Raw genomic sequence first — 256731 nt, 5'->3', positions numbered from 1 at the left:
TTGACTTCCGGTTACAGTAATTTGTACTTGAAAACATCAAGATGATGATCAATACTAACAGCTGATATGTACAATAAAAAAGAGGGTGGATATCAAGATAGAATGTACTTAAACCAATAAATGATATTTTGATGATCTGCCTGCTTGTGGGTCCATCATCTACTTAATTAATAAAGGAGAATTCAACTTCCATTAATGTTTCTGGATTCTTTTTATCCTCTCCAATACTACCAGTTTCCGATATATTTGCTTCCAGAGGGTTGCAAAAAAATTATTTTCATTTCATTTTTGTTTGGAAAAAATCCATTACTTCTCATTTCATTTGTTTTTACATTCAATATTTTTGTTTTCTATTCGTTTCAGTGGGAAATATACTTTTAGGCTGTAGCTTCTTTGTTTTCCATCCAATTTGGATTAAAATTTCAGGAAGGGCACAGGTCATATAAGGGATCCTTCCTGTCCAACATCAGACAAATAGGATAAAAGATCCCAGTTTTGATGGCCAAGGAACCCCATATTTCTAGTTGTCACATCTTGGATTTTCATCCAGTTTCATCCTTGCTCTGAAAATTGCTACATTCGGGGGAGATCCGCAAGACAAATCAGCCATGCGTTAATGGCCTTTGTTAGATTTCAGAGAGATGGGAGAAAGGACTCTAATGTTTTAGGCAATTCTCACGTGATTAAAAGAACAGAGGGAGGCTTTTGGCAGCCCAAGGAAGACAGGCACAGTGGGGTGTTGGGCATCCCAAGGAAGGCAAGCAAAGTTACACAATGGGCAGAGTGGGACATTGACACTCAAAGAAGGCAAGGTGGGCAACAAAATGGGCACAGGTTGGCACTTGTAGTCTTCAGAGTCAATGGTCATTTATGCAGGAGAAGTTTGTGTTTGATTTGCTGCACAGTTTTCTGTTCCAAATCCTCAAACATCATATGCATGAGGGACCCCCCCCCCAATTCCAGGAGTACCTTGTGATTAATTATACATCCCCAGTGAATCCCGGAGCTTCTGAGTCCCTCCCCCTGAAAATGCAGCCTTGTTGCAGTTTACTTGGAAGGGGCGGGTAAGCTCTTAAAGGGAATGTGTGTGTTTTTGCTGGTTATTCCTCCCCACCTTTCTTCAACTGATCCCTGCTGGGAGCTGCCTTCCAACCTTTGCAGGCTCCCTTCGGTGTCTTCCTGTACATTTCATGAAGGTTTCACTCCATTGTGCTTTGCTTTGAGGGAAGGAGTTGGATGGGAGGGACAGACACGTGGGAGGGAGAAGCCAAAATGGACGTGGGGAGAGAAACCCGATGTTAGAGTTATGCACGCAAATGGTGGGGATTTGCATTGCTCTTTCTTTGAAGCAGTATTTAAATTCGTTCTAAAACAGGATCCTAGAACTGCGGGTGGGGGGGAGGAGAGAATGAGGTCAGAGCCAGCGAAGTCACTTTTGAAGGTCGGTAGGTAAAATAGCCTCAAAGCAGTCCTGCAAGGATTGCAAGCCAAATACACTTGCATAAATGGCCAATATTCACCTTACAGAGTCTTTTTGTTATTGAGTAACAGCATGAGGACTTTGTATGAGATGCTCAATGGAGTGTTGTGCCTCCCTGACTCACACATGCCATTTTCTTCTTATAAGTAGGGTGTACAGACAGAAGCAGCTACAGCCTTTTCCTTCATTCAGTTTTGTCCTCCTTACACTACCCTGTGGACTCACCGTTGTCTCCATTGTGAAACTTATATGCATCCACATGAGCAACATAATTTCACAAAGACAGCCAATAGCTTCTCTATGCTGTAGTTCTGGGGGAGACAAAACTCAATCATCCTCATTAACACCCTTATTGAGAAGCAGATCCAGAATGAGGTGGGGGTTTCGGATGAGGGTTTGCTCTTTGTCTCACCACTAAGGCAGCTGGTACCACCTCTGTCATCAGGAAGGGAGAAGGGCAATTCCATCAAGCTCTGTCCTGTGGGGGTCCTACTCCAGGTATTATCATATGAACATTCGGTACTACCACACAAATTGTAAGTATTATTTTCTTCAAGGTACTACAAACAAAAATGGGTAACATGTGAAATGAAGTACCGATTGCATTGGTCCAGTTAGTAGCAGATCATGTAAAAAACACACATATACAGTTTGGCTACACCCTTAAGGTTAAGATGTACTCACTGTCTCCCATTGCAACAGGTGAGCTCATCTGAGCAAAGTTTTCTGAAGGTGCAAATAGGTAAAACTGACAGCTGCATGCACGCAAGCATTCTCTGTTGTAGGGTTGCCAACCTCCAGGTAGAGCTGGAGCAGAAATAGCACCTATACTAAAATAGTCAAGCTTAGAAAAATATATAGTACCAGGCTCTATAATTAACACACAAACTAATGATATATAATAAAGTGAATTTTAGTGCAAAGAAGGTAGAGGCTGGAGATCTCCCAGAATTACAACTGATCTCCACACAACAGAGGTCAGTACCCCTGGAGGAAATGGCAGCTTTGGATGGTAGACGGTATGGAATCATATCCCCATTGAGCTCCCCACCCAACCCCAAATCCTGCCTTCTCCAGGTTCTGCCCTCAAATCTCCAGGGATTTCCCAAGCCAGAGCTGGCATCCCTGCTCTGTTGTGTCTCCCATTTTGTGGACTGGCCTGTCTGACGAAGCCAGGAAGGCTCTCTTGCTACTTTTATTCCACACAATGTGTAAAACAGAATGGTTCAGGAGGGCTTTTGGCAATTGGACTCCATGGCATTGAAGTCCCTCCCCAAACCCCACCCTCCTCAGGCTCCACCCCAAAAACCTCCCGCTAGTGGCGAAGAGGGACCTGGCAACCCTATATGCAATACACTGCCTCCCTATTCCCTTTATGAATGTGCACATCTGACCAATTCCATTTACTACAACCGTATTCCCTTCATAAAAATGCCCTCCTGCCTTGAGTCTCAATCAGAAAGGTAGACTGTTAAGTCAGTAAAGAAACAAAGTAAAATGCCATGATTGAAGGTATTTTAATGTTCAAGTACTAGTATAAGATTCAGCCCCAGCATCTAATTTTAGAAATTCCAGCTGAAAGGGCATTTAGCTTTCAAACCCATTAGTGTTAGACATCCCTGTCAATGCCAGCTCAAATATGTTGGGAGTGCTTGTGAAAGGGCCTTAATCTAAATTGGAGGTGGGATGTGTAAACTGAGATGGCTGAACCTCTGCCTCTGACCTTCCTGGGTGACCTTTGCAAAGTGGGAATGCTGGAGTTATTGAGCCACTAGGTCTTCAGCCAGTCTTGGGGCCTTGGCAGCTATCCAGGCTTGCTATTCTCTTGAGCCAGCCTTGTCTTCTGCAATAGAAAGTAGGTTGAAATGAGAGGGGGGAGTCACGTTATTTCCCGCAGCATAGACTGAGGAAGTCCGAGTTGTGCCTCCTGCTGCCTGCCCCTCTCTTCTTATAAAGAAAAAGCAAAGAACATTGCTTCAAGCTACAGCTGAGCTCATCACAGCTTTACACTGCTAGCAAAAATCCCCAAGGACAACATACCACCACAGCTTTAACAGGACAACATACCACCGCAGGGAACAGAAGGACAACGTACCACCACTGCGTTACCAGATCATTATCATGTTAAACCCACAGCCATGTTAACCACCAGGGACTCAAGAATGCAACCTGAGAATTGCATAATTAGAAAGTTTTAGATGAGATATGCTTGGGTGATTGGCATGTGACAGACCCACTTCAGAAAGCACCAGGGATTCCAGCGAAGACAAGTCCCTGAAACTGCAATAGATCAGGACAGAAACTGCAAGATTAATATAGCTGTCTCGGGTAAGTTTAAACTGTACTTTCATTTCATACAGCTTATTTAAGAGATTTTTTCTCATATGAAGCTGAGGATGTATATCTCCTAGGTGATGAATTAGTGCTAAGAAACAGGAAGATACTGGTGAAAGAGAGAGGAAGGGGTCCTCTTTAACCACTAAAATTGTTATGTTGGCGATCATGGGATCTGTGCAGACAAAAGCCATGCGGAATAGAGGCTGTGATAAGAAAGGAAATTGAGTGAGATTGACCGAAAAATCTAGCTGGAGCCAACTTCGTAGGGTTGCCAGGTCCCCTCTGGCTACTAGCAGGAGGTGGGGGTAGGATTGCCAGATCCAACTTGGGAAACTCCTGGAGATTTGGGGGTGGAGCCTATGGAGGACAGAGACCTTAGTGGGGTACAATGCCACAGAGCCCACCCTCCAAAGCATCTATTTTCTCCAGGGGAACTGATCTCTGTAGTTTGAGATGAGCTGTAACTCCGGGTCCCACCTGGAAGCTGACATTCCTACCATTATATGAGCACCAGGGATCCATTCTACTGCATTAGATGGTTTTTAAAAAAACTTTATTTTGGGACACTTCTTCCCCAATTGTTAGAATGGTGTGTTAGGGAGCAACCCTAAGCAGGTCTACCCAGAATTAAATCGAGTGTTATTCTATGGGGCTTATTCCTAGAACATTTCCTTAGAATTCCAGCCTAAATGTAGGACCTAGAGATGGGAAATGCTTGTCAGTATACAAGAAAAAAGAGACTGAAATAACTGAGCACTACCTGGTCTTTAGGTATGCGAGGATGCTACAAAACAACTGTTCTCCCCCCCCCCCCCCACTCCCATATTAAACTGGGGGTTCTCCTTCCCATATCAAACCAAACAAGCCTCCTGTGGGTGTCATTTTAAAAAATCAGGTTGAACTTAACAGAATGATATGCTGATAAGTTTGCTGATTTTCATATATAAAAACATTTTAGGAAAGAATACAGGAAAGTCATTTTCTACATTTATTAGAATTTTTTTTAATCTACCTGAGAGGTTAGCAATGTAGACTGGACATTTAGTGTCTCTGAATTATGATCTCATTAGCATAATCAAAAGAAATTTTAGTCAAGCAAATTCTTAACTCTGCCATGTATCTCATAGATATAAAATGGAGGAATGGAGAATCTTGCATATTGCCATAAGCTTCTTATAGGAAGAATGTGATAAAAATTTAACAAATAGATGTGCAGACGGATTTGAAAACTAACAATGGTCTCTCCTGAAACTTTGTTTGGGGTAAACATGGTAATTTCTTCCAGCTTTTCCTCAAACCATTTGCCTTCCAGAAACTCATTAACCTTGTAAATCCCTTCCGGATCATTCATATTGCATAAACATCTGTTTTCAACAGCATAACCTGAATGTTGATGTGCCGCATCCCTTCCCCTTCGGATCATCTCTTCCTCAGTCTCTGCGTTAACTTTTAAGTCCTGCAAGTTGGTGGCCCCAAACCAATGACGATTCCAATGTTATATCATTTCACAAATTTGGGACAGAATGATTCTTCTAATCCTGGCCTTCTTCACCTCGTTGAAGCAGGAGGCTTCAGAAGACCAGGAGGTTTGGGGTCTGCAGAGAATGCCCATTCTTAAATAGCTGACTCTATCATAGGAGGATGCTGATCTTAGGACCTCCCAACCTTTTTTAACTCCCCCCATGGAAGTCATTTTGTAGTGTTGCTCACCGTTTCTCAAATTCCAAAAGCATGGACAGGCTCACAAAGTCAATAGGCTTAGAAGGGTGTAATGCTGCATAGTACCACACTGTTAGTGCATTATTCTCTTTAACAGAGGTGCAAAATTCCAGGTACTTTGTAACCACTGGCATCTCAAAAATAGGCTTGGTAATTGGTACCTGGGTTACTTCAGAGGTCAGGAAACTGGCCTCTCTCGGTTATCTGGCTGCAAGAAAATCTCACTGGCTGCTACATTCTGAAAACTTGCACTTCTGTTGTTTAAGTTCACAACTTTCTTTGCAATGCTATGGTCTAGCCCACTGTGACCCAACTAGTGACTAGATGGGTAGCATCAGGCTGACAACATGAGAATGACATTAGGGTGGAAATCTGCTTTCTCTTCTTCCCTTGCATCATCTTTCCCCCGTAGTATAGTTACACCCCATAGGCAGCTCATGTAAAATCTATAAATGTGGAAGATAAATTTTAATTTGTGCACTGCCAACTTAAAGCAGGGTCTTCAGTTAAGCAATAGGCTGTAAATCAATTGTTTCTAACTAACTTTCAGTCCCCTGTGCTCAGGAGAATGGCAGTTGTCATGTAAAAATGGGTACTTCTGGAGTCAGATGCAGTGAGTCATGTAATCTATGGAATCTTTTGACTATTCTAGGGTCAAGAGATTAGCAATTTTTTTTCGCCAGGCAAAAGAATAGCTAAGGATGTGAGGAATTCCAGGAGAGAGTCCTCAGAGATTCTGAGTGTTAGTGGGGAGGGGTGTTGGGTTTTTGGCTCTTCCTTGGCTGGGAGAGAGAGAGAGAGAGAGAGAGAGAGAGAGAGAGAGGCATGGCTTCACGTCTCTTTTGGGTAAAACCTAGGGTTGCCAGGTCCCTCTTCGCCACCGGTGGGAGGTTTTTGGGGCAGAGCCTGAGGAGGGCAGGGTTTGGGGAGGGAAGGGACTTCAATGCCATAGAGTCCAATTGCCAAAGCAGCCATTTTCTCCAGGTAAACTGATCTCTATCGGCTGGAGATCAGTTGTGATAGCAGGAGATCTTCAGCTAATACCTGGAGGTTGGCAACCCTAATAATTCAGGGGTCATGGCGAGCCAGGTGAGCCAACTGCAACCTTTCCTGGAAGTTGGCAACCCTAGTAAAACCAGCCCAGAAATCTGGCAACTTTAAGATTCTTCTTTCTGCCTCCCTCAACTAAAACCATAGGGAGATATTTCAGAGGATTGCATTAAGCACTTGTTGGATTTTAGCCCTTGCTCAGTACTTAGACATTTTTGCTCAAACATTTATCCTTTATGTAATAAATGGCTTTATTTACCCATAATGGGTTCCCCCCCCTTTTTACTAAACTGGTGTTTTTTGCAGTCATTGTGCCCTACGTAAAGTATCTAAAATTTGCCCGTGCTAAAAGGTACAAGGTAGGTGGCCAGAAAACTCTGGGGTAATTGTTTTTGAAGAAGAGACAAAAGCAAATGGTTTCATTTCCAGAAGCACCAAAATGGCATTTCTATACAATCTTCTGGTGGTAGCGGTGGTAGTAAGTTCTTATTTCTTTTGGGGCTGGTGCAACAATGCTGGACAGCATACTCCTTGTTAGGGTTTAGGGACTTGGGCTAGCTGGGAAAATCCTTCATCCCTGTGGAAGAAGAAGAGGTCTGTCTGTTTTTGTAAATTGAGCAACATCTCCTGTAATCCTAGCCTGGCATTTATGTCACCGAAAGGGATAGTATAAGTTGTCAGCAAAATGGCTGAATGGGGCTAATCCCTGGCCTAAGGAAGGTTATTTTTGTAGAATCGTTTCATACAGCAGAACAACTCCGCTATAGATGTAACCCTGAGCCCAGAAATGTGCCATGAAACTCAAAGCATTCTGCTTCCCCCCACTCCTCCAGAATGTGACATTTCTGGCAAAAAGCAGATCAATAACTACATTGCCCTGTTCCCTCCAATGAAAATAGGAAGTGGATCCTCTGATTCATCGGAAAACTCACATGCTAAACTCTCCAGAATCATGGGATATTCAGAGTTTTCTGCGAACAATAAAAGCTCTTTGAAGAGGGGGCTGGCATCTTGATTGGACTGAAGAACTCTTTAAGAGGCATGGATTCCAACAGAAGAGCAGGTAAAGTATATTCAGAAACAGACTATAAAGATATTTCATAATACAAAATAAATAAATACATAAATTTTAGTTGCGGCTAATATGCCAGATAAAACAGAAACTGACCATACAGAGTAGATGTTTACAACTAAGGCCAACAAAATTAGGAATCACCCAATTTTACACTTCCATAGTTTAGGGAACATTGAGGCGACGTAGCTTCATTGCTATGGCACAATATTTTGCAACCTGATTGGTGAGCTGTCTCCCAGCAGAAACCTTTTGGTCCTAGGGTTGCCAACTGCCAGGTAGTAGCAGGAGATCTGCTAATTCAACTGATCTCCAGGTGATAGAGATCAGATCACCTGGAGAAAAATGGCTGCTTTGGCAATTGAACTCTATGGCATTGGAGTCCCTCCCCTCCCCAAACCCCTCCCTCTTCAGGCTCTGCCCCCAAAATCTCCCGCCGGTTGAGAAGAGGGACCTGGCAACCCTATTTGGTCCATTCACCCTCATCAACAGAGCCCATTTCCCTAATCAAAGGGTCAATAATATTGAAGCGGGCTGACTTGTAGAGGGGACATCTAAAAAATACAAGTTCAATGGTTTCCAGCTCTCCTGTGTTACACGGGCAAAGTCTCTCCACCCTGGGGATATTCTTAAATCTCCCTTCTAATATGGCAGATGGTAGGGCTGCTGAATACAAAATATAGTTTTGCAAGCAGCAACACTTGGGGAAATTTGGAAGGGGGAGGATTGGCAATGACTTTATTCCATGACCCATAGATACACTACCTGTAGAAGACAATAACCCATTAAACAAAAGCTGAGGCTGAAAAAAAAAGTCTCCCTTATCCATAGAAGCCCAACACAGGCACTGCAACCATTTCAGGGAAATGTACAAATAGGTTGGGTGGCAGGTTGTAAACAGGAATTCACAATGGAGTCGGTCACAGGGCAGGGGCGACCATAATCCTAGTGATTGTGGCAGCCATTTTGAAAGAAAGAAAGCTACTATAACTGACCGCTTTTTAAAATAAGTTCAGGGAATGTTGGCAAAAACAAACAAACACTGGGATGGACTGAGGTTCATCATAAATTGGCTCAAATGTACATTTCCTTTCTTTTCTCTGTTCAATGCTGACTGTTTTTAATGGTAGCACCTTTGAATGAGCTTTGCACAACTGCATTCCAAAACGTCTTCTCTGGATACAGTGAACAATTGCAGATGTTGATCTAACATCACTTGACCTTTTAAGTGGTATAGATACAGCAAGGTATGGTTTCTCTTCTAGAAATGTTATTCCTACAAATATATGCAACTAATTCACGGAAGCTAAGGGAGGGGAGGGGATTCACATTTTATATGACCGGTAAAACCAGAACCAATTATTTGTCCACCTAGGCTCCATTCACCAGTGATAACTGAATTCATTTCAGGAAGCTTTAATAATAATTCACAATAATAATAGTCCTATAAAGAGTGAAAGTGGTCCTTTGATGTCACAGCAGGAATTCAATAAATTGATGCCCTGTTCTATATCATTGTTACATACTTGTTTGAGTGTTGGTGTAAAGAATGGAAGTTTCCAGATGACTAATTCATGCTGGAGTTTTCTGTGCTGCCTATATGCTGGTTTTTGTTGGAATGGAGACCCCCATTTATCTTGACCATACTGGCTCAAAGGGCATCAAGACAGCCATGTGTTACACTGCAGTACTCAGGCAGAATTGTGGGTAGTCTTCTGTTGAACAGTAGGTCGGCAGCCAGTGTCGTATAGTGGTTAGAGTGTTGGACTGGGATCTGGGAGCCCCAGGTTCAAACCCCCAGTCTGCCATGAAAACTTGCTGGGTGACCTTGGGCCAGTCGGCACACATTCAGCCTAACCCACTTCACAGGGTTGTTGTGAAGATAACCTAGAGGAGAGGAGACTGATGCAAGCTGCTTTGGGCCCAGATTGGGGAGAAAAGTGAAGTGTAAACAAGCAAACAAATATTGGGAGAAGCTGTTTTCCTCAGTCCTAGTCACACACGAACACATGAAACTACCTTATACTGAATCAGACTCTTGGTCCATCAAAGTCAGTATTGCCTACTCAGACTGGCAGCAGCTCTCCAGGGTCTCAGGCAGGGGTCTTTCACATCACTTACCTGCCTAATCCCTTTAACTGGAGATGCTGGGGATTGAACCTGGGACCTTCTGCATGCCAAGCAGATGCTCTGCCACTGAGCCACAGCCCCTCCCCACAGCCCCTTTTAGGAAAATTATTACTTTTCTAGTCCAGAAAGCTGTAAAGTATCCTAAATCAACTGCTTGTAATTCATATAGTTGTATTATGCTTTTAAAAGATTAATTATGTATAAGATGGTTGGAGTAATTATACTATTGTATGATATGCTGCTAGCAGCTTTGAACATTTTTTTACAGAAGCAAAATTAGTACAGTATGAATTTTTTTTACAAATAGATACGTTTGCCAGAGAGTCTTTAGATGGCAAGCCAGTATGAAAGGCACAGAACTATTGGGGATAAAGGAGCATAATTTGGTGAAAGGTTGGACTTCTATGGTGTAAATGTCCCAGTTTTGAACATTTCGGAAAAGGATCCTCTACTCCCAAGATGCCTGCAGCGCTTAAATTAGTACAATTCTTCTTTTTATCATAATCATATTATCGAAAACACACTTTATATTATTTATTATGGCAAACTATTCTTCCTCACCCCAAATGTTGTGATCCTTCAGATCCTATAAGAAAGCAAAAAATACCCCAAAACAAAAAAAATCTAGGCAGAGCCATGGTTCAGTGGTAGAGCATATGCCATGCATGCATAAGGCCCCAGGTTCAGTTCTTAGCATTTCCAGTTAAAAGAATTTCAGGTAGCGGGACAGAACCATCTTTACTTGAAGCCTTGGAGGGCTCCTGCCAGCCAGGGAGATGCGCCAATGGTCTGACAGTATATGACAGAGTGTATATGACAGTATATGACATTTTTGCATGAAGAAGATCCTAGGCTCAGTTTAAGAGATCTCCATCTGCCCAACACCCTGGACAGCTACTGTCAGTTAGAGGAGACTATCTAGATTGACCAGCAGTCTGACTGATGCAGTAGCTTCCTATTTCAAAATCCTCTGACTAAAGAAAACTCAGGACTTTTATGCAGGGACATTTCCCCACAGTCACCCCTGCTGACTGCTTCAGGGCTTCCATTTGATTATGCATGCCTTATCCGCTCATCAGAGATCACCTCGCTCGACCTGCGTGTTTTGCCTATGTTTTTCAGATTCTGGCTAAAACAGCATCTGGAAAACATGGGCAAAATGCATGGGGAGAGCAAGGCGACCTCTGATAGGCGGATAAGGCATGCATAATCAAAAGGAATCCCTGGAGCAGTCAGGGGGAGTGATCACAGGGAAACGTCCCTGCATAAAAGGCCATTACTTCCCTTTTTAGCACATCAGCCCTATTCAGAATCCCATCTGTGGCCCTCTCAAAGAGGGCCTGTATCCAATCAAATCTCAAACCTGCTAAATATGGAATAGATCCCCATTTGTACTGGGAAACGACAGAGAAGCAAAAAGTTCTCATATTCTTTTGTTTCCTGCTTCTGCTTCCCATGAGGAATTATGTCATCTTTAGCTGAAACAGGGCATGAGCTCTGTGAGCGAACTATTACAAAGTGCCCTGTTTCTTAAGGAAATCCAGGCCTTCTGAGGAGAAAGATAATGAATCTTAGGCTCTGTCACCTCAGAATCTCATTTCTCTAACTAAAAGACAATTATGGCTCATGTGCACTTCTGGCAAATCCACAACACCCCAACCTTTGTTTTCTGCTATCATGTACTTTCCCCAAGCAGGCAATAGCACAGATCTACACTTAGGATGGTTTTATGCCAGTTCAACTGAGAAGACTTCCCCCCAAAGAATCTTACAAACTGTAAATTGAATCCTAAGAGTGTTCCCCTCATCTCAGAAGGAGACGTTGGGGAATTACTATCAGATCAGGAAGTCTGTGGTGTAGGCTTGATCTTTGACTCAAATAGAGAAATAACAGACCTGGAAATGACAAGGAGCAAATATAAAGCAGAGAATACAGCCCATTGGAAAGGGCTTGGTGTTAGAGATGTTAGCAGGTCTATATGTATCTATATGTATTCCTCAGCATCAGATTGGGATTACATGAATCATGACTTCCCAACTCCAAATTGTGATATTCCTGGAGATTTTTTCAAGTGGAGCCTAGGGAAAGTGGGTTTTGGGGTGGGGAGGGATATCAGTGAGGTATAATTCCATAAAGTCCACCCTCCAAAGCAGCCATTTTATCTGGGGGAACTGATCTCTGTAGTGTACAGATCAGTTATAATTCCAAGAGATCTTGAGGCCCTACCTGGAAGCTAGCAACCCTATGCATTCCTACTGTAAATCTATCTGGGCACTTAATACTTCCACTGCTGAAGAGCTGGATTATCCCATATAGTTTGCAATCTGGGATGGATGGATTTACTTTGGGCTGTCGCACATCTAAAATTGGGAGTCCATCCAGGACTCCCAGCATGAGATCTCCCTTTGTTGATTTCACGATAACCAGGAAATTACATTTGACAAGGTGGTTAGTCTTGTGTAGCAAAAATCTGCAGCAAGTTTAATCACTCCATTACTCTGTGTTTGTTGAAATTACACTTCAGAAAATCAGTTCTGGAGCTGGTTATTCCCTACCCTTTCACATTACCCCATCACCATAGATACAGCTTTGCTAGCAGCGTTAGACACTTCCCAAGACTGAATAAAACTGGTCCAAAGATATATTTCATTGCAGAAATTCCTTTGTTCATAAATGTGGCAGACTGTGCAAAGGATGTGGCATCTGCAAAGCAGGACTGTATGTTCTAGAACAGAAAAGAAGATTCGCATCTAAAGTGGATTGCAAGTCACTATGCCCCCATTTTATATATAGCAAGCCTAATGACTCCTGTTAATTGACTGAAGTTCTTTATTCCCACAGGAGAAACTGAAAGTGTGCCAGTGATTAACCCTGCAACACAGATTGCCCAGGTAAAAATGAGCAAGATGCTCCAAATAATCCCCAACATTTAAGGAATTAGTAGGATTTTAAATACGGAATGTAAAAAAAACCCAGATCCAACAGAAAAATATGCACAGAGACAAAAACGAGACTAGCCAAATAAAAACTTTATTTCAGATGCAAAGGCTGTTAACAATTAACAAAGAAAACATGAGATTGAAAGGCACATTCAAAATATACTCTCTGATTTACACTTTCTTTTGGACATCTGGAATAAACATTACTTTCTGTGTTTTAATAGATCTCAGATTATTCAAGTAAAACAGAGGTCAAGTTTCAATGACAGGTTCTATTGATAACACTACAGAATCTTGTGCTGCTATTTCTGACTCCTTCCTCTGTTCTCTGACATGTCCTGGAGTTGCATTTCCAATTTCATGAACAAGTCAGATATGATCTTTGTTGCAGCGCCTCCTATTGCATGGAAGGGCTATATATCCTAGCACTTAGATTTTCTTTTCACTGTTTCCAGAGTAGGTTAGCAATAGCAGAACTTCATACATGAATGCCTTACTTGCCGTCATAAATAGATTTACACTCTTCTAAATCCATTGAAGTCAGTGAGTTTAGAAAGGTGCAAATCTGTTTAGGATTGCATTCTTAATCCAGTAATCTGTTATCTAATACCTTAATGTGCTATTACAATAATGTCCTGTAGGTGCCCAAGGATTTTGATGCATCCCCAGAGCTCTCCTGTCATGCTCAGAAGTCACTTATGTGCATTGGAGTGTACGTGGGGCTCTGGATTTGCATGTATATGTGTAATCCAGAGAAAATTAGAGCTGTCACAAAGCCACCAAAAGCTTTTAAAGATAAAAGCAGTATTAGGAAGTTGTGATTTTGAAGCGAGTGGTTGGGTGGATGATCAGCTCTTTCCTTGCAATGTTTTTTCTGTGCTCCCATTTTCACAATCATCCTCTAACTGCTTTTTAGTCTATGGGGTTCCGGATGGGTTGCCAACCTCCAGGTGCAGCCTGGACTTCTGGAATTACAACAGATCTCCAGACTAGAGATCAGTTCCCCTGAAGAAAATGGTAGCTTCTGAGGGTAAACTCTATCCCTGTTGAGCTCCATCCTCCCCTGGTGAACCGGGTTGGTTTCCCTACTCCTACACATGAAGCCAGCTGGGTGACCTTGGGCTAGTCACAGTTCTCTTAGAGTTCTCCGAGCCCCACCTACCTCACAGGGTGTCTGTTGTGGGGAGGGGAAGGGAAAGTGAATGTAAGCTGGTTTGATTCTTCCTTTAGTGGTAGAGAAAGTCGGCATATAAAAATCAACGCTTCTTCTTCTTTAATCTATTTTCTGCGTCTAGCAGGGGTACATGAGTGGTATGCATGCTGGCTAGTTTGTGGACTTTGAACACTAGCCTGTCAGAAAACTCGGTAGTTCTTTGATTCTGTGGTAATTGGTGAAAATTTCCATGATCGTGTAAAGATTTTACATCATTCTTCTGCCTTTTAAAATCTTTTCATTGTCCTTGTTGACCTTCTCTGGCCTTGCTGTAGCATTCCAAGAGGCCTTAGCCCATTTCTGTAATAGTTGTGACCCCACTGGTTCACATCAGTTTGAAGATCCAAAGCCAGAACCTCTGGTTGTGCTGTTGTTAAGGGAAAGGAAGTCCTGCTCTATTTTAGGGTTGCCAAGCTCCTGGTACTAGCTGGAGATCTCCTGCTATTACAACTGATCTTCAGCCGATAGAGATCAGTTCACCTGGAGAAAATGGCCCACTGTGAATTATCTCAATGGGAAATGATTCTAATGCTTTATCTAGTTCCTTTTTCTTCTGGTCAAGGTACATAATGATAGTCTGAGAATTCTTGTGTCCCATGAAAAGACACAATAAAAGGAAATTGTATAGGGTGACAGAAGGTAGAATGGAGTAGGGTGGCGCCACCATGTTTTCTATGGCATCCCCAACTGATAATCACTCCGGTTTCTTTAGTTGCAGGCCCTGGCTTCTGAACTGAAAACTGGTTTCACTGAAGCAATGCAGGAACTTTCAAGAATTCAACATGGGGAGTACGCTCTTGAGGAGAAGGTTCAAAGTTGCCGATGCGCAATGGAGGAGAAAGTGGCAGAGATGAAGAACTCTTTGAACTGTTTCAAGGTTGGCCGTGTGTGCTAATAACCTCTTCAATTCTGACAAAAAAAGATTCTGAATATAACAAAATAGACCTGCTTGAGGATTAGGTGGCCGTACCATATAGCAGGGATGGGGAACCTCAGATATGCGGCCCCAGAGGACATTTTTTGTGGCCCTCGGGAGCTCCGGGGCCCCGCCGCGGAGGCGCGGCGCAGGGCGGCCCTCCCCGAGGGTGTTCCTGGGGCCACAGCTTGCAGGGGCGCTGCTGCGCCCTTTGGACCGCCCCTCGCCGACTGATGGCTGTTGGTCGGCGAGAGGAGGGGGGAGGGACACTCCCCCCAAGGCTGCCCCCTATACCTACAGCGGGCAGGAACGCCGGGGCACACTGTGAGCCCCTCTTGTTGCCTGTCGGCTGTTGAGCAGCGAGAGTATTAGGGTTAACTTGTTTATATCAACAGTTCAGATAGTCTCAAGGTGATGATGAAATGACAAGATGTAGGTATCCATTGCAAACGTGCAGAAAGGCACGGAGTCAGAATTGTTTTATTACCCTGTTCCTTTGTTAAAGGTGTAAAACTTTGGGGCAGGATGTGTTAGTTACATTTGAATCTCACAAAAGCAAGATGCCTGTGCTTAGCTCTCCTGAGCTGGGACACAGACAAAAGGGGTTTAAGCCTTAGTACCTGCTAGGATTCCTAGCAAGATTTATAGGGAACTAGATAGATTGTTATTTGTTTTTACTCCATGTAACCCTCCCTCTTTTCAGGAAAGTAAAGGATTTTTTGTTTGATTAAGAGAAAAGTCTTTGGGCGAAATCGCACGGTCGCTTGAGCCTCCTTTCTTCCCTGTTCCAGCCAGGATGCAGCCAGGATCGTCCTTTTCTTTCTCCCCCTCTCCCTTTTCCTCTTTCTCTATTTTCCTTCCTCTCTTGCCGATCGACCGTGGGCTGTGGCCCCCTGGTGCCTCGTTTGCTCGGGCCCACCGCTGGCTGCCCTCCCGCCTGGGAGGGGGGGAGCGGGGGGGCCCTCCAGGCCTTCTCTGCATGGCCTCCCCTGGAGTTGCCAACCTCCAAGTGGTGGCCAGAGACCTGGCAACCCTAGCCTCTCCCCCCAACACACCGGGAGATCTACGCCTGGTATGGCCCCCGAATGATGTTATAAATGTACAAATGGCCCTTAGCAGGAAAAAGGTTCCCCACCCCTGCCATATAGCATGGAGATGTAGACATATACACATGATTCTCATTAGCAAGCTCTTCAATAGTCAGTTTGCTGGTTTACTTGAATGAGGAAAAGCTAGCTGGTTGTGGGGGAGGCACCTACGGGCAGCATCTACAATGTCCTCAACATGCCTCCCCTTCCTAAGCGCCCAGAATTGCAACTATGGAAAAAGCGGCTGGGGGCGGGGGGGGGGGATGTGAAGGGTAAAACATATACATATCAATAGATGTAGATTTGAGATTTAAAAATTAAGTTGGCCAAATCTGCCTAATATACAAGAGCCAGAGCAAGATTTAGTACTGCTCTAGTGGTATGTTACTGTTTTACATTTATCTGTTATATTATATTGTGTTTTATGATGTTAGCCACCCTGAGCCCACCATTGCCGGGGGAGGGCAGGGTACAAATAAAATGTTATCATTATCATTATCATCATTATTATTATCTTTAAGTTGAGTTCACACTATGGTAAAAACCCTCTTCTCAATATCCTATGCTATCTTCAATTTGGTAAGGTTGGAGTAACATGCTGGGTTATCATCACTTCTTTATCTTCACTGTAGCTTTCCCTGAGAAAGAACTTGTGAGCTGAAAACACATCAGGAACTGGCTTGGCAATCAGTCAGCCCAGTAATTTCTGCCTTCTATTTATCTCTCTGTTTGAGGATAAGGATACACCACTCTTGTCAACCTGTAACATACCTTTCACAATTACTTTCCCCATGCCTAGGGCTGCCAACTTCTAGGTGGTGGCAGGAGATCTCCTGCTATTACAACTGATTTCTAGCAAATAGAGATCAGTTCACCTGGAGAAAATGGCCGCTTTGGCAATTGGACTCTACGACATTGAAGTCCCTCCCCTCGCCAAACCCTGCCCTCCTAAGGCTCCGCCCCAAAAACCTTCCTCCGGTGGTGAAGAGGGACCAAGCAACCCTACCCATGCCATATGTCAGCATTTCCCTTTTGAATTAGGAGGAGCTTAATGATGCCAAGTCCATGATTGAGGAAATCAGTACCAAGCAAGAAGAAATGCAGCAGAAAATTGAGCAGTTACAACAAGAGAAAAGGAAAGAATCCCGTAAGCTCAAAGCTAAGTAAGTAAAATAATCTGAAATGTCTCTTTATAACTTCAGAACAGCTTCAGTTTCTTCATAGTGCCTGGAATTGGTTATTTCCTTCCTCCCTCCTGATAGAATTCTATCTGTAATATATAAGATTACTGGATAGAAAATCAGTTATGTATCGCTTTATACCTTAAATCAAACATGTACTCCCAAATGTGTGTTTCGGTTGTTTTGCTTCCCCTTTTCCTTTTTCTTCTCAGAAGAATACAAAAGGAGGAGCATGGGTCACAAACAGTGCCTACACCCCTACAAGGAAGCCCCTTTCGGTCATTGAACCTCCCGGACCCAGTTTTAATTAATGAAGATTTTGTAAACCTTTTACACAGTGCAACTTATGAGAAAGGTATTTTATCTTCTTTGACTCAGTACACTTTGCTATCCTATAGACCAGGGGGTCCCCAACGTGGTGCCTGTGGACACTATGGCGCCCACCAACACATTTTCTGTTGCCTGTCAAGTTTTTTTAGAAAGTGGGTTGGGCCAGTTAGAGCTTTTGCCCAGCAAGGCTTCTGATTGGCCACTGGAGATTTGATTGGCTGTGCAGATTTTTAACGATGTTGCTTAAGGCAGCAGTTGTCACCAGAGGACAAGTATCTTCACTGCGTGACTGAAGGTAAGCTGGGGCGACCGTTTTGTGGCTGGCACCACTACACAAATGCCCAGATCCCCTCCTCCTTTTCTTTCAAAACCAGATCTCTTTAATCAGGTAACTTTTGATGCCACAGGAAAAACAGAAGACTGCTTTAAACATGTGGCTAAGAAAAGCTGGACCCTCCCTCCTTTCCCCTTCCTCCACCTTAAATTTTTTTGGGGGGAGACTCACATCAGCAATAGAACACTGGATCAATCTTTCTGTGGCATCAAAAGTAACCTGATTAAAGAGATTTGGTTTTGAAAGAAATGGGGAGGGGAAATCTGGGCATTCATTAACACTCATGGAAAGATCACCAAGGAGAAATAAACACAGGGGGAATCTAGTTGTTTTTGAGAGGGGTGTCCCTAATGGTGGATTGTGCTTCAGTGTTGGGGCATTCATCTTGTGCCAACCTCTCCACTGGAGCACATATGCAAAAAAACCAAATTAAGGGTGAGTGGGGGGAGCATCCAGTGCGATCATGCACGTCACAAATGACATGATGCTCCCCACCAGAAAACATCGCTTTTAGGGGAAAGTGTGGGCAAGAAAAAAACTGATATGGGAAAACAGAAAACAACGTTGCAAAGGGAGGTGTGCAGACAAAAATTGTGGAATTTGATTCCAACCCTCGCAGATCAACCACTTTCAAAATCTGGGGAAAAGCGATGCATGCAGAAAAGGCCATAATCTGTACCAGGGACAGACTGGCCCTTTAGCTTACTGGGAAAAGTCCCAGTGGGCCACTTCTTTGGAGCACCACTGGCAGCCAGAGTAAGCTAAGGCAAGTAGCTCCTATGCCGCTGGCACTGGGTGAGCTTACCCCCATTGCCATGGCTGGGTTCTGAGCTGAGCAGACCCTTCAGCACTGCCAGGATTACAGAGGCCACTTGACTCACCTTGCTCCAGGATTGCCTTAATGTTTTAGTCCACTCCTAATCTATACTCTGGACAAGATGAGATATCTCTAGGTTACCAGGTCCCTCTTCACCACCACTGGGAGGTTTTGAGGGCGGAGCCTGAGGATGGCAGGGTTTGGGGAGGAGAGGGACTTCAATGCCATAGAGTCCAATTCCAAAGCGGGCATTTTCTCCAGGTGAACTGATCTCTATCGGCTGAAGATCAGTTGTAATAGGAGATCTCCAGCTAGTACCTGGAGGTTAGGCTGGAGCAAAAATGGCACGTTTACTATAAAAGTCAAGCTGAGAGAAAGTATAGTAAGGGCTCTATAAATGACATACAAACTCTTATTCTATAAGCCAGTGAATTTAGTGACAAAAGTGAAAAAATTACATACAATCTAATAAAGGAAACTTATGAAAATAACTATGAGTACATGTGAGGCAATACAATACAATACAAAAATACAAAAATATATTTTTTTGGCTTATCTCATTCAATGACTTATTAGTCTCTTAGAATTTTGTACTGTTCATATGCTTATTGTTCCCTCAGGAACTGGGAGAAAGATGATGGACGATAGGCGGAGAGGAACGCCGTCCGGATGCTTTGCGTTTTCACTACCCCGTGGGCAGCTTCATCAGCTCTCCTTTCAATTGGAGTCAAAGCTCCTTTAAGATGGAAACAAAATAATAACAAATTTCTAAGCTTATTACTCTTTGAACTAGACACAGTCTATAGTACTCAATAAAGCATACAACATAATGTTGGATACAGTGATAATTGCATACCTTCAATAAGTTACCATATCCATATAATCTCTCTGAGGTTAGAAGTTTCACACGCCCACTGGGCTGCTCTGCTCTTAGCTGCTTAGATGCTTAGAATGCTGGTTACAGGTGTGTGTAATTTATCTGAAGACTCTACCTAAACTGAAACAGCTGTGGTCTTATAAGAAACATGAAAGGTCTATTTCATTGTTTAACCCAAAAGGAAAATAAGACTTTAAAAGATAAATGAAGCGCATTTCTTGTTTAAGCAGTATGTTTTGTATATTTTCTGCATTAAAAGGGTTACCTCTATAAACCCAAATGGTGAAAAAACACAAGTCTTTTTCATTGTGCTGGTTCTCAATGAAATGAGATGTTAGGGGGGCTTCCAATACTTTCGTTCTAATTCTGGAAATATGCTCACCAATGCGTAGTTTTAGTGGCCGTGTAGAGCTTCCCACGTACAATTTTCCACATTTGCATGTGATCCCGTAAACAGAGTTACAAGAAAGGCAGTTTGAAAAATGTTTAAGCTGGAACCTGAAACCTGAAGTGAGGGAACTAAATTCCTTCAATGGAAGACTTAAAGGGCAAAAGGAACAAGTACCACAGGCATAGTGTCCAACAGGTAAAGACAAGGGACGTCTTATGAACATATCAGAATGTATAAGTTTGTCTCTTAAGGAAGCATTTCTTCTCAGGCCAAAGACGGGAGGATTTGTACAACCCTCTACTCCTGACAAAATATGCCAGTGCCTGTTCACTATGCGTTGAATAGATTGAGAATGCCGACTGTAGGTAAGGGAACAGAATATTCTGTTCTCCTTGATGCTTACTCTAGGTTGAAACATTGAGTCACGGGATCTAAAGTCAGCTTTCATCTTTGCTGCACGTATAATATTATCTGGGTATCCCCGTTCAGCTAGATCTGAATGCAAGTTTCTAGCCGCTTGTTCATAGTCCCAATTTAAGGTGGAGTTTCTCTTCAGTCAAATGAATTGGCTGAAGGGGAGGTTGTTCTTAAGGTGGACCGGGTGGTAAGACTCATATCTTAAGCCTGCATTCTTTGCCATTGATTTCTTATAAGGTTTAAAGGCCAGGGTTCTGTCGGTTCTGACAAATTATTCAAGATCTAAGTATTGTATTTTATCAGTGCTATGAGATCCAGTAAAAGACAAATGTTGGTCACAAGTGTTGAGCCATTGAGTAAATTCTTGAAAAGACTCAATACTGGAAAAGCAAAACAGAAGATCATCCACAAACCTTTTAAACAAAAGCATTTCCTTATAAAAAGGATTGTTATTAAATATATATTGCTTTTCAAAGGAAATCATATACAGGTTTGCCACTGCCGGGGCGCAGGAAGCGCCCATCGCTATGCCTTTGATCTGAACAAAGAAATCAGAGTTGTACCTAAAAACGTTATTCTCAAGAACTATATCGGCTATATCAAGAAGAAAGTGAGTTGGGGGGATTAGATCCTGACGTTGATCAAGACAATCAGCTATAATGTTCCTAGCATCAGTTAAAGGAACATTAGTATACAAGGCAGTGACATCTAGTGTGGCAAGCACGGCGTTGGGAGGTATATAGAAGCCTTCTAGTTGTTTTATAAGATCCCTAGAATCCTGTAAAAAAGATGAAGTGTTTTTAACAAAAGGTTGCAAATAATAATCAAGCATTTGTGATAAAGGTTCAGTAATACTGCCTCTAGAGGAAATGATTGGCCGACCGGGAGGGTTTACAGCATTTTTATGTAATTTAGGGAGTGTATAAAAGATAGGTATTTTTGGAAACTTCACTGTAAGGTATTTAGCTATATTGTCATTTATATATCCCAAGGATAAACCTTCTGCTATTACTGTTCTAATCATTTTGGAGATTCTGGATGTGGGGTTGCTAATTAGTCTTTTATAGAATTGGGGATCAGATAACTGCCTGCGGTTTTCGAGATCATAAGCGTTGGAGTCCAGGACTGCTATTGCTCCTCCTTTATCAGCCTGTCGGATAATAATGGACTTATCGCTGGAAAGGTCATCAATAATTGCTTTTTGAGCTGTTGTAATATTGGGTGGCATTCTTTACCTGTTGGACACTATGCCTGTGGTACTTGTTCCTTTTGCCCTTTAAGTCTTCCATTGAAGGAATTTAGTTCCCTCACTTCAGGTTTCAGGTTCCAGCTTAAACATTTTTCAAACTGCCTTACTTGTAACTCTGTTTACGGGATCACATGCAAATGTGGAAAATTGTACGTGGGAAGCTCTACACGGCCACTAAAACTACGCATTGGTGAGCATATTTCCAGAATTAGAACGAAAGTATTGGAAGCCCCCCTAACATCTCATTTCATTGAGAACCAGCACAATGAAAAAGACTTGTGTTTTTTCACCATTTGGGTTTATAGAGGTAACCCTTTTAATGCAGAAAATATACAAAACATACTGCTTAAACAAGAAATGCACTTCATTTATCTTTTAAAGTCTTATTTTCCTTTTGGGTTAAACAATGAAATAGACCTTTCATGTTTCTTATAAGACCACAGCTGTTTCAGTTTAGGTAGAGTCTTCAGATAAATTACACACACCTGTAACCAGCATTCTAAGCATCTAAGCAGCTAAGAGCAGAGCAGCCCAGTGGTCGCGGGAAACTTCTAACCTCAGAGAGATTATATGGATATGGTAACTTATTGAAGGTATGCAATTATCACTGTATCCAACATTATGTTGTATGCTTTATTGAGTACTATAGACTGTGTCTAGTTCAAAGAGTAATAAGCTTAGAAATTTGTTATTATTTTGTTTCCATCTTAAAGGAGCTTTGACTCCAATTGAAAGGAGAGCTGATGAAGCTGCCCACGGGGTAGTGAAAACGCAAAGCATCCGGACGGCGTTCCTCTCCGCCTATCGTCCATCATCTTTCTCCCAGTTCCTGAGGGAACAATAAGCATATGAACAGTACAAAATTCTAAGAGACTAATAAGTCATTGAATGAGATAAGCCAAAAAAATATATTTTTGTATTGTATTGTATTGCCTCACATGTACTCATAGTTATTTTCATAAGTTTCCTTTATTAGATTGTATGTAATTTTTTCACTTTTGTCACTAAATTCACTGGCTTATAGAATAAGAGTTTGTATGTCATTTATAGAGCCCTTACTATACTTTCTCTCAGTACCTGGAGGTTGGCAACCCTAGATATCTCGGCCAGGGGGGCAGCAAAGATTGGAGCCCTTGGGCTCCAGAAAGAAGGTCCAATTTTACAGGTGGTTAAGGTACAACTTACACGATATAGTTGATACAGAGACTATCAGTTGCTTATACAGAATAAGGCCTTTTTTAGTTACATCTTGGAATCAAGGTTGTTAATATTCAGGTGAATATGGGTGGTACAGAACAGTTTTGAGAATGCTTGGGACCTGAGAGATTTGAGCCAATATGCCTGGTATAAAGCACAGACTATAAATTTCCCACCGGAACTTATAGCATACATCCAAACTTTCTAGGGAATGTATTGGAACTTTCTCTTCAGTCTTATATTGAGACTATTGGTCCACCTACCTGTTTTGACTGGCAGTGGCTCCCCTACAACTTAGAGCCAAATTAGACATTACTATTTCAGCACTTGAAAAGGCATGGGGTGGGGGACAAGATCGCCCGGTACCTCCATGCTGTCAGCTCACAACACTTTTAAAATGGTTAAATTCTCCTCTAAAATGGCGGTGTCCATGGGTTGGACTTGTGGCTGCCATAACATCTCACTTGGGTTTTAGGCAGAGATCTTTCCCAGATTGTGTGTCTGAAACCTTTTTCATTCGAGGCGTCAGGGACTGAACCTGGGACTTTTTGTGTGCAAAGCGTGTGCTCCAGTACACCTCAATTTGTCCCTCAAATATACAGCTGGGGTGAACTCATCTCTCCTTAATCCAACACCATTCTCTTTGAAGCAAAAAATTCCTGATCTTTGGTTCTTGTAGGTTATCCGGGCTGTGTAACCGTGGTCTTGGAATTTTCTTTGCACAGCCCGGATAACCTACAAGAACCAATGAACTCTGACCGTGAAAGCCTTCGACAATAAATTCCTGATCTGATGTGATAAAGTCAAGACGTAGTATTAATTGAACAGACTAGTAATACAAATGCTTGATAACTACAGCAGAGTGTTATTGTCCTGTCTAGTTTGCTTCCTGGCTCTTATCAATAATGATGGCAGCAACTGAATTGTGTTGCTTTATTGCTCTCTTCCAATGCACTGGAAAAAGAAAACCTTAGACGTATTTAAGCATTTGCTTTACTGATGCTTTTTGTATATGGCTCAAAGATCTTTGCTGTTCTTCCCCAGTCTCTGATTGCAGACCTTTGGCACGGGGAGAAGGAAATGTGAAAGGTAAGTCACAGGGCCACCTCGGCAGGGGTGGAGAGTTTCCTGTGATCATGTTGTGTATGTTAAATTTAATTAACAGCTAGTTCACGATGGGTAGCCGTGTTAGTCTGTCTGTAGCAGTCGAAAAGAGCAAGAGTCCTGTCGCACCTTAAAGACTAACAAAATTTCTGGCAGGGTGTGAGCGTTCATGAGCCACAGCTCACTTCTTCAAATTAATAAGCAGCTATGGGTGCTCCCAGGTTGGACTGAGACAGTGATGCAGGAAAGGAGGAGTCACCTTTTCTCCCATGCCTTTCCCCAACACAAATCATCCCCGTTGTATCTGGAAATGGTACGGGAGCTCTAGCCTCAACCCATGCCACTGCTGTATGCCTAAGTGTTCATATCCAAATTTTATTTCATGCTGACAAATGATAACCAAACTCCTTAAAAGTATTGTTTGCTTCCCCCCATTTCTCAAATGTACATATTCTGTTTCATGATTTCATAGCAACCCCCCCCCCGGTGCCGAGAACTTGTGATCGCGGTGGGTGTTCGCTATGGAATTCTTGGCTGCATTTAATAAATTCCAGACCAGTTCATTTCATAGGGATCTTCATTAATCTCTAGCATCCACTGCCAAAAGTGGTGGCAGTGGGCAGTCATTTTCCATGCCACCCCAGGCCACCTCAATACTGTAGACCCGCTCCTGAAGCTTAGGAACACCTTCTCAGTCCTCAGTCATGTTCAAACTATTCTTTCTCAGCTATCCTGGCATTCACGTGCTTATTCAGATTTGGCACATCGGTTTCACAACCTTCATACAGTTTTTTCTTTATTTAATATTCCATGCAGTCAGCCAGACTACTATTGGTAGGTACAGTTTCAGTTACCTTCCACTATGAGTTCTGTACTAGTTAAAATGAGCTGTGTGTAGCGGTTAGAGTGCCGGACTAGGATCTGGTAGACCCAGGTTTGAATCCCCACTCTGCCATGGAAGCTCACTGGGTGACCTTGAGCCAATCACACACAGCCTAACCTACCTCACAGGGTTGTTGTGAGGATAAAATGGGGGAGGGGAGAACAATGTACGACACCTTGGTCCCAATGGGGAAAAAGGCAGGGTATAAATGAAGTGAAATAAATAAAATTTGGGATTTATGGAACACATATCATCAATCCTGCTATTGTGTTCTAATTTCTAGGGATAACGGGTACAAATCTGGACACAGAAGAAAGACCTTCCTTGTCAGTTGATGCTCAGTCAAAAGGTCATTTGTCATCCATGGTGTGGAAGCCGCCCAAAGACAGTAAAGAGTGGAATGATGAACATATTTCAAAGGAACAAACTGACAGGCAAAAGGAAGTCAGCCCAAGTCAGTATATCTCAATAGAGACTGTATTGAGGGAACCTTCTATTGCAGGTAAGAATAACAGTAGTTAACTTGCAGAAGGCTTTAATGGTTCTCAAGGAAGATGAATACAATAATCATGGTCAACTGCAGGGGCATGAGATTGCTTATCCTAATGAAATTTTTTAAAAATTGAGATCCTATCCATTTGAAATTGAGAGGCTGTGATCCCTTTTGGCATTCTTGTGCGTGGAAAAACATGAGATAAATTTGCTAAAACAAAACATACATAAATATAAAATTAAAAAATCAGATGCTAAAATAAAAAAAGATGCTGATACTTGGGAATATTCCGATGCTTGGGAATATTTTAGTGAGAGTGTGGGTTATAAGTATTTTAGTTGGCAAATAAATCATAAATACATATAACACCTCCTTGCACTGAGGTTGTGTTGTTTATGCAACCAAGCGATGATGTGATAGTCACATGAGAGGATCATTGCTCTGTTTTGCAATGTGATTCGAAGCCATGCCTTTCACAGTAGCTGAGCCATGCACAAATATTAAAGTGGCAGAGAACAATGTGGAAGAGCAGTAGGGGTACATTCTAGCTTGGTTTTCTGTTTGCATTATAGTCCAGTTTAGGCACCAACTGAATGAATTCTTCTCTTCTAAAATGCGCTTAAGGGGCCTCTGTATTTTGGAAACAAATTACAAAAAAAAAAACATTGAATCTTTTGTTTCATGTTTGCTTGAGATTTCGTCTGGTAATGACAGCTTGGGATAAGTAATGCTTATGTCTGTTATTAACCTGCCCTTTCCCCCCCCCTTTTTTTGTCAAAGCTAAAAGGCAAAATATTGCTTTGGACTTGCTAGAGTCTGAAAGGAAATATGTTGTTAGCCTCTCCCTGATCCTAAAAATTAAGGCCACGTTGCATGGACTGGAAACGAAGAGGAACGCTAAGGAGAGAAGGTACTTTATGAGTTGTTATCAGGGATCCAGGCATGTGGACTGGGCTTGGTAGGGTACCCCACCATTGTGGTTGATCACCAACTCCCTACTCCCTTCCCGCTTATTGTGCCTTGTCCTCCCCTTCTTGACCCACATGCCCATGTTCTGCTTTGTCCTGGTCATGCAGAGCTTCCTCTTCTCCTCATGCTCTTGTCTCCTGTCAGACAAAACAGCTGCTGACACCCAAGCTGGTATTGGGTCTAGTGGTTCTGGGCAGACCACTGCCTTCTATCCTGTCCTGAGAGCTGCTTAAGTGCACTACTGAACATGCTCTGTTTGTGTGCATTGTGACCACGGGAGCCCAAGAGCAAAAGAAGGCAAGCCAATGTGATGTGTCTTGGTGTAGTGGTTAAGAGTGGTGGTTTGGAGTGGTGGACTCTGATCTGGAGAACCGGGTTTGATTCCCCACTCCTCCACATGAGGGCGGAAGCTAATCTGGTGAACTGGATTTGTTTCCCCACTCCTACACATGAAGCCAACTGGGTGACCTTGGGCTAGTCACACACTCTCAGCCATACCTACCTCACAGGGTGCCTGTTGTGGGGAGGGGAAGGGAAGGTGATTGTAAGCCGGTTTGGTTCTTCCTTAAGTGGTAGAGAAAGTCAGCATATAAAAACCAACTCTCCTCCTCCTCCTCTTCTTCTTTTCTGCCTGCCATATGGGAATGAAGGAAACGGCTCCTCCTCCAACAGAAATATTGCCACTGGTGACTTGGCAAGGGTGTTTGTGAAACCCTTTTGAGACCTAGATCTTCTGAGAGCCACCACAGATCCCTTGGCCAAGAGTTCCCCCTTGCACTGCCTTGCTCAGAGACTGACCCCTTGGAATTAGTATCCCGAATCCTGGCCCTGCCAAGGTTCAAAGAACTGCACTACTCAGAGCTGTGCACCCAGCAGAGATTTGGATGCCTTCAGCAAAAAAGCAGCTCCCTCCCCTTCAGCATAATGCTTTTTTGACACACACTTTGGTGGTCTCCTGGTTTGTCATCGTAACTCAGAACGAGAACTTGAAAAAAGAAGGTATTGGGCAGCTTGGGATTGCATATGCTTTTTTGCACCAACTGTGATGTGCTGTTTTCTAGATTCTCTGTGCAGTCCTGCGGAGCAAATAATGCCCCCCTGAGCCATTTTAGTTGGAAAACTGGCATGGGGGGGAGAGGCTGAAGCCCCTTTTCCTCTTATGCTGTGGTTTTGATCCGAACCAGATGCCTAGGCACTTGAAAAATAAGTTCTCCCTGACATCTGACTGTTGAAGTAAAATATGGTTTCCCTGTTGCTGGTGCAGCTGCAGATGAACCGCAGCAGTAACAGGTCTTCCACATGACAGGTTTCCCTGCCCCAATCCCTCAGAAGTGGCCACCACCCCTCCAAGACACTAGGACTTTTGCAATTAAAAAAAAAATCAGCACTAGAATATCATCACATCAATATATCATTGCACTGATAGGTGTAGTTGTTTCTCTGAATTCTCAGCTTTGATTAAAGAATAAATAAATCTCTAGACCTTTCCCTTGTAGAGATATAAGAGAAAAGACTTATCTCTGCAAAGGAAGGGGATAGAGACTTGCCTTTTTAAAAGAAAGCTAGGGATTCAGAGAAACAACTACACCTGTCAGTTCAACGGTATATCAATACAATGTTGTTCTAGTGCTTTCCCCCCATCCACACAGCAACCTTCCAGGTTTTACTGTGATTTTTCCAAAACTTCAGAGCAAAGTGGGTTTGAGAAGATCAGAGAAAAGCCAGGGAAACCCCCAAAGGTGCATGAACCCACCATGATGCTGTGGGGAAACATTTCCCAACAGCATTGAACTCAGGGCAGATAATCCATCTAGAAGACACCAACATCAGGTCAGGTGAACCTTGACCCTAAACATTATAAATTGTAATGTGTAGTTGGGAGGTGGATGACTGGATAAACAAATTTACATCCATTTTAAATCAGATTAACTACCATAAGTTCCCCAAGGAATCTTGGTGGTACTTCGGTGAGTGTGCTGAGAAACAGGGATCTGTTAGGTATCTGCAGCCTAGGGATACTAACTCTGGGTTGCAACATTCCTGGAGATTTGGACATGGAGTCTGAGCCTGAGGAAGGCAGAGTTTGGGGTAGGGAAGGATCTCAGCAGGGTATAATGCCATAGAGTCCACCCTTCAAAGCAGCTGATCTTGCTTGGAGATCCTGTAATTCCAGGAGATCTCCAAACCCCACTTGGGCATTGGCAGCCCTACACCAGCCTGTTCACAGAAGCATAACTCTGTAATTGGAGGCAGCTACTAAGAACACTTTTCCTTGTGCCTGAGTTGTTGAGCACAGTGCGAGGATGAAGGTATTGTTGAAAGTATTTTCAGTCTGTTTACTTTATTTGGAAGAGTCATATCCTGCCTTTCAGCCCACACAAGGCTGTGTGGTAAAGTGCCATCAAGTCGCAGCCGACTTATGGCAACCCAGTAGGATTTTCAAGGCAAGAGACTAATAGGGGTGGTTTGCCATTGCCTTCCTCTGCATAATGACCCTGGTTTTCCTCGGTGGTCTCCCATCCAAGTACTAGCCAGGACCAACCCTGCTTAGCTTCTGAGGTCTGAGAAGATCAGGCTAGCCTGGGCCAAACAGGACTACCAAGGCAATTAGAGAGTGTAGTGAGATATGGTTGAGTGGGTGGTCTCTTAAGTGTGACAGGCAAGGCTATTTAGGGCTTGATAAGCCCTTCAGTATGCCTGGGAGACTTCCTTATTGCCTCAGCCTCTGTGAGAAAACAAGGAGTTTCCTCCATTGGGATTTAATTTTAGATGCATTTCTCTGGTCTTAAAAAAAAACTGGTTTGTGATAAGTTAATCCCGGTTTTCTGGCTTCAGTTTCTTCCCCAACTCTTTGCGGTATCTGGCCCAGCAGCACGTAGATTTACTTCATGCTCTTCAGGAGAGAGTGCTGAGTTGGCCCCGTCAGGGAATCCTGGGAGACATTTTTCTTAAACTGACCAATGATGAGGTACGTATGTTGAATAAAACTATGCGGATGGGGGGCGGGGGGGAATATGCTTTTTGAAACCAGCAGTCCATACTGAAAAATTTAAATTATACAAATATAATACAAATAAACACAGCAAAGGTGCACAACCTGATTAAAGCATAGGTAAAGGTTTATTCAGTAATGAACATACTTGATAGTGAAGAGGAGAGACAGAGACAGGGTCCTAACTACATGACTAGCTGCGAGTAAGAGTGGAACTTCTGAGAAGAAGGGGGACGTTACCCTGAGAGCAGCAATATGGAGACAGACCAGGAATGACACATAACAGGCGAGAAGGTGCTGACCTCACTATCCTATATATCTGTCCTCTTGCTGCCCCCTGTAGGGTCTTCTCTTCTTCTTTGTACACTAGACATTGCCTATTCCAACGCTGCATTCCTATAATTCCAAAGGAAATTCTGCCTCAGGGAATATTTTTACCAACTGAGCATTCTTTAGCCTATAATAGGGTCCTGCATAATCAGTTAGTCGGTGTCAGTCATATAGATAAGAATTCTTACTTAATATTTTTTTATTTTCTTTTAAGAACAATTTTCTGGACTATTACGTTGCTTACTTGAGAGATTTGCCGGAATGCATCTCGCTGATCCATGTCGTCATTCTAAAAGAGGTAAGTGTGATCTTGTTAACTGATTTCCCCCATTTTGTTCTCACAACAAACCTATGAGGTAGGCTAGACTGAAAGAGATTGACTAGTCCAAGGTCACTCAGCAAGCTTCATTGGCAGAGTGGGGAATTTAAACTTTGGTCTCCCAGATCCATGTCTGACATTCTAACCCCTACTCCACACTGAACCTCAGCAGTATATACTGCAATGTATGCTTTACATAATGGACACAGTATAACAAGCATACTTAAGCTACGTTAAATCTTGTGTTGAATTGCAGACAACAGTAATAAATGATCTAAAATGATCTAAAATCAAATTTTCTCTTAACAGATTGAAGAAGAAATCAGGTCTGACCTCTACATATTCTTCTTTCATATAGTCCAGCGTATCCCCGAATACCTTCTTCATTTGCAGGTAAGATCTAGAAACTATCATTGTCCTGTCTCTAGATTTTGTACATTAGAAAACAGTGCATCACAAATCCTTACAGGTGAAGGTCAAACTTCAGAATATTGCTATTGGCTCAAACACTGTGGCTGTTTATGCATGGCAATTTGCTGCACCTTCCATGCTGAAGTGCCCCGCAGCTTTTTTTGAGTTTTGCAAGGGGAATCGATGAATCAGACACCACTGCGCAGCCAGTGCTCACAAAAGGCTCATTATGGAAAAGCACTTCTAACGCGACTTTTTTGGACCGCCCTGCCGTGACTGTGAAGAATCTGCGCTGGGTTGCATGAATAATTAAAGCCACGAATGATCTTGTCCCTGCCTCTCCTCCACCCACCCAGGTCTTCCCCCGCCTTTGTACCGCCTACCCGATCTTCCCAACCCCATCCCCTTTCCGAACCTGCCATCAAAGGAGGAAGCCATTTCCTTGTGCATTTGCCGCAATCCCCCACCTTCATATGTGCCCTGAGTGTGGCGTGAATGCAAACAACTCGTGATTTTTAAAAATTATTTTGTTCCCTTTATCGATATATCGCTATTTCACCACTGCAACAAAGCATTTCCCCCTCATGCTTCGCTCCTTCTCCAATCCTGGCAACTTTTTCCCGCACTTTCATAACCCCCCCACATCCTATAGGGCGGGAGCCTTCTGCAGTTTTGCAACCCGTCTTTGTTGTTGAATTTCTGTGATTTTCTTGGGAATCATATCTCTGCGTGGGAGGTTTTGACTCGAATTTGCTGCTCTGTAGATGCATATTTTCCCGTGAATTCTGAAAACAAGCAGGGGAGCTTGTTTTTAAGTTTTGAGAATTCAGGTGGGGAAAATGTGCATCTAGAGAACGGCAAATCCAAGGCAACACCTCCCATGCAGGTTTAGGTCCAATTTCCCATGTGCTTCACTTTCTCTCCATTCCTGCCTAGTCCTTCCTTCTTTGGATTTCATGAACCCCCCCCTTCACCCCAACGAGGGATTGCTTCAGTCCTCTCCCTAGCAAACAATTGCTGTCTCTTTTAATATGGACAGGAACAACAAGGTTTTGTCCGCGGATGCGTAAATAATGAGAGGGAGGAAATTTCCACCCCGGCGCTCTTAAGCCCTTTCCCCCAGGCCCGCCCTCTTCCCCACGTCAGGCCAAAGATGCAAGAGGACTGGCTCTCTTTTCGCGCCCGTAGACAAAATGCGCCCCTCCCCTCAATTCTTTGAATGCGGGGAGGGGGCGGTCTTCTCCCCGTTCACCTCGGTTGCACTCGCTGGCCCCCGCCGCTCAGCGCCAAGTGGCCGCCACGACGCCTGCAAGCTGAGTACAGAGGAGGCGGCTGGCCCAAGGAGCCCCGGGCAATGTGGGGCTCAGCTGACAACCTGGACCAACTGGGGGCATTTTATCACTTTAGCGATATATCACTATTTTTGACTGAGATATTAAAAAAAAATTCTAGAATGACATAGCCCTTTGCGATCTTTCCACCTGAAAAAAACCAGCACGTTTATTTGCGATGGGGGGGGGAGCAGCAACGTGCGCCTGTGTGGGATGACGGAGGGCAGGGAAAGAGACTTTGCCGCCCCGCTCCAAAGGTGGGTGAACGGCTGTGATAGGATCACCTTCGCGATAACCCAGCCCTCTTGGAGCAAAGTTCTGCGCGGTGGGATACCATTGCATAACACGCGGCTCCAATCAACATCGGACTTTCTCGTCTGATTCGGTGCCGTGAATAAGCATTTTAAAAGGCAGATTTAAAAAAAGAGCTTTGAGCAAGCAGCAAATTCATCCATGCATAAATGGCCTGTTCTAAATGAGGCCGCATTGCCTCATTTAGAGTAAAGCCACAGTGACTTAGTGGCTTCTTAGAGATATATCCTTTTTCCTCCAGGGACCTGTTCCAAACTGCTGGCTTTACTCCATAAATCATCTTGGGGCAAAACAATGCTTCCCAAATGGCTCCCAAATTCATGATAAAAGTCACTAACAATCTCACAATAAAAAACTGCTGAAGCCCTCAGAAAACAGAAGAGTTATTGCTAAAACCATCACTTAGCAATCTTAAAATCAGTGAAATCAAACAGACCAAAAATTTCTTTAATATTAAAGTCATTTTTTTAAAAGCCAGTTGCAACCAGTAAATGACAAGCTAGGGAGACAGAGAAAAACCAGCCAAAAGCCTGGGAGAAAAGAGAAGTTTTTACTTGGAACCTAAAACTGAGCAGCAGTTAGGATTGTATCTAGGAGAGCATATCAGCAGAGCCTTTAGGCTGGAGGCAGGTGTTTATAAGGTTGTGGTTCTATTCTAGGATTGCCGTGCCCCTCTTCACCACTGGTGGGAGGTTTTTGGGGCGGAGCCTGAGGAGAGCGGGGTTTGGGGAGGGGAGGGACTTCAATGCCATAGAGTCCAATTGCTAAAGCTGCCATTTTCTCCCGGGGAACTGGTCTCTATTGGCTGGAGATCAGTTGTAATAGCAGGAGGTCTCCAGCTAGTACCTGGAGGTTACAATACAAAATAGGCACCTCCGTGCCAATACCAGTGGTTAGAAAATCTGCAACGGAGTCTCCAATACAAAAGTAGCAAAAAATTCTTATTGGTGCTTACACATGTAACATCAGCAATACAAGAGTGAAAGATACATATAAGAACAATCAAAGTTATATACAGTATGTACAATCTAAGTAAGGTGCAGTCTCAATGCACCAATTGCCATGTTCTTTCAAGTAAATGTTGTATTTTCTTCAAAAAGTCCAATAGTAGGTACTATCCCAAAAGCACACTTTGCCAAAAAGGAATTAGAAGGTTTCAATTTACGTTTTGATGGCATGCATATTTGTGGTATGATAAGGAAAAGGTAAACAAAGATTGTAATATTCATATTATTAGATTTGGTTTACTTCAAATTTGGAAAAAATATAAAAGGACTTTGGAAAATAGAACACCGGGATGGATTAATCCAGTGGACGCGTTTATCAAAAGAGGGATACGATTAAATTTATATATGGAAAACTATAGGGAAATTATAAATTTTAAAGAAGGTGATTGGATTCTAAGAAGTAGAGAATAACTTAATATTAAAGATTGGTTTATGTATTATAAATTAAAAGATATATTTAATAAAGATAAAGAAATTGGATTTAATAAAAACAAATCTAAATTAGAAAATATATTAATGAAGGGAAATAAAGGATTGATAGGAAGGATATATAGATTATTAATTGAAGTAGATCTAGAACAAGAAAGAATTAAACCAGTAATGGTGAAATGGATGAAGGAATTGGGACATAATATTGATTTGGAAATATGGGAAAATTTATGGAAAAAATAATTTAAATTTACAATAACTAATGAAATTAGAGAGAATTTGTATAAAATGTTTTATAGATGGTATATAATTCCCGTGATGATAAGTAAAATGAAAAAAGAAGATAAGGGCTTATGTTGGAAATGTGGAAAGGAAAGAGGAACTTTTATGCATGCATGGTGGATATGTACAAAAATTAAAAGTTTTTGGAAAAAAGTTATAAGAGAAACTAATAATTTGATTAATACGAGAGTAAAAAGAAATCCTGCATTCTGTTTATTGGGGATTCCTCAAGAAAAAATGGATAGAAATGATAGGATTATATGCCAATATAGTTTTGCTGCTGCAAGAATTGTAATAGCTAAAATTTGGAAGCAAGTAAACAAACCTTCAATTAGGGACTGGAGAGAGAAACTGTGGATGTATATGAGGATGGCCAAATTAACAGAATTCCTACACGGAAAAGATATGGAAGAATTCAAAAAAACATGGATGAAGGCCATCACATATTGGGATAAACTGGCAAAAATGGATATTACTAATTTAGTTAGTGAATTATAGAAATTAGTTTTTACTTTTTTATATTTAATTGTTAATAGAGTAATTTTTAAAGTGTTTAGACACTTCTCCGGAAGTCTGGTGATGGGTCACTTTTTTATGGTGGGTAGAGGGTCAAAAGGGTATTTTGAAATCTATAATCTTGTAATGTAGATCATATTAAGTAGATTATATAATTAATACTCTTTTGTATTTTTTTGTTATTTTTTTTTATTATTGTAATTGTTTGATTTGTTTTTTGTTGAGTTATGTTATAAAAAAATTATATATATAAAAAAGAAATCATTGGGGGGAACATTTTAACTTTCCAGGACATTCAGTTGCTGATTTAAGAGTAGCAGTTCTCTTACAAAGGGATTTCAAAAGGAGATTAGAAAGAGAGACTTCTGAATTACAACTAATAATGAAGCTCAAGACTATGCATTCTCCTGGATTGAATAGAGATTCCTGTCTCTATTCAATCTATTCAATCTGTCTCAGAACCTGTGGTTCTGAGATTCCTGTCTCATTACCAATGCTGATTTCTCCACGTTTACTACCTCTCTGCATATCACACCCAATCCAATCTCACCTGCTAATGTCATTTACTTGCTTTTGACATTTACATGCTATTGCCATTGGGTGTCTGATTTTACTCTTCTCTACTTAAGGATAGATGGACTCACATTCTAGCTGTATCTGAAGAAGTGAGCCGAGACTCACGAAAGCTCATACCAGAAATTCTGTTAGTCTTTAAGTTGCTACTGGACTCTTGCTCTTTTCTACTGCTACAGACAAACACAGCTACCCATCGTGATCTATCTCCACGTGTGTGAATACATATCACAAATAGATAATTAAAAGAACAATTAAAGAAATTATCAAAACCATCCAAGTTTTGAGGAGTGGCTCTGACTCAATGGTAGAATTTCTGCTTGGGATGCAGAAGGTTTCAGGTTCAATCCCTGGCATCTCCTGTTCAAAATATGAGGTAGTAGGTGATGTGAAAGACCTCTGCCTGAGACCCTGGAGAGCAGCTGCCAGTCTGAGTAGACAATATGGATGGACAGATGGTCTGATTCAGTACAAGGCAGTTTTATGTGTCCAAGTCTGAAGTATCCAATTACATAGCTCAAGAGCATGTTGCCCCACAAAGGGTGGGTCTTATACCATTTTACAGCCTTACAGTACAAATATGGCTGGCGCAATGCTAACGCTAATATTATGTGTTAGGACGGTTATGCCTTTTCATACCCAAGTGGCTAAGGATGTTGCTCAGGATTTCTTGCTTGCTTTTATGCCAGAATATCCTAAAGTACACTGAGCAAGAGCACCCTGATTACTACCTTCTTCTGGTGTGCGTCCAGCGCCTGAGAGTCTTCATTTCACACCACAGCCTTCTTTTCCAGTGCAACGAAGATCTGCTCATTCAGAAACGGAAGAGGCTGAAAAAGTAAGTTTGGCTCAATGGTGGCTTCTTTGTGGTTCTGAGGACAAGAAAAGCAGTTCCCTCTTTAGTCGTCTAACCCCAAGTTTGCCAGCTTTACAATCATAGGTGATAAGTGCCACAGCATTCTGGTCCATGAAGATGTGCTCACCAGTGCAGTGCTCTAGATGGAATTAGCCTTTGTTCCTGGACAGCTTATCTGCTCCCAGGCTAGGGGAGATTGTCCTGCTGAAGGAAGATGAGAGCTAGATCTGAATATGTGCGCGCGCACACACGCATACACACACTCTCTTTCATGCACAGAGGGGCTGTGTAGTATGACAAAAGCTCTGTGTGAAGAAAATTAAATTATTTACCAAAGTTGTTCAAATCCTCTTCGAAGACAAGTTGGAGTACATGTTCAGTATAAACTAAGCAAGTTAAGCACATGTGCATATTTTGCATGGAGCTTGGAAATCTCTGGTGGATTCAAGCCATTCTGTTTTTCCTTGACGAATATAAGGGCCAGGAACTCAAAAGTTAAATTCTTTGTCCCAAAAAGCTTTCAGAATATTTTCTCTATTAGTAGTGGGGATATTCCAGATATCAGAAGGTAGCCATGTTGGTCTCATTTGTCATGCTTTCAGGTACACAAAGACTTTTCGTTGTTTTATTATTTAGTGTTAAAATTAACGTGGAAGTAGTCCTCTGCTATCTAAAAATGCTATCTTAAAATTTGAAATATAAGTCAGCAAATAAATGGGGTGGTTAAAACTCCCCCAAATAAGGAAGCAGCTGCTGTGCCTTTAAAAAATGGATACTCTCTGAGATCTCAGTGGCTACTATGGGGTTTGCTAGGCAACCACGACAATATTGCCAGCCCACAAACGTTGGCTTCTATCAGTAAAAGGCTGGAGAGATGGCTCTTTTTAGGGTTATTATGGCCTACCAATCCACCCCTGCTCCCCTCCCTCCAGCCCTGGAGGACCCCTCAAGGCCAGGCTCAGCAGCAACCACTAGGCAACTTGCTACCATGCAATTTGCACAGCTCACTCAGGGGCAGCAGAGGCTATCAAACAACCTGATGCCACATCACTTGCCTGGGCTCAGTGGCAGCCTCTGTACAACTTCCATTTCTTGGCTGGGCACAGCAGTGGCCCCCACAGAACCCACCAGAACAACTTGCTACAATACAACTTTTGCAACTTCACCAGATTTTCCCCAGGGAGAAGCTGCCAGGGGGAGGGTAGAAGGGAAAGCCGAGAACTGCTGTGGTTTAGTGATTAGAATGTCAGACTAGACTCTGGGAGAGCCAGGTCGAGATCCGTGCCCTGCCAGGGAAGCTTGCTGGGTGATCTTGGGCCAGTCACTCAGCCTAACCAACCTCACAGGGTTGTTAGGAGGTAAAATGGAGGAGGAGAATGATTTAAGCTGCCGTGAGTCTCCATTGGGGAGAAGAGGGGTATCAACCAAGTAAACAAATAATAGATAATGCTGAAAACTTGGGGAGTCAGATAAAAGAAAGTTTGGTTGGTAAGTAGGAAGGAGAGAAGGAAGCACAGAAAGGGGAGAGGATATGGGGCTGCCAAGAAGAGAGGAAATAGTGTGGGGAAAATAAAGTAAACCCCCCCACAAGTCCTTGCATGCTCCCTGCTTGTTATTTAACTAATGTTGATGCTACCTCTTGCATTTTACTAGATCTTCCTTCATCAAGTTATACAAAGGTCTAGCTTCTCAATGTGGCAGCACCGGCCCAGAGGTGTCTCCAACACTCAGTGCTACCTCCATCCGGGATAGTGGGATCCACTCAGAAGAGGCAATGCAGCTATTCCCCTCAGCTCCTGCTTCTGGCACAACAGCGATGTGAGGACAATATTGCCATAACAGAATAGTTCAGCAGTGCATATTACGGTGCTTTATTCTGCCCATTTGTTCTCATGCCCATAACTGCCTCAGGTGGCAACCAAAAGCCAATAAATGCAGAGACTGACAGCTGTTCATAAAAACAGTAAACGTTTGGCATCTCTGCATAGGGCTGATCGGTACAGTGTGGGATGTTAAAAGATGATGGGTGAGGGAAGCATGAGGGCTTTGGTCTGGATCCAGTGGAGTTCCATTGGAGGAAACAGACTTTCTTCCATCTCCTGCTGCACCCAAAACACTTATTCTGGAGATCAGGGACAGAGAATGGGGGCTGCAGCAGGGAGGAATTGGTAGAACTCAGAGACTGCCTCTTCCACCTTTGTATGAGCAGAAATGCCTTCCATTTGTGGGGCCTCTACTGATTCAGGCTATTGTCTGTAGGAAGAAGTGTTCACGAAAGAGTTCTATGTTCACCAAATGATAGTAGAAGTAGGAGCTTGGGGGGTGGACGCTGTCTAAGATACACATGGAATGGAAACCTTATTTTGGGAAGAAAAAGCCCACTTGCCTCCTTGGTATAGTTCCAGTTTTGCTTTATAGTTGACTTTATTATTATTTATATATATTTATATAGTACCATCAGTGATGTATTCCACTGTCACACTTTGTCCTCTTCACTTCTATCCTGGCCCTGCTGCCAAAATCATTCACCTGTTAATCATTTTGAGTATGTGATGCCCTTCCTTAACGTCCTACACTGGCTTCCTGTCCACTCCTAGATCCAGTACAAACTCCTCAGGTTTACATTCAAAGTCCTTGTCAAGTGAGATGGGGGGGGGGGTGAAGGGTAGGGTTTTCAAGGCAAGAAACATTCAGAAGTGGTTTTCCATTGCCTGCCTGTGTGTAGCAACCCTGGACTTCCTTGTTAGTCTCCCAACCAAGTACTAACCAGGGTTGACCCTGCTTAGCTTCCAAGATTTGATGAGATTGGGCCATCCCAGTCAGGGCCTCTCTGTGACTTGATGGCAATTCCCACGATCACTAAAAAATGAGAGACCTGGTAGTGGAGGAAAATGGTAGGAGAGAGGTAGAGAGATCAGAGCAGATAGTTGGAATGTAATCACTGAAAGAATAAGTAAAGACTTCAGTGGGAGGGGGGTGGCACAAGACAGAGAAGATACACTGAGGATGCCTAGAGCTGATGTGAGTCAATCTGGTTTTGGAGTGTTGTTTAGCCAAGTGGACAGCAATCCAGGAGGAGCAGGAGAGGATGAATTTATAGAGGACAAAACTAAAGGTATTCAGGCGCTTGAGAGCATCAACGGAGATCTCAAATGGAGGAAGTGAGCCATGGCTAGAACTGAGGGTCAAATTACACTAGATGGTGCTGAGAGTTCCGTGTTTGGAGTTCCCAAACATATTTGTTTGTAAGTACGAGCCATATGGGGGCCTGATTCAGATTGAGACTGGGTGGAGGAAACTTGCTCATTTGGAACGAATGTGTAGGCACTGTTGTCTACTGAGGGTAGCTTTGTTCTAAAAGGGCAAATAAAAGCTCTGCAGGTCCATTTGAGGTCAGGGAACCGGCACAGGGAGACATGGTTGAAGCCCTGTCTCCCCGTGCCATGGTTCTGATCTGAATCAGACCGCTGAACAGCTGCTGTTTGCCAAGAAAAATAACTTGCAGCAATTCATCCCATTTGACCCTTATCCTAATGTTTAATCTGGTCCTGTGCCACTGATGAAATGTTCCAGTGCTTGATCCATTAAAGCGGACCGTTGAACCCTCCTTGTTTTTACTTAGATTAGCTTTTAACAGTTTAAATATGCCAACGAGAGTTTTAATGACTGTTTGCTGCTGCTGTTTAAAAATGTTGTTTGGTTGTCTTTTGCTGTTGTTGTTTTTTAACATGATGGCTTAATTGGCTTAATTATTCTTGTTTTGTTGGCTGCACTGCTATGCTCTGCATTGGGAATGTTATTAGACAAGTTAGAAAAAATGTTTTAACTAAATAAAATGAAAATATTGTCCCCTCTCTTAAGGCACTTGATGTCACACATGAAGAAGAGCCATCAACAGGGGGTGGAGAACATGCAAGGAACCCCGCAGGGTGAATGGGAAACTGACAGCAGACGGCACGACCGGCCAGAGAACATCCTGACTCCATCTCAGTTCAGTGAACAAGACCTGAAAGCTCTCGCGGCTTCCCTGCAGGTTTTTCCAGATTTGGAGTACAACTCTCCTTCTTCTGACACAAAAGGGAACCCTGAGCGAACACGGAGGGCCTCAGCAGACCTCCTCCTGGATAGCACAAGTTTTGCTCCTGACTATGAAGACTTTGAGTACAGAGGGGATTCATACACCATGCCTGGCCCCTATGAGGAAGAGTCTGTGCCAAACCTGACCGTCTTCGAGCCCTGCTCTCCCGCTTCTTCTGAGTCCAGCATTGACATCTGCTTCTTGAGGCCTGTGAACTTCACAACAGAGCCAGAGAGGACAGAGCACACTGTCCAGCCACTCCCCAAGAGCTGCGCTCCAGTCAGCAGCAGTACGTACAAGCGCGATGTTTTCCGTAGCAAAGGCAAACAGCTGAGCCGGTCACTGAAAGAGTTTCCCCGCAGCGGAACCGAAGGCATGAGCTCCAGGCTCTACAGCACCCGGAGCAGCAGCGGGAGTCGGTTGCAAGGCAAGCAGGAGAGGGGCTTCCAGTCCCACGTGGCCCCTGCTTCGTCCAGGAGCTCCCAGCGGAACTACTTTCCTCCACAGAGAGGAGCTGGTGAAAAGCAAAGCTTTCTGGAAGTAAGGAGAGCGAAAGGCAAGGGCAAACCCACTTCCCAGCAGGGTTTGAGAAACACGTAAGCAGGGCCTTCACTCGGAGATCACAAAGGGCTGGGTGGGGCAGGGCTATGTCCTGAAGCCACACCCCTAAGCCCCAGCTTGTCCCCTGATTAAACTTATACCCCATTGTGTCCATTGGCTGAGTAGCTTACAAAGGGCTTCCAGGTGGCCTCCCATCCAGGTGGCTTACAGGCTCTGACCTCCTTGCCTGCAGCAATTGAACTACGTCAAGTGCCTTCAGGCAGTTCTCTGGGTCAGTCTTTGTGAAGCCTCTGGCATCATTACTATTTTATTATCTGCTTTTTTTTTTTTTTTAAGTGTCCTGCCAGCAAAAGGGCTGTGGCTCAGTGGTAGAGCATATGCCTTGGATGCAGGAAGCTCTGGGTTCAGTCCCTAGCATACGTTTGCTCCCTTCATGCCGTGCAGGAGAGTAGCTGCCCAAGTAAGCAAGAACTGAGTTAGGTGGGTGAGTGGCCTGACATGGGAATTGGAATGAGGGAATTTCAGTTGTCTTTGTCTCTTGTCCATCCATGTTCCACATTCAGGACCGATGCAGATGAATGTATAGTTTGTCTGCCCGTAGTTTGTCTGCTCGTAGTACATATTGAAGAGCAATGTATTGCCGCCGCTATCCAGGCGCATGCTCACAATGGTTGAGAAGGAGACGGTAGAGGTGAAAGCCCATGATGAATTGTGCAAGAATTAGAAGCACAGATGCTGGAGGCCAGTGACAATGCAGGACAGAAACATCTCTGGAACTGGCAGACAGACTATTAACAAGGTGCAGAAGAGAGTCTACCCAGCAACTTCCTTAAAGATATCCCATGAGTACACAGGTTATAACCTATGAAGCTGCCTTACACAGAGTCAGTCTTCTGTCTGCAGGTTATTTCCAAGGTCTCAAGAAAGAGGTCTTTTGCATCACTAACCACCTTATCCCATTGGCTGGAGATGCCAGGGATCTAACCTTGGGACCGTCTGCATGCCAAACAAATGCTGTCCCACTGAGCCACGGCCCCTCCCCCAGTAATGGGAAATTGCTCTAGTTGTGTTCCTCCATTGTTCACAGGCATTAGGTGCACCTTTCCCCTTTAATGTTGGGAAGAAGTTTCTTGGATCCTGTCCTCCCAGCTTAACGTGCTAAGTTCTTATGTCTTCTCCATAAGGCTAGCAGTTTCAGGTTGCAGCTTCTAGAGAGGCAGCTACGGGCTTGAGCCCATCCTTTGCTGTATAGATCATACTTTACCCAGCCTGCAAACTGCCGCTTAGCCAAGCTGTTGCCCTACAGATAACATGTAGGGCATGTAAGCCAAATAACATGTAAGCCAAATAAAGCCACATGGAAATCCTAGTAGGGCAATATCAGAGGGAGAACTTCTGGATTAATGATATTATTGGGGGAGTACATATTCCACAAACAGATACACACCTGCAGAAGCCAGCCCAGAGTTAGCTAGGAGAATGAATTTCACCCCTCCCAGGAGTTCTTCATGTAGACTGCTTTCATTTTCATGTAGATGCTAAGGGCAACCATTCAGTTACACAGGAGGAAGTACGGGGATGTACTGATCACTCTGGTAGGGTAAGAGGATAAACCTTCATTCTGGCACCACAAGGTTTCCTCCCCTGTAACCTACAGCACAGCTTGCCTACTTTGAATTGCAGACCAAAGCTGACTATATTTACAGAGTCATGACCATGGATTCAGTTCCTTTGTTCAGTGGTAGAGTGTGACAAAGATAATCCGCACGCTGGCTTTTAGAGATAAACAGACTTCCTGCACCTGGTTAATAGCAAATTAGAGTTAAGGCCAATGCCAGGGTAAGCCTTAAGGGCAGTGGGGAAGAATGGGAAAGGAGAAGCTCCCTCAACTTTGGTGAAGGGGTTAGAGCAGGCTTCCCCACCATGGTGCCTGTGGGCACCTTAGCGCCCGTCAAGTGTTTTTAGAACATGGGTGGGACTTTTGCCCAGCAAGGCTTCTGAATGCCCACTGGAGATTGACTGGCTATGCAGATTTTTAAAAACATTCTTCTGGCAGTAGCTACCATCACAGTACAAGGATCTTAACTGTGTGACTGAAGGTAAGATGTGGCAGTCATTTTGTGGCTGTGCCCACCACACTGCGTCAGAATTCCAGAGGTGCCCGCCAGCTCAAAAATGGTTGGGGTCTCCAGGGTTAAAGCTTGTCACATATGCATAATTTTAGTAGCCTCTGTAAAAATGTTGACCTCACCCCCTGTTTCACCTTACATACCTGAGCAACAAGGAATGGCTTTTAAAACCCTGCTTCAATTTTTTTTCCTCTATTTCAGGAGATGCATTTAGAAGACACCAGATTTTCTCATAGGGATGATAATGAGCAAACTTCTTTCAGCAACCACAACCCAAGACAAGAACAGAAAGGGGGCTTTCGCAGTTCCTTCCGCAAGCTCTTTAAAAAGAAATAAGCAGCCCAGGGAATGGCCAACCATACAATTGCTTCAGCACTTCCTCTGGACTCTCTGCTGTGAGTCCCACACAGTCCAGTGGTGTTGCTTCAGGTAGCTTTAAGTTTAAGGGCTGGAAATGGAATCTAAGGTTGGTGATTTATATATATATGAGGCCAGCTTACTTACCCCAAAGAAGAATAGTACATGTATACACCAGGCATGGCTATTTTACGTTCAAAACCCATATGTTGTTGAAGTGTGGAATTTCACAAAATTATGGAGACTGTTTTTGTTTTCCTTACAAGAAAAACTGGGCAAAATTTTTAAACCACACTATTAAAAGTAGAGAGGTTCTTGAGAGCTGAAGAATGATTGTTCAGAAGCTGCATCTGGGCTGTGGGCCTTGCAGTGACCACCCTGACTCAATGGCCTTTTATGCAGGGACGATTCCCTGCGGTCGCCCCTGCCAACTGCTTCGGGGCTTCCTTTTGATTATACATGCCTTTTCCACCCGCTAGAGGTCTCCTTGCTCTCCCCGCCCATTTTGCCTGTTTCCCATATGCTGTTTTAGCCAGATTCTGGAAAATGTGGGCAAAATGCACGGGGAGAGTGAGGCAACCTCTGACGGGTGGAAAAGGCATGCATAATCAAAAGGAAGACCCGAAGCAGTTGGCAGGGGTGACCGTGGGGAAACATCCCAGCATAAAAGGCCAATGTCATACAGCTCTGGCCAGTGTGTGGATTTAGGTGCATCAGCACAGAAAAATTTGCAAGATTTATAAGACTCACACCATCTATATTGCACTGCCCTGTAGTAACCTTTAAGTGATGTAATATAAATACAAGTACAACTGATTTAATATAAAAAGTTCTGATCATCATAGGTCTCCCCCACCCCCAATGGCTTGGTGCTATTCTGGAATGTGACATTTAACTACCTTCTCATAATGGAATTAGTTTTACTTTAAAAGTAATAGGTTATATTCCAAAGGAATAGTGAAATGCCAGAGTGATGGGTACTAAGGCACAAGTACACACTCTAGCAATATTACTGATTTCAAATGTAATTTGTTTTAGAAATCTGACCAGCAGTCTTGTCTGAGAACACCAAACAGTTTGATGCTCACAACAGCTTGAGCCTGAAGCTGTTTCTCATGTTTTGAATTTTATTGTGCTTGATCCAGATAGCACCAGATAGCAATGCAATGGTGTATGGGGAGAAACCAACACTCCTCTTGATTTTCTGCAATGTGAGTTTATGTAGGTGTAGGCAAAATACTGTCTATGGCTTCCTATTCAGGGCAGCTATCCAACTGAGAACCAAAACAGGAACCAGATTAGCGAGAAAGCTGAAATTCAGTTTAGGTATACTGGGATTGGGAATACAAATATCTGTTCTGTGGTTGCAAATATATTAGCACTGGGTCATTACTGACCCACAAGGTGACATCACATCCCAATGTTTACTAGGCAGACTTCCCCAGTGATAATATTTAAACAGACAGCCATGATACTTGCTGCCGCATGGGGCTGGATCCAGCCATCTTTTTCATCCAATCTTGCTCAAATCCCTTTCTTACCACCACCCTCACGGCTTTTATCAAAGCAAGTCCCATGCTCCCCAGTATAGCCTTTTTGGTGGTCAAAGAGGACCCCTTCTTCCCTTTTTTCACTAGTCTTGCAGCCCATAATCTTCATAAGACAAATTATGAAAGGAATGGGGGTGGGAAAATATATATTGCAGATAAACAGTGGGTTGCTGTACTCAAACTATGGAACAACCCAGGCAACGACTGTATGGACGATTTAACAGCATCAAAAATATTTAAATTACTCCAGCCATGAATGTTGTGGACTTTCATGTAACTAAAGTCACTGTTGCATGTTTTCTTGCATCTGAACTCATTATTTAAACTATATTAAAAAGTATTCCATTACCAATGTAACAATGTGCTTAACTTCTCTGCAAGCCCAGATCACAAGGAAAGAGGAATTAGTGAAAAAGGCAACCAACAGCATCAGATCTGCAAATATATGACAGCAGGCTGCTATCACTTCAACTAGTCCCACACACTTGATTCTGTACATGTTGGGAGCTCAGTAACACCCTTAAGGCAACTTGACTTCATTGCTCTTAAAAATTTAGCACTCAGTTATACCCAGAATAGAAATACTGGGGCACACTAATAGACCTAAGTTGTCACATATACAATAATATACATTTACGTGATATGTAAGGCATATTTATTTATTTTTAAGAACAAATCTCTTGAAAACAGCCACTATTAATTTTCACTTTAAATGCAATCAGAATACCATTGCAGACATAGCATACAAAGCTCACCTACGGACATTTCAGTACACACAGGCCCATAAGATGTGCCAGTTTAGATATCACCACTTCAACCTTACACAACTGGATTGGACTGCCACAGCTTCTTCACCATTTAGCAAAGGATCCACATCATTAAACAGAAGGCAATACATTTTAAATATACGAATGATCAGAATTCATCAAAAAACTTAAACCTGTACATAGCAACACAGGCTTGGTTTTATTAAGTTGGCAAAGTAAGAAATGTTACCTGAAATAAGACCCCAGCCAACAAGGAAATCTATTGTTTCAGGGGGAAAAATTCAAAGGCACATTTGGCAGCTACTAAAAGTTGCATACATCTGGCACAAGATTTATTTTTCCTTTCAGTCATCTGGGTACATGACGTCATGTTTGTTTTATAAAAATCACTCTCAACTTGCAATATTGCAGCCATTGGCAGCTCAACACACTCTCTTCTCTTTAAAGGCAAAAGGGGGATTTGTTCACAGTTGGCAGGAAAAAATGCACTTTAAGCCCCCCCCCCCCATAAATGGCTAACAAGATGTGAAATCTCCCTCCCTCCCTCAAGTTCTGTTTTGGCTTTTTATCTGTCATTTGTAAAAAGGGCCAGTTAGTATAGAAAAATATTTGTAGCCCTCCCCACCAAATCTGGAAGTGATAATTTTATCAGTTTAAGAGGCCAATTTGTAGCATTTGTGTAGAAGTAATCTCCTGTACCATCTCACCCTCTGAACTCAATTCAAGGAGAGAGAGAAAAAGCCAAAGAAGCCATCACATCTAATCATTTCCCCATGTTAATTGAATAAAGATGACAGCAGGTCCCTCCCTTTCACTAACCCAAAGAATTTATTTTTTTGAGGAGAAGCAAGGATTTCTTTTGTGCCACAGCAAGAAGGCAAGACTTGTTGAAGGTGAGGCAAGCATTCAGAAAACAAGCTGTCACATTCTAACAGAAACTATTCTGAAACTTAGTTGTGTTCATATTCAAAGCAACCCAAGATAACTTCTGTCTGTGTAGGGGGTTGCTGCTGTTCAATAGTCAGTGTTAACATCTCTAGCAACCACTGACCTCCCCTACAACCATCATAGAAATGAGGCTAATTCGTATTTGGAGGCCTAGTGGTATAAAATAATAGTGTCCTGGATGTATTAAAATGAGAACACATGAAGCTGCCTTATACTGAATCAGACCCTTGGTCTGTCAAGGTCAGTATTATCTACTCAGACTGGCTGCAGCTTTCCAAAGCCTTAAGTAGAGTTTTTTTTCACATAACCTATCTGAATCCTTTCAACTGGAGATGGCAGAGATTGAACCTCGGACCTTCTGCATGCCAAGCAGATGCTCTAGCGCTGAGCCATGGCTCCTCCTGCATTTCAAAAGTCAATGGCTGGAATGCCCTGCAAGAACAGAAAGTGTTTCTGCACATGCCTATTCCCATCACTACTTCCCCCAGCCCGTGTAGCCCTTGACTCTTCAGAGTTGCTGCAGGGTGCATGAGGGGTTACAGCAAAGGTGGCAAGCTAGAAAAGGACCACAATGTGTAAACATCTGGATCTCAGCCAATTTTAGATATATTAGAGCAGTTCCATTCTGCCTGCCATATTCTGTAATTCTAAAGAGGAAGAAGAAGAGTTGGTTTTTATATGTCGACTTTCTCTATCACTTAAGGGAGACTCAAACCAGCTTACAATCACCTTCCCTTCCCCTCCCCACAACAGACACCCTGTGAGGTAGGTGGGGCTGAGTGTGACTTGCCCAAGGTCACCCAGCTGGCTTCATGTGTAGGAGTAGGGAAACAAATCCAGTTCACCAGATTAACCTCCACTGCTCATGTGGAGGAGTGGGGAATCAAACCCGGTTCTCCAGATCAGACTCCACCACTCCAAACCACTGCTCTTAACCACTATACCACGCTGGCTATCTGATGATTAAAGACTGATGCTCCTATACTAACAGACATTGGTCCCATGAAAAAGTGCCTTATTTGCCAAGTGAAGAATTTTCATAACTAAAACTTCTGATCCAACAGAGATCAGCTTACTTATTTTGAGAACTGTTGGCTGAGTCACTTAAAATTATATAGTCACAAATAGGTTAATTTACAATGCCTGCTCTAGCAACATTTTGGGATATAGTTGAAGAATCAAAATGTATTTTCCAATTAATTCTACAATGAGAATTCTGCATGTGGCAACAAGGAATTATATGAAGATTATTGATTAGGGAGAGAACAACTAGTTATTCTTGCATGGAGCAACTTTTTAACACAAAGAAAGCTGATCGGGTTAAGAGGCTTGAGGCACAATCTGTAAATTGCTCTTCTATGTCTAGTTCAGTGGGGCTTGTGGGAATCTTTATCACACTCTATTTGCTCTGGCTGGGATCTGAAAGGACTGGGCAGCTAGTGCAGTAGAGACTCCAGGAGATTTTGGGCTCGAGTCTCTTGAACTGCAGCTGATCCCCTGTAATACTGAAATTACACAACTGTCATGCACACTTTGATATGGCAAGGTGTGCCCACTGTTCAAAGAAAAATTAAGGCTGCTTTCAATCCCAGTCTTTCATGTTAAAAAGATCTGGATTTGCACATTTCAAGTCCTGCTGAACTTTGTTTAGGAACCTTAATATATCACCCCATCTGTCAAAAGAGACCCTGAAGGTGACAACCAGCTCTCTTGCAGCAGAACACTAATTTAGTATTTCAGCTCCTTAAACCAATTTTAAAAGCTATTTGGAATATGGAACTTAGTATCTGAGCAATTTCAAGCGAGGTAATTTTAACTAAAGTGAATGTACTTTTCTTGTAGGTAGTAATTTTATTTTACTCAAGGTAAGAGTAAAGCAGCTGCTGCTTTTGAATGCTAAGTGGAATTAGCCAGTGCTGAGTCCATCGTTTCCTTTCAAAAGGTGGTTGGGCCAGGAAACTCATTTAATTTTGTTAGCTATGCCTGGAAATACTTAAAGCGAATTAGGAAGGTTCCCCTCTGTTGACTCAGACGAGAGCCAAATTCTTATCTATGTGGCTATTGCTATTATTTCAGTGTTACAAACTAGGGGAAAATGGGTCCAATTAGGGACCTGCTGGCCAGCTTTCTCTCAATAGGGAAGGCATTTCTATAGTATCCATTGGATATCTGCTTAACATTTGTTGCATTAAACATTTTTCACAATGCCCTTCTTTAATGTTGAGTGTGCACAAGGTACTTGTAAAGTTTAAACAAGATCCACTGAGTGCACATTAAATTTAAATGTATTCTGAAATGAAAGACCACACTGCACAGCATAGTAGAAATGTTTCAGAACAGTAGGCTTTCACAGTAACAAAGCCCTCCACCAACATTCTTCTAGGGACATGGCTTTCTAGATTGTTGAAATGTATTTGGGTTTTGCCAACAAGGAAATGCCCTAACAAACTTAATAACTAAGGATATGACACCGCACCATTCACAAATCCTAATGTAGCAGAGATGACTGTTTCTTCAACAAGTGGCATGCATTCCTGTCACAGTACTGGAATCAAAAGGGCAGCTCACATGTCTGTGGATAATCCAAGTCAGGATGGTCAGGCAGATTAGTTTCTCAAACATATTTCAGACAGGGAAACTTTAAGAGGTTTAACAGAGGCAAGAGACCGATTACATTTTAAGCACACTGTTGTTTCATTTTGACTCATCCCCTAACTCACCTTTATTTCATATGCCAAACCTTGGATTTCTTCTCTGTTTGTTCTTTAGAGATTAAAACAATGAACTAGAAGAGGAGATGTGTGTACCACAGCATGCACCTCCTTCTCAGTGCTTTAAACTGAAAAACTGAATTGTACATTTAGCAATGCAATAATTTAATATGTCAGCCAGACAAAATATCTGTATCTTTATTTCAATTAAATTAAAAACAATTTGCAAGTATATTTATGCAACATTCACTATATACATATGATTTATGCAACTACAAGGCAATTCTATGGATGCTGATTATTTATCTACCTACTGCTAGTTAAAACATGGTAATAACTAGGGAATGTGGCCAGCGGATCATCCTTTGCATTTCTATGGCATAGTCAAAGTTGTTACACCACCAGCCACGAAGTGGGTTACTGGTAAACCTTAAGACCACCTAGTCTATATTTAACAGTCTTCTGAATGTAGGAACAGATTTTACTCTGAACAATAGCAGTATATCTCAGATTGCGTCATTCACCCAAGACTTAAATCTTACTTGTTTAAAGAAGGCAAAAGTTAAGCTTTCTGCTTCCTGGCAATTTTTTCTGAACTGGCACCATAATATTCATAAGGAAAGAAGGAAAGTACCTCTTTGGTGAAGCCTAGGTACCCATATACTTAGCAGTTAACTGTAACAGTTTGTAAACAGGGCTGTAGTACAGTGCTATGCCTTAGCTCTATGTTGGTTCTGTACCACAGATCTTCCTCACAGTCCAGTTCATTATTTTAAAGCAGGGAATGACACAAAAGAAAATTTAAGATAACCAAGTTCCCTGTTTGAGATTTTGCTATTGGAAAAGTGCTCGTTTTCACTCGGAGAACTTATGTCACAGTGGACAGATGATTACAGGACCATATTTCCCATCCCTCATTGGACATTACATGAAGCAGTGTCTGCTTATTGGCCCGAAGAGATCTGAAGTCTGATTTCTGGTACATTCAGATGTCCAGTGACTTAGAACAGTGCCCTGCATACTATACTAACAAACAGCAACAGTTTCACAATAAGGGGCCTGCTATTAATCTTTTGTACACCATGTATCAAATGTATTGTAGAGTCTTTAGTGTTAGGGGCAGCACAACTCCTTGGTGCATCTATTGCCAGCAACAGACTTGACACCAGGAAAAGCATGACCTCCAGCTCAAGGGAGAACTCAGGTGGAGTGGGCATTCTCCAGCAACGGGGGTCCATCACGATGCATCGACGGATGTGTGTGCTCCCTTTTGTAAGTTTTTGGAGGAAGCTTTGGGATATGTTGAGAAGTGCTTTGCCGTGGAGGAACAGGCGGCCCAGCAACAGAATGGAGGTCCGTATCTTGGGGTATCAAAGGAGGTGATGGTAAATGCCTCCGTGGTACGTGGGGAGAAGGCGTTTGAGGGGGAGGGGGAGTAAAAGGAGAGGGACTATTGGGAAAGAAAGTGTTGCCAAGTTCACTTTTTCTGCCCAAGGGTGGTGGTTGGAGATGTAGTGGAGAACTAGAGAACACATCAGGAGTTCGCACAGGTTCTCGTGGTGGCAATACAGGTGGGCTTTCTGGGGGGTCAGATATGGAGGTCCTGTCTGGTACGGAGTACCGTGGCGAATAAATTTTAGATGTTGGTTGCCGAGGAGGAATTGCTGGTGGACTGTCAAGGTGTGCAGAAGAAATCTGAAACAGAAAATAAAATACTTATAAAATAGTCCAAAGTCCTCACAGTTAAATATGTGAAGATATTTTAAGCACACATTTAGGATTAGCCAAAAGAAACTCAAGGAATAAATATGGGGCTATGCGTATTTTTTCCCCTTTCACTACAGCAAGGATTCTAATACCCTAGAGGGGAAGAAGTCAGTTTACATGCCAGACCACCTTGGCTTCAGTTGCTAACATTCTTACTCAGAGGATGAGATCCTGAACGGAGCAGGGACTCTTCCCATCCATCTCTGGAAGCAGAACCTGTAAAAGCTGTTTCCATATTCCACGCTTAAACAGTAGGGAAAACAACTGGATTTTCCCATTATCAAAACACTGCTCCTTGAATGTTGAAAGGAAAAGTGATATATGTGTAACAGAATCACCACTTAAAAGGAGAATATGAATTTTATTGCGGGGGAGGGGAAAGAGAGGAAGAGTTAGAATATTGGGGGGGATCATCCCTCACTAGACCAGTCTAGCAACATTTTTTGCACTTCATCTACATTCTTAATGCTTAGTTGATAATCAAAGTTAAAACATTCACTGAGGAAAAATATGCTTGTACACTTCAGGATCTTTATAGATCTCTGGACATGGGATGACTAGGGAATCATCCCATTGTTACTACACAGAGAAATGGAGGGTGGGTGATTACCTTTGAAGGAGAAGATTCAGCAGGCGCAGATTCTGGACGTCTTCGGGGAGGAATGGGAGGAGGAACAGTCATTTCATCAGAGCTTTTAGGAAAACTTATGGAGGACACAGAAGCAGACCCTGACGGTATACAGAAGACACAGTTATCTAATTTGAAATTTATTATTTTCAAGTATTTAATAGCCAAAACTTAACATGCACAAATTAAATACAGCATACAAACGATGGCTAAAAATTGGCCATATGTTTTCTGTAAGCTTCCCACCCCTGACTGACTTGCTGTGATGTAAAAAAACAACCTTTTGATTATCTCACAAACACAACTGCGGACAAGACAGAAAAGTGAATATTGAGAATATTGACAAAAACAGCACATAGAATTTTAAGCACTTGATCATAGTTTTACATTTCCTTGAAACACAGATTGGTATTATTATTACCAATACCTAAATAATTGTATAATAAAGATTCATGCATAGGAGCAAGAGAAATAGCACAATGCCAAAGAAAGGGAGGGGCAGATGACTGGTCTTAATGGGAGCATTGTGCTCAAGAATTCACGTAAACAGCTGGCCTCTATAACCTAATCATCTGAAGCGGAAGAGGGGTGGTTTTTTTGCCTCCTTATTCATAAATTGAGGAGACTACTTCCTTACACAAATGGCTTCAATGACAAATGAGAATGACTGCTGTTTTATCCCTGTAATTGTGCAAACAGGTAGCTATGAAAGCAAACAGAAGCAGAAGGGATGGGACAGTAAGGGTAAGAATGAAATCCATAAGGAAAAATATCTGTAAGTTTGCCTATTAATGGAAACAAGTTTTATTTCTAGCTTTAGTGTGGCGCATTTTGGCAAAAGGACAGCAAAATTAATTACCACCATCCTTAAAGTGCGGTTACATAGAAAGAGCAAGTAGGCTCACATCTCAGCCTTCCTTTCTAAATCAAGAACGGAATCAAGCTTAGCTAACAACTAGATTCCATTCCCACAGATCCAAAGTCACTACTCTGCTTTTGACACCATCAGAAAACAGACAAGGCAAGTGATATAGGTTACATCATTAAAGGGGCAGGAATCAATCCTAACTTTAGCACCTACTTGAATGAAAAGGAGTTGAGGGATCAGAATCAAACACACTGCAAACATCAGTAGTGCTGGAAGTAGAAGACGGAGGAGGGGGCGGGGTGAGCGGTGTTCGTGGAGAGTTTGGCGCAGAAGCAGCACTCTCAGTTTCACTCTCCGGAACACGACTGTAACTGATTTTTCTTGGCTCCTGTTGCAGAGGTGTTGGGTGCCTCATTGTGCCCGGCCTCTGATTTGAAGGACGAACACCCGGAGATTTGAGGGAATAGTTGTATTTTTTGGGCTGCAAGGAAAAATCAATATATTTATGAGCAATTAGTCTGAATATGTTCACTATAAGATAACTTTCTTTAAACAAAGCTAAGCTTGTGCCACCCTGCAACTGAATCTGAAAGAAGAATCATAATTTATAGCAAAGGCTTGTTAAGAATACATTATTCGTTTGAATACTCACAAATCTTGGAGGTGGCTTTACATTGCGTGGCTCTACTTCCAAGGACTTGTTGAATAGATAATCTGAAAACTCCTTTTCCATGGTGCTTCCCATTGGATTCAGATTTTCAAAAAACCTCTGAAACCAAAATATTCAGAATTATTAACAAACTCACCTTGAAGCCAATAGTGCAAACTCTTGAGCAACAAGGTAGCATCCTGCTCTAAAAAGCAATAAAAACTTAAGTGATCCAGAGAAATCTAGTATAGCAGACATACACTAGTACTTAAAATATTCTACATGCCAACTACTCATTGTTCCAACAAATATGTACATGTATCCTGTACAAAAGAATGTCAGTACAAGATTCTTCCTTCAGGACAACAAGCAACAGGATATTTTATAATAAAAACGGGACTGAAGACAACTTTGACCCAATGAATGAGAAGATACACAGGGCTATTCAGAACAGTCTTTTCTTTAATTAGAGCTACTTCTAAGTAATAAAAAATATCCTGAGCTACGCCCCCTCCACATGTTATCAAGTTTTCTTCTGTCCTAGAACCAGAAAATGGACTAGGAAGAACACCAGAAATGAGACTAGAAGCTAAGTAGCACAGCAAAAAAAAAAAAAAAAATGCTATGAAATAAAAGTTTAAACAAGAACACAGCCTAGAGTAGACCTTTTTCTGGTATTCTCCTGGGTCTTCAGAGAATGAATAAGATGCAGCAGCCAAAAAAGTACTGGTACTTCTGTCACCTCATGAGACACCTGTTGGGAGATCCCTGGTCTAAAAGAGTACTATTAAAATAGCAATATCACATCAATACTCAACTGATAAGGAACCTATTCAAAAGAAGCTGTTACCTAGGAACAGACAAGACTACAGATCTGAGAATTACCATAAATGCTAAATACTTGAGCCAACAACTCTGCTGAAAACAGATACATTTCTGAATTGCCTTCAACAATGGCAGAGCCAGTGTGGTGCAAGGTGGAGAGTTTATTTCACCCTTCCAGAAGGGCAAAATAAACTCTCTACCTTGTACCTTGATCTTCCTGCCTATTGGTGTGGCCTTAATTTCTCCAGAGAGCCAGTGTGGTACAGTGCTTAGAGTGCCTGAGGAACCAGAGTTCAGATCCCTACTCTTTCCACGGGGTGACTGTCATTCACTGTCAGCCAAACTAACCTCATAGGGTTATTGTACGAATAAAACGGGGAAGGGGACCACACACACCACTTTGCGTTTATGGGAGGAAGTAGGGAGGGGGGAATAAAAAATAAAAACAAACAGAGAGGTTGACCTTGAAATATTAAAAATAAAATATTTCTTACCCTGATGTCAGATTCTACTCTTAGGCAGTATGGTTGATTTTGGTACTGTTGGATTTCCCCTGTTATCTCAGCCACTTTCCTCCGCTTGCTGAAATTGATGAGCTCTTTCCCATGTCGTTTTAAAAATTCAGGATTGCCTTCTTCTGTTTTCAAGATGTTGGTTAAATAAATTCCTAAAAAAAGCACAAAATAAATCCGTTTTAGAGTTTCAATAGCAAATTTTTAAGCCAGATTTGACCTGGACAAATACTGGGAGAACTTATATATACACTCTGACAATTGATAAAAAGAACTATATAGAATACGTTCGCAAAATGACCACTTGCTTTCTCACCTGTGATAAATAAGAATAATTTCCTTCCCACCAAGAAGATAAAGTTCTGTAAAACTTATCTTTTTGGGATACCAGTTTTGTCACAGCAGGCAAATCAGTACAAAATGTGAGCTAGTTTTGTCACAGCAGGCAAATCAGTACAAAATGTGAGCTAGTAACTCAACTGGATTTAATTACAAGGCTGATATTAACATCCAATACTCTTCACACACTTACTGACAAGGAAATCATGAACGTGCATTTCCAAATAAGTTAAACACTGATTTTTAAAAGAACTTAAAATCTGAACACACCTGAAAAGTGCACTACTGAAGGGAAAACATTTTTTCCAAGTCATTTTTCAATGCCTCTAGCTCTAACAGCCAATCAAAAATGACAGTAGCTTTCTTTGAATGCTAATATCTGTGACTATTTTCATAGATAATAAAGCCAACATACCAAAGAAAGGCACACATGGAGGATTAATAGACCTGAGTTTTGCCAAGTATTTCTTATGATGATCTTCACTCAGTTCATGAGCTTCTTCTAAAATCTTCTTTTGGCGGCTTGGGATTTGCTGAAGATAAAGCAAGTAAAGGATGCATTTTGCTTTAATATCAAATCACAGCACGTGGATTCTAGCACTTGATCTACCCATTTTGATGGGTTTTGAAAATTCCCACACTGAGCTTTATTCTCTATCAAAATAAAATGACAGCAGTAATAAAAACACAAATCCTAAATATACTGACTACAAATAAACTTCTGCTTAACTCAGTGGGGATCAGATTTTTAGACAAGTTTAGGACTAGGTTGTTAGATCTTTTTCCACACGGGAAAGATTTCGCTAGAGACAAACATCATTACTATTATGAAGAGTCTATGGATGTTGAAACTACTTGTCTTCATGCACCTGAGAAAGCAAGGCCCAGAGAAGCTTGTACCACAAACACTAGTAAGTTTACAGCACTAGGATTTGGCCATATTGTATTGCACTCCAAAGGTGCTCTGGGAGAATTTAATTTTTGACATTGCAGCATGCTTTAGAGATGCTCTGAATCTCTATATTATGTCACAGGCAAAACCTGACCTCTTATTACAAATTCTGACTAGCTACCACTGCCAGACACAATGCCTACAGGTTCATTTCCCCCCTTAACAGTGAAGTTCTCTCTATGCAGAAAATATATATTATTTGAAGAATAATCACTCGCCCTTTGAGCCATTTCAGCCTTAATTTTTCACAAAAAGGCCAGGGTCGCTTAACACTATGTCCTTCATAGCAGAAGACAGGCTGTCATGGGGGAAATAGAAACTTTGCGCCCACTACATGGGGCAAAAACTGAATTTTTCAAGGGATGGTATAGGTGTTTAACTTAACCCAGTTGAACACTGCCAAAGAAACAAGAATCTTTACGTTAAGTAACTTAAACCATTGTAATCCCCATATCTATAATTGGACTTACTTCAAATGTATGATCCAATCTGTAAATAGGAGCAGAATTGATAGCGCTAACAACCTCAAGTACACCATTAAAATTGTTTAGTTCTTGAAAAACTTGCAAGATCTCAATTATCCGGTTCACCACAATTACTCTTTCTTCTAAGTTCTCTGTTTCTACGATGCATCTAAGGGTACAAAAAAAGTTTCTTACTTGAGTATTTGTACCATAATTCAAACAAATATTTTGATCACAAAGAACTCTTGCAACATAATTCTTTATTCAGAGTTTTCCAAATGGCTGAAAGCTAAGACATACTTAAAAAAAATTATTAACAGCTAGAGACATGTTGTACTTGTGCACTTAAAATATTTTACTGTGTCGTTGTATCAATAGTGATTCAAATGTGGGGCAGAAATTTTTCCAGTGTGGAAAACTTTCCAGTTTTCTACATATACACTGTTTCATAAAATTAACAATGAATGGATACCATTGTCAGTACATTATTAGGCAAGACTGGCAGTTTCAAAGTTGTAACTGATGTTCTTCTGGTGGTTACACTTAGAAACTGTGTGAGAGAGTACATGCATGTTTTATTGATTTGTATACTGGGGGGGGGGGAGAATAAAGCCCCATATAATAATCTTAATAAAAATCAAGGTATGGAATTCACTTGATTGGTTGTGCAAGTCAAATTAAAACCAAAGCTAAATTCTTATTTGTATGTCTCATCTCAAATTGTGGAAGGGATGCTGTGATAAGGGATTGTGGAAGGGATGCTGTGCAAATAATGCTGTAGAGAGTAGCAATGAAAGTGAGGTGCCCCTGTGACCTCCATGGAAGTGATCTCAGTGGAAGAGAGTTAAATTCTGTTAAAATAGACAAGTAGACTAATATGTCCACGGCACATCATACACATCTTTGGCTTTAAAAGTATTATTTCAATAAAATGATTTCCACATCAAGGCTTGGATCCCATGGAGGATTTCTACACATTGGGCATGGGGGTGCTGGAGGTGATCCTTCCTGCTGCAGACCTTTGACTCTACTCCCATGCTGTTCCCATGGTGTGTGTATGTGTGTTCTTTCCCCAAGAGCAGCATTTCAGGGGTATTATGGGCTGCAGCTTGGGAGGGGAAGCAGGGAAACTGTGTTCCCCATATGGAAATCTCTTCTGTCTGCAAAAACATCTGGTGGATCCAACCCAAAGCTTTGAATTTGTTTAAGTCATACTTGGTTTATTTTACTTTTCCTAACCAAATATTTTCATTCAAATATTCGTTGATTTGGCGATCTAAAATTAACACGGGGGTACTTATTTGTTTACTAGATAGAAGTCAAATAATAAGTACACTGAGCTCACAGGAGACTAAATTCTTGCAACATACTAGCAGTTCTTTCATGGCACACAGTATGGGAATTAGGTAATAAAATGTTCACATAACTGAAAGAACACATTTGATCTCAATTCTCAGAGTTCAAACAACAGAGTTTTGGCAGTAGGTGCTTCTTGCTATTTTTCACCTTTGAAATTACAATCTTTTGCCAAGTTACATATCAGGAACCATGTAAATAAAATATGGAGAACATCACTGAATCCCACAGGTCATACAACTTACTTCTCAAGCCATAATGTGAGATTAGTGGTGTGTCGTATCATTTTAAGAAGGTTAGGAGAATTGATTTCTTTATCTTCTTTTGTCCAAACACTTCCAACAAGCTCTGAAGGTTGCACGGCTCTATAAAGTGAGCATAAAATTCAAAAGGTAAATAGGCAAGGATAACATGACATTTATTAAATTAGGCTACATTTAACGTCAAATTGTTGTAAATCAGTCCCACTTTGAACAATCATTCAGGATTCCAGTTAACAGCACATCAGTGGTACATACAGTTCTTAAAAATACTCTTGCATTGAATAGTTTTATTTTATGATGTGTACCCAACAATTCCCAGCCTAAGAGAAACAGTAACTTTTGATTATCTGTGCCTAACACAGAGCATACATTATTAAATACTCAAATAACATTTTCAAATATCTTTATTGAGGAGTTTCATCCCACAAAACAACAAAAATGATCTTGCCAGTAAGATTAGTATGCAGAAGGGACAAGAACAGAACAATAGATTGCTAGTCTACTAAAGCGTAGGTAAGCACAGAGGAAAAGAAGTTACCTGTAAAGTTCAGATTCAAGCAGAGTGAGCTGTCGAGCAATTTCTATTGGATGTAAAGTGAGCAGGTCAAATGTTTCAATTTGTCCTGGCCTGCTTATATGCCACTCAATTGTAGGTGGTGAGCTTTCAAAAGTAATATTGTGACTTGGCCCAATAGCTTGTGCTTGTTTTTTTCTATGGATTATTTTAGTGATTGACTCAACCCACTTCTTCATAGCTTTACCTGGGAAGGAAAAGAAAAACAATTCCAACATCATACATGACAATAAAAATTTACCTAGCGCCTAGAAAGGTTCCAATAATGGAACATGTCAGATTTCCATATGGGAACAAAAAGTAAAACCTATATACTGCATAGAGCAAATGATTTATCTGGTCACCATACTGACTTGCATCCTGTAGTCCACTTCTGCATGTGTAACTGCCTTTATGCTAATGGTAGTACTTGTTTAAAAATCTGCACTATACTGCTGTGCAAAGTATATTTCATTGTATCCAAAGAGGTATGGCCACTTGCACAAGACATAGTCTAAGATTATCAGTGTTTACAATGAACAAAATAAAGGGGCTTAGTGGGGGGAACAGAAAGCCACAATCAACCACATGGGGAAGGACCAATACTCCTATAGCAGTGCTATATAGAGTAATATGGACAGGAGAAGGGAAACAGCAGCACATAGGCACACTATAACTGATGTTCAACAAACAGCAAAACAATTTAATGTTTATTAAATGCATTTATACAATGGATTATTTAAGATGCATTTATATAATGCAATTTAACTGTGTCAAATGATATTGAGTGTGATAGGCTCATAGCACGTGCAGTGTTAACAGAACACTAAGTTAAATGCCCCGCACATTCATTCAGGTGCATGCCTACAGCGGCTTGCCAGATGCACCTGAGGAAAAACTCAAGTAGGGCACGGAGACTGCCACTTCCTGTTTGCCCATAACAACTGGTAATCAGAGATGGACTGTCGCTGAATATGGTCATGTGATTTAGCTTTCATAGCCCTAGACACCATGAATATCAAATCCTTTCATTCAAAGACATCTCAATTAATTGTCATCTCATTTTATATTAGTGAATGCTGCAAGTGTGATTTGTTATTTATTTAGTACATTTTTACACCATCTCCCTAGGAACTTGCCCAAGGTAGCTTACAAAATTGAAACAATAAAAATAAAACATTAAACAATATTAATCAAAATCCAGCATTAAAAAGCCACTGTCCAGCATAAAAACAAAGACCATAGAAACAGGCCACTTAAACTGCCAGTTTCCAGACTGAAATAGTGTTAGAAGATCAACCTCTTAATTAAAAGCCTGGCTGAACAAAAATGTTTTGAACTGGTGCCCAAAAGAAAGTAATGTAGGCGCCAGGCAAGCCTGAAGGGGAAGAGCATTCCACCAGCAAGGTGCCACTACTGAAAAAGTCCAGTCTCTGGTTGCCACCCACTTTACCTTTGAAGGTGGAGGCACAGAGAACAGGGGTTGCTTGGGAGGCAGATCTTTACTGGTGGGCTTGATCGTATAGGAGGAGGTGGTCCTTTTTGCCTGTTCAGAAACTAATTTGTTCCTTTGAATGACCCTTGGAGTACTTTCCAAATCTTCATAATTTTATAAACTTCTATCATGTTTGTTCACGCCTTTTGTGTAAACTAACAGTCACCAACCTCTATAGCCTCTTTTTAAGGAAGGTGCTTAAGTGGGGAAGGGGTGTGTGTAAAACCAGCTATAAGGAAATGAAACAGCATGCATTTCAGAAACACATAAAACTGTATAGACTGTTATCCCTTGACATGTTTCAGGACCATGGTAAATTGGTAACAGCAAACAAAATATACATTTTACCATTTCACACAACTAAATATTCTTATATCATAAACTACAAGACAAACTCTTAAACTAGCTCACCATTTCTAACAAACTCTTTAAAGAAAATAAGCAAGTTCTTAGCAAAATAAGCTATCTATAAAACTCAAGACTCAAAAATATTTCAAAAAAGTATGCTCATGTAACTCCTTCACAAACTTGCTGAACAAAGCTAAATTCTGCAGTAGCCCTAAACAAAATGAAAAACAGCCAAGCCCACAAGATATATTTATACTTTATCTCTTAGGACACCTGCCCCTCATTTGACCTATAAACAGGATCCCTGCTGTTACCTCTACATTAACTTATCCTAGGAATATGCCTATTTAAATCTTACAGATAAAACAGAATAGCTGAACTGTAACAATACATATGTAACAGTACATATGCAACAGTACATATGAATCTCATCCCAGGCAAACCTATCTAAAGTCTGCAGATATTGACAAAATATCAGGGTTCCAGGTCTGCTCCATAGCGAATGCAGCAACTGAATTTCAAACATTAAAATACATATGTACATACGTTGTCACAGAAGAGGCATATAGTCTGTTATGATTCAGTCCTTTTCAGTTTTTGGAGCTGATGCACTATAATCCATTTTGCTTCTTTCCTAAGAAGTTTCTTTTTAAATAGTTTTATTCTGTATGTTGGAAATACTTTCTCAGATGATTCAGCTGTGTCCATATTGTAAACAGACCATTGGCTCGAAGGTTCCATTTCTATTTTGTCTAATATTACCAAAATGCTCCTCAATTCTGATTTTCAGCTCGTGCACTAGCATCCCAATGTAAAATAACTTGCAAGGATATCTGATAATGTATACTATTTCAGAAATGTCATATATAGTGAACCCTGTGTCATGTATAGTGAACCATAGTGAATGGTATATCCAATGATTGTTTTAGATCACTAACAGGATAACATTTTGCAAGCATATTTGCACTATATTAAATGAACACAGGAATGTCTTCTGGGGTCATGCTGCCCCTCATAAGACCCCAGGTAAAATCTCTTTTACTTTCTTTACATTCTCCCTTTTATAATTTAAACCTTGTTGTGAATTAATACATACTTAATGCTACTTGTCCTTTTATATGCAAATACATGTACCTCTAAATGTATGCCAATATGTAAAAATGCTCCCTTTAACAGACAAGTTACTTCAAACCTCTGATACTTTTGGTTGCCTTTTTCAAATACTCTCCAGCTCTATTACATTCATTTTGAGATGGGGTAATACTACTGCACACAATATTCTAAACAAGGACATACCACAGATTTAACACACATAAATGCCATGTGACAAGATTTCCAACCAAGATGCCAAGTATTTAAGCTAGATGGAATATTCTATTTTTAAACACCTTCAAAAATTGAAAAAAAAAACCCTGTACGATTGAAAGGTCTGAGACATAATGTCTGCCTTCAACTTCAACTGAAAACAATGTTTTGCTTGTATCTTCAATATGGAAGTTTACTGTACTTGTCTGCATATTTCCTTGGGGTGTATTCATTGCTGGTTGTCTAGACTAGTTTTTTTAAAACTTTGATTCTGTTGTTTTAGCTTGCTTTTGTATTGTTTTACTGTTCTTTAATGCCATATGCGCTTTGAGTACCTTTGGTTACAGAAGGCAGTTAACAAACCTAAATAAAAACAGATATTTCACTTTAAGTGCTAAAAAGGAGACAAAGTAACAGATCTATTAGAAATTTGCTGTAATCAAATACCTCTGACAGTGCCAATGAACTCTTCCAATCGTTGCAAAAGATCTACGTCTCTCTCAAAATCATAGAAGTGATGTTCTACCCAGTGTCGGCATACATTTAAAACTCTACAACATTAACAGAGAAATTATAAACTTTTGAGAATAAGACTCATTAAATATATTTTGACAGCACCTACCATAATGGCAGAACTGGTTTGCTTCTAGAGTAAATAACTCCCTCAAGGAGGTACCAGAAAGCTTCAAGCACCCCTGTCAAAATTCAAGTTTGACTTGCTGGACTCAAAAAGAGAAGTGTGGGGAGGCTGGTCTTCCCCCAATCTATCTGGAGGCAGATGGGGGCAGAAGTGAGTATAGGCAGTAACAAGCCTGGCCAGATGGTGCTGCCAAGTTAGCCCCCTTCCTAAATTTAGGATCAACTTAAGATTGTAGTTATAAATCTGGTGCTGCAATCCCACACATAAATCTCACTAAACTCAGCAACCATGCATAGGATTGGGCTGCATGTTACACTGTGATTTACAAAACAATGCCCCAGAACTAGACATTGCATTTGACAAAACAGTAGTTCAACTGATAAATCTGAAGCAGTCAGAAAACCAATCCAAGCTCTTCTGAATGTCTACAGACCGAAGGAATATATATAAGCAAAAATCATGGAGTGTACTATTTTACACCCCAGCATTCTACCGGGTGGCTAACACGTATTGCACACATCAAAGTGGTGGAGGTATTTTTCTCAAAGGTGAATTTTACACCTCTCTAGAATCTCATCCATTACATCTCATGAGTTAAAACTGTGCAAGAAGACTGTAAAGTTTAATTTGATAAAGGGGTATCCTTAATAGAACAATATAATTATAATGGAGATTTCAGCCTTTATCTTCTTTACATGGTAAGAGCTGAAAGCAATCATAGATGTTGTAGTAAAACGTTATGAAATATGTGAAGAACTCACTGAGAAAATGACCCAGTGTGATTCATTCACATTATAATGCACAGAGACTCTAGATTATTTAGATTATCTAAGGACAGTTATAGTTTCCTCTGAAACTGACATACACTTCCTTCTTCATAGGATACAAAATTGTAACTAAATTCATCTGTGAATAACCAGTTCTAAAAACAGCTGTCATGATATTTTGGTTGCTAAAACAATCCAGCACAACCCAGGGAACGAGGATTCATATAGAAAAAGTAGGATCTTACACACGTATGGAAAGGGAGTCATAGCTGCCAATTTTCTTTTCTGGCAGCAACTTTTTATGACACACGAATTGCCCCTCTAGAAGGTCTCCTAACTTTCAGGAGAAGATTTTTGGAGACATAATCAGCTGCAGTAGAAAGGGTCTCTGATAACTATGCAGAATATTAGGCAAATCCTTTTCAATCTCAGTCAGTGACTACAAAAGCTAGTATGCTTAGGGATTCTGTTGTTAAAAATGCAACTCTATCACACTTTGCAACAGGAAGCATATGCAGCACCCCTGGAAAGACATGCTTAGAATACTCACCGTAGCTGTACAGGTTGTATATATTCCTTTCTAAACCTTTTTAGCTCTGCACTAAGAGGCTGATCTCCATTCTCCATAGCTATGCGGTCTGCTTCTGTTGGTTCAGGTTCTGGAATCTCAAATCTAACGCAGGGTGGGATAAGGTAAAATTTAGATACCTAATCATGCAGACTGAACAACAGTGTTTTTTCATCCTGTTAATTATATGCAGCAAAAAACAACAACAACAACTTCAACTACTGAGAAAAATCTTTGCTGAACTATAAAAGCGAGACTGGTCTAAGCCAGGAGCTGCCAACTTTTTTCTTTAATGAGCGCTGCTTCTGAGTAATGAACAATATTGAACTACTCCCCATATCCGACATGTTATCAAGTTTTGCTCTGTCCTAGAAACAGCACCTGGATTAGGAAGAACACCAGAAATGAAGCTATCAGCTAAGCAGCATAGAAAAAAAAAATACTATAGAGCAGATATTCTCTGTTGTTCTAGGGGAAACATGAGTTAGTCTGTAGCAGCCAGCAAGCTATTAGCAACTTGTGAGTTACCTGTTGAAGACCCCTGATCTAAGCTATTAATTAATATTGAATGAAGTGGATTGTTCAGATCCCTTTCAATCTGATTTCAAGCCTGCTCACAGGATTGAAGTAGACTTAGTTGCCTTGATAGATGACCTGTGATGGGAGGTGAATGGGGTAGCAAGACTCTGTTAATTCTCCCAGACCTCTCAGAGGTTTCCGATACCATAGATCATGATATCCTTCTGGATTGCCTTTTGAGGTTGGGACTGGGAGGCACTGTTCTGTACTGGTCTCAGTCCTACCTCGAAGGCAGGTTTCAGTGTGGTGCTGGAGGACTGCTGCTCCCGCCCTTGGCTGCTGCCCTACGGGGATCCTGTAAGGTTCTATCTTGTCTCCCATGCTTTTCAACACTGGGAGAGGTCAGCTGGAGATTTGTGCTTCAAGCAGATCTCAGGGAGGCTGTGAACAGCTGCCTGGAGGCAGTTTGGGGATGGATGAGGGCTAATAAATTGAAACAATCCCAACAAAACCAAGGTGCTACTGGTGAGGGAAGGTTTGACCCAGGAATTGGGATACCTCCTATTCTGGATGGGGTTGCACTCCCCCTAAAGCAGCAGGTTTGTAGCTTGGGAGTGCTGTTGGACCCAAGCATCCTGCTGGATAAACAGGCGGCAGAAGTGGCCAGGAGTGTTTTTCACCAGCTTCAGCCCTTCCTGGGTGGGAAAGATCCTGCAACTGTGCTGCATGTGCCCTGGTAACATCGAGATTTGACTTCTGTAGTGTGGTTTATGTGGGGCTGCCCTTGAAGACTAACTGGAAGCTACTGTTGGTACAGAATGGGGCTGCCAGAATGTTGACTGGAGAGGGTTGTAAGGACAATATAGCTCCAGCCTTGTTCCATCTACATTGGCCCCAATGATTCTGGGCTCAATTCAAGGTATTGACCATTAAAGCCCTATATAGCTCAGATCAGCATTCCTGAAGGATGGCCTTCTCCCATATGAACCTACCCCTCCAGTCATCTTCAGAGGCCCTGCTTTGATTGCCCATGCCACCCGAGGCTAGAAGAGTGACAACCCAAGAAAGGGCCTTCCCAGTTGTGGCACTAAAACTATGGAACTCCCTCTCCAGGCAGATTAATCTGTCTCCCTCTATCATTGTCTTCTGCCAGTGGGTTAAGACTCCCCCCCCTTTTTTGGCATACCTGATAAATCTCATTGGCCCTCCTCCCTGGTTGTATTACGTGTGTTGTACAGTTACATGTTTTACTGATATACATTATATTTTAAATGCTATTTTAATGTTTTAAATGTTTTAGTGTTTTGATGTTCAATGCCTTGGATGGAAGGCACCATAGAAATACATTAAATAAACAAAATATTTTCACTAGGTGCTTGAATATCTTCTTGCAAACACACACATCTGCTGTTGTCACTCTGCACATTTTGTACATTAAATAAGGTGTATAAACCTCTTGAAGAGAATGATTTCATGGAATAGATGTTTCCCCTTTCTCCCTTCCCACTACAAGTTCAATCACACAAACAGCCCCTGAGGATAGGAGGGACTTTGGGAATAAAGTAAGATGCAATGCAGATAGCTGCAGTTTGCTAGAAGGAAAATCAGAAAGAACAATCCCCCCATGGCATGAGTTGTTCCACAAGCAGAGTAAGAACCTACACAATAGAGATTTCTGTTATCTTTTGCTCCATCCTGTTCTCTCAGCAACAGCTTTACTTGGGATGGGATGGTAAGGTTGCAGTGGAAAGGGGTAGAAATTTATTTCACGGACATGTTCAGAATTTATAGGATCTAATGCAGAGTAATATGCATATAAATAAGCCACTTCAAATCCATTAAATGTAGCCAAATACCTTATTTACCCAGGTGCACACAAAAAAATGGGGGAATTCAGGCTCTTCCTCCCAAATTTGGAAATGTTTTGGTGAGTGGTTACTAAATTTACATTTAGGTTTTTCTTTAATACTGCTAAATTCAAATTTTCACAAAGATTTTTGCCTTTCCAAAATCTTTGAGGATTTGAAGGGGGGGAAAAAAGAGAACCCAAAATATTTGGAAAAATCCACACTACAGAACAATAATTAAAATGCAGACCAGAGCAGTTGTCCTCGCTCTGTGACTTGCAGAGAGCCACATTTGCAATCTCCATCAACCAAAAGAGCAGAGGGACTACTGTATACACAGCACACTAACCCACCAAAAGCACAGAGCCAATAGCTATTAATAGTATATCAGTATAAACATAACCAAACACATTTTCAGTGTTAGAAAACTAAATTCTATTAATTTACTTGATGCATTCACTTCAGGGCACACCATCAAAAGCAGAAAGCAAACCTGCAGAAACTGAAAGAAGAAGAGTTGGAGGCGGCATGTGAAAGAGCTACATTTGGCTCTGGAGCCACAGGGAGAATAGCACAGCTCTGGAGCATTCAGCTGAACTTAGCAGTCACACTGAATAACCAAACAAGAATTCTACCTTTCTGAGGAACAATTTTAAACAGCCTAATCATACTCTCCCATTGCACGTGTGAGAGTGGAACACTTCATCAGTTTGGGTAGGAAAATAAATGTACTTCCTTTCTGATTTTTTTACAACAGTGCAAACCTCTACATATTGATCTGTAAAAAAATTTAAATGCAATTTTGTTGTAAAAAATAAACTTCAAAAGAATAACATAAACGTTCAAAAACTTGCCTGGTGGAAGGAAAGAACATTACAAAGCAGTTTTCCAGAACATTCCTCTTACCTTTCTATCAGGAGACTCATTAATTCCTGAGGTTTACAAAAAGATCTGTATGTTGTAAGAAATGTTCGAACGAAGTTGGGATCTAGGATAGGAAAGTGCATATTTCATTATATTATTTCAATTACATATTCTGTCAGATACTTGTTGCTTCCTGGTTCAATCCAAGGTGCTGATTTTGACAAATAAAGTCCTTCAGAGAGTAGGATCCCTATACCTGAAGAACCATCTCTCTGTACATTCTCATTTGATACCTTGGGTCAGCACTGTCTACTCATACTGGCAGCAACTCCCAAGTTTCTCAGGTAGGTGGACTTTCACAACACTTTCTACTTGATCCTCTTAACGGGAGATGCCAGGTATTGAAACTAGGACTTTCTGCATGCAAGCCAGATGCTCCACGGTTAGGACATGTCTACTCCCCTAACAGAGTCAGAAAAACATAGCTTGCTGGTGATTTTATCTATCCAGCAGGTGATAATTATGTGGGAAGGACTCAGCCCTATTCTGTGATAGTTCCTGTTTTATGGAACCACCTGCCAGAAGAGGTGAGGAAGACCAGCTCTGTTTTATCTTTCTGTAGGAGCTACACGACTTTTATTCTAAAATAGATGGCCTAACTCAATTATCAAATAACTATTACAGCATGGGTATTTTAAATGTTTTAAATTGCTGTACTGTGATTTTAAGGAGCCCCGTGGCGCAGAGTGTTAAGCTGCAGTACTGCAGTCAAAAGCTCTGCTCACGACCTGAGTTCGATCCCAACGGAAGTTGGTTTCAGGTAGCCGGCTCAAGGTTGACTCAGCCTTCCATCCTTCCGAGGTCGGTGAAATGAGTACCCAGCTTGCTGGGGGGAAAGGGAAGATGACTGGGGAAGGCACTGGCAAACCACCCCGCAAACAAAGTCTGCCTTGGAAACGTCGGGATGTGACGTCACCCCATGGGTCAGGAATGACCCGGTGCTTGCACAGGGGACCTTTACCTTTTTTACTGTGATTTTAAGAGCCCCGTGGCGCAGAGTGCAGTACTGCAGTCCAAGCTCTGCTCACAACCTGAGTTCAATCCCAACGGAAGTCGGTTTCAGGTAGCCGGCTCAAGGCTGACTCAGCCTTCCATCCTTCTGAGGTCAGTAAAATGAGTACCCAGCTTGCTGGGAGTAAAGGGGATTTAATTCTAAAGGGAACAGGTTTGTAGTTCTTGAATTCTAGGCAATCTACAGTGTATTGATCATTGTATACATTATACGATTTGTCACATTATTCTCCAATTTTGTTACTTCTTCATTGTACTATACATATTTCTAGTGTAGTTTCAGCAAGAAAGGCAAGCTATAAAGAAGTAAATGAATAAATTTTGCCTCATTAAGTACCAAAAAGCTTACTTAATGCTTCTGATGGTCTTTAATCAACTGAGAAGGTAGTTTTGTTGTTGCAGAATTTGTGAGATTCTTGGCATTTCCTGGATCATGATCTTAAATGGAAAATGCTTTCTTTTTTTCAAATTGGGAAAATATGTACATTTCCTGATTCTGAGGGTTACTATTGTCAAAACAGCCTTCAGAGCCACACGGGTGGCAAGACAAGACTGAGACTAAAACTAGTACTGGTGATTGTCTTAAATGAAGTAAAGAAAGCAGCAATGGTTCTTCTTGATGGTTTGAAAAGGTGGACTTGTATAGTCAAAGGACTGTCCCTGCAATGGCTGGATGAAGCAACAGCACTGCACCTTCTATCTGATTTATTACATTGCAGATCTGCTCAAAACAAAGGATGACTTTGATATCCCTCAACATTTTTGGGACACATAAGATGAAGCCACCACCCTGATAGCAGGGAACACCCACAGGACTTAAGTTGCCATACATGAGTAATCAGTTGAAGTAAGATGTAAAGAAATCACGATGATAAGCATGATCCTCAGTGACTTCAACATTGAGGGAATGTTTCAGAGGATAGCCACGTTGGTCTGCAGTAGAACAGCTAGATTCTAGTCCAGTAGCACCTTAGAAATAATAATGCTAGGAAAAGTTGAAAGCAGCAGGAAAAGTTGAAGGCAGCAAGAAAGGAGGAAGACCCAAGATGAGATGGATTGACTCAATCAAGGAAGCCACGGTCCTCAGTTTGCAAGACCTGAGCAAGGCTCAGATTTAAACATTTCTGCCCAGTCTTTAGGCAGTGAAGTTATTCACAGAAGCTGCTATGGCTAGCCAAAAGGTAAGATAGTGATCACCAGGATATCCTGGTGCATATTTTACCAGTATAAAGAAATAGAAGAGAACAACAAAAAAAGGAAGAATAAGAGATCTGTTCCACAAGGTCTAAGAAATCAAAGGGAAATTTAAAGCACCATTAGGCTTACTGAAAGACCAACAAGGAAATACATTAATTGAACAGGACAAAATAAAGGAAAGGAGAGGAGAAAAAGGAGGAGGAGAAGAAGAATTTGGATACTTGGAGAGGAACTGCCTCCTACAGAGTACTTATTATGTCCCAAAATCAGGACTTTCCCTGCAAAGTCATCCTGCCTACGTTCCCTGTGTCCTCACTTTGCTTTGAGTGTCAGCAAATAAAGTAAAATAAATAAACTCCCCTCCCCCATCCTTAATCATGGTTCACTAAGCATGCACAGCATTAGCCATGATTAACTGCTATTCTAGCCAACCATGGCAAGGGAAGAGCTGGTGAAAATTGCACACTCCCACAGCATATTTATGATCCCTTAACCACAGTTGTGATTTACTGTTGTTGCCTCTGCACTGGCCTTAAAACAATGTATGTATAAATACCATCCAACACACTCATTTAGATATAAAAGTACATCTTATTACAAATAATGTGTTTATTTTGACATTATCATACATTAATTTATTCTTCCAAGGTTTTATTTCTACAAATCATTTCAAACAGCCCAAGAGTTGGCTTAAAGATATACACAAAGTTGGTCAGGATGTCTGTCTATGTGATAAATCTCTCTTCAGTACAGTCATTTTAAAAGCCTAAAGCACAACAACAGCTAAAAACCCCCATAAATAATCATTCCTGAATGCCTTAAGAAAGGAAATGGACACTGTGCTGACGCACAAGCATTCAATATATCAAAGTACTATAAATAGAACAGAACAGATCTACAAGGCAAAAAGTTGCAAGCTCTTTCAAAACTGGAAGCTCCAAATCAGGAAAGTGAAGGCTACATGTACCACACATAAAGTCTTACGAAGGGGGACTATTTTGGAAAGTTGAAAAGTTCTATTGAAAAACTGTTCTTGTACTGCCTATAGTAAAATATGTCATCAACTCAACTGGCCAATTTCACACCACTAGAAGCTGGTTGTTCCGAAACCCCTTCCTAATTTAATTGCAGTTAGTATAAATATAGGTGATCAAAAGCACCCAGCACATCAGATGTAATTAATCAAGAGGGTGCATCATATCTTCTCTGCAAGAAGAGGCTATGCTTACTGGCTCCTATAGGTAGTGAACCTACATCCAGGGCAGGGAGCCGACACATGTGGGGAATGAAATGGTAGAATGGACCTCACTGCTTCAGAGTACAGCTGGAGTATCATGATGAATTCCATAGAAACATGGGGTTGGGAGGGGCCATACAGGCCATCTAGTCCAACCCCCCCGCTCAACGCAGGATCATGTTGGGATACTCTCATATGCAAGAAATTCCCTGCAAATAGAAAGCAAGAACAGAAAGCAAAGAAAGGAGGTAGAATCTTTCTCTGTGCTTTGCTAGTTTTTGACTTGCAGGAAGCTGTTCATGTGTGAGAACATTAGAAGCTGGAGACACCTACCTGAAGTGATTGCAAAATCTATTCTATCACTTAAGCCTTTCCCCACCTGATTCTCCTACATTTTTGAACCTAGTCCTAGTCTCTTGTTGCTCTTAAAATACTTATGAGAGTACTGGGTACCAGAAGATCTATAACTCACACTGCTTGATAAATCATAAAGGGTTGTACTACCTTTAGGGCATGCAAGATTTTACATGTTCAAACTTAAAGGATAAATAAATTCCTTTTGTGCTTGTCTCAAGAATTCCTAGATACAGTCCATTTGTCCAAAGCACCGACCAAAAGGGAATTTTGATGCTGTAGCCAAAAGTACCTTGTAGCTGATCCCAAATTCATAGGTTTTGTGGCACAGGACATATGAAATGGACTTTACATGAGCTTAGGCAGACATAATGGACATTCCTCCCCCATCACCACCTGCAGCATCTAAGCTATTAATTGCTTGGGCCAAAACTGTGTTTATGCAGTTTTTTTCAAATGTTTATAACTCAGCCAAATTAGAACAGATGGTTCACGAAAACTTAAAAAGTACTTCTGAGGGGAAGTCTTCCTGCTGAAAACTAACTTCCTGTTGCTGCCCATTTATGTGAGAGTATGGTTTGAGACAGAAAAAAGTCACTTTTATTCTTAGCACTAGATTGCTCTCATAACTGCAATTATGATATAAGCCTTATGTTTACATTTAGGGACAAACAAAATTTGCATTTGATCTTGTAAAAAACACAACAACCGATTTTGAAATATTTGCAGACATCATTCTACAAGAACAAAACCTGCATTTTATCTGAAAAAGGACGGCCAGCTCAGCATTATGATTATCCACAAAACCTCCTTTGGAATCCAAGTTTGCTGAATGTGTCTGAATGACAATGAAGTCCCTCTCTACAGTCTGCTGCAAAAGTCACAATAGTGATATAGAAACTCCAACCTGACCATCTCCCAAAGCTTTAAACAAGAGAAAAAGTAGCTGCCAATTCATTTGGTTGCCTCAGTTGCAGGAGGATGTTGTAGATTTGTAGCAAATCCTCCTATCACCTGATGGGTCCCCACTCCATTGGGGAAGAATCTCTTGGCCTTTATTTCTCCTGAAAGTAACACACAATGCCATGTAATGGAAAGTTCAGACTAGGTGCCATAAAGTTTTTTAATGCTGGATTAACATCTTTTAATTGTTTTGTTAATATTTTTATTTTGTAAGCTGCCTTGGGCAGCTTTCTGGAGAGGCAGCATAAAATGTTCTAAATAAATAACATGAATATTTCATGAAGACAGCATTGCCACTCAACTAGTCTCCGCCATATTTACTTGGCACTGCTACCATAATCTGCAATTGTTTATTCATCAGGCCTCACCACATATTTTACAGTAACCTCCAAAGACCATTTCCTCAAGCTAATACAGCTAAGACCCAAAAGCCTAGAAAACAATCTTATACACTCCCATAGGCACCATCACAGATTCAAAACATTAAATATTTGGCCTCTCCTTCCACTAAAATTGTGCAATTCACATTGCAACTATGGAAGAAAAGTAAACAGGAACCCAAACAATTACTTTTTCTGAACATGCAAAATAGGACTGCTCCAAGCACAGTAATCCCATCAGTAGCGCCTGCTCAACACCCAAAACAAACCCAAATGGCCGCTTGGGACAATGGATCACTGGTGCTCTCTATAGAGCCAACCTTGGATGCAACCGGAACAGCATGAGAGAAGGGTGCTGGGGTGGTAATATGCTCTCACCCACTCTACCCATCAATGGGTGTATCATGCTACACTTAACTGATAAATGAATTTACAGACCCATTTGTGCTTCTGGATGTCTACAAGAAGTTTATGAAATTTATTTTAAATTTAACATGGTTCCCCCAAAATGGCTGTGTTGTACTACATGTTTGTTGCTGTTAATCCATCAAGATGAAAGGATTAAGCAGATGCATGCTATAAGGTTTGTTCTTTACCTCATTCATGCTAAGGAGCAGATGTAACTGCTCAAGGATTATTCCTCTTCCTACAACTTAAATGTCTCTAAGATTAAGGCTTTCCAGCCTATCATTATAAGGATTTTACAGGATGCCACTTGGAGCTGAGACACTGAAATTCTCTGCATCTATATAGCTATTTGAAAGCCCAGGGAAAAACAGGAAGACACAACCTCCCCTTCCCCGCAGAGAACATTTTTCTAATTTCTCCAAAAGAAAAATTGGGAAATTTTGGGGAGAACTGAGAAAAACTCCTATACATTTTCCCCCCTTTGGAATTAGTTAAGTGTTAAAGGCAAGATTTTACTCAAAATTTGTAGTATGATTTTTTTATATAAGAAAATGTATGATATTAATGACAAGCAAGGAATTTACAAGGATTAGCAGGGGACAACCCATTTTCCCTTCCCCCTACTATTTCCTCTTTCCTTCCCTGAAGACCTCCATAGCCTTTTCCATTTCCCCGCTTCCTTTATCTGCCCCCTCCCCATCTTCAGCTGTCCCTCTTTTTCTTCCCCTGGCAGCCTCTCTCTGGGAAAACTCTTCCCCTGGCAGCATTCATACCCACCTTTCTTCACATGGGGACCCAAAGCAGCTTACTTTATTTCTCTCTCCTTTCCTCCCCTCTATTTTATCTTCACAACAACACTGTGAGGTAGGTCAGGCTGAGTGTGCTTGCATGGCAGTTTAGGGATTTGAACCTGGGCCTCCAAGATCCTAGTCTGAAACTCTAACCACCACGCCACTCTGGCTTTCATGAGAGGGTGCTGTTGAACAGTAGCAAGCAGCCAGATCTGGGTGAGTCATGGAACTCATGTGGTAGCAAGTCATCTGGTTGGTGCTGCTAGGCCTGACCCTGACAAGTCTTCCCTCAAAGGCCAGAATAACCCTGGAAAGGGCCTTGCACCCTCCCACTGCCTTGTACTAACAGCAACCAAAGTTTCAACTGGCAATACTGTTGTGGTTGCCTAGCAACGGCCACAGATGGCATTTATTTATTAAAGCTACTAGTACTGCTTCTTTTTCCCATCCTTTTTTATTTTAGGTTTGTGGAAAGATCGGTCTTGTCTGTCCACTGAGAATGATAAATATTGATGATAATTCCTAATAATACATTATTGAGTTCAATGGTTTTCTATATTACCATGTTTACCTGATATCCAAATATGCCAGTAGTCCTACACTTTGTGACTGTATGAGAGTGTTTCCGACTAAACAGCATACATTCTTTAGTTTACTACAGAATTCTACCTTCAATTTTTCTTTTTTCTTACTTCTCAGATGGCAAAAATTAAGACATATGTGCTAAGGTAGAATAGGGTGCAGCAGTCTGCAACTCTTTCTCAAGTGCTAGATATATACTACGAATTTTCTTAAAGAAAACTAAGATAATTAAACAAAAGTTTAATTCCATAAACATGCCAAATAGTCCAATGTTATATACTAACTAAATTACAAGTGACGCATTCTATGTTGTTAAGTTTAGAAAAGTGATAGGAAAGTGTTACATATATTTCAAATTCCCCAAAATTTCCATTCGCCCCTCAATGGCTTCAAAATTTCTGGAAACTCTACACTGATACCACTTCACTTCTCTGGGTATATGGGATATACAGACAAAAATTTTAAAATAAAAGAAAGGTAGCAGAGACATTTTAAAGATCAGGAAAAATTCCTTACCTGCATACATGTGGTATGTAAGTCTCTCAATCAGTTTAACAACAGTTCCTGCCTTGATAATAGGAATTCCAGATTTGGGCTGCATGTTCTCTTCAAAAACAATATTCTCTTCAGAATCAGGTTCTGCAAACCTATAAAGCTCAGGGCTTGGAAACCTCATCTGCTCTTCCTTCTCTTCCTGTAACATTGTTGCATCTAACATGCGCTCCAGAGTGCTTCTGTACTGCAAAGAGATCAAGGCTGCCATCCAGTTGTTTTTCTCTTCAGCTGATTTAGCAGCAAAAATAACACTGTTTTCATCTTTTAAAATGATTTCAAAGGCATGCTTGTACTCATTAGTGTCATCTTTATCGTTGATCTGTACCTTTCGCATGAAAAACTTTTCTTTCAGACGATATTCTGCATTGCTAGCGCCAGGCAGTCTTGGTTGGCCATGATTTGACTTACAACAAATCATTAGACCATCAAAGAGAAATATGTGTCTCTCGTGCTTTGCGCCGACACGTGTGAGAGTCCCCTCCATTATAAACTCATTGCAGCACTGTCCAATGTCTTTACCCTCCCAACCATCAATGTTCTTCTGGATTTCATTCATTTTCTTGATTGCTAGTTGCTTCCCCTTCATTTGTTGACTATAAAACCGGCATGCAGATTCACTTTGGAAAAGGGCAAAAATACATTAGAACATACTCCAATAAATATGCACACTATCAAAAAAAATGATAACTAATGAATGTTTCCTCTGGTAACAGAGGTAACAGAGGAGTACTTGATGGTATGTAAACAGTAGAAACTACAATAATCGTACAGGCTAACTGGTATTTAACAAAATACAAAATTTCAGAATCCCAAATGGTTATATTTAATTTATAAAATACAGAAAATAGCTAATAGGCTTTGCACTATAATGAACTGGCAACTAGTCATATTACTCAATAGACACAGTCAACATCTGAAAAAATAAAAACTGATAACAAACTACTGACTATATTAAGAGTTCTCATGAAAACTGTTATGCATTTTAAGTTACTCTACAGGAAAATTTAGTTTCTGTAACAGCCAATGAAAATATATTTTTCCTTCAGCTTACCAGTGGCTTCTCAAGATGCTTTCACTAGAAGTATGTGGGGACACATACACATAGGAGAGGTTTAAAACAATAGCTATCTGTGTTTTGATGTCACTTCCTCTGAAAAAATAGGCTTACCACAAACTACTTTGTTCATTGTTTACTGAAAGAGGAAACTGGGAAGCCTGGATTTATAACAGGGCAACTCAGAGCTAAAAGCAGGAGGGGGAAAAATGGAAGTGTGTTTACCTAAGCCTTCTTTTTGCAAGATTTCTTGAACACGTCCTTTCCATACTACTCTGAAGATTAAGCAGGGCTGTAATTGCTTGCTTCAAACACTCTTTGTCTTCTTCATCTTCACTTTTCTCTTCTAATTGCTATAGACATCAGAAATCAACAAGAAGATTAATATGTAAGCTTTACAGATCAGATTCTACCCCTTAATCATGGTTTAATAATGTAATAGACAAGCAAACAAATGTGTAAGAGTACAAATGTGTACAACCAAAATGCCATTAGAAACCTGTACAAAGGCTCACATATCTCAGAAAGATTCAGATGGTGTCAAGATAGAAGCTGCCAACTACATACACTGCAGCCCATTTAAGATAGCTGCATGTATGAAGACTATGATCTGGTGAAATATACAATTAGGAAGAAGTCTAATTTAGGCTTATCTATTCAGTTTTTACCAGAATCTAGGTATTTAATTTTGCCTTTTGTAACAAAGAAAAGACTGTTCCAAGACCCACTTCTGTTACATACCGCAATCTTGCATGATAAAGTAGACAATATTAGATGGACTGCAGAGACCAAGGAGAGCAATGGGGAATTCTCTCTATGCCTAACTATTTCATAGGGGCACAATCCAGAGCAGCTGTTCAGCAGGTCAGGGCAGAAAGCATTAATGTATTGCTACCACAACATGAGAAGTGTCTTCTACTTGTACAATGGGAGCTTTTGATCCAAGCCATTGATGACAATCAGTGAGATATAATTGTACCTCTGAGCTCTGAGTTCTACAGAGTGTTCATCTAGAAGATATGTATGCTGGCAGTGGATAGCCTATCCCTTTAACCACTTTAGGTATTTCATATGGCTGGCTGGTGGTTCACGTTTTACAAATTAGTTATTTGCTTCAGATATTTAGATCCCACTTTTTTAACTTCAAGAAAGCCAACAATTAATTGAAAAATACTTAAAGCCACACAATATCAGTGCAAAAACAACAACACCACCAGCCACTACAAACCCAAACAAAGTGAGACAGTAGTAACAGCAACAATTAACAAATTGAGAAAGAAGTAACAGCAACAATTAAAATAGCAGACACAGTTAAGACAACAGGTCATCATCCATCAGAAACTCAGGTGAATAAAAAATGCTACAACTTAGGTCAGTAACTGAGCATTTCTAGAGAGGGTATTCCACAACTCATGGTGCCACCAGAGAAATGCATAATTTACAGTAACTACTTGCATAACCTATGAAAGCAGAGGCACTGACAGGAGAGGTCTTTTGTCTCTAAACCACACACAGAAGTAGAAAAGAGCAAGAGTCCAGTAGCACCTTAAAGACTAGCACCACCAGTAGCACCCCCGACGGATCGGCAAACGTATCTACATGCTTCCAGCCACCACCCCAACCATATCAGACAATCCATTGTCTATAGCCAAGCCCTACGCTATAGTCGCATCTGCTCCAATCCTTCAGACAGAGATACACACTTGAGAGACCTACAGCAAACATTTTTTCAACTACAATATCCTGCTGATATGGTGAGAAAGATGATTGAGAAGGTCAGAATGATACCCAGGCACAACTTACCACAAGATAAGCCCAGAGAGAATGACAACAGAACACCTCTGGTTGTCACTTATAGCTCCCAAGTAAAACCAGTCCAACGTATTATTAAGGACCTACAACCAATGCTGGATTGTGACACTTCCCTCGCTGAAGCACTGGGGGGCGCGCGTCCCTTTCTTGCTTCCAGACAGCCGGCTAACCTAAAACAACTTCTCACCCATGATGATAAACTACTTGACAGGAACATGGACTCTGGCACCAAGGCCTGCAACAAACCAAGGTGCCAACTTTGCCCTCATATAGATTCTAGGAACATCATCTCTGGACCCACCAATGTCAGCCATACTATCTCAGGTAGGGCTGCTGATTCGGTTAGGCCCGAACTGAAAAACAGCCGAATTTCCCCTGATTCGGTGGTTTTTAGTTCGGGACGATCCGAACTCAAAAATGGCAGGCAACCGGGGGGGCCGAATTCAGCGAGTTCGGGAGTTCACGAATAAATCCGGCAAATTCGGCCGTCAGTAAGCAGCATAACGGTCAGTAAGCAGCATTCTCCTCCCCCGGCCAATCGGTGGCCAAGCTGGGTCTTCTTTTGGCCAATCAGTCAGGATTGAGTACTGGAGGAATCAGCTGATGTGCGGCCCGGCCGGGGAGAGAGAGAGAGAGAGAGAGGGAAATCTTCGTGTGTGTGGGGGGGGGTGCTTGTGCACATTCGCTCCTTTCTGTGGCTGCAGGGAGCGTATTTTTTGGGGTACAGACACAAAACTTTCAGCAGAGATTCAGACAAGCCTTCTTAAGAGACCACCCAAGTTTTGTAAACATTGGGTCAGGGGGTCCCGAGATATGGGCTCCCCCCGTTTTTTCTTTCCATGGCTGCAGGGGGCGCATTTTTGGGGGTACAGACCCCAAACTTTCAGTGGAGCTTCAGATGAGCCTTCTTAAGATACCCCCAAAGCTTTGTAAACATTGGGTCAGGGGGTCTCGAGATATGGGCTCCACCCCTTTTCCCTTCCCCCCTTTTCCATTTCCGTGCCTCAGGGGGCGCTTTTTTGGGGATATAGCCCCAAAAATTTCAGCATAACTTCAGACAATCCTTCTTAAGATACCACCCAAGTTTTGTAAAGATGGGTTCAGTGGGGGCAGAAATATCGGCTTCCCCCCTTTTCTCTTTCCGTGGCTGCAGGGGGCGCATTTTTGGGGGTGCAGATCCCAAACTCTGAGCGGAGCTTCAGACAAGCCTTCGTAAGAGACCACCCAAGTTTTGCAAACATTGTGTCAGGGGGTCCCGAGATATGGGCTTTCCCCTTTCCCCTTTCCCCTATTGGGATGAATGGATCAGTATGCATCTCCAGAGCAAAACGTCCCGTGCCTAAATGGAATCGTCTTGGATTACCGAGTCCTCCCCAGGCCCTTTTGATGGAACAGAAGACAGCCACAGTAAGACCCCTTTGGGGGCTTTAATCTATAACTTTTCTCCTGTGTGTGTGTGTGGGGGGGGAAGCAGAGTCTGTGTGTGTGTGGGGAAGGAGCAGTTTCTGTGGGTGGGGGGGAAGCCAAAGGGGGCTTTTGCCGGTTCTGCCTGGGGTGTGTGTTCCCCCTCGAGTCTCTCTCTCCCTGGTTTGAGGGGGGGCTTCAGTTGTGTGTCTTCAGGTTTTCCCTCATTTATAAGAGCGGTTAGGTCTATTTGGATGCTTGCTCAAAACTTGTTTTCAAATGGTGACTTAAAGAATGCATTTGGAGTCCCATGCAAAAGTGGAAATTCCACCCCTGCTCATTATGCATAGCTAGCTGCCCTGCCTCTGTCTCTTTCCATGGTTTGCAAACTCCCAGGTGTCAGGTGTTGCTTTGCACAGTTGCAAAGGTGTTGCTTACAAGGTTGTGTTGCTTTTGCAGTCGTGTTGCTTGCAGTTGTGTTGCAATGCTTTGCAAACTTATCAGCTGTTTGTCGGGGCTGGGAGCTTTGTGCGTGGGCGGCAAGCTCTGCTCAGAGATGCACATTAAGGGTGGGGGGGACCCCTTTCGGGGCCCATATCTCAGCCCCCCCTGACCCAATCTTTACAAAACTTGGGGGGTCTTTCAAGAAGCGTCCTTTGAAGCTCCGCTCAAAGTTTGGGACCTCTACCCCCAAAAATGCCCCCCAGAGCCGCAGAAAGGCGCTGTTGTGTTTTTAATGGCTTTATTCGGCCGAATTTTTTCCCCGAACTTTGAATTCTTGCCGAATTGCACAGACCCGAAGCGGGGGAGTTCGGACTTCAGCATATCCCGAATCTAAATGGGCCGAATTCAGCCGAATCCGAACTATACCAAATTTTTTTTAATTCAACAGCCCTAATCTCAGGTTCATACTCCTGCTCATCTTCTAATGTGATTTATGCCATCACATGCCAGCAATGCCCTTCCACAATCTACATTGGACAAACAGGTCAGTCTCGTAGACAAAGATTAAATGGATGTAAGTCTGACATCAGAAACCACAATATTCAAAAACCAGTGGGAGAACATTTCAACCTTCCAGGACATTCTGTTGCAGATTTAAGAGTAACAGTTCTCTTACAAAGGAATTTCAAAGGGAGATTGGAAAGAGAAACTGCTGAATTACAGTTGATATTTAAACTAAAGTCAGTGCATTTACCTGGGCTGAATAAAGACCTTGCATTCATGGCCCATTACCAATGCTGATTTCTCCACACCCATCTCTCCCCTGGACATCACAGACTCTTCTGCATACCACACCTAATCCCATCACGCAGGCTATTCACATTTACATACTGTTAACATTTACATACTAATGCTTGTCTGAATTCACTCTCCTCTACTTAAAGACAGATGGATTCACATTCTAGCTGTATCTGAAGAAGTGAGCTGTGGCTCACGAAAGCTCATACCCTGCCAGAAAATATTTTTGTTAGTCTTTAAGGTGCTACTGGACTCTTGCTCTTTTCTACTACTGCAGACAGACTAACACGGCTACCCACTGTGAATAAACCACACATAGTTTCCTTGGCTGTTTCTTTACCCAGGTCTCTCCTGTCAGCTGCAAAAATGTCCTCTCAATCCAGCTATACAACCAATTGCAGCTCATCAACCCAGCCTGTAACAGACATGTCAAGTAATAACCAACTTCCGCCACACCTATTTCAGCTAACAGGAAAATATTTTTCTGAACCCTTTTATTTTGTCTAAGCTTCCTTCCTCAACAGTATTCCTTCTTTTATCTTTGAAGTCTGGTATTTGAACACATGCACACCCCGTTGTTACACTCTAGTGCCTTGTTTGTTGTGTTTTACACCAGGCAAAAATGTTTTTATTTACTCAATGGTGTAGTGCTGTGCTCTTGCTTTAATGCTAAGAATTTTCATTACTGCCTCCTGACAATTTTTTTATTTTATTTTGCTGGCTGTAATTTTGTGTTCTTTTGGGGGATAACCTGCTTTTACATCATCTCTCACCTTACTCTGTAGCTTGTCACTTTATTGTTTAAATTCATTTTATGGTGTTTTTATTCTGACTTTTCTATTTGTAAGCCTCTTCAAGACTTCCTTAAATCAGTGATACTATATGTTGCATACTACCACCATCTAATGTTTAAGTAAGGTAACTGCAAAAGCACAGTAAAGGAACAAGTAATCAGGAAGTCCCCAGTCTGAATCTAGGCTCTCCAATAAATTCACTAAGGCTGCACTCCTAAGGTCTTTTTTCCTGGGAGTGTCCCACTGAATAACAGAAGACTGACTTTAAGAGCAGACTTGCTCTCCAAGTGACCACAGACAAGACACTCACCCTATCATATCTGAAATATGAGAATAGTGATTTGTTTTATAAGGCTGCTGTATGGATTACAAGTTAATGTCTTAAGTACTTTATACAAATACAAAGTATTATTATTATTATAAGATGAATAAATAAAATCAATACGATCAGTACCAAGAGTTAAGAAAATACAGAGATCAATCTAGTGACCCATCAGTGGAACATGCTGACAAAAGGGATTTTTGCCATGCTCCCATTCACAAACTTTCTGACCCTCAGAAAATTAACTCCTGGGGTTGTATGACTCATATGGATTAACATGGGCTGGGGTACTGAACTAAGATGAGGAGGAGGCAAAATTTCCCCTTCTCCTTCTTCCATATACACAAGATTAAAACCATGAAAAGCAGTGGAGAGGTTTTTATTTGTGCTGGTGGTCCACCGGTGGTCCAATTAAAATTGACAAGTTATTAAAATATTACATACTGAATATTAACATTTAGTCTTTAATAATATAAGATGCATTTTTTTCTTACCTTTAAAAGTTCAAAATAGTGAAGGCAATGGTAAACAGGAACCAGAAGCAGCCTGGGCAAAACATACTGAACAGCTTCCTTAAAACCATCTCCTATTGACTGGAAACAAAAGCTGTTTTAGTCTTACAATCATGTTAACACAACACTTGTACTATTGATTCTATTAATTAACATACCTGTAAATAGAATGCTGCTCCAGGCTTTGATAACTGGCTAAGAAAATGGTCATGAAAACCAGTCCGTAAAATATCTTGAGTGTACGATTCGTAAGGATCAAATGCTAGCTCCTAAAGGATTACAGAATAAACCTTTTAATGCCACACTGTTCAAAGTATCTACTAAAAATATGACACTCAACCAAAAAAAATCAAATATTCCATTGAAAAGCCCATACAATACTAGGCTCTACTTTGTAGTTCTTTGAAACCCCCCCCCCCCGCCCCCAAGATATCAGAAACCTGATTCTTCCAAACCAAAGTCTGGAGATTCAGGAATGTGTAGCAGGCTTAACAGCTCCATTTGCATTCTAGAACAGGCTTCCTTCTCCATGTTTTTCCTGGTTTTCTCTGTCTGTAGTATGCATTGAGGTCTGAACAGGTGAACTACAGTTAGCACCTTGCTTCCAAAAGCAGCCTTCCAATGAAGGGGAAGATGGTGGGAACACATGCGCTCCACGGCAAATTCCTATGCCCATACGGTATGATTGGAATATCTGGTTTGTATAACATGCACTTGGCCATACTCTCAGAAAATAAGAATACCCTTGAATTATCAAAATCACATGAGCTTTCAGGAAGGAGGTCTTAAAACATTTTTACTTGCATCCTCAGATAACAAATCTGACTATGAAGGCACTTTATTGGACTTCATCTCTTCAACCTTTTCCCCATGATGATGGATGGAAGAGAAGGTAAGAAGAAGATGCTAGCTAGTCTGTGGTTACTATAACCTGACTTACTTCATTTATAGCCTTCCTTTCTCACTGAGACTCAAAACAGATTACAAAATATAAAGACAATGCAGACATAACACTTCCAGTTTTTTAAACAGGACTGAAAGCAACACAAAGACAGGCACATTTTCCCCTGCTCCATCCACCAGCATAAATCCCCTCCTGCCCTTATAATTATGATTTAGAATTTCACGGGCACCAGACATTAACCAGGTTCCCATTTAAGCGGGTTTATAAATTCCCTTCAGCTGCTGCTCAGCCCTAACCATGGCTAGGGCTAGCACAGATCCAATGCTAAACCATTATTAAAGTCAACAAGGGAAGGGTGGGGGCAATCTGTCCTGCAGAAAAGAGTCTGGCAGCATTATGCCTGTATCAGGTCTTTGAGAAAGCATTATACAACAACAGCTTTGTAGCAAAACACAGTTTTTGCAATTAATCTTCATGCGTAGAGTAACTGGTATCTAACAAGTAACCAAACACTCACAGCTTGGGCAATTCAACTGTTTTTAGCCAGCAAAAACTGTTGATAGAGCAGGTAATGTTTAACACACTTAACACTTATCAGGATGATACAGAATACGGCCAGTAGGACAAGGGATATTACTTACCTCAGCTAAGTCTTCAAAACAGCTTCCTACTAAGGGATGGGGACTGCCTTCATCTGTCATTTCTACTGTGTCTTCAATATGGCCCAACAACTTCACACTGAGTTCATGAATATCTGATATTCGACTAAATATATTTTCCACATCCTGCAAAAAAGGGTTCATAAATGGTAACTGGCAGAGTTGTGAACCTGAAGACATTTTAAATACACGAAATAAAGGACAAATCACAATCACGGCTAGCAATAAGGTCATGCTACTAAGCTACACAGCCATTTTTCCAAAAGACAAATGGAATTGCACATCTGTTGACAGCTCCTAGACTAGTATTTGCAAGATACTGGAAATCAGACTTAAGTCCTACAGTTGATGAGTGGATTCTGAAATGTAAGGAAATCTTTCTCCTAATCAAACTGACAAATTTCAAGAAAGAATGTGATGTGTCACAATTGCAAATAATTTGGGAAATGTTTGTTGTGAAAATATAGTGTCTATGCCTATGTATATATTACATCGTATTTGTGCAACTAAAGCACAAATAAATATTGCAGCAAGTCGCTGGAGAAGCAGAAAGAGCAAATGACTGTACTCTGCACAACTAATCTGGTAACAAAATGTTTCATTGCATTATAGCTTGAGCACTTTCATAACACTATGAGTACTCCTCCCACTTTTGTGCTGCGCTTTCCACAATGATTACGTGTTTTGAATTTTAGGTACTAAAATACTAAATTAACCATGGAAAACTGGACAGATTAGAGGAACATCAGAAAACACAGGTCTCTGACTATTCTGTCTCTTACTATATGTATTATTCCAAATACAAAACCAAAAGTTTTGAAACTATCAAAAAGACTTTGATACTTACATGACCTGAAAACAGTTTGATATTTGTAATAAAAGGCTCTCTAAAAACTTTTATTATGAGATTTAGCTCCCTTATATACTGTCGAACCTCTGCCATGAATGATTTTACAAGATCATAGTAGGTTTGTTCCCCTGAAGTAGAGGGTTCTTCATCAGACAAAGTCAGTGTACTAATATCTTCTACATCCTGATGAAACATATCCATCAACACCTGTTTAAATAAAGGTGGTTAAAGTCAGTTATTTACAATTGAAAAAAATGTGCATTGTAAAAGAATATCGGCAAAATCAAAACAATTGTTAGCCATGTTAAAACAAAGTAAAATTGAATGGTATATCATCTTAAAAATTATATATTTTATCTGACATAAAGAGAATAAAGCCTCCGGGAACAATTGGCAGTTATATACCCAAGCACGGATTGCTTAATCTACTAATGCAGCCATTAACAGCACCTTGTATAGTAACCAGAAAGGGAAGAAGGAAAGCTTAATCTCATATTACAAAGAAACAACTTGCTTCAGAATTCCAAAATGCATAGCAAACATCCAGGTATAATGCTACTGAACAATTACTGATTTATACAAAGTACTACACTATGAGAATGTGAATGTATAGAAATAATTTTATTTAATTAATTAAAATATTTATTCTGTTTTATTCTCTTAGCTCAATGATTTAAAGAGCAATGTAAGGAAACAATGACTAAAACAAGAAGGCATTCACCAGAATGCTTTAAAATTAGCACAGTAATCTAAAATTGTGTGTTGCAAAAAAAAAAAAAGTTATCAAAAGATTTCCGATTTTGCTGAGGACAATTAGATCAGAACCTGGAATGCTCTTCTTGGCTAAATCTGTACTATTATTGTAAGCATTGATCAGTATTCTTTAGACAGCAATTAACAGCACTGGCAATCTTGCATCTCAGACCATTGAGAGGGTATTTATTGAAATGCCTGTTAAATACACTGTAATGCCTGGGAGGTTCCTCAGACCTGGACCACTAAAAGTGTATGCAATAGTAATATGAAACATAGGAAGGCTTCCCTGGAAGTAGAAAGCTTGGAATACTAGGGAATAACTCCAGCAGAACACAAGTAAAAATGCTTAGCTTACATAGTGATGTTTTACTATTCTTTGAATAGAGCAGTATTTAGTAATTACAAATATCAATGATACCTACCTTATCAGCACACATTGCCACTTTAATATCTTGTTTTGTAATTTCATAATGTCTTATATTTCGAACATAATTCCCAACCAACTTTAAGATATCTGCAGAAATGTATTCTAATACTGCCACTATGTAAACAGACACTTGGTGGTCAACTTTATAACCTAGAACTTCCTGAAAATGAGAGAGAGGGAGAGGGAGAGGGAAAATGATTGTTTAATGTTAAAAACTAAAAAAAAATGCATACTTATAAACATCGATAAGCCTATTAAATCAAGAGTAGTGAAGCAGGTTCTGGTTTTTAAGAGATGTTCAACAGGATTAACAACAACTGTGTAGCTCAAATGAATTTACTAGTGCTACAGCAAGCAATTCTTTTAATATCACACAATATAAGTTAGCTATTTAGAATAGAACAGAAATTTCAATGGGGGGAGGAGGGGGGAGGGAGGCCAGTTTAAAGATGTAGCACCATCACTGTCCTCAACCATAAACCTGGCAGAACATCTCTGTCTTGCAAGCCCTGCAGAACTGGGCCAAGTCCCTCAGGGCACAAGTCTAATTTGACAGAGAGTTCCACCAGGCTGGAGCAAGGGCTAAAAATGCCCTGGCTCTGGTTGAGGACAGCTGAACATTCTTAGAGCCAGGAATCACTAATAGATTATTTCCTGCTGATTTTAACGCTCTCTGAGGGGTATACAGGGAGGAATGGTCCTGAAGATACACTGGTCCCAGACTGTTTAGGGCTTAGAAGGTTAACACCAAAACCTTGAATCTGATTTGGAATTCGATCTGGAGCCAGTGCAGCTGGTGAAGCACTGGTTGGATATCAGCTTTCCCTGGTATCCCTGTCAAGACCAGCGCCACCTCATTCTGGACAAGTTGCAGTTTTTGGTGCAGTCTCAATTGTAGCCCTGCATAGAGCGAGTTACAGTAGTCTAGTCTAGAGGTAACCACTGCATGGATCACTGTGGCTAGGCCATTATTAATACATCAGCATAGGATAAGTAAAGGCATTTGATTTAAAACCACATTAGATCCTTCACTGCATGATACACATAATTCATTAAACTAGTAGCACTTTATTGTAAGGACAAATTTCCCTTCTTTTTTGGGCACAGTTATGGGAATTTACAGCATTTGACATGCAGTGAAATGTCATATTACACAACTGACAGTTGACATGTTTACTCCGAAGGAAGGCTAAATGAGCTCAAAGGCGCTTACTCTTTGGTAAATGTGCATAGCCTTGCAAGCTTAAATCACTCAATAGCAATAAAGTGCCTGCAGTCACCAAGGTAAAAATACAAGGCAGATGCCCTGTCCACATATTGCCCTCCAAGGGACTTGCAGCCTCTAAACTCTCTAGCCTTTTTTCCTGCCTTAACTGTCCAAAAGTATTTTTCACTTTTCTTAAGAACATTCAATCTTGCCACTACTTCTCAGTCAACTCACACAACAGTTATTGTTTTATGTGATGAAAAAAGATACAAGAAAGTCTCAAGAGAGTGATTCCCCAGGTTTTTGAAAATCCCAGATGTCTGGCTTGCTAAACAGCTAAACACCTGGGCCTGGATCCACTGAAGACTTCCACAGACAGAAGGAATTTCTATCAGTGAAGCATGAATTTTTTGCCTCTTCTCTACTGAAGCCCAAAATGCTGCTCTACAAGGGACAAGGAACCCTAAAGAACAGCATGATAGTGGTTGGCAGCTTGGGGGCGGGGGGAGAGGGAAGAGACTCAGCAAAATTTACAACCTTTTCTATTCACAGAGTTCTTCCACTGAATCCAACTGCTGGAGTCTGTGAACTGGAAGGGGCCATGACTCAGTGATGGAGCATTGGCTTGGCATGCAAAAGGTCCCCTGCATCTCCAGTTAAAAGGATCAGGTAGAAGGTAACGTGGAAGTCCCCTACCAAGACCCTGGAGGGCTGATATTAGTCAATACTGAGCTTTTAAAAAAGAGCCTTGGCTACTTACCGTGAAGGCTTCTTCTGCTCAGAGGGACGAAGGGCATCTTCATTATGGGTGTTTCCTTTTCCTCTTATCTCGGGAGGCAGGAACCAAATATTTAAATTTTTCTGACCTCTGAGGGTAAACGCCCCCTTGTGATCAGTTAAAGACTTTCCGAGCCTTATATATTTAAGATAGACTGAAGAAACATGTTAGTTATAATTCTATACAAGAAATAAGTTCCTAATAAACATTAACGATGAACCTTTAGGATAACTATAAGTCATGAACCAACAAACAGCGTTTAACTTGAATTGAATGTCAACTGGAAGTTAGATGTAACCATGATTACCTGTAATTTTATTTTATTTGTTTTATTTATATTTTACTGACGTCTGGGCGGGCAAGATGCCCTTCGTCCCTCTGAGCAGAAGAAGCCTTCACGGTAAGTAGCCAAGGCTCTTTCTCGCTCAGAGGGAGAAGGGCATCTTCATTATGGGACATACAAGAGCTGTCCCCCGCCCTTGGGAGGGTTAGACGTCCTGAAGTATACTTTGCAGTACTCGTCTGCCTAAGGCGGCATCTGCTGACAAGTATAGATCTAATTTGTAGTGTCTCACAAATGTGGACACCGAGGACCAAGTTGCAGCCTTACATATCTCTTCCATAAAGCACGGCAGTCGAAGGCTGCTGAAGTAGCCGCACTTCTTCCCAAGTGGGCAGTAACGCCCGCAGGAGCAGGTAGGTTACTTATTCTATAAGCCTGTGTTATGTATAAGGTGATGGTCCTACTAATGGATGCCTTGGACATATGCTTGCCCTTGTCAGGTGGTGAGATATGAACGAATAAGGAGTCAGAGTTCCTAATAATTTTAGTAAGATAAATGTAAACAGGTAGTGCCCTTCTTAGGTCTAGCTAGTGCCAGGCCTTCTCCTTAGGATTCTTGGGGTTAGTGCAGAAGATGTAAGCACTATGTCCTGCTCCCTGTGAAACTTGCAGCTACATTTTGTCCTATCTCAGTGATTGGTTCGAATGGTAGTTGTGTGAGTGCTGTCAAAGCTGTGTGCAGGCTCTAGTTGTGAACCTGTGTCTAACAGGAGGAGCTAAATAACTGACGCCCCTTAAAAAGGCTTTTATGTGATGGTGTTTGGTTAAGCGGTATCCAGATACCTTGGGTACTATGGTAGCTATAGATGCCAGTTGCCTTTGTAGAGTGCAGGTAGCTAGCCCTAAGCTCTGTCCCTCCTGATGGCTTCCTTGTTGTCAATATGGTAGTGACGGCCACCGGGCTATAACCTAGGGCTATAAGTCATCTCCTTTCAGTGCCCGTGCGGTCAGTTTGTACCACCCTGGATTGGGATGGCATATTGGGTCTTGTAGAGGGAGATCTTGTCTGTCTGGAAGTCTCCAATGGTTCTGTATGGACATCTGAATTATAGATGGGAACCACGGTCATCGCAGCCAATATGGAGCTATGAATCTGACTGATGCTTTTTGAAGTCGTACCTTTCTCAATACCCTTGGAGGGAGGGGGGGACCCGTACAGTAGGTCGTGTGGCCCTGGTGACATTAAGAGGTCCATTTGTTCTGCCCCCTGTTGACGGTACATGGAATAGTACCTTGGCAGCTGGTGGATGATGCTGGATGCAAACAGATGAATCTGTGGCGTGCCGAATCTCTGAGTAATAAGTTGAAAGACCTCTGGATGTAGAGACCATTCTGCCTCGCTGATGTCCTGTCTGCTGAGCCAGTCTGCTTGTATGTTGACTGTGCCCTGAATATGTTCTGCTGATTTTGATGAGAGGTTGGACTCGGCCCAAGGAAAAATGTAGTCGCTTCTGAGGATCGTCCTGATTTCTAGGGCACTGATGTGAAGATTCTGTTCTTGATAGTCCATGTTGCTTGAGCCATTGTCCCTTGAGTGTGGCTTCCCAACCTGATAGACACGCGTCCGTGAAGATTTGAATTGGTGTTGGACGGAGATACCAACTTCCTTTCGTCAAATTCTGAGACTGAAACCATCATACTAGTCTTGATCTGACTTCATCGGTCAGGATGAGATTTCTGTCACTTCTTCCTTGGTATGTCTCTTTGGTACGGCCTTAAGAACCATTGAAGAGGTCTTGCTCGTAAGCGTGCCCCTTGAACTGCGGGAATGCATGCAGACATGTGACCCTTCAGTTTGGTCAGGGACATTAGAGAAGGCGACCGGGAATTAATCGCTTTCTTTGCTAGAGATGAAATGTTGTGGATTTTTGTCCACTGGAAGGTATAAGGAGTTTGTCAGTGTGTCTATGTCCATCCCCCATCTCTCTCAATCGTTGGGATGGAACTAAGTGGGTCTTTCTGAAGTTGATTATGACCAGTGTTCTGTTAACCTCTTTAGAACTCTCTCTGAATGATCTATGCTCTGCTAGTTTGAGCTTGCGCAAATCAGAATGTCGTCTGAGAAGGGTGCATTCTCACGCCCTCCTCGCGCAGAGATGTGACTGGTGTGTCCAGAACTTTGGTGAATACTCGAGGAGGGGCGATGATAACCCGAATCGTAAGGCCCTGAATTGGAAGAGGTGTCCCTTGTATGGGAACCGAAGGAAACAACAATGTGCCGGGTGTATTAGAATGTAAGAAAATGCTTTTCCCTGAGGACCTGTGTGACTGACTTTAGTGTCTCCATCCTGAAGCGCTTTAATGGGATAATCTGTTCAGAAACTTGAGGTCTAGGATGGCTTTCCATCCGCCGCCTTTGTTGGGAACAGTAAAGAATACTGAATAGACTCCCAATGTATGCTCTAATGGTGAGACTGGCTCCATCGCCTTGATGTCCAAGAGGCCTCTGAAGTTCTATGGATTTTTTTTTTTTTTTTGGGGGGGGGGAATGTTGGAGATATTACTAGTCGATGTGAAGGAGTGTAAGAAAAACTCTATCTGATAGCCTTGTGAGATAATGTTTGTGACCCAGAGGCCTGGTTGGGAGGTGACCACTGACGGTGTAATAGGCTGAGCCTGCCTTCCACTGACTGGTGGCTGGCGTCACTGTTTGGTTGGGCGGTCGGGTTTATCCCCTTTATTGCCCTGGAAGGTGGAGGATTTTGGAGATTTATTGAATCGTCCTCCTTTACTAAAGGAGCTGCGATTCTGGTTCCGGTGGTTTCTAGGTTGATCAGGTCTGTATCTTTGAAATATGTGGTATGCACGAAAGGACATAGAGGGAGTGATCCCTTGGATTCCTTGCGTAGAAACTTGTCTTTGGTCTCCACTGATATGGGGACCAAATTGTCTCCAAGCAAGGTCTTTCCCTGATACAGGAAGCCCATAATAACCAATTTTGATCTATATACTCCGCTTGCCAGGGGCGTACCCAGAGAGCCTTTCTGGCAGCTGAGGCTGTGGCTAGTGTTCTAGCTGCATATGACATGTTATCTAAGGAGGAATCAGCTAGAAAGAATACCACTCTCGAAAACATGGATGACATGGTATCTAAGGTAGAATCAGCTGGAAGGATACCACTCTCAAAAAAAACATGGATGCCCTTCTGGCATCTGATGCTGCGGCTAGTGTCCTAGCTGCATATGGCATGGTATCGAAGTTCGAATCAGTTAGAAAGAATACCACTCTCAAAAAACATGGGTACTCCTGTAAAGGCGTTTCTTTCTTCCTGTGGAAAAAGTTGATATAACTTCCTAGTCCAAATTATTGCCGCTCTGTATACTAGGGCAGATGTGATAGAAGCGCTTGATAGTGAGTGCCAAGGCCTCTGAGCATTTATGCCTGCTAACTCTGCCTTCCTATCTGTAGGGTCCCTAATCATGGCAAGGCCATGTAACAAGGTTGAAGGAGTGAAGGCAGTGACAGGTGATTCTACTGAAGGCACTTTTAGAATTTTAGAAGCACCGATAAACCAACTATAAAGGCTTCCTAGAGGCTGTGGAGCATTGTATGGGTGCCATTGGTTTCTCCCGCTCTGCTTTCAACAGAGTTAGAAATAATCAAGCGCTGGCACAAACCTATCTGGAGTCTTTTCTCCCACTCTGAGTCCTCTGAGAGATCAAGAGTAGCTAGGTTTTTATGCCAATGCAGAAGGAAATCTTCTGCGTTAAATACTATAGACAGTCTGGGTACCAATTGGCAATTTTGTAACCGTGAATTAGCTTTCAGCGCTGCTTAGGCTGGCCAGCACGTACTCTCTTGGTACTACTTGGACTGGTGATTGGCTCACCAGGATCTCAGGCAGAGGTCTTCCACATCACCTACTACCAGAATTGGCCCTCTGCATGCCAATCCGACGCTCTGCCACTGAGCCACAGTCGTTCCCCTGCTTTGGCTGATATTCTGCCCTTTTAGCAATCAGATTACTGTTTGTGGTGCTGGAGGGTGTGATCCCTACGATCCCTGTATGGATGGGGCAGGATAAGGAGGTTGTACTGCCCTTAAGCCATCTGAGAAGGCGTTTTTAATCAGGGCGGAGAGCTCTGCTCTTACAGGAGTAAAACAGGCTGCATCTATGAGGGGGGGGGGCGAAGTCACCTTACCGGCAGTCGATGTCTCCGTTGATGCTTCCCGTCCTTGAATAATAATAGGCGAGCCGCCTGAGGACGGAGCATTGCGAGGCAAAAAGGCGAGCCGCCAGCCTCCTTCATTTTCCCCGTTTGTGCAGTGTGGGAGAAGTGGCTATAGCCGCTGTGTTCTCCTGGCTGCTTCCCGCTGCTTCCCGTCCTTGAATAACAATAGGCGAGCCGCCTAAGGACGGAGCACGGCGGGCGAGGCAAAAAGGCGAGCCGCCAGCCTCCTTCATTTCCCCCGTTCATGCTGTGTGGGAGGAGCGGCTACCGCCGCTGTTTTCTCCCGGCCGCTTTCTGTTGCGATCTGGCAGTCGCGTCTTTCAGGCGCGGCAGAGCAGCGTGCGTTTTGCAGCAGGCATTTGGCGCGCTTGTTAGCGGTCGAGCCAAGCCGTTTGTACTTGCCTGCGCCGTTCTTGCCGCTTTTGCCTTTCCCTTTTGAGTTTTGGTCCTCAGGTCACCAGAGTGACTGTCCAAGGGTTCATCTAATTGTAGTGGTAAGGCCACTAGCAGGCTAGGGTCTAAATTGGCAGGCGCTATATAGCTGTCCTGATGCCGATCCGCCATTTTTTATTTTTATTTTTTGGCGGGAAAAGACCCTTCTGAGGAGAATAGGCAGAAAATTAAGACAGTAAATAGAATTGAGTAGTAGATTAGTTAGGTTAAGTTTAGGTTTGTTAAAATAAGAATATTTTTAGGTCTAATAAGTAAGGTTAAGGTTTCTCTATTATTTCTGTAGCAGAGAGCTGCTAGAAGGCTGCTCTCCCGTTCAAGGCAGGAAATAGAACTGATCACAAGGGGGCGTTTACCCTCAGAGGTCAGAAAAATTTAAATATTTGGTTCCTGCCTCCCGAGATAAGAGGAAAAGGAAACACCCATAATGAAGATGCCCTTCTCCCTCTGAGCGAGAACAATTATTTATTCAGAACATTTCTAGGCCACCTTTTCTCCCACTTATGGTCCTCAAGGTGGCAAACAGTAAAAACATTAAAAAACAAGTTAAGCACACATATAGATATACACAGAACCATTAAAAACAATTAACGCAAACACAGACCCATGAATGGGAAAGGAGGGTCAGTGAGGGTATGACAGACAAAACAGCAAAGTCTTTGCCTGATGGAGGAATACAATGATAGAAAGGGACAAAGCAATAATGCAAGAGGCTGGCATTGACCTTTAAAGCGGTGTATTGGTTGGGCCAGGGAAAGGATCCTCTCGGACATGGCACCAAAATTATGGAGTCTCTTCCCCAGGGAGATTTGGCAAATGAAAGCACATGAACCTGCCTTATACTGAATCAGCCTACTCTGAAGATGACCACAGTGGTTGGGCAGGTTCCTTTGCGAGCCGGTAGCCCTTAAAGTATGCTGGCCCCAAGTGATACACAGCACCTTTAATTGGGACCAGAAGAAAAACTGGGAGCCAGTGTAGGTGGAGAGGCTTTTGATAAGTAAGGCTTTTGATAAGGTTCCATGTGATATTCTTGTTGACAAGTTGGTAAAATGTGGTTTGGATCCTGTTACTGTTAGGCCAATTTGAGACTGGTTGACACATCACGCCCAAAGAATGCTTGTTAATGGTTCCTCATCGTCTTGGAAAAGAGTGACAAGTTGTGTGCCTCAGGGATCTGTCCTGGGCCTTTGGGGTCAGGAAGGAATTTTCCTCCAAGCTAGATTGACCAGGGATCCTAGAGGTTTTCTGCTTTCATCTGGGCATAGAGCAGGGGTCACTAGTGGGGGAATAGTTGTGAATTTCCTGTGTTGTGCAGGGAGTTGCAGTAGATGACCCTTGGGGTCCCTTCCAGCTCTGTTTCTATGAAAAAGAACTTGATAGACCAGTAGGTAACTCCAAATACAAGCTCAGTGTCAAATCAGAGACAAGGCTCCCCTTCCTTGTCAGAGGAGGTTTGTGGCAGTCCAAAATTTGGCTGGCTGCCTAAAACCCATCTGAAAAGCCTGGATCTATGGTTAGAACCATAAGTAATTGTGATGACGGAATGCCTAGATACAATCTAGATGGATCAAGGTTTTCTTTAACTTAAAAAAACAAACAAGTTTCTGTTCTAAGGGTCTTGATCAGGAACAAACACACGGGTAAATTTTGATAATTGTGCAACACATTATGCAATAGCACTTACTTTTAACAAAGGGTGAATTTTTTCTACTGGGAGGAATAATGGATTTCTTCGCTTCCTCTTTTCAATTGCAGACTGAGCATCCGCTATTGCCCACTTATCAATAGGATGGGGGAAACTTTTTTGTACGCGATCCTATGAAGAAAAGAGGAATTACAGCTTAGAATATGATTAGCATGTATTCAGCAAAACAAAAAAATCAGATGTTCTGGATCATTTTAAAAACCCGACTACAAAGCTCGGAATGATCTATTAATAAATACTAGTTGTACCTCAACATCAAGGACGCTTCTTGGTTGAGCTTGGCACAGCATATTTAACAACTGTAGAATTAACTCTTCAACATACTGCAGAGCATCTTCAGCAGATGACAGTTTAGGGTGCACCTGCATCTGAACCTACATTCAACATAAAAGATTCCATCTTAATGTTCTCACTACAGTTCTAAAGGTCATCACAGGAAAGACTAAATGCAGATTATACAAATGCTTAGTTACATGACTGGCTAGGACATTTTGTTAGAATCTTTAAAATTTCTGGTCCTTGAGTCCAAGGAGATAAGGTAGGATAGAAAAGTTCAAATAAATTATGAAGAAATTTCTGACAGTTCCTATGACTCCTAAACAAACCTTCTGAAATTTAACTTTGTGACAAATTAGAAAATCAGAGCAAAACAAGTGAATGGAAAGAGATAAGGAAAATTAGGACTGTAACGCACCACTACAGATTGCAAACTGGGGATCATGTGACTAAATCATCCTCCAAATTAAAAAAAAATCCATACTTTAAGATAATGAAATACCTCTGGTATAGCATGGCACATAAAGATTTCCTAAATGTGCTGATAGTTCAATTTAAATTAAAAATATATTTAAATTTAAATAATTACAAATAAACCCAGCATTAGAAATGTAGCTACAAAACTGCAGAACCAATATAACTTAGGTGCTGGAGGTTGAGAAAATAAAAAGAATAAAAGTTGAAAACAGAGGCCACAAACACTGTAGCAAACAGAAGGAAGAGATTTTATTAGCTGGGCTCTGAAACAGAAGCTTAGATCCAATAAACCATGAGCACCTCTTCCTGAAAGGTGCTTTCCAGGCCACCTCTGCAGCCTTCTGAAAACCTATTCCTAAAGATTGGCAGACTCTCCAGAACAGCATTGGATGAGACATATGAGAACGGAGCCTTGATTACTTACCGTGAAGGCTCCTTCTCTCCTGAGGCGAAGGGCGTCTTGAGCAGTGGGTTGTTTTCCTTGTTCCATCCGGGGAAGGCAGGATTATAATCTAACTTCCTGTCCCCCTGGTGGGAAAACAGCCTGCAGAAGCCCAGTTACCGGCTTGCCTAGCTCAATGGACAGGAATGAGAATTGAAAACTGAGAACATTAATAATACCAACAACAGCAACAGAGTAAAGGGAGAACTAAAGAAACCTTAGTTTGCTCAACCTGTGGACGACATTCGTCCTTGTGTATGCATACTGAACAAATCACTATTAGAAGGTTTGGTATTCTTTCAATTCTTTGCCCAGGGTGGGCAAGACGCCCTTCGCCTCAGGAGAGAAGGAGCCTTCACGGTAAGTAATCAAGGCTCCGTTCTCCTCTGAGGCAAGGGCGTCTTGAGCAGTGGGACCTTCAAGAGCTTCCAAATGGGTGGGTTAGGAACCTTCTTCAACCACATGCTGCAAGACCCTCCGGCCGAAGGCTGCTTGTGCAGAGGACCATGTGTTGATCTTGTAATGTTTAATAAAGGTAGAAATTGTACACCATGTGGCGGCCTTACAAATTTCTTCTAGTGGTGCTTGCCTGTTAAAGGCTACGGTTGTGGCTGCACTACGCAGAGAGTGAGCTGTAATGCCATCTGGTACTGTAGTCCCACTGGCCTTTGTATGCTTCTATGATGCAATGTTTAAGAGTGTAACTAATTGCTGCTGTGGACATCCGTTTTCCCTTAGTGCAGGGGTGGGGAACCTTTTTCCTGCCAAGGGCCATTTGCACATTTATGACATCATTCAGGGGCCATACCAGGTGTAGATCTCCCGGTGGGGGGGGAAGAGGTGAGGGTTGCCAGGTCTCCAGCCACCACCTGGAGGTTGGCAACCTCAGGGGAGGCCACACAGAGAAGGCCTGCGGGGTGCCCCCCTCCCCCCTCCCAGATGGAAGGGCAGCCAGCAGTGGGCCCGAGCAAACGAGGTGCCAGGGAGGCGCAGCCCACAGTTGATCGGTAAGGGAGGAAGGAAAACAGAAAGAGGAAAAGGGAGGGAGGGAGAAAGGGAGAGAAAGGGAGAAAGAAATGGAGAGAGAGGGAGAAAGAAAGAAAAGGACGGAGGGAGACAAAGAAAAGGACGGAGGGAGACAAAGACAAGAGACAGAAAAAGAGGGAGAGAAAGGAGAAAGAGTGACAGAAAAAGAGGAAGAAAAGAGAGAAAAGCCTCCCCCCCACACACACCCGTTGGCCCCACGCGACCGGGCCCTAGCCTCCCCTGCCCACACACACCCGGCGGCACACAGAGCCCCGCGCGACCGGGCCCCAGTCTCCATGCCCTCTCCTCCCCAGAGTCCACAAAAGGGCCCCCCAAAGCCCAATCGGCTCCTGCATGCATGCTCTGCCGCCGGGAGCCGCCAGCCTCTTTCCCCCTCCCTCTCGCTGCTCAACAGCAGACAGTCGGCGAGAGGAGGTCCAAAGGGCGCCGCAGCGCCGCTGTAAGCCGTGGTGCCAGGAACACCCTCTGGGAGGGCCGGCCTGCGCCCCGCCTCTGCAGCAGGGTCCCAGAGCTCCTGAGGGCCACAAAAAATGTCCTCGGGGGCGCATATGGCCCCCGGGCCTGAGGTTCCCCACCCCTGCCTTAGTGGGACTGTTGATGCCTATGAACATATAGTTCGATTGTCTGATATCGGCTGCTCTACTGATGAATGTGCGTATCGCTCTCCTAAGGTCCAAGGAATGCCAGGCGCGTTCCTTAGAACAAGATGGTTTTGGACAAAAGGATGGTAAATTTATTTCCTGCGATTTGTGGAATGGCGAATTCACTTTTAGACGGAAGGTCGGATCTGGTCTCAGGACCACCTTATCTCTGTGAAACACACAGAGGAGCTCTCTGATGGATAGGGCTCTAATTTCCGACACCTGCCTAGCCGAGCTGATAGCAACCAAGAACAAACCTTAATCCGAAGATATTTGAGGGGCACTGATGGGAGAGGCTCGAAGGGAGCAGCGGTGAGTGCGTTCAGCACTAGGTTGAGGCTCCATGAGGGGAAATGATGTACAACCAGTGGTTGTGTTTGAGAAACTCCTTTGAGAAAGGCTGGGTCTAGATGTAGGGACCCCTTCTGTGACAGGGATTACTGTGGTTATTGCCGCTATTTGTCTTTTCAAGGTGGAAGCTGAAAGCTTTAAGCGTACTCCCTCCTGTAGGAATTCTAGGATTTTTTGTATCCCTGGATGTAAGGGATCGACTTTTTTCCTTCTCGCCCAACGTACAAATGCCTTCCATGAGGCGTTGTAGATTCGTCGGGTGGCTGGACGCCACGCCTCCATAATGGTGGCTGCGACCTCCTGAGACTAACCCTTGTCTAACAGGAGTCCCCTTTCAAGTGCCAGGCGGTTAAACAAAACCATGTGGGGTCTGGGTGAACTAATGGCCCCTGACGGAGAGTTCCCCAGTGAGTTGGAATCCTCCATGGTTTCTGGACTGACAACTGTTGAAGAGTTGCAAACCACGGTCTGTGGGGCCAAAAGGGAGCTATTAGTATGACGCTGGCCTTCTCCTGAAAAATTTTTCTTAGGACTTTGGGTAGAATGGGTAAGGGCGGGAAGGCATACAGAAGGCCTTTGGGCCATGGGCTGGTCAGAGCATCCATTCCCTCCGGGTTCGGATGGAAGTACCTTGTGAAGAATCTTGGTAACCTGCTGTTTGCGTCTGAGGCGAACAAGTCTACCTGAGGTGCGCCAAATTTGGTGGTAATTTGCTGAAAGGCATCTTGATCTAGTGACCACTCTCCCTCATCTACGGTCTGGCGGCTTAGCCAGTCCGCCTGGACGTTGAGGGCCCCTTTTATATGCTCTGCCCGTATTGACTTGAGGTGTACCTGTGCCCATGTGAATAATGCTACCGCCTCCAGATGTAGGGAGGAGGATCTGGTCCCTCCCTGCTTGTTTATGTGTGCTTTGGTCGTGGTATTGTCAGTCCTCACGAGGACATGATGACCTCAGAGGACTGACGAGAACTTGAGTAGAGCTAGTTTGACCGCTCTCATTTCTAGTAAATTGATGTGAAGTTTGGTCTTGGCTGGGGACCAACGACCTTGGGTTATGTGTCTGTTGAGGGTGGCTCCCCATCCCTCCAGACTGGCATCTGTAAACAGTTGTAATGGCTCGTCGTGAATGTATTGACTTGCCTTCTGTAGGTTTGACAGGCGAGCCCACCAACGTAGGATCTGCTTTGCCTTCTGGGATATGCGCATAGGCCTGTCCCTCTTTTTGGCTATGTCTTTTTGGAACGGCCGTATTAACCACTGGAGTGGTCTCGAGTGGAAACGGGCCCAGGGCACCACCGCTATACAAGCAATCATGAGACCTAGGAGTCTTGCCAGACGCATTAGACGGGTCGACCGTGATCTGATTATGGATGATGCTAGGGTGACAATTTTGTGTATCCGTTCGGGAGGCAAAGAAAGGGAATTCTCATGGGAATCTATCCGAACCCCCAGGTGTACCATAGAATGGGCGGGTGTCAAGGAACTCTTGTTGAAGTTGACTATATATCCATGCTCCTGGAGCACCTGTACTAGTCTTCTAGTGTGATGTATGGATTGTAGCCTGGATTGGACACAAATCAGGATGTCGTCCAGGTACGCATGTACCTGGATCCCTTCCTGTCTGAGAGCCGCTACGACCGTCACGAGGATCTTCGTAAAGACTCTGGGGGCGGAAGCCAGGCCGAAGGGCAGGGCCCTGAACTGGAAATGGAATCGACCAGTTGCAAAACGGAGGTACCGTTTGTGTTGTGTATGAATGGGCACATGGAGGTAGGCCTCGGTTAAGTCTACTGCCGTCATGAACGTGCCGGGTCGTAGTGACTCTACGATTGATCGTAGGGCTTCCATCCTGAAATGTTTCCGTGCTATCCTTTTGTTCACGTACTTGAGGTCCAGGATGGCCCTCCAGTCCCCGTTTTTCTTGGGGACGGTAAAAAAGATGGAGTAGACCCCTTGGTGCATTTCGTGTATGGGTACCTGCTTCTATGGCCCTGATCTGGAAGAGATGTTGTATGGCCCTGATTGTTCTGGCACGCTTTTCCCTCTTGAGGGACGTCGGGGAAAGGATAAATCGGTCGCGTGGCTGGTGGGTGAATTCCAGGAGGTAACCCTCTGATAGGATTCTGGAGACCCAGTTGTCCGGGTTGGAGGCTAGCCACCTGGTTCTGAAATACTGAAGCCTCCCCCCGACCCCTGTAGGGTTGATGTCACTGGGTATTTGGTTTGGTGAATGTGTCACCTTTATCGGTTCTGTTGTGATTTTGGGATCTTTGAAACCTTCCGCCTCTTCGAAAGGGCTGGAAAGTACTCCAGGATCCCCTCTTGAATTCAGGTCTATATCTAGATTGGACTCTAGAGGAACGAAAGGGTGGATAGTTAAAAGACCTCTGTTCCTTTCGGATTTGTCTAGGCATGGCTTGCTTTTTATCCTTGGTTTCCACAAGGATCTTATCCAATTTTTCACCGAATAGTTTTTCCTCTTGAATAGGGTAGGCCATGAGGGTGGTTTTGGCTCTAAAGTCTGCTGGCCAAGCTCTTAGCCAGAGAGCCCTTCTCAGTGATGTGACAGAGGCCATGGACTGAGCTATGAACGACATGGAGTCTAAGGAGGCATCGGCCATTAAGCTGACCACGCTTAACACTCTTTCCAATCCTCCAACAACTCTGTGGTTCTCCTCGGGAACCAACTGAATGAGTTTTTTGACCCAGAGGTATGAAGCTCTAGCAAAGATGGACATAGTAGCACTGGATTGAATTGCTAGAGCCGAGGCCTCATGTGATTTCCTGGCCAGGGAGTCAGATTTTCTGTCCAGCTGGTCACGTAAGGCCCCCACCCCATCCTCCGGGACTAGACCTGGGTTCTGAAGGTCAGCCACCGGGGCATCTACGAGGGGTACCTTGAACATGGACATGGCGTGTGGTGCAAGAGCGTACAGCTTCTTTATATTAGGTGGCACCTGTTTTGTAGAGGATGGATTAGCCCACTCCTCTCTGACTGTTCTTGAAAAGAGTTCAGGGAAAGGAACCAGGTTATTGGACACTTTGTTTCTGGGAAAGCACTCCTTAACCCCCTGTTTTAGTTTGGGTTTGGATTCCTCTGAGGTGACATCCTCTTCGTTTAAATCCAAAGCCAGGATGGCTTTGGCTAATAGTCCCTGATAGTCTTCTCCACTAAATAGTCTGGTAGATTGCTCCTCCGACTGAGAGGACTCTGCCTCTGAGTCGAATTCCCCTTCTTCTCTCCCTTCATCGGAATCTACAGATGATGCTGCGGACTCTTTGATTTGTCTGTGGCTCTATTCCCACGTTGGCGAACCTATGGCATGCGTGCCGCAGCTGGCATGTGAGCCCTCTCTGTGGGCACGTGCGGACCCGTCGCGTCTGCCTAGGGCTGTGCCGTGTTGCCGTGGTGAGGGCGCTGAGGGCGGTGCTCCTTCTCCCCAAGCCCATGCTCCCCAAGCCTGCGCAGGGCAGCTCAGCTGTTTTTTCGGGGGCCCGCGGGTTTTCAGTTTGGACCGGGAGACTGTGGCCGAGCACCTTGCCAGGCCCCCCCCTCTCAGCTGAGCTGCGTCTTCAGTTTGTCTAAAAAGCATTTAGAAAATTCTACAACATTTGCAGACAATCATAGAAGCCATCGGGAAATCTACAAGGAATTTTCTAGCATTGTAGCAGCTGCAAAGGTGAATTTCAGTAACAGATTTTTACAGTTCCGTAAGATGGAGACAACCCTGTGTTTTCTTACTTCTCCAGATAAAGCCAAATTTGAAGAACTTGATCTTTCCTGCCTACACTGGTTAGATTTAGAAAATCTGGAAATGGAGCTAATAGAATTTCAAGAAAGCTCTATCTTGAAAAATAAATTCTATGACCTGCGTGAAACACTTGAGAAGATAGAAGGGATGACAAAGGACAGCACAGTTAGTTCTGAAAATGAAATCCTTAGTGTGGAACTCTCTGCCAAATAATTTTAAGTCAATGAAAGACTTGGGATTGCTTTCCTTACTTTGTTTGGATCATCTTATGCTTGTGAGCAGCTGTTTTCCGCTTTGAATTATATCAAATCTGACACCAGAAACAGGCTAACAGATGACCTGAGTGATGCATGTGTTGCTGTCAAACTTACAAAGCATGAGCCAAGGGTAGACAAATTATCAGCATGCACACAACAGCAAAAATCACATTAATTGTTCAAAAAATTTGACGATGTCCTCAAAGATGTCACAAAAATGGTGAATTACATTATGGCTCGTGCTCTGAATTGTTGACAGTTTCGAGCACTTCTTGAGGAGGTTCAGGCACATAATTGTTTACTTATGTACAATAATGTCCGGTGGCTGAGTCCTGGAGAGATGATTGCCAAATGCAAACTTTAACTTTCAATAAAAAGTTGTTTGTATCATTGAAAGCTCTGTTATTGTGTTTTTCTTTTAACGCAAAATATGTGAATGTATGAGTTGTTTTTTCTAAACTAAAACCTCAGTATTCAGGTTAAATTGCCGTATTGGCACTTGGCGATAAATAAGTGGGTTTTGGGTTGCAGTTTGGGCACTCGGTCTCTAAAAGGTTCGCCATCACTGCTCTATTCCTTTTGATTTCAGTGCAGCCTTAGTTGGCCACTGAGAGGAGGTAGAAGCCTGTAATTGGGAGGAGGAAGAAGCTTGTGTCTGATTTTGGACTGATTCCTCTTCCCTGTTACTCAGGTAGTGGGAAAGGGTAGTGGAGGGAGACTGCAGGGGACCCGGCCAGGGAAAGGGAGGAATTCTTAATTGGCAAACCTGAAAGGCTTGCCATTGTCTGTGTAGTGCCAGATTAACCAAATCATCTGCCTCCTGCTGGGACAAACACCGATCGCCCGCTGCATATACAAGGGAGGGAGAGGGTACGTTACCAACTCCAGGCAGTGAGGCATTTGAAGAACCCGGGAGGGCAGATAGAGCTGCGCTCACGGCAAGAGTAGAATAGGTGGGAGACTTCTTCCCGGCTTTCTTGGACTTAAAGTTGTAGCCGCCTGCGGTTTTTAAGCCGTACTTCTTCTTTTTGGCCCCCTGTTGCCACAGCATGGCTTTCCTGCCTTTTTGGGCGCCGACAGTAGCAGTCCGACTTCCTCGCTCTGCAGCGTATTTGCAGAGCTGTGATTCCCGAAGGGCTCGCTATTGGGGCCGTTGGGTGAATCGGACTTGATGAGGGTAGATTTAACTAGCCTGACTCGGTAGTCCTCTACCAAAAGCAAATCATCCTCCCGGGGACTAATGGTGACGGCCATTTTAGATTTCTCAAAAGAACCTCCCAGAGAAAAAAAAGCCACAACGGGAGGGTTGGGAGGGGAGTAGAGGACAGAAGATAGAGTAGGTATGAGGTATAGAATAACAATAGACAGATAGGCTAGAATAGAATATAGTAATTACCCTACACTGACTAAATCACGGAGCTGTGCTACAGAGCCTGCTTCCCCTTAGAAGGCAGGAGGTAACTGGGCTTCTGCAGGCTGTTTTCCCACCAGGGGGACAGGAAGTTAGATTTTAGTCCTGCCTTCCCCGGATGGAACAAGGAAAACAACCCACTGCTCAAGACGCCCTTGCCTCAGAGGAGAACTGCCTTTCTCCCGTGCAAGCAAGCAAGTACTAGCACGCCATTGGATCCAGCCAGATCTCAGCATTTTCATGCAGAGAAATTTTATGAGGGGGGGAAACTCAGAAGAGAAACATCCCTATGATGGAATTACAAAACAGCAATATATGTGAACATTAAGATCCATTTCATAATACTATAAAAGACTTCAATGTGATTTCATCATTATACACTCCTACAGGTGGACATACAACCAACCAGTCAAAAAATACATGGACTGTTCAAATACTGCCAGGTATTTTTTAAAGCAGTAACTTAATTACAATAAGACAATACCTTAATCAACAGTCCTTTCATTTTGCTTTTTCCTAAAACAGTGGGGTCAGCCTTCAACTACACCTATATCTAATAGAACTATATACATATAGTTTCTGCAGAAAACAAGATGAAATCACAGGCAATAGCAAATCTTTGGCAATGGTGACTGGCTGTGCTCCTGTTATGAGATGCTTGCAGTAGTAACAGGTGGTCACTAAGAAAAGCTGTTGCTATGATGATAGGCTTGCTCTTGACAGCTGCAAGGCTAGAGAGCAAGCATCCTTCATTCCTACCCTTTCTAACAAATGACACCATAATTAAAGTCCTAGATTCCATCCCCTAGAAAGATAATCAAGGGGTGAAATCTTTTTCACTGTTTCCTCAGAGAAATCTAGGACTCAAGCAAAGGGGAAGAAGAGTTGGAGTACGCAGAGTCTCAACTGGACCACTGCATTCTAACAGAACTTTCCCCAGACTTTTGTCAAAGGCAGTATACACACTGCAGGTTTCGTTTAGAAGAAAAGCAGGTGAAAGGAAGGCAACATCTTAATCAAAAGGGCCATGGAGATGTTCCCTCAAGACCCTGCAAAACACTAACATTTTCTTTTCCTGAGTTTTTTTGTCAAGATAGACAAATCCTGGTTAAATCCTGCCCAATCCAAGAAGATACACAAGCTAGTGAATTAGCTGTATTCATTACCAACCCCAATTATATTTATTTACTTAATTTATACCCCACCTTTCTCCCTAGTAGTACCCACAGCAGTGATTAGTAGATGTGTCTGTAGTGGTACAGCCAGTTCCATTGTTATTCCACAGAAGGAGGTCTCAAGGATGATACAATAAAAGGACTGAGATAGTAATTAAAAGCAACCAACTACCCCAAAGCTTCTCTCACAACCTCAGTCTTTGTTAGGGTTACATACGTGCAACCAGAAGAACCTGTATCTTTAAAGGGCTTTCCCTAGCAGGTAAAGAAATCTATTTTTTTTAAATCAGTAGCTCAGATGAGTGATTCATGTTAGCCATTTGGATGCCAGAGCCATGGCATTCAACAGTGTGACTAGGAGTAACATTTAGCTGAATCTGTCCTAGACCCCTTTCATTCTGGTTTCAAACCAGGTGACAGGACAAAAACTGCACTGGTGACCCTAGTGGGCAACTTCCATCTAAATGAAGACAAAGGTGATACCTCTTTTACCAGACTTATCATCAGCCTTTGATACAGTGGACCATGACATCCTATTGAAACCTTTGGAGATATAAGTAAGGATTGAAGGTTCAAATCATTCTTTTAGGGGAAGAACTCAGAAGGCTGCTGTTGGGGACAAGTTTTCTATTGTGTGGGACTTATGGGGTACCATAAGGCTAAACCTTAGGAGAAATAAATTGTGATTTTGGAATAGAACATCATCAATTAGCTGATAACACCCAGCTCTGTATCTCTTTATACAAATTGCCTGATGACAGGGTAGAAACTCTGAACCAATGCCTAACTCCTGTAGTTAATGGCTAAGGGTAAACAAGCTATACTGAATCCTGACAAGATGGGGAAGGCCAAGATCCAGAAGGACAAGGTGTTCCCCACTTCTGATGAGATCCAGATAACTTGGTGAAGAGCCTGGAGTGATATTCAATTCAGCTTCATTGCTGGAGAAGCAAGCTGTGCAGCTGAAAAAAGGCATCCTACCAAACTCCACTTAGCTTGGAAAATGGCTCTCTACAGAGATGCTACTGACTTGGTGATATGGATCCATGCTATGGCTAACTTGAGGCTAGATTACAGTAATGCACTCTACAGGGCTCTGCTTTTAAAGACAACTTGGAAAGTTGAGCTGGTAGACAATGTGTGTCCTGACTACTATTGGGTGCTAAATGGAATCTGCATAATACTCCCTTTCTACAGACATTCCATAGGTTAGTTATCAGGTTCAATTCAGGTTTCTAGCTATCATCTACAAAGCCTTGAAAGGCCATGGCCCCACATGATTGAAGGACTGCTTCTCTCTTGCTATTCTCCACTGTGACAGCTCTATTCATCTGAGCAAAGTTTTTTGAAGGTGTCACCCTGCGAACAGGTAAAATTGCCAACTGCCCATTCATGCACATTCTCTATTGTGGCTCCTACATTATGGAACCATCTGCCTATCGTTTAGCTAAATGTGCAAACTAGAATTGTTCAAGAGGGAATTCTTGTAGTGTGAGCAAAGCAGCAGTGTTATGATCAGCTCAGGAGGTGATTTCCATTAGGGATAAAGTTTTTCCTACACTTGCTTCCTTAAACAGATATGTTTGCACACACTGTTCTTCCCCAACCTTGTTCAATAGTCCCAGCCCGACTGCATTATTTTGTCTAACTAGGAACCTTTGCTATTAGATTCAAATGTTATCATCACTTGTAATCTACTTACTGATGCTATCATATTTTGTAATACACTTAGTAATTGACTGAAAAGTGTTTTTAAATCGTATTTCTAATCCACCTTGAGTCCCAGTGAGAAAAGCAGCCTATACATGAAAATCATCATGATCAGGAAGCAGACCCAGGTTTGACCCAGTTGATGATCATCTTTCTGGGGTTCAAAGTTATTTGGAGAGTCATTAGAAACAGTGTGATTGAAGACAGGCATTAAAAGAAAGCCTTCCCTATCATCAAGCAGGATGACAAAAAGATCAAGGTCACAGCCATTCTAGACTCCCAGACAAGCCTGACAGTTGAAGGAGTACAACAGGTTCAAACCCAGATGGCAAATATCCAAAGCATTATTCTTCACCAGAGGACACAAGCAGATGCCCACAGATGGACATCTGTCACCCTGGAGATGTGGGTTAGGGAGACAGTCTCACTAGGTTATGCCATGGAATTTGCCAGACACCTAAAGTCTTCTCTGAAATCCAGGTCCAGACAGAAACATCTCCTAACTCTAAAACCTATTCATCATCTCCTACAGGAAGAAGTAATAAAGACTATTGCAAGGGATCAGAGGCACTTGGGGGTTTACTCAGTTCTTTTAGTTCTGAAATGGAGCCTTGGATACTTACTGTGAAGGCTCCTTCTCTCCTGAGGCGAAGGGCGTCTTGAGCAGTGGGTTATTTTCCTTGATCCATCCGGGGAAGGCAGGACAAAAACCAAACTTCCTGTCTTCCTGGCGGGAAAATAGCCTGGAGCAGCCCAGTTCCCGACTAACCTAGCTTATTGGACAGGAATTATAACCGAAAACTGATAACATAATTAACCTGAACAGGAAGTATAGATAACGACAAACGATACGTGAGGGATAGAAAGGCAAGATCCCGCCATCCCACACTAGGATATATAAACCGAACAGTCTAGGTATTGTAGAGGTTATTACTACAGTCTAGGTATTGTAGAGGTTATTACTACTTCTTTTAGATTGCGCCTTATGTAGAGTGAAGTTCCCCTAAACGTCTGTTTAATGTTACGGGTGGGCAAAACGCCCTTCGCCTCAGGAGAGAAGGAGCCTTCACAGTGGGTATCCAAGGCTCCATTCTCCTCCGAGGCTCCAGGCGTCTTGAGCAGTGGGACCTTCAAGAGCTCCCAAAAGGGTGGGGTAAGGAACTTCCTAGACAACCTGTTGTAACACCCTTCGTCCGAAGGATGCTTGAGCAGAGGACCATGTATTGATCTTATAATGTTTAATAAAGGTTGAGACCGTGGACCAGGTTGCTGCCCTACAAATCTCTTCTAATGGAGCCTGTTTGTTAAAGGCGGCCGTAGTTGCTGCGCTACGAAGGGAGTGAGCGGTTATGCCTTCAGGTACAGGAGAACCGGCGGCTTTATAGGCCTCAACGATGCAGAGTTTGAGGGTGTAGCTGATCGCTGCTGCAGACATGCGTTTGCCTCTATTGGGATTGGAGATGCCTAGAAACAAGTAATCTGATCCCCTGAATTCTGCTGTCCTACGGATAAAAATTTTAAGCGCCCTCCTAAGATCTAGGGAGTGCCAGGCGCGCTCTTTGGCACAGGAGGGTTTTGGACAAAAGGAAGGTAAATTGATTTCTTGAGCGGAGTGGAAGGAAGAATTTACCTTTGGTCGAAAGGTCGGGTCCGGCCTTAAGACCACTTTATCTCTGTGAAACACGCAGAGGCCTTCCCTGATTGACAATGCTCTAATTTCCGAAACCCTTCTAGCAGACGTGATGGCCACTAGGAATAGGACCTTCATACGCAGAAATTTTAAAGGCACTGTGTCCAAAGGCTCAAATGGAGCCGAAGTCAGTGCATTAAGAACTAGATTAAGGCTCCATGAAGGAAACCTATGTGTGACCGGAGGTTGGGTCTGTGAGACCCCTCTTAGGAAGGCCACTATGTGCTTGTGTCTGGAAGTGGAATATCCTTCTAAAGAGGGGATTACTGTGGCGATTGCGGCAATTTGCCTTCTCAATGTGGAGGCTGATAGTTTTAGCCGTACTCCCTCTTGAAGGAACTTTAAAATCCCTTGTATCCCTGGGTTTAAAGGATCGGTCTTCTTTCTTTTTGCCCAGCGCACATATGCTTTCCATGAAGCATTATATATACGCTGAGTGCTTGGGCATCGCACCTCCATAATGGTGTCTATGACCTCCTGAGAATAACCTTTATCTAACAGGAGTCCCCGTTCAATAGCCATGAGGTTAGACAAAACCACGCGGGGTCTGGATGTACTAAGGGCCCCTGACGAAGTGTTCCCCATTGCGTTGGGATTCTCCATGGTTCCTGTGTTGACATCTGTAAAAGTGTTGCAAACCACGGTCTGCGAGGCCAAAAGGGGGCAATGAATATGACCTTGGCTCTTTCTTTCTGTACCTTTCTCAGTACCTTTGGTATTATTGGTAGAGGGGGAAAGGCATACATCAAGCCCATCGGCCAAGGGCTGGTGAGGGCGTCTGTCCCTTCCGCTTTCTGATGAAAGTAGCGGGTGAAGAATCTTGGCAGTTTGTTGTTTTCGCCTGAAGCGAATAAATCTACCTGTGGAACACCAAACTTGGAAGTAACGAGCTGAAAAGCATCTAGCTCTAGAGACCACTCCCCTTCGTCTACGGTTTGACGGCTGAGCCAGTCCGCCTGGACGTTGAGGGTTCCCTTTATGTGTTCTGCTCTGATCGATTGTAGGTGTGTTTGTGCCCAGGTGAATAATGTCACTGCTTCCATATGTAGGGAGGACGATCTCGTTCCTCCCTGTTTGTTGATGTGTGCCTTTGTAGTGGTGTTGTCGGTCCTCACAAGAACATGATACCCTCTGAGGGAATCGGAGAACTCTATCAGGGCTAACCTTACTGCTCTCAACTCCAGGATGTTGATGTGGAGTTTTGTCTCGTGTGGTGACCAGCGTCCCTGGGCCATGTGTTTGTTGAAGGTGGCGCCCCATCCTTCCAGACTGGAGTCTGTGAACACCTGCAATGGTTCTTCGTGAATGTACTGACTGGCTCTCTGTAGATTGGACTTGCGTGTCCACCATAACAGACCCTGTTTTGTTTTCTGTGTAATAGGGACAAGCTTGTCCCTTTTCCTGGCTATGTGTTTCTGGAAGGGTCCTAAAAACCATTGTAGGGGTCTTGAATGAAATCTTGCCCATGGGACCACTGCTATGCAAGAGATCATCAGGCCCAGGAGTTTCGCCAGCCGCATTAGACGTGCTGACCGAGCTTTTATGATTGTTGATGTCAATGTGATGATCTTGAAAATTCGCTCTGGGGGCAGAGATAAAGTGTTTGCCTGAGAGTCTATCTGGACCCCTAGGTGAATCAGGGAGCGAGAGGGAGTGAGAGAGCTCTTTTTGAAATTGACCAAGTACCCATGCTGTTGGAGAGATTGCATTACAATGGATGTATGCTGGAGAGACTGAGTTCTGGATTGGGCACAGATCAGGATATCGTCCAGGTACGGATGTACCTGGATTCCGTCCTGTCTGATGGCTGCCACGATGGTTACGAGGATCTTCATAAAGACCCTCGGGGCGGAGGCCAAACCAAAGGGGAGTGCTGTGAATTGAAAATGGAGCTGGCCAATTGCAAACCTGAGAAATCGCCTGTGATGTGGATGAATAGGTACATGCAGGTACGCTTCTGTTAAGTCTACTGCTGTCATAAACGTACCTGGGCGCAGGGATTCCACTATAGAGCGGAGCGTTTCCATTCTGAAATGTTTGCGTATGATTTTCTTGTTTACATATTTGAGATCCAAAATGGCTCTCCAGTCCCCATTTTTCTTCGGGACGGTGAAAAATATAGAGTAGACTCCTTGATGTCTCTCCTGCATGGGTACTTGTTCTATGGCCTTGATGTGTTGGAGATGCTGAATGGCCCTGAGTGTTCTGTCCCTTTTCTCCCTCTTGAGGGGGATCGGGGAATAAATGAACCGGTCTCGTGGTTTGTTCGAGAATTCCAGAAGGTAACCATCGGTTATTATCCTGGAAACCCAATTGTCCGGATTGGAGGCCAACCACGCCTGCTTGAACAACTGAAGCCTCCCCCTATGCCCATGGGTTGGGCGCCACTGGGTGTTGGTTTTGGGGAACTTGTCCCCTTTGTCGGCTCTGTTGCTGGACTGAGGTCTTTGGAACCTGCCGCCTCTGCGGAATGATCTGAAGTTAGAGTTCCATGACCCTCTCTTATATTCTGACCGGCCCCTATTAGAGGGGCGAAAGGAACGAAAGGGCTGGTAGGTAACAGACCTTTGTTCTCTACGTAGTTGCCGGGGCATGACGTGCTTTTTATCTTTTGTTTCAATTAAGATTTTTTCTAACTTTTCTCCAAATAGTTTTTCCCCTTGAATGGGATAAGCCATAAGGGTGGTTTTAGCCCTAAAATCCGCTGGCCACGCTCTTAACCAGAGGGCCCGTCTGACTGCAGAAATTGATGATATGGAGCGGGCAGAGAAGGAGATAGAGTCTAATGAGGCATCCGCCATTAGACTTACTGCGCTTAGAACTCTCTCTAGACCGCCAATGACCCTGATATTCTCATCAGGAACCAGTTGGATCAATTTCTTGATCCATAGAAAAGAGGCTCTTGCGAATATAGACATGGTGGCATTTGCCTGAATAGATAAGGCAGCAGCCTCATGGGCTTTCCTGACGAGGGAGTCAGACTTTCTGTCAAGCTGGTCCTTCAGTGTACCCATGCCATCCTCAGGCACGAGGCCTGGATTTTGTAAATCGGCCACTGGTGCGTCGACAGGGGGAACCTTAAGTAGAGACATGGCATGTGGTGCCAAGGAATATAATTTCTTAATTGCCGGGGGCACCTGTTTTGTAGCAGAGGGGTTATCCCATTCCTCCCTGACCGTTCTATAGAACAGGTCGGGAAAGGGGACCAGATTGTTAGGTGATTTCTTTCGTGGAAAACATTCCTTAACCCCTTGTTTTAGCTTAGGTGCATTTTCCTCAGGAGAGGATTCCTCTTCATTTAATTCTAAGGCTAGGATTGCCTTAGCCAGCAAGGATTGGTATTCATCCCCATTAAAAAGTCTATTTGGTTGTTCATCTGAGTGTGAGGACTCCTCATCGGAATCAAACTCGCCCTCCTCTAATTCAATATCTTATTCTGTGGATAAAGTAGATTCTAACTGTCTAGGTTGGATTTCAGGGCCCTTGGATTTTAGTGCAGCCTTGGTGGGCCACTGCTTTGGAACAGGAGCCTGAGGCTGAGTCTGGGTCGGAATAATCTGACTTGGACCTGGCAGTCCCCCAGAATTGTCCCTGTAAGCCTGATCAGAGAAGTTGGGAGGAGATCCCATGGGGGGGGGGAGAGGAGGGGGGGCCGCCCAAGGAAAGGGAGGGGGAATCCTGCATTGGTAAGCTTGGAAGGCTTGCCATTGTCTTTGTAAGGCATAATTAATCATATCATCAGTTTCTTGCTGAGTAAAATGGCGAATTCCCGCCTCTTCATGAGAGGGGGGGGGTACGTTACCAACTCCAGACCGGGAGGGATCATCCACTGGAACCGGGGAGACAGCCGCTGAAGGGGTCGCGGGTGCTCTCTCAGGCGCAGATATAGGGGAAGAATGAGGCTTCTTTCCCCCTTTCACCTTGTGGCCGATTGTTTTTGAAGAGCCGGCAGGCTTGGAACCGCGCTTCTTCTCCCCGGCTCCGTGTCTAGCCGGTGCGGTCTTTCGCGCCTTTTTTTGGCGCTGCCTGCAGCGGCTCGCTCTCCGCGCTTTCCAGCGTGTCCCCCGTCTCGTTCCCTAAGGGCTCGCTATTGCGGCCGTTGGGAGAGTCGGAAAGGGTTTTGGACGATTGTACCAGTCCTAGCTGGTAATCCTCGACCGATAATAAATCGTCCTCCCGAGGGCTAATGGCGTCGGCCATTTTGGATCGTTCTTCCCGATCCCCTCAGCTAAAGACACAAACCCAGCAGAAAGGTGGAAAACAAACACTGGGAAGGTTGGGGGGGGGTTAGAAAGATAGGAGGCTTAGAAAAAAACGGATTGTAAGATTTAGACAGGAAGAAGAGAGAGAGAAAACTAATCTACTCTGACTGAGCACAGAGCTGCGTCAGAAACCTACTTTCCCCATACGAAGGCAGGAGGAAACTGGGCTGCTCCAGGCTATTTTCCCGCCAGGAAGACAGGAAGTTTGGTTTTTGTCCTGCCTTCCCCGGATGGATCAAGGAAAATAACCCACTGCTCAAGACGCCTGGAGCCTCGGAGGAGAAAAAGAGAATGTCAGAGCAGTGTTAGACAGAAACACCAAAACAGAGGCAGTGAAATCAACTGCCCTAGACCTGACAGATCTTCTAGGTTCGATAGACTTCATGCAGGGAGGGAAGGATTAGATGAACACCCTTCCTGAACATTTGCTTTTCCCTTCTTATTGCAGGTCTAAAACTTGGGCATGGCCAAATGTGCAAGCCTAAGGACCAGAGCTAAAAGATTCGTGGTTTAAGGCCGTAGATGAACCAACCCGCTGAATCTACAACCGATCCTTTGGTTCCCCACTGGGGAGAAAAGTATCACAATGAATGTAACTAAATAAAATAAAGCACAAAGGCCTATTTCCACATTCATGTACACAACAGAAATGCAGGAGATTTTTGTGCTTTGCATACCACTACGTTCATTATCAATACAGGGCACTGCTCTCAACTCTTATGACAGCCCCAAGGTTTCACAAAAATCCTTGTAGCACTAGTTGCCCATCGGAGACTACAAGGCATTTTGATTACTTGCCCATCCAACTCATTAATCCAGGTCCTGAACAGCATTAAAGTAGGACTAGGATTGTGGATGCAAGAGAACTGGTTTTCAAGAGGGGACACTATGGAGTCAATTTCAAGACAGTGGTAACAACAGATGGTAACTTGAAGGGCTAGGGGTTTTATGTGCAAGGACTAATGGCTCAAGGAATCTGGAACCACCAGGAAGTAGGAGTGGAGGAATGCACTTGCATGATCTGCAGGAGGAGATTTTATCTTTATTTGGACAGAGAAGCATCTGGTATCACAAAAGTTAGAACAGGGGGCAAGATAGGCAAACCCTTTGGTAGATTGGACTGAGCAGAAAAACTCTTAAGGAGGCAGAGGAAGGCCTCCACTGTAACGTGTTCAGTTCAGTGGCAATGTTTTAGCATCCCCACCATGGATCTGGTCACTTCATCTCAGAAGGTGAGAAGATTTATTACAGTTGCTGTATTCAACAGCAAAGAGCACAGATGCTCTGGTACAGTTGAGCCCAGCTCCATTCCTTTCTTCACATCAGCCCTATTTACAGAGTCCTCGAAAGATCAGATATAGGGTGAAAACGCATGGCTGTTTTAGCCTCCTTTATTCCCTGTTTCAGCCAAGATTCAGCCAGGATCAAACGCACGTTCGGCAAAATACACGCGTTTGATCCTGGCTGAATCCTTGCTGAAACAGGGAATAAAGGAGGCTAAAGCAACCATGCGTTTTCGCCCATAGTTGAAAGTAGAGGCAATACTAATTGATATGCACTTGTCACGGAGACCATGGCTACCAGATCTCTTGACGATGTCAGCTGCGATAGTGGTATTTGCAAGACAGGAATCATCCCTTGTCACAATCCTGCAGCCTCAGAAACATGAATAAGCAATGTAGAGACAGAGAAACGGCTGATGGAATGTGGATACACAGCATCAGTGGTCGCTGTGGTGAAACAGGCAAACAGCACCTCACTCTGCTACTGCCTGTTATACCAAGATAATGGATCCAAGTAGGGTTCTTCACTGACCCTTACTTTATCACATGCACATACCACTCAGATTTTTTTCAACTGCTCCTCTGAGTATACAGTATCCGATTCTCACATGCTTATTGCAAAGTTCCAGTTTAGAAACAAATCACTTTCTGAACAATTCCCTTGTACATGGGTATGAGAAGTTATCAATTTGTTTCTTTAAAGGGGAACTGTTATGAAGAAAAATCATAAAATGTTCAAACCTATATTACTTTTAAAATCTGTATTATGTCAGGCTGCTATCTCGGTTTCGTTATTGCCTCTGTCTCTGTGCTGTATTGTCTGCCCCCCAAGGTCGCATGCCTAAGCCTGGGAACTCAGCTCCTGGGAAACTGTATTCCTGCGTGTAATCTCCCGCCTTTCCTGCCTTATAATATCTCCCAGCTAGTGAGCCTTTCATAGCTGTCATTTTATTCGTTTGCACTGTATGCCTATTTGATCAGTAAAAGCCATCTGTTTGGACTCTATATGACTTTGTGGTGATTTCTGGTTCTGTGGGCCAAGGGCTGACATTATGACAGCTATCTCACATCTTCACCGTTCTCCTAGCCAGGCTGGAGCCCAGGGGGGTTCGCCTGCCGCTTGGATGGGAGCTGTGCAGCTCTCCAGGTGATCTACTACCCTGGAGCCCTTCTCAGAGGACCCTACTCTGTTACAGGACTTAATCGCTGAACTTTTCCGGACGAACCGAGAGGTTTGCCGCTTGAGGGGACTGGTACACGCGCAGTGGCAATCTCTTACAGGACGTCTCTGGATGTTAACATCGGAGGATACTGATGCTCGTTTAGATCTTCAAGACTTGGATCAATTACTGGACGATGCCCGATTGGCGACTGAGGATTTACAAATATTAACTGGACTTTTGGATAATCTTATTTCTCGACAAACTCTTTCTACCATGGCGGGAGCCCCGCCGGAGGGTTTTTCCCTGATCCCGGATGCGGCCAGCTGCCAGGCTGAGGCCAAGCGAGTCGCTATTAGCACCGCTCTTCTCCTTGTGGAATGTACAAAGGACACCCCGGTAGCCACCTTGGCTCAAGTTTTGACCCCGACGTTTGGAGCCGAGGCATCCGCACTGGCGGTTCGAGTACAACCTCTGCTGGGCGGGGAACCTGACCCCATACTCTTGCTCCTCGAGACAGAACTTTTGCCGCGCATTACGGCAGAGGCTGCCCTAAGACTTGAGAACGCCAAAGTTCTTGCGGATCAGCAAGCCGCCGAAGCGGCTAGGGTCGCAAGAGAGAGAGAGGCGGCGGAAGCAGCCAGGGCGGCTGCAGCAAGGAATCAGGCGAACGTGGACACGCGCCCCAAGGACTATGTACTGGGACTATCAGGTCTAACTTTTTCCCCGGCGTTTGTCCCGTCGCGTGCGACCCAACGCGCACGCCGTTTGGCTGACCGACGTCGAGACTCAGATGAGTCTGAAGACGAGGATTTATATGGGGATAGCTCTCAATGGGCCACGAGCTTCCGAACCAGTAAGCCTTATCTTACTGGGGGCCCAAGTGAGGAGGTTCATCTTTTACGAGCCCAGAATCGGGAGCTCTCCGACCGTGTTGATCAACTCCAAGAAGTAATGGAACTTATGCTTCACGAGAACAGGCAATTACAACAAACCCTGATAGCTCAGAGACAGCCCGTTCCGATACCGGGTCAGGGGGTACCCGTACAACCACCCGCTAATGTGCCTGCTCCACCCTTACCTCCTGGAGCTCCTGTTGCTCCTCCGCCCGGACCACCCGTGCAACCACCTGCTAATGTGCCTGCTCCACCCTTGCCTCCTGGAGCTCCTGTTGCTCCTCCGCCCGGACCACCCGTGCAACCGGGTCAGCCCGCGCCCGGCCCTTGGAAGCAACTCAAATTGAGGACTACGTATGACGGATCTCTTGAGACTTTGCCTTGTTTCTTGCATCAAGTGGACAGTTATATGCGAGAACAAGGTCAACTTTTCCCCACGGAAGATAGCCGGGTGCGGTACGTAGCTTCCCTCCTGACAGGCAAAGCGGCTGACTGGATGGTCCTCCAGTTTGACACCCGCTCTCGTGCGATTCGTTCCCTCAACAACTTCATGACTGCCCTGAGAAGGAGGTTTGAGGACCCCTTCCTGGGAGAAAGAGCCAAAACGGAACTCTTACAATTAAAACAAGGCTCTGCTACAGTTCGGGAATTTGCCGATGAATTTCAGCGACTGGCAAGTAAAATTGTAGGTTGGCCCGAGACCACCCTAATCCATCATTTCAGGGAAGCCTTGCATCCTGACATTCTGAACTGGTCTTACATGCGGGGCGATCCCGATACCCTCGAAGGCTGGATCCTATTAGCCGAGGAAGTGGAAAGCCGCCGCCGCTTTATTTCTCTCGTCCGTCAAAAGCACAAGGAGAAGGGCACCCAAAAGCCTCAACCCAAGGCACCACTGCTCGTCCCACGAAATCCCCCACGTCCGCTCCAGGAACGTGAAGCCCGATTTCAGAGGGGTGCCTGTCTTACATGCGGAGAAATGGGCCACTTTGCAGCCGTTTGCCCACGCCGCCAGGAATTATTTCGTCCCAGCACGACAACCCGCGCCCGAGGTCGTCCACCACGCAGAGGCACCGCGGCCACCCGCAGCGCAGCTCCGGGAAGGCCCACACCCTCTGCACTCCATGCCGGGGACCCAGCCTCCCTGCCTGCTTCCAACGACCCCGCCGGGTCTCGGATTACAAGTGCCCCATTGGGGGACAGCTTTCCCTCTTCGGATGAGGAAAACCCTTGGATTTCTCCAGCCTTAAACCTGGAATCTCCCCTCGACTTGTCAAAAAACGGCTCCGGTCTGTGGTGAATGGAGCATCTCCACAGACCTCTCAGGATCTTCCTATCAAACCGAATGCTCCTACCAAAATCAAAGAAGTGGACTCCACCGTCTATGTAGATGCAGTTTTACAACAACTTAACGGAGGTCCACAAATCCCCGTCAAAGCACTAATTGACTCCGGTTGCTGTCGCACTCTCATAAGCGAAGCCACGTTTGCTGCACTCAGAGCCGACTCTGAGGCTTTACCCGCCCCCGTCCAATTTGCTCAAATGGACGGGAGCCAATTCCAGGGGGGTCCAGTTGATCATCGCACCATAGGGGTGGCAATGGGAATTGGTTCCCACTGGGAACAAATAGACTTCACTATAGCCCCTATCCGATTTGAAGTGGTCTTGGGAATTAACTGGATTAAAGGACATAGTCCCAGTATTGATTGGGAAACAAACACTATTTCTTTCGCTAGTCCCACCTGCGACCAGCATCGGCAAAACTTTGCTCTGCCATTTCCGCCCGTTCCAGCGTTAACCTCTACTGCCCCAGTACCACCGGCTCTACCCGCTGTATACCGGGACTTTGAAGATGTCTTCGACCTTAGGGAATGTGATGCCTTACCCCCCCACCGGGCCTCAGACTGTGCGATTGAAGTAGTAAAGGACTGCACATTAACCAAAAGTAAGATTTACCCTATGAGCGCTTCCGAGCGCACTGTCCTCCGGGACTTTTTAGACAAAAACCTCGCCAGAGGGTTCATTCGCCCTTCGAATGCCCCAAACTCGGCCCCCGCGTTTTTCGTCCGGAAAAAAGAGGGCGACCTTCGCCTGTGCATTGACTTCAGAAAGCTCAATGCGGTTACCCAGACCAACGCCTATCCTATCCCATTAATATCGGATATTTTGGGACAATTACAGGAAGGCCGTGTGTTCTCTAAATTAGACTTGGTGGAAGCCTACTACCGAGTCCGTATCCGCGAAGGAGATGAACACCTCACTGCCTTCTCTAGCTGTTTCGGAATGTATGAATTCCTTGTAATGCCGTTCGGATTAAAAGGGGCCCCGGGGGTCTTCATGCAACTCATCAATGAAATCCTACATGACCTTCTATATCGTGGGGTGGTGGTCTACTTAGATGACATTCTCATTTATTCAAAAACTATGGACGAGCATGTGACTCTGGTCAGGGAAGTTCTACAACGCCTGCGTAACCATCAACTGTTCGCTAAACTAGCTAAGTGTGAATTTCACCAAAGCAAACTCACGTTTTTGGGATACATCATCTCCCACCAAGGTCTTCGCATGGACCCCGCCAAAGTCCAAGCCGTCCTCGATTGGACTCCCCCCACCAACCGTAAGCAAGTACAGCAATTTCTGGGATTTGCTAACTTCTATCGGGGATTCATCCCTAACTTCGCCCAAGTGGCTCTACCCATTACGGACCTGCTGAAAACTAAAGGAAAAGTAAGCTCGGCTGCCTTGCCCTCCGCAAAAATCCTATGGACTGAGCAATGCCAAGCCGCCTTTCTGGCCCTCAAACGCCTCTTCACTTCGGAGCCGGTGCTACGGCACCCAGACCCAAATCAAATGTTCATTGTGCAAGTCGATGCTTCCGATGTAGCCATGGGAGGGGCTCTCCTCCAGCAAGGACCGGACGGTCTTCTTCACCCTTGCGCTTACTTTTCAAAAAAATTTGCGCACGCTCAATTAAACTGGCCCATCTGGGAGAAAGAGGCCTCTGCAGTTCATCATGCACTGACTTTATGGCGGCAATTCTTGGAAGGGTCTAAAGTACCCTTTGAAGTTTGGACCGATCACAAAAATCTAGCTGCCCTCACGGGGTCCCATAAGCTGTCGGCGAAACAACAACGGTGGGCGGAGTTCTTTGCTCAGTTCCGTTTCACCCTGAAGCACGTCCCTGGGAAGCAGAACGTTCTCGCGGATGCCCTCTCCCGTTTACCACAATATCCGGTAAAACTCGAAAGACCCACCAACTCTCTGTTCACCCCTATGCAACGTGGGGCCCTACCTATGCTGGCTGTGCAAACCCGATCCCAGCATCAACACACCTTCCCTAACTCGCAAGCTCCGCCAGCCCAACCGGCTGCCCAGCCGCCACCGCAACAGACCGGAGTTCCCGCCCCTCCTACCCCTCCGACCGCTCAGCCGCCTGCAGTCTGCGCGCCGCCGCACGTAAGCACTAACCCTATAACTATTTCTCAGATCTCCAGGACCGACGGGGGGGCTCCCTCCAAACTCCCCATCTCCGAATCCTTTTTAACTGTCCTTCGGGACCAGTGCCTTTTAGAACGTTCCGCTCATACCCTACCTCCTGGTGTTTTGGAACAAGGGGGGTCCTGGTACAAAGACTCAAAATTGTATGTACCCAAAGCTCTCCGGAAGGACGTTTTACATTTAGCTCATGGAGCCAAAACAGCTGGGCACTTTGGGTTTCTGAAGACCCTTCACTTATTGCGCAGACAGTTCTGGTGGGGGGGAATGCGTTCCGACATTGACTCCTTCATCCGCAGCTGTCCCGTTTGTGCCGCTGCGAAACGATCGCAGGGCAAACCCCCGGGACTGCTACAACCTCTTGAAACGCCCAGCAGACCTTGGGAAGTGATTGCTATGGACTTCATGACTGATCTCCCTCTCAGTGGGGGTAAAACTGTGTTGTGGGTTGTTACTGATTTGTTTTCTAAGCAAATACATTTGATTCCATGTGCAGGGATCCCCTCTGCTCAGAAACTGGCCCGCCTCTTCGTGACGCATATATTTCGTTTACATTCGTTTCCGCGTAAAATAATTTGTGACCGCGGAAGTGGTTTCGTTTCTAAGTTTTGGAAAGCTTTCCTCAAGTTGGTGGGGGTGGAACAGGGATTGTCTAGTGCATACCATCCTCAAACTGATGGTCAAACTGAACGTGTCAATGCTGTACTTGAATGTTATTTGCGTTGTTATGTTAACTACCACCAGGATAACTGGGTGGAACTGTTACCTTTAGCAGAATATGCCTACAATAATGCCATGCATCAATCCACAGGTTTTAGCCCGTTTTTTGCTGTGTATGGACAAGATTTCAGTCCCATCGTTCCTACAGATGATGTAGAGGGGGAGGGGAACCCCGACATTGCCTCCTGGGCACACGCCCTCCGTACCACTTGGCCCTGGCTCGTTAGCAACCTCGACCGGGCCAAACGTAAATACAAAGCGCAAGCTGACACACATCGCTCCCCCGGGGGGGATCTGCAAGTGGGTGCTTTGGTTTACCTTTCCACCAAAAACCTCCGTTCCACCCAACCGTGCCATAAACTCAGCGCCAAATTCATTGGCCCTTTCCCCATTACTCGGGTCATAAACCCTGTCACAGTGGAACTGGCTCTCCCCAAATCCTTGAGGCGTGTGCATCCTGTTTTCCACATAAGCCTCCTCAAACCCCATGTTGCATCTTCACGGTGGCATCCGGACCCACCGCCTGCGCAACCCATCATGGTGGGGGGGGAAGAACACTTCGAAGTCTCCAAGATCCTTGACTCCCGTATTCACCATGGCACTCTCCAATATCTAGTTCGTTGGAAACATTTCCCCCCTGCCTATGACGAATGGGTGCGCGCACGGGATGTCTCCGCCCCCGACCTCGTCGACGCCTTTCACATTGCTTACCCGGACAGGCCAGCCCCCTTGCGAACTGGGAGGGGGCCTTGAGGGGAGCAGAATGTCAGGCTGCTATCTCGGTTTCGTTATTGCCTCTGTCTCTGTGCTGTATTGTCTGCCCCCCAAGGTCGCATGCCTAAGCCTGGGAACTCAGCTCCTGGGAAACTGTATTCCTGCGTGTAATCTCCCGCCTTTCCTGCCTTATAATATCTCCCAGCTAGTGAGCCTTTCATAGCTGTCATTTTATTCGTTTGCACTGTATGCCTATTTGATCAGTAAAAGCCATCTGTTTGGACTCTATATGACTTTGTGGTGATTTCTGGTTCTGTGGGCCAAGGGCTGACATATTAGCAGCCTGAGCAAATGGATCAGTTCAGAAACATACTTCTTCATATATCTTAACCATTTAAATTAACTGTATCTTTGTACTCTTGCATTCCCAACTGTAACTGTTTCTGGACATGACTACCTTTTAACAGTTAAAAAAAAAAAGACTCTGTCCAGTTCCCTAGACTTCATAATTCTATAATCTCCAGCCACAGCCAGTACACTCTTTCAAACAACTGCCCCTCAACATTCCTTCAACTGTTGCTCCTTTTCCAGATTCTAAGAGAGCTCCCGATCTGGTTGCAGAGCTACATATTTAACCCTTCCTATAGCAGTTATTTCATAAGGAAGAGTCCTGCATAACAACTTTAAACTAAGTATACATATTTAAAAAGCATCTACATCAAGTATAAAACTGTGTAATGAAGTTATTTTGTCACGATAGCAACTCTTAGTGTCAAGATATTCTTCCACAAACAGAATCAACAAAGCTACCCGGAAAACCTGTCTAGATTGGGGCATAAAAAGAGCAGCCCCCCCAGGGCATAAGAATATCAAGGAATAAACTAGACAGGTTTTGGTAATGGGCACCTTGCCATCTAATCCAAATTTGCACGTATTTTAAGCAGGTTGCAGGTGTGGCTGGGTGCCTTTTACCAGCTTTGAACGTCTAGTCAGCTGCAGCCTTTCCTGGGCAGAAAAGATCTGGCCACTGTGGCACATACCCTGGTTACATCCAGATTAGATTACTGCAATGTGCTCTACATAGGGCTGCCCTCGAGAATTGGTCCAAAACTTCATCTGGTGCAGAATGCTATTGACTGGAGTAGGTTGTAGGGACCATATCACTCCAGTCTTGGCCCAACTACACTGGTTCCCAATTTGTCCCAATTTTGGGACCTCCTTCTGTTGGGAGGTGCTGGTAATGGCCTTTAAACCCCTTTACGGCTTGGGACCGGCATACATGAAGGTCCACCTAATCCCTTATGAAGCTATTGGACCACTGTGGTCATCTTTCAAAGCTGTTTTGGGTGCACCCACCTTCTGGGCATATCTTCTATCAAGTTATCAAAGAGACGCTCAAGCAAAACAGTTAGCATTGAAGCAACAGAAAAACTAAGTTTATATTCCAAACCATAATTCAAAGCAAACATCAGGAAGTAATATACTTCGGAAAATTAACAGTCCAATCCTAAGTGGAGTTACAGTGATGTAAAATTCTTGGTTCCAATGGGCTTAAACTGAAGTTATTCTGCATAAGATTTCACTGTAAAAGTCTCATGTGCACTATTTTGATTATGTGGCACAGAGTAAGACTTAAACCTGTTACAGCCACTGATTTCAAGGAGGTTTAAACATGGCCATCTGTGTTACATATACAGATGTAAAATTTCCAGAAATTGAAGCGGGGGGTTGGGGGCATTTTTTCAGGTTTTTTGGGGGAAATGGAAATTTTGGGGATATTTGAAATATTTGCAATACTTACTATCCTATGAAACCTCAACTATTTTACTGCTTTAACAATTTAAAATGCATCATTCATCTTACTTAGCATATAAAATCGCAATATTTTACATATTTATGGAATTTAAAAATTATAAAGGCCTTAGTTTTGTTGCAAATATGCCCAATACTTAAAATAAAAAACTGCAACTGATGCACCCTGTGCTATCTTAGTACATACCGTAAACCTTAATTTTTGCTAACTGGCTAGAAACAGCTACGTTCTCAATGAAACTTCCAGCTTTCCTCTGAAGCTTTGGTACAGTTTCAGCCCCACCTCCTTCTTATCTTTTTTCTCCCTCCTGCAAGGTAGGGCAATAGGCTACTTTTAATCCAGTCTGTAGGTAAATACGTCACAGCGGTTTGAGGGAGAGTTGAAAAGGTCAACCACATCAAGTCAAAAGAACAACAGAAGGCATGTAACTGTTGGGAAGCAATGAAAGTCCTGTAATACTCCCCTTATGAAGATTGGGTATCCTTCTAGGTGCATAAATGCATCTTGAATTTAAAAGCTGTATATGTCTACAGCATGCCCGCCTTGTCTTTGAAAGCATTTCTCTCCTTCGAAAAGAGAAAATATTTCATAGGAGCTTTTTTCATTACTCTCCAAATTTTTTGGGGGAAAAGGCCTTGGGAAAAAATGGACCCCCCCACTTTCCCCCTGGCCTTCACATCTCTAGTTACATCCCAATGTATTTCAATTACAAGTAATAACATTCACACACAATAATCATACTTTTATATAAAATAGAAAAATCCATGACTATTTTCTCAACTTAATTTAAGCTTCAAAAATGTGCACACTACTTATAGCTCAAGCCCCATACACTCCACTTCATACATATTAGCTCCTGTCTATGTAATATGTTTCAACAAGAGAGATCTAGTCACAGATATGCTACTGAGGGTTTTTTTTAAACTGAGGTTAGAAACTGAGGCAGAAGAATATCAAATCACTTCGCATTCTGAACAAAGCCCCAAGTGCACTTTCCCCCTTCAAGCTCCAGCTACCTTTACAGTGTGGAAGAATCTTTCTTTCCAGGAAAGAAATGATGGTTGCTATCCAAGAAGGCCAAGATGTGTCTTTGAACATTTTTAAGTGTCCCCAATTTAAAAGTCCAGCAACTTTCAGGATTACTCTGATTTATGTATTAGGATAAAGGAAACTGTAGAATGTTTGGGCAAAATTAGTTTTAATTCAAATACAACAAAGATTCTTTAGACTCTGGCTGAACTTCATTTATTCTCTTGCTCCAAAATACTGATGCAGAGGTACAAGTTGACACTGCAGAACTTGTAAAAGTATTAAAATGTGTACCCTCAATACGGAAATTAAGTGTGTTTTGCCCATTAAATATGAAGCTAGATACCATGGATGTGTTCTATTTCTCAGCTCTGCTGTTGGGCAACACAACCACTGACTACTTTGGGGATCTGAAGTCAACTTTACCTGCACAATGTGACCAACTTACAACTTGGGTTATGACCATCAGGCAGAAGTAAATTGGTTAAGAAAAAGCAGTTAACTACACTGATACCAAGGGACAAATTAAGTTACCAGTCTAAGATCACAGCACTTAGGCTTGTCAGGGAGAGATTCCATCCTCATCCCAATTAGGTCCTATGGACTGGACATACCTCAGTAATGTTCAAGAGCTCTCAAAGCTGCTTAGTTTTACTATAAATGATGGAAAAATCTGTGGATAGAAAGCGGCGGTTTTCTTTAAAGTTAGCCTAATAACAAATAGTTTATGCCTTTCAGAACAACTCAATGGATTCCTGTGGAACAGAAGTCTAGTTACTTAACTCCAAACAGCAGGCACAGACCAAACAGACCCAAACAGCTGCAAGAATAGTGAAGTAGCAGCCTATTGTTCTGTTTATTGTACATATTATCAGGCTTTTACTGGATCGTTTCACTACTTTTGCATTGTTTCTGGTAGGCCATGTCTCAAACTTTTTATTGTATTGTTTAAAGATTTTGTAATCCACCTTGAGTCTCAGTGAGAAAGGCAGACTGTAAATAAAAATAAATCAATAAATAGTAAAGGGATGACAGCACAACAGCAAATTACGCAGGCCTCCTCTTCATTTAAGCAAGTATGCCCGAATGACTCATAACATTCCAGCTTGAATTTAAAACCCTGTGTAACTCAAAAAACTGCTATCCTATACCAACACAATACATTTGCCCAAAATGCAATATTATTTGAACCATTTTGAAACCTGCCTGTGCTACACTGGTGCTAACAATGACAATGGTGCTTGCGGTTGTACAAAAGAAAACTAGTACCACATGGCAGACCCTCATATTCCTCTTAACTGTGAGCCCTAACATACCATGTTCTGCATTCCTGCTTCAGTTAATTATCATCTTGTAAACTTAGTTTAAGTGCAACTCATGTGTCCATAACACTTGGTACTTACAGTCAGCTCCAGGAATTAGCTTTTCTAGAGAACCAATCTGAGAAGGGCTGCTAAGACAGCCTCCATCCAAAATGCTTTGCCTGCAAGTTCTGTTGCCATAAACACTTTCCTCATGCTTGTTTTGCCTCTGCGATAGCAATGAGGGTGGGGGACAGAACATATGTCCTAAGGCCCTCCAACTGTTACCTGCTACACTGCACGTTCCAAAACAATACATTATGGTGAATGACAGCATTCATATGCAAATGAAGATAAACTGATTAAGAGTCTGAAAACTCAAGAATGCGCCAGTGCATATCACACCTAATCCAATCACGCCTGCTGATGTCATTTACTCGCTTTTGACATTTACATTGCCATTGTGGGTCTAATTCACTCGTCTCTACTTAAGGATGGATGGAATCACAGTCTGGCTGTATCTGAAGAAACGAGCTGTGGCTCAGGGCAGCTCATACCCTGTCAGAAGTGCAGAAGGTGCTGCTGGACTCTCGCTGTTTTTTTTTTTTTTACTGCTCGTGACAGACTAACACGGCTACCCATCGTGATCTGTCTCCAGTGAATGTCTCCAGTCCTTCCTAAATGGGATGATCAACACTGATCGGGGAATGCCAACCCTCACCACATTATTCATCCGCATACGCGCATACCGAGACCGCACGCCCTTTCCTGTACCTTTTTCAGACTCGATGCCCTCTTGGGCGCGAGGGGCGTCCGGCCACCTCCCCCTCCCCCCTCCCCGCACGCCGCTCTTCGCCTCACCTTTTTAAGGGCGGCCACCAGCAGCCCTCGCCACTTGGGCGCGTTCTCTTCGCTGAAGAACTCGTACTGCAGCGGCGGCGCCTGCATCCTGCTCGCTCCGTCCCGTCCCCGGTGAGGGGAAGCGACGGGAGTCACTGCTGAGGTCGAGCCCGACGTCGTCCCTGGGCCCGGAGCGGCGGCGGCGGCGGCGGGCGACACCCGGAACCTGAGGAGAGCGGAGGCCGCGGGAGCCGCCGGGGGCGGCAGCGGCAGGACCCAGCGTCGCGGGGCGGCGGCGACATCCCTTACTCGGTTACCCGCCGCCCGGCCCGGCCTTGTCTCATTCACCGCCAGAGCCGGTCCGGGAGAAGACACCGACCATCTCCGCCCGGACAGGTCGGGGGCTGGAAGGTGACCGAGGCGGACGTCACCCGGCCAACGGCACGGCAGCGGCGGTTACTCAGGGAGGAGGGGCGGGGTCCCGAGCTTGGCTTTGAACTCTTGGGTTTCTTTCCTTGCCCTGACGGTTACAACCGCCCGCGCGTGCGCAGCTGGCGCCAACGGCGACGGAGCATGCGCAGTTGCCCCCTCCTCCCTTCCTCAACCTTTTCTTTTTCTTTCCTTTGCTTGAGTTCCCTTTTTTGCTCCACCCTCTTTCCTTCAGCGCGGAAGTGAGACTCGGATTTGTCGCACGCAGACATTGCTAGCTGAAAACCGAGTCCCTGGATGAAGTGTTTTCATTGGAGGGAGAAGGGGGAAAAAATGCTTAATTCTTTTCACAGTGTCCCTTGCGGAGCGGAGGAGGTAGTGGCGGCTTTGGAGTCCGGCGCTCAGAACTTAGTTCAAGTTCAAAGCAAAACACGCAGAACTGGACGTGCGGGTGGCGTTGGAGCTTCGAGTGAGTTGTGAGTGCCGCTGAAGGACGCAGGAGGTGTGTTTTCTGTGCAATCGAGAGGATATAGCGTCGGATCTCTGCAGAAAGTTGGGGAAGGTTCCTTTTATAATAAGAATTTTATTCCGTGTTATCCGTGTATGTTAGGGATTCTTATCTGTGGTCCATTGCGGGGGGTCCATAGGTGGGCTTCTGGGGGACTGTGAAGCAAAGTTTTTTTTCCTTCGATTTCCTTCCTATTACTTGTTTTTTGTGAATGAAAAAAAAAGTTTCAATGTCAAATTATGTTTTGAAGGTATTGTTTCACTCCAAATAAGTGCAGGGTGGCATGGGATGCTACTGTATAGATCAGGGAACATCCAGTGGTCACCAGTGCCATGTTACAAAGTCTAGAATGGTTTCCGAGAAAGTCCACTCAAAACAGTTTGACAGGGAGGAGTTCATGCTTGGCTTGGCCATCAGAATGAGGTAAATCGTTCAATTCAAGGCCCTGCAATAACCAGTGTAGACATTGCTGAGAAACAAATAGCTGTTTTAGCCAAGCTTCCACCCGAGATTGGAGGCAGACAATAGGAGGAAGTGCTTTTTACAGGCTGAAGTGGCAGCCTTGTAAATTTCTCTGCAGGGAGAAATCAGAAGATACTTGGAAACCCTGCCTAATGCTTTTGAAGGTTACTTCTGCTTAGATGACCTTAAAATAGACACGTGGGTTTGTAATCCTGTGCTTGCCGACATAGGCAGCATCAGTGATGCAGACCTTGCCAAAGATGACCTCACCAACTTCAAGACAAAGGGACATGATGCAACATGAACTCAACTCAAAGAGTCTTGGGGGATTCAGGTGTTCCTTGACACAAGCCTACCCTTGTCTGGCAAAGCGAGCTGTTTGCTGCTACACACCTTTGCAAGTCAGGGTTTTCAGCACTTGTGGCCATCAAAATTAAAAAGTTTAAATCAGTTGCTTGTCTAAGATGTCATGCACATTGCCATGTCAAAGACCGCTCCACAATTTCAACTTCTTACTCAAGCCAAACAACAGCAGCCTTCTTGCTGAAATTTAGTTTTTGAGCTTAATAAAAGTTTACTTTTTATTTTCTTTGCACAATTTGGATTTATTCTAGGGTGGCTTTTTTGAGGAAGTGGCTATTAGTTAAAATAATGCGTATGCAAAATTTTGGGTGTATGCGTTTATGTGCATTTTTTCTCCGAAGGGGGTCCATAGCTTTCAGCAGATTCTCAAAGGGGTCCATAACTCAAAAAAGGTTCAGTGGTGCTTTGCACAGTTCATTTTATCCTATCCTTCCTTCAGAGAAATCAGAGCAGTGTACTTGGTTCTCCTGTTCATTTTATCCTTATAACAATTCTCTGAAGTATGTTAAGCTGAGAGACAGTCCAAGGCAGAGTCCTCAGCATCATAACTTGAGGGGAGGATTTGAACCCAGGTCTTCTTGATCCCACTCTTAGCAGTATTAAACCCTCCAACACTATTGTATACCTGCCTGTCTTTACTGTTTTACAGATTCTCTTAACTGCTGTTTCTATCATTTATGCTGCTTTTAAATGTGGTGAGTCACTTCAAGCATTTTTAATGACAGGTGGCTTACAGATATTTTAAATAAACTTTTGTTCATATTAGAGCCAGCATGGTGTAGTAGTTAAGAGTGGTGAACTCTAATCTGGAGAACAGGGTTTGATTCCCAGCTCTTCCACATGAGCGGCAGACTCTAATCTGTGAACCAGATTGGTTTCCCCACTCCTACACATAAAGCCTGCCGGGTGACCTTGGGGGCTAGTCGGAGAGTTCTCTCCTAACTCTCTCAGCCCCACCTACCTCACAAGGTGTCTATTGTGGCGAGGGAAGGCAATTGTAAGCCACTTCAATACTCCTTAAAGGTAGAGAAAAAGCAGAGTATAAAAACCAACTCTTCTTCTAGAAAAAGGACATAAGACTACACCCCAGTACTCAAAACAAGGATCACAGCCTGCACCTGCATGGTTGTACACTTTATTATTCTTATACCATTATTACCCTTTGCTGAAGGCTTGACAGCTCTCCTGTTTTATGCAGGATTCATGTACATTGCCATAGACTGTCCTGCACTGACTGAAGAGCAAAGGAAATGCTGTTCTTTTGGCTACAGATGTTAGAAAAATATAATATGCAATTAATAGATCAAGATATACTTTAGAAGCCTCAGTGATTGAAATGGCAGGCTAAAAGGTGCCTTAAGTACTCCTTTGCATGTGTTAACACCAGAAACATGATGTGATGCATCCACTCATGCAGAAATTAAACTTCTTGACTCTGAAGAAGCAACTAAACTTTGAAGAATTAGAACTCCAGTATTACACACGTTAACAAGCAGTCTCTTAAGAGGCAAAGAGGAGGACAATGTTTTACTAAAAACAAATCCCAGAAAATTGGGACTATCCTTGCTAAATATAGTTGGAATATGTGCACTGTGTCCTCTACAGTATATGGGTTTCATGGTAAAAAAACGAGAGAGAGAGAGAGAGAGAGAGAGACGGGTTCTTGTTCCCAAAGAGCCCTCTTAAAACAGGATCAATTAACTCTTACGAAGCTGAAATTTATTTCTGGTTCCCACCCTCAGGGCACCTTGTGTCTAGAATTATAGGCTTGTTTTCTTAACTAGCCCAGCGAGACTGCCCTCAGTCGTAAAGAAGCTCTGTTCTTTACAAAAGGAAGAGGGAAGAGAAGTCATCTGTGTGATAACATCTCAGCTATTTTTATAACTGGTTCAGTGAAGACCAACAGGTACAATCAGTACTTCAGAGGATAAGAAGTTTTCTTAGAAAACAGAGGTGTTGCTGGCACTCTAGATCAGTGAGGCTGGTCAGATGCCAGGATGTTGAGCAGATAAGGTGCCCAACTGCCCAGAGCCAGCGCTGCCACATGGGCAGTCATTTGTGGAGCACAGCCACACCTTGTGGGAGAGGTAACTAGTATTTCAAATTGTACTGAGAACATGCCCCTAATGCTTGCCCCTGATTGGTTATATCCCTGTTCCTCTCAGAAAACTATATAACCCATTGCTGAAGGTCCCACAAAAGCTGGAGCGAGCCTCACGTTTGTTTGTTTTTTAAACACACTGGTTGTCAGGCGGAACCTTCAGAGTCAATGTACATGTTCCGTTTCCCACATGAGGCTAGAACTCCACAGATAAGTGCTTTCTTAATGCTGGCGTTCTGCCTGAATATGCCATCTGACATGTGCTTTATAGCATGGTTTGTATCAGGGGTTACTGCTGAGCTGCTGCTGGAATTTGAGAGCAGAGGCAGGGCTCATCGCTGATCTCTGCCCTGCTGCACCATCTTTCAGTTTAATGAGAAAACCAACTTATTGTGTTTGGAAATGTGAAGCAGATTCATCCTTTGGGGTGAAAACACATCCAGAAATCATTAATACAATATTGAATCACTACTGAGTTTATACTTAAAGGTAAAGGACCCCTGGGCAAGCACCAGGTCATTCCTGACCCATTGGGTTATGTCACATCCCGACGTTTCCTAGGCAGACTTTGTTTACGGGGTGGTTTGCCAGTGCCTTCCCCAGCCATCTTCCCTTTATCCCAGCAAGCTGGGTACTAATTTTATCGACCTTGGAAGGATGGAAGGCTGTGTCAACCTTGAGCCGGCTACCTGAAACTAACTCCAGTCGGGATCGAACTCAGGTCGTGAGCAGAGCTTGGACTGCAGTACTGCAGCTTACCATTCTGAATTGAAATTATTTTAATGAATGATCTAGCCAAAGCATTAAAATAATGACAAATCTCAAAATCCAGTTACATGGAAAATCACATTTGTACTAGACATTGTGTATGGATCACAGAAAACATCTTAGTATACTAGAAAACATTTGGCCCCATTTATGTTAAACTATCTTTCTTAAATGGATTTATTTGCAACATGTTTGTAATGCTCACAAGGATTATGTTTCCAAAGGGACTTTTTAACAGTCTTGCTACAGCAGCTCCCTTCCCTGAACAGATACTGATTATGCAAGTTCTTCAAAATAAGTATAGCAGCCAGATTTGCTTGAGTAAGAGCAGTATATTAGGAAGATTTTTTAAAAAATGTGGATGTATACATTTTGAGGAAAATTGAGCAAACTATTCTAGTTTTCAGGTATGCTGAAACTGAATCTCATTTGCTACATTGTATTTTTAAGTTCAACTGAACAAAAAGCTCAAAAATTAAATGCCCACTAACCAAAAATGCTGACAGTCAGAGCTTCTAAGTGAATGGTGATAATGGTCTTTGCGTCTATTGCTGTTTTCAATGCCTGCTAATACCATACAATAAAACTCACGTTCACTATAGCTGAGTGAAAACTATTTTATGGGCTTTTATCTGAAAAGAGTTCTAGGATACATTTGTATATATTACAGAGATAATTTTGGATATTACTTTAAATCAAGCCACTCCTACCCCCCAGCATATATAATTGACAAATATTTCAAAATGGAAACATAAGTACTTCTGTGACTTAAGTTATAAATTAAATGAATTATATCTTACTAGCGAAATGTTTTCTGCATGTAAAACTTTAAAGCCATTTTTTAGTTAGATTTGTTCATATACATACTTGAATGTTCCAATGCACGCTGGTTTCTTCTTTCTGCATTATCCTATGTGAAATGTGCATCCTTCTGTACATCTGGAATTGGAGCAAGCTTTGGGGACAACTGTTCACCTTGCATTTTCCAGTCCATTGTTTCAGGGTATGGCAGGGCAGGTTATCGATTGCTTCTGCGCCATAGTTTGGTAGTGTACTTGTTCAGGATGAAATCTCAGATAATGGAGGCAGTGTTTCTGGTGATTCGCTTTTATGAAAAACAGTTGTAAGTCAGACTCTATTGTTACTTGTGGGCAGCTCCCACTCAGGGACCCTTGTACTTGCACACCCCAAGATCCTCTGGCGATGGAATGCCAGCAGCCTGTGTGAAATATCCAGTTTTAATATTAAGGTCCCCAGACAGGTAGAAATTTCTCTGGGCAGTGTCATGGAGTAACCAACTACCTGAATGCCCCAAGGAGTGCCTTAATCATGGGTTTAATCAGAACCTCCAGAGCTCTGTACTCACTTGGCCATGAGACCTAAGTTTGAAGAACAATAACCTTAGCCCACAACTCCTTCCTCACAATGCAAGTCTCCCAGATAGGATAGTAACTCTGCTGATGTATGAGCTATCAGTAACATATCAATACATGCAAAAATCATACTGCTAGCACTGTTTTAAAGAATATCAGTGCAATCACAACAACTCTTTCCTGAAAGTAAACCTCATTCAATAGACCTGAGTAAGATGCTGAGCAGACCTCAGGATGGTTCTCTGTGACAATCAGCATTTTTGTTTGGTAGCTTTTAAAAATGATTTTGACCTTTGAACTTCAAAATACAGGACATGCATTTTCTTTATACCTCAAAATGTTTGCAAAAAACTGGTTTCCCTAGTGTTCCTGAAAAACACTTTTTGAACCTGTATTTTGCAATTTATCTAAGAAACTGAGTCTAAAAGGATCTTTTAAAAAAGACTTAATGGTTAAGTATTGGTTAATAATTAAATAACTGTCCTGAAACTATGTAGTATACTATGTAGTAGTATAGCATAATTATAATTGAATATCACTAGTTTAGTTTCCATTTTATTTTTGTTTTCTACATTTTTATTGCAATCAAAACTGATTTCAATGAAGAACAACTTTTCCCCAATCAATTTTAATTTAGTCAGAAAATTAGTGCAGGTGGTAATCCACTTGTACAACAAACATGTTAAAAAAGTTTATTTTACATTATATACACTAGGAAATATTCAAAATTATTACCAAACATCAATATAGACCATAAATCACTTTTAATGTAGTTTTTTCTTAGTGTATATTATCACAGTATAAAGAACATATACAAATAAAACATACAAACCAACCAATATGTGCATTTAAAAAAAATTGGCAATTACATACTGCATTGGAAAATTAGCAATCAAAACCAGCTTAGCGCAAAACTAAGTTCCTGTAATGTGTAATAATTACATTGTTTGTATGAGGTAGTAACTAAATAATTTTGGCCAGGTGTTAAGACATTAGGAAGAAAAATGTAGAAATGATAATAAGGCCAAACTCCCTCCCACAGAAATCCAAATTAAGATAATCACCCCATCTAGCAATCCTCTCCAACATGTGGAACAGCTATTCCATAAGTGACACTTCTTACGGCTTTCAAAACTTCTTGCTGACCAAGAAACCCACTAGTCTGCTGAGGAAACTCTGCATGCCTGCCAAGAACCCTACATGTTGCATAAGATTCTTGGACATCATACAGGATACACACTCCATTCGAATGTGCTGCAATGAACAAGAAACGCTCCATTTTAGAGCACATCCAACACTTCCTTGTGACTGGCAGGGGAAGAACAATAGTGGTAGGCACACCATCTTTCAGGGAATCTTGTCTGCCATTAATGATCATCTTGTAAGGGATTCCTAGGTTCCCTGGGACATAGTTTGAAAAACAATGGCCTACAGGATCCCTCTGTATAAAGAAAATAAACAGCAGGTAAACAGCAGGTAAATGCCTCTGCATGCCACCTGCATGGGATCCCAAGACACACAGGTAAGAAAGTGGACCTATTTAAAATGGCAGAACAGCTCTGCCAATACAAAGGGACGCATCTTAATGCAACTGCTAATGAAAACCTGCACAGAACTGCACAGAACATTAGTGGTCTGTAACAGCCTTTTGCACATGGGCATCTCTAGATCAAGCCCCAAATATATTTCAGCCTCCATGACATGGAATGCTGTCACTTTTAACATGATGTGAGTGGCATCGGTTAATAAAGTCACATAATAATGCTTTTTTCCGTTATGGTAAACACTTATCATTATGCCAAGGTACCACTGTTTGGGATTTATTCCCATTCCAAAATATGTACTTTTCCCCAAGCACAGAAAACTACCCAAATAAACAAATGATAAAGCTCAAATCATATCCACAAAGTCACAGCTTATTTTTGTGACCAAATACATCACATATTAATGCTTTGTGCAACCAAAACACCAGTGTACTTGCATAAAATTAAAAAAGCCCAAGATTCTAATAGGATTACATCCTTGGTTACAATGTCTAAAATGTAAGATTCATTTGTATTAGTAAATTACATAATAAAATACAATAGTGTTATTTAAATGCACTGTGTTTTTTGCTAGCATCCCATTTTTAAGTCAGAGTCCTTAAAATAGTACCCCAAATGCAATTTATGTTCTTGGCAACCTTTTTACAACTGTACAGGTAACACATTTGACCACTATCTACATAAAATCAATGGAGTCCTTCAGCAATGCATTTCACTGAAAAATACTGCATATATGTACAAAGATTACATAATGGTGAATCAAGCACTTTTGTGGTATAAATGTGCTAATCATGTCCAAACCAGTCAAGGAAAGTCTTCTCGCTCTCTCACTCACTCTCTCACTCACCACAATAAATTACAAGCTAACTGAAGATGGGCTATTACAGCTCTTGTGCAATTTCAGCCTTAAGTGTTGAAGCAGTAGTGTTCTCTTTTCATGATTAACCACTGTGCACGCTGCTTCTCAGTAACTATTTTCATGACCTGCTAAGATGTACAAGTTGCTGTTGGCTGTAGGGTTATCCGTTGGCCTACTCTCCAGTACCACAACTCTAAAAAATGAAGCAAAATAAATAAATAAATCTGAGCAGTGTGAAGTGCTATGCAGATGAACACTGCTATATAAGCAAGAGGTATAAGAAATACATCAAGGAACTATTGGGCAACATAATGGTTAACATGCTCATACTGAACAGTCATTGCCTAGTAGCTATTTTGAACTTCACTAGTCCCAGACATGCACAAAAATAGCAAAAACAATATCCACACAAGTTTCCAGCAAGAAAAAGATCTCGCGCCAGTCACTAACTGAACTGGCTGTTCGTTAGTTGTCTGTAATCATGTGGTCATATGCTAACTTGATAATAATTACTTCTCACCTTGTTGCATTTGTACTAACCACAACCAGCACATAGTCTGTTTTTGACACCTCCCTTGCTGGCTAATCTGGGGCTCATGAGATAAAGATGCATTAAATCAATAGGAATTGATTTTACTCAACCTTCTCAGTTTGCATGTCTAGCAGGCACAGAGGATTGCTGTGTCACCATTTATGTCTTTGACGTTTATACCAAGATATATGACAGGTATTGCAAGTGTGGTTCTCTCTGCAAACGCTCTCTGAATTCCAGACTGTATCCAGAAATGATTCAGGAGTGTAGTTTATACCACTGTGTTTAGCTTATTGTAAGTAGGATCCTAGTTATGTAATTTCTGTACCACTTAATATTTCATGTGAATACTTATGCTATGTTGTCGAAGGCTTTCACGGTCAGTGTTCATTGGTTCTTGTAGGTTATCCGGGTTGTGTGACCGTGGTCTTGGTATTTTCTTTCTTGACATTTCACCAGCAGCTGTGGCAGGCATCTTCAGAGGAGTAACACTGAAGGACAGTGTCTCTCAGTGTCAAGTGTGTTGGAAGATCATATATATAGTCAAAAAGGGGGTTGGGTTTGAGCTGAGTCATTGTCCTGCAAAAGTATCAAAGGTAATGTGCTAATCATTGTCCTGTATCAAGATAATGTGCTAATTAGGGTGTGGTATGTTAAAGTGGAACCATTGTATCCTGAAGTGATATGTTAACATGTGGAATCAAAGCTAATCTGCATGGCTATTGTGGACTGTAGTCTTTGTTAGTCTGGAGTGTTTCAGGACAGGAAGCCAAGCCTTATTCATTCTTAAACTCTCTTCTGTTAAAGTTGTGCTGATGTTTATGAATTTCAATGGCTTCTCTGTGCAATCTGACAAAATAGTTGGTAGAATTGTCCAGTATTTCAGTGTCTTGGAATAAGACCCTGTGTCCTGTTCGGGTCAGTCCATGTTCAGCCACCTGTTAACATTACCTCTGATACTTTTGCAGGACAATGACTCAGCTCAAACCCAACCCCCCTTTTGACTATATATATTACTCTTCCAACACACTTGACACTGAGAGACACTGGAGGTTACAGCACTTTGCATTCCCAGTGATGTATTAAAGAGTTTGAAAATGTTATAAAAAACATTGCTTTAAAAGGGTTTTTGGATACTACGGCTTATAAATGGTTGGAAAACATCTTCACAGCTAAAGGGGCCAAACAAAGTGTTTTTTATAACGTTTTCAAACTCTTAATACATTGCTGGGAATACACAGAAAGTGTGAACAATATTTTTTTTTAGAACGTTTTCAAACTCTTAATACATCGCTGGGAATACAAGTGCGGTAACCCCCACTGTCCTTCAGTGTTACTCCTCTGAACATGCCGTCAGGAAAGAAAATACCAAAACCACGATCACACAGCCCGGATAACCTACAAGAACCAACTTATGCTATACTTCAGTTATTTCTGGTGGTTCCAGATTTTTAAAATCCTAATGTATTGGTTACTGAATATGCCAGTTTTGTGACTGTAGTGGCTCACTATGTGTAATCTGCCTTGAGTCCCTGTGGGAAAGGTAGACTATAAATACTGTTAATAAATAAATAAATAAATAATGGGTGAAATCCTACCAATGGGAAACATAAAGGAATCCATTAAAAAAAGGAAAATTCTAATTAATATGACCAATGCACACTTCAATTTAGGAATTCTCTGAATATATTCTTGCTTATAGGGTTCACCTTGCCCATGTCCTGGTGAAACCAGTTGTTACAGGTGCATTGTCACCTGGCAAAGGGAAAGTTACTGATCAATTACTAGAGAAGATATCCTGGAAATCTGCTACTTATCCACTTCTGGATATGTAAGATCCACTACTTGCAAGAATGGAAACCCTAGAGCAGGGGTGGGGAATGTCTTGGTTGAAAAAAGGTTCCCCACCCCTGCCCTAGAGGTCAGGGGGATGATACACTCACTTGTCCCCCATCCCTCCTGTGAGACACTAAAAAGACATGAGACGGCTGCACTCTCTCTCCTGTTCCTATTTATGAAATTAACTATGATGTTCAACTTAAATTTTCATAATCAGGAATAAAACTGAACAGTATGAAATACATAGAAGTCAAAGGTAAGTCCTCTGACATATTGAAAAACTGAAAGCAAAAAGGCAGAGCATAGGTTTGTTCTCAAAGAAGAAAGAAAGCTTCCACTCTTACTTTAATATATTAGGTGTGGGATCAATCATACCTGTCAGATCCAAGGAGTCTGAATATTCTTGTACTGTCAGAAATTTCCTGTGTGATCTATTTGAGAATAAATGGCTCTTGTCATTTTAAACACTTAATGAATTCATTCCGGCTGAATAATTTTGCAATTTTTTTTTTTGCAGCATTTTATGAAAGGGTTCAAAGAAATGAATAATTAAAAAATTATCACGTCAGCTAAAGATTTTCTGTAACTGCTTCAGGAAAAGGGCTATGAGCGCAATCCTGAAAGGGGGGGGGGGTAGATGCGCGGCGGCCAAGAGCAGTGGAGCTGTCCCTCCTCCTCAGAGGCTTCCTGGCCACCACAGAGCATAAAAAAGCATTTAAAAATAAAATTACGAGAAAGGGGGAAATGCCCCATTGAAAACAATGAGGCTGTGCCACCGAAAAAGGTGGCACAGCCCCACAGCTGCTCAAGGGGGTGTTCCCGGGTTGAAAGGGCTGTGGAAGCTGCCTAAAGGCAGCTCCATCCCTAGGAATGCCCCTTCCATGCTGGTGCAGGCTTTCCCTTTCAGGAAAACCCTGCCAGTGTGGCTGTGCTGGTGGTGGCGGCCAGTGGCGCCCAGACACTGGCGTGTTTGCCCCCATGCCAGTGTAGGTGCCACCTTAAGGGGGCACCTAAGCTGGCGTGGGATCACACTGGCTCCAAAATGAGTCCCCCCCCCCTTCAGGAATGGGCTGTATGTAAACATATGAAATGGAATTTTGCCCCATAATGTTTAAGGGCTCCTAAACTTATGAGCTCAGGAAGTAACTGATGGACTACCATAGACAGTGTTAATTGAACTATTGTACAAATATAAAAAAGCTAAGCAGCACAAGAAACATTTAATAACTCTATACCTTCCAGCCCTGGTGTCCTTTCTTTTACAATCAACACTATTCTTTTGACCTACAATGCCCATTTTCTCAACTCTGGCCACTGTATGGGTTATCTGCTCCCTAGAATACAGTGGGTGCTCCCAACATCCTTCCCTGTTAGATGACTCCTGGGAGACTCCAATAGCTGCTTTGACTGCTGTTCAACAAATGCATTTTTATAACTATATTAATAAATGTAGCTCTGAGTTTAACATTACGCAAACTGCATCAACTTCTCTCTGTTGTCCTTTGCACCTTACTCAGTAAAAGGACGTCATCTCTGAAAGGTAGGTAGTTTGTCTAAGGCTTCCCATCAAGTTCACAAATGAACTGAAACTTGAACTGGGAAGTTCCAGCTCTTATCTTTTTATCACTGTACTATGTTAGCAATTTCTTTTAGGGAAAGGCTAGAACTTACAGACAAGCTAATATTTGCTGTATTTTGCATAATCATCTAAAGTTTGTATCATAATGGATATAATGAAGAAGAGCTATCTTGCCTGCGATTTTATTCTTCTAACCAATTCAATGGAGTGGCAACAATTTTTATTCAGTTACTACATTTACCTCATTTGATCGAAAACTCCTGCCTTGCATTCCATGCTTCCAGAACGCCAAAACACTATCTTGTAGACAAACTGGTAGGAAAAGACAACTCAGGTTAATTGTTTTGATTGCATACATGTATGCAGGTATTTGCCATCTATGGCACATTGATTTAATAAACAGCTTAAAAGCTTAAAGACTAAGTCTTGGGGAGAGGACTAGACACAAGCAGTTTTTGAATGGGTGAAGATACCATCTTTTAATTACCTGTTCCCCATTTCTAATGCATCAACCATAGAAGGATGCCATTTCTCCAGCACGGGCAACAGGTTAGATTCTGCAGTCTATCAGTGGAAGATGCTGATGGTCACCAGTCTTCCTGACTTTCCCCTCTGCAGCAGTCCTTTCTGATACCAGGAAAATATATTCCTGGTGTCATGGAGTAAAAGCTACGTGGGTGGGGAGGGGAAAGAGGATAAAATTGCTCCCCCCTGTCTCTTCCATGAGAGCAACTCTACAGATGGAAAAGGAAGAAGGGAACAGTTTCCCACCCTTATCCCTGAGGACTCCCAACCCACATAGCTATTACTCCACATGGTCATACAATCCTAGGAATAAACTCAGAAAGAAGTGTTGGGAGGGGAGAAACAGGCATGGTCTTTGTGCTGGACCCAATCCAAGGTTTCTTTTCTCTCCAAAAGCAATCTGACTTTACTCCATCAATCACACAGACTTTTAATTGTTATGGATTTGAACTGTAAGCCACAGCGGGAACTAATCTCGCTGAACAGCAGGATATGAATACATGAATAGAATAGAATAGCAAGCTCCCAGTTTACGCCTTTGTTTTGTTGACAACTGAGTAGACAGACTTTTAGCTTCAAAACAGAAAACTACCTTAACCTCTTCAAAAGCATCCAGTGAAATACCACAAGAGCTAGACAATACATTATTATGGCAAAATTTATACTTACCTATAGATTCAATCTGGAAATCAAATGTAAGTTCTGAAGACAGTTTTCGGCTAGATTTTAACCGGCCTTGCAAATTTACTATTTTTATACAGCCTAAAAATATAAAGACCATGTATTATTCAACAATTTCCTTTAAACTATGCAATTTATTTAATAGGGATATTTGACTCACACATTCAACTTACAATCCAAACAGACTAAAATGGTATCTCTCTCCAGTTGCGTTACATGTACAACATTTGACTGTGTAGTGTCTGTAACGAAAAAAAGTTACACACAAATGTGAGGTACTCATTCAAGTTTTCAAGTTAGATACTTCTAATTAGAAGACAAATTGCCCCTTAAACTTTGCACACTTTATTTACTTTGAATAAATTATTTACTGATTTACTTCATTTACTCCCCACCTTTATCCAAAATGGGGTTGCAAAGCAACCCTGTTTCCCTACCCCCCATTTTATACTCACAACAACTCTCTGAGTTAGGACAGACTGACAGTGTGTGACAGGCCCAAGGTTACTCAGTAAGATTTCATGGCAGATTCTAACCTGGGTCTCCCAGATCCTAGTCTGACACTCTAACCATAAATAATTTTCAGAGGGTACAATCACACATTAAATTATAAGAAATTAAATTATATGATGTAGAGATGATCAACATGTTTATGCATAAATCAGCTCTGTAAGTGCCAACATTACAGCAAGGGAAGCATTCAAAACAAGGCAGATCTTTTATCATTATTATAAAACTTAACTCTTTATTCTGCCCCACTTTAAGTAAAAGCATTAGGAATCCTGAATTTGAAAATTTTAGTGTTAGACACAAACCAGAGAACAGCATAGAATCCATCTTAATGGGATCTACAGAAACACCATAACCTTTGTAGCTATGGAAGGACACCTTTGGATCCAACCTGTGGATCCAATCACACTTGACTTATAAGACAACTAAGGGTTGAATTCAAACCACACGTTAGATCCAAAGATGTCCTTCTTTGAGTACAAAGGCACCACTGGGCACAGCCTTATATTTAGAAGTCTGATCAAAGTAATTTGCAAACCTGTTTCTGTAAACCATGAAGAGGTAGAATTTGGGTTGACAGTCTCAAACTTCACCACCTGGTTGAAATCTCTGCCTCTTGTTACACCAACACAAACTAAAGGGAATTCCTGTTCAGGAACTACCAGCATTTCAAACAGCCTTAATGGACAAGGTACAGGAAAGTCTATATGCTGAAACAAACAAATAAACAAAATATTTATGCATTTTAAAGAATTCCTAGGCATTTTGAAAATATCTACCTTGGCTATAGCAACTGAAATATACACTGGGCGTAAATTAATAACATTTCTAAATGCAAACTATAATTCAATCAATCTGCAGTTCCTTTGCCATTTAATATCTAAGGCTTGAATCCCAACTTCCTTTTTTACTTGTGGAAGGTACCTCCAATCATGGAGGGGGGGTAGTTTTTGGCAATTTCACCTTCCAACGTAACTCCCCTAACTGTTCCTAGGGTGTCCAGTGACCCTACAAGGCACAGCAGCTTGCAGCAGAAGGTGGGAAAGCCTCCTCTCCATCTAGCTCAGCTCTAACTGAGCTAGAGGGGATCTGCTCCAATAAACCAAGCCTTGCTTTAAGTTCCTTCATGAAGAATGATTTGTACAGTTTTGGAGCCTTTTTGGGATGGTCTGGAAGCTATGGAATGAGTTGCGTGAGGTTGTGCACCAGTGTGTTTTCAAGAACACACAGAAGGGCCACTTTGTACAGGAAGACTTTTAAGAGCTAGAACAATATTCTGCTAATGGAATTTAAAAAGATTACAGTGTTTTGTTTTAAGATTGTAGATACTGCTTGTTTTAAGAGGAGATATTGTTTTCATTCTTAAAAATTAACTCAGCCTTTTTTGGTGTGTGTGTGTGAAAGATGAGCTGTAAGTGGACAGATCTAAGGGAAACAAGTCCTTTTCATCATTCAGGTGAATATCCGATAGCTACCATAAGAACCAAGATTTGCTATTGTGAATTAGAAACAATGAGAATTTCTGAAACTTACCTTGATTAGCATGAATTTCTGCATTGGTTCAACCCACTCTAACAGAACAATGCTAGACTGTAGAGCCCCACAAAGATATTTGTGCCCTGTATAAGGATTTCTCACTACAAAATAAAAATGATAAAGCATTATGTTTATTTTATGAAGTAATTTGCCCTGAGCCCTGCCTAGGCAGGGGGAGGACAAGATATAAATATGACAAACAAACAAATAAAATGAAATACAAAGCATATACATGCTCTATTAAACTCAAGGGACCTGATCCCTGAAACATCTGTGCTGCGCTGATTCATCAGTCTTACATATCAGGAGTAACCAAGCAATCCTGAAGGGGGGGCATAAACAGTTTGGAGGCGGTGTGACCCCTGTGGCGGTGTGTCACTTACACCCTCCACATGGGCACTTATGCCCCCGCAGGGACAAATATGCTGCTGCTGGGGAGCTGAGTGGCAGTGTGAGCCATGGGCGCCAGCGCTGCTTTGCCGGCAGCATTTGTTTGGTGCGAGGCGTCACACTGGCACCAAAGGGGGCATTCCCAGTGCATTCCCTGGGGGGTGTGCTCCTTTTTTCAGGCGCCAAGTTACGCTTGCAAAATGGCAGGCATAGCCCTGGAGAGTTCCACAGGGTTTCTCTCAATATTTTATTTTCAGCTTGCTGCACTTGGCAGCAAGTTGTTCTATAGGATGTGAGGCTAAGCCATCCCTGGACTGCTTTTTACCCCACTCCCTTAGGATTGGGCTGCCTGTCAGCCACAGAAGTGTATAGCAAGCACTTTCCCATTCTAGGTGCGGGAACGTTGCAAATGCTTCTGGCAAGGAGTAGGGGAAAGCCTGTGGTAGCACCATAGTTGCTCTACAGTTGTAGTTGCCCAGAAATAGCCACTGAGGGAATTTGTTTCTTAAAGCTACAAGTACTGCTTCCGTAATGGGGGTGGGTGCTCTAATCCCCCTAGTGCATTTTTTTTCATTTTAGAATTTTCTGCAAACCTGGGGCATTTTTTAATGTATGTAGAATGATCTGTCTTGTTTGTTCATGACTTCAGTCACCAGATTTAAGTACTCACAGATTTGGCCATGGTGAGAATTAGATATATTGAATTTCTGCAACATTAAGATCCCTATACATACATGGCTGTAGCTCCATAAATGTATGAATGCTATGGCATCAGGATTATGCTAGACTAATATATCACCATGGGGCAGCAAATATAGCCCATATCCACACAATCACTGTTGGTCTATCAAGGCCAGTATTGTTTACTCAGACTGGCACCTACTCTCCAGGGTCTAAGACTGAGGTCTTTCACATCACCTATAGCCTGGTCCTTTTAACTGGAGCTTCCAGTGATTGAACCTGGGTCCTTTTGCATGCAACGCAAAGGCTCTTCCACTGAGCCACAGCCCCTCCCAAAATCCCCACATCCTCCAATGCTGAGAGTTAACAATAGAGCAGATCATACATTTGCGTTGTAAATCCTCATATGAACATAACACATGGAATGCTATTCAGCAAGATTATCGTTTTTGAGTTAGGCACAGATGATAATTTCCACAAAGTTTCCCTATGTGTCTTGGCAATTCCATTCTTTTCTTTTTAAATAGTGAAATATCCAACCTGGAACCACTACCTCAGCAAAACAGGCAGCACCAGAGTGAGGTGCTACTGGCCATTTTACCCAAAGTAATATACTAGAATTATTCATTTATATTTCGGTATCAGTGTACAAAACTCTGTAAGCCAATAATACTAATAAATTACTTGTATTTATTTGTTTGGAAAATGTATTTGTTGCCTCTCTAAGTGGCTGGTGAAATGGCCAGCACTGCCTCACTCTGCTACTGCCGGTTTTGCTTGCTAATGGGTCCATGTGGGATATTTCACTGACTTTCAGCCTGTTACTTATTTCTACATCCTTATCAGTTGCCACCACTCATAGCTTTTCTTTAAACTGCTCCTCTAAGGATGCAGTTTATCAACTTACAAAATTACTGTGAAGTCCCAGTTTAGGGATGAATCACTTTCTGCCCTATTTCTTGGTAAGTGAGTAACAGCCCTAAAAGTTCAACAAGGTGCAGCAAGTCAGTTTACTTAAAAAGAAACTATTATTTGGTTCTTGTAGGTTATCCGACGTTTCGCCAGCAACTGTGGCAGGCATCTTCAGAGTAGTAACACTGAAGGACAGTGTCTCTCAGTGTCAAGTGTGTAGGAAGAGTAACATATAGTCAGAAAGAGGTTGGGTTTGAGCTGAGTACTGTCCTGCAAAAGTAATGTGCTAATCATTGTCCTGTAAGTATCAAGATAATGTGCTAATGAGGGTGTGGTATGTTAATATGGAACCAATGTATCCTGAAGTGATCTGTTAATGTGTGAAATCCAAAGCTAATCTGCATGGCTATTGTTGACTATTGTCTTTGTTAGTCTGGAGGTTTTCAGAACAGGAAGCCAAGCCTTATTCATTCTTAAACTCTCTTCTTTTCTGTTAAAGCTGTGCTGATGTTTATGAATTTCAATGGCTTCTCTGTGCAATCTGACAAAATAGTTGGTAGAATTGTCCAGTCTTTCAGTGTCTTGGAATAAGACCCTGTGTCCTGTTTGTGTCAGTCCACGTTCAGCCACTGCTGATTTCTCAGGTTGGCCAAGTCTGTAGTATCTTTCATGTTCTTTTATCCTTGTTTGTATGCTGCGTTTTGTGGTCCCGATGTAAACTTCTCCACAGCTGCAAGGTATACGATATACTCCTGCAGAGGTGACTATATGTTACTCTTCCTACACACTTGACACTGAGAGACACTGTCCTTCAGTGTTACTACTCTGAAGATGCCTGCCACAGTTACTGGCGAAACGTCAGGAAAGAAAATTCCAAGACCACGGTTACACAGCCAGGATAACCTACAAGAACCAATGAACTCTGACCGTGAAAGCCTTCGACAATATTATAAACTATTATTTATTTATTGTTTCAATTTAATACCCCACTCTTCCTGGCCGAAACCGGGCTCAGAGTGGCTTACAAGAGAGTAAAACCCATTTAATCAGCAAAACTATTAAAACAGCATTTAAAATAGCCCTAAAGTTATAAAAAAACAATTATCAAAAAACTACTTAGGCGCCCCTAGGTGTAAAAAGTTTTTTAACTAGGTGAGCAGACCATGGACTACAGCAACGATGAGGGTTGGGAGGCCAGCAATCATATATAGGAAACGGTAGCTGGCCTCAACCATAAGCCATTATGAAACCATTATGAAAAACCATTATGAAAAAAATAACTATTATGAAAAAAAATCCCTCAGAATATCCAATGGCGAATGGATTGATTCAGAAGTTGACACTTTCCTGTCCCAGCTACTCAACCACTTAGATCAACTGTAACAGATCTCAATTCTGGAACATAGTCTAGACTGTTAACTGTAGCCTTTTCTATTCTGTATTAGCTCTTTTTAACACCTCTTTCTAACTCCCTAGGTTTCACTACGTCCTTCCCTTCAACATTAGACAGTACACACCCTAACTCATATCTCAACTGCTTCTTCTCCCAATGATTCTCAAAGGAGTGCAAGACCTGCCCATTTAACCAGTCACATCAACTTCTTTTCCAACCAAAAGACACTTGGCATTTCAAACATTTCTCTTAAATATGCATAGTAAAAATACTAAACTGCTTATTTAACACTCTACCATATCTATACTTTGTGACAAAATCATCTTGTCACAATTACTACTGTTGTTGCTAAGACATAATGAAACTTTTATTCTTAGAAGGGGGGAGATGAAGCAAACAAGTGAGTTGGGCATGTAGGTATGCTGTCTTTGTTTAGAAAAGGATTTGTTGATCGGCTATACGATTTCTTTTCAAACTTGTGACAAAATGCAATTTATCATAATGAGGAGGAAATATTCACTTGGCAAACTCAGAAGCTGATATGAATGAATTTACAGCTCTTGAAGTCTCTGGAGATTACTTCCGCATGAAGGAAAAATAATATCAAAGCCTGATAACCCGCACATTCTTCCTTTGATTTTAAATAGCTGCCATCTGCACAAATTAATACTTGTGAAAGCCTGGCAGAATTAGAGAGAGAATTTTTCACTTCAATTCAATGTCTCCCCAGTACTTCTGTATCACTGTTTCACTTCCCCTCAGTTGAGTCTGCACTCTGTCACCTTCTCCGGAGTTGATGCTTTCACAATTTCAGGAAAATAGTGTTTCACAGTAAAGCATCCAGAAATTCATGGCAAGAAATACTGAAGACTGGTCTCAAGTATGACATGTGAAACTGCAAGCTGGCCATTTTGATACCAGATCAATACAGGATATACGCAAGCCAAAATTACAGTAAATATTTGAACTGCTTGCAGGAACAGATATATGCATTAAGATTATATCTATCTGTATCTTAACTTACCCACACAACACTTCTGACACCATTTAGTGTCAGGGATTTTTGTAGAAACAGCAAACTTCCTGTTAACATATAAACCAAAATGCAAATTAAACATTTTCCCTTTTCAATATATCCTATGCTCCAGTTTCACAAAGTGCCAAGACGGTGCTAAAGCAGGTAAACCCATGGTATGAACAATTAAATAATCAAAGCTTGATACTTGGGTTTATCAGTGCTACAGACTACAAAACTTCTATTAATTCTCTACCCATATTAAACAGACAGGCCCTGTTTTCCTTTCTTTGAATGCTTATGTCCATGCACCAGAGGAATGGGAAATCAGCGCATACATCCTGTATTCCCTTTACTTTTTGCAAGTTACTTGTACTCCCACATTTTACAGTTAATTGGTTTGTTTGCAGTTCATTGGTTTGTTTGCACTGTCTAACACATGCTTCCTGTTTCTAGCATCTCTGAATCCCCCAAATGTTTCAGAGGTGAATAATCTCAGCAAGGATCATTAAAACCATTATGGGTAAAATCTAGCTAGGGTTAAGCACACTGAAGTCCCACTTATATCAATGGGAGAGATTTAACCATGTACTTCTTAGTCAATTGCCAGGCTTTCAACCAACGGAGATATTACATTTTTTAAGCAAATTGCATATCGCAAAATAAATAAATAAAAATTATTTTCGAAGGTTCTAAAGAAAAATGAGTTTCTTTTAAAGGTAAGATGATAATAGTCTTTGCTTAATTTTTAAAAATTTGGTCTTAACTTTTTTCAACCATGGGCTTTTCAACTATGGGCTTTTAAACCATGGGCTTATATTGGAAACTCAGGCAAAAATCCAGGTATGAATCTTTTTTTTTTAATTTTTCAGGATATGAAACACACTCAATACACACATACATATTCTCTCTCTCTCTCTCTCTCTCTCTCTCTCTCTCTCTCTCTAATTTAGATAGATAGCTATTTACCTGGGAAGTATTCGGTCAGGAAGTTTGTGTGCTGGTATAGCAACAGGTAACTTTTGCATTTGCCTTGCATAATCAAACAGCCCTGGCAAATTATGGGAATAAAGCTGAGAAGCTTTACCTGCAAATAAAGCATCCAATACACTTTTACAAATTTTAATGGAACAACAGTTGCACAGGCATTTTACATGTCTAATCATAAAAAGTCTTACCAGATATCGAAAGTAAGCAATTATTCATTACATACAGCCATGTGCATCGTCGGGGAAATAACTGATGAAGAAAATACAATGGAAGAAGTACATTAATGTAAATAGCACATTAATTTGGAATTAAGATTGCTACTTGATAAAGTGCAGCTCACTTATCGAGACCATCTTGTTCCTGACCAAGATTGGTGGTATTTGCCATAGATTATACCAACCAAAGCCTTTCCTTGAAAAGCCCTAGAACACACCAGAAGGCCAGAACACACCCACCCACACTTATATCTATGGTTTCATCATAGTACAATTTATGAAACAGTAATTTAGCGTTACATCTCCATCTCAGAAAAACTGGCAGTGAGAGCCATGTAAGTTTCAATATGAACAAGTAACAGCATCTGGAAAGTGAAGGGAAAGAGACTGATCCAAAATACTGGAACACAGGGCAAAGTACTGAAACAGAGGGCAAGGAAACAGGGAAATTGACTATTTGCTTTTGCAAGGAACAGTGAGCAATGCTATGCTAAAGAGCAATGCAAAACTTCATCAGAAGCTTCCAGTTCTGGCTGACAGGTGCATAGAACACATCAGATTGTCTAAAACAACCTGAAGCCTTGCAGCAGCTCTTGCAAACAGCAAGCTGTCTCCAGAAAATATGCAACTGTTCAGCTAGATAGCTACATAACTGGTAACTCACGGCAAAGCAACTTGGGCTAGTGAGGGATTAATGACAAGACCTCGCAGCATATATTTTAAATTTTAAAAAAAACTGCACTGCCCTTGATTTGTGGCATGGTGCTGGGAAGGAGGGGGGTTAACTCTTTTCCTTTACCCCAAGAGAAATCCGACCCACAAACTGTTATTGGCATGGCCCCTCCCTGTGTAGGGCTTAACAGACTTTAGGTGATGGAGGGTTTTTTCCCCTCCCTTCCAGGAGACTGAGTTAACCTTCCCACCCCCCTGCTGTTGCCCTGATTCAAATACCATACCCACCAAGCATAGCCTGACTATACATTTTGTGTTACCTGCTGGGATATTTAATTATAGATACACAATGTGAAATCTAGCTTTCTCTTCAGAAAAGAAAAACAATGCAAAAGAATCTAAGAAAACACTAATTCAAAGTTCTGTCCTTTACCCAAATGAGATTAAGCAGTGGCTTCCAAAAGTACCCTGGAGGAAATGGAGACATAGGTCCATCCCTTGCCCAGCGACATAAAAAATTTGGATGGGGGGGGGGAAGAGAAATTGGGTGGGCCCTTCTCCATCTGTTTTGGAACTAAAGATCACACAGGTTATGTGAGTTGTGCTTTCTTACCGGATAGCCTAAAAGGCTTGTAGGATAAACTCATGCTGAGCAGAAATTATGGAATCCCCTCCAAAGAGAGCGCCAACTGACCCCCTTTATCATCACCTTCTGCCAGCAGGTGAGGACTTATCTGTTGTGTCTTGCATTCTCTCACTAACACTCCTCCTGTGTAGGTGTTTTCTTTAATTGTTGTTTTTAATAGTTTTATACTATGTGTTTTAAAACTTGTTTTAGTGTTTTTGATTGTTTGCTGCCTTGGGGACCCTAAGCTGGATGAAAATTTTTTAGACATAATTTTTAATTTGGGCATGTACAATAAATTAATGTTTATAAAGCCTCTGGCACAACCCTTTAGCTGCCCTTAGGTATGGGAAAGGTGAGCTATAAACATTTAAATAAATTAAAAGTCCCCTTTCAAGCTGAAACAGAGTCTAAGATAACATAATCAGAATGAAATACATTCTTCGTCTCCCTTGGTTGTCTCATGTTTTGGACTGTAAGCTCCTCAGATCATGAACAAAGTGCCAGGTGTGTTATAAATAAATAAAATCAATGAAAAAGGAGGCTACCATTGTACTAAAATATATCTCAGGATGCCTCCTCAGGGAAAGTTTATATATGCATTATTTTCAGATTATGGAGATTTCTAAATAGTTCTATGAATGTCACATTCTTAGTGACTTTCAATGCCTTCAAACTCTGAAATAGATAAAAACTAGTCACAGACTAATAACGTTTTAATGCAAACATTTTGTAAGAATAGAAACTAAATATACTGAACTATGCTGAAAACAAAATTATATAGTTACCTATTTTAAAAGACTAGTTAAATTATACACCAATAAAAGCAGGAAAAGAAAAACAAACTCAAAACAAACCTGTTCCATTGAAGTTTCATGAAGTTCATTAAGGTTTAAGGTGTAAATACCTTCCTCTGCACCAAATATCAAGTACTGGTCTATAAGCAAGCAAGCAAGCAAATGAAGACATTAAGGCTCTAGCTGTAAACTTTAACAAGAAAAAAAATCCTTCTTCTGGCTAGTCCTGACAACTAGACAGGAAAACAATGATTAGCTACTATCATTATTGTCTTATATGGAGACATTTAAACTTAAGCTGGATTTCTTCACATGCAGCAAAGTGGGATGGGAATGAGGTAACAGAGGCCCAACTTGAAAGAATGAGCTGCCCCACTTTAGACTATTCATTAAAAATACACACACATAATACCCCCCTCACTGCAAGCAGAAAATTAGAAGTGCAGGTAGTGGGTTATGGATACAGCCTTGATATTTCTTCCTGCAGGAAAATTTCAGTTTACATTAGTATTTAAAATGCACTATGAATGGTTTAGTCTACTCCAGCTCTTCAGGATTCTGCTTCCTCCTTTTGCTGCATGAGTAGATCAGGACTTATTCATAAACCACCTAGAGCCAGAGGTAAATAGCAGTATAGTAACTTTACTAATTACACCAAGTTTTTGCACTATTGTAAAATCCCAAGACAACTGAAGAGCTTCAAAATGGATCTTTTCAAAACGAGAGAATAAAAATAAATCAACCTCTGAAAAGTATGTAAAGAAAGCCAGAGGAAGATTTTCCCTTTGTAGAAGACTACTGATTGTCTGGATGGTAGTTGACCTAAGACCACTAGATTTATTACATCCATGTGGACATCTGGGACAATCAACTGCAGACAAAAATAAATTATAAACTTTGAATAAGAGACTGGAACTGAGCCCTAAAAATTTTATATTAGCTTTGCATCTCTGCCTCAGTGCAAGGGCAAACAACATTTCCTGGGATAGAGGAATTGCCCCAAGGGGCAATTTTCATCTTGGCACTGAAACGAATATACTGCACTATTATTACATGAAATTATTACCTCTTGTATCAGGATTTATCCATGAAGTCGCACAATGAATTTTCAAGGGACATCCATTGAAAACCTTTGAAAAGCAAGCACCCATCTGTAATAAATAAAAGCCAAGTAAATAGAGGACATATCATATGTAGGGCTGCACCGAACATTCTCTCATTCCTTTCAAATTAAAAGGTAGCGTAAACAAAATGTTTGTCTGATCAGATGTCGCACAAAAGGAGACTTAAACTATAATCTAAAGGATACTTTCCTGGGAGAAAGACCCACTGAGTAACATGGAACTTAAGATTGTTCCTTTAGACACACAGGATAAGGGAAGATTTCATGTCCAACTAAACATGAGGTCTCCTAGTTCAGTTACTCACTACACTTTGCAATGAGGCACAAGACCTTAAGCAACATCCCAGTTCTCTTGCCAAATGTAATCCACAGTGCTTTAACAGGTCCTTTATGCATCATGCTGAGAAGTAGGGACTTGAATCTTTCAAGACTTTTTATGTGAGGGATACCTTGGGGGGTGATATATATATATATATATTTCTCCCAAGCATTTCTGCTCTACTGTTCTATTATTTCAGGCCCAGAAGTTTCAAGACAAAGCCCTCTGCTTCAATCTAAACTCAACATTATAAGAGAAGGTAGCGCAAGCTATCCCTAAAGGAATAAAAATTGAAACTTTGTTGGTCAGATACTGTGCTGAGTTCTCCAGCCTGTTCTCCAATGCATTGCTGGAATCAACATTTTCTCTGCTAGGTAGGATGTTTAAACTGAATACTTGCTTCCCTTTTGAAAAGATATAGCATAAAAATATATGCTACAGCTCAAGCATCTACTAAGTAATGTTTTATTTAGAAGTTACCGAATGACATTGGGATTCTTCCTATGCAGCCAGGCAAATGTGTGATGCCAGTACACTACTATAACAACTATGGGAAGATATTCTAAGTTTCAGTTCTAATGAATTTTGAACATTTATTTCCTGCTTAATGCGGGGGGGGGGGGAGGCAGTGAGGGGAGGATAACGGATTTCGACAAGAATAACTGGAGTATGAAAATATTGTTTAGAGATCTAAGAAACGTAACTCATTTACAGAATGCAATGGAACAAAGGTATTCTCTGGGAAAATGACAACAATATTTCAAAATACAATCCCCTATAATAATAGTGTTAATCAAGTATACAGACATATAAATCCAATTCCGTTTTTAAAACACTGAGAGCTCCTGTGGCAAGAAACATCACAATAATCTGCAGCAGTACAGAGGATCTGCCCAGCAGCCCCACACAACACTCTCTTCATCGCTCTCTCTTTCTCATATCTATATGGTATGCTTTCTCTTCCTCTCATGCACACACCACCCTTATCTACCTCTCCCCCCGGAGACTTCATTAATTGAATGCTGAATTCAGGTGGTCTCAACATAAACCTCCACAGAAGAGGTGAAACTAACATGGCAGAAGAACCTCTAGGAGCTCAACCTAGTTGAAAAGTTGGTTTCTTTTAAAGATATTTTTGAGAGAGGCATCAATTCAACTATGATCCCTTATGGGGAGCCATCCTCCCTATACAACTAGTTAAAACCTGCTCGGCTACATATTTGTTCTAATAGGTACAATATTTCTAATGCTGAACTTGTTTAATCTTTAACAGAAATAGTATTAAGCAATAGCTCATCTCATTCAGAATACTTACATGTACTTTTGGTGTAGGAGGCAAACCATTACTAATCGGCTTCTAGAGGGAAAATGTACATGTAAATTTGTGGCTTTTAAAGCAAGCTTTGTGCAAACATGGCATATATTAAAGAATTTGCAGATAAAAAGGACCAAAATGACAGCTAGGTTGCTATACTTCAAACAAATACAATCAACTGCAAAATATGTATAATGAAATATAATCTATACATAATCAACGACAAAATCTAGTGATGTGTAAGTGGAAACAAATGGACGGAGCACAGTTCCACTTGGCAAGATCTTGTTGCAACACCTAGTGCTTTCCCACCTTACATATTATACAGTGCCCAGAAAGTGGCTGCAAAAACCCCTTGCTGAAGCAGAAATACAAGTGGGGATACAATCATTTTGACTTTCTTGGTTTTCCACTTGTTCAAGAGCTCTAGGACAAGTGGAAATTTTGCACTGGATCCAACCCACTGTAGCTGGTCTTTTCCAAAACACTTAATTACTATAAAAGCTGATGTTTAGCGTATTGTTTATCCCTAATGTTCTTCTCCCACCCCCAATGGTACAGCCATCTATTAATTTCGTGCAGACAAGCCTTGCCTTATCCAGAGCACCTGGATGTTTTTGGTATCTCTGGTGCACAAGCACAGAATATGTTAACTTCATTAGATACCTAAAATACAGTAAAACCTAACAAGATTACAATGTTCTATGAAACTAGAGAGGAACCCATTTTGATTTCCCCCACACACATTGAAAAATCTAAGCAGAAATGTAGCACTACCTACCAGCATTTCCTTCTTTTCTTTCCTAGAAATATTAGTGTGTCTATTCTCATTTGATTCCTGATGGGTGGATCCCTCTCTGTCACCATTTAGTTGTACAGAACTGAATCCATTACCTTCATAAGAAACATTTAAAGGCAAATAAAGAAAAATCTTGATTATAACATAAAACCACCTCCTCCTCCCATACATACCTGTCTGATTTTAAAAGCCATTAAAAACAAAAAACACATAATTCAAACAACTGAAAGTGAATATACATACAAAAATATAAAAACAACGAAACACTGGACAAGAAGGAGTGATCACTGAAGGAAAGCCAAATGAAAGAAGATGACAACAGAAGGGGACAGATAAATGTCCCTGGGGAGAGAGTTCCAGAGTTTTGGTACCACAACTAAAAAAGTCTTCTCCTGAGTTGCCGCCTGCCTAATCTCAGAAGATGGGGGCACCTGAAGCAGGGTCTCAGAAGGTGACCTTAGTGGTTGAGTGAGTTCATTATTCCATCCATATACTATTCCTGTGTCAGGTTTAGGTACCAAAGGTACAAAGCAGCATTCTTGGCGGCTGCCTGTTAATCATCGGACTCCCTCCTGCTAGACTTCATAAAGAATTGTATGATCAACCCACTCAGGCTGGTGTTTGAAGCTGTATAATCTGTCTGGATAGGGTTGGAAAATTTCTGAATAAAGTTGGGAAATGGGTGTTTAGAATCATAGAAATGTAGAGTTGGAAGGAACTTCCAGGGTCATCTAGTCCAACCCCCTGCACAACGCAGGAAATTCACAACTACCTCCCCAACACCACATCCACAGTAACCCCTGCTCTGTGCACAGAGGATGGCAAAAAACCTCCAGAATCCCTGGCCTGGAGGAAAGTTTCTTCCCGACCCCAAAGTGGATATTGGCATTATCCTGGGCATGTAAGAAAGGGCCACGAGAGCCAAGCACTGACTTAACTTTTCCTTTGTTGGGTTGCTGGGAGTGCTGCCTTTGTAATACCCATCCTGCGCATTTGAATTAGAGCAGGCTATAAATGTGGGGAGGGAAGGCAGCATGGTATAGCCTGATCTTGTCAGATCTTGGAAACTAAGCTGGTTAGTTTTTGGATGGGAGACCCCCAATGAAGAGCAGGGTTGCTATGCAGAGAAAGTCACTGGCAAACCACCTCTGTTAGTCTCTTGCCTTGAAAAACCCCATAACGGTCAGTTGTGACTGGACAGCACTTTACACACACACACACACACAAATATATATACATCTTGAAAGACCTCAGTGCCAGAGCTCCAGAAAGCCAGTAATTGAACCAGAAAACAGAAACACACATACACAAAATTATCCTTAATGAATAGAATTTTCACTTATTCTCAGTTGAAGAAAGCCACCAAAATATGGCATTTCCAAATGTTACTTTTGCAACTCACACTAGTACATATTCATTTAGGGTACTTCTGGGACACGCACTTTAGAATTCAAATCCAAGCCGAACTTCTTTTAATTGCTTTTAAAATGCTCGGTATTTTTCTCAATATTGTTCATTACCTAAAACATTTGACTTCTGTGGAGGTAACCGAGGAGGGGGTGGTCTAGGTGGGACCTGTGTGTTTGATCTTGCAGGACTCTCTGAAACAGGGCATCTTTTGATAGTTCCTTGATTATCATCTTCAGAAGAATGTGTCTCCTGCGGTATGCAGATGGATTTAGGCTGAAAAAGTATCAATCATTACTCAGACAGATTTATTTAGCTATATATTTTGGCATTTATATCACATTACCGCCATTGTCTAAACCTTTTATATATTATAAACCTGGACAAAGAAAACAATTAATTATTAATTTTTAGGCATTCTTTATCAGAAAACAGGTCAGTCTCTTAGACAAAGATTAAATGGACATAAGTCTGACATCAGAAACCACAATATTCAAAAACCAGTGGGTGAACATTTCAACCTTCCAGGACATTCTGTTGCAGATTTAAGAGTAGCAGTTCTCTTACAAAGGAATTTTAAAGGGAGATTGGAAAGAGAAACTGCTGAATTACAGTTGATATTCAAACTAAAGTCAATGCATTTACCTGGGCTGAATAAAGATCTTGCATTCATGGCCCATTACCAATGCTGATGCATATCACATCTAATCCCATCAAGCCTGCTATTCACATTTACATACTGTTCCTCTACTTAAAGATCGATGGATTCACATTCTAGCTGTATCTGAAGAAGTGAGCTGTGGCTCACGAAAGCTCATACCCTACCAGAAAATATTTTTGTTAGTCTTTAAGGTGCTACTGGACTCTTGCCCTTTTTGACTACTGCAAACAGACTAACACGGCTACCCACTGTGATTTATCAGAAAAGAATGCCTAATAATTAATAAAGGCCACGAAACTGTTCAACTGAAATTTATAACTGAAAGTACATGGCTTATCACATTACAGACCTGCCAGCCAATAATCTACACTGCGGTCTCTCCAGTTTTCAAAGAAAGGCTTTTTTTCTGTGGTGGCATCCCAGTTATGGAACCCCATCCCCATTCACATTTACCTTGGCAAATACACCGTCAAATTTGAGGCAGTAGCTGAATCAGTTCATAGATGCTTTTAAGACCCAATTGAGGAATAGTTTCTGTTACTGATTTTATTGTTTTACAGCTAGTTTTTTGGTTTGTTTTATGGTTTTAACTTGACTTGTTATTGATTATACCCTATTTGTATGCTCCCTTGAATGTTATTTTAATAGAATGTTTCTATCCTGCCTTCCTAAGTAGAAACTTTGGGGCACTTCCCACCTCAAGTACTGCACAGCCTCTGGCCTTCCGCATCAAACCATCAGCCTCTCTCATCTATCCAACACTTCTGCCAAAATTCTTGGCTTCCGACCATTTCCCCCCTGATACTGCAAAGTGAACACACAGTACTATAAAACAGCTTGGTCATATGCTTTTGCATTTATTTATTTATATCACACTTTTTTTACCCAGCGGTGACCTAAGGCAGCTTAGAACGTTGTTCTCCCCTCCTCCATTTTCTCACAACAGCCACCCTCTGAGGCACGTTAGGCTGAGAGAACATGACTGGCCCAAGGTCACCCAGAGAATATTCACAGTAGAGTGGGGATTAGAAGCTGGGTTTCCCAGGACCTAGTGTGGCACTCTATCCATAACACCATGCCAGCCCTCACATCTGAAGCACAATAAACCCAAAAGCACTGTACATTGGTCATCCCTCAAAATCAGTTTGGAAACTCCAGCTGGTGTAGAATGCTGCAGCTCGGCTATTACGGGGAGCTAGGTGGCACATGCATATCGCTCCCATTCTATAGTCACATACAAAGTTATCACATACAAAGCCCTTCATGGCCTTGGACCCTCATATTTGTGAGACTGTCTCTCCCTTATGGTCCACCATGTCAGCTTCACTCATCTGAGCAGGACCTCCTGCAGGTGCCAGCTTGCAAATGGGGAAAATCAACAACTGCCTGTACGCCTTCTCTGTTGTGGAATGGTCAGCCTGAGGAGGTCAGGAAGGCTCTTACTCTCTTGGCTTTCTGCAAACTGCAAAACTGAATTATTCAAGAAGGCTTTTCTACACAGATAATAGGGCACTACTGTACAAAATGATTCACAAAGTTACTTGGATAAATTATTAGGGACTTTTGTCTATTCTATTGACTCTAGATTGCTGTAAGTTGCATCCTACTATGTAATTTTGCTTCATTTAATATGTTATGCTAACTATTTGCTTTGCTTCAGTTCTGTGTTTTTTTTTTAAATTTCAGGTTGGTTCTACAACCCAAATCCTATTTCATTGTTTACCGAATGGCCCATACTGTTGATTTTATTGACTCACTCTGTGTAATCCGCCTCGAGTCCCAATGAGAAAGGCAGACTATATATAACGTAAATAACTAGCAAATAACGAACTCCCTATCACCCTTGTAGCAATCTATTCCCTCCCCTACCTCTGTAGTTTTCTCTGCTGTCTAAATTTAAATCACAAGTTCTTTGAGGTAGGCACCTGTATTTTGTTTTCCTGTTGCTCTGTGAAGCATCATATACTTCAATGGCACTATGTTAATGAAACAGCTGCATAACCTGTTTCTTAGTATAGATGCTGATGTGACAACTGTAAGTTCAAAAGATTTTAAATTCAGCAAATGACAAGGTTCCTTACCTTTGGTGGTAAAGGAGGAGGTACTTTAGCCTTCATAGTTGAGCTTAAAGAAGGAAATCAAGCATTAATTATAAATGTTCCATAACCATTAAAAAGTACAGTATGTGGTATCACAGGTGATCTTCACGATATAAATGTGGTTGGGCAATACCCCAGGGTCACTTTGACATGGCCAATGAGTTCCTGATAGATATTTGAAAATCCCAATTTTAATGTGTGGGGGTGCAAGATTCTATCCTCATTACTGCAGAAACAATTTAGGAGGCAGTGGCAAAAATACTCAAGGCCTAGAAATTAAGCCAAACTTGCGCCCCATACTGTATCTAAATACATATATTTTTCCAAGGTAAAATTTTGCATTATCTGTGGGCAACGTTTTCAGAACAATAAAAGCAGAAGGCCTCCTCCACAGTAACTGTGGTAACAAGCATACAATGCAAATTATGTTAAATGCAATTAAAATATGTAAATGTTTTCCAATGCTTCAATTTGTGATGCATTTCAGATATAGCCCTTTTTATTGAACAAGTTGCCCACTCTAGAGGGAGATTCACAAGATGGCTTGATATACTGGAATTTACAGTAAATATTTTTCCAGCATGCCTTAAGAAACCAAAATTAGGAACCCAACACCTAGTGAGAAAAAAATTATCAATTTGTGATTAAGCACCAATCATTTCAGGGTAAGATCTATTATTGTAAGAGATAATGATTTCACAGGCAAAGATGGCAGAATGCAAAAGTGAGAATTTAAGATACACTGAACTACAGACAGTAATGATTTAGCCAGAGGAATTCTAAGAGCTACAATCCCACATTCAATTTCAAGCACCATTCTCATAAAAAGCAATGGGACAAATATGGGCAACTGTGCTATACAGTAGCCAGACATTTTTCAAAAGTTGCTGTGATTATGTGCTATGTTGAAATTTGCACAACTAGCTTTTTTCAAAATCACTTGTGTGTGGCAGATTATCCTCAGCCTGATAATCTTTTAAAATACACAGCAAGGCATTTTGTCAACACACACTTTTGTTTTCAAATAGGCCCATGTCTCTTTAAGAAGAAAATTAAATTCAAAAGCCCAGTCTCAGAAAACGAGATAGCAGCAAGAATTGGAAATTGCACATAAAGTACTTTATTTACCCAGAGCTTTGGTTTAAGGTATTGACATTACTCCCTGCATATTGCTGGGGAATCACATTTTGCCTCCTTGACTGTCTTTTTCCAAACTCCAATATTGCCCTGTTAAACAGGAGTACTTTTATGGCCTTTTGTAAATACATAATTATTACTATTCACAGGTTTTGAAAATACAGGTCAGTTCTGCCTGGTTTGGAAAGCACAGACCTGTTCTACCTGCATTAAATTACACTGTTCAAAGAAAAATAAACAGCGATTAAAGTCAAGGAAACCTTCGATATCTTGACAGAAATCCCTCACATATACAAATTCAGAAAGGCTCACTGAAGGGGAAATAATTGTTCAATATGTGGGCCTTTGTCATGCCCAAATAAAATAGTACTACCAACCATGTTGCTTCACATATAGTAAGTCAGCACAAATAAAAGGCTCAGGATGCCATATCAATTGTGAAAGGCACGACAGTCAACTGGCAATATTTGTCCTATTATTTGACTGCAGCCAAGTATTCCATAAAGCCACAAATACAACTGTGTAGGTAGCAGTTTACTCTTTTTATTTTATCATAGTGTGAACAGTTAGCAAAAGCAGGAAAGAGCACTGTCTGCCCCATAGCCTGGCAGCAGTCAATGGTAAACTTAACAGCATAGCAAAGCTTCTCCTACTGGCCGAGTACTGCCTGCATCTCAAAGCAGTTGCCGTTACTTTGGCTTTAGTTTCTGCTTTAATTTCATTCTTATACCTATACTGGAGCCTCAAGTGTGCAACAAACACACTTTACACTTTGCTGACTTTTCTCCGGCGCAGATCTGTTTAAAGAGCCCGCCCGCCCCGCGCGCCTTCAGGGAAGCCCCCTGAAGGCGCCTGGGGTGGGCAAAATGTTTTAAATTGTGAGAAGACTACATTTGAATCTTAGACTGCTCAACTCTCATACTAGACCATATCTCCCTGCTTGCTTTTCCTGCTTCTTCTGTCAACAGAAAAGTCTGCAGTGGTTCTGCTTGCCAATCAATAGAGAAAAGCAGCAGCAAAATTTAATGGTTTGCAACATTAACCCAACAGGAGAAGTACATTGATAAGCAGGACACAGTTTGAACTAACTTTCCTCAGTTACCTACAAAGTGAACATACTCTACAACTAGCAAAACTTACTGTTTAGCATCATCACTGTCCACATCTTCCTCATCTTCTAGATGTGCCACATGTCCCCTATGGAATTAAACAGGGTACCATGTCTGAGTGCATTTTATCAACTTATCAAAAATGTGTTTCCTGCACCATTAATGTAGATACCTTGTTTGTTTTTTAATCAATCAGCAGATGCAAGACAGATAAGCAAGGAGGTTACTTATATGATTGACAAGAACATGGCCAAATGAGCATCGCCAGACTGTGAGAGACACAAGAATGTGCGTGCAAGAGAAAGGATGTTGCAATCAAGAGAAAAAAGGAAGTTAAGAATTACCGCTGATGCAGTTCTTCTTCAACTGATTTTAGAAGACTCCTTTAAAAATAGAAGTAAAATTCAAGGACTGGACACACTCAGCAAAAGCACATATAATCAGACACTTTTAAAAATACGCTTTGACATATGTAAGCCATGCAATAAATTACATCAACTGCTCAAGATATTAGATGAAACATCTATTCATTTCAGATTGAAGGTTCATTCATCAGCCTAATTACAGACTACTATTAATGTGTATTCAGCTGTACAGCAGTATATTGACTATGGCAACAGACAATCATTTCTGTATCAGATTTAGCTTATCTTAATATAGCCACTGTCCCTAAAAAATGCAATGCCATAAAAAATATTGGCAACACTAGAATAAAAAATGAATTAGTTCCTCAGTTTATCACATTTACACTCCAATTCTTAAATGCATTAACTTCAACTCCATTGGTTGCAGCATCAATGCATATTCTTTAGATCTATGAACCACTTAAAGGAATCTTAGTTGATTCTATCAATTCTTGCTAATCAATTATATTTCCATAAATTTGCATGTGAGAAAAGACTAGTTCTACAAAGGGCTATTTGTTTTAAGAACACCACTGTCTTTCTCAGAGGAAGAAATACCTCGTAAGATGGTGCTTGCAATCTGCAATCCTTTTAACTGCCTCTTTGTGTTCAACATCACCCAAAGCAACATATATTTGAGCCAACTTAGACACTAAAACTGATGCATATATGCACAGACACATGGACATACTGGTATACAGATATATGTAAGAAAGCAGCCTTTTACACATCTAAGAACTCAAAAATTCCTGAGCCACATATAATCACAACAATCACATGTTGGTCTTTAAATACCTATTGATTTTATCTAGTTTTACTTTAAATTCTTACAGTTGTTTTCATGCCAAACCAGAAGTACAATATCTTTAAAGACATTGGCAAAAAAAAGGAAATATGCACCCTGTTATTAAAATACTCACTTATTTGCACCCAAGAAGTAACTGCCTTGGGGACTTTGACCATATTCTAGTTGCAAATCCTAGTAAGAGAAAATAAATCAATTATAAAAAAAATTAAGAGTTAATATATTGTTCTGACATTCCTAGTGTCTGAATTACAGCATCTACGCTACTACTTCTGTTCTTACATGGTCTTCAGTGGCACACAATAGCCTAACTGCACACTAACCAATACAAAGTGAATTGTGTATCATTTATCATGTCACATTTGGTTGAAGCAAAAGAACCATATGCAGAAAAGCTGCTGCCACAACTGAGGGCGAGGACATCCTGGCCTCCACCAGCAGGGGTCTACATTCTCCTTCCCCCTCAAAAAGAGCACAAAGAGGACAACCAGCGTGACCCCAGCCATGAACCTATTTCCTGTGGGTAGACCTGGCCTTTCTTATGGCCGAAAGGAAATAATGGGCCAATTATGTCTTATGGGTGGTAGACCTAGCCTCTGAGGCCAATTATGTCTTATGGGTGGTAGACCTAGCCTCTGATCAGCTGTTTTACCAGTCCCTTTAAATTTGGAAGGGCCATTATTTCTTAAGGGGACCAGGTCTTCCTATAGAAAATAATGGCCCTTTAAAGTTTAAAGGGTAGAAGATGTGACCAAACAGCTATTTGGCAAAACCAACTTCTTCTCCCTCCCTGCTCCTGCAGCCTCTGGTGGGGAGCAAGGGAATGGGGGGGGCATTGCCTTGGGGTTGTGTTCCACACCCACTTGGGGAACCTGCAGCCCCATCATGGAAGGCCTTAGCAAGCTGGGATAGGATCAGTTATCCATGTTCCCCCTCCAAACAGAAGTACTCATGCAGAGATGGTGGCAGCTTGTTAAATAGGCTTTATTTAGGCACTTCCAGCTGAGGTTGTCAGGGTGATTGCACTACTCCCTTTCCCTGGCCACCTATTCACCCTGCCTTCCACATGTCAGCCATCTCACCTTCATGCCTTGTGCTCCTCTGTCACCCTTGTGCCACCCAACTCCTTTTCCCCAGATTAGGGTAAGGGCCTTAGGGAACACAGCTGTGGAGTCAGCCTGGAGTCCCCACCTTTACTGCATTTGCCAGCTTCTCCAACGCACTCCCCAGACAGTGCAGTGCCTGCCCCAAACAACCAGCCTCTCCCCAATTGATGCCCTTCTAGCCAGACCCTCACTGTTGGACCAACCAGCCCCTGGCTCTCATTGCCTATCTGCCCTTCCATGCCACAGGGAGCCATTAAGAAAATGTTCCTGAATTCTCTGGACCCCCTCCCCCAAAAAACTGGAAAAAATCTCAAAATAGTAAGGAGAGTTCCAAAAATGCAGAACAATAAAAAGCATACCCTCCTCAAATCTAGATGTGAATTTTTTATGTGCACACCATTATGTACAAAAGCTTTTCAGAGACCAAAGGTGGTATATAACAGTCATCATGGGTCATGCAAAACCTGTTTTACCAGAAATCAGAAAAAGTGAACATGTGCTTTGTAATACTACCTTAATTTTTCTAAAAAGCTTATCATGTACACAGCCTAAAACTTATTTCATTCCTCAGCCTATCAAGCCCTAGTGTCAGGATTGGGCCTGACAATTCCTCATCAGAAGATACCATGGTAGGAGATCCCATGGAGAACAAAACCATGACAGGCCCTGAGGTTCCTGGGCCCTGGGACATCCAGCCTGTCAGGGAACTTGCAGCTAATGGTGGCTACTAGACCAGAAACCCAGGAGACCCAGCAGCAAGAGCCACCATCAGAACCTGAGATTGCTAAGGTACCCATGAAGAAGAGTGGCCAATTGCCAACCACCCTGTACCCATGACCCCAAGAGCAGAGAAGGCAGAAAGCCCAGGCAGAAAAACAGCCCAGATGGCAGAGTGCACGACTAGCTGTCCAAGACCCCTCTGATGACCACAAGGCTTCTGGAGACCTAGATCTACCATAAGGCTTTACAAGATGCTGGACACAGTCCAGCTGGGAATACCTACAGATTCCAGGCCAGTGCTATACTCCTATAACCTCAGTTCAGCTCTTCTGGCTGTTGTGGGAACAACAGCTCCAACACTGCTTGATATCCTTGACTTGACTCCTCTCTGGCTCAGCTCCCTAGGTGCAAACAGCAAAGATAGAAAGCTGTGGAACTTTCATCTTTGTGGCTGGCCTGTGCATACTCAGTCCCAATGTGGGACTGCACAGACGACGTACTGCTCAATTTGAAATCTTCACGTCTACTGAATTTGAACCGGTGATCCTAGCTTTACAGTAGGGCAGTATGGAATCCCTGGAAGCTATAAACATCAGCTTTAATGTTCAAAAAAGAAAGTGGAGGTCTAATGGTAGTGAAGAACCATCAACACCTCCCCTACTAATGGGAGTGAAGAACCATCAACACCTTCCCTCCAACAATCTCAGCTAAAGGCAGTGGAACTAGAACTTTTGATAATGATATCCAATGATCACGCTTGCACAGCTCTTGTTCCTTTCCATGAACACTACTTTCTTCCTGTTCTTATACACGATTGCCCTGCTATATTCTATTTCTATTGATCTAGCAGCACAAAATGTGCAAATGTTCATTGGGAGGGGGGAGTAGATATGAATGGTCACTGCCTCATTGCTTTGTGGAATGGCAAGCAAAAAACCAATATACAGGTTGAGTGTCACTTACCCGGAAGTCCGATATCCAAAATGATCCAAAATCCAAAACGTTTTGAGCACCCACAAGGGATAATAATATGGCACGAGTGCAGGCCGGTCGCACCAATGGCAGGTTCCCCAAGATGCCTCACATGCACATTATTTAAAATACTGTAAAAAATTACCTTTAGACTATGTATATAAGGTATATATAAAACATAAATGAATCTCGAGTTTAGCCTTGGGTCCCATCCCCAAGATTTCTCATTATGTATATGCAAATATTCCAAAACATGGAAAGATCTGAAATACAGAACACTTCTGGTCCCAAGCATTCGGATAAGGGATACTCAACCTGTATATGCTTATAACATTCAAAAAGGAATTTAGCAGGAAAGCTAGGTTAATCATGAAGGAAGTTCCTTCTCAAAAGAAAGAGGGGAACTCTTAGAGAAACACACTGTACTTAAAAACTTCAGGAATGTTTCTAAATCTTTCATGTGCATGAAAAAGGATAGATGCATTAGCTTTCAGTTAATTCCAAAGTGATCCACAGCTCTATGGGATGCAGCAAATTGCAAATCCTTGCAAAATGCAGTCTCAGCAATTCCATAAATCCCATTATTACATTAAACTACTCCTTAAATTACATTAAACTGAGTTTATCTTTACATGATTCAAACTTTAAAAGGAGAACTGCTAAGATGAAACAACTTGTTCCTAACAAAATAACCATGCTTTAAATGCTCTTTTAAGGCTGCACTCCTATGCACACTTATCTAGGGAGCAAGCCTTATTGAACATACTGGGATTTACCGTACAATAAATATCCATTTGACTGGGTCGTGCACAGAAGTTACAAATGAATGAAATGCTAATGAAGATCTGACAAATACAGTAAAGGTGCTCAAGGAACTGTAGCAGTTGTACCTACTATACATAGAAAAGGAAACTGAAGATCTTATGGTTGGGCAGAGGTAAAATGTCTCAATATGTGAAGCACAAATTCAGGACAGTGTGTAGTCTACAATACTGACAGAAAAGGTAATAAGAGAAAATAAGCAAACCTCTACAAAATGCAAACAGGCCCTTAATCTGTCACCATACGTTAGAAATCTCACAGGAACACTTTTTATGAAAAGTGACATCTGTCGGCGTAGTTTATTTTTGCATTATTTAAAGGCCTAAACCTTTGCTTACTTGCCTGTTTACTACCCTGCTGTCTATTAGCATCAACAGACTAAAATGAATATCATCCTACATTTTTCACATCCCTTTCTAAACTGCTATTACTACATACTTAAAAAATAACCAGATTTCAGCTATGTCAAAATATGAGAAAATATTTTTTTGTATGTCTTTGTGTATGTCTGTGGAAAAATAATGGTTGTAAATGCAGGACAAGGTAGACAAAAAAAGCTACCACCACCTTAGTCCATCTAGCTTTTGGAATGCATGATTCATAAAAACTGTGGGCTCACTGGGAAAAAGGCTGGGGCTCACTGGGTCTGACTCAGTATAAAGAAGCTTTAGATATTTACACCTGCACTGCGTGAAGGACTAATATCCATTCCATTACATAAAACAGAAGCAATTACTTAGTACAGCCAGAGTAAGTTCTTGCACTTATCCTACAGTATTTTGGTGCCGGGGGGGGGGGGGGGGGGGAGGACAGCTAATGACTTAAATCCAAGAGTCTCAAATTAAATTGAACTATCCTGGTAGCAATTTATTTGCTGTGGTTCTTCTTTGGTTATTAGTAATTGATATGAAGGTTCTGGTAATAAAAATTCAAACATGGTAGAGCCATAAGTATTCATATGGTAGCTTGGAGATTTTGAGCAACAAAAACATTAAGTTTCTTTCTCAACAACTCCAGTGCTATTACTCTATCATGAATTTCTCAGTTTCTTAACAGCACTACCTTTTCGCTGATTCACACACAACTTTTGGCATTGGTAGTGATGGTGAATACTTAAGCAATCTCACAGTATTTCCAAGGTGATATAAATCATGGTCATGTGATCCTTCCCCCTCAACAGGGAACGCAGAAGGACTATGCAAATCAAGTACACTTATGAGCCCCTTGTGCTATACCATGTTTGATGTGTGCTAACCACACATATCAAGAACCTGCTCTCTGTTCCTGGAAACTGAAGTTTGATAATTCTCTATTGACATTCAGTATTTTCAAGCGACCCCCCCGCCCCATTTTAGATATATATGATGCAAGTCAAAGGAGTGAGAGCGATGAGAAATGCAGCTGGATGGTTCTTTGAACTCTGGGTGAAACTGGAGGTTACTGAACCTTCTGACATAGTATAGTGTTTAGCGTGCCAGATTAGAATCTAGGAGACTCGGGTTCGAATTCCCACTCTGCCACAGGAACTCACTGGGTGGCCTTGGACCGGTCATTCTGCCTCATCCTAACCTACCTCATAGGGTGGCTGCGAGGATAAAAATTGAGTAGGAAGAACAGTGTTGTAAACTGCTTTGGGCCTCTCCTGCTGAGAAACAAGGGGCATAAATATCTAAATAAATAAATTCAGCCCCATGTCAAATGGCTCAAAGCCTTTTATCCATGTTGATGCTAAGGGGAGCATCCTAATTCAAAGTGAGTTTTGCTTGTTTACCTTATATTATACAGTGTCATGGTTCAGCGGTCTATGGCAGATACAGTCTATAGTGGCATGAAAACTGGAGCTTGAAGATATCACAGATCATTTTTGTCATTCAAAGAAAAACAGCTTTCCCCATTAAGCAAAAAAAGTGATTGTGCTATAGATAAACTGTACGAAGTTTTGTATGCATGAAGCTCTAGTACATTTATTTTTGCATGATTCTGTACTACTTGTTAGGAACTGTAACAATAGAAAGGAAGATTAATTTTCAGGAATGATGAGAGCTGAATAAGAAGTCCAATATATTAATAATGAGAACATTTAACAATACTAATACTATTAATGCTTCATCTACAATCATCATATTGCAAAAGACAGGGGGTGGGCCTAAAGCAGAGAGAGAACACCTTACCAAAGATTACCAACACAGTTTGTTGAAGAGATTTAAAGCAAGGGCTTCCCTATACATACCTCAGTTTCTTAGCCACTACGCTACACTAGCTTTCAAATACAATAACTTTTTGTTGTTCTTATATAAAACACTATCTAAAGTGGAAAAGGATAGGAGATCAAATGAAACAGTAAGACAAAACTCTGGTTTCGATCCTTCCTAAAAGTTCCACAGAAGGAAGGGGGCAGGTATATCACTGGTTTTCCCCCTCCTCCTATTGGCAGACATTGGACTCACCCCCAAGTTATTCCTGGGGGTTTCCAGACCCCCAAGAATTCAAAGAGCATTTTGGGCTACAGAATGGAGATGGAGAAGATGTGCTCTGCTGATAGAAAACCTTCTGTCCATGAAAATATAGGCAGGATCCAAGCTTCTATACAGAAATAAGCAAAAACTAAACTGACTGGAGTAGTGAGTAGTCATAACAAGAAACATATTATGTGAATAGGGAAGGAAAGCAGTTTTTAAAAATTGAAAATAAAATGGGGAAAGTCACTTTGATAAAATTATGACATTCACAGTTTTGCAAGGTGCTTGAAGAGAATTTTTTTCAGAATTAGATTGCTATAACTGCATACCAAATGCTGATTAGTACAAGACTTAGCATAGCAGAATATACATCAAATGATCCTGTCAATTGTATGGCTTTGAGAGCTGAACTGTGATGTGATACAGAGAAATCTAATTCAGCTCCCCTGCCCCCATGCAAACGTCTAATTAAAGGTTCAGCATAAGTATGTGTGTGAAAAGTGTCGTCAAGTCACAACCGACTTATGGCAACCCATTATGGGGTTTTCAAGGCAAGAAGCTAACAAAGGTGTTTTGCCAGTGGTTTCCTCTGTATAGCAACCCTGGTATTCCTTTATGGTTTCCCATCCAAATAATAACCAGGGCTGATCCTGCTTAGCTTCAAAGATCGGGCTATACCATGCTGCCTTCCTCTCAGCATAAGTAGAAAGCAAGTTTGACAAGGGGGTGATGGTCCCTTGGGACTGGGTCTACTACATGAAGATGTCTTATCACTTGCTAGGTGAAGCTGTGTTTTTCCTTTATAACCTTGGCAAGAGACTAAATCTGTCCTAAGTGTTCATGATAAAATGTAGTCACCTGAGCACAAAGGCCAGTAGACTTTCACCAACTTAAATGGGTCAATTGGGCACTCTGGTATCAGTGAGTTATTGTCCTCTAGTGGCTGCCAGGCCCTTGGATAAGTTCTGCGCTCTTCCTCCAACCAGAAATATTGGTCAAGGGTTCCATAACACCCTGGCTTTTCTGGAGAATAATTTGAACTTTTCCTAGAAAAATTTAACCTAAATACGAAATCCTAAAAATGATCACTAATTAACGCTATACGATTTTGTAAGATATTTGCTTTTCTGATGGTGACTAAAAATCCCTGCACTGAAATTCAACTCCTTTTAAAATTCAAGAGCAATTGTTTAAAGAATAGATTAGACAATAGTTTGCTAAATTCAAACTGTTCCTATGCCTGGCAGTAATGAGTATTAGAAATGAAATCACTCTGGGGATGTAAAGTTTTGCAAGTCTTGGGACCAGACCAGGCTATTCTTCACTTATTGTGTATCTGAATTTCTGAGAATTAACCCATCAATTAACTCTGAGAAAGTGTGCTCAGACTGAAATAATTCAGTTATGCAAACACTTTGATTGTAGCTCCCAAAGCTGATCAGAAGTTACATAATCAGGCAAGGGGAATGAAATCTGTGCTTGCCATACGCCTAAAGAAATGTTCCTATCATAGGAACATAATAATGTTTGGTTCTTGTAGGTTATTCGGGCTGTGTGACCGTGGTCTTGGTATTTTCTTTCCTGACGTTTCGCCAGCAGCTGTGGCAGGCATCTTCAGAGGAGTAACACTGAAGAACACTGAAGAACAGAGAGACAGTGTTCTTCAGTGATACTCCTCTGAAGATGCCTGCCACAGCTGCTGGTGAAACGTCAGGAAAGAAAATACCAAGACCATGGTCACACAGCCCGGATAACCTACAAGAACCGATGAACTCTGACCATGAAAGCCTTTGACAATATACTAATGTTTGTTCCATGATATATTCCATACATTGCTATAGGCACATGCCATGTCAAGAATACAACCACCGTTCTAACCATTCCTGTTGGTGTATAGAACACTTATGCCGTAACTCTGAAGAAACCATTACAAACCCTGTCTCTGCAAGCCAAGCTAAACACAGAACCCAAATCAGTTCATTTTGTATTCCAGGCAGGCACTCTTCTAGGCTCACACACAATTCAGTGCACAATGTCTAAACACAAGGATTAAAGATTACGGCTTGGAATGTGTTAGCAATGTTCCAATGACAACTCTCTTTCCAGGGTAGTAATCACGATAAAGCTTTCTGAAACTGTGAAGGAACTGAAGAAACCAGGTACTTATCTAAAGGACAAGCCTGTCTCACACTTTTAACTCTTCTCTTTAACTGTACTCACAGTGCTGTAACGTATTTGGCAAAAAAGCCAAGTATGAGCTTTCTACTGAGCAAGCTAATGTTTGTAAACTCAATGCACATTATGTTCAGTCAGATGACCATATAATATGTTAACTACATGTTATGCGGTCTTCTGTGATTAAGGTGATTGTTTCCCTTGCAAAAAAACATTACTATAAGCTTTGCCAAAAAGCACAGGCAGAGACAAGACCAAAAAAAAAAGTCTGCTATGATGACAAAAAATTAATGTTGCAGGAGTTTCTTAGGAGATGGCTAAGAAAAGATGGTCTGGAACTGTTCCCACAGGCCAGCTGGAAGGCAACATTCAGCAGAGATACTGGATCTTAACGTGCCATGGATAAAATCATCAACCTGCATCAAAACGGAAATATCGGCCCATTGGGAGCCATGGTTGCTTTTGATATACTGAGTGGAGAAATCCTCTTAACAATAAATTATTATTTCTTGGTGGAACTGATTACTTCAGAAAAGTAGGAGGCAATGAATAAGAAAAAATACATTTATATGACTTAAGAAACAAGGGCGGGAGCAGCTCTGAAATACAGCACAGTTTAGTGTTCAAAGCAAAAAAAAAAAAAAAAAAGACTTAGCAGTTGAATCCAAAAGTCCCACGAAGGCAACTTTCCTGCCTCCTGCACTCATGATGTGCTGCCCTTGGGTTTCATACCCCCCCCCAAGAGCTCTCAGTGCAATGTGCGGGGGGTGGGGCTGAAATAGGAAGAACTGGTAAAACTGCTCTTCTCTACTAAGGGACCCTTCCGTCATTAGAAAACAATCACTGGATACAGCCCTAAGCCTGCAGTTACTTTTCAGTGTTCTCGGCAGTACTCATTGTTCTATCGTTACATACTAATATTTCAGATAACATGTTGCCAGATTAAATACAGAAGCAGTAATTAAACACTATTTTCTTCACAGTGCTGTTTACCACGCTGGCCAACTTTATATAGTGCCTTCCGTTTTATTTATGTGCTCAAGATTCTTAATAATCATAGACATGCTATATAAATAACACAGCTAACACTTTACTGCTCCTTACAAAATTTTAGAACAACTTTTTGGGAGATTACAAAACTCACTTTGAAGAATGTGTCAGAGTACAGAACTAACAATGCATTCTTACATTGAGTAATTTTATTGCTAAAGTATGTGTGGAGTTTAGCACATACTTTTCTGCAGATGACAAAAGAAGCGTGGCCACTGAGCAAAATACATTTAACTTTGAACAAAACAAAAGACAAAAACACAAACACTGAAAGAAAAGCAATAGATGAAAATACCAGATTAGATCTTGCAGTGTAGTATATTTCTTCTGAACTGTCCAAAAAATCGTTACTGGCGTGCTGTTCATCAGACAAAGACCAGAAACTCAAGTTAATTACTGAAAAGCATCTATGTACAATGGAGACAGATCACGATGGGTAGCTGTGTTAGTCTGTCTACTGCAGTAAAAAAGCACAAGAGTCCAGTAGCGCCTTAAAGACTAACAAAATTTCTGACAGGGTATGAGCTTTCATGAGTCAAGGCTCACTTCTTCAGGTATCTGAAGAAGTGAGCTGAGACTCACAAAAGCTCATACCCTGTCAGAAATTTTGTTAGTCTTTAAAGTGCTACTGGGACATTTTTTATTTGATTTAATTTATTAGATTTATAGGCCGCCCTTTCCTGGACAAAGCCAGGCTCAGAGTAGCTAACAACACTTTAAAACAATTTTAAAATAGTTCATACTTGACATAAAATGTTAACAGTAAAACTAGGCGTCTTAATATATCTATACTCATACCAATAACATAGCAGTTACACCATTTGCGTGCACATAGCAGAGGCAGAAAAAAGAGGGGGGGAAGGGAGGCCGGCCAGATGGAATACCGTTGCTGTCCTCAACCAAAGGCTTGGCGGAACAGCTTAGTTTTACAGGCCCTGTGGAACTGCTTTAAGTCCCCGGGGCCCGAATTTCATTGGGCATGGTATTCCACCAGGCCGGGGCCAGAGCCAAAAAGGCCCTGGCCATGATTGAGGAATGCCGGAATTTTTTGGGTCAGGGATCACCAGTAGATGTTCTCCAGCTGAGCAAAGCGCTCTTTGGGGTGTGTAGCAGGAGAGGTGGTCCCGCAGGTATGACAGTTCCAAGATAGGTGGGTCTGCCATTATTATTAAATAAAGTTTCTAGAGGTTTGTATAGCATAGCGTTTGGATTAGTTCAGCCTTTAGCAATGCAACATTGACTTAAGAGCAAAAAATACAAGGACCAGAAAAACAAAACTACATTTATAATTGACATTCATCTTTATCCATTTCAAATTTTCCTGCCTTATTTTGCATACCAGTTTACAACAGAGGATCTGACATTCTTCCCAGAATATTGCAGCATGGGGACCTATCCATTCCTTTAATATCACATTTTATAATATTGAAGAAGCTTTGTGTACTGCGTCCCCATGGATACTTTAATTAGAAGAACTTCTTCATCCTTCTGAGGATTATCAACCACCTTCAGACTGCCTTCAAATCAGAGCCAACTACGAAAGTTGCAAAAATCATTGTAGCAGCTGTGATTTAACACCATTCACATTAAATTTGGTCTTAGTGAATAACAAATGGTTGTATTTCCTAGGTATCTAATGTATAGGATTTCACAGCAACTGCCTTCAATGGCTTTGACAGGGTCGCTTGTACTCTAAAACAAGGAACCAGACTAACAACAAATAAGTATATTTATTGCAGGGCAACGTGCTTCCAAGCTGGCTTCTGACGGGTTATAGAAGTCCTCCCATATTAATGGCAAGTGGAGCGTGAGCCAAATGCTAAAATCAAAATTGTTACAGAAGTTATAAGGTATGGCCAGGACCCAACAGAGCTGTAAAACTATTTCTGCAAGCCCAAAATGAACCTGTTTTTCTCAAACTGCAAAACATCAAGAGACGTGTAAAACTGAGTTAGAAAGTGTCATACAGTCACTTTTTGAAACAAAACTTTTTGCCTCCTGATTTGATGGGAAGAATCATTCATCAATCAGGATGTTCCCCGCTCTGGAAGCGTAACATTTTGCACGTTAAGTCAACCAATATCAATGCAGGCAGCCCAACAGGTGGTGGTGGTGGGGATCAGCATAGGAGTTGGCGAGACCTCTGCGCTGGTATAGTGCCACTTGTGCTGGCTAAAATGGCACAAATGCCCGCATGGGGCACTGGTTCTGGGGAGCTGTGTGGCAGCATGAGCCTCAGGCAGCGTTTTCCTGGCATAGAGGCTTGCACCGGAGTCAAAGGGGGGGATCCTGGGGGAGGAGCTGACTTTAGTCAGCTCCCTATGCCCCTTTGGCCAGGGAATGCCTCTTTTTGCAGGCACTGGGTTATGCCTGCAAATAAGGCAGGCTTAGCCCCGTGGAACTCAATGGGAAGTTCCATGGGGTTTTCTCAAAAAGTGCATTTTCAGCTTGCTGTGTCTGGCAGCAAGCCACTTACAAACTTGTAAGATTGCGGAGTTAAAACTTGTAGCTACATGTGAACTAGGAGCACAGGAACATCCAACCCAATAGTCTACAGTCACACTGGAATTTTGTCCCTCACTGTCTCAGGACAAATCTTCAACCATTTCTCATATGTGCAAAATCCGTTCCTGCGAGAAGTCTGGGCTCAGGCTTTAAAACTACAAAAAAAATATTGATAGGCTATGTCTTAATGCAAGTGATATTTTTACCCATCTCCATTCTCCCCAGCCTTCAACAAGACTATATGCAATATGAAAGCCGGAATGCAGTAAATACTGAACTCCCTGACATCACGGATGATACACAGAACTTGTTCAAAAGAACTAACCAAGTGACTAAGAAAACCACAGAGGACCTTCAAGATAAATAATAATTTTAGCAAAGATGAAGCATTTAGAAAGAAGGAAACAGAGTGCAAAAACAAGACGCATGAAAACAGGGACACCATTCAGTGTGAAAACAAGACAGATGCTAAATTAAAAGGGGTGGACCTAATTGTCCCATGTACAGAATAAAATAACAAGAAGGATTTTTCTGCCTTCCTGGCAGGGCCACTTACTGAACAACAGGGGATGGGATGGGGAATATGTAAGTTGCCTAGTGATCACTTACCGGTTATAAATCATGGAGTAAAGCAAGAGAGAAAATGTACATTTGAGTACAAAATTCTAACACCAGCTATTGATTCAGGTGCTCAAGAATTACTGCCAACCAAGAATTATGAGCCTATTCTAACCAGTAACCACTAACTCTATAAGATTCTCCACCTCTTTGCTGGGCCCAACACAAAGAGAGTTATGCTAATCTACCAAAACTGACTATACACATTCAGAGTAGAATTATTCTATTTATAGATTAGTAGGAGTCTCTTGGTAGTATCCAAAGAGATATTTACTTCTTCAAGAGGCTGAAGACTAGGGAGATGGACTAGCTGAAGATTGGATTGGATTCACTGAAGTGAGTGTTCTAGCAGCTAAGAGACACTTAAGCGTCAGCTTAAAAATGTACCGCTTGTGTTTCCCAAAGTATATGGAAAATACATGGAGACTGATTAAAATATGAAATTTTAACAGACTGGGACCTATGAACTGGTAAAGGAAGACACAGAGGTAGACATAGCCTGCTTTCTGCTTCCCAGAGCAGCTCCTTGTGATCTCTTTAAAAGCTGATGCTGAGAACTGGGGGAGCTTCATGAACAAAATGCCACGTGGCATGAGTGGTATGCAGCAAGGAGGCAGAATTGACAAAGTTGTCCCTCTCACTCTTGGCAAACAGAAAAGCTTGCTCTGCCAAGCTTCTTCTGCTATTGCTAGTGTTTGATAGCGACCAAACTGATTTAAACAGGGCTTACTTTTAGGTAACAGCAGAACAGAGCAAAGAGTCCAGCGGTACCTTAAAGACTAACAAAATTTCTGACAGGGTATGAGCTTATAGCTTGCCAGAAAGCTCACACCCTGCCAGATATTTTGTTAGTCTTTAAGGTGCTGCTGGACTCTTGCTCTTTTCTACTGCTACAGACCGACCAACATAGTTACGGTGATCTTTTAGGTAACAGTACTTCCGGTTGCCAACTGCTAGCCTATTGCTCTTGCTCCCTGTAGTTTAAATGCATTTCTTCTTGTCTTATTCTCAAGAAATCCAGCAAAACAGTGTTTCCCCCTTTCTTTCTGACATGTTTGTAATATTTGCAAAAACTGACAACAAAAGCCCCATCAATGCTCATTTCCCTGGGTTGAACAAAATTATTTCCCTCATGCAACCAACCTTCAAAACAGCTTATCACAGCTCCATAATTTTACTCTAAATTCCTCTAAATTGTTTTCAAGGAACTACATCAACAGTCCTTTATGCCCAATGAACTCGTATCTGGGTGACATGCAACATATTTTTAAAAAACCGATAGGAGGAACAGCAATTAATATAGGCAAGGGTCCGTTTCTTAGATATAATTGTCAGGAAGCTGAGACTATGCAGCCAACACACAAAACCCTGTCAATACATACGTACAGGATTTCAGGGCTACATGGTCATGATACTCAACAGCAAGCCCTCCTCATCTTATTGCATTAATCAAGTAGTTAAACATGGCAGCCCCAAAAGCTATAGAAAAAGAGGTCTGTTCAGAATAGACTTAACACATACCAGCTTAACATACCAAGTAACTGGAATATTGAGTTACTTTGGGGAGGAGATGTCATGGCTCAGAGGCAGAGCACATGCTTTGCATGCAGAAGGCCTCAGGTTCAATCCCTGGTATATTCAGTTAAAAAGATCTGATAGCTATTATTGGCAGCTGTTACTGGCAAAGAGTTTCTTTGCTTGTGACCCTGGATAACCGCTATCAGTATAGACACTGGTCTCCTTCCGTATAAGGCAGATTCTTATGTTACAACAATTCACAAGAATCAGTGAGTGACAAATCTAATGCTAGACATTTTATAAGGATTTTCCATAAAGGAAAATTACATCTACTTTTAAATGATTTGTACAAATGTGCACCATACAGAATGAAAAGCATGTCTCTTCCTCTATTGTACTAAAATGCATTTTTTCATAAGCTACACATTATAGTTGCACATAACAGAACATATACAGTTGTTACTCACAAACTCATGATGAGGTTCTGTCTCCTTTACTAAAGGTGGATCAAATTTTACTTGGCCAACTATTGAAGAGAATAAATAAAGTCAAGGATAAAGAAGGACAAAGTTGAAGGTTGGGTAACATGTGAAACATTTGACAGTTTAAAGATATAATAGCATAATTTTCTGCAGTTCTTCCCAATGTTTTCACCTCTGAAAGAGCAAGGATGTATGGCTGAGGGGGGAAAACACCACAGAACCAAGGCCAGCTTAAAGCAATAAGATTAGTTAACCTCTGTATAGGCTGAAATCTTTAAAAAAAACACAGTCAAGACAGGATGCCTAATCAAGGATGGGTAGCAAAGGCCCATTGTAGGCTATCAGCACTTGTGTGATTATGGAAGGTGTTCCCACCACAGTTAATTTTAAAATATGAGTACGTACTTACAATTTATTTCAGAGCGTGTTTTTTCTTCTCTCACATTCCTACTTGTTGAATGAATCCTGTGTGGCACAAGAAGAGGCTAAGGGGGAAAATACAGTTCAGACAGTGAACACAGCTGCTGCCAACTTCTTAAAATACATTTTTGTAATTAATAATAAATATTACTATAAAACAGATATTTACTGGATATGCAACCTCTGCGATACGAGGGAGAAGTGCATCAAGCTGTTCCTATATAGAAGCGACAGTAGAAAAGCCCCCTTTCTATTAAGCAATTTCAAGGCTGAACTTATTTCAAAGAAAAAGGAGGTTCGCAGACACTTCTAAAGGTCAAATGAAGACTCTCCCTCCAGGAATCACATTAGTTCTTCAGAGAAAATCACATCTGGTAGAAAGTGTCCTTTACCTTACACAAAATTTATGTCCTTGGGAAATGAGCATTGGCAGACAGATGTCTCACCCCCTATGATTCTACTTATCTGTCAGTCCCTGACAGGAATTCATGCCTTTACCTCTGGTGTACACACACTCTAATATTACTACTGACCTTTGTCTACATCACACCATTAAATAAGACATTTTGAATATTTATATGCCCTCTTTCCCAAGCTTGAGGTGTTAATTTAAGAAGTACATAACCTTTAAAACTGTCAGTGACAACATAACACCACAACAAATGTTGCAGCTAGAAAACAGCAATTTAGAAGCAACTCCCTATCAAATCATCCCACAAAAGCTGACCCCAAAGAGATGGCTCTTACAAGCCAGATAATTCTGTGGGTATGAAAAACAGCTGCTACATTATTATATTTACAATTCGTCCACTCTATACAAAGATCAGAATTCCCTGACATATGGCAAAGGTGTTTTAGGTGTACATCAGTATATCTAATTGAAAAGATATTGCTGCTATAACCAAGCAGCATTCTTACCTCTGGATCTTCATCATCAAAATCATGGTAAGTGGAATGATCAGGATTACTCATTTTATCCAACAGTTCAATAGCAAGGGTTCGACTTAAAGGCTGTGTAATAAAAGGATGCTAAAATAGAAAGTGAAAAGAAGTGACATCAACATTTTGAATGTTTGTTGTGAACTGAGGCTTCTCAAACAATTTCTCAATGAGCTCCCTCAAAAAGACAGAAAAACTACATTCCACTCCCTCCAAGATTAGAAAAGACAGGCAGCATAGCCGCTGTGCTTGCTCCTCCTCCTCCTTTCACCTTGCCCCAGAAAGGCAGACTAAAGGAAGTGGCAGGAGCAGATCAACACCCAGCTACCAGATCTTTATGAGGAAGGAAAACAGGGGAGCAAAACAGATGTGGAAAATAAGGAATGTCCTATTGGCCTCCGCACCATAGTAACAGTGGTCCACCTGGACAAGTCAAACATATCAAGCTGCCTCAACCAAGTGTAGGGTTACCAGGCCTCTTGCTGATCACTGCCATTGAATGAGGCTGCTCTAAGTGGCAGCAGAAGAAAAAATATTTAAAACCCACCATAGTGTCCTCTATGCCAGTACGTACATCCGGGTATAATTCAGAAGTGACAATGGATAGAAGAAGAGTTGGTTTTTATATGCCAATTTTCTCTACCACTTAAGGGAGACTCAAACTGGCTTACAATCACCTTCCCTTCCTCTTCCCACAACAGGCACTCTGTGAGGTGGGTGAGGCTGAGAGAGCGTGACTTGCCCAAGATCAGCCAGCTGGCTTCATGTGTATGAGTGGGGAAACAAATCCAGTTCACCAGATTAGCCTCCGCCGCTTATGTGGCGAAGTGGGGAATGAAACCCGGTTCTCCAGATCAGACTCCACCGCTCCAAACCACAGCTCTTAACCACCACACCATGCTGGCTCCCATAGCTATAGAAATTGCTGGAAACTCTATGGTTTTACCAATACCTGGATTTATCACCTACTGTCACTTCTGGGTTGTACTTGGAAGTGACGTCGTAATGACAGCCCCAATGCCACACGCCCCTCCTCCAACTTCCTCGCCCCCCCCAACTTCCTCGCCCCCCCCCATTCTTCCACTGTGGCTAAGCACTTGCAGATGAAACAGGAGTAGTGCCTCACCTGAAGCTATCCAGACATCCTTTGGGAGGATCTCCTCATATGAAAAACATGGATATGTATTAAAATTAAAATAGTTAGGGCAATGATAAAGGAGTTATACAAAAGTGATAAAGGAGTCATACCTGTAGTAATTTTTCAGCTGTAGGTCTTTTTTTAGGATTCTTTGTAAGTGCCATTTTCACAAAATGATGGAAACTATTTGACCTTTAAAATGAAATTACAAATTATTATTTTTTAAATGTTCAGTGAACACCATGAATGTTATGCAACTGAATTGCCAAGGTATTTACCATTTCATTTTGTCCTTTAGTTTGGGAGGCTGAAAGTTGCTTTTCGTCATTAAGAAGAGTGCTCTGAAAATTAAGAACAGTTGTAGCTTGTATTTTAAGAACTATAAAAATCCAATAGTGGTGATGTATAAGTGTTCAGTTGGAAAGCTCAAAAATTGCCACTGGACAATGGACTATTTAGGTGGACACAACAGAATAAAAGTGTGTATTGATCAACATGAAAATTTAAAAGAGAGGGCAATCTCTTTTCTCCCTCTTTTTCGACATTAAAAAGTCTTCAATGCCTAGGGTGGCTGACACATTTATAAGCTTCTAGCTATTTATTAGGTACTAGAACTCTAAAGTAATAAAGTTGAATAATTACACAGCTTTTTCCAGTTCTTTAACTTTCCAGTTCTTTAAAAAATAAAGGTATTTTTATATAATATATATATAAAATATATAAACAGATATAAAATAAAGGTGATATAAAAACCAAAACAAGCCTTTAGTAGTGCATTTATCAAAGCATGACTAGAGACCAGGCATTTTCTGTGGTGGCACCTAACCTATGGCTTGTTGTGGTGGCACCTCACCCCTCTGATGCTTGCCTAGTGCTACTTTAGTGTATTTCAGGCACCTGGCCAAAACATCTTTTTAACTTAGGCTTTTAATTAGAGGTTTTATCTTTCCAGCTGTTCTGTGGTCTGCTCCTGGTCTGAGGATGCTTTATAGATCATTTATATGATATTTATGTCCCCAAGCTTGATTTATTGGCTTGTTTTTATATTGGCAACTTATTATTTTAACTGTAAGCCACCTCACAGCAGGACTTTGAAGAGTTGGCACAGAAATCTCCTAAATAAATAAATGGTGCCCTGACTAAGACAAATAGTGAGAGGATCTCCTCCTGCATTTGGTCCCACAGAAGAAGAAAAAGGTGCTGGATACTCAGCTCTCCTTGAAGGATCAGTGACTAGTTTTTGAGCACACAACTGCTAACATATTTTGGTGTCTTTAATACTACTGATCATCTTTTTGGGGAAAAATGAGAGGACCCCAAATTTTCCAAATCAGTGAAGGGACACAGATGCTTGGCATAGCCAGCTTTAATACAGGCAGTCACTTATTTAAGCTGGTCTCTCTTTCCCCTTCATTTCTCATTCATGACAGTTGTCAACACTGATCACCACTAGGCCTCAATTAAATGGGAAAGGAAGCAGAGATCTGTGTGTTTGTGGGGAGGGTTTCTGAGGCCCAGGGTTGATGTATTGTTCTCATTAAGAAAAGCTGAAAGTTCCGTTCTATGATAATCAATTTGCTTTAAATGTTGCCTAAGCTTTGCAGCCTTACATAAATTACCAACCTCATTGGATGCAAGTCAAACATAGGAGGCTGAAGTTCTGCAAGTTCTATAGCAGTTATTCCAACAGCCCAGAGATCACAAAGTTGATTATATCCACCTTTCCTTTCAACTGCAGCAACTTCAGGGGCCATCCTAAAAATATGAGAACATAGTTGGGAAAAAAATACTGTCTAATTCCTATACTTTGAAAAACATGCAGTCCAAAAACCTTTCAAGAAATGTTGGTGCTAATTCTCTTTTAGTTCATTGCATTTTTAATTAAGCATGTTCAACGGCTGGAAACATTGCAGGGTCACATATCTCAATGCTCTGTCAGGTCTTCCTCTCACTTGACTTATATCTGCCAACTTCTCAACCAGCAGGTGTAGATGCACCTTAATAGCAGCCTAATGTGCAGACATGAACTGCTATTAAAGACACAACAGACCAGACTGGATGGCCGGGGGGCGGGGGAAGGAGGACTGGCAACATTTGTCCCAAGCACGTTTGTATTTTACTTTATTGCCACCAATTCACATCTGACTTATGGTGCTCCCTGGTGGAGTTTTGAAGGCAAGAGACAATCAGAGGTGGTTTGCCATTGCCTGCCTCCAAGTCACGACCCTGGTATTCCTTGGAGGGGCATCCAAATACTTGCCAGAGTCAACCCTGCTTAGCTTCTGAAATCTGAGGAGATCTAGGCCAAGAATATGTAAAAATTGAGGCACAGTTCAGCTTCACCCCTCCCACCCAAACCCTTTGAAATGTAAAGGAGTAAAAAGAAAAAGTTCAGACCATTTTAGATTCTGTCATCCCAATCCAGCAGATCCCCCTATGAAAACTCCTGTGTGCCTAAAAGATTTTTTAATCTGCTTCAATTGAGGGATCAACTCTGGGTTTGCTTCCTCTTAACTTCAGGAATATTATGAGTGCTGTTGTATTAATGAATAAATTTAAAAAGTTACCAATATGGAGTTCCAATGAAAGATTTCCTTTTGGCAATTGTAGCTGTTATTTGTGCTGCTACTCCAAAATCAGCTACAAAAGATGGACGACAATGAGTCATTTAACCACTTATGATAATGAATGGAACAGTTACAATTTTGTATAGTCAAAACAGTAATAAACTATGACAAATTTTGAAAGCTTTTATGGTATTATTTATGTATTTTGCTCTAATCATTTTATCCTGAGACAATTACATCTGTAAAGAAGAGACACAGAAAACCATTTCTTCTTAATTCCTACACAGTCTCTTCATTGTCAATGGGATGTCTTACAGCCTGCTCCGTTTCTACTTTAAGTTATGTCTTGCAGTAGCCAAATACTTCATGAAAGGCTGCATGTGTGTTAAAATTAAATGCTGGTAACAATCCAAAGTGGCTAGAAGCATATATGAATGAAAAAATGTGCATATAAGCAGATCCATACACTATTCAGCACAGCACTTCTGACAGCAGAAGAGTGCAAGACATCATTTTTAAACTGAAGAGCAGCTTGCCTCTGAGAAAATCCTTGTTGTAAGTACTTCGAACTTCCTTGAATAGTACACCAGATGAAGTTCTGCAAATGGTTTGCAGGCTACCACTACCCTTACCCAAAACCACACATTTAATTAATACTAGGTGATTCCCACCAACGGGAATGATTCCCAATGGGAATGATTCCCACCAATGCCTTTTGCATTGGTAGGCCAAGCCTTGAGCTAGTAGATGTGCCACCCTTAGCTGAGCAGATTGGTAATACACAGATCAATGCTGAATTGTAAACAACAGAAAGTGAACAATCTATGAAATATACAAACGTGATCAGAAGATGCTTACCTAATTTCACATGGCCATTATCAGTTAAAAGAATATTTGCTCCCTTTAAGGGAAAATAACAACATACAGTGTTTAGATTTAAATGTTCTTTCAACTATTAAAACTAACAAACTCTACAAATACATTCTTAAAGTATTTTCAAAACTTTAAGAGGGGGTTTTCATGGTCAGAGTTCATTGGTTCTTGTAGGTTATCCAGGCTGTGTGACCGTAGTCTTGGTATTTTCTTTCCTGACGTTTCGCCAGCAGCTGTGGCAGGCATCTTCAGAGGAGTAACACTGAAGGACAGAGGAGTATCTTCAGAGGAGTAACACTGAAGTAACACTGTCCTTCAGTGTTACTCCTCTGAAGATGCCTGCCACAGCTGCTGGCGAAACGTCAGGAAAGAAAATACCAAGACCACGGTCACACAGCCCGGATAACCTACAAGAACCAATTTAAGAGGGGGAATTGACAAAAACTTCCCTCTCCGCCTCCACAGATGGAAAAGCAGTTGTTGAGCCAAAAGAATGGCACTTTAGGATCCAAAACAATATCTACAAACTTGATATGAAATAATAGCAAAGAATTAATTATAGAACAGCCAAGTCAATTATGAGAATGCATACCAAGTTTGGGAACATCACCACAGTTTCAAACTATTTCATTAGCGGAAAGGTGCATGGGCAACCAAACTCATGAGCAGATTTTACAATACCAAGATGTTCAAAACGAAGGGCAGGCTCTCAGGAAAAACAACAAATAGGCAAGGTCAGAATAACCTAAAATTATTTCAAAATCTTGAGAGTAAGTGTTTAACCAGCCAAATATGGAAGAAGCTGTGGCCAAGATATTATTATCTGTGCCAGTATCCCAAACACTAGGAGGTGAGCAATGGTATCATACTTATTTCATACTGCCAGACAACAAACAGTGGGATCCAGGGCATTGTGAGCAAGTACCACTTATGCAACTGGGCTTTTCTTTTGATCCTTCCTGCTATAGCTCTTGAGCTCCCAGAAAAGTTGCTCTGGGGGATCAGTAGATTCTCTGGGATGTGACACAGGAAGTTGCAGCTGGGAGGGGAAATGCATCTCCTTCTTACATAAGTGGAAGTGCCACCCACTTGCAACAGGGGATTCGTTACACCCCATGTTATGGTCTGGATCCAGTGGAAAATTTCTGCTGGTGGAAGGGGTGAGCAAATTTTGCCAATGCCTGCCTCCTGATGCAGATCTCCAGGTCTGCCTCTATACTCTTCCTGGGGGTCCCAAGGATCTTCCCCGACTCAAGAGCATCTTTGTGTTATCTACTGATGTGCAATGCTGGCAACACACAGTTACAGCAACCCTATACGTAACATTATTTCAGCAGAAGTAATGCTTCTAACTAAATAAGGAACTATTTTTCTCAGTACATCTTTTAAGATACTGCTTTTCATAGAAACCATTTCAGGTTATCCCAGTGAAAAAGAACTCCATTAAGATTCAAGACAGTTTTTCTAGTTCAGTTTACAAAAAATAACATTTTGAACAACTGGGAATTTTATTAATCAAGAAAAAAAATTAAAGAAAAGTCTTACCTTTATGTCTCTGTGCATTTTTCCTTTACTATGAAGATAATATAATCCCTACAGTGGAAAAAAAAAGCTGTTGTAATTAAAGAAGAGAGTATGTGTGTGTGTTTGGGTTTTTTTTTTTTTTTTTTGGTCTAGAAAAACCACAACAGATGGAAGAAACAAAGTTACATATCTGTGGCTGTCTCAATTTAAATTATTTGCATCAACATCACCGCAGAATCAACCCATGCTTGAAGTGGTGACAGAAGGAGAGAGGGATAAAACAGGAGTCACACAAGAGGGAGGAAAGCTTGTTCCCTCCTCTAAAGGCAAACGGGTAAAAACTGGCCACATTCAATACAGCGATAAGCATCACAGAAATATAAAGCTGCACTGAAGCCTGCAAGCCTAAGTGCACTGATGTAGAAATAAGTACCGCTCCTTCCAGGTAAACGTGTTAGGGAATTGGGTGCCAAACATTCTTTCCTTATTATATACTGGCTGTGTTAACACTTAAAAATAGTCAGAAGTACGCAGAATCTGTGACTAGAACAGCTCACCTTGTGCCTAAGAATCAAAGGCAAAGCCTCAGTTAACACAGGCATATATCTCTGAAGCACTCTAAGCCAAAACACACACACACACATATACATGGACAAATGAATAAGTTGCAGCACTGGTTTAAAAATAAAATAAAATGGTAACTAAGAACCAGATGAAAAACATTTTTAGGCACAGATAATACTGTAACAGAGCATCGTTAATGGTTACCTATAATTTACAGAAACCTGACATGCATCATTATCCAGGACAAATACCTGGTGTCTTATTTTTCCTCCAGATTATTCTACCCCAAAAGGCTGTTAATAGAAGAATTTTATTTACCTGTAGTGTTTCTCTGCTAACATAGGCAATCTGCTGTTCTGAAAGAGGGCCAGTCACTAGAAGAAACAATGCCAACACCCCAAAAAGAGAATTAGAATGCACAAGATAACAAATCTTTAACATCTTATTCAGATTTCATACTCTCTAATACACCCCAGATATGGGCAATTAACATTTCAGGCCTTGAAACAGAAGTTACCAGAAAGCAAGTGCCTCCTTAAATTTTGTTGGAAAGCAAAGCAAGCCCCAGAATTAAGATCACAACCCATGACTCAAAGAAGGTTCAAGGGACTAACATTCCAGTTTTATTCTGTTCAATTAATATCCAAACGTTGCCTTTGATGAAGGGTGAAAACTTACTGTCTCCATGAATTTATCTGTTTCTCCCTTCTCACCTTTTTAAAAAAGCACCTGAACGGGAATCTTTTTTGCTCTGTGAGTGCTTTTTAAGAACCATCTCTTATTTATTTTATCATTTATAACTTGCCTTTCAGTTATGTGCTCCCAAGACAGTTTACAGAGACAAGGTTACACACAATATGGCTAGAAGTTAACCCAACACTCCTGTTCTGGCTGCTGTTTGATGAAAGGGGCCTTGTTCTCTCTCCTTCTGGCTGATACAAGAATCTGATTTCCTGTACTTGGTTCCCTGTTAGAATATATTTTACTATCTGCTTTCCCCCCCTTTAAAATATGTTTCTACTGCATTTTTATCCTGCCTTCCCTCCATGTTCAGGGCAATGTACATGACTTCCCACTTCTCTATGTGTCCATGACAACAACCCTGCAACGTAGATTAGACTGAAAGCACACAACTGGCCTAAGGTCACCCAGAGAGCTTCATGGTAGAGTTGGTATCTGAACCTTCATCTGCCCGGTCCTAGTCTGAAACTCTAACCCCTGAAACCTCTAACACACTGGCTATCACTTCAGAGGGTAACTGTGTTGGTCTGCAGTAGAACAGCTAGATTTGCATCCAGTAGCACCTTAGAGACCAGCAAGATTTTTGGAGTATAAACTTTCAAGTCAAAGCTTCCTTTGTCAGATATCCAATGAAGGCATCCCTGAATCTCGAAGGTTTATACCCTGAAAATCTTGTTGGTTTCTAAGGTGCTACTGGACTCAAATCTAGGTGGCTATCATTTGAAATTTGTATGCAAGTTTATTGCAAATCTTTGAATATTGAATCTTATTTTATTTATTTTAGTTTTATTTTATTTCTATCCTGCTCTTTCCCAATGGGGTCAGACTCAGGGCGGCTAAAAATAGTACATTCATATATGATTATGTAAACATCATAAAACCTATATATGTCTATATTAAACAGTTAGAAGCCTGAACTACCTAAAAATTGTGCCTTAACAATAAAATCCCCCTTTATCCCCTAACAACAAAATCCCCTTTTATCCTCCTCCTATGGGTAAAAAAGATTTTTTAAAAAAAATTCTCCTTAATTTTATTTACAATTTGTCCAAGTGAATAAAATACAATCAAACAATACTACACTAGAATTGACAGCAATAAAATTTGGAAAATGCGATACAATAACTCATAAATAAAAGTTATAGCTTATATGTTATTTGCTGTAAAGGTCTTGGCGCAAATGAAATAGGTCAGATTTTTGTAACAGACAAAATAAACAACTCAGCATAAAAAATATGAAAAGCACTGGCTAGTGCACTTAAAAGGACTAAGACGTCTATTGTCTGGCATCCTAAGCCGTTGGCTTGCACTAACCACTGGGCTATTCAGAATTTTTTAAAAACTCAAACCAACAGCAGGGGACATAAAGCTCTAGTAGGGTCAAGCAGGGAGGCTAATTGATATAAAACCATTGCTGCCCTCAACCATGGGCTTGGTGGAACATCTCCATCTTACAGGCCCTGTGGAACTGAGCCAAGTCCCACAGGAGCCAGATCTCATTTGACAGAGAGTTCCACCAGGCCGGGGCTGAAAAAGCCCTGAATCTGGTTGAGGACAGCCAGATGTGTCTGGGGTACCTCAAGGCCCAGTTTGACACAGCCTCCAACAGGCTCGACAGGGTATCTGCTGGTGTGCTAGGTGGCCAGTACACCAACAAGACAGCCAAACACTCCTCAGCATCCCATTCAAGTCCTATACAATCCATGCCGGAGATCTCCGGGATGGAAATTGCCCTGAAGGAGAAAGACTCCAGAATGTGTATCACCACCACCACTCCAACCGTTTGTCTGAGACTGATGAAGGATCGCAAACCCAAGGGGGTCAGCTCTTTGAGGGCTATTGTTTCGCCCTCCTTCATCCAGGTCTCAGTCACACATACCAGGTCTACTTCATGTACTGTGAAGTAGCCCTTCTTATTATTTATGGACCTGGCATTACACAACATCAGTGTGGGAGAAGGGCTTAAATTCCTAACCCTACCATCATTGTATATTGGGATGGGACAGAAATTGGAAGGAGATTGAGCAATCCATATTTCAGTCTCCTTAGAGTACTCCAACAGTGGTCTGCCAGGAGAGGAAGGGTACTATGTAAAATACTACTCAAAGTTTACAATGTCCTTTATTATAACTTGAGTGCAATTAACTCAGTCTTTGCATACAGAGGCTCATTCTATCATATGCAAAATGAGATTTGAGTGAGAGGAGCTGAAATTAATTCTAGGTGATGGCAACACTGGCAGTTGTGACATCCAATTTAAATGGCCTATGAACTGTATAGGTATGCAGAGAAAAGAGCATACTGAATTCCTTTGGATTTCAACTAGTTGTCAATTTAATTCTTGAGGCTGGCCTGGTGTGACGAACAGCTTGGCAATGAATTAGAAGCAGAATATTTCAGTCTTTTTTTAAAAAGAGAGAAAAAAGGGGTTGGCAGCCAAAGTCAGTAGTGACAGGAAAGCATTAGCAGCCGACATCTGTTCAGCCACATACACATAATAAGATCATTTCCTCTCACACAGGTGGCACCATCTCAAGGGCATCCATCACAGCTTTAACAGGGAAACAAAGGAATGACTCGGCAGAAAGAAACAACACACCATATCTGTACAAGTCAAGGGCTCCTTTTCAGCAGGTGTCACAGAGATAACAAAAGCATCAGCAGAGCCAAGCTGTCATTCAGCTGTCAAAAATTCACACCTCAACACTTATGAAATTAAGACCAACTGTTGTGCAAGTGGAAAAACGGTTCCAAAATAATAAAAAGGTGAAGTTAGCAAGAACTGTAGCTAAGGCAATTTCTTCACACCAGGCCAAACCATACTGACTAACAAATCAGGCAATAACTGTTTGGCAGGGAGAGGCAGGTTATCCATTGAAGCATGGTTTAGTAACTATGGTGTGAATGTGACTTCTTTAGTATAAGTGGGGCCATGCCTTGTGATGTAACTGGCATACTCTTGGACAACAAACTTTAGCACACTAAAAATAGCATTGCATAACATGGTCAAGGCTTGAACAAGCTACCATGAAGTAATTTCAAATTAGCCCACAGTGGCCAAGTGGCTTATGCCACTAAAAGAAGAGGTTAAGGTAACTTCATCAAGGTCTGCCATCATCATCAACAACAACTTTTATTTCTATCCCACCCTCTCTGCGCAAAGCCAGGCTCAGGGCAGCTAACATCACAGTTTACTGTCTAGACATTTGACTTGAACACAGAATTGGAGCATAAAAAACAATGTTTAATTTGCATTCAACTGTGAATGTTAAAACATTACATTGCTTGCCTTATGGGAACAAAGTAACAGAATTGGGATTCTCATCACATTTCCATGTCGATAAAATCCACTGAACTCAACAGGGCTGATTTACGTATACAGGATCAGGGTTCAAGTTTTCTATTACTATAAATATTATATATATACATATATATATATGGACTGAAGCAAGATAGGTGGAACTTCAGCTCACTTTGTTTTTCAGTTTTTATTTGGAGAATTACTAACGTATGCAAACAGAGAATTTAACTACAATTTATAACCAGGCACGTCAGTTCCGTTTATGTGAAATGTCACGTACTCCCTCTGTTAAACAAACTACCCTCTTAAATCACACACCATCAATATCTTTTGCAACTAGTAGTGCTGGGGATAACAAAAGTCAGAAAAATTATTAAGGAGCCAGGGCTCATATTGTGAGAGAGGCTGTTTCCACAAAGGCTGTTTGCCCTGGGTTCAGTTTTGTTGGGAAGCAGGTTTTTTCCTGCTTTCCCTCAGCATCATGGTGTATTCCTGCACCTCCTGAGGTTTCTCTGGCTTTTTTTGTGATCATCTCCAAACCTGTTTTTCTGCGCAATTTTGGAATAGCCTGGATGGGTTCTGTATTGGTGGGAACATTTGGATTTTCCCAGTCCTACCCACATACCATCTATTTTCCCTGCCATTGTCCCTGCAGTGGTCATTTCCTCCCTTGTCCTACCATGTGTAGGGGACTTTTTGTTCTTTTAGATTAGCAATTGGATACCGTTACACTGTTAAAACAATCTGTGTATCAAGTTATCTGAATTCATAGCTTTAATTAAAAATAGGCCTCTAGCCCCTTTTGTTGTAGAGATATAAGGGGGAAAGTATATCCCTACAACAAAAGAGCCTAAAGACTTACTTTAGAAAAAATAAAAGCCGGGAATTCAGAGAACCTGATATGTTGATCATTTTAATGATATTCAATTATTAATTTTTTTTTAAAAAAAACAACAGAGTCCTGGTGGCAGAGCAGGGAGGGGAATGGTCCCTATTGGGGGAGTAGGGCAGGGAAACTATGGGGAAACCTGCCATGAAGAAGCCCTGGTGCCAGTGCATTGTACTGGCAGTCACAGCAGCGACCGCGAAATTACACATGCCTGTCCCAGAAGTTGAAAACATCAGTTGTAATAAATGAAGATGCCAAATTATTGTCAAGAGGTTTGACTTTCTATTTCACAGAGGCCATAGGCTTTAATTGATACATTGTGTAGATGAAAATTGTATAGGCTCTGAAACAAACATTTCAGTTTCCATCATCACATTATTTTTTATTAAAACCTTTATACCCCACCTTGTCTCAAAGTTCAAGGCCACTACTGAAGGAGACAACAGAACTTTATCAATGTAACAGGCAGAAACTCTGTTTCCCATTTCCCATTTCCAAAAAGTTACCTTGTTCATTAAATGGGCAAATTCAACTTACCATGGTAAATGTCCTGTAATGAACCGCCTCCACAGAACTCCATGCAAATCCACAGCTTGTCACGCCTTTAAAAATAATAATCAGATATTAATTCTGCATATTTACAAACACTGAATGCTGCCTTGACAATCGGTAATGTTCTCATACATTTTGTAAGACAGCAAAGTTCTATTGCCTATACCCTGAATTCTCCTATAGGTAATAGCCTAAGCCTGCATGTTATGCAAAGTATCTTAATCTTGCACAAATCCCTCTCTCTTACCTCCTGCCACAAATTTCAAGTTTGACATGATGTGCAGTTCAAATGGTCAGGAGAGCACAAAGACCATATCTAAAGAATTACTTTCAATGACTGATGCATAAGGGTGGAATTTTCTACTCCAGAGAATGAAGGAAACGAGTAAAGACCATTTTGGCCAAACTGACAATTCAATGGCCAGGTCCAGGAGGATTCGTTGGTACTTCATTCTCTCCTTGGGTTTATTTCAGTGTTGCACTTTTTCTATTTACGCTTTAAGTTTCAGGAGGATATAACCCAATATAACCCAATTTTAGGAAATAAAAATAAAATCAAACTCAAAACAATATGATATAACTTACTTACATTATTCAAAATACAGCCAAAATGCAAAAAAGGTTTACATGGTAACTTTTAAAATATATTGCAGAGTGAAGAAAAATGCAGGACACAACAATCGTTTTAATTGAGCTTCTATCAAAATATAACAAGATGAAAATGACTGATTAATTCACATTGTCAAATCAGATAGTTTTTCATTCTTCTACAACAGGGGTGGGGAACGGCAGGCCCGGGGGCCGTATAAGGCCCGCGGAATCATTTGGTCTGGCCCTTTGTGGGTCCTGGCAGATCTCTAGCTCAGAAGGATCTGGCGATCCACTCAAAAGCGAGTCGCTCTACGTGGCAGACATTTGGAGCCGTCTCCGGTTGTGCCTCTTGGCTAAATGTTTGACCAAATATAGCAGGCTAATTTTTAAGTTGATAATTTTGTAAGGCCCACGAATGATGTTATAAACATCCAAATGGCCCTTGGCAGAAAAAAGGTTCCCCACCCCTGTTCTACAATGACAAAACCATTCAAGATTTTTCCTGCATTTCGTTGTAAACCTGCTGTTTGTTCCAGGTTGGAAATAAGTCAAAAGCAAATATATTATAAATTGGGAATTTGAAACTTAGCAATACGTAGCTTTAAGTCTTAACATCCCTACCCTTCTACCTGTTAAGGTTTTTAGTGGGACAGGATGGATAAAATGTTTATGAATGCTTCGCACATAAAAAAAACCCTTTGAGATGTTGAAATTGCAATTTATGATGGTAGAAGCCTAGCATTAGAAAAAACAACCTGAATGAGGAAGGACTGTGTCTCAGTGGCAGAACACGTGCTTTGGATGAAGAGGTTCCCTGTTTTAAATCCCCAGCATCATCAGTTACAGAATACATGAAGCTGCCTTACACTGAATCAAACCATCAAGGTCCATCAAAGTCAGTATTGTCTACTCAGACCGGCAGAGGCTCTCCAGGGTCTCAGGCAGAGATCTTTCACATCACCTACTTGCCCAGCCCCTTCAAATGGAGATGCTGGGGATTGAACCTGGGACCTTCTGTGTGCCAGAATCTCAGGCAGCAGGTCTTGGGAAAGGCTTCTCACTGCCCAGGACTTAGAGTTGCTGCCAGTTACAGCAGATAAGTACTGAGACAGACTGACTATATGACTGAATAAGGCGGCTTCATGTAATTTAAAGAGGCCTTAATCAAGCTTTTACAAACAGTTAAGATTCAGCTTTAAATAATGCTGCTCAAGGTAACTATGTCCCCAGTTGACATTCAAGAACATGCATCAAAAATGATACCAAGCCACTGCCACAGATGCCTTGGTGACATCCAGATTAGTTTGCAGTAACATTCCATATATGGGACTGTTTCTGAAAACAATCTAAAAACTTCAACTGGTATTAAAAAAAAAACAAGCATCTGGAAGGTTAACAGGAATCCACCAGAGAAAGTACTGAATGGAAGTATAATAAGGATTTGTTAAATAAAGGGATAACAGCATTAGCTGATTAGTCAGCAAGACTGATTAATTTCTTGATTAAAGATTAAAAGGTTCATCTGTACGCCCAGGCTTCTCCAAAGCCTTTACTTTATTTATTTATATATTTCGATTTATACCCCTCCCTCACTCCCCTTTACTCTTTAGGAAACTGGAGGACAAGTACCTACCATGCCTGGAAAAATGGCAGAGAGTGGAGGACAAGCAGAGGTGAAGGTGATAAAGTCTGCATAATTATTTTTTTCTACAACACCACAGAATCAGTGCTAGGACTACCAAGAAGTCTGAAGTGATTTGTTATGGATATGAGCAAACAGAGGGAAGCCAAGGCTTTCAGGATTTGCTAGGTTAAAAAAGGAAGGAGACGCATATTTTAATTAACAACAAATACTAAAGCTCCCTAAGGAGTAAAGGAAGCCACAGATAATTAAAGGATGGCACCAGTAAATATCCTCCTTATGCCCGTAAGTAACAATAGGCATTTCATTTTTTCAGGCAATAAAGAAATGAACAATATATAGTTTTGAAATACAGTACCTGAGATAGCTGCCAAAATAAGCAACAATGTTTTGATGCTTACAATCTTTCATCATAATGATTTCTTGCTGTACAACAGCAAAATCTTCTCCTGGAAAACAGAATACTTTTTTTAGTAATTTAATTTTGGGAATAATAATACTGGCATACTTTACAAGGATAATGTATAGATTAGTGAGATAATACAGATGTGAAGATCTCTAAGCATTAAATAGTAAATAAAATTATTTCCCCAAAGTATCCATAATGGGTAAAAATAATAATAAACGACGCTAAGAAATTATTCACTTGGGATGTTTCCCACAAAGTTGCATTAAGGTATAGTGAAATGTTTGTCTATTTGTGTATGACAGCAAGGCTGGGACCAATTTCAGCGCTCACCATGGGGCTGCCACTTAAAACCGCTGTCTCTAAAAGTTCTCCTGCCTCCTCCCTTAAGGCAGATGTGATGCTGTCATGACACCGGTGTTCTCCTATACCCACTTCATTGGCTGCCACTGCTGCAGGAACATCATAGATACCCCCCCCCCATTTTACATGGAACGAAAGATGAACCCAACATGTGGCTGTCATTTCAGCCGGCAGCCTTGCACCAAACATTGCAGCTATTTCCTTTCTTAGGCTAGCTACTTATGTAACTCCTTTTGTTTTCGGCATTCAGATTTTCAAAGGTTATAGATTTTTTTTTTTTTTTTTGGAGATTAAGCACAGACTACATTAATAGTTGCAGGAACTGATGCCAGGAAATAGTCACTATAGCGAACTTCGACATGTCACACCTGTGGCTGTTAGAAGCCCTGCACAGATCTACTAAGGGTTCCTATGTTACACAATCATTGACCACACACTTTTCAGGTTTTTCTCCACAGTCATAAGTATGAGGAATAAAAGCATTTTTAAAAAGCAAGATCTGATACGACTCTGGAACCTGCACTAAACTGGTTACATGTAGCAAGGCAAGGCTATGATGCAAAGCAACACCACAGTCTCTAATGCAAATACAAAACACGCAGCCTCCCTGAATGTTTGCCTTGGCAAAGGCGACTGTACAGAAGGAAGTTTATTTCTTTGCTCTTTCCTCTGTAGTGCTGGCCTGTAGGTGTTCTCTGACTTATAAAGGTCCTTGAAATATCTCTGACTTATAAAGGTCCTTGAAATATGACCAAAGTGTTACCTACAGCCACCTTCCTGCTTAGATCATATTCTTAAATAGAGCACATATAATTTCATGATAGCGTAACCTTATAGCAAGTTAAGAGAGCAGACAAGGAAAAGAAAACGCTAACACCTAGCAATGCTTTTTTCACCATGTTCTCAGTCTTGCTTGGATTCTATCTAGCTTTAACAAAAAGCTTGAAATGCAGAATTCTGCACTTACAGGTGGTTAAGAGAGTACAGGCCAGGAATAAACCAGCATCACATTTTGTTCATTTAAATGCTGAAGAAGCAGTGTAAGTAAGACATTCTCAACTAACTCAGGTGATTGAAGAGAATAAACAACAGGGCCTTTGCTGTTTTGGCACCCAATGCCGGAACTGGAATTAGGTGAGGCGTTGCCACTGGATGAGCCCATCTAATTGATAGACTGTACATAGCTGTATCTGTTCAGCTTTGTTGGTTACTTTTCAACATGGCTCAAAAAAGAAAATAAAAAATGCAAATCACTGTCATTAATATAAGAAAAAATGGTAGCATGCTATAACTGAAAAATTACAATTAGGCTAATCTAATTGTGTACACAAATGTTACTTGTACAAATCTGCAAGAAGATGAAGAATAAAAATGACAGTCCAGGCAATATATATAAACCTAAACCTGACTGCTAAAATAGTGTCCATCTGACATTGTAGCTTTTTATTCCATCACATGAGTTTCAGAACGTATACATAAGCAAACTGTACTTCCTAACATTCAACAGATACAAAGCACTCTTGAAAGAATCCCTGCTATCTTTCTCTTGATTTTACAAGCTAGAAGCCTTTTCTTCTTACACTCTCTCCAGTTAGTCTTGATATCTTACTAAGATGTTAACTGAATACTGTTAAAAATTATTCAGGGAAATGAGTCACAAAGAATGTTATGAGGGTGCCTGCAATTGGCTCTGCTGTCTTTAAAAAAATTCATAAATAAAGCAAAGCAGGGATGTGGAATGGTAAATGTACTGAACAGCAACTTGAAATTAGAAAAAGGGAATGCTTACCTGGTTCTAATTTTATTACTTTAATCGCTGCCAGTTCACTTGTGTTAACATTCCGCGCCTACTAAAAAAATAAGTATTTTTAGATCCAGAAAAACAACAGCCATTGCTATTAAGTGCTTAATCAACTTTCAATCATTCTAAGACAAAGGTGAGTAAAAATACTTTAAAGAAATGCTTGGATCAGAAGACTACTTCAAAAAAAGCCATCTACAAGGACCAGGCAGATAAAAGGGCAGAATTTAAAAACAAATAAATCTCTGAAAATCTTCACTCCTATTGACAACAGCTCCTATTGATATACAGGAAAAACTGACCATACAGGATTGTGTGTGATGATAAAAAAAATCAAGTCATGTAACTAGCCACCCATGACTTTGGGAGAAAAGCACGGCTACACATATTAACATAAACATAACTTGGCATCTTACTTTCCCATCCGAAGTGAGCTTCGGCTCACGAAAGCTCATACCCTGCCAGAAATTTTGTTAGTCTTTAAGATGCTACTGGACTCTCGCCCTTTTCTAATTTCCCATAATTATTCAGGCAGGGCTGGATCCAGACTAAACTGAAAATAGCGACTGATTTCCCCATCCTGCTGCAGCCCCTCCCCCCCGTCCTTTCTTCAGGGTCCCGTGCCTTTCAGGAGCAGGATTTCATAGAGATCAGCGGGGTGTAGAGGGAAGGGTAAAGGAAGCAACGTTCTGTTGCACTGATGGAAAGCTTAGCCTGGATCCAACCCACACAGAATAGCGGTGCAATTTAAAATGTAATGCTTTTCAAACTTTTGGTGAAGTTAATGACAAATATATCTAATGAACTGTTCAATAAGCTGGCATTTACTGCCACTGGTTAATTTGCATGTAATTAACAACTCCTGTACACAAGTGCTTAAGTAACAATTATTTAACACAAGTAACAAATATTTATAAAGTACCTAAAGATTTGAACTAAGGTAGGAGGAGAAGTTGATTTTTATAGGCTGACTTTCTCTACCACTCAAGGAAGAATCAAACTGGCTTACAATCACCTTCCCTTTCCCTCCCCACAACAGACACCCTGTGAGGTAGGTGGAGCTGAGAGTGTGTGACTAGCCCAAGGTCACCCAGCTGGCTTCATCTGTAGGAGTGGAGAAACCAAACTGTTTCACCAGATTAGCCTCCGCCACTCATGTGGAGGAGCGGGGAATCCAATCTTCTCCAGATCAGAGTCCACCTCTCCAAACCACTGCTCTGAACCACTACACCATGCTGGCTCTCAGCGTGGTACCTATATAAAGTACCTAAAAGATTTGTACGAAACTAAGGCAACTTACTCTTACCCTCCAGGTTCATAATCTAAATAAGATATATGAGGATCATGGGGCCATCAAAAATTGCAACTGATTCTTTAGAACTGTGACAGTATTTGGATCTCTATAAAATATGCCAAACTGAAAGAAATGCCAGAAAGGCATTTGAAACGAAGTCAGCACCATGCCACTAAAAACCCAGTGATATCACAATGACTTTGCCAACATGTGCCTGTTTTTTCTCACATATAAATTAGAACTATGTTATTAACCTTTCATGAATCATGAATCTCCTAATATAATCTAGTATTAAAAATTACTGGCAAGATTTAAACTGCAGTTCTTTCACAAATTAGGTTCACAGCCGTTAGCGTACTTGTACATTAAACTTGTTTTTAAATGTTATAGTAACTGCTTTTGCTTTTAAGTTGGTAGCCACTCTGGGCCCCAGCTGCAGGAGGGGAGGGGAACGAGGAGAGATACTCCACTTGTGAGCCACACTAGAGCTCTGACCAGAAGAAAAAACTGCAAGGATATCAGCCAGGTCTAAAAGAGCCACCTGAACACCTGACGGGCCAGCACAGGTTAGGTGACAAGGTTCATCCCTCTCAGAGCCTCCGGGTCAGAAATGATTTTTGTTCTGAATAATAAAAAGATTCATCTTGCCATCTCACTCAAATTTGCCAGCATCTTGCTGTGTCCAACCTCATCCCTGATCCTTGGACTCTGCAACCTGCATTATACGAGAAATTGGACTGAACAATTACGAGCTTAAACCTGCCCTGCCTTTGTAATTATAAGGGCACTGCCAATGGCTACAGAATTGATATTTCAACATTTAAATGTACCAATGTAGTAAAAGGTACACCTCACACCAACCGTCTAATTATGTTACTGAATAAAGTACCAAGAAACCATGTGCAAGGTCTGCTTACAGAGGCCTGCCTCTATTTTCTGTTTTAAAATGAAAAATAAATTATTAAAAGGGGGAGTGAAAGTAAGAAGCATACAATTTTTCTCCCAAGTAAAGTAATCCAGATATGCTATGAAACAGTAGGTTTTAAAAATAAAACGTATCTTTATTTCTAGTTCATACTTTTCAAAGTGTGTAAGCAGAGACTTCTAATAATAGGTTTTACATATAATCATAGATACACATCAAAGCCATTTCCCCATCTATGCCCTCCTATGCTCCGCAGCATGGGAAAGGGCCAATATGACCCAATGGGTGAAAACCAGAGATGCCTCGCTTCCACCCAAACACTTCAGCCTCGCAAAGCCTGCCCTTGATATTGCTGTAAAGGGTCCAATGGTTTACAGTGTGTTGAGTCAACTGTAACTGCATGACAATTTGTACAGGTTTTTGAACTGTTTTGCTCTTCGGAACTGAGGGCCTTTCCACTGCCTGAACCCCTTTCAGTAGTACAGGAAGCGACCCTTACAGATTTTCACCATAAGCAAGTTGAACAAGTGCTAAAATGAAGCACAGAGCAAATGATAGCTGTGCCAAAACCAGGTCCCATCTATTACCCCTGCAGCAGCTACTGAAAAATGTTCAGCAGCCAGCAGGTGGCTCAAATCCAACTCTCCAAGTTTCCATCAAGAATCATTTTCTACTCAATGTTGTACTTTAACTGTTTTGTGCAATGCTAATCCTCTTAGTTGCCTGAAGCATGCCTATGGAGTTAAAACATAATTCTGATGAAGGTTAACTGTTCCAATAGAGCAGATCATCACTGTAACGGTGTAGTAAGAAGTTGTAGACAGCATAGTAAACTGTGGGACTGCATACAGTTTTTATGCCTGTCAATGGTTGATTCTCTGCTATACCCTCGCCCTAAAAACGAAATTGCATGCATAATGTGAGGTTTTCCTGTGCCAGGTTTTATAAATGATTAAAAGTGCCGAAAGAACAAGGCAATAAATAAGTAGTCACCATTTTGCATGAAATGCCAACTAATGAACAAAATTATCAACAACCTGCACAATATGCTCTCTTGAAAACTGGTCAGCATGATAGGAATAATGTCACAACCCTCAAAACAAGCCAGCCAAGAAAATCCAAAGCTCATCAGCATAAATAGCCGGTATGTGGTATAAACAGTTCAGTTTAATAAACACTAATTCCTATTACCTTGTCCTGTGAGAGAAATAAAAGCAACATGATAGCATGAATATTGCATGCTCCTCTTCAAAGAGTATGTCATTACCACCACCAATCTAAGCAGAGCTCTACACATCCAGTCCCAGAATGTCTCTGCTTTATTACAGAGAGAATTACATTCTATTTAGAATGCAAACAATAAATCTGTGCATATATGCTTCATACCTTTGCTATGCTCGCCTATGTTCCAGCACCACTGCAGGAGTACCACTGTGAGTTTGCCCACTGCAAGCTGATTTATCTTGTTTTCTATATTTCAATCTCGTTTATGACCCAAGTATGGAACAGAAGCTAATTTGGTTGTCAGATGCTGACAACCAACTGAGGACTGTGCCCTAAACATTTCAGTGGTTTTTAATATGACTGATCCTGGTATTCTTTTGGGCAACATAACCAGGATGAGCAATACTGTTTTATGGCAGTTCTGGTCCCACACACTCTCTCAAGACTTACGCTCCACAAGCTGGATCTGAGGGTTATGCTCAGTCCCATAGCCTACTGGGTGACACAATATTCCATCTCATCCCTATGCTATTTAACATCTATATGAAACCACTAGGACAGAGAATCTAGAGATACGGAGAAAGTGTCATCAGTATGTCAATGACACATAGTTCTCTCTCTCCTTTCCATCTAATTCCAGAGAGGCAGTAGGAATACTAAATTAGTGAAGGACTGAATGAGGCTGAATAACAAGCATAAACTGAACAGAAGTGCTGTGGATCAGGAATAAAGCTGATATGGGAACAGGTCACAGAGCTGAAAGGGACATTGTAGGCCACCTATAACCCCTGCTCAATGCAGTCAATCCAAAGACACAGCATTCCAGCTTCTGCATCAAAAGGCTGTCCAGTCTCTGCATCAAAACCTCCACTGAAGGAAAAGACACTCCCTGCTCAGTGGTAACTGGCTCCTCTTTCAAACTGCTCTTAACCATTAGGAAGTTTCTCCTACTGTTCATCCAAAGTCTACATTCCTGCAACTTAACCCCATTAGATCTAGTCTTGCCCTCTGGAGCAGCAGAGAAGTCTTTGCCTTCTTCCGTGTGACAGCCTTTCAGGTGTTTGAAGAGAGCAATAATGTCTCCCCTCAGTCTTCTCCAGGATAAACATACCCAGTTAATTCAACCTCTGCTCGTAGGACTTGTTTTCCAGACCAAACTATGCACAACCTGTTCTGATAGTACTCCCTTTGAAAGATCAAGCTTGCAACATGGGTGCTCCTAGGCTCATTACTGTCTCTGGATAAGCAGGTATCAGAGGTGTCCAAAAGCATCTTTTTAGGCTGGTTCACCAACTGCGGCTGTCTATACAGAAAGAAATCCTGGCCACTGTCACACATGCCTTGACAACATTCAGATGTAACTGTTGATCAGCTGTCCTGAAAAGTTCTTTAAAGATGGCTAACTGGGGCAACGGATTTCCCCAAGGCCTCCCAATGAAGACACGACTATGATGGAGTTGGAATGTAGTTCTGCCAAGTCCTAGTCCAATGTTCTACGATGCATAGTAACCAACCTCTGACTTGCTACTTTCAGGTTTAGAACTTCTCTAAAAAAAGCCACATACAGGATATATTTTACATGGAATACTGACAGATTCGCAATAAAGAAAATCGGTAAGTATTTCACGTAAAATATATCCATTACATTTTTAGACTGAATTATTCATTTTTTTTAAAAAAAGGAATTAGTCCCAATTTCATGAGCTTTTTTCAAAGCTCTCCTGAACAGCCATCCCCACTTCTCACAACCGCAAGAAAGTTTTAAGTCTCCAGGCACTCTGAACTTGGCCAAAACACACATTCTTGAGATTATTAAGTATTTATAGTTGTGCTTGCCTTCTTTATCTCATTAGATCTCATTATTTTTCATTGCTTGGGGACAGGTGAACTAAAAGACAATCATCACAGACAAGCTGTATTGTATTCTAAATTGTTTTCAGTACAACTGAAGGAGGGAGGTCATACATCTAGTTTAGTTTCCCTACAATTTAGACTGAAAGGCATGTTAAAATGGTGTTGTGAAGAAGCCCTAAGGTTCTGTACAAGTGAGGCACTAGTGAATTATAGGGCAAGTAGGTTCACTCAAGAACAGAACCCCCTCCCCAAAGCATCACACGTCTCATATCCTTCTTTTATCAGCACATGGCTACATCCTAGTTTGACAATAAGGCTGGTAAGGACCTAGCAGGCCTCTCTACAATCCAGGTCTAGGCAGGAATCTGAAACTGACAACCTCTCTGAAAGTCCATAATCGACCAAATGCAAGAGAAGACATCTGAGATTTCATTCTTTGGAATGGGAGAAAGATCTCTTGCACACGCACACACAAAGAGCCATTTTTGATAACACCCTTGGCAGTTTCATGATTACTTGATAGACAGTAGATTCAGGACAGATAAAAGAGTGTCTTTATGGTAGTCAACGACACAGAATGTAGTGATGGCCACTAACTTAGATGACTTTAAAGGGGAATTAGACAAATTCAGTGGCAGTGCACCTCTAAATGACAGATGCTGGGGGGGGGGAAGAGAAATGTAGAGGAGACTTTAGATTCTGTACCCATTCTGTAAGTCCGCCACTGTGGTAAACAAGGTGCTGGACTAGATGGACCATTGGTCTTATCCATAAGGACTCTTCTTATGGTTGATGGTTCCTAAAGCGTGTGGTCAATCCCCGCTCTTCCATGAAGTGTACTGAGTGACCTTGGGATAGTAACTCCTTTGCAGTTTAACCTGCTTCATGGTGTTGCTGTGAGGATAACCAGGGGTTGGAGGACTCTCGCATGTCACCTTGGACTCCCTGGGATAAAAATGAGCCAGACAGGAGAGTTGAAACAGAGGTGCACCAAATTCAGAGAGAGGACTTCACCAACAAACCTAGCTAGGGAGACTGCATCCAGACTGGGCAGAAAGAAGGAGCCTAGATTAATGGGGGGATGGAAGGATTGGTGTTCACTGACAAGTCCAAAGTGGCAGGGGTTATGGCTGCTGATGCAGACTAAAGGTCAAGGCCTACCAAGAGAGAAGAGGAAAAGGTTGCCTATGTGATGAGCTTAGGATGCCAGGTAAGCAGCAGCAGTGCTACATCTTGGTTTCTTTGCTTAGAAAGAGCAGTAGGTAGGTTTGTGCATGGAGGGAGGAGGGCAGAGTGGCAATGACAAGCCAGGTGAAGAAGGAAAGATCGGTGGCAGCAGCCCTGCTCCTCAAAAATACAGTTAATTATGAGAAGCGCAGCCAGTCCCCATGCCCAGCACCTTCTAAGGGAGCGGGGAACTGTCACCACAGATCTCCTTACACACACTTGTCAAGACTTCGGCCCCTTGGGAGGGGCCGTGGCTCAGTGGTAGAGCATCTGGTTGGCACACAGAAGGTCCCAGGTTCAATCCCCGGCAGGCTCAGTGGTAGAGCATCTGGTTGGCACGCAGAAGGTCCCAGGTTCAATCCCCGGCATCTCCAGTTCAAGGGACTAGGCAGGTAGGTGATGTGAAAGATCCCTGCCTGGGTCCCTGGAGAGCCGCTGCCGGTCTGAGTAGACAGTACTGACTTTGATGGACCAAGGGTCTGATTCAGTAGAAGGCAGCTTCATGTGTTCATGGCGATCTCTTTCTTTCTCCTGGCGCAAACGCACTTCTGCCCCGTTCGCAGAGACGTGATTTGGAAAAGAGATAGCGAGGACTGGGAGCGCAGAAGAACGGGGTTGGGTGGAAAAATAAGATACGGAGAAAAGGTTTGGGTGGCTCGCTGGGAAAACAAAACAAAACAAAGCCATGGGGGCTAGGCCACAAAAAGCCTTGTTGGGAAAGGTGTCTTGCTGTCTCTCTTCCAAAAAGAGAGGATATAATATAATTATATAATTCTTATATTAGGTATTGATTTCATAATGTTGGATACAAGAACAGATTAATTAAAATAATATTGGGATTAGTCACGTTAGCAAAAGATTATACAATTTAATTTTGGACGGAAGAGGGAGAGGGGGAAGTCATTTGGTTATTAAATTAGAACACTATTGGTTTTTCTCTTTATTATTATTATTATATTGTTTTTATGGATTAAATGAAGAAAAATAAAAAAAATTTAAAAAAAAAAGCCTTGGTGGGAAAGGTGTCTTGCTGTCTCTCTTCCAAAACGAGAGGGGGGGGGGAAGGGAGACTGTGTTGTCACTGTGCGTTGCGGGGGGGGGAGGGGAGAGACCTGGCTTCCAGGATGCCGGAGGGAGGGAGGAGGCGGGCGACGTGGAAACAGCGGGGGGGGGGCAGGTACCAGACCGCTCACCTTATAGACGTCGCCGTAGGTGCCGCTGCCGATGCGCTGGATGAGCTCGAAGTCCTCCTGGGGGTTCCTGCGGGACAGGTCGCACACCCGCCCCCCGCCAACGCTCATGGCGCGCCGCCGCGCTGAGGAGAAGGGAGCGGCGGCGCCCCCACCCCCTCGCCGGGCTCAGTCGCCGCCGCACGGAGGCCGAGGGCGGGAGGAGGGGGAGAGGAAAGAGGGTCCACAGGTGGGTGGGGGGGAAGGAAGGGGGGAGGGAGGGAAAAAAAGGCTCGCGGCGATCAGCGCCACCAGCGCCACCTCCCCCTGGCCTGCTCAGCCAACATGGCGCCTTCAGCTGTCTCCTGCGCAGGCGCGCGGAGCCCTGGGCCGCCCGGCGGCTCTCCGTAGCGGCTGGCAGGGGGAGGCGGAGTCGCCGGAGGAGGGGGCGGGGCCAGGCGCGGGCGCGAGGCCGGAGAGGCGGGGCCACGTGTGCTGGCGTCGGCGAGGAGCTCAGTATTGATCAGTCCATCAACATCAGTATTGTCGACCGGCAGCGGCTCTCCAGGGTCTCAGGCAGAGGTCTTTCACATCACCTACTTGCCTGGTCCCTTTAACTGGAGATGCCGGGGATTGAACCTGAGACCTTCTGCATACCAAGCAGAGGCTCTGCCACTGATTCCACTAGTCTGCTGGTCTAGCGAGGAAGAGAACTGAATTACCACCCATCTATAGGGCTTTATTACCACCCCTATGGACTCTTTCCAGATACCACGAAGGTGTCATCCCAATGTTGCATTATGAATAGCACCCAGGTAGTTCAATAGATTAGACTATAACTCAGACAGCCTCCCCCATCCTGAAATGGTGGTGGTGGAAAGTGATGCTCTCGAGGCCGTGTGCGCTCGAGGCCGCCTCCTGGGAGAAGAAAGGGCGGCCCGAAGCGAGCTGGAGCGCGGGGTCGGAGGCTTTACCCCGGTCTGCGGGCGTAGCATGCCAAAAGCACAAATCCCCTCGGCTTAATTCATTCATAAAGGACGCGCAAAGCCTCCCTCGGATGGTTCACAGCGGGTAGCCGTGTTAGTCTGTCTGCAGTAGTAGAAAAGGGCAAGAGTCCAGTAGCACCTTGAAGACTAACAAGAATGTTTTCTGGCAGGGTATCTGAAGAAGTGAGCTGTGGCTCACGAAAGCTCATACCCTGCCAGAAAATATTTTTGTTAGTCTTTAAGGGGCTACTGGACACTTGCTCTTTTCTGCTCCCTCGGATGGGGCAGCGTCAGAATTCAGAAGAAGAAGTCCTCACCGTCCACTGTTTCAGTAGCTGATCGTTAGAAACCAAGGTGTGTTCTCCCCTTCTCCGCCATGACATGTTTTAGACTTCACGTGAGCACATGAAGCTGCCTTATACTGAATCAGGCTCAGTACTGATCAGTCCATCAAAATCAGTATTGTCGACCGGCAGCAGCTCTCCAGGGTCTCAGGCAGGGGTCTTTCACATCACCTACTTGCCTGGTCCCTTTAACTGGAGATGCCGGGGATTGAACCTGAGACCTTCTGCATACCAAGCAGAGGCTCTGCCACTGAGCCACTTCATTTCTAGTCTGCTGGTCTAGCGAGGAAGATAACTGAATTACCACCCATCTATAGGGCTGTATTACCACCCCTATGGACTCTTTCCAATACCACGAAGGTGTCATCCCAATGTTGCATTATGAATAGCACCCAGGTAGTTCAATAGATTAGACTATAACTCAGACAGCCTCCCCCATCCTGAAATGATGGTGGTGGAAAGTGATGTCAAGTTGCAGCTGACCTAGGGCAACCCTGTAGGGTTTTCAAAGCAAGAGATGTTCAGAGGTGGTTTGCCATTGCCTGCCACTGCGTAGCGACGGGTCTTCCTTGGTGGTCTGCCATCCAAATACTAACCAGGGCCAAGCCTGCTTGATTTGCGAGATCTGAGGAGGTCAAGCTAGCCTGTGCCATCCAGGGCAGGGCCATCTGGCAATAATCATATAAAAATAGAAAGGAACAGGAAAACAAGCTTAAGAAGGTATTTTGAACTTTACATTTTAATGCTATCCTTTCTCTATGAACCCAGGGCAGTATACATGGCTCTCTGCCATTTAGCCCCACAAGCTTGTGAAATTGTTCCAGCTGAGCAGGGAGTGATTACCCAGCAAGTTTCATGGTAGAAGGAGGATTTAAACACACATGCCTCAGGTCCTAGCACCAGAATAGGGCTTTGAACCAAGGTTTCAGCCCATCATTCTAACCAATAAACTAGGCTGGCTCCATTTTCTACATGTACACAGCATGGCTTTGAATTTTTTAAACCTTAAAAACTGCAAGTGGGGGAATACTCTAAATAGATATTCAACTAAGCCTGCAACAACAGGAAGGAAATAAATTCAAATTAAGGAAAAGGGTTAACGGTTAAATCACCGGAGTTTAGGGCTGGGTTGTTATCGATGTGCAGATGACACCCAGCTATATCTGTTGATGGACAGCTGGCCGGACACCATGCCAGATGTACTGGCCAGATGTCTGGAGGCTGTGGTGAAGTAGTTGAAGCAGTCAGCTGAAACTGAACCCATCAAAGACAGAGGTCCTGTGGCTGGGGAGATTCAGGGCTAGGACACTGGCTCCTGACTCTTGACGGAGTGCAATTAATACCAGCACCAACCATCAGGAGCCTAGGTGTGATGCTGGACTCCTCCCTTTTGATGGAGGTTCAGGTCACAAATGTAGCCAGAGTGGCATTTTTCTGTCTTCGCCAGGCTAAGCAGTTGGTGCCTTATCAGTCTTGCCCTGACCTAGCCACAGTGATCCATGCAACAGTCACCTCCAGATTGGACTACTGTAACTCACTCTATGCAGGGCTACCCTTGAGGCTGCTCTGGAAACTCCAGCTGTTCCAGAATGCGGCAGCGAGGACCCCTTGGAGACTGCATATTCAACTTGTGCTCTGCCAGCTGCACTGGCTGCAGACTGAGTACCGGATCAAGTTCAAGGTTTTGGTACTGACCTTTAATGCTCTAAACGGTCTGGGACCATCATACCTGCGGGACCGCCTCTCTTGATACACCCTCCAAAGAGTGTTATGCTCAACTGGTAACTACCTGCTGGTGGTCCCTGGCCCAAGAAGTGTTCGGCTGTCCTCAACCAGAGCCAGAGCCTTTTCAGCTCTGTCTCCAGCCTGGCAGAACTTTCTATCAAATAAGATCCAGAATTGAACCAAATCCCACAGGGCCTGCAAGACTGAGATGTTCCACCAGGCCTACGGTTGAGAACAGTGACCGTTTTTAATCTTAGCTGGCCTCACTACCCTTACCCTCATCTTTGTAGTCGCTCCCTTTGTATCCTTCCACTCCTGTCTCTTCCCTTCTCTTTTTTCTCCCTCCCTCCTTTTTACTGGCTATTCATTGATTGGTTATCACTGGAATCATAATTAAGGTTTTAAAGGTGCCATCCTGAATTTTAAAGCAATATTTTTTGCCGCAGTCACAGCTGACTTACGGCAATCTTGTAAGTTTTCAAGGCAAGAGACGTTCAGAGGTGGCTTCCCATAGCCTGCCTCCTCGTCATTCCTCTGGTGTTCCTTGGAAGTCTTCCCAACCAAATACTTTTCAGGGTTGAGGCTGAGAGTGTGTGACTGGCCCAAGGTCACCCAACAAGTTTCCATGGCACAGTGGGGATTCGAACCCGGGATTCTCAGATCCTAGTCTGACACCTTAACCACTACGATTTTTGTTGTACTCTAAATATATGGATGGTGCCTAATGTGGAAGCAGCCGGCTTGTCCATCCAGCTTAATGTAAAGCTTTGGGAAATATATATTGTAGCCATCTAGTGGCAGAAAATGATGCTGTAGGCGAGAAACAGTGTGGCTCACACTAAACGATCTAATTTGAGGAAAATAAGTTGTTTGCTGTATTACAATGCACGTGCAATTGATAAAGCTAAAATAATAGCATTTGTGGTTGAGACTGTGCTAATTCTGCCCATTCTGGCCTCATGGAAGAGGGATTAAAGGGTGTCCATCCTGGAAATGGAAGAGCAGGACTGGAATGGGTTTTTTTCCTATTTGGATGTGCTTCAGGCAAGTTCTTGACCTGTCTTAGTGCAAGGCTGGAAAAGGTACCCCAGGGAAGAGATGGAACCAAATCTATGTTACTCCAAGCTTGTTCTGAGTTGAGATCTTTGTCCTTGTTTGCTGAACTGCTGAATCACTGAGCTGAGAGTGTCTTCTCTGGCTTTACCCATCTTCCTTTGTGCTAAAATCCCTTACTGGGGAAGAGGGAAGGCTTCCACAGCGCCACTGATGAAAAACTGCAGGAGCTGTAGTGTGCTGGGCAGTTTAATTTTCACAAGGAGCAATGCCTTCTAGGCATCAGGCCAAGGGCACCCAGCAACATTCCTACAGGAACGGTTAAGACCATGCAGGGTCGCCCCGCACTATGAGACTTTGAGTCTGGGTCTTAATGTTATCAACTTGGCCTTAGCATTTCGTGCTCATTCATGCAGATTTTCCATTTTAATTAAATGTTTTTGTTTTGCCTTACTAAAGTGTGTATCTGTAATACAATGCATGTGCAATTGATAAAGCTAAAATATTCACATTTGTGTGAGTAGCTCATTTATATGATGTCTCATGCTTCCTGGGTGTGGGTGCTTAAAGCAAGAGGGAGAAAGATCTTAAGACACCTGAATCTAGCACCTGGCTTGAACTCAGTGGTTACACCAATACTGTCTACTCTGCCTAGCACTGATTCTTCAAGAGAAGGCTTTCCCCAGCACCTGCTACCTGAGATGCTTTCCCCAGCACCTGCTACCTGAGATGCCAGGGCTGAACCTAGGGCATGCACAACCAGATTATCTTTTCATATTGTACTGGGTTTGAATCCAGTGTCTGAATTAGAAAACGGGGGGGGGGGGGAGGGAGGGATACAGTGTAGGTGACTCTAGCCAGCTTAGAACTCATAAGAACATAAGAAAGGCCCTGCTGGATCAGACCAAGGCCCATCAAGTCCAGCAGTCTGTTCACACAGTGGCCAACCAGGTGCCTCAAGGAAGCCCACAAACAAGACGACTGCAGCAGCATTATCCTGCCTATGTTCCACAGCACCACAGCATGCTCCTCTGATCCTGGAGGGAATAGGTTTGCATCATGACTAGCATCCAATTACTAGTAGCCATGAATAACCCTCTCCTCCATGAACATGTCCACTCCCCTCTTAAAGGCCTCCAAATTGGCAGCCTTCACCACTTCCTGGGGCAGGGAGTTCCACAATTTACCCCCTGGATGCCCTGGAGGGGGTGGAAGGAACAGTTATAATGAGTGGGAGGAGCTGTGGCTCAGTGGTAGAGCATCTGCTTGGCATGTAGAAGGTCCCAGTTCAATCAAGTAGGTGATGTGAAAGACCTCTGCCTGAGACCCTGGAGAGCCGCTGCCGGTCTGAGTAGACAATACTGACTTTGATGGACCAGGGATCTGATTCAGTATAAGGGAGCGTCATGTGTTCATGACCTGGATTGGCTTCCCCTCTCCTACACGTGACGCCAGCTGGGGGACCTTGGGGTCGTCGCAGCTTCCTCAGCCCCGCCTCCCTCACAGGGCGTCTGCTGCGGGGAAGGGAAGGCGACTGTAAGCCGGTTCGATTCTCCCTTAAGCGGTAGGAAAAGTCAGCCGATAAAAACCAAGGGCGAAAGCGCACGGGAGGTTTCGCCTAGGATTGGCCGCTCTCTACATGCACGTTTTCGCCCATCCAAACGCTCCAAACTCAAAAAGAAGCCCCCATGCAGAGTTCTGAGAATTCAGATGCGGGGGAAAGTGCATGTAGAGAGCGGCAAACCCAGGGCAAAACCTCCCGTGCGTTTTTGCAAAAGAAGAAAGAAGAGATTTTGGTTAATGGCATCCACTGAGAGGATTTTCAGGGAAATTTTCTTGTGTCCCTTAAAAAGAGCTATCCTTTCGGCGCATGAAAAAACAGGCATATTTCCCTTTTACTGGTGAACGCAACCTGCGACGAAGTGCCAAGCAAGGGGGAAGAATGGAGAAGCCACGACCCAACTTTCTTTCTAAAGAAGAAGAGATTTTGCAAAAACGCAAGAGAGGTTTTGCCCCGGGTTTGCAGCTCTGGACCTGCAGCTCTCCCGCTTCTGCCTCCCCCTGGCGTCGGCCGGGCTTCGCTGCAAGTGGCCGAGCTGTCCTTTGCGCGCCGCGGCCCGCCCTTGGGGAGTGGACAATCAGCGCGGGACGCCCGCGCGCCCGCCCAGCCAGTGCCTTGACCGCGCGCGCGCGCCAGCCAGCCAGCCAGCCAGCCGGGGATGCTCCCTCCTGGACGCCGCCGCCGCCTGGCCGGCCGCGATGTGCGGGGGCTCTGACGGCGGGGGCGTCCGCTGAAGGGGGGCGGGGGCCAGCCATGGGCGGGCGGGCGCTGGTGGGCGCGCTCAGCCTGGGCCTGGGCCTCTGCTCCCTGGCGCTGCTCGCCACGGCCCTCTTCACCGACCACTGGTACGAGACCGACCCCCGACGCCACCGGGAGAGCTGCGAGCACCGCGCCCACCCGCCCCAGCAGCGCCGGCGCCTCCTGCCCCTGCCCCACCTGCCCCTGCGAGGCGCCAAGCCGCAGCGGCTGCCGCGCGGCGGCGCTTGGGAGGGGGCGGCGGCGGCGGAAGAGCCGCCCCCCGGCGACCTGCTGCCCCCCGACGCCTGGCCCGCCCTCCTGGGCCGCGGGGGGCTGCAGCCCCGCTGCGGCCGCCCCCTCTTCGCCACTCACGCCGGGCTCTGGAGGAAATGCTACCTGCTGGGCGTCGACGGGGACCTCGACAGCCTGGTGGAGCGAGGTAAGGGGAGGGGGGCGAGGAGGGGGGCCCCCTCCCCGGCTGGCTTTCTACCCGGTCCCGCCAGCCTCCCTCGTCGCCCCCTCCCGCCGGTGGAGTGCCAGACAATGCCCCCCCTCCTCAGGACCACCGTGTACCACCCCCCCCCCACAATCGTCATTTTTCTCCTGCGTGATGGGGACACGCTCTGGCTCTCCCCAAGGCCCAGCCACGGTGTCGTCTGCCATTCCCCACATCTCCCCCAACTACCTCCATCCATGCAAAGTCAAGGCGCCAGTCACCTCCCAGTGGAGCTGGCTTAGCCCTGTTTTCGCAACCATTGCATTCTCACAGGCACACCCCTCTTCCACTCCCCCAGTGACACCTCTAATGCAAAGTCACCATTGTATTGTCCCTTTGCTCCCCCCCTCACCATTTCCGCACTGCATTGTGCCAGTGCTGGTAATTGTCCTTGCTGGCATGCAGTGCCTTCCTATAACTCTCTCCTCCGTATCAACCGTGCTTCGTACCCTATTCCGCTTCCTCTTACTTGATGTATGGGGTACGCAATAAATGTAAAGATAAGAGGAGAAGGGCACAGCGAGAGTCATGCTGTGTGCGATTGTGATACGGTGCATTGAGTAGAGACCACGAATTGGCAGGCTGTTTAATATCTTCTTTATAGGAAACCAAGATCTTTCTGGTTTATCGGTTCTTGTAGGTTATCTGGGCTGTGTGACCGTGGTCTTGATCTTTTCTTTCCTGACGTTTCGCCAGCAGCTGTGGCAGGCATCTTCAGAGGAGTAACACTGAAGGACAGTGTCTCTCCTTCAGTGTTACTCCTTCAGTGTTACTGTCCTTCAGTGTTACTCTGAAGATGTTACTGTCCTTCAGTGTTACTCCTCTGAAGATGCCTGCCACAGCTGCTGGCGAAACGTCAGGAAAGAAAATACCAAGACTACGGTCACACAGCCCAGATAACCTACAAGAACCGATGAACTGACCGTGAAAGCCTTCGACAATATCTCTGGTTTATGTTTGCTATTCAGTGTAGTCCATCACTTTGGACCAAATGCATCACACCAATATAGTGCATAATGAATCTGCAGTCAGCTTCTGTATCAGTCTGCTGATTGCACGAAACCTGTGAACTAGTCCATCTACTTTATGGGCATTCTTGATCTATTCCTCCTAATCCTTCACCTATTCTTTCCTGCTCCCCAATGTTCTCTTCAGTTACCAAAGCATAGTAAATGCATCTAATCTCATACATACACCAATTTGCCACATCAAAGTCCCACACTCCCATTCTTTGGAGTTTTATTCACAAACAACATGACACAGCCATGCCTTTAGTCATATTTTCTTAATGATGAATTTGGAACATAATATCTAATAGTAAAATGGCTGCCCTTCCCCCCAATGGTGCCAGTCAAGAAAGAAGCTAAACCAAGCCACCCATATACAAGGTCTCTAAATACTCAGAGATTCACTAGGTGTGCAGAAAAACAAAACTTTGTAAATTAACCAAAAGAGATAGGAACCCCCCCCAAATCCTCAAGCTTGTAAGGACCGAGTATGCTCCAGAAGCATAGGAAATGCTGAGACAGTTGTGAGTCAGGGAAAGGGGAAAAGATGGGAGAGGAAATTAGCCTGTTTAAGTCTCTTATAAAGAGGTTATAGAATATTGGGGGGTGGTCAGATTGCTCCCTCCCCAAAAGAAGTTCCCGAGGAGCTCCCTCAGCTTGTATTATCTTTACTCCTCAAAATACTAATACTCTTTGTAGGCAGCATTTCCTTTTATTGCGTCTACACATGACATTTTTACTCTCTCAGCATGAGTATCTTTCACCCCTTGAAAATATACAGACGTTACGTTCTCCTCTTTCCCCCTAATACAAAGCCACCATAACCTTCCCTTTACAATAAACAGGCACTGTTTAATACCCTACCCTAGCCACTGAATTCGCTTTTGCCTTAAGCTTCCAGGAACCATAAACCATCTTTGTGCAATTATATGACAGGCCCCCTAGCCTAAACAAAAGCTAGCGCCTTACCATTGTTCTTTAGTATCTTAGTACTATGTGTACTCTCCTACTTCTACCTCTGGTATGCAAAGCTCAAATGCAGGCATTTAACAAAGCATTGGCTGTTTATCAGAGGCACTTTGTGTGATGCATGCAGAAATTATTCATGCTAGACACCTAACAGTGCTGAAGTGTAAATTACTTCAGTTGCATTATCTTTAATATCTGCGTGTAGATTATTTTTAACATTAGAAATGTGAAGGTATGTGCTTGGGGTCAAAATGTTAAGAATTATGCCAGCTCAGACACTCTGTGTTAATTTCCTCCTCACTGCAACTTCACTTAAATCATAACACGCACTCACAGAATTCTGCACCGCTGTCTTCTCTATTGCATCCTTAGCTATTGGTGCTTCTCCTTCCCAAATAACAATACTTGCGAACAAGAAAGGGACCTTATGACCTGTGTAATCTTAAATATTGTTGAGTTAGTGCTCTGAAAAAGAAAGGTACAGTTCCTATCTGATAGTATAAGTTTCAGGTTACATCTCCCTGACAATATATTCAGTAATCTTTAATATGTGGCATTGTTGCTCTGTTTTTTATTTGGACTGAATCTTGTAGAATTGATAGTTATAGGCTAGTCACTACTGCATTTAGTGAAAACTTTTATGATCAATATCTTTTCAGACAAACTTCCTCATAGGGCAGATTACACGTAGGTGCAAACACATTTTTGGAACTCGGCAAAAAGAAAAGTGGCTTGGAAGGGTTGGAACAAGAAGTAATTGGCAGGGAAAGGGTTAGGCACACCTTCTGTAAGTTATCTTTTCCAAATTATCTCCCCCCCTACTCCAAGTAACAGCAAGTGCTGTTTAAAGTGTTGTTATCTCAGGCCATGTAATGATACTGCAATATTTGCCTTGTTTTCACCTAAGATCTTTCCTGTAGCATCCTTGGCATCATGCCAAATGTGGTGTAGTGGTTAAAAGTGGCGGACTCTAATCTGGAGAACTGAGTTCGATTCCCCAGTCCTCCGCATGAAGTCTGCTGGGTGACCTTGGGCCAGTCACTCTCAGAACTCTCTCAGCGCCTCCTACCTCACAAGGTGTCTTTTGTGGGGGGAGGAAGGGAAGGGGATTGTAAGCTGCTTTGAGCCTCCTTAAAGGTAGAGAAAAGCGGGATATAAAAACCAACTCTTCTTCTCCTTCTCCTCCTCCTCCTCCTCCCCCCCCAGGAAAAGAAGATACATTCTTGTCTTCTTCTCCTCCTCCTCCTCCTCCCCACCCCAGGAAAAGAAGATACATTCTTGTCATAACATATATTGTGCAGCAAAAGCTGTAATGTTGTTCCTGAAATCAAGAACTGAAATGGTAGCTTCAGTAGTATCAGTGAGAGGGTTATGAGATTGTACACATATGATCAAGGCAAGGAGCAGCTGATTTTTCTTCCAGTCTTGCTGGGTGGAGAAAGTAGCAAGCACAGGAAAGCAACTTCCACATAAAGGTAACATTTCATTTGTGTGCACTTTATCAAAATGCTTGGTAGCCACCATCTTAGAATAAAATACATTTTTTATTTAGTTATTATTTGTTACGCTATTATCACTGTACACAATGCTTACCACAATCAAAAGATACAGGTGTATGTGAAAATCTTGGATTTCCATATTTAATTTGTAAGTGCTAAAACCAAAAATTCATAGGAAAGGAAGAGTGATATCATTTAGTAATGTCCCTGTATGAGTTATCTGTGAGAGCTTGTTGGGAACTTGCTTTCAGAAACGTGAGTTAATATGTCAGGCTAACCAAGCTGTTAAACTGTTAGTGATAAAGAACACATTCGATTGCATACAGAGTATATCGATTCAAGTAAAGGCCCCTGTTTTCAAAAGTTCCCTGTGGTCTATGATTTTAATAGGCAATTAGAAGCAAGGAAAACGGTTCCAGAAAAAAAATATAGAGTGGGGTATGTGCATTGTTGTCAAGTTGCTTCCAACTCATGGCGACCCTATGAATCAATGTCCTCCAAAATGTCCTATTGTTAACAGCCTTGCTCGGGTCTCTTGCAAACGGGGAGCCGTGGCTTCCTTCATAGAGTCAATCCATCTCATGTTGGGTCTTCCTCTTTTCCTAGCATTATTGTCTTTTCCAGTGACTCCTGTCTTCTCATAATGTGACCAAAATACAATAGCCTCAGTTTAGTCATTTTGGCTTCTAGTGACAGCTCAAGCTTGATTTGGTCTAGAACCCACTGATTATTTTTTTTTGGCAGTCCATCTTCATTGTCCAGCTTTCATACCCATACATAGTAACAGGGAATACTATGGCATGAATTAACTTGATCTTGGTTGCCACTGATACATCCTTACACTTAAGAATCTTTTCCAGCCCCTTCATGGCTGCCCTTTCCACTCTCAATCTTCTGATTTTTTGGTTGCAGTCTCCGTTTTGGTTGATGATGGAGCCAAGGAATAGAAAGTCTTCAACAATTTCAGTTTCCTCATTGTCCACCTTAAAGTTGAGTAACTCTTCAGTAGTCATTACTTTTGTCTTCTTGATGTTCAGCTTTAGTAATATGTGTGTGTAAACACCATTCCCTCATGTATGTAGACTGTTACAACTTTGTACAGTTCAGAATTTATCACATGAATACCATAGTATCAGTCTGGGATTTGTTCAGGCACATTACCCTATGCACATTTTCATTGTGCTGAATAAGCAGGCATGAAACCCAAAGAAGACCTCCATACACAAGCACCCTCACCGTGAAGCAGGGATATTATAGCTCAGGAGTGACTAGAGCCATTACGCCCATTTTTGTAGAAAATCACTTACATGGAATAATAGTGCTTAGTAGAATTGCATACCCTCTTCCAAAGCTTTTGCACAAGAGTGCCAATAGTATTCTTGAGAGAAGGGAGGAATGGATCCAAATTCTGGGGGTTGATATGTCACATTCTTTGAATCTGTGGAGACATTGTTGGCAGGCTATTAGTGCCTAGAAGCTGGTTCCAGTGCTGAAGTAAACAAAAATGACTAACAGTCAGGAGCACATCAAGCCTACATATTGAGAGGAAAAGGGTCAGTAAATTAATACATCTCCTGAAGCAGAGACAACAGCATAAAGGAGGAATTACTGAGGGGTGGGAAATATTATATTCAGATTAAGGAGCTTTTAACATATAACCTACCTCCACCTCTATGAGCAGTAAGATCAGGAGCAAGCCTGTTTACTTCCTTCACAGTTCCTACTGTTTGTAGAAATGAATCAAGTAATTGCAGGCTTTATTTGAATGTAGGATCTGCCTTGGATAATGGGTTCTGAATTCATTAAGCAAAGGAGTTTCAATATCCAGCATCAAAGGAAATCACACGTTCATAATTTCTGGATGTCTGATCTGGGAATTCAACATAGTTGGGGATGCGGAAAGAAGCAGGAAGAAAGAATTGAGCCGAAAGACTACTCTCAGTCTCACGCTTTTTGGTTATTGTCTTGCAGGGCTGGATTATGGCCGATCTACCGTCGAAGTCCCTGTGTCAAGGTTATCTTTTTGTAGTTCTTCATACTACATACTAGTTGCCTGGCACCCCATTCACGCCCTCCATATGTAAAGATGCTTATCTTGTCACACAAATTAACTACTTTAGTTGTATAGCAGTCCTGCTATCCTCTGTTCCGTCTTGTGGCTTTAAGGGTTCCTTGTTTCACTGCGTGCCTTATTAAGCAATATGTCTAATAAATCCACTGTGACTCCTGTATACTGAAAAAGACACATGTAGCCTTATTAATAATGCCTTCTTTTTCCCTCCAGGAAGAAATAGAAAGCCTAGTCAGTAGGAATTTTCATCATCTGCTTTCTCCACCCTGGAGCGTGACTTTCGGTTTACAAGCACAACACTTCTTCAGAAAATGAAGTCCTTATAAAACAGCCAAACTATGAAAAATAAATGATGGGTTTGCGGGATGGTCAACCAGTTAAGGTAGCACACTAGACTGCTGGTTTACATGGAGGGGAAAAATAATTTTTGATGAAATCTTAAAGAAAAAAATTCTAATCTTGCTTGTAGTTTTCAGCAAGGGAACAAGAGCATGGTTGCTGAAGCCTTCCCATTAATTTCAGCCTAGGTTCTCTGGGGATTTCAGCCTAGGTTCTCTGCAACCGGCTCAGCACTTCTGGAATCTCAAGAGCCAAATCTTGCCCGTTGAGCAATGCCAAGTGGCTTCTGAAGCTTCAACCCAAAGGAATGTGCAGAGGGAGTGGTGAATGTGGTCGTGGGGCTTGCTGATAGTGATTGAGTGGAATGAACCCTTATCCCCTAGTCAGAATTCCCTCCTCAGAAAATGACTTTGTCATAAAATGGGTTGCTGACCACCTCTAGCCAGTAAACTGCATCAGCTGGCAATCTCACTCAGTCACAAGTGGCATACATTCATTTTAAGTAGGGTTCACTTTGCATGGATTCTGATAATGCACAAGTACACAAGGAAACCATAAATCACACTGTTTATTTATTTGTTTCATTTATACTCCACCTTTCTCCCCAGTCAGGACCCAAAGTGGCTTACAATGTTCTCCCCCCTCCGTTTGATCCTCACAACAACTGCCTTTGAGGTAGGCTAGGCTGAGAGTATGTGACTGGCTCAATGTCACCCACAGAGCTTCCATGGCAGAATGGGAATTTAAACCAAGGCCCCCAAGATCTCAGTTTGACACTCTAACCACTACGCTACACCAGCTTTCATCTCTACCAAATAATATATAGCAATCCATCATAGGAACCTTCTGGGTTTTTTGGACAACGTGAGTTGGGAGTAAAGAACATAAAAACCAGATGAGCATTTGAAACCATTGCTTATCCTGTTCTCTTGTTCTCTAGAAACCCAACTAAATTTACAGGCATCACCTTGCTTTTTTTTTTTTAACTAGGTTGCTTAGGAAGATCATTGCAGATGTAGGCTTTTCCTGTACATGAAGCGCACAGCTTACCATGGTTGTTAAGGCACAACAAGACACTATTTGTTACAGTGATATACTTCATGCCTCTGAAAGTGCCTCTGAAAGTACCAACATGCATTCACTAGATTGCCTGGAGAATTAGGCTGTAAATTGTTTTAATTGTGCTGTGTGAACTGAAATGGTGGAGTTTATGCCAGCCTTGGTCAGGGATGTGCTTCTCTATTAACTGTGAAATGTAAAAATAGATATTGCTTTAAGTGCTTTCATGATCATAATCAGCAGAATCATTATGGCATTTCACTACTTGTTTCTCTAGGGGGGACATTTAATATTTATAGCCAGCTACATCGTATAGCAGAAGGGAATAGCTTCCTTGCAATAGATGCTGGCGTTTCTCAGCCTCATTCTGCTCACGACCCCATACTTTTGATTATATCACTTTGCTTGCTGCTACAGTGATTCTTAGCAGAAAAGAAGAGCCAGGACATTATCTGAAGTTAGGCTAAATCTGAAGGTATGTTAGCTCTCTGATGGACAAATGGGTCCATGCGCTAGCAGCTAATGTGTTACTGTCTGTGACAGTGAGGCTTCATCCACCTGAGTCATTTAACTGGCTTCAGTGGAGATGATTAAGCATGTTGTATTTTCTAGGTGCAATGGGCTCCATAAACTCATCCTTTGTGGGGCTGTTCACATGTTACGGCCACCATACTGTGGCAGCAGAAAAGAAAACCATTTTGTGTAATGGTGGTGGCTCTACTTGGGGTAGGGTTGCCAGGTCCCTCTTCGCCATTGGCAGGAGGTTTTTGGGGCAGAGCCTGAGGAGGGCAGGGTTTGGGGAGGGGAGGGACTTCAATGCCATAGAGTCCAATTGCCAAAGCTGCCATTTTCTCCAGGTGAACTGATCTCTGTCGGCTGGAGATCAGTTGTAATAGCAGGAGATCTCCAGCTAGTACCTGTAGGTTGGCAACCCTAACTTGGGGAGCCATAGCTTTTGTGAGCTGGGGATCAAGTTAACTGGCTGATCATGTGGAAACTCACGTGGAGCTGACAAGAATGTGTGGTGCTGTCATAATAGAAATGTTCTACCTGCTGAGCTAATCCACATGGCAAGTAATTCACAAATGCTATTATCTCCCTTCAGAGAGTCACCACCAACATCAAAGTTATTTTGGGGCATTTAACATTTTTTTTATTTGTTTTTGTCTGTAAGACTTAACATGGATAGCCCTCTGTGAATGTAAAATGTGGGAGCTGTAACTTTTAATCAGCCATAAGTAGCAGCAAAGAGGGGGAAAGGAGAGGGAGGATGGAAGCTGCATAGTCTTGTCCAAAAAGAACAAAAGTAGCCTGGCCTCTTGTGATGGATGGACTCTTACTCTGCAGAAAGCCCCCAGATGACTTTGTACAGCTTTGCGAGTTGTTGAGTACACCAGTAATGGTATGGCCCAAAATAGCTGGATCAGCTAAAATAGTGAAGCGCTATTAGCATACCTAGCAAGTGTGAAAAAGCTGGAGCTTCTTCCCCACCAGTGGACCCACTTGACAGGAAAGGCTGATGTATCATCCTCGGTAGCCTTACCCTCCCCCCAGTCCATTTGCTTGTGGTAGGCTGGAGCCCTCCTTGGTCAGCATCACTGCTTGACGTGGCGTCCTGCAGTCCCCTTTGTTGTTGATTTATCACTGAAGAACTCCCTCTACACACACGTGAAATCGAGACCTAATGAGGGACACTGCCAGGATGAGGTGTGGATTATATCAGCTGCTTCCAGAACATATCATGGGAAACAAAAATCTTGTGCTAAATTCTTTTCCACTTCATAGTTCCTTAGAAATAATTTGGGATACTCCAGAATAAATGGCTTTCGCTGTTTATGACTTTTGTTGTGAAAACAGTAATTAAGAAGAATAAGGAGTTTGTAGATTGCAGTATCAATTATTTTTTGAAAATGATCATTGTACACAGTTTATGAGAGAAAAAGTCTTTTAATCCGAGCTTTACCCTTGTCCCTTAGAAATCTCACCATTGGCTTGCAAAAGCTTTGGAGAAGGCTCGAAGAAGATTAGGGACAAATGAAATGGGCACTAGAGAATTGTAGGGGGGCAAATGGAACTTGGGGGAAGGACTCTTCTTTGTCTTACACCTACACTATAATTTTAAGTTTCTGATTAGTGGTCTAATTGAGGCTTTTGGATGAGCTAATGCAACAGGGAAACATCAGCTTTAGATACAGCAAGGAGAACATGATGTCACAGATATTCTAAGAGTGTGTGATTTCTGTCCCAAATGGTTTTTGCTAGTTTTACAAGCACAGCGATGATGGCCAAGCATTTCTAGCCTCTGCTCCCCTATCTGTCTGGTACTCTTTTGCTGCATATTGATATTCAGAACTCCAGGCTTGTCTGTTGTTTTCTTGAGACACTCCAGTATTCTTTAGGCTTTCGGCTCTCTGAGTAAGCCCTTTCCTTCCAGGCAAAGGAGTTGCGCCAGAGCTGATAAATAATAAAGAACTGCTTGGAATTGAAGGCTTTACGCTTTCAGTGTTGGTCAACTTTCTATAGTGCCACAAGCTTCTTAGTAGATAGTGGCCCTGTTGTGACAGCTACTGAGCAGTCTGCTCCTACTCACTTTTGGGGAAGCCAAGGGAGCTCAGCATTGTGCATGATCAAGATGGGAAACATGATTGTACACTGCTAGCTGGAGTGATAGTATTCATTGTGCACAATCTTATTGCTAAGTAGAGAGTGGTATTCCCTGAAGGGACCATATTTGCTTTTAAGGCATCATCTACTTACTATGAAGCATTACCACATAGTATCATGCCAGTAGCAACTCCTGAAGATGTTTGTGCTGCTGGTATTATTGATATCACAGAGAGGGGGTCTGCACAGGAACTGCAATTTCTATGTACATGAAGAAGGTACATCCCACATTCCTTCAGGGCATTGTATGTCATCAACAAAACCATTTGTGGATTGTCAGAAAAAATCACCTGGAAAAATCAGGAAGAAATATTTCTTCCGCCTAACCCATTTCCCCATAAACCAAGAAGGAAAACATGATTTTTTTTTACAATAGTAGAAGTGCTCTATGAAATATTGTCTAATCAGATGAGTGCAAAATAAAGTTAAAGTAATTTTTAATATTATTTCCACCCTTCAGAATGTCAAATTAAAAGCACCCCTCTTTTTAAAAAGGGAGTATATCCAAGTTACTATAGTGTTACTTACAAGGCCACCCAACCACAGGGACTCCTATATTTGCTCACCCCAAATGACTGCCAGAGGCTTAGATAAATATCTTTTGATATCTATGCAGAGGAATTTCCTTGGATACTCTCATATGGAGTCACCCAACTGCCGGAATGCCTTCTGTGTAAAGCCTCCAGAGGTCCCTCATACCCGTGGCCATGAGTAATTCATTCATTTGCTGGACAATAACTTGAGACCCTGGAACCCTCTTCACACTGTGGTGGTAGTGGAAAGTTCTGTCAAGCAGCCAACTTATGGCGACCCCGTAGGGTTTTCTAGGCAAGACTAACAGACATGTTTTGCTATTGCCTTCCTCTGCGTAGCAACCCTGGACTTCCTTGGTGTTCTCCCATCCAAGTACTGACCAGGGCTGACCCAGCTTAGCTTCCAAGATCTGATGAGAGGGCCTTAATAGTGTAGCCTTCTCCATTAATTCAGTCATCAGTCCAGGAAATGTCATTATGCAGCTGCTCAGCCTTTGTGGAATCAGCTTGTGCCAGTCTGTCTCTCAAAGAAACTTAGTCACTCCACCTAAGTTTATGTATTTATTTAGTTACAAATTTATTAGCTTACCTTTCTTCCCTCGTCAGGACCACCAACGTGGCTAATGGGTTAAAAACGTGTTAAAAACCATTATAACCAAATGAAAATACATTATTAAAATGGATGATTTTCCTTTCTCGCTTTATTTCCCCTTAGACTTTCCATTTTCACACCAATTAAACAATAACCAAGGGCAGCATTTAAAGGATTATGTTACTGTGTTGCACTGTTTTATGCTTTTGCTTATCCTTGCATTTCATATTATCTTGATAAGGTAATAAAGGTTTTCTAGCTTGTGATTCTGTCTGTCTTGTATTTCTAAAACAACAGACTGCAACAACCCCCAGATACATTACCTCAAAACATGAGTATGGTTCTACATGTGTAGAGGATGCTCTACACACGACAGGTCTGTCACATGGACCAATTTGGGTAGTAGTAGCTTCCTGTCAATATACTTTATAAACAAACAAACAAATCCTTGTATCTTATTAAATGAAATATACTTTTTTGCCTACTTTGTTAGGTATGGTTTGTCAAAGAATCCTTCAATCCTTGACTGAACCTGGGACTTTCTATTTTGCCACTGAGCTGTGATCCTCCTCTGAATGGTATGGGTTGCTTATATATTTTGGACACTAGGAATAATTACATGTAAAGTAACATTAAAAGGCAACAAAACTGTGATTTTATTTCTTCTCCTTTATTTTACTAATCCAGGCTTTGTGTTGAGGTCCTTTGTTACCCAAATTGGTCCTCACACTGGAGTATGAACATACAAAGTGTATGTAAAGCAAGAGGTAAAGGAGACAGATGCTTAACTAGAAAATAACTTTATTGAACAAACCCAGATATAGAATAGTACAAAAGTAGCGGTAGACGACAGTGAGGCTGAACTGTTCAATGAAAAGAAATTAATAGCAATTTATTTGTGGCAATTTAAAAAATCGGCACAATCTTGGTGTTTAGTTGCAATCTCAAAGTTACTTTTACTTACATTGTGTTCTTCCTAGGTGGCTAGTCCCCAAAAAAAAAAAAAAAAAAAAAAAACCAGAAAGAAGACATAGGTGAGCAACTGCTCCAAAAAATGAGATGAAGAGATACTGGAGGAAGGATGTTTGGGTACAAAGGAAGAATTCCTTAAACATGTGATGATGGTATGCGGAAAGGCTGTAAAGCTGCTCAGAGAGGAGGAGGAGGAGAGTTGGTTTTTATATGCCGACTTTCTCTACCACTTAAGGGAGACTCAAACTGGCTTCCTTTCCCCTCCCCACAACAGACACCCTGTGAGGTAGGTGGGGCTGAGAGAATAAGAGTGCTGTGACTAGGCCAAGGTCACCCAACTGGTTTCATGTGGAGGAGTGGGGAATCAAACCCGGTTCTCCGAATCAGAGTCCACCACTCCTAACCACCACTCTTAACCACTACAACACGCTGGCGGGTGTGAAACTAAGAGGGGAACAGATAGAAGGATGTGGAAGGTAGGTTTCAGGAAGGGAAGTGGAATGGGAAAGATAAAAATCATAGCCTGTCTTGATGAGGAAGTCCAGTGATTTCATGCTTGTGGTGATGGAAGAAAATTAAAGATCAGACGCAACAACAAAAATGGAGGGCTTGGCATGCCCTCTTTATGAACCAAGATTTAATTGGGATTGGAAAGGAGAAGCAGTGCTATTGGCTGAAACTGGTGCAGAACTAAGATCCTTAATGCAATTGGGCCAAAAATTCAGGATCTGGCTGCTGTTTGGGTTGCACTATGATTGGTGGAACTTTAGGATTTGGAATGTCATTGGTGGAAGGTCAGAATCTGAGATGCCATAGAATAATTCAAACTTTCTGTTGTGAGGGGAACTAGTGAAAGGTTCAAATAGGTGATATAAGGGGGAAGGGAGATGCAGCCAGTTGCAAATGATTGTGTCAATCGGGCATTAGATGTTTGAATCAGACCTCTTGACAGTAGTCAGGAAATGGGTTGATGGCTCTTCCTGTTCCTTTTATTAAGTTTCCAGAGAAGTCCACATTGTCAGGGAGATTGTGAGAGTGGAGTTATTGTTCAGCAAACATGGGTTGTTACTCATTGCCAGGATGTGCAATATTTTGAGTCAGTTTTATGCCTTGAGAGACTTAATTGAGTGTTTCATATATGTCCGTTCCCCCTTCTTCCTTTTTTCCAGTGATAAAACTGTCACTTTTTTCAGACAAACAAAATTGTCTTTATTAGAATAAACCTCTCCTCCTCCCATCTCCATTTTACCTTCACCCTTCAGTCTTCTCCCACATCTCCTTTTCCTCCCATTCAACTAAATGCACGCAAGTCAGAGAACTTCCAGGGAATAGGGGTGAGTTTCCTACACTCAGCACAGATCCTTTCCCATTCATGTTCCAATAATTTCTTATTTTCTGATGGCATGGGCACAATTGCAGCTACTGGATATATTTTGGCATATGCTATCTTTTGGAAAATGGCAGGTCTACAGCATGGAGATTATGTACAACTTTCAATGTCACTACACTTTGGCACCAACATAGCTAACAACTTTTTGTACTGTTGTCACAGCCCTTGCAAAATTATTTGTGAATGATTGCTTGTTTTCTGAATGGTAAAAAGGTTCCTGTCCTTGGTACAAATGAATTTGTTAAACATGTCCCACCCTTTCCTTTGCCAAAGGTATTGCTCAAAGATGCACAACAATCAAGTACCACTTCTCTGTGCCAATACGTTTACAAAACATCCCATTCAATTTAACCAAGACCATTCAGCAGGATGAATGGCATCTACTACGTAAGTATTTGGGCTTTCAGGTTGTACAAGAAGCCTTTCTAAGGTGATATTAAGTATTATGAGGTACTACAATAAAGACCAGGAAGCTGTCCAGAAAAAAACTGAATTTTGGGTTAGGAAATGTTGAAAGTTATTGGCAGACAATCATCTATTCAGTTTGGTATTCAGATATTTCACAGTGGCTATATAAAGTTATTTTAAAAGAAGGATGTAGGAAATTTCCCAACTAAATCTACACTAAATGCATATCCCATAGTCTGTGTCTACTTTCTAAACAATGCTGCCAATTTCAGTAATTTGATATGTTGACAATTCTGTGCACTTCCTTCGCACACCTCCATTACAGTTCCTCAGAAAAGAATATTTTAAACCTGCTTGTCTGTTCCAATAGCTGTGGTTTACTTTTGTCAGTGGTGTATACAGTACCATTAGCGTTTTTTTAAAAACATGTTAAAGTAATTTAACATCCTGTTTTTGTTTTCCTTGTGGAAACAGATCTAAGAAGAATCACAGCAGGTTTCCTTGGGATGGCAGCAACTGTTCTTCTTTGTGGGTGTATTGTAACAACAGTCAGTTTCTTTTGGGAAGAGAGCCTCACACAGCACGTTGCCGGGCTTCTTTTCCTCATGTCAGGTACCATTTAATCTCTGCTAACATTGTTGAGGAGAAATTCTTCTTTTAATAAACCCATATTAAACCTGTGGGAGGGAAGGGACATGATATATCCTGATATCATCAGATCTTGGAAGCTAAGCATGGTCAGTATTTAGAAGGTAGACCTCGAAGGAAGATGCTGCAGAGGAAGGCGATGGCAAGCCACCTCTGTTTTTCACTTGCCTTGAAAGCCCCTTGCTGGGGTCACCATACGTCAGCTGTGACTTGATGGCACTTTACACACACGATAACCAGCAAATCCTATTAGTGCAAATTAAATCTCATTTTCTATTACATAGAATCCATCAGATGTATAATTTAATCCTTTTTTTTTAGCTTGGAGACAAGACAATGTAAGGGGATAATTGCTTGTGGTGTGTGAAAACATCCCAGATTCAACTCTGACAAATAGTCATAGCACATTTTTTGTATTAACCCCCCCTATAGAATCTGTTTCATGAGAAGTCACAGCCAGGACAACAGAAGCATGGGAAGAGAGGACTCTCTCAAACTGCTTAGGGCCTTATTTATTATTTTATTTTATTAGATTACAGGAGAATGACACAACTTTAAGGCTGACAATGAGGAAATTGAAATTGTTGAAGACTTTCTATTCCTTGGCTACATCATCCACCAAAAGGGAGACTGCAGCCAAGAAATCAGAAGGAGATTGAGACTGGGAAGGGCAGCCATGAAGGAGCTAGAAAAGATTCTGAAGTGTAAGGATGTGTCACTGGTCACCAAGATTAAGTTAATTCATGCCATCATATTCCCTATTACTATGTATGGGTGTGAAAGCTGGACAATGAAGAAAGCTGACAGGAAGAAAGTAGACTCCTTTGAAATGTGGTGTTGGAGGAGAGTGTTACGGATACCGTGGACTGCCAAAAAAAACCCCAAATCAGTGGGTTATAGATCAAATCAAGCGTGAACTGACCCTAAAAGCTAAAATGACTAAACTGAGGCTATCGTATTTTGGTCATATTATGAGAAGGCAAGAATCACTAGAAAAGACAGTCATTCTAGGAAAAGTTGAGGGCAGCAGGAAAAGTGGAAGACCCAACAAGAGATGGATTAACTCAATAAAGGAAGCCACAGCCCTGAATTTGTAAGACCTGAGCAAGGCTGTCAAAGATAGGACATTTTGGAGGACTTTGATTCATAGGGTCATCATGAGTCGGAAGCGACTTGACGGCACTTAACACACACACATTAGATTTATATCCTTTCCTTTACTGGCGCAAGCCAGGCTCAGGGCAGCTTCCAACGATCTACAATACAAATATAAGATAAAATTGAGTAAAAGACATACAAAATTAAATGTTAATACTTATTAAATATACTACAAACCTAACTAAAACTAAGAAGGTGGCACTCATGTCTAATGCCATCCCGCATATTATATTAAAATCAGTGTTTGCAGCGGGAGTCAAAAACCCAATATATTGAGGTGCTGGTGACAATCAGACAACTAAAGGAGACAGATGGAATAATGGGGGGGGGTCCAGATGGAGGGTCCAACAGAGGTCCAACAAGGGCAGCCAGCTGCTGTATAATACCATTGCTGCCCTCAACCAAAAGCTTAGCAGAACTGTCTTACAAGCCCTGCGGCACTGGACCAGGTCCTGCAGCGCTTGGGTTTCATTAGACAGAAAGTTCCACAAGGCAGGGGCCACAGCTGAGAAGGCCCTGGCCAAGCACACTGGATCTTCGGGCAAGGGACACCAGAAGAATGTTCCCAGCTGAGCGTGAAGTTTTCTGGGGGTATATCGGGAAAGACAGTCACGTAAATACAAGGGACCCAGACCGTTTAGGGGTTTAAAGGTGATTACCAACACCTTGAACTTGATCTGGTACTCAATTTGAAGCCAGTGCAGCTGGCCGAGCACTGGTTATATGTGTGCTCACCTTGGGATCCCTGTAAGGACCTGCACAGTACATTCTAGACCAATTGTAATTTCCGGAGCAACCTCAAAGGTAGCCCTGCGTAGAGTGAGTTACAGTAGTCTAATCTGGAGGTGACCGCTGCATGGATCACAATGGCTAGATCAGAGTGGGACAGGAAGGGATTAACTGCCAGGCTCAATGCAGATGAAAAAATGCTGTCCTATCAGCATTTGTGACCTGAACCTCCAATGAAAGGGCAGAATCCAATGTCACCCCCAAACTCTTGATGACAGCGGATGATACCTATGCCCTGTCAAGGGTTGGTAGCTGAATCTCCTGCTCCAGGCCTCTCCAACCCAGCCACAGGACCTCAGTCTTTGATGGGTTTAACTTCAGTTAGCTCTGCTATAGCCACTTCACCACGGCCTCCAAGCACTCAGTTAACATACCCGGGATGGTATCTGGCTGGCCATCCATCAACGGATGCACTTGGGTGTCATCCGCATATTGATGACACCCAAGCCTGTAACTCCTGACTATAGCTGGGTGAGGGGATGCATGTTGATATCAAACAACCCCCCCCTGGCTTTTTCCTGTACTGAAACAGAACCTGGGGGAGTTATTTCCTCATTTTTGCTGCTCCGTGTGCATACAACACACCGTGTGGCGCAGCAAAAGCAAGGAAAAACTCCCTTATAGTGCTGTTTTGCCTGGGGAAAATGGCCTGTGTGGGGAAGGCAAGAGCCCTTCCTCTCCTGTGGCAGCATTCCAAGTGCATTTGGGCTCTCCTTTATTTTTTAAAAGCCATTCCCCACACCACCTCTGTAGCTGTGGGGAACCCAAGTTGGGTTTAGGGAGCCCAGACCACCTCATTAAAAATCCAGACATTTAGTTTGGCCCTTAGTCTTTTGTCATCCCAAGAAGAGAGACTGTGATTCAGTCCCCAACACGCCTACACGTATGCGTAAAAGGAACACTTCAGTACGCTTTTTCCTTCCTGTGAATCCATACATAACAGCTGTGATGACTGAGTTCTGGGATTAATGTGAGATTTCTGACTTCCTTAATTATGACAAGTTGTAAATTGGAGCAGAACAGATCAACAGTGCAATCCTAAGAAGAGTTACATCCTTCTAAGCCCATTTACTTTAATAGACTTAGAAGGATGTAGCAGTACTGATTCCTGGTGGTGACCTGTACAGGCACTTAGGTGACAGGAATGCATGTTAAATCCTGTTTAATGTGTGATGGTATGGTACAGGTAAGTCAATACATACTTATTCTTTTTTGATGAGGTAGAGGGGAATGCCAGAACCCAGCGTGATAGCCATTTCCTTTTCCAGTTCACCAAGCACTCCTGAGTATGTACAAGAGCGAATGTTGGCATTATAGGGTAACAATAGATAATTTCCCATAACAGGGCAGCTACAAAATTTAAAATGGAGGAGGGGGACAATGAGGTACATGATCCTGATCTCCTTGGAAGAAGGATGGGGCAGTGTATGTCATTCTCCTGTCCTCCATTTTATCTTCAAAACAGCCCTGTGAGGTAAGTTAGGCAAAGAAAAAATGTTACATTTGTAATATAGGTTATCCTTTTGTCATGGTGAGCCTAATACAAGAAAGAATTTAGCTTTCCTCAGGGTAACCTGTCCAAAGGCAGCAGTTATGTATGGAAGCACTGAAGTAAGAAATACAATATTTCCATTTCCATTTTATCTCAGAAGGGTGGACAAAGTAAATTAACTCAGCTTCATGTTTTGGGGTTTCCACAACATGCAAAGCTACCCTTAGCATGCTTGCAGATAGCTTAGACCTGGAAATACAGATCATAGAGATCATGGTCATATAAGCCCTTAGGGTATCAATAAATAGTTTAGTGGACTATCCTGAAGCTTAGAGACTGTAACAGGCAACTACACCATTAATATGACCAGTAAGTAAAAGGGTTCATGGCCTCCCATATTGTACTGACTAGGTCATCATAACTGGTCACCCCACTACCATGTTCAGCCAAGAAAAACATAAACCTTAAATAGGTAAGCACAGTCCTGAGCGGTTCTGCTGAGAATCCTACTCAGTGGGCCTTCTCCCAGGAAAGTGTTGTTAGGATTATACTGGGAGAGGATCAGAGAGGAGCTTGTGTCTCCATAAGCTGTCCATGCCTCATTGGAGAGCACAACCTCACATTTTGAGAACCTGAATCAAAACACACAAGAGATGCATCTTGGACTTTTCCTGACTACCTTCTATTAAGACAAATAATTCTGCAGAATGGCTTCCATTCCTTCTGTTTTCAGCGACTTGGCTGTCATTTTAGCGCTTGCCTTGAGGCTTTTTTAAAAAAAATATCAAGTGGATAAAGGGTTGGAAGTTAACAAAAAGTATTATAACCATTATTAAGGAGAAGGAAATGAAACACATCTTACCAGCTATATAGTTTTTTCCCTTTTAAAATGCAATTGTTGAAATTTTCAATGGTATAAGGCTTTCTATCAGAGTTCCTTCTCTTTGTTCTTCAGGAAATTTTTAATGTTTTATAATTTACTCAGAAGCACATAGGCATATTCAGAAAGCTTTTAAGGTATGAATATGCCAGAATATTGAGGCACATTCATTTATTAATAGAATGAACATCTCTTTGAAAACAATGCAATACATACCGACCATTTCCACAATACAGGGAAACATTCTGACATGCATTTGCATTCATGGTTCCTGTTCCAGCATGAGATACACATGGGGAAACTTGCTTAACATTCCTCAGCTGAATCAGGGTGCTGCTCAAGCAAAAGAGACTATGATCAATGAGATTTAAAAGTGAATACCCTGGACTGGATTATGCCTGTTATTTTTACACAAATAGCACTACCCTCAGTTCTGCAGAAATTATCTTTTGATTATGCTTAATTTCACTTTGTAATTTTGGACAGGGTAATTGTCTGGGCTTTTCTTGCACACGGTGCAAATTCAAAAGGGAGGGCCTGAGGCTCAGTGGTGGAGCATCTGCTTTGCATATTAAAAGTCCCAGGTCCAATCTCTGACATCTCCAGTTAAAAGGCAAGGTAATAAGTGATCAGAAAGGCCCAAGACCCCCCCAGAGACCTGCTGCCAATCAGAGGAGACAATACTGACTGACAGACCAATGGTCTAAACTCAATGTAGGGCAGCTGCATATGCATGCTGTGATTTTTGTGAGCTGTTTGCTAACCATGATAATGTGATTTGGGCTTTTTTTTTTTGCAGGCATCTTTTGCACTATTTCCCTCTGTACTTATGCAGCAAGTGTCTCCTATGAACTAAACCGCCGGCCCAAAGTCATCTATAGTCTTCCTGATGATGTTGAACATGGATACAGCTGGTCTATATTCTGTGCTTGGTGCAGTTTAGGACTCATAGTAGCATCGGGATGTCTTTGCACCACTTATCCATTCATTAGCCGGAAAAAGATTAGCCACCTAAAGTCGACCAGAAACTCTTCTGTATGAGTGCTTATTGGGAGATAATATTTTCTTGGGGGGTGGCAGGTAAAGAGTGGTCCTCAAGGATTTACAAGGGAGCTAAATTTGTACAACTCCAAGCACAAAAGCCTGATCCCTTAAAATGCCAATCATTGTGTCTTACTAGTCAGGAAACAAAGAGGAGTTCTTCTCTGCCTTCAGGGTGGCTGAAACAAAAGTTCAGACAACAAAAGTTCTTGTGGAACTGACAATTCAGCACACTGTATATGCACACATCATAAATGAGAGGGAGGCAGTTCCCACTCAGATAAGAAAACTGTGTTAAGGATTTAGGGCTGTTTTATTAATTGTTATTAATATAACGAATAACAAATCACAACTGACAAAACCACCCAGTGGTAAGAATACCCCCTTATGACCATTAATCAATCTTAAACTTGAATTTAGACTTTTTAAAATGGTGAAATAAGTCTTCAGTCCTCTTCTAGGTGTCATTAGTCATTACCATGTGGTAGCATGTAGGAGCCTTTCTTGGCGAGTTCTGATATTATGAATGACTGGGAGGGCAGTAGACATTAGAAACAATATATGAGAAAGAGCTGGAGGAGTCAGACTTCCCAAACACAGTGAGACCTTTGACAAGCCATTTGAATTTTGCCAGTGAGTCCCTTTGGTGCAAGCTGGAAAAAAATGACTCTTCTGTGGTAGCAACACTCCTCCTCGTACATATCTCCTTGAAGTACCTTTTGTATTTCAGATTAAGCCAAATGGTATATGTAAACAATCTGAATGAAAGGGATGATGCTTGTTAGTACTGTTGGAAGTAATACCTATCGTAACATCCTCAGCCTTTGTCTAAAAAAGTTCAGCATTAAAGTGTCTCCTTCCGGTTAACAGAGTTTGTAAAGTTTCTGAGTGAGTGATGTGTAAATGTATTCTTGAACACAATCAGGAATGGCTCCACTATCTTCAGGCATATGGTTACACCAGTTTCAATATTTCTGAAGACATCACCGGAATTGCTCAGAGCAAACTGCTTATGTTGAGGACAGTGTAGATAAGAAGGTAAAAACTGGCTCAGAACTTAGATGCACAATTCAAATGCTGGAGTCAAATGGAATCCTCTGTCAGAGCACAAGGTTCTCAGATGGTCTACCATCTAAACCCAGGCTTGCTTAGTTTCAGGAAGGCTACTACGGCAAATGCTTTTTAGTACCACATGCTGGCCTAGAAACGTCTCCCCAGATAAAGAAACATTCACAGAACTCCTGACCAACTGTTGCTTATTCTCAGGCTCCAGCATAGAAAGGCCTTGCCTTCTTGACTATTAGCAGTACAGTCCTCTGCATAGGATTGCACTGTAAGTCACTGTAGACCAAACTAACATTATATAAATGGAACTTGGAACAAACGTTTATGGCACTGTTTTGCAAGCAACTGTTTATTCGGCTACAGCCATGCCTAGAGCTCAGATATGTGGCTACAGCCAAGAGAATTCTGCAGTGGCTGGCTTGCCTGTTATTCTCCCCATATTCTGCCTGCCTAACTGGCATACGGGCCTTGCTGTAGATATAGGTGGGACTACTGCAATGTCATTGTGCTAGCAATAGGTCTGATGGCAAAAATAGGTGGGATGAGCAGCCAGGTAGCTATCAGGGTCACAAACACATATTCTGCTGACCACTTATACAGTATATCCCACCATACAAGCAGTACACATTTTTAAACATACTTTCCCACCGGGATAGATTGGCTGAAGGTTCCTCAGCTACTGACCTTATAGGCCTTGGGATTTACTCACAATATAGAAGCTGGCACAGCTCTATGGAGCTTACCTTAACTCAGCTGCTCCAGCTCCACATGATTTGAAGCACAAGCTCCAAGCTTTAACATGTTCAGTCATTCTAATGTGCCGCTGCTAGCTTTTCATGCTTGCAAAACTTATTTTCTTATACTTGCTCATGAATGCATCTGTTTTGCCAAGGCTGACTTTAAAGGATTCTACCAATAGCAGAGAACCAAAAATTGTATTGCTGATGTCTTCTCTCCCTGTACCTTGAGCTAATGGGGAAATAATCCTGGGGTTGACAGTTTTTTCCTGGGTGTTTGACTCAAGTGATACCACTGCACATTCTGTACAGTCGCTCATAGATTCCACAGAGTTGTGATTCTCAGTCTCAGGACCACTGGAAATGCCGCCGTTGATGCACTTATGGAGTTCTTGACTAAGCAACAGCACAACAGTCCCTCCAACACAAAGCACCCTGAAAAACAGCAAGGGGGACTATTAATACACCTTGGTTGAGCTCCCCGTTTCATTCTTGTAATACTTTTCATTGCACAGACCGCTCTGCAATTCTCCTTTCATTTTCCCCATTTACTTTCACAACAATTCTGTGATATGTATCATAACCTATCTAGCTGAATCACAGGATGTTAGTTTCCAGAATTCCACAAATGTAGCTGCCAGAATACCATCCGTGACCATGAATCTCTTCATTGTAGCTGCCAGCCATATCCTGGCATATGAAACACCCCTCTGTGAACTGCAGACAGAAGTTCTCACTGCCTCCTGGACCTCATCCTCTCTTTCACTGCCAGTCTAACCAGGGTGTTTTCATGCAACTACACTCAGCTCTTCTGAGATCACTAATGGCTGCTGGCAAAATGCTTTTTCTACTCCTGCTTTGAAACTATCACTTTTCAACAAATTATATAATATCACCACAAAGAGATGGAGTTGTTTCTTCCTGGTCTGAAGCACGGCCGGCAGACCTAATGCTGTTTAGCTCGCAAAAGCACTACTAGCCAGATCCCAGACTGTGATATAGATTAGCGTTAGCCATTGAAAACTCACGTGCCTTTCAATTTCTTGCAAAACATTTGGTAGTAACCTCATGTCATCCGTTATTTTGAACTTCTTCCCAAATGGGATGTCGGCAAAAACAACATTGATGCTTTTTGGAGACAATGGCAATCCTAGAGACAGAAGTCATACATTTCAGCAAGGCTTTGATTAAGGTAAGAGCCCCGGGGCGCAGAGTGGTAAGCTGCAGTACTGCAGTCCAAGCTCTGCTCACGACCGGAGTTCGATCCCGACGGAAGTCAGTTTCAGGTTGCCGGCTCAAGGTTGACTCAGCCTTCCATCCTTCCGAGGTAGGTAAAATGAGTACCCAGCTTGCTGGGGGTAAAAGGAAGATGACTGGGGAAGGCACTGGCAAACCACCCCGTAAACAAAGTCTGCCTAGGAAACGTCGGGATGTGACCATCACCCCATGGGTCAGGAATGACCCGGTGCTTGCACAGGGGACCTTTACCTTTACCTTTTTGATTAAGGCAGAATTGTGGAATGTAACTGTTCCCCTTCACAGTGAAATGTTTAACCATTTGGGCTCTAACAGAAATTAATTAGGGAAGTTTAAGTTATAGTAACTTAAAGTAACCAATAGAGACCTAAATTAATAAAAACGATTAATAAATAAAAATGAATTAAAAATACATTTTGCCTGCTACATTAATGTATATTTTAACATCTCCAGAATACAAAACAGTTTAAAACATCCTTGCTTATCACCTGTAATGTATGTAGATATTGATTATAAGTGCTGTACAGTGAAGACCCATATGAAGAACATAAAGCCATTTATGCCAGCCAAGATATAAGGCCCTTACAACAGTATGGTACAAAGACTTTTGATGGGGAAAAACACCCCATAAGTTAGTGGGTGCAGTTCACCAAGCACTGAACCAATACAATCCCCATTTCCTTCAATGTGGTATGCAAAAAGGCCATGTGCTACAGGCAAGTAAAAAGCAAAAACCTTTACTGATCCACTTACGGAGTTTTGCTGAAGGAGAATGTTATATTAGGAACACACATATGGGCATGATGGGATACATTAATCACTCCAGATTTCAAATTTGCCTCTTCTTGAGAGACAGCAAGAAGAGATGCTGGTTTTAGGCAACAGTTTGCAAGGGAGTTTATCATATTTTTATCCTGCCTCTTCAGCTAAAATTGACTCCCTAATTGGCTTGCAGGAGTTAAAATCCAAACACAAATTGTATTCAAATTCAGCCATAACAAAGCTAGGCCTGGCCACCTCCGCTCCTCCCTGTGATGGCTCTATTACTGGCATATGGAAGCTGAAAGAAGGGATTTTGAGCTGGAGACAGGCATGATGGAGGAATACCTGAGGGCTGCTTCCTATTCTTTTTTAGATGGCCTCATCAATATCAGTTGAAAGCAGAAGTAGAGATGGATGCAGAGTTGAAAGTGGTTTGAGAGCAGCATTGCTTCCTGTACTTTACATTCATTTATTCTGTCCTATTGTCACATCTGGTCAAACAGGTTTTGGAAGTTATTGAACCAATACAAAACTAGCTCAGCACAGAGGGAAATGGGATAAATGTACATACCACAAGAACCAATCTCTCTTTTAAACTACATTCAACTCTGGGGGGGACGGTATGGTATGGCTTGCTCTAACAAGATCCAGATTTAATGGAATGGTTTTTTTTGTGGGGGGTGTCAAATTAAGCTTTTGAGTGTAGTTATTTATTAAAAGCACTGATATTCCTTCCTCTATACTGGATACACAGAATGACTGTTGACTAAGGTTTAACACATTGTTAGACCATACAGTACGTATGCATTTCTGCTTTGAGGAAATACCAAGCCTGTGTGTAACCCAGCTTCTAGAAAGAGACTGATAACACACTTTGTGCTGACGATCTTTTCAGTATCTGTTCTGGGAGAAGATCCTGGACAGTGGACACTGGAGCTATGGAACCCCAGATGTCCAGGATGCAGCCAGAGAATAGTGAGAAACCATTTGAGCAATTATCTGGGCCAGGGCCAGGAAAAGAAAGGTGAAGACTAGGGAAAGGGGGGAATTCAGCTTCCTGTTTGTCAGCTTTCAGCCTGAAGCACTTCTTTTACTAACAGGAGACTATTTGATTTTATGAGGAAAATAAGCAGTCTGACTGTGCTTCAGGGAGGGAACCTGCATGTTTCCCCCAGTAGCTCAATGTCCGATGCCAAGAACTGTGTCCAAATCTCAGATAACAGACATCCTATAATAAGGCCTTGGGCTGAGTGATCCTAGAACTTGGAAGACATTGACAACAAGCTGGTAAGTATGCAGAACTAGTTGTATAACAAATATGGCCAGGATGATTGTTTTTTATTGTTCTGATGTTCCTTTGCCAAGTAAGCCTGTGGTACGAGGGGGAAGGATACTTTAACAAGGGTATAAAAAAATACGAGCAGGGCTCCAGCAAGTCAGACAAGGCCTCTGGCCTCTCTATTCTTTTTCAGGTTACTTTCTACTTCCTCTTCTGAGTAAGTCTAAAGAATGCTGGTATAAAACCTCCCCAACCTCACAGCTCCAATTAGATGAGATGTGACCAACTCCTTCTATTAGAAACTGATGGAGATTATTATAATCTTGTACCATGATGAGTTAGCACTAAGGTAAGATGTATTAGAATTTATTGCTTTTTTTGGTGCTAGATCTCGTCTGAATAACTAGTGGAGATTCTATCCTCTTGGGTTGAGAAATCCGTAATAAGAAGTTGAAATGAAGGAATGAACCTCGTCGTAAAATCTTAATTGCTTTATAGCTGCAATGAAGCTGTTGACCAGTATTTGGGTTGTGTCTGGTCCCTTTCAAGTGGGATTTTGCTTCTTTTGCACTGAGGATAAAAGATCTCTTGTAACTGAATGTTAGCATCATTATAAATGAAGACAAATCACAGCAGCAAGAACAGACTTCCAAAGGAAGGAAGTATATTCTAATCAATTAAACAGACCTCACCTAAATATTAATTCCCCAAAGGACCTCTGAACTTCAAACCAAAAAGATTGCACAGAGACAGAACAAGCCAACTTTGCCTTTCTAAGGAGTTCCAGGGCTTTGGTGCTGCTACAGAAGCATAATGCAGAACAATTCTGGGAAACCTGCCATCCTGCTCTTCCCAACATAGTAGATCCATAAAAGGTATGATCTGAGAGCCATATGTTACTCTATCCATTTTGAAGAAAAATTTAACAGATTTTCCTAGCAACAGAGGTCCTATTTTTAATGCCCCTCAACTTGCAGGAAAAAGTTTTTAGTTAATTCTGCCTTATTCAGAAATTCTTACAGTCGATACCCTTGCCAAGTTTTTACCTGTCGCAGAAGCTTTCAATAAGTCGATTTTACCCACCAAGCCTGCCGCTCTGATATTAGAATAGGCTCCTTGTAACTGTGAATCACTTATGTCAGTTCCCAAATAATGTGCATCCTGAAGAGGAAACAAACGTTGAGGAGGTTAAAATGTTCTGAAAGGCAATGACTTCGCTCATTTGTCTAAAACGAACAGCTGCAGCTTATTACATGCTACACAATTCATTGTTTGCATTTGGGTGCACTACTAAACGAAAAATGAATTTTTTTAATGGTGAATTTTTAGAAATGGTGGGCTGGATCCTGTGGAATATTTCTGTTAAGGGAAAAGGGGGAGGGAGAGAGTTTTGCTGATTTTCCCCTTCCACTGCAAACATCCAATTCCTCCTTCATGCTGTTTGGGGGGGGGGGTGCTCCTTTCCCATAGGGGCAACATTTTGGGAATCACTTGAGGCATGGAAATTTTGCTGTACTGACAGAAATCCCTTCAGACAGTGGAGATTTACGAGACCCAAGCAGTATTTGGAAGCTAGGATTTCACCATGGCTGTTGTGTGATTAAGGATCATAGCAATATTATCTGGAAAACACACCATATTTGGTTTTTTCCATGTAGATGTTTTTCTCCACCTTGGCTTCCTTACAGCACAGCCGTTTTCAGGCGCATTTGCATATCTTCTACTTGCCCTGCTTCTGTGATTTCTTCATTTTTGCAGCGATCTTTCCCAAACCTGGTTTGGGTAAGATCCTTTTGGAAAGTCAGCAGTCAAAGTGACCTTGGACACTGTTGACAGGAAGATATCCTTTTTTTTGCAGGTGTCATAACACTGGTACCAGTTTTCTTTCTTCAGTCCCTGAGGCATCCATCCCCACCACCTGATACCTTTTTATCAATAAAGGCTTTACTAATATTGCATGACTGCAACCATGCACTAGTGGTCACTTTTCATTTTTTAAACAAAGTATTTCAATAGCCCTTTTTGTTGGGGAGTTATAAGGAGAAAGGTACTGCCTACTCATTTTTTGTTATAATTCCATAATGAAAAGGGCTAGAGGCTTAAGTTTAAAAAAATGAAAGCTGGGAATTAGTGCACTGTTGCAATAGCTTGTTATAATTGTATAATAATATTGCCATTACTGATTTTTTAAAGCCCTCAAAAGTTCTCCCGTGGCAGGAGGGTGAATGGCAGCCATGGAAGGCTGAGACAAGGAAAATATGGGGAAAACATCTGAGTGGATGCGCCACTGTCACTGCAAATACCCTCTGCATTTGCACCAGTAACGTGAACTGCATGGAGAATCACCTCCATGTGGAAGCAGCCCTTGTTAAAAGGAAAGAACTTACAGGCCATTCAGTTGCAGCTTCCAGAAGTACTGTTCCAAGGCCACATGTAGGATCCAACACAAAGTCACCAGTCTGTGGAGCAAAATAAGAACAAAAAAATGACACACACACACTCAAGGCTATGCCATCTGTAAAGTCATGAGAAATTACCTCTTCTGGGATAAAAATGAGCCTATACACACGCATCAATTGAAGAAAGCAAGAGGTGAGGAACAATATGGGCTTGAGCTAAGAGGTCAGGGTTGCAGCTGGTGCTGTTCATTTTGGATAAACCCACGAATATGGATATAAAATATAGCCGGTGTCGCTGTGTGAATGGAATAATAAACTAGGGGCCTTGGGAACACAGCTAGCTTAGCCACAGAACCTAGCTTAGCCACAGAACCAATCAATTAGTACCTCTGGGCAAATCAGTATCTCCAAGCCTTTGTAGAATTGGTCTAAATCCTCACAGACTAGAGTAGAAGCTCACTGTAAAGCATTCTGCATAACTGAAACACTTAATAAATTGTTAATAATAATGACAGTAGGGTTGCAAGACTTCTTACAAAGTTATATAGTCTATTCCCCTATCTTCAAATGCAAGTACCTTCATAAAAATGCTAAATACAAGGCAACTGTGAGCATTCAAATTTCTTCATTTATACCTCAGTAACCTGCACAACTGCAAAGTAAGTATTATTCCCATACATGTCACAAGAACTTAGGCAACGCGACCATGGCTTCCTTAAGGCCTCTTAAGTGTCAAACTATATTAGACTCAGGTCCAGTAGCACCTTAGAGAGCAACAAGATTTTCAGGGTATGAGCTTTTGAGAGTCAAAGCTCCCTTGGTCACATCTGACTCAAATCCAGCTGTTCTACTGCAGAACAACATGGCTACCCTCTGAAACTATCTACATGCTACACTGTCATCCAAGTTCATTTAAAAAGTTTCTTTCACCACTTTTCAAACTGCGTGTGTGTGATCTTTAACCCCTTTCTTCTCCTGCTGTTTTCTTGCTGAAAAAAAGCCACCCCTGATGAATGGTGGGAAATGTGCAGTTTGGCACTTAGAAAGATCTGAACGGCAGATTTCATGACCCACACTCTTAGCCACCATGCTTCACCAGTCCTCACTGAATGTTTACAATCATTCCACTGATGGAATCTTGGGAACTTCCCATGATAGTTGGCTCTGTAGACAGGAGGCTCACTTACTTGGATTTCAGCAAAGGATGCCATAGCCCAAGCAACGGTAGATCGCAACCCAGCAGTTTTGATATATGCTCTGCTCGCCAAGGGAAGTCTGCAAACAGATACAGGAAATACCTTACTGTGGTGTATGACACATTCAAATTTAGGTTTGAAAAGAAAACACCACCCTGATTTATGATAAATCTGATGCCAATAAAACATTCTTTCACTTGAATTCAGAAAAAAAATCTGAAACTGCTAATCTGTTACTAAATTGGAGATGACCATTGTTCAAGAGCCCTGACCTGGATGGCCCAAGCTAGCCAGATCTCAGAAGCTAAGCAGGGTCAGCCCCGGTTAGTATTTGGATGGGAGATTACCAAGGAATACCAGGATTACTGTGCAGAGGAAGGCACTGGCAAACCACCTCTGTTAGTCTCTTGCCAAGAAAACCCCAAAAGGGGTCGCCATAAGTTGGCTGTGACTTGACGGCACTTTACACACACACACACACACACTGTTCAAGAAGATACTATCAGTGAAGTAACGAAAACATTGCTTCTGTTGTATAGTGGGGCCAGAACGTCATGAGATTCCTGGGTCACATTTCCAGATCCCCAGCTGCTGACTTCATAGCAAGAAAAATAGTATTACTACAGTGATTTATGTCCTATGGTCTTATCAGGGACAGATACATTTGGGCTCTGCATAGAAATCTGACAGAGCTGCTGTTTCACACTGCATTTCATGGCCTTCTGGGCCCAATGCTGACAAATTTTTCCCCAGCGGGACCACATCTGTATCCATTTATTTGACAACCGAAAGTTTCATGCCCCAACACAGTTGTTAGTCTTTATAATGCCTCAAGACCCCTTGCTTACATTCTTACAACACACTAACATGGTATTCATTATAACTAACAAGCATAATATTGGATTACAAGTAGCAATGTTTTAATAACAAAATAACTACCTGAAAACAGGGATCCCAATCACAGAGTAATCATCATTTAGGTGAACAAAGATCTGAAAGATGATGAAAACGTTCATTAAAGGATAACTTGCAGAAAATGTATTGATTTTTTTTAACGTACATAGTGTTTTACTGCCCTGACTTGGATGGCCCAGGCTAGCCTGATCTCGTCAGATTTCAGAAGCTAAGCTGGGTCAGCCCTGGTTAGTATTTGGATGGGAGACCACCAAGGACATCCAGGGTTGTTGCGCAGAGGAAGGCACTGGCAAACCACCTCTGTTAGTCCCTTGCCATGAAAACCCCAAAAAGGGTCACCATAAGTCGGCTGCGACTTGAAGGCACTTTACACACACACAGTGTTTCACTCAGTTATCTTTTCCAGCTATGTTTTCCTTATATTAAGCTAGTGGGCATTCTACCGCTACTAGAATGTAAATACGGTTTTATATATGCATGTCACATGAGCCAGCTCAACCCCTGAAATCTTCAGATTGGCGCAGATGTTGCACTCAGGACACCATGCAAGTCCCACATCTTCTCTGTTAGTGCAAACATTTATATTGGCAAAATCAGACGAGAGGATATACAGTAGAAGTGGAGAAGAACTTGGCCTGTTTCTTCTTGCCAGAGACCAGCATGAAGGCCTTGAGGGCTGACAGGGTCTTACTACTGACTGTGGATCTCTTGGCTCCGTGGACTGCTGTCTGTACAGAAAACAGCCAAGAGTGTATTGCCCCTTCAGCACATCCCCCCATGGAAACTAGCAGGCAGTCCAGAAGACTGGCTACAGGGAAGAAACCTGAAAATGTAAAGAAGGACATTATTCAGGCAGCCCATTCCTAAAGAGGGGGGTAGATCCATGGTGGCGGGGAGCTAATGTCAGCTCTGCCCCTTGGAACGCCCCCCACGCTGGCGTGGGCTTTCCCTTCTGGGAATTCCCTGCCGGCATGTTTGCCCCCTCACCGGCGTAGGTGCCACTTTATTCGGTGATAAGGTGGCACCTACACCGGTGCTGGATCATGCTGGCTCATAAGGAGCTTTGCCCCCCCCTTCAGGATTGCAGCCTCAATGTGAAATAACAGGATGCCTCAACATAATTTCTATAACAGCATGCTTTATCTACTGATTCTTCTTAAAAAAATCTTTCATATTTTCATTCTACCCCATTCTACTGTCAGGTTTTCTCATCCAGCACAATAAGCCTGTTCTTTCTATCCTTAACTCTTCCGATCACTTAATTTATCTTTCTTTGGGCTTTGATTGTGTTACACCTCTATATGTCTCGGTTCACTGGTTTCCTTTGTTCAACCTTACATTGAAATAGCTTCCTGTAAAGTTCAAGTCTCTTCTCTCTCTGCCTCTTTATGTGTGCAGCTCTCTCCTGTTTCTTTTAGTAATTTCTTTAAGGGCTTTTCTTACTGCCGTGATAGCTATTGAACAAGATTCATTTTTACTTTTGGATTTCCTTTTAAGGTCAAACTAAACATGATTTTTAGGGCTTACGCACAGCTCTGAGGGGTGACAGGAAGTGAAGTTCAGATCTATATGGGCACCTGTGTTCCCCTTGCAAAGCAAATAGCAGGGGGAAGAGGGCAATTTGCATCAGAAAGTGTCACAAAGTTAAAAAGTTCATCCCTCTCCCCTCACAGTGTCAATTTAAATTACCCCCATCCCCCAGAACTAGCTGCTAAGACTACAAAATCGCCAAACCAAGCTAAGTCTCACCCAGCAACAGTTAAGGATTCACACTCCCTGCAAACCCCCTTTCCTTCTCTCTCTCTCTTTTTAAGATTGGGAATTTGTGCATTCAGTTCATGTACAGAGCTTAGAATATTTTAATACGGAAGATAAATTACGTTTGATCAGAATTGCCTTTAATAATTTCAGAGCGCCACAACTGGTAATTAGTAGAGTGCCTTTAGTACATTAAGCATCCAGAGGTGGGGGTTGATGGCAATAGAGCAGGCTGCTCCCTAACATCCTGTTAAACTCTCTTAAGGCACTTAGCTTTTACCACTGCTGGAGCCAAGAAAATGGAGTACATGGACTTACTAATTTGACTCATTGTGGTTGCTCACCGAGGAACTGGTGGATCTATGGGGAAATTCAATGATAATCAGTGTAGGAGCTTTATTTTGTGTTGTGATACACAAGGCCCCCAGGTCTTTTAAAAGCTTACTAAAGGTGCAATCCTATGCAGAATTACTCGGGTCTAAGCCCCACTGATTTCAGTCTACTTAGACTGGAGTAACTCTGAATAGGATTGCCCCATTAGACTCTAAGGAAAGCAGTATCCACGGCCTTTAATGTTTCAGTTCAGTACCTCTATATCAGGATTTCTCAGATCTGCCTTCCATCCAAAATGCTTCATAAGAGCTATTCCAATTATTCTTCCCACAATCTAAAAAGGGAAACAGGGATACATGGGTGGACAGATTGACAAATAGATCTTCACACTTAAGTACGTCAAACAGGAAAAAAAAGTCGGGTGTGTATTACAGAATTGGGAAGCTGAAACTACATACCTGATCCTGTGCACATTGACATGTTCCACTGAGTTCAATGGAGCTCAATAAACCAAGTGTGAGTTGAGAATTAAAAACCCTAAGAAGGTCTCATCCATGTTTATTTGGGCATTTCCAATATGATGCAAGTAATTACTCCATGAAACATCATTCATTACCCACAAAAAAACAGACATTTTAAAAATAATCTAGAGCAGAACTAATCACTTCTTGCTCTCTTCAACACTGAATAAAGTTTGTCTTAAAACAGCACAGCATTATGCGTGTGATATATAAATTACATATTGAATTCAGTTGTGGTTTTATTAGTTTTAGTTATTGTTATGACGTATGTTTGTTGTGAGCTGCTCTGAGCCCGGCTAGATAGGGGGAGGGCGGGATAGAAATAATAACTAAATGAAGCAGATCTTCAGACAGCCGTTCCTGAAACTCAGCAAGGATGGATGGCACAGAAGACTGTCTTTGAAATTAATTTTGCGTGCAGAGGTCTCTCTCTCACTTTTTGCAACAGACAATTTTTTCACACCTTGAGTGACTGCCAATCAATTAGCATCATGATGACTGGTCATGGACTAAGAAGAAGAAATTAATTCCCCTTCGGAGTCCCTATACAATCCTTTAGCCGTGGTTAAGAGCAGCAGACTCTAATCTGGAGATCTGGGTTTGATTCCCACTCCTCCACATGAAGCATGCTGGGTGACTCTCAGCCCAAGTGGAGGCAGCCAATGGCAAACCACCTACAAACGTCTCTTGCCTTGAAAACCCTAAAGGCATAACCATAAGTCAGCTGTTACTTCACCACACTTTCCACCACCAGGTACAAAACACATTTCCTTCATCACTATTTACAGGGAGCCCACATACTCCAGGGATGATGAGGACAGGCTTGTGGATCAAAGCACAAAGTTCAAAGATCAACGTTTCCATGCACTTCCGAGCCCAACATCCTTTCTCATAAAAGAAATTTACAGGAGGTCACTGGCAAATTGCATAGAATTCAGAAGAAGCTAAATACCGTTCCAGCAATCTCTAATCTATCTTCTCCTTCTTCATTCTGCTTATAAAAAACTCTGTTAAGGCTGATAAGGCCAGGAGGTGGATATACTATTAGTTTTAAGTCAGAACAATATATGACAGACAGAACACGAGCAATAGCTGAATTTATTAACCAAGGACAGAACACGAAGCAACCGGATTAAAATACACTAACTGCAGAAAACAGTGAAGACTTCAAATGACTACCAGTGAAAATTAAAGCAGAAAATGCCAGGACTACAGATGAACACCAAGACAAAAGTCATGACTACAAGGGAATTACTCAACTTTAACAGTGACAATGAAGAAATTGTTCAAGCCTTTCTATCCCTTGGCTCCATCATCAACCAAAAGGGAGAATGCAACCATGAAGGAGCTAGAAAAGATTCTTAAGTGTAAGGATGTATCACTCACTGGCAACCAAGATCAAGCTATTTCATGCCATAGTATTCCTTATTACTATGTATGGGTGTGAAAGCTGGACAATGAAGAAAGCTGACAGAAAGAAGGTTCCTTTGAAATGTGGTGCTGAAAAAGCGTTCTACAGATACGATAGACCACCAAAAAGACAGATCAGTGGGGTCTAGATCAAATCAAGTCTGAACTGTCCCTAGAAGCTAAAATGACTAAACAGAGGCTCTCATACTTTGCTCAAATTATGAGAAAACAAGAGTCGCTGGAAAAGACAATAATGCTAGGAAAAGTTCAAGGCAGCAGGAAAAGAGGAAGATCCAGCGTGAGATGTATTGACTCTACAAAGGAAGCCAGGAACCTCAGTTTGCAAGACCTCAGCAAGGCTGTTATAAATAGGACGTTCTGGAGGACATTGATTCATAGGGCTGAAATAAGTCGGAAGTGACTTGACGGCACTTAACACACACAATGCAGAATTCGGGTTACATATTAGAAAAGCTTTCTGATCATAAGAGCAATTGCATAAGATGAAACAAGGCATCTATAGAGTTCAGCATCTGCTTCTTGAAATGGCTTACTCATCTTGCTAATACATATACATAACTGTGAATGACACATGGCAACTGTGGCAAAAATGTGCACGGTGCACGGATGAAGCTAAATCTCTGGGTAAACTAGCTGTCATCTCCATGATTGACCCTGAATGTATTCCGGCAGCCATGATCACAGAAATGGTTTCTGGGGCACAACCTCATGAAGGAATTTGTCAGCATGAACTAGTAGCAAATTTTTAAAGAACGAAGTCTAAACAGACATTTATCACAAGCGCTTTGTAGTATAAAACTGGGGTTAGAAATCCCTGGCTGGTGCTTAATGCACTGATATTTGATTATCAGATGTTGGTTCAACTTTCATGTATTTAATATGTTTTCTGGAAATTTGCAATATTGATTTTTTACATACCTGTGCAGGAAATACTTTAGCAGGGGCTCCACTACAGCGGCAAGACACTCGGAAGCTGAAGCTGCTACTGCCCTCAACACACTTCTCTTGGATACTTTCCCAAGCCTTCTCCAGACATAATTTGCCTTCAGACAAAACATTGTCTGTATCAGTTTCAGACATGTCACCTCTCTCTTGATCTTCTATTTGACTCTCAGCAGAAATAGTCGCCAACAGTTTTTCTCTTTTCTGCCTTTTGTTGTTTGTACTGCCTTCCTCTTCAGATTTCCGTTTTTGCAAATTTGGATATTCCTGACTCACATTTTTTTCTTTTACTTCTTGACCATGAAGACTTTTCCAAACAGTAACAATATCCAGCCAAATCCTGGAATCCTCATTTACAAGTTTCTGAATATCACGGATTACTCTTCCTAAAATAGAAGTATATTCTTAAATCAATCATATAAGAGGCACTACACGTAAAAAAAACTCTACAGGACAGTTTTATAGTAGAATTCACCATTTCATGGGGCTACTTCCACAACCAGCTACATGTTGATGGGGGAAATGTTAGATTTCCCAGCTAACCACTCTAGAGACTGCCTTTGTACTTCAAAGACTTGGCAAATTTGCAAGTATAGAAAGTTCTTAAGGTTCAGAGGAAGTGTAAGCTGCAGTTCTATGCACACTTACTTGGAAACGAGTCCCACTGAAACCAGTGGAACTAAATTCTCTGTAACTTGTGCTGTTAATTAAGCAGCCGTTAAATTTTTAACGATGGCTTGGTGGTAGACCACACTTTGCATGCTGAAGGTGCCAGCATCACACACACACAAAAAGGATCTCTTGTTGCACTTGCTAGAAAAAAAAATTCCTCTCTGTTTAACACCCCACAGAGCTGCTGCAAGTCACAGTGGACAGTACTGGGCTAGACAAGCTAATAGCATTACTTGGCGATTAGGTTTTTAGCTCTTTAGTGAACAGTTGAATTTCTGTAATTCCTGTTTACCGGAAACATTATTTTTGATGAAGTAAACGGTGTTTGAAAGCAGTCAGAGAACCGCTTTCCAAGTGCAGCAGATCAATCTGTAAAAATCATTTTTGTGAGCACATCAGAGGGATTTTATGACTACCTGGCCCTTCTACCCATCCAATACAGGATGACGAAGTGGGGCATTAAAGCTGTGATGCGCCCACTCAGCCTCCAAGAGCCCTATGTCCACACAGAGGATACACAAACTCAGCTGCATCCTGTATTACTACACTAGCATAATTCCTTGCGTCAGCGGCTACAAGGGGAAAGGAACTTTGCAGGACTTCCCTCACAATTTTTATTCAAAGAGGAACATAAACAGCTTTGACAAAGGATCCGTGGACTTACTATAAGAAACCCCTTGCAGTGGATTAACTTCTTTCAAGGAGATGAGAGGAGTACTTCGTAATCACACAGTCAGGACGTCAGGCTGAGAAACTGTTATTTTTACAAGGCCTCTCAGTGAGCTTTGTAAGGTCCTGAACTTGGGATACCCATATCTAACACCCAAATTGCATCACACTTTTAACAACAACAAAAAAGAGTGCAGTAAGCACATCATCATGGAAGGAAGACCCACCCCAGCTTGCTAAGACAACTGTGGTAAATACAATACCTTTATTTTTAGAGACGGAAAGTGGAGGATATTTTTTCAGCAGTAAAAACAACCGCTCAGCAGATTTCAGCTTCTTCAGCGTACGCAGCTCGGCATTGGTGGCAAAGAAAACCTTCCCCGATACATACTCCACCTCGACAAAGAACGTACACTATAATAGATCTGAAAAATATATTTTCTGGAACTGATTATACCTACAGCCCCACATCATACCATGGCATACCTTCATATTAAAAACAAAAGACCTTTGCTAGTAGCAAAATAGTTTGTTACAAGACATTAAGATGGCCTTTTTAGTCAAAGCTTGGAAGTACCTACTATGTCAGGCCAACATTATAGAAAAGCGATTCCCACTCAGTGTGGGAAAAGCTCAAACACCTTTCTGCTGAAGCTAATGAGAACGCCCTTGAGAGTGGGGAGACCTCTGTCTGCACAGGAGCTCATAACAAATCAGAAGATTTTACTCAAATACTTTGTTTCTATGACCATGTTCTCAAAATGACTAAAAGCAAACTGCACGCCTTTAACACTCTTAAATAACTGTGGGGGCACTCAGAATGTTTTAGAGGATTTTTGGAAATGACAGTAGAGGTTCTAATCTCCAGTTGAGACTCTTAAGAATCAAGCAAGGGGTGATCCACTTCAATGTTCTCTGTACAGGACAGGCAGAAATTGATTAGACCTGCTGCAATATGTACATTACATGCCTCTTTGAAAACAAAAGGCAGCACCAGATTCTCCCTCTTAACCACATGACCCTTGTCCCTGCCCACTTTAGTAACTGATTCTGTCACCCTAAACAGAGTTATACTGCTCTAAATCCATTGAAGTCAATGGGTTTAGACGGGTGTAACCCTGTTTAGGATTAACACCAGCCAAGTGACACAGAAAAATGTATCCTCCAGCATTTTTTAGCAAGACATACAGAAATTCAACAGGTGCAGCAACTACTTACAAGTCAGTAAAGTGTTATGGAGCACTTAACCCACGTAACACATATTTATCATACAGTTTTAAGTCCAAATGAATCCTGCCATGGGAAAAAAGTTAACAATCCAGCACTTAGCTCTAGAACCTTAAGTAGCTACGCCTAGGGAATGCATTTAAACCACCACTGGTGCCTTCTCAGCTGAGATGAGGTACCAAGCGTAAGTTCTAGGCACAAATGAGTTACAGAGGGTATGATTTAGGAAGTTAAGAACGACTTTCCGAGATACACCCCTATAAACAAATTGTCCCCGGGGTCAACTCACGCCTGATCATCTGCCCCCTCCTGCCACGAGATAAGGAGGTCTGGCTGATGTAGGGCAAGTCCACAGTTGTCCTTTGCAACGAAGTCAGGTGCCGGCGTATTTGGGGCGGAGGAGAGGGCAAACCCCTCGCCTCGCCCCTGCTTTATAATGAGACAGCAAGGTAGACTTCCCCTGACTATGGAAGATCCACTGATTTTGCAATTTGTAATAATCTCATTTCCTTTCTGTAAATTTATTGAAATGTATTAGGACAGCAAGGGAATAGCTTGTTGCTGGGCAGGGTATCTCTGTGTGTCTGTGTGCTAGTAATTGGGGCAAGAATCACGGGGGGTTACAGTGAACCATTAACAAGAACTGGGTGAAACTGTTACTATACTGTGAGACTCCAGGACCTCGTTGCATCTCAGGAATAATAAACTTTGCTCCAGACGTGGCAGAGAGTTTTTAAAAGTTTTATTCAGAAAGCAAACGAGTTCAGTGGTCTATACAACTTAAGGTTAGAATGACTACGGGACTTTCACAGATCAGCTTTATAGGATGTACACACTAGAATTGTTTACACGTAATGGCTTTTAAATGCAAAACATCAGAGTTCTCCCAAACTTCAAGAGAGAGAGAGTTCCTGCAAAATCACACCTTGAGATCAGAGCAGATTTACAATAGGAAGGCTACTTTGAAATGGAGACATCGGAGCCTCTGGCCATAGCACCATTCTCCCAACAGAAGAGACTTTCCCACAGGACCAAAAGGTGGTGGTGGTGGGGGAAACGGAGCTTGCTATCCGGGGCTCGACTGCATGCCCTCGCTGACAACTGCCGCCTCTCTGTCTGTATTACAATCAGGTATGCCCTGAATGTTGATGGCTGTCATATCTTGAATTTGGATAAATATCCCTTCCTCAGTATGATCGGGACTCAGAGGCCATTTATTCACGGATGGTTTTGCATTGGATTTGTCACTCTATAGAGGCACCTTTCCCCCATCTGAATTCTCAAAACTCTGCATGGTGGCTTATTGTTGAGTTTTGAGAATCTGGATAGGGAAAAAGTGCATCTAAAGAGTGGCAAATCCAATGCAAAACCTTCCACGAATAAATGGCCAGAGACTTCTGCCCATTAGGGCCTCTGGGGCGCAGCTGCCAGAACAAACCTTGAAATTTCCTTGCGATAACGGTTCGGGTCTCTATTTCCCCCCACGAACCCCTGCGGACCGCTACAATACCGGCCACGGAGCCGCTCACCTGCGTGGCGCCCAGCCTCGCCTGCACCTCCCGGAGCAGGAAGGGCTCCATCCCCCGTCCGGCCGTGCAGAAATAACGGGCCGAGATCCCACCGGCGCGGCAGGAGCCCGAGGTCTCCTTCGGCGGCGCTCCGGCAGCCATCGCAGCCCCGCCGCCTGCAGCCACACGGCCACGTGGAGCGCCGCCTTCCGGCTTCCCAGGGTGCGCCTCCGCGGCTCCGCCCCCTCGACAGGCCACGCCCCCAGACAGGCCACGAGGGGAAGATGAGTTCCGCCCCCCCTTTTGTTCTGGCATTCCAAGGGCGAAGACACGTACGGTCGCTTGAGCCGCCTTTCTTCCCTGGATCCTGGCTGGAACAGGGAAGGACGTCCGTGCGTTCGATCCAAGAACGTTCGTGCGTTCGATCCTGGCTGAATCCTGGCTGGAACAGGGAAGAAAGGAGGCTCAAGCGCCCGTGCGTGTTTTTGCCCTTGCAAGTCTGCGGGGATGGTTCGTGCTGCCTCCTTCCCTGCCCTTATTTAGCCCCCCGCCCCGAATCTTGAGTTGGTTGCAATACGAGCCTCCCCCACCTTCGCTCAGAACTTCAGAAGCAAGCCTATGAGCTGGGCACAAAATAGGGTTGCTAACCTCCAGGTGCTAGTATCGGGGAGATTAGGAGACCAGTACAGGAGCGCAATAAAGTTGAAAGTGCAAAAAATATCTTTCTATGCTACTGGGTCTAACCTTATACATCAATATTCTAAGGGCGGAAACGCACGGTCGCTTTATCCTCCTCTAATCCCTGATTCAGCCAGGATCGAACGCAGGCGTTGCGCCTAATGTGCGTCCGATCCTGGCTAAAACGGATTAAAGGAGGATAAAGGGACCGTGCGTTTCCGCCCTAAGTCAACTATAAAATGTATACAACGCACGAATACAACCATGAAACAGACATACAATCAACCACATCAAAGATGAAGAAAAAGGGAACAGTTCATATACGACGTGTCTCAGAGAGTACAAACATCATTCTTCTGCGCTCTTCTCAATGCAGGTGTGTGTGTGTGAAGCGCTGTCAAGTCGCAGCCGACTTATGGCGACCCCTTTTTGGGGTTTTCATGGCAAGAGACTAACAGAGGTGGTTTGCCAGTGCCTTCCTCTGCACAGCAACCCTGGTCTTCCTTGGTGGTCCCCCATCCAAATACTAACCAGGGCTGACCCTGCTTATCTTCTGAGATCTGATGAGATCAGGCTAGCCTGGGCCATCCAGGTCAGGGCCTCAATGCAGGTAGGTGTGTGTGTGTGTGTGTGTGTGCGCGCACGCGCGTGTGTGTTAAGTGCCATCAAGTCGCTTCCGACTCATGGCGACCCTATGAATGAAAGTCCTCCAAAATGTCCTATCTTTGACAGCCTTGCTCAGATCTTGCAAATTGAAGGCTGTGGCTTCCTTTATTGAGTCAATCCATCTCTTGTTGGGTCTTCCTCTTTTCCTGCTGCCCTCAACTTTTCCTATCATGACGGTCTTTTCCAGTGACTCTTGTTGTCTCATGACGTGACCAAAATACGACAGCCTCAGTTTAGTCATTTTAGCTTCTAGGGTCAGTTCAGGCTTGATTTGATCTATAACCCACTGATTTGTTTTTTTGGCAGTCCACAGAATCTGTAACACAGATAGCAGGTAGGTAGGAGAATATCAGTATTCAATGAGGAAAAACTTCATGGAGGATACGGCCCTTTCAAATTCTTTGAATATGAATTCTTCATCAGTCCTTCCAAAAAGTCCCTCTTATATTGCACATCTTAATATTATTTCAAAGCGCTGGATACATGTTGCTTCCCACGAGGGGTAAGGTTCAAAAGTGTAGCCAGGTGCTAGCTGGAGATCCCCTGCTATGACGACCGATCTCCAGCCAATAGAGATCAGTTCCCCTGGAGAAAATGGCCGCCTTTAGCCATTGGACTCTATGGCATTGAAGTCCCTCCCCATACCCCGCCCTCCTCGGGCTCCGCCCTCAAAACCTCTCACCGGTGGCAATAGAGGTACCTGGCAACCCTAGCACAAAAGCAACTTCCTCCCTTTTGAGTATGCTTAGGAATGGATTCCCCCCCCTACCCACCCACAGAAAGCGGGTTCATTTTGCAGCACCAAAAGGGTTGCCAACTCTGGGCTGAGAATTTCCTGGAGATTTGGGGTGGTGGTCCTGGGGAAGGGTGGGATTTCAGGAGGGGTGGGACCTCAGCAAGGTATAATGCTGTAGAGTTCACCCTCCAAAGCAGCCCTTTTCTCCAAGGAAACTGACCTCTGTGGTCTGGAGATAAGCTGTAATTGCAAGAGGTCTACAGCATGGCAATCATAGCACCTGAGCTGTAAATACTGTGGCACGGACTGGCTCAAAAGAGGTTCAGCAGCTAGGGAAACAGCCTGGGAAAGCTTTAGAATTAATTCAAAGGGACTTAGCTAGATCTGTGCATGTTTTACTTAAAAAGGTAAAGGTCCCCTGTGCAAGCACCGGGTCATTCCTGACTCATGGGGTGACATCACGTCCCAACGTTTGCTTAGGATAGTAAAAAGTTAGATTTAGTATATATTGAACAAGCATATTTACATACCTCAGACAGGTATAATGCCATAGACACCCCCCCAAAAGCAGCCATTTTCTACTTGAGAACTAGGGTTGGCAACCTGCAGGTGAGGGCTGGAGATTACTTGGAATTACAATGGATCTCCAGAGGACAGAGATCAGTTCCCCTGGATAAAATGGCTGCTTTGGATGGTGGAGTCTATGGCATTATACCTTTCCCCAAACCTCACCCTTCCAAGGTCCCACCCACAAATCTCCAGGAATTTTCCGTCCTGGAGCTGGCAATCCTAAAAGGAACTAATCTCTGTAGTTGGGAGATCCGTTGTGATTCTGGGAGAGCCCTGCTGCAACTGCTACTGAGGGGGTGGGGGGAGGTGGTTGGGAGGGTGATGGGGCAGAAAGAGAGGTATTCCTGGCCAGGGGCTAGTACAAGAGGGATGGGGTAGGGCGGCAGAAAGAGAGAAAGTGACAGGCATGGAGGAGAGAAAGAAAAGGGGTGGTAAGAAGGAGAATGAGTGAGAGAAGTAGGGGGAGAGGGGAGGAAATAAAGGTGGGGGGAATGGGATAGCTGCTCCTAAAAGTTTCTTGCGGGCCCCCATGTGTCTATATACTAATAGTCAAGTCAGCCAAATCTGAGGATATTAAATACACTGACTGGAGCTGTAAACACGCAGGACAGAACTTTCTACAAACCTGGAAAAGGCCCCAAGTTTGCAGAAAATGTGAAATCTTTTTTTAAAAAAAGATTGGGGAGTTTAAAAAACCAAAATGATAAACTGAGTACCTGTAGCTTTAAGCAATGGATTCCCTCAGTGGCTGTTGCTAGGCAACCACTGATCCCAGGCCAGGATCAGATGCCTATTATATTAGGTGCTTTGGAACACAGGCTGGACAATGCTGCTGCAGTTGTCTTGTTTGTGGGCTTCCTAGAGGAACCTGGTTGGCCACTGTGTGAACAGACTGCTGGACTTGATGGACCTTGATCTGATCCAGCATGGCCTTTCTTATGTTCTTAAGAGAGCGGGTTATAAATCTAATATAACAACAACAGATCCTGGATTCATGGAGATCTGAGCCATAACTGGGCTCAGAGCAGCTAACAGTCACTGAGGAAGTCAGTATTATACATAAAACTTCAATAGAACATAACAACTTAAAAACACTAAAATTCACAATGAGACAGTAAAAAACCATTAAATATATTGGCACATATTTATAACACACTGAGCCGTAGTGAGCAGGGGAAAAGAACAGCAATCCGGCTTCACCAAAATCGATGGAATAAAATATCAGCAAATCAGAAGAGAGTGGGCAGGGAGGTCAGCTATGATGATAGCTGACCTCAACCATAGGCAGGTGGAATATCTCTGTCTTACAGGCCCTGCAGAACTGCATTAGGTCCCACAGGGCCCTGGTCTCATTTGACATAGAGTTCTGCCAGGCTGGAGCCAGGGCCGAAAAGGTCAGGTAGACAGTCTTTGCGCCAGGGGCCACCGGTAGGTTGTTGCTCGTACTGTCAATCTTTAATACAAAATCATGGTTTATAGCTTCCAAAACTGGGAAAATGTATTTTTCCCCTTGGGTGATGCATCACAGACTATGCAACTGAGCCTCTGTACCCCTGCATGTAGATTCATTAAAACCAAACAAAAACGCTGCATTAAAACAATTAAAACCAAGCTAAAATACACATACAAAAATGTAAAAACAACAAAACATAGGGCAAGAAGTAGGGATCACAGAGGAAACAAAAAAATCTTTACCCCCTGGCACAATACAGCAACAGAAGGGGATAGGAGAGTCTCTCTGGGGTTTTGGTGCTATAACTGAGAAGACTCACTCCTGGTTTGCCACCTGCCTAATATCAGAAAGTTGGGGCATGTGAAGCAAGGCCTCAGCAGATAACTGTAGCAATTGGGTGGGTTCATGGAATCATAGAATCATGGAGCTGGAAGGGACCACCAGGGCCATCTATTCCAACTTCCTGCATAATGTAGGAAATTCACAGCTACCTCCCCCCACATCCCCTACTCCACGCCCAGAAGATGGCAAAAAACCTCTCCAGGCCAATGTGGCCAGGTGGAAAATTGCTTCCTGACCCCAAAGTGGCGATTGGCACTACCCTGGGCATGCAAGAAAGAGCCACGAGAGCCAAAGAGTTCATAAAGGAACAGGCACTCCCTCAGTTATGCTAGTTCCAAGCAATATAAGGCTTTAAAGGTTAACATCAGTACCTTGAATTATGCCCAGAATCAGATTAGGAGCCAGTGTCCATGGGCCAAGATTGGAATGCTGTGGTCCCTTTGACCCACTCCAGTCTACATCCTGGCTGCAGCATTCTGCATCAACTGGAGTTTCCAAACGCTTTTCAAGGGCAGCCTCATATGGAGCATACTGCAGTCATCTAATCTAGATATAGCCACAGCATATACCTTAGTAGTCACATCTTTTCAGTCCAGGAAAGGTTGCAGTTGGCTCACCTGGCTCGCCATGACCCCTGAATTATTAGGGTTGCCAACCTCCAGGTATTAGCTGGAGATCTCCTGCTGTTACAACTGATCTCCAGCCGATAGAGATCAGTTCACCTGGAGAAAATGGCCGCTTTGGCAATTGGAATCTATGGCATTGAAGTCCCTCCCCTCCCCAAACCCTGTCTTCCTCAGGCTCCGTTGTAAAAACCTCCCACTGGTGGTGAAGAGGGTCCTGGCAACCCTATGAATTATACTATTTATACAACACATCAGGAAAGAGTGGGGAATGTAATTTATGAGGTCCAATGGGAGGGGGTTATGAAGAAACATAGAGTCAGAAGGAGTGCCTCCCTCTTTAGCACTTGAACAGGCTTTTTTTTATTCCCAATTGAAGGGCAGTGTCCCTTTAATCATGGTGCAGCTGGGAAGGGGGAAAGGGGAGATGGCCAGGCCAGGCCACTGGGTGGGACAATGCGATTATCATAATGTTGGTGCTCCTGTGGCAGCAGTGGAGGGGTGGAGACAGCAGTGACTGGCGCAGAGGTGGGTTGTGCTGATGCCCTGCCTGCTTGCTGCTGCTTTTGAAGCTGGCACCTTTGCACATCCCTATGTGGAAGCAGTCAAACATGTTCTTAGCTGCCTCATTGAAATCAATGAGATTTGGAAATGCATCACTTTTGGAAAAGCACCATAATTACCCTGACTGTCAAGGAATTGTCAGGGTAATACTTTTATAGTGCAATTCTATGCAGAGTTATGCCCTTTTAAGTCCATGGACTGTATTTTGGTTTGCACTGTTGGAAGCCTATGGCTGTCCATTTCTATTGTACTCTGACATCTGTGGTGTGGTGGGTCTCCATTAATTTAAATAGAGGCTATAAATCCATGCACAAAAAGCACAGGTATCAACTACCTCCATTGAGATGAATGGGGAGAATGGAAGCCATTCCAGGATTCGGAATTCTATGTGTGCATTAGCAGCTGGACTAGTTTTTATTTCATTTTTTTGCCGTCAAGGTGCAGCCTACGTATGGTGACCCCCTAGGGTTTTCAAGACAAGAGATGTTCAGAGATGGTTTGCTATAGCCTGCCTCTGCATAGAAACCCTGGTATACCTTGGTGGTCTCCTGTCCAAATACTGAACCTGCTTAACTTCTGAGATCTGCCGAGATGGGGCTAGCCTGGGATATCCAGGTCAGGGTGGCTGGACTTCCATACTGAAATGTATGTGCAATCATTTAACCACTAGAGGGTGGTGTTGTCATTTGAATTATGACTTCATGTCTGTCGGTAATTTTGATGTCAGAGCGAAACTGTTCAGTAATTCCTTAATCTCTTATCTTGTTTAAGAAAAAAATCTAGCATCACCATCAATAAAGATTCTTCTGATTTCTTCATTAATTGCTGAATGAAATCTACAGAAAGATACCAGTTGAGATGAGAAGCTTTGTATATATTTTAACACTTCAAATCCTGGTTTAAACTGGGTCATCCAGCAGAATGTGATTTTATTCTCCCTGACCTTTTAATTTAATTGTATTGGGAATTCATTTTCTGCCCTTTCATAGAGGTGAATTGAAATGAAGTTTGAAAGCCCTTGGTATTTATAGAGCAATGTGGTTTGCCCTTCGGCTAAAAATTACAAGGCCCATCAGGTGATTTTAAACTATACTGCTTCCATATCCAATCTTAGAGAAGATAATGTAATTTATTTATCAAGATTGATTCTCCTCCATATATCAAGGACTCAAGGCAGGTAACAATGAGCAAACATGAAGTTACAGGTACCTGTCCTTGAAGAGGTTCATGGATGTTCTATACACTACAGCAGAAAGATGCTTTAAATTGCTCCACATAGCTGGACAGGGGAGAATGGCAAAACTGGATAGAAGCCATTGAAGGGCCTACCAAACTGATCATTTCATTATTTTAACTTTGCACTGAGTTTCTGGGAAGCTTGAAAGCAGTGCAAAAGAGACTGATGCTCTTTTTTATTCTACTCCCCTACCCCAACCATCAAAGGTTGGGCTTCAGAGGGATTCTTGCTGTGCTGATTTTCCCAGGCAAATTGAGAGATCCACTCCTTTCCTCACTTCCTTTGAGATGCATGAAGGAGTTCAGAGGGAACAAAAATAGGCAGGAGTCTTGTGGAACCATAAAGGCTGACTCAACTTTATTATAACATAAACTTTCATGGACTAGAGCCCGCTTCTTCCAATTGCCCCAGGAACAGAATTTCAGGAGCCATTTGGGACATCAGTGGGGTAGTGGCGGTGAGAAAGTCATGCTTCATGGCCACCCATGGCAGTGATCTGTTGGATCCAAGCATATTGGTATTGCCTGAGTTATGTAGGGGCAAGGTTGTTATCTTGGTTAACAGAGGTCTTTTATGCATGGCTCGCTGTCACCCCTCCGACAACTTTGGGTCTTTATTTCGATTATGCATGCCATTTCCGACCGTCAGAGGTCACTTCACTCTCCTCCTGCGTTTCCCTGCATTTTGCCTGCGTTTTCAGGGACCTGTTTTATCTCAAATTTGAAAACACAGGGAAAACTCGGGGAGAGTGAGGCAATCTCTGATGTTCAGAAATGGCACGATTAATCAAAACAAAGATCCAAAGTCGTCGGAGGGGTGACCGTGAGGGAAATCTCCATGCATAAAAGGCCAGAATCTCTTGTACTGGGTTCCTGGGACCACCATCCGTAGAGTATTAGGGGGAGAAATGGGGTGAATGCTAGCATGGAGCACCACACTACCTGAATCTTCTGAGTCCCAAACCTCTCTGTCTCAACCGCAGTGCGCTCAAAAAATACTGGGATCAGCCCAGTACTCCCTGGAGGGCTGTGTTCATATACTAAGCCACAAGCACACTGGTTAGCTGCTGTATGCAGGTAAGCCTATCAGCCTATGTGGATTTACTAAAGATAAAGGTACCCCTGTGCAAGCACCAGGTCATTACTGACCCATGGGATGACATCACATCACAACGTTTACTAGGCAGACTATGTTTACGGGGTAGTTTGCCATTGCCTTCCCCAGTCATCTACACTTTACCCCCAGCAAGTAGGGTGCTCATTTTACTGACCTCTGAAGAATGCAAGGCTGAGTCAGCCTCGAGCGGGCTACCTGAAACCGACTTCCGTCGGGATCGAATTCAGGTCATGAGCAGAGATTTTGATTGCAGTACTGCAGCTTACCACTCTGCGCTTTGGGGTTCCTGTTTCATAGAAAATCTTCATGCATGTGACAGTTTTTAGAGGAGAGTTTAGGAAAAACTTCCTAGCATCAAGAATCTTTCAACATTGTAATAAGCATGAAGACTGTGAGTTTTCCTTTCTTTGAGGTTTCCAAGAAGTAGAAGAGGTGCAGCCTGAGTAAGAACTCAATGACACGTTGACACAATCAACACAATGACACAATCTTCCATTTATTTGGTTTTACTTTCTTGTACACTCAGCAACCTGTTTGCCTCCCTCGCCTACCTGGATTCCTCTAGTAATTCAAACACACTGGCTTATTAAAGGCCTTTCACTACTCAACAACTATTAACAAAAGAGTTGATTATAAGCCAACATTCTTACAGCATCCTTCAGACCACATGAAATTATTTCCCTTGAGTTACACAATGTTGTAGAACATGGTACAATGTTGATACCAGTTTCTATGCAATTGAGTAATATGGTTAGGAAACAGGTAGTATGGCTAGGATACATGTCCCATGTCTGTCTGTGCTGAACCCCTTGCAGTTTTTGTTTTACTGAACAATCTATGTTGAAGAAACTGTCTGTCACAATTTGGAGAGGCATCACTAGAGAAGTGACAATACACATATTTTATTTTTAAAAGGTAAAAATAAAACCCAGAAAGGGCATTGTTTCTTTCTTTTTTTCCTCCAGAGAAATGAAAGCACACAGAAGGGATCATTAGGGACAATTACTTCCGACTAGGTAAAGAGAAGTATGCATGCAGAAAGGAGAATGGACAGGACTGGACAACGCATTGCTATGTGGTTGCATGTTTGATACATCCAATGCTCCGTCAGCACTGCAGAGAACACATAGGATGCATCCGTCCAGTCTGATATACTATTACCATTTTATGAAATGTAAGGAATGTATATCCTTATCTTTTTTTGGGGTCCCCGCTAAGTACTTATTTATACCTGCACATGGACAGTGTGCACAACTGTCCTGAGGCCAATATAGACATATTAAAAAGGCTTATCTGATTTATTTAATTGGAGATTCTTTTTGCAATAATCTAAATAATAAAATGTAAGGAATGATTTATGAGAAAAGCTACATCTTTTACCACTTTTGCCTGTGGGCTAAGCAACGGCAAACCAAGATAATACATAGAATAATGATTAGATTGCTCACAAAGAATCAGGATCAGATAAAAAAACCACATTTCCTACACAACAGAGTATGTTTTTTATATTCCAGTGTTTTGAATTTCAAACCATGCCTTTCTTTTGTTCTTTACAACAAAACCCCAATACTTTTGCAAGATTAATTTTCCACGAATGTTTACAAAGGAAGCACACCGTTCTGTGCCCTTTCTTTCTCATGTCCTATTGCATTTGCAATGTGCAGAATGCACAAAGGCGTCTGCTCTTAAATAGCAAAATACCATTGTTCTGAAGACAAGATTAATGGTGATCATTTTCTTGTTTTGTTATTAAACATATGCACACATTAATGTTTGGATTATTTTTCTTTGAAAAAGACCCTCTTTAATTATGCCCAGCTTTCTTCAAATCCCAAGAGTTCACTTTATAAAATTTCCCACTGCAATTCACTTCACTTTAGCTAGCCCCTTGCTGTCTGATTTTGGCTGCAGCAAAATAAATCCCAGGGATGCCCAACAGCAGGCAGAATCTCACCTTATTAACTGCAAAGCTTCCAGACTGGAAAGGATGGCTCATGGACTGTATTCCCACCCACCTACTTCAACCTATGTGTTACCACTCTGCATTTGGTTCCCTGTCTATCTATAACAAAGACCCATTTCCAAGCTGAAAATACAATTTAGCATTACTGATAATTGACAGGTTACAGCCCGAATGCTGCTGGTGGTGAGTCCTTTATTAGGAAGCCGCACACGCAAGTTCTCACCATCAGTAGTAAATATATGCAGGACCATCCTGTGTGATTGTTTTAGTGAGCTGGCATAAATGTATGCATGGTCTAGGCTTGGATTATTGGCAAACAAAGCTCTTGGGAGTCCAATGTGATTACTTCCAGTATGAAAAGCTAAAGTCATGTCGTGAATTTTTTTGTATTGGACTGAAAACCCACTTTCTAATCAGCTTGATTTCAAAATGCAATGTCAATGCAACCGTTGTAAGACTAATGACAAAGACAGCAACTTTCACTGGGTATCCCAATTATGAATTTGTCCACATTTGAGACACCCTGGATCCAGCATTCAGTTTATCCACATGATAAGAGGGTTTGGGTGTGTGTGGAGGGGGCTGTAGCTCAGTGGTAGAGCATCTGCTTGGCATGCAGAAGGTCCCAGGTTCAATCCCTGGCATCTCCAGTTAAAGGGACTAGGCAAGTAGGTGATGTGAAAGGCCTCTACCTGAGACCCTGAAGAGCCACTGCCGGTCTGAGTAGACAATACTGACTTTGATGGACCAAGGGTCTGATTCAGTAGAAGGCAGCTTCATGTGTTCATGTGGAGCACCTTCTTCACATATGTAGTAGATGTTATGGCACTTTGGGCAAGTAAGGGTAGGTCCAAAGATCTGCTCCTTCCATCCTTTTCTTGATTTAAACAGAATGCGTATCCTGATATGTAATCTCGGTCCTTATACAGTTACCTCACCTTGATGTATTAGTAGCTACAAGCACTACATTTTGTATGTAACCATGCAACACTTCCTTGCATGTGATTATCTCTAGATCAGGGCTTCTTTCTTTAGAGTTCTGTTTCCATATATGAACCCAATCAAAGACCACAGCAAATTACTCTTTTTACTGCAATCAAAAATGTAGGGCTGAAATAATAAATAGAAATGATTAATATTAATATTTTAGAAAACAAAATCAATACATAATTCATAAAGTACAGCTGTTTTGCTTTCAGTTCCTATTTTTCTGCTTCAGTACACTTGTTCTAATCTAATAGATGTTGCCCTGGTTTGCCAAATTTGTGTTTCTAAAATATAGAAGCTGTGAAAAGCAGCTGCATTAACACCACACTGGGACTGTTAGTCTATTAACATCTGGTATGCCACTTCCCTCCCCAGTTATACTTAAATACTTAGATGCCCCTCGTCTTTTTTTCAAGTGATGCTTTCGTTGCTTACACTCAGGATAATACACAATGTGTTTATTAGCCATGATGTATGTTCCAAGAATCATCCTGTCTCTCTCTCCCATTATTCATCTGCTCATCAATATATCTAATTTTCAACATGATCAAATCAATGTATCTAAATATTGTCGAAGGCTTTCACGGTCAGAGTTCATTGGTTCTTGTAGGTTATCCGGGCTGTGTAACCGTGGTCTTGGAATTTTCTTTCCTGACGTTTCGCCAGCAACTGTGGCAGGCATCTTCAGAGTAGTAACACTGAAGGACAGTGTCTCTCAGTGTCAAGGGTGTAGAAAGAGTAATATATAGTCAGAAAGGGGTTGGGTTTGAGCTGAGTATTGTCCTGCAAAAGTATTGTCCTGTAAGTATCAAGATAATGTGCTAATGAGGGTATGGTATGTTAATATGGAACCATTGTATCCTGAAGTGATCTGTTAATGTGTGTAATCCAAAACTAATCTGTATGGCTATTGTTGAATGTTGTCTTTGTCTGGAGGTTTTTCAGGGCAGGAAGCCAAGCCTTATTCATTCTTAAACTCTCCTCTTTTCTGTTAAAGTTGTGCTGATGTTTGTGAATTTCAATGGCTTCTCTGTGCAATCTGACAAAATAGTTGGTAGAATTGTCCAGTCTTTCAGTGTCTTGGAATAAGACCACAAAACGCAGCATACAAACAAGGATAAAAGAACATGAAAGATACTGCAGACTTGGCCAACCTGAGAAATCAGCAGTGGCTGAACATGGACTGACACAAACAGGACACAGGGTCTTATTCCAAGACACTGAAAGACTGGACAATTCTACCAACTATTTTGTCAGATTGCACAGAGAAGCCATTGAAATTCACAAACATCAGCACAACTTTAACAGAAAAGAGGAGAGTTTAAGAATGAATAAGGCTTGGCTTCCTGCCCTGAAAAACCTCCAGACAAAGACAACATTCAACAATAGCCATACAGATTAGTTTTGGATTACACACATTAACAGATCACTTCAGGATACAATGGTTCCATATTAACATACCATACCCTCATTAGCACATTATCTTGATACTTACAGGACAATACTTTTGCAGGACAATACTCAGCTCAAACCCAACCCCTTTCTGACTATATATTACTCTTTCTACACCCTTGACACTGAGAGACACTGTCCTTCAGTGTTACTACTCTGAAGATGCCTGCCACAGTTGCTGGCGAAACGTCAGGAAAGAAAATTCCAAGACCACGGTTACACAGCCCGGATAACCTACAAGAACCAATCAATGTATCTAATTCTCAACATGGCCAAATCTGTAGATACTTAAATCTGGAGACTGGAACCATGAACAGACAAGACACATTCTTTTAGAAATAAATCCCAAGTTTACAGCAACAACAAAATCTTGAACCCTCCCAAGCCGCTGGAGATTTACCTCCCAATAATAAAACCAGCACCTGTAGCTTTAAGAAACAAATGCCCTCTCAGGGGCCATGGTGGGGGTTGCTAGGCAACTACAGTATTGCTGTCTTTCAA

General features: G+C 42.4%; 5 protein-coding genes across 12 annotated transcripts; 2 read left to right on the top strand and 3 right to left on the bottom strand.

Moving 5' to 3' along the window:
* Nucleotides 1-6613: 6613 nt before the first annotated feature.
* ARHGEF33 (Rho guanine nucleotide exchange factor 33) lies at nucleotides 6614-42648 on the top strand. The gene is made up of 16 exons (XM_056853395.1): nucleotides 6614-6625; nucleotides 7574-7649; nucleotides 12630-12679; nucleotides 14653-14817; nucleotides 16986-17107; nucleotides 17338-17480; nucleotides 23782-23826; nucleotides 25008-25226; nucleotides 25998-26127; nucleotides 29022-29154; nucleotides 29723-29806; nucleotides 30137-30220; nucleotides 35378-35526; nucleotides 37198-37362; nucleotides 39406-40162; nucleotides 42514-42648. The coding sequence occupies exons 1-16, from the start codon at nucleotides 6614-6616 to the stop codon at nucleotides 42646-42648; spliced, it is 2469 nt and encodes an 822-aa protein (XP_056709373.1).
* Nucleotides 42649-48829: 6181 nt separating this feature from the next.
* Nucleotides 48830-124401, bottom strand: SOS1 (SOS Ras/Rac guanine nucleotide exchange factor 1). 2 transcript variants are annotated; one of them, XM_056853671.1, is made up of 22 exons: nucleotides 123872-124401; nucleotides 93355-93480; nucleotides 93086-93217; nucleotides 84444-84608; nucleotides 83263-83472; nucleotides 82398-82541; nucleotides 81011-81121; nucleotides 80835-80933; nucleotides 74992-75119; nucleotides 73674-74329; nucleotides 66217-66298; nucleotides 62927-63049; nucleotides 61417-61520; nucleotides 57807-58029; nucleotides 57251-57370; nucleotides 55656-55818; nucleotides 54649-54766; nucleotides 53877-54049; nucleotides 52561-52677; nucleotides 52122-52389; nucleotides 51023-51141; nucleotides 48830-50340 (listed from the first exon to the last, which is right to left on the bottom strand). In XM_056853671.1, the coding sequence occupies exons 1-22, from the start codon at nucleotides 123956-123958 to the stop codon at nucleotides 49846-49848; spliced, it is 3963 nt and encodes a 1320-aa protein (XP_056709649.1). In that variant the 5' UTR covers nucleotides 123959-124401; the 3' UTR covers nucleotides 48830-49845. The 2 variants fall into 2 exon arrangements, with proteins under 2 accessions (XP_056709649.1, XP_056709650.1); XM_056853672.1 differs by lacking the exon at nucleotides 93355-93480.
* A 7589-nt stretch (nucleotides 124402-131990) lies between these two features.
* On the bottom strand, nucleotides 131991-198929 carry MAP4K3 (mitogen-activated protein kinase kinase kinase kinase 3). 7 transcript variants are annotated; one of them, XM_056853680.1, is made up of 35 exons: nucleotides 198783-198929; nucleotides 191054-191111; nucleotides 188854-188944; nucleotides 186248-186312; nucleotides 181098-181153; nucleotides 180237-180284; nucleotides 178677-178719; nucleotides 177819-177891; nucleotides 176875-177006; nucleotides 175530-175592; nucleotides 175362-175443; nucleotides 174093-174203; nucleotides 173164-173239; nucleotides 172740-172798; nucleotides 167927-167989; nucleotides 158443-158501; nucleotides 157463-157501; nucleotides 157150-157206; nucleotides 156001-156099; nucleotides 154855-154897; nucleotides 152226-152388; nucleotides 150688-150800; nucleotides 149907-149948; nucleotides 148216-148300; nucleotides 147210-147289; nucleotides 145029-145089; nucleotides 144820-144937; nucleotides 143860-143918; nucleotides 139457-139560; nucleotides 138462-138633; nucleotides 137587-137655; nucleotides 137402-137494; nucleotides 136449-136519; nucleotides 135004-135059; nucleotides 131991-132450 (listed from the first exon to the last, which is right to left on the bottom strand). In XM_056853680.1, the coding sequence occupies exons 1-35, from the start codon at nucleotides 198888-198890 to the stop codon at nucleotides 132363-132365; spliced, it is 2799 nt and encodes a 932-aa protein (XP_056709658.1). In that variant the 5' UTR covers nucleotides 198891-198929; the 3' UTR covers nucleotides 131991-132362. The 7 variants fall into 7 exon arrangements, with proteins under 7 accessions (XP_056709658.1, XP_056709652.1, XP_056709654.1 ...); XM_056853674.1 differs by lacking the exon at nucleotides 156001-156099; XM_056853676.1 differs by lacking the exons at nucleotides 156001-156099; nucleotides 157150-157206.
* A 6251-nt stretch (nucleotides 198930-205180) lies between these two features.
* On the top strand, nucleotides 205181-225472 carry TMEM178A (transmembrane protein 178A). Its single transcript, XM_056852878.1, has 4 exons — nucleotides 205181-205604; nucleotides 219030-219143; nucleotides 219639-219776; nucleotides 224931-225472. Exons 1-4 carry the CDS (start codon nucleotides 205181-205183, stop codon nucleotides 225170-225172), a joined length of 918 nt encoding a protein of 305 aa, XP_056708856.1. The 3' UTR covers nucleotides 225173-225472.
* A 1767-nt stretch (nucleotides 225473-227239) lies between these two features.
* On the bottom strand, nucleotides 227240-244005 carry THUMPD2 (THUMP domain containing 2). Its single transcript, XM_056853394.1, has 10 exons — nucleotides 243865-244005; nucleotides 241372-241504; nucleotides 239744-240153; nucleotides 237130-237207; nucleotides 234807-234859; nucleotides 233859-233946; nucleotides 232660-232731; nucleotides 231319-231433; nucleotides 228003-228124; nucleotides 227240-227409 (listed from the first exon to the last, which is right to left on the bottom strand). Exons 1-10 carry the CDS (start codon nucleotides 244003-244005, stop codon nucleotides 227371-227373), a joined length of 1251 nt encoding a protein of 416 aa, XP_056709372.1. The 3' UTR covers nucleotides 227240-227370.
* Between the last annotated feature and the right edge of the window lie 12726 nt (nucleotides 244006-256731).

This window comes from Euleptes europaea, chromosome 7, assembly GCF_029931775.1.
Source record: "Euleptes europaea isolate rEulEur1 chromosome 7, rEulEur1.hap1, whole genome shotgun sequence".
Taxonomy (NCBI): domain Eukaryota; kingdom Metazoa; phylum Chordata; class Lepidosauria; order Squamata; family Sphaerodactylidae; genus Euleptes; species Euleptes europaea.
Note: the sequence above shows the minus strand (reverse complement) of the source record. Positions and strands in the feature narration are given on the sequence as shown.

What these genes read in the sequence shown, in the direction of transcription:
- ARHGEF33 (XM_056853395.1), top strand. An exon ending in CAGTGCAACTTATGAGAAAG is followed by an intron (nt 17,481 to 23,781) that starts GTATTTTATCTT and finishes GTTCTTCCCCAG; the next exon opens with TCTCTGATTGCAGACCTTTG. An exon ending in AAACGGAAGAGGCTGAAAAA is followed by an intron (nt 35,527 to 37,197) that starts GTAAGTTTGGCT and finishes GCATTTTACTAG; the next exon opens with ATCTTCCTTCATCAAGTTAT.
- SOS1 (XM_056853671.1), bottom strand. Translation starts at nt 123,958, where the DNA reads ATGCAGGCGCCGCCGCTGCAGTACGAGTTCTTCAGCGAAGAGAACGCG. An exon ending in TGGTGGCCGCCCTTAAAAAG is followed by an intron (nt 93,481 to 123,871) that starts GTGAGGCGAAGA and finishes TGTTGAATGTAG; the next exon opens with GTTCAGATGCAGGTGCACCC. An exon ending in CTTGCAAAAAGAAGGCTTAG is followed by an intron (nt 74,330 to 74,991) that starts GTAAACACACTT and finishes CCTTTTCCAAAG; the next exon opens with TGAATCTGCATGCCGGTTTT.
- MAP4K3 (XM_056853680.1), bottom strand. Translation starts at nt 198,890, where the DNA reads ATGAGCGTTGGCGGGGGGCGGGTGTGCGACCTGTCCCGCAGGAACCCC. An exon ending in ATTACAGGACATTTACCATG is followed by an intron (nt 181,154 to 186,247) that starts GTAAGTTGAATT and finishes TGTTTCTTCTAG; the next exon opens with TGACTGGCCCTCTTTCAGAA. An exon ending in TTCATGGTTTACAGAAACAG is followed by an intron (nt 137,656 to 138,461) that starts GTTTGCAAATTA and finishes TTTTCGTTACAG; the next exon opens with ACACTACACAGTCAAATGTT.
- TMEM178A (XM_056852878.1), top strand. Translation starts at nt 205,181, where the DNA reads ATGGGCGGGCGGGCGCTGGTGGGCGCGCTCAGCCTGGGCCTGGGCCTC. An exon ending in GGATGAATGGCATCTACTAC is followed by an intron (nt 219,144 to 219,638) that starts GTAAGTATTTGG and finishes TTGTGGAAACAG; the next exon opens with ATCTAAGAAGAATCACAGCA. An exon ending in GCTTCTTTTCCTCATGTCAG is followed by an intron (nt 219,777 to 224,930) that starts GTACCATTTAAT and finishes TTTTTTTTGCAG; the next exon opens with GCATCTTTTGCACTATTTCC.
- THUMPD2 (XM_056853394.1), bottom strand. Translation starts at nt 244,005, where the DNA reads ATGGCTGCCGGAGCGCCGCCGAAGGAGACCTCGGGCTCCTGCCGCGCC. An exon ending in CTAAAGTATTTCCTGCACAG is followed by an intron (nt 237,208 to 239,743) that starts GTATGTAAAAAA and finishes TTCCCTTTTTAG; the next exon opens with ATTGTGGGAAGAATAATTGG. An exon ending in AAGCTGCAACTGAATGGCCT is followed by an intron (nt 231,434 to 232,659) that starts GTAAGTTCTTTC and finishes TTTCCTCTTCAG; the next exon opens with GATGCACATTATTTGGGAAC.